The sequence below is a fragment of the Lithobates pipiens genome, unplaced genomic scaffold, assembly GCF_037356315.1.
Source record: "Lithobates pipiens isolate NorthernLeopardFrog02 unplaced genomic scaffold, aLitPip1_a1.2 Scaffold_23, whole genome shotgun sequence".
In the NCBI taxonomy this organism is placed as follows: domain Eukaryota; kingdom Metazoa; phylum Chordata; class Amphibia; order Anura; family Ranidae; genus Lithobates; species Lithobates pipiens.
Genome location: NW_027507785.1, coordinates 111341493 through 111629850, shown reverse-complemented (window position 1 = coordinate 111629850; position 288358 = coordinate 111341493). Strand labels below are relative to the sequence as shown.

At 50.0% G+C, this 288358-nt stretch overlaps 1 protein-coding gene and 1 pseudogene across 1 annotated transcript; one reads left to right on the top strand and one right to left on the bottom strand.

The window, feature by feature from the left end:
- Positions 1 to 54873: 54873 nt before the first annotated feature.
- On the bottom strand, positions 54874 to 56748 carry LOC143927122 (SCAN domain-containing protein 3 pseudogene; annotated as a pseudogene).
- A 6129-nt stretch (positions 56749 to 62877) lies between these two features.
- On the top strand, positions 62878 to 271157 carry LOC143927810 (inter-alpha-trypsin inhibitor heavy chain H3-like). The gene is made up of 23 exons (XM_077452192.1): positions 62878 to 63023; positions 83011 to 83028; positions 84848 to 85014; positions 90515 to 90619; positions 113310 to 113472; positions 133674 to 133784; positions 136519 to 136644; positions 138153 to 138269; positions 139592 to 139760; positions 161758 to 161883; positions 180444 to 180625; positions 180768 to 180953; positions 185952 to 186091; positions 188093 to 188253; positions 189363 to 189371; positions 200351 to 200381; positions 200560 to 200581; positions 222079 to 222094; positions 226459 to 226572; positions 233172 to 233376; positions 240398 to 240570; positions 261178 to 261289; positions 270924 to 271157. The coding sequence occupies exons 1-23, from the start codon at positions 62931 to 62933 to the stop codon at positions 271063 to 271065; spliced, it is 2688 nt and encodes an 895-aa protein (XP_077308318.1). The 5' UTR covers positions 62878 to 62930; the 3' UTR covers positions 271066 to 271157.
- Positions 271158 to 288358: the final 17201 nt, after the last annotated feature.

Genomic DNA, 288358 nt, shown 5'->3' with positions numbered 1-288358 from the left:
CGGACTCTGGGCGCCGAGCCTTTGCCTGGGCGGAGGCCGCCCGGACTCTGGGCACCGAGTCTTTGCCTGGGCGGAGGCCGCCCGGACGCCCTCCGGGCGCCGAGTGTCTGCCTGGGCGGAGACCGCCCGGAATCCCTCTGGGCGCCGAGACTTCGCCTGGGCGGAGGCCGCCCGGACTCTGGGCTCCGAGACTTCGCCTGGGCGGAGGTCGCCCGGACTCTGGGCGCCGAGACTTCGCCTGGGCGGAGGCCGCCCGGACTCTGGGCGCCGAGCTTTCGTCTGGGCGGAGGCCGCCCGGACTCCCTCTGGGCGCCGAGCCTATGCCTGGACGGAGGCCGCCCGGACTCCCTCTGGGCGCCGAGTCTTTGCCTGGGCAGAGGCCGCCCGGACTCTGGGCGCTGAGTTTTTGCCTGGGCGGAGGCCGCCCGGACTCCCTCTGGGCGCCAAATCTTTGCCTGGGCGGAGGCCGCCCGGAATCCCTCTGGGCGCCGAGTCTTTGCCTGGGCGGAGGCCGCCCCGACTCCCTCTGGGCGCCGAGTCTCTGCCTGGGCGGAGGCCGCCCGGACTCCTTCTGGGCGCCGAGTCTCTGCCTGGGCGGAGGCCGCCCGGACTCCCTCTGGGCGCCGAGCCTTTGCCTGGGCGGAGGCCGCCCGGACTCTGGGCGCCGAGTCTTTGCCTGGGCGGAGGCCGCCCGGATTCCCCTTTGGGCGCCGAGGCTTTGCCTGGGCGGAGGCCGCCCGGAATCCCTCTGGGCGCCGAGTCTTTGCCTGGGCGGAGGCCGCCCGGACTCCCTCTGGGCACCGAGTCTTTGCCTGGGCGGAGGCCGCCCAGTCTCCCTCTGTGCGCCGAGTCTTTGCCTGGGCAGAGGCCGCCCGGACTCCCTCTGGGCGCCGAACCTTTGCCTGGGCAGAGGCCGCCCGGACTCCCTCTGGGCGCCGAGTCTTTGCCTGGGCGGAGGCGCCCAGAGGGAGTCCGGGCGGCCTCCGCCCAGGCAAAGGCTCGGCGCCCAGAGTCCGGGCGGCCTCCGCCCAGGCAAGACTCGGCGCCCAGAGGGATTCCGGGCGGTCTCCGCCCAGGCAAAGACTCGGCGCCCAGAGGGAGTCCGGGCCGCCCGGACTCTTGGCGCCGAGCTTTCGCCTGGGCGGAGGCCGCCCGGACTCTGTGAGCCGAGTGTTTGCCTGGGCGGAGGCCGCCCGGACTCTGGGAGCCGAGCGTTTGCCTGGGCGGAGGCCGCCCGGACTCTGGGCGCCTAGTCTTTGCCTGGGCGGAGGCCGCCCGGACTCTGGGCGCCGAGTCTTTGCCTGGGCGGAGGCCGCCCAGAGGGAGTCCGGGCGACCTCCGCCCAGGCAGAGACTCGGCGCCCAGAAGGGGTCCGGGCGGCCTCCGCTCAGGTAAAGACTCGGCGCCCCTCTGGGCGCCGAGCCTTCGCCTGGGCGGAGGCCGCCCGGACTCTGGGCGCCGAGACTTCGCCTGGGCGGAGGCCGCCCGGACTCTGAGCTCCGAGACTTCGCCTGGGCGGAGGTCGCCCGGACTCTGGGCGCCGAGACTTCGCCTGGGCGGAGGCCGCCCGGACTCTGGGCGCCGAGCCTTCGCCTGGGCGGAGGCCGTCCGTACTCTGGGCGCCGAGGCTTTGCCTGGGCGGAGGCCGCCCGGACTCCCTCTGGGCGCCGAGCCTTTGCCTGGGCGGAGGCCGCCCGGACTCTGGGCGCCGAGCTTTCGCCTGGGCAGAGGCCGCCCGGACTCTGGGAGCCGAGCGTTTGCCTGGGCGGAGGCCGCCCGGACTCCCTCTGGGCGCCGAGCCCTTGCCTGGGCGGAGGCCGCCCGGACTCCCTCTGGGCGCCGAGCCCTTGCCTGGGCGGAGTCCGCCCGGACTCCCTCTGGGCACCGAGCCCTTGCCTGGGCGGAGTCCGCCCGGACTCCCTCTGGGCGCCGAGCCTTTGCCTGGACGGAGGCCGCCCGGACTCCCTCTGGGCGCCGAGCCTATGCCTGGGCGGAGGCCGCCCGAACTCCTCTGGGCGCCGAGCCTCTGCCTGGGCGGAGGCCGCCCGGACTCCCTCTTGGCGCCGAGAGTCTGCCTGGGCGGAGGCCGCCCGGACTCCCTCTGGGCGCCGAGCCTCTGCCTGGGCGGAGACCGCCCGAACTCCCTCTGGGCGCCGAGCCTCTGCCTGGGAGGAGGCCGCCCGGACTCCCTCTGGGCGCCGAGTCTTTGCCTGGGCGGAGACCGCCCGGAATCCCTCTGGGCGCCGAGTCTTGCCTGGGCGGAGGCCGCCCGGTCTCTGGGCGCCGAGTCTTTGCCTGAGCGGAGGCCGCCCGGACCCCTTCTGGGCGCCGAGCCTTTGCTTGGGCGGAGGCCGCCCGGACTCCCTCTGGGCGCCGAGCCTTTGCCTGGGCGGAGGGCGCCCGGACTCCCTCTGGGCGCCGAGACTTTGCCTGGGCGGAGGCCGCCCGGACTCCCTCTGGGCGGCGAATCTCTGCCTGGGCGGAGGCCGCCCGGACTCTGGGCACTGAGTCTGTCCTTTGCCTGGGCGGAGTCCGCCCGGACTCCCTCTGGCGCCGAGCCTTTGCCTGGGCGGAGGCCGCCCGGACTCCCTCTGTGCGCCGAGCCTTTGCCTGGGCGGAGGCCGCCCGGACTCCCTCTGGGCGGCCGAGCCTCTGCCTGGGCGGAGGCCGCCCGGACTCCCTCTTGGCGCCGAGCCTCTGCCTGGGCGGAGGCCGCCCGGACTCCCTCTGGGCGCCGAGTCCTCTGCCTGGGCGGAGGCCACCCGGACTCCCTCTGGGCGCCGAGTCTCTGCCTGGGCGGAGGCCACCCGGACTCTGGGCGCCGAGCTTTCGCCTGGGCGGAGGCCGCCCGGACTCTGGGCGCTGAGCTTTCGCCTGGGCGGAGGCCGCCCGGACTCTGGGCGCCGAGTCTTTGCTGGGCGGAGGCCGCCCGCACTCTGGGCGCCGAGTTTTTGCCTGGGCGGAGGCCGCCCGGACGCCCCCTGGGCACCGAGTCTCTGCCTGGGCGAAGGCCGCCCGGACTCCCCCTGGGCGCCAAATCTCTGCCTGGGCGGAGGCCGCCCGGACTCCCTCTGGGCTCCGAGTATCTGCCTGGGCGGAGGCCGCCCGGACTCTGTGCGCCGAGTCTTTGCCTGGGCGGAGGCCGCCCGGACCCCATCTGGGCGTCGAGCCTTTGCCTGGGCGGAGGCCGCCCGGACTCCCTCTGGGCGCCGAGATTTCGCCTGGGCGGAGGCCGCCCGGACTCTGGGCTCCGAGACTTCGCCTGGGCGGAGGTCGCCCGGACTCTGGGCGCCGAGATTTCGCCTGGGCGGAGGCCGCCCGGACTCTGGGCGCCGAGCTTTCGTCTGGGCGGAGGCCGCCCGGACTCCCTCTGGGCGCCGAGCCTATGCCTGGACGGAGGCCGCCCGGACTCCCTCTGGGCGCCGAGTTCTTTGCCTGGGCAGAGGCCGCCCGGACTCTGGGCGCTGAGTTTTTGGCCTGGGCGGAGGGCCGCCCGGACTCCCTGGGCGCCAAATCTTTGCCTGGGCGGAGGCCGCCCGGAATCCCTCTGGGCGCCGAGTCTTTGCCTGGGCGGAGGCCGCCCCGACTCCCTCTGGGCGCCGAGTCTCTGCCTGGGCGGAGGCCGCCCGGACTCCTTCTGGGCGCCGAGTCTCTGCCTGGGCGGAGGCCGCCCGGACTCCCTCTGGGCGCCGAGCCTTTGCCTGGGCGGAGGCCGCCCGGACTCTGGGCGCCGAGTCTTTGCCTAGGCGGAGGCCGCCCGGATTCCCCTTTGGGCGCCGAGGCTTTGCCTGGGCGGAGGCCGCCCGGAATCCCTCTGGGCGCCGAGTCTTTGCCTGGGCGGAGGCCGCCCGGACTCCCTCTGGGCACCGAGTCTTGCCTGGGCGGAGGCCGCCCAGTCTCCCTCTGTGCGCCGAGTCTTTGCCTGGGCGGAGGCCGCCCGGACCCCTTCTGGGCGCCGAGCCTTTGCCTGGGCGGAGGCCGCCCGGACTCCCTCTGGGCGCCGAGCCCTTGCCTGGGCGGAGTCCGCCCGGACTCCCTCTGGGCACCGAGCCCTTGCCTGGGCGGAGTCCGCCCGGACTCCCTCTGGGCGCCGAGCCTTTGCCTGGACGGAGGCCGCCCGGACTCCCTCTGGGCGCCGAGCCTATGCCTGGGCGGAGGCCGCCCGAACTCCCTCTGGGCGCCGAGCCTCTGCCTGGGCGGAGGCCGCCCGGACTCCCTCTGGGCGCCGAGCCTATGCCTGGGCGGAGGCCGCCCGAACTCCCTCTGGGCGCCGAGCCTCTGCCTGGGCGGAGGCCGCCCGGACTCCCTCTTGGCGCCGAGAGTCTGCCTGGGCGGAGGCCGCCCGGACTCCCTCTGGGCGCCGAGCCTCTGCCTGGGCGGAGGCCGCCCGGACTCCCTCTGGGCGCCGAGTCTTTGCCTGGGCGGAGACCGCCCGGAATCCCTCTGGGCGCCGAGTCTTGCCTGGGCGGAGGCCGCCCGGTCTCTGGGCGCCGAGTCTTTGCCTGAGCGGAGGCCGCCCGGACCCCTTCTGGGCGCCGAGCCTTTGCTTGGGCGGAGGCCGCCCGGACTCCCTCTGGGCGCCGAGCCTTTGCCTGGGCGGAGGGCGCCCGGACTCCCTCTGGGCGCCGAGACTTTGCCTGGGCGGAGGCCGCCCGGACTCTGGGCACTGAGTCTTTGCCTGGGCGGAGTCCGCCCGGACTCCCTCTGGGCGCCGAGCCTTTGCCTGGGCGGAGGCCGCCCGGACTCCCTCTGTGCGCCGAGCCTTTGCCTGGGCGGAGGCCGCCCGGACTCCCTCTGGGCGCCGAGCCTCTGCCTGGGCGGAGGCCGCCCGGACTCCCTCTTGGCGCCGAGCCTCTGCCTGGGCGGAGGCCGCCCGGACTCCCTCTGGGCGCCGAGTCTCTGCCTGGGCGGAGGCCACCCGGACTCCCTCTGGGCGCCGAGTCTCTGCCTGGGCGGAGGCCACCCGGACTCTGGGCGCCGAGCTTTCGCCTGGGCGGAGGCCGCCCGGACTCTGGGCGCTGAGCTTTCGCCTGGGCGGAGGCCGCCGGACTCTGGGCGCCGAGTCTTTGCCTGGGCGGAGGCCGCCCGCACTCTGGGCGCCGAGTTTTTGCCTGGGCGGAGGCCGCCCGGACGCCCCCTGGGCACCGAGTCTCTGCCTGGGCGAAGGCCGCCCGGACTCCCCCTGGGCGCCAAATCTCTGCCTGGGCGGAGGCCGCCCGGACTCCCTCTGGGCTCCGAGTATCTGCCTGGGCGGAGGCCGCCCGGACTCTGTGCGCCGAGTCTTTGCCTGGGCGGAGGCCGCCCGGACCCCATCTGGGCGTCGAGCCTTTGCCTGGGCGGAGGCCGCCCGGACTCCCTCTGGGCGCCGAGATTTCGCCTGGGCGGAGGCCGCCCGGACTCTGGGCTCCGAGACTTCGCCTGGGCGGAGGTCGCCCGGACTCTGGGCGCCGAGATTTCGCCTGGGCGGAGGCCGCCCGGACTCTGGGCGCCGAGCTTTCGTCTGGGCGGAGGCCGCCCGGACTCCCTCTGGGCGCCGAGCCTATGCCTGGACGGAGGCCGCCCGGACTCCCTCTGGGCGCCGAGTCTTTGCCTGGGCAGAGGCCGCCCGGACTCTGGCGCTGAGTTTTTGCCTGGGCGGAGGCCGCCCGGACTCCCTCTGGGCGCCAAATCTTTGCCTGGGCGGAGGCCGCCCGGAATCCCTCTGGGCGCCGAGTCTTTGCCTGGGCGGAGGCCGCCCCGACTCCCTCTGGGCGCCGAGTCTCTGCCTGGGCGGAGGCCGCCCGGACTCCTTCTGGGCGCCGAGTCTCTGCCTGGGCGGAGGCCGCCCGGACTCCCTCTGGGCGCCGAGCCTTTGCCTGGGCGGAGGCCGCCCGGACTCTGGGCGCCGAGTCTTTGCCTAGGCGGAGGCCGCCCGGATTCCCCTTTGGGCGCCGAGGCTTTGCCTGGGCGGAGGCCGCCCGGAATCCCTCTGGGCGCCGAGTCTTTGCCTGGGCGGAGGCCGCCCGGACTCCCTCTGGGCACCGAGTCTTTGCCTGGGCGGAGGCCGCCCAGTCTCCCTCTGTGCGCCGAGTCTTTGCCTGGGCGGAGGCCGCCCGGACCCCTTCTGGGCGCCGAGCCTTTGCCTGGGCGGAGGCCGCCCGGACTCCCTCTGGGCGCCGAGCCTTGCCTGGGCGGAGTCCGCCCGGACTCCCTCTGGGCACCGAGCCCTTGCCTGGGCGGAGTCCGCCCGGACTCCCTCTGGGCGCCGAGCCTTTGCCTGGACGGAGGCCGCCCGGACTCCCTCTGGGCGCCGAGCCTATGCCTGGGCGGAGGCCGCCCGAACTCCCTCTGGGCGCCGAGCCTCTGCCTGGGCGGAGGCCGCCCGGACTCCCTCTGGGCGCCGAGCCTCTGCCTGGGCGGAGGCCGCCCGGACTCCCTCTGGGCGCCGAGCCTTTGCCTGGGCGGAGGCCGCCCGGACTCCCTCTGGGCGCCGAGTCTTTGCCTGGGCGGAGGCCGCCCGGAATCCCTCTGGGCGCCGAGTCTTTGCCTGTGCGGAGGCCGCCCGGACTCCCTCTGGGCGCCGAGTCTTTGCCTGGGCGGAGGCCGCCCGGACTCCCTCTGGGCGCCGAGTCTTTGCCTGGGCGGAGGCCGCCCGGACTCCCTCTGGGCGCCGAGTCTTTGCCTGGGCGGAGGCCGCCCGGACTCCCTCTGTGCGCCGACACTTTGCCTGGGCGGAGGCCGCCCGGACCCCTTCTGGGCGCCGAGTGTTTGCCTCGGCGGAGGCTGCCCGGACTCCCTCTGGGCGCCGAGTCTTTGCCTGGGCGGAGGCCGCCCGGACTCCCTCTGGGCTCCGAGTCTCTGCCTGGGCGGAGGCCGCCCGGACTCTGGGCGCCGAGTCTTTGCCTGGGCGGAGGCCGCCCGGACTCCCTCTGGGCGCCGAGCCTTTGCCTGGGCGGAGGCCGCCCGGACTCACTCTGGGTGCCGAGTCTTTGCCTGGGCGGAGGCTGCCCGGTCTCCCTCTGGGCGCCGAGGCTTTACCTGGGCGGAGGCCGCCCGGACTCCCTCTGGGCGCCGAGTCTCTGCCTGGGCGGAGGCCGCCCGGACTCCCTCTGGGCGCCGAGTCTTTGCCTGGGCGGAGGCCGCCCGGACTCCCTCTGGGCGCCGAGTCTTTGCCTGGGCGGAGGCCGCCCGGACTCCCTCTGGGCGCCGAGTCTTTGCCTGGGCGGAGGCCGCCCGGACTCCCTCTGTGCGCCGACACTTTGCCTGGGCGGAGGCCGCCCGGACCCCTTCTGGGCGCCGAGTGTTTGCCTCGGCGGAGGCTGCCCGGACTCCCTCTGGGCGCCGAGTCTTTGCCTGGGCGGAGGCCGCCCGGACTCTTTGCCTGGGCGCCGAGCGTTTGCCTGGGCGGAGGCCGCCCGGACTCTGGGCGCCGAGTCTTTGCCTGGGCGGAGGCCGCCCGGACTCTGGGCGCCGAGTCTTTGCCTGGGCGGAGGCCGCCCAGAGGGAGTCCGGGCGACCTCCGCCCAGGCAGAGACTCGGCGCCCAGAGGGAGTCCGGGCGGCCTCCACCCAGGCAGAGACTCGGCTCCCAGAGGGAGTCCGGGCAGCCTCCGCCCAGGCAAAGACTCGGCGCCCAGAAGGGGTCCGGGCGGCCTCCGCTCAGGTAAAGACTCGGCGCCCCTCTGGGCGCCGAGCCTTCGCCTGGGCCGGAGGCCGCCCGGACTCTGGGCGCCGAGAGTTCGCCTGGGCGGAGGCCGCCCGGACTCTGGGCGCCGAGACTTCGCCTGGGCGGAGGTCGCCCGGACTCTGGGCGCCGAGACTTCGCCTGGGCGGAGGCCGCCCGGACTCTGGGCGCCGAGCCTTCGCCCTGGCGGAGGCCGTCCGTACTCTGGGAGCCGAGCTTTCGCTCTGGGCGCCGAGCCTTTGCCTGGACGGAGGCCGCCCGGACTCCCTCTGGGTGCCGAGCCTTTGCCTGGACGGAGGCCGCCCGGACTCCCTCTGGGCGCCGAGCCTCTGCCTGGGCGGAGGCCGACCGGACTCCCTCTGGGCGCCGAGCCTCTGCCTGGGCGGAGGCCGCCCGGACTCCCTCTGGGCGCCGAGCCTCTGCCTGGGCGGAGGCCGCCCGGACTCCCTCTGGGCGCCGAGCTTCTGCCTGGGCGGAGGCCGCCCGGACTCCCTCTGGGCGCCGAGCCTCTGCCTGGGCGGAGGCCGCCCGGACTCCCTCTGGGCGCCGAGCCTCTGCCTGGGCGGAGGCCGCCCGGACTCCCTCTGGGCGCCGAGCCTCTGCCTGGGCGGAGGCCGCCCGGACTCCCTCTGGGCGTCGAGCCTCTGCCTGGGCGGAGGCCGCCCGGACTCCCTCTGGGCGCCGAGCCTCTGCCTGGGCGGAGGCCGCCCGGACTCCCTCTGGGCGCCGAGCCTTTGCCTGGGCGGAGGCCGCCCGGAATCCCTCTGGGCGCCGAGTCTTTGCCTGTGCGGAGGCCGCCCGGACTCACTCTGGGTGCCGAGTCTTTGCCTGGGCGGAGGCTGCCCGGTCTCCCTCTGGGCGCCGAGGCTTTACCTGGGCGGAGGCCGCCCGGACTCCCTCTGGGCGCCGAGTCTCTGCCTGGGCGGAGGCCGCCCGGACTCCCTCTGGGCGCCGAGTCTTTGCCTGGGCGGAGGCCGCCCGGACTCCCTCTGGGCGCCGAGTCTTTGCCTGGGCAGAGGCCGCCCGGACTCCCTCTGGGCGCCGAGTCCTTGCCTGGGCGGAGGCCGCCCGGACTCCCTCTGTGCGCCGACACTTTGCCTGGGCGGAGGCCGCCCGGACTCTGGGCGCCGAGTCTTTGCCTGAGCGGAGGCCGCCCGGACCCCTTCTGGGCGCCGAGTGTTTGCCTCGGCGGAGGCTGCCCGGACTCCCTCTGGGCGCCGAGTCTTTGCCTGGGCGGAGGCCGCCTGGACTCCCTCTGGGCGCCGAGTCTTTGCCTGAGCGGAGGCCGCCCGGACCCCTTCTGGGCGCCGAGTGTTTGCCTCGGCGGAGGCTGCCCGGACTCCCTCTGGGCGCCGAGTCTTTGCCTGGGCGGAGGCCGCCTGGACTCCCTCTGGGCGCCGAGTCTATGCCTAGGCGTAGGCCGCCCGGACACCCTCTGGGCGCCGAGTCTTTGCCTGGGCGGAGGCCGCCCGGACTCCCTCTGTGCGCCGACTCTTTGCCTGGGCGGAGGCCGCCCGGGCTCTGGGCGCCGAGTCTTTGCCTGAGCGGAGGCTGCCCGGACTCCCTCTGGGCGCCGAGTCTTTGCCTGGGCGGAGGCCGCCCGGACACCCTCTGGGCGCCGAGTCTTTGCCTGGGCGGAGGCCGTCCGGACTCAACCTGGGCGCCGAGTCTTTGCCTGGGCGGAGGCCGCCCGTACTCTGGGCGCCGAGTGTTTGCCTGGGCGGAGGCCGTCCGGACTCCCTCTGAGCGCCGAGTCTTTGCCTGGGCGGAGGCCGCCCGGAATCCCTCTGGGCGCCGAGTCTTTGCGTGTGCGTAGGCCCCCGGACTCCCTCTGGGCGCTGAGTCTTTGCCTGGGCGGAGGCCGCCCGGACTCCCTCTAGGCGCCGAGCCTTTGCCTGGGCGGAGACCGCCCGAAATCCCTCTGGGCGACGAGCCTTTGCCTGGGCGGAGGCCGCCCGGACTCCCTCTGGGCGCCGAGACTTTGCCTGGGCGGAGGCCGCCCGGACTCCCTCTGGGCGCCGAGGCTTTGCCTGGGCGGAGGCCGCCCAGTCTCCCTCTGTACGCCGAGTCTTTGCCTGGGCGGAGGCCGCCCGGACCCCTTCTGGGCGCCGAGCCTTTGCCTGGGCGGAGGCCGCCCGGACTCCCTCTGGGCGCCGAGTCTTTGCCTGGGCGGAGGCCGCCCGGACTCCCTCTGGGCGCCGAGTCTTTGCCTGGGCGGAGGCCGCCCGGAATCCCTCTGGGCGCCGAGTCTTTGCCTGGGCGGAGGCCGCCCGGACTCCCTCTGTGCGCCGACACTTTGCCTGGGCGGAGGCCGCCCGGACTCTGGGCGCCGAGTCTTTGCCTGAGCGGAGGCCGCCCGGACCCCTTCTGGGCGCCGAGTGTTTGCCTCGGCGGAGGCTGCCCGGACTCCCTCTGGGCGCCGAGTCTTTGCCTGGGCGGAGGCCGCCCGGACTCCCTCTGGGCTCCGAGTCTCTGCCTGGGCGGAGGCCGCCCGGACTCTGGGCGCCGAGTCTTTGCCTGGGCGGAGGCCGCCCGGACTCCCTCTGGGCGCCGAGCCTTTGCCTGGGCGGAGGCCGCCCGGACTACCTCTGGGCGCCGAGCCTTTGCCTGGGCGGAGGCCGCCCGGACTCCCTCTGGGCGTGAGCCTTTGCCTGGGCGGAGGCCGCCCGGACTCCCTCTGGGCGCCGAGCCTTTGCCTGGGCGGAGGCCGCCCGGACTCCCTCTGGGCGCCGAGCTTTTGCCTGGGCGGAGGCCGCCCGGACTCCCTCTGGGCGCCGAGACCTCGCCTGGGCGGAGGCCGCCCGGACTCTGGGCGCCGAGCTTTCGCCTGGGCGGAGGCCGCCCGGACTCTGGGAGCCGAGCGTTTGCCTGGGCGGAGGCCGCCCGGACTCTGGGAGCCGAGCGTTTGCCTGGGCGGAGGCCGCCCGGACTCTGGGCGCCGAGTCTTTGCCTGGGCGGAGGCCGCCCGGACTCTGGGCGCCGAGTCTTTGCCTGGGCGGAGGCCGCCCAGAGGGAGTCCGGGCGACCTCCGCCCAGGCAGAGACTCGGCGCCCAGAGGGAGTCCGGGCGGCCTCCACCCAGGCAGAGACTCGGCTCCCAGAGGGGAGTCCGGGCAGCCTCCGCCCAGGCAAAGACTCGGCGCCAGAAGGGGTCCGGGCGGCCCTCCGCTCAGGTAAAGACTCGGCGCCCCTCTGGGCGCCGCCTGGGCGGAGGCCGCCCGGGACTCTGGGCGCCGAGAGTTCGCCTGGGCGGAGGCCGCCCGGACTCTGGGCGCCGAGACTTCGCCTGGGCGGAGGTCGCCCGGACTCTGGGCGCCGAGACTTCGCCTGGGCGGAGGCCGCCCGGACTCTGGGCGCCGAGACTTCGCCTGGGCGGAGGTCGCCCGGACTCTGGGCGCCGAGACTTCGCCTGGGCGGAGGCCGCCCGGACTCTGGGCGCCGAGCCTTCGCCCTGGCGGAGGCCGTCCGTACTCTGGGAGCCGAGCTTTCGCTCTGGGCGCCGAGCCTTTGCCTGGACGGAGGCCGCCCGGACTCCCTCTGGGTGCCGAGCCTTTGCCTGGACGGAGGCCGCCCGGACTCCCTCTGGGCGCCGAGCCTCTGCCTGGGCGGAGGCCGACCGGACTCCCTCTGGGCGCCGAGCCTCTGCCTGGGCGGAGGCCGCCCGGACTCCCTCTGGGCGCCGAGCCTCTGCCTGGGCGGAGGCCGCCCGGACCCCCTCTGGGCGCCGAGCTTCTGCCTGGGCGGAGGCCGCCCGGACTCCCTCTGGGCGCCGAGCCTCTGCCTGGGCGGAGGCCGCCCGGACTCCCTCTGGGCGCCGAGCCTCTGCCTGGCGAGAGGCCGCCCGGACTCCCTCTGGGCGCCGAGCCTCTGCCTGGCGGAGGCCGCCCGGACTCCCTCTGGGCGCCGAGCCTCTGCCTGGGCGGAGGCCGCCCGGACTCCCTCTGGGCGCCGAGCCTGCTCTGGGCGGAGGCCGCCCGGACTCCCTCTGGGCGCCGAGCCTCTGCCTGGGCGGAGGCCGCCCGGACTCCTCTGGGCGCCGAGCCTTGCCTGGGCGGAGGCCGCCCGGAATCCCTCTGGGCGCCGAGTCTTTGCCTGTGCGGAGGCCGCCCGGACTCACTCTGGGTGCCCGAGTCTTTGCCTGGGCGGAGGCTGCCCGGTCTCCCTCTGGGCGCCGAGGCTTTACCTGGGCGGAGGCCGCCCGGACTCCCTCTGGGCGCCGAGTCTCTGCCTGGGCGGAGGCCGCCCGGACTCCCTCTGGGCGCCGAGTCTCTGCCTGGGCGGAGGCCGCCCGGACTCCCTCTGGGCGCCGAGTCTTTGCCTGGGCGGAGGCCGCCCGGACTCCCTCTGGGCGCCGAGTCCTTGCCTGGGCGGAGGCCGCCCGGCCTCCCTCTGTGCGCCGACACTTTGCCTGGGCGGAGGCCGCCCGGACTCTTGGCGCCGAGTCTTTGCCTGAGCGGAGGCCGCCCGGACCCCTTCTGGGCGCCGAGTGTTTGCCTCGGTGGAGGCTGCCCGGACTCCCTCTGGGCGCCGAGTCTTTGCCTGGGCGGAGGCCGCCTGGACTCCCTCTGGGCGCCGAGTCTTTGCCTGAGCGGAGGCCGCCCGGACCCCTTCTGGGCGCCGAGTGTTTGCCTCGGCGGAGGCTGCCCGGACTCCCTCTGGGCGCCGAGTCTTTGCCTGGGCGGAGGCCGCCTGGACTCCCTCTGGGCGCCGAGTCTATGCCTAGGCGTAGGCCGCCCGGACACCCTCTGGGCGCCGAGTCTTTGCCTGGGCGGAGGCCGCCCGGACTCCCTCTGTGCGCCGACTCTTTGCCTGGGCGGAGGCCGCCCGGGCTCTGGGCGCCGAGTCTTTGCCTGAGCGGAGGCTGCCCGGACTCCCTCTGGGCGCCGAGTCTTTGCCTGGGCGGAGGCCGCCGGACACCCTCTGGGCGCCGAGTCTTTGCCTGGGCGGAGGCCGTCCGGACTCAAACCTGGGCGCCGAGTCTTTGCCTGGGCGGAGGCCGCCCGTACTCTGGCGCCGAGTGTTTGCCTGGGCGGAGGCCGTCCGGACTCCCTCTGAGCGCCGAGTCTTTGCCTGGGCGGAGGCCGCCCGGAATCCCTCTGGGCGCCGAGTCTTTGCGTGTGCGTAGGCCCCCGGACTCCCTCTGGGCGCTGAGTCTTTGCCTGGGCGGAGGCCGCCCGGACTCCCTCTAGGCGCCGAGCCTTTTGCCTGGGCGGAGACCGCCGAAATCCCTCTGGGCGACGAGCCTTTGCCTGGGCGGAGGCCGCCCGGACTCCCTCTGGGCGCCGAGCCTTTGCCTGGGCGGAGGCCGCCCGGACTCCCTCTGGGCGCCGAGGCTTTGCCTGGGCGGAGGCCGCCCAGTCTCCCTCTGTACGCCGAGTCTTTGCCTGGGCGGAGGCCGCCCGGACCCCTTCTGGGCGCCGAGCCTTTGCCTGGGCGGAGGCCGCCCGGACTCCCTCTGGGCGCCGAGTCTTTGCCTGGGCGGAGGCCGCCCGGACTCCCTCTGGGCGCCGAGCCTTTGCCTGGGCGGAGGCCGCCCGGAATCCTCTGGGCGCCGAGTCTTTGCCTGTGCGGAGGCCGCCCGGACTCACTCTGGGCGCCGAGCCTTCGCCTGGGCGGAGGCCGCCCGGACTCTGGGCGCCGAGCTTTCGCCTGGGCGGAGGCCGCCCGGACTCTGGGCGCCGAGTCTTTGCCCGGAGCGGAGGCCGCCCGTACTCTGGCGCCGAGTCTTTGCCTGGGCGGAGGCCGTCCGGACTCCCTCTGAGCGCCGAGTCTTTGCCTGGGCGGAGGCCGCCCGGAATCCCTCTGGGCGCCGAGTCTTTGCGTGTGCGTAGGCCCCCCGGACTCCCTCTGGGCGCCGAGCCTTTGCCTGGGCGGAGGCCGCCCGGACTCCCTCTGGGCGCCGAGCCTTTGCCTGGGGCGGAGGCCGCCCGGACTCCCTCTCGGCGCCGAGCCTTTGCCTGGGCGGAGGCCGCCCGGACTCCCTCTGGGCGCCGAGCCTTTGCCTGGGCGGAGGCCGCCCGGACTCCTCTCGGCGCCGAGCCTTTGCCTGGGCGGAGGCCGCCCGGACTCCCTCTGGGCGCCGAGCTCTTGCCTGGGTGGAGGCAGCCCGGACTCCCTCTGGGCGCCGAGCCTTTGCCTGGACGGAGGCCGCCCGGACTCTGGGCGCCGAGTCTTTGCCTGGGCGGAGGCCGCCCGGACTCCCTCTGGGCGCCAAATCTTTGCCTGGGCGGAGGCCGCCCGGAATCCCTCTGGGCGCCGAGTCTTTGCCTGGGCGGAGGCCGCCCCGACTCCCTCTGGGCGCCGAGTCTCTGCCTGGGCGGAGGCCGCCCGGACTCCTTCTGGGCGCCGAGTCTCTGCCTGGGCGGAGGCCGCCCGGACTCCCTCTGGGCGCCGAGCCTTTGCCTGGGCGGAGGCCGCCCGGACTCTGGGCGCCGAGTCTTTGCCTGGGCGGAGGCCGCCCGGATTCTCCTTTGGGCGCCGAGGCTTTGCCTGGGCGAGGCCGCCCGGAATCCCTCTGGGCGCCGAGTCTTTGCCTGGGCGGAGGCCGCCCGGACTCCCTCTGGGCACCGAGTCTTTGCCTGGGCAGAGGCCGCCCAGTCTCCCTCTGTGCGCCGAGTCTTTGGCCTGGGCGGAGGCCGTCCGGACCCCTTCTGGGCGCCGAGCCCTTTGCCTGGGCAGAGGCCGCCCGGACTCCTCTGGGCGCCGAGTCTTTGCCTGGGCGGAGGCCGCCCGGACTCTGGGCGCCGAGTCTTTGCCTGAGCGGAGGCCGCCCGGACTCCCTCTGGGCGCCGAGCATTTGCCTGGACGGAGGCCGCCCAGGACTCCCTCTGGGCGCCGAGTCTTTGCCTGGGCAGAGGCCGCCCGGACTCTGGGCGCCGAGTTTTTGCTGGGCGGAGGCCGCCCGGACTCCCTCTGGGCGCCAAATCTTTGCCTGGGCGGAGGCCGCCCGGACTCCCTCTGGGCGCCGAGTCTTTGCCTGGGCGGAGGCCGCCCCGACCCCTCTGGGCGCCGAGACTCTGCCTGGGCGGAGGCCGCCCGGACTCCTTCTGGGCGCCGAGTCTCTGCCTGGGCGGAGGCCGCCCGGACTCCCTCTGGGCGCCGAGCCTTTGCCTGGGCAGAGGCCGCCCGGACTCTGGGCGCCGAGTCTTTGCCTGGGCGGAGGCCGCCCGGATTCCCCTTTGGGCGCCGCGGCTTTGCCTGGGCGGAGGCCGCCCGGAATCCTCTGGGCGCCGAGCCTTTGCCTGGGCGGAGGCCGCCCGGACTCTGGGCGCCGAGTCTTTGCCTGGGCGGAGGCCGCCCGGATTCTCCTTTGGGCGGCGCCGAGGCTTTGCCTGGGCGGAGGCCGCCCGGAATCCCTCTGGGCGCCGAGTCTTTGCCTGGGCGGAGGCCGCCGGACTCCCTCTGGGCACCGAGTCTTTGCCTGGGCAGAGGCCGCCCAGTCTCCCTCTGTGCGCCGAGTCTTTGCCTGGGCGGAGGCCGTCCGGACCCCTTCTGGGCGCCGAGCCTTTGCCTGGGCAGAGCCGCCCGGACTCCCTCTGGGCGCCGAGTCTTTGCCTGGGCGGAGGCCGCCCGGACTCTGGGCGCCGAGTCTTTGCCTGAGCGGAGGCCGCCCGGACTCCCTCTGGGCGCCGAGCATTTGCCTGGACGGAGGCCGCCCGGACTCCCTCTGGGCGCCGAGTCTTTGCCTGGGCAGAGGCCGCCCGGACTCTGGGCGCCGAGTTTTTGCCTGGGCGGAGGCCGCCCGGACTCCCTCTGGGCGCCAAATCTTTGCCTGGGCGGAGGCCGCCCGGAATCCCTCTGGGCGCCGAGTCTTTGCCTGGGCGGAGGCCGCCCCGACTCCCTCTGGGCGCCGAGTCTCTGCCTGGGCGGAGGCCGCCCGGACTCCTTCTGGGCGCCGAGTCTCTGCCTGGGCGGAGGCCGCCCGGACTCCCTCTGGGCGCCGAGCTTTGCCTGGGCAGAGGCCGCCCGGACTCTGGGCGCCGAGTCTTTGCCCTGGGCGGAGGCCGCCCGGATTCCCCTTTGGGCGCCGAGGCTTTGCCTGGGCGGAGGCCGCCCGGAATCCCTCTGGGCGCCGAGTCTTTGCCTGGGCGGAGGCCGCCCGGACCCCTTCTGGGCGCCGAGCCTTTGCCTGGGCAGAGGCCGCCCGGACTCCCTCTGGGCGCCGAGTCTTTGCCTGGGCAGAGGCGCCCAGAGGGAGTCCGGGCGGCCTCCGCCCAGGCAAAGGCTCGGCGCCCAGAGGGAGTCCGGGCGGCCTCCGCCCAGGCAATGGCTCGGCGCCCAGAAGGGGTCCGGGCGGCCTCCGCTCAGGCAAAGACTCGGCGCCCAGAGTCCGGGCGGCCTCCGCCCAGGCAAGACTCGGCGCCCAGAGGGATTCCGGGCGGTCTCCGCCCAGGCAAAGACTCGGCGCCGAGCCGAGCGTTTGCCTGGGCGGAGGGCCGCCCGGACTCTGGGAGCCGAGCGTTTGCCTGGGCGGAGGCCGCCCGGACTCTGGGCGCCGAGCCTTTGCCTGGGCGGAGGCCGCCCGGACTCTGGGCGCCGAGTCTTTGCCTGGCGGAGTCCGCCCAGAGGGAGTCCGGGCGACCTCCGCCCAGGCAGAGACTCGGCGCCCAGAGGGAGTCCGGGCAGCCTCCGCCCAGGCAAAGACTCGGCGCCCAGAAGGGGTCCGGGCGGCTCCGCTCAGGTAAATAGGCCGCCCGGACTCTGGGCGCCGAGACTTCGCCTGGGCGGAGGCCGCCCGGACTCTGGGCTCCGAGACTTCGCCTGGGCGGAGGTCGCCCGGACTCTGGGCGCCGAGACTTCGCTCTGGGCGGAGGCCGCCCGGACTCTGGGCGCCGAGCCTTCGCCTGGGCGGAGGCCGTCCGTACTCTGGGCGCCGAGGCTTTGCCTAGGCGGAGGCCGCCCGGACTCCCTCTGGGCGCCGAGACCTTGCCTGGGCGGAGGCCGCCCGGACTCTGGGCGCCGAGCTTTCGGGACTCCTCTGGGCGCCCAGCCTCTGGGCCGCCGAGTCTTTGCCTGGGCGGAGACCGCCCGGAATCCCTCTGGGCGCCGAGTCTTGCCTGGGCGAGGGGCCGCCCGGACTCTGGGCGCCGAGCTTTCGGGACTCCCTCTGGGCGCCCAGCCCTCTGGGCGCCGAGTCTTTGCCTGAGGCCGGAGACCGCCCGGAATCCTCTGGGCGCCGAGTCTTGCCTGGGCGGAGGCCGCCCCGGACTCTGGGCGCCGAGTCTTTGCCTGAGCGGAGGCCGCCCGGACTCCCTCTGGGCGCCGAGCCTTTGCCTGGGCGGAGGCCGCCCGGACTCCCTCTGGGCGCCGAGCCTTTGCCTGGGCGGAGGCCGCCCGGACTCCCTCTGGGCGCCGAGCCTTTGCCTGGGCGGAGGCCGCCGGACTCCTCTGGGCGCCGAGCCTTTGCCTGGGCGGAGGCCGCCCCGGACTCCCTCTGGGCGCCGAGCCTTTGCCTGGGCGGAGGCCGCCCGGACCCCTTCTGGGCGCCGAGCCTTTGCCTGGGCGGAGGCCGCCCGGACTCCCTCTGGGCGCCGAGCCTTTGCCTGGGCGGAGGCCGCCCGGACTCCCTCTGGGCGCCGAGCCTTTGCCTGGGCGGAGGCCGCCCGGGCCTCCCTCTGGGCGCCGAGCCCTTTGCCTGGGCGGAGGCCGCCCGGACTCCCTCTGGGCGCCGAGCTTTTGCCTGGGCGGAGGCCGCCCGGACTCTGGACGCCGAGCTTTCGCCTGGGCGGAGGCCGCCCGGACTCTGGGAGCCGAGCGTTTGCCTGGGCGGAGGCCGCCCGGACTCTGGGAGCCGAGCGTTTGCCTGGGCGGAGGCCGCCCGGACTCTGGGCGCCGAGCTTATGCCTGGGCGGAGGCCGCCCGGACTCTGGGCGCCGAGTCTTTGCCTGGGCGGAGGCCGCCCAGAGGGAGTCCGGGCGACCTCCGCCCAGGCAGAGACTCGGCGCCCAGAGGGAGTCCGGGCGGCCTCCACCCAGGCAGAGACTCGGCTCCCAGAGGGAGTCCGGGCAGCCTCCGCCCAGGCAAAGACTCGGCGCCCAGAAGGGGTCCGGGCGGCCTCCGCTCAGGTAAAGACTCGGCGCCCCTCTGGGCGCAGAGCTTTCGCCTGGGCGGAGGCACGCCCAGACTCTGGGCGCCGAGACTTCGCCTGGGCGGAGGTCGCCCGGACTCCCTCTGGGCGCCAAGACTTCGCCTGGGTGGAGGCCGCCCGGACTCTGGGCGCCGAGCCTTCGCCTGGGCGGAGGCCGTCCGTACTCTGGGAGCCGAGCTTTTGCCTGGGCGGAGGCCGCCCGGACTCTGGGCGCCGAGTCTTTGCCTGGGCGGAGGCCGCCAGGACTCTGGGCGCCGAGTTTATGCCTGGGTGGAGGCCGCCCGTACGCCCTCTGGGCGCCGAGTCCCTGCCTGGGCGAAGGCCGCCCGGACTCCCCCTGGGCGCCAAATCTCTGCTGGGCGGAGGCCGCCCGGACTCCCTCTGGGCTCCGAGTCTCTGCCTGGGCGAAGGCCGCCCGGACTCTGGGCGCCGAGTCCTTTGCCTGGGCGGAGGCCGCCCCGGACTCTGGGCGCCGAGTCTTTGCCTGGGCGGAGGCCGCCCGGACTCCCTCTGGGCGCCGAGCCTTTGCCTGGGCGGAGGCCGCCCGGACTACCTCTGGCCGCCGAGCCTTTGCCTGGGCGGAGGCCGCCCGGACTCTGGGCGCCGAGACTTCGCCTGGCGGAGGCCGCCCGGACTCTGGGCTCCGAGACTTCGCCTGGGCGGAGGTCGCCCGGACTCTGGGCGCAGAGACTTCGCCTGGGCGGAGGCCGCCCGGACTCTGGGCGCCGAGCCTTCCGCTGGGCGGAGGCCGTCCGTACTCTGGGAGCCGAGCTTTCGCCTGGGCGGAGGCCGCCCGGACTCTGGGCGCCGAGTCTTTGCCTGGGCGGAGGCCGCCCGAACTCTGGGCGCCGAGTTTATGCCTGGGTGGAGGCCGCCCGGACGCCCTCTGGGCGCCGAGTCCCTGCCTGGGCGAAGGCCGCCCGGACTCCCCCTGGGTGCCAAATCTCTGCCTGGGCGGAGGCCGCCCGGACTCCCTCTGGGCTCCGAGTCTCTGCCTGGGCGGAGGCCGCCCGGACTCTGGGCGCCGAGTCTTTGCCTGGGCGGAGGCCGCCCGGACTCTGGGCGCCGAGTCTTTGCCTGGGCGGAGGCCGCCCGGACTCCCTCTGGGCGCCGAGCCTTTGCCTGGGCGGAGGCCGCCCAGACTACCTCTGGGCGCCGAGTCTTTGCCTGGGCGGAGGCCGCCCGGACTCTGGGCGCCGAGACTTCGCCTGGGCGGAGGCCGCCCGGACTCTGGGCTCCGAGACTTCGCCTGGGCGGAGGTCGCCCGGACTCTGGGCGCCGAGACTTCGCCTGGGCGGAGGCCGCCCGGACTCTGGGCGCCGAGCCTTCGCCTGGGCGGAGGCCGTCCGTACTCTGGGAGCCGAGCTTTAGCCTGGGCGGAGGCCGCCCGGACTCTGGGCGCCGAGTCTTTGCCTGGGCGGAGGCCGCCCGGACTCTGGGCGCCGAGTTTATGCCTGGGTGGAGGCCGCCCGGACGCTCTCTGGGCGCCGAGTCCCTGCCTGGGCGAAGGCCGCCCGGACTCCCCCTGGGCGCCAAATCTCTGCCTGGGCGGAGGCCGCCCGGACTCCCTCTGGGCTCCGAGTCTTTGCCTGGGCGGAGGCCGCCCGGACTCTGGGCGCCGAGTCTATGCCTGGGCGGAGGCCGCCTGGACTCTGGGCGCCGAGTCTTTGCCTGGGCGGAGGCCGCCCGGACTCCCTCTGGGCGCCGAGCCTTTGCCTGGGCGGAGGCCGCCCGGACTACCTCTGGGCGCCGAGCCTTTGCCTGGGCGGAGGCCGCCCGGACTACCTCTGGGCGCCGAGCCTTTGCCTGAGCGGAGGCCGCCCGGACTCCCTCTGGGCGCCGAGCCTTTGCCTGGGCGGAGGCCGTCCGGACTCCCACTGGGCGCCGAGCCTTTGCCTGGGTGGAGGCCGCCCGGACTCCCTCCGGGCGCCGAGACTCTGCCTGGGCGGAGGCCGCCCGGACTCCCTCCGGGCGCCTAGACTCTGCCTGGGCGGAGGCCGCCCGGACTCCCTCTGGGCGCCGAGCCTCTGCCTGGGCGGAGGCCGCCCGGACTCCCTCTGGGCGCCGAGTCTTTGCCTGGGCGGAGGCCGCCCAGACTCTGGGCGCCAAGTCTTTGCCTGGGCGGAGGCCGCCCGGACTCCCTCTGGGCGCCGAGTCTTTGCCTGGGCGGAGGCCGCCCGGAATCCCTCTGGGCGCCGAGTCTTTGCCTGTGCGGAGGCCGCCCGGACTCCCTCTGGGCGCCGAGTCTTTGCCTGGGCGGAGGCCGCCCGGAATCCCTCTGGGCGCCGAGTCTTTGCCTGGGCGGAGGCCGCCCGGTCTCCCTCTGGGCGCCGAGGCTTTACCTGGGCGGAGGTCGCCCGGACTCTGGGCGCTAAGTCTTTGCCTGGGCGGAGGCCGCCCGGAATCCCTCTGGGCGCCGAGTCTTTGCCTGTGCGGAGGCCGCCCGGACTCCCTCTGGGCGCCGAGCTTTTGCCTGGGCGGAGGCCGCCCGGACTCCCTCTGGGCGCCGAGCTCTTGCCTGGGCGGAGGCCGCCCGGACTCCCTCTGGGCGCCGAGCCTTTGCCTGGACGGAGGCCGCCCGGACTCCCTGTGGGCGCTGAGTCTTTGCCTGGGCAGAGGCCGCCCGGACTCTGGGCGCCGAGTCTTTGCATGGGCGGAGGCCGCCCGGACTCCCTCTTTGCGCCAAGTCTTTGCCTGGGCGGAGGCCGCCCAGAATCCCCTGGGCGCCGATTCTTTGCCTGGGCGGAGGCCGCCCGACTCCCTCGGGGCGCCGAGTCTCTGCCTGGGCGGAGGCCGCCCGGACTCCTTCTGGGCGCCGAGTCTCTGCCTGGGCGGAGGCCGCCCGGACCCCTTCTGGGCGCCGAGCCTTTGCCTGGGCGGAGGCCGCCCGGACTCCCTCTGGGCGCCGAGTCTTTGCCTGGGCGGAGACCGCCCGGAATCCCTCTGGGCGCCGAGTCTTTGCCTGGGCGGAGGCCGCCCCGACTCCCTCTGGGCGCCGAGTCTCTGCCTGGGCGGAGGCCGCCCGGACTCCTTCTGAGCGCCGAGTCTCTGCCTGGGCGGAGGCCGCCCGGACTCCCTCTGGGCGCCGAGCCTTTGCCTGGGCGGAGGCCGCCCGGACTCTGGGCGCCGAGTCTTTGCTTGGGCGGAGGCCGCCCGGACTCCCTCTGGGCGCCGAGGCCTTGCCTGGGCGGAGGCCGCCCGGAATCCCTCTGGGCGCCGAGTCTTTGCCTGGGCGGAGGCCGCCCGGACTCCCTCTGGGCTCCGAGTCTTTGCCTGGGCGGAGGCCGCCCAGTCTCCCTCTGTGCGCCGAGTCTTTGCCTGGGCGGAGGCCGCCCGGACCCCTTCTGGGCGCCGAGCCTTTGCCTGGGCGGAGGCCGCCCGGACTCCCTCTGGGCGCCGAGCCTTTGCCTGGGCGGAGGCCGCCCGGACTCCCTCTGGGCGCCGAGCCTTTGCCTGGGCGGAGGCCAGGAGCTTTTACTCTGGGAGCCGAGCTTTCGCCTGGGCGGAGGCCGCCCGGACTCTGGGCGCCGAGTCTTTGCCTGGGCGGAGGCCGCCCGGACTCTGGGCGCCGAGTTTATGCCTGGGCGGAGGCCGCCCGGACGCCCTCTGGGCGCCGAGTCCCTGCCTGGGCGAAGGCTGCCCGGAATCCCTCTGGGCGCCGAGTCTTTGCCTGGGCGGAGGCCGCCCGGACTCCCTCTGGGCACCGAGTCTTTGCCTGGGCGGAGGCCGCCCAGTCTCCCTCTGTGCGCCGAGTCTTTGCCTGGGCGGAGGCCGCCCGGACCCCTTCTGGGCGCCGAGCCTTTGCCTGGGCGGAGGCCGCCCGGACTCCCTCTGGGCGCCGAGCCTTTGCCTGGGCGGAGGCCGCCCGGACTCCCTCTGGGCGCCCAGCCTTTGCCTGGGCGGAGGCCAGGAGCTTTTACTCTGGGAGCCGAGCTTTCGCCTGGGCGGAGGCCGCCCGGACTACCTCTGGGCGCCGAGCCTTTGCCTGAGCGGAGGCCGCCCGGACTCCCTCTGGGCGCCGAGCCTTTGCCTGGGCGGAGGCCGTCCGGACTCCCACTGGGCGCCGAGCCTTTGCCTGGGTGGAGGCCCGCCCGGACTCCCTCCGGGCGCCTAGACTCTGCCTGGGCGGAGGCCGCCCGGACTCCCTCTGGGCGCCGAGTCTTTGCCTGGGCGGAGGCCGCCCGGAATCCCTCTGGGCGCCGAGTCTTTGCCTGTGCGGAGGCCGCCCGGACTCCCTCTGGGCGCCGAGTCTTTGCCTGGGCGGAGGCCGCCCGGAATCCCTCTGGGCGCCGAGTCTTTGCCTGGGCGGAGGCCGCCCGGTCTCCCTCTGGGCGCCGAGGCTTTACCTGGGCGGAGGTCACCCGGACTCTGGGCGCTAAGTCTTTGCCTGGGCGGAGGCCGCCCGGAATCCCTCTGGGCGCCGAGTCTTTGCCTGTGCGGAGGCCGCCCGGACTCCCTCTGGGCGCCGAGCTTTTGCCTGGGCGGAGGCCGCCCGGACTCCCTCTGGGCGCCGAGCTCTTGCCTGGGCGGAGGCCGCCCGGACTCCCTCTGGGCGCCGAGCCTTTGCCTGGACGGAGGCCGCCCGGACTCCCTGTGGGCGCTGAGTCTTTGCCTGGGCAGAGGCCGCCCGGACTCTGGGCGCCGAGTCTTTGCATGGGCGGAGGCCGCCCGGACTCCCTCTTTGCGCCAAGTCTTTGCCTGGGCGGAGGCCGCCCAGAATCCCCCTGGGCGCCGATTCTTTGCCTGGGCGGAGGCCGCCCGACTCCCTCGGGGCGCCGAGTCTCTGCCTGGGCGGAGGCCGCCCGGACTCCTTCTGGGCGCCGAGTCTCTGCCTGGGCGGAGGCCGCCCGGACCCCTTCTGGGCGCCGAGCCTTTGCCTGGGCGGAGGCCGCCCGGACTCCCTCTGGGCGTCGAGTCTTTGCCTGGGCGGAGACCGCCCGGAATCCCTCTGGGCGCCGAGTCTTTGCCTGGGCGGAGGCCGCCCCGACTCCCTCTGGGCGCCGAGTCTCTGCCTGGGCGGAGGCCGCCCGGACTCCTTCTGAGCGCCGAGTCTCTGCTGGGCGGGAGGCCGCCCGGACTCCCTCTGGGCGCCGAGCCTTTGCCTGGGCGGAGGCCGCCCGGACTCTGGGCGCCGAGTCTTTGCTTGGGCGGAGGCCGCCCGGACTCCCTCTGGGCGCCCGGAGGCCTTGCCTGGGCGGAGGCCGCCCGGAATCCCTCTGGGCGCCGAGTCTTTGCCTGGGCGGAGGCCGCCCGGACTCCCTCTGGGGCTCCGAGTCTTTGCCTGGGCGGAGGCCGCCCGGACCCCTTCTGGGCGCCGAGCCTTTGCCTGGGCGGAGGCCGCCCGGACTCCTCTGGGCGCCCGAGCCTTTGCCTGGGCGGAGGCCGCCCGGACTCCCTCTGGGCGCCGAGCCTTTGCCTGGGCGGAGGCCAGGAGCTTTTACTCTGGGAGCCGAGCTTTCGCCTGGGCAGAGGCCGCCCGGACTCTGGGCGCCGAGTCTTTGCCTGGGCGGAGGCCGCCCGGACTCTGGGCGCCGAGTTTATGCCTGGGCGGAGGCCGCCCGGACGCCCTTGGGCGCCGAGTCCCTGCCTGGGCGAAGGCTGCCCGGAATCCCTCTGGGCGCCGAGTCTTTGCCTGGGCGGAGGCCGCCCGGACTCCCTCTGGGCACCGAGTCTTTGCCTGGGCGGAGGCCGCCCAGTCTCCCTCTGTGCGCCGAGTCTTTGCCTGGGCGGAGGCCGCCCGGACCCCTTCTGGGCGCCGAGCCTTTGCCTGGGCGGAGGCCGCCCGGACTCCCTCTGGGCGCCGAGCCTTTGCCTGGGCGGAGGCCGCCCGGACTCCCTCTGGGCGCCCAGCCTTTGCCTGGGCGGAGGCCAGGAGCTTTTACTCTGGGAGCCGAGCTTTCGCCTGGGCGGGGGCCGCCCGGACTCTGGGCGCCGAGCCTTTGCCTGGGCGGAGGCCGCCCGGACTCTGGGCGCCGAGTTTATGCCTGGGCGGAGACCGCCCGGACGCCCTCTGGGCGCCGAGTCCCTGCCTGGGCGAAGGCTGCCCGGACTCCCCCTGGGCGCCAAATCTCTGCCTGGGCGGAGGCCGCCCGGACTCCCTCTGGGCTCCGAGTCTCTGCCTGGGCGGAGGCCGCCCGGAATCCCTCTGGGCGCCGAGTCTTTGCCTGGGCGGAGGCCGTCCGGTCTCCCTCTGGGCGCCGAGGCTTTACCTGGGCGGAGGTCGCCCGGACTCTGGGCGCTAAGTCTTTGCCTGGGCGGAGGCCGCCCGGAATCCCTCTGGGCGCCGAGTCTTTGCCTGTGCGGAGGCCGCCGGACTCCCTCTGGGCGCCGAGCTTTTGCTGGGCGGAGGCCGCCCGGACTCCCTCTGGGCGCCGAGCTCTTGCCTGGGCGGAGGCCGCCCGGACTCCCTCTGGGCGCCGAGCCTTTGCCTGACGGAGGCCGCCCGGACTCCCTGTGGGCGCTGAGTCTTTGCCTGGGCAGAGGCCGCCCGGACTCTGGGCGCCGAGTCTTTGCATGGGCGGAGGCCGCCCGGACTCCCTCTTTTGCGCCAAGTCTTTGCCTGGGCGGAGGCCGCCCAGAATCCCCTGGGCGCCGATTCTTTGCCTGGGGCGGAGGCCGCCCGACTCCCTCGGGGCGCCGAGTCTCTGCCTGGGCGGAGGCCGCCCGGACTCCTTCTGGGCGCCGAGTCTCTGCCTGGGCGGAGGCCGCCCGGACCCCTTCTGGGCGCCGAGCCTTTGCCTGGGCGGAGGCCGCCCGGACTCCCTCTGGGCGCCGAGTCTTTGCCCTGGGCGGAGACCGCCCGGAATTCCCTCTGGTCGCCGAGTCTTTGCCTGGGCGGAGGCCGCCCCGACTCCCTCTGGGGCGCCGAGTCTCTGGCCTGGGCGGAGGCCGCCCGGACTCCTTCTGAGCGCCGAGTCTCTGCCTGGGCGGAGGCCGCCCGGACTCCCTCTGGGCGCCGAGCCTTTGCCTGGGCGGAGGCCGCCCGGACTCTGGGCGCCGAGTCTTTGCCTGGGCGGAGGCCGCCCGGACTCCCTCTGGGCGCCGAGGCCTTGCCTGGGCGGAGGCCGCCCGGAATCCCTCTGGGCGCCGAGTCTTTGCCTGGGCGGAGGCCGCCCGGACTCCCTCTGGGCTCCGAGTCTTTGCCTGGGCGGAGGCCGCCCAGTCTCCCTCTGTGCGCCGAGTCTTTGCCTGGGCGGAGGCCGCCCGGACCCCTTCTGGGCGCCGAGCTTTGCCTGGGCGGAGGCCGCCCGGACTCCCTCTGGGCGCCGAGCCTTTGCCTGGGCGGAGGCCGCCCGGACTCCCTCTGGGCGCCGAGCCTTTGCCTGGGCGGAGGCCAGGGAGCTTTTACTCTGGGAGCCGAGCTTTCGCCTGGGCGGAGGCCGCCCGGACTCTGGGCGCCGAGTCTTTGCCTGGGCGGAGGCCGCCCGGACTCTGGGCGCCGAGTTTATGCCTGGGCGGAGGCCGCCCGGACGCCCTCTGGGCGCCGAGCTCTTGCCTGGGCGGAGGCCGCCCGGACTCCCTCTGGGCGCCGAGCCTTTGCCTGGACGGAGGCCGCCCGGACTCCCTGTGGGCGCTGAGTCTTTGCCTGGGCAGAGGCCGCCCGGACTCTGGGCGCCGAGTCTTTGCATGGGCGGAGGCCGCCCGGACTCCCCTCTTTGCGCCAAGTCTTTGCCTGGGCGGAGGCCGCCCAGAATCCCCCTGGGCGCCGATTCTTTGCTGGGCCGAGGCCGCCCGACTCCCTCGGGGCGCCGAGTCTCTGCCTGGGCGGAGGCCGCCCGGACTCCTTCTGGGCGCCGAGTCTCTGCCTGGGCGGAGGCCGCCCGGACCCCTTCTGGGCGCCGAGCCTTTGCCTGGGCGGAGGCCGCCCGGACTCCCTCTGGGCGCCGAGTCTTTTGCCTGGGCGGAGACCGCCCGGAATCCCTCTGGGCGCCGAGTCTTTGCCTGGGCGGAGGCCGCCCCGACTCCCTCTGGGCGCCGAGTCTCTGCCTGGGCGGAGGCCGCCCGGACTCCTTCTGAGCGCCGAGTCTCTGCCTGGGCGGAGGCCGCCCGGACTCCCTCTGGGCGCCGAGCCTTTGCCTGGGCGGAGGCCGCCCGGACTCTGGGCGCCGAGTCTTTGCTTGGGCGGAGGCCGCCCGGACTCCTCTGGGCGCCGAGGCCTTGCCTGGGCGGAGGCCGCCCGGAATCCCTCTGGGCGCCGAGTCTTTGCCTGGGCGGAGGCTGCCCGGACTCCCTCTGGCTCCGAGTCTTTGCCTGGGCGGAGGCCGCCCAGTCTCCCTCTGTGCGCCGAGTCCTTTGCCTGGGCGGAGGCCGCCCGGACCCCTTCTGGGCGCCGAGCCTTTGCCTGGCGGAGGCCGCCCGGACTCCCTCTGGGCGCCGAGCCTTTGCCTGGGCGGAGGCCAGGAGCTTTTACTCTGGGAGCCGAGCTTTCGCCTGGGCGGAGGCCGCCCGGACTCTGGGCGCCGAGTCTTTGCCTGGGCGGAGGCCGCCCGGACTCTGGGCGCCGAGTTTATGCCTGGGCGGAGGCCGCCCGGACGCCCTCTGGGCGCCGAGTCCCTGCCTGGGCGAAGGCTGCCCGGAATCCCTCTGGGCGCCGAGTCTTTGCCTGGGCGGAGGCCGCCCGGACTCCCTCTGGGCACCGAGTCTTTGCCTGGGCGGAGGCCGCCCAGTCTCCCTCTGTGCGCCGAGTCTTTGCCTGGGCGGAGGCCGCCCGGACCCCCTTCTGGGCGCCGAGCCTTTGCCTGGGCGGAGGCCGCCCGGACTCCCTCTGGGCGCCGAGCCTTTGCCTGGGCGGAGGCCGCCCGGACTCCCTCTGGGCGCCCAGCCTTTGCCTGGGCGGAGGCCAGGAGCTTTTACTCTGGGAGCCGAGCTTTCGCCTGGGCGGGGCCGCCCGGACTCTGGGCGCCGAGCCTTTGCCTGGGCGGAGGCCGCCCGGACTCTGGGCGCCGAGTTTATGCCTGGGCGGAGGCCGCCCGGACGCCCTCTGGGCGCCGAGTCCCTGCCTGGGCGAAGGCTGCCCGGACTCCCCCTGGGCGCCAAATCTCTGCCTGGGCGGAGGCCGCCCGGACTCCCTCTGGGCTCCGAGTCTCTGCCTGGCGGAGGCCGCCCGGAATCCCTCTGGGCGCCGAGTCTTTGCCTGGGCGGAGGCCGTCCGGTCTCCCTCTGGGCGCCGAGGCTTTACCTGGGCGGAGGTCGCCCGGACTCTGGGCGCTAAGTCTTTGCCTGGGCGGAGGCCGCCCGGAATCCCTCTGGGCGCCGAGTCTTTGCCTGTGCGGAGGCCGCCCGGACTCCCTCTGGGCGCCGAGCTTTTGCCTGGGCGGAGGCCGCCCGGACTCCCTCTGGGCGCCGAGCTCTTGCCTGGGCGGAGGCCGCCCGGACTCCCTCTGGGCGCCGAGCCTTTGCCTGGACGGAGGCCGCCCGGACTCCCTGTGGGCGCTGAGTCTTTGCCTGGGCAGAGGCCGCCCGGACTCTGGGCGCCGAGTCTTTGCATGGGCTCCCTCTTTGCGCCAAGTCTTTGCCTGGGCGGAGGCCGCCAGAATCCCCCTGGGCGCCGATTCTTTGCCTGGGCGGAGGCCGCCCGACTCCCTCGGGGCGCCGAGTCTCTGCCTGGGCGGAGGCCGCCCGGACTCCTTCTGGGCGCCGAGTCTCTGCCTGGGCGGAGGCCGCCCGGACCCCTTCTGGGCGCCGAGCCTTTGCCTGGGCGGAGGCCGCCCGGACTCCCTCTGGGCGCCGAGTCTTTGCCTGGGCGGAGACCGCCCGGAATCCCTCTGGGCGCCGAGTCTTTGCCTGGGCGGAGGCCGCCCCGACTCCCTCTGGGCGCCGAGTCTCTGCCTGGGCGGAGGCCGCCCGGACTCCTTCTGAGCGCCGAGTCTCTGCCTGGGCGGAGGCCGCCCGGACTCCCTCTGGGCGCCGAGCCTTTGCCTAGGCGGAGGCCGCCCGGACTCTGGGCGCCGAGTCTTTGCCTGGGCGGAGGCCGCCCGGACTCCCTCTGGGCGCCGAGGCCTTGCCTGGGCGGAGGCCGCCCGGAATCCCTCTGGGCGCCGAGTCTTTGCCTGGGCGGAGGCCGCCCGGACTCCCTCTGGGCTCCGAGTCTTTGCCTGGGCGGAGGCCGCCCAGTCTCCCTCTGTGCGCCGAGTCTTTGCCTGGGCGGAGGCCGCCCGGACCCCTTCTGGGCGCCGAGCCTTTGCCTGGGCGGAGGCCGCCCGGACTCCCTCTGGGCGCCGAGCCTTTGCCTGGGCGGAGGCCGCCCGGACTCCCTCTGGGCGCCGAGCCTTTGCCTGGGCGGAGGCCAGGAGCTTTTACTCTGGGAGCCGAGCTTTCGCCTGGGCGGAGGCCGCCCGGACTCTGGGCGCCGAGTCTTTGCCTGGGCGGAGGCCGCCCGGACTCTGGGCGCCGAGTTTATGCCTGGGCGGAGGCCGCCCGGACGCCCTCTGGGCGCCGAGTCCCTGCCTGGGCGAAGGCTGCCCGGAATCCCTCTGGGCGCCGAGTCTTTGCCTGGGCGGAGGCCGCCCGGACTCCCTCTGGGCACCGAGTCTTTGCCTGGGCGGAGGCCGCCCAGTCTCCCTCTGTGCGCCGAGTCTTTGCCTGGGCGGAGGCCGCCCGGACCCCTTCTGGGCGCCGAGCCTTTGCCTGGGCGGAGGCCGCCCGGACTCCCTCTGGGCGCCGAGCCTTTTGCCTGGGCGGAGGCCGCCCGGACTCCCTCTGGGCGCCCAGCCTTTGCCTGGGCGGAGGCCAGGAGCTTTTACTCTGGGAGCCGAGCTTTCGCCTGGGCGGGGCCGCCCGGACTCTGGGCGCCGAGCCTTTGCCTGGGCGGAGGCCGCCCGGACTCTGGGCGCCGAGTTTATGCCTGGGCGGAGGCCGCCCGGACGCCCTCTGGGCGCCGAGCCCTGCCTGGGCGAAGGCTGCCCGGACTCCCCCTGGGCGCCAAATCTCTGCCTGGGCGGAGGCCGCCCGGACTCCCTCTGGGCTCCGAGTCTCTGCCTGGGCGGAGGCCGCCCGGACTCTGGGCGCCGAGTCTTTGCCTGGGCGGAGGCCGTCCGGACTCTGGGCGCCGAGTCTTTGCCTGGGCGGAGGCCGCCCAGAGGGAGTCCGGGCGACCTCCGCCCAGGCAGAGACTCGGCGCCCAGAGGGAGTCCCTCTGGGCGCCGACTCTTTGCCTGGGCGGAGGCCGCCCCGACTCCCTCTGGGCGCCGAGTCTCTGCCTGGGCGGAGGCCGCCCGGACTCCTTCTGGGCGCCGAGTCTCTGCCTGGGCGGAGGCCCGCCCGGACTCCCTCTGGGCGCCGAGCCTTTGCCTGGGCGGAGGCCGCCCGTACTCTGGGCGCCGAGTCTTTGCCTGGGCAGAGGCCGCCCGGACTCCCTCTGGGCGCCGAGGCTTTGCCTGGGCGGAGGCCGCCCGGAATCCCTCTGGGCGCCGAGTCTTTGCCTGGGTGGAGGCCGCCTGGACTCTGGGCGCCGAGTCTTTGCCTGGGCGGAGGCCGCCCGGACTCCCTCTGGGCGCCGAGCCTTTGCCTGGGCGGAGGCCGCCCGGACTACCTCTGGGCAACCGAGCCTTTGCCTGGGCGGAGGCCGCCCGGACTACCTCTGGGCGCCGAGCCTTTGCCTGGGCGGAGGCCGCCGGACTCCCTCTGGGCGCCGAGCCTTTGCCTGGGCGGAGGCCGTCCGGACTCCCACTGGGCGCCGAGCCTTTGCCTGGGTGGAGGCCGCCCGGACTCCCACTGGGCGCCGAGACTCTGCCTGGGCGGAGGCCGCCCGGACTCCCTCTGGGCGCCGAGCCTCTGCCTGGGCGGAGGCCGCCCGGACTCCCTCTGGGCGCCGAGTCTTTGCCTGGGCGGAGGCCGCCCAGACTCTGGGCGCCGAGTCTTTGCCTGGGCGGAGGCCGCCCGGACTCCCTCTGGGCGCCGAGTCTTTGCCTGGGCGGAGGCCGCCCGGAATCCCTCTGGGCGCCGAGTCTTTGCCTGTGCGGAGGCCGCCCGGACTCCCTCTGGGCGCCGAGTCTTTGCCTGGGCGGAGGCCGCCCGGAATCCCTCTGGGCGCCGAGTCTTTGCCTGGGCGGAGGCCGCCCGGTCTCCCTCTGGGCGCCGAGGCTTTACCTGGGCGGAGGTCGCCCGGACTCTGGGCGCTAAGCCTTTGCCTGGGCGGAGGCCGCCCGGAATCCCTCTGGGCGCCGAGTCTTTGCCTGTGCGGAGGCCGCCCGGACTCCCTCTGGGCGCCGAGCTTTTGCCTGGGCGGAGGCCGCCCGGACTCCCTCTGGGCGCCGAGCTCTTGCCTGGGCGGAGGCCGCCCGGACTCCCTCTGGGCGCCGAGCCTTTGCCTGGACGGAGGCCGCCCGGACTCCCTGTGGGCGCTGAGTCTTTGCCTGGGCAGAGGCCGCCCGGACTCTGGGCGCCGAGTCTTTGCATGGGCGGAGGCCGCCCGGACTCCCTCTTTGCGCCAAGTCTTTGCCTGGGCGGAGGCCGCCCAGAATCCCTCTGGGCGCCGATTCTTTGCCTGGGCGGAGGCCGCCCCGACTCCCTCGGGGCGCCGAGTCTCTGCCTGGGCGGAGGCCGCCCGGACTCCTTCTGGGCGCTGAGTCTCTGCCTGGGCGGAGGCCGCCCGGACTCCCTCTTTGCGCCAAGTCTTTGCCTGGGCGGAGGCCGCCCAGAATCCCTCTGGGCGCCGATTCTTTGCCTGGGCGGAGGCCGCCCCGACTCCCTCGGAGCGCCGAGTCTCTGCCTGGGCGGAGGCCGCCCGGACTCCTTCTGGGCGCCGAGTCTCTGCCTGGGCGGAGGCCGCCCGGACCCCTTCTGGGCGCCGAGCCTTTGCCTGGGCGGAGGCCGCCCGGACTCCCTCTGGGCGCCGAGTCTTTGCCTGGGCGGAGACCGCCCGGAATCCCTCTGGGCGCCGAGTTTTTGCCTGGGCGGAGGCCGCCCCGACTCCCTCTGGGCGCCGAGTCTCTGCCTGGGCGGAGGCCGCCCGGACTCCTTCTGAGCGCCGAGTCTCTGCCTGGGCGGAGGCCGCCCGGACTCCTTCTGGGCGCCGAGCCTTTGCCTGGGCGGAGGCCGCCCGGACTCTGGGCGCCGAGTCTTTGCCTGGGCGGAGGCCAGGAGCTTTTACTCTGGGAGCCGAGCTTTCGCCTGGGCGGAGGCCGCCCGGACTCTGGGCGCCGAGTCTTTGCCTGGGCGGAGGCCGCCCGGACTCTGGGCGCCGAGTTTATGCCTGGGCGGAGGCCGCCCGGACGCCCTCTGGGCGCCGAGTCCCTGCCTGGGCGAAGGCTGCCCGGAATCCCTCTGGGCGCCGAGTCTTTGCCTGGGCGGAGGCCGCCCGGACTCCCTCTGGGCACCGAGTCTTTGCCTGGGCGGAGGCCGCCCAGTCTCCCTCTGTGCGCCGAGTCTTTGCCTGGGCGGAGGCCGCCCGGACCCCTTCTGGGCGCCGAGCCTTTGCCTGGGCGGAGGCCGCCCGGACTCCCTCTGGGCGCCGAGCCTTTGCCTGGGCGGAGGCCGCCCGGACTCCCTCTGGGCGCCCAGCCTTTGCCTGGGCGGAGGCCAGGAGCTTTTACTCTGGGAGCCGAGCTTTCGCCTGGGCGGGGCCGCCCGGACTCTGGGCGCCGAGCCTTTGCCTGGGCGGAGGCCGCCCGGACTCTGGGCGCCGAGTTTATGCCTGGGCGGAGGCCGCCCGGACGCCCTCTGGGCGCCGAGTCCCTGCCTGGGCGAAGGCTGCCCGGACTCCCCCTGGGCGCCAAATCTCTGCCTGGGCGGAGGCCGCCCGGACTCCCTCTGGGCTCCGAGTCTCTGCCTGGGCGGAGGCCGCCCGGACTCTGGGCGCCGAGTCTTTGCCTGGGCGGAGGCCGCCCGGACTCTGGGCGCCGAGTCTTTGCCTGGGCGGAGGCCGCCCAGAGGGAGTCCGGGCGACCTCCGCCCAGGCAGAGACTCGGCGCCCAGAGGGAGTCCGGGCGGCCTCCACCCAGGCAGAGACTCGGCTCCCTCTGGGCGCCGAGCCTTTGCCTGGGCAGAGGCCGCCCGGACTCTGGGCGCCGAGTCTTTGCCTGGGCGGAGGCCGCCCGGACTCCCTCTTTGCGCCAAGTCTTTGCCTGGGCGGAGGCCGCCCAGAATCCCTCTGGGCGCCGACTCTTTGCCTGGGCGGAGGCCGCCCCGACTCCCTCTGGGCGCCGAGTCTCTGCCTGGGCGGAGGCCGCCCGGACTCCTTCTGGGCGCCGAGTCTCTGCCTGGGCGGAGGCCGCCCGGACTCCCTCTGGGCGCCGAGCCTTTGCCTGGGCGGAGGCCGCCCGTACTCTGGGCGCCGAGTCTTTGCCTGGGCAGAGGCCGCCCGGACTCCCTCTGGGCGCCGAGGCTTTGCCTGGGCGGAGGCCGCCCGGAATCCCTCTGGGCGCCGAGTCTTTGCCTGGGCGGAGGCCGCCCGGACTCCCTCTGGGCACCGAGTCTTTGCCTGGGCGGGGGCCGCCCAGTCTCCCTCTGTGCGCCGAGTCTTTGCCTGGGCGGAGGCCGCCCGGACCCCTTCTGGGCGCCGAGTCTTTGCCTGGGCGGAGGCCAGGAGCTTTTACTCTGGGAGCCGAGCTTTTGCCTGGGCGGAGGCCGCCCGGACTCTGGGCGCCGAGTCTTTGCCTGGGCGGAGGCCGCCCGGACTCTGGGCGCCGAGTTTATGCCTGGGCGGAGGCCGCCCGGACGCCCTCTGGGCGCCGAGTCCCTGCCTGGGCGAAGGCTGCCCGGAATCCCTCTGGGCGCCGAGTCTTTGCCTGGGCGGAGGCCGCCCGGACTCCCTCTGGGCACCGAGTCTTTGCCTGGGCGGAGGCCGCCCAGTCTCCCTCTGTGCGCCGAGTCTTTGCCTGGGCGGAGGCCGCCCGGACCCCTTCTGGGCGCCGAGCCTTTGCCTGGGCGGAGGCCGCCCGGACTCCCTCTGGGCGCCGAGCCTTTGCCTGGGCGGAGGCCGCCCGGACTCCCTCTGGGCGCCCAGCCTTTGCCTGGGCGGAGGCCAGGAGCTTTTACTCTGGGAGCCGAGCTTTCGCCTGGGCGGGGCCGCCCGGACTCTGGGCGCCGAGCCTTTGCCTGGGCGGAGGCCGCCCGGACTCTGGGCGCCGAGTTTATGCCTGGGCGGAGGCCGCCCGGACGCCCTCTGGGCGCCGAGTCCCTGCCTGGGCGAAGGCTGCCCGGACTCCCCCTGGGCGCCAAATCTCTGCCTGGGCGGAGGCCGCCCGGACTCCCTCTGGGCTCCGAGTCTCTGCCTGGGCGGAGGCCGCCCGGACTCTGGGCGCCGAGTCTTTGCCTGGGCGGAGGCCGCCCGGACTCTGGGCGCCGAGTCTTTGCCTGGGCGGAGGCCGCCCAGAGGGAGTCCGGGCGACCTCCGCCCAGGCAGAGACTCGGCGCCCAGAGGGAGTCCGGGCGGCCTCCACCCAGGCAGAGACTCGGCTCCCTCTGGGCGCCGAGCCTTTGCCTGGGCAGAGGCCGCCCGGACTCTGGGCGCCGAGTCTTTGCCTGGGCGGAGGCCGCCCGGACTCCCTCTTTGCGCCAAGTCTTTGCCTGGGCGGAGGCCGCCCAGAATCCCTCTGGGCGCCGACTCTTTGCCTGGGCGGAGGCCGCCCCGACTCCCTCTGGGCGCCGAGTCTCTGCCTGGGCGGAGGCCGCCCGGACTCCTTCTGGGCGCCGAGTCTCTGCCTGGGCGGAGGCCGCCCGGACTCCCTCTGGGCGCCGAGCCTTTGCCTGGGCGGAGGCCGCCCGTACTCTGGGCGCCGAGTCTTTGCCTGGGCAGAGGCCGCCCGGACTCCCTCTGGGCGCCGAGGCTTTGCCTGGGTGGAGGCCGCCCGGAATCCCTCTGGGCGCCGAGTCTTTGCCTGGGCGGAGGCCGCCCGGACTCCCTCTGGGCACCGAGTCTTTGCCTGGGCGGGGGCCGCCCAGTCTCCCTCTGTGCGCCGAGTCTTTGCCTGGGCGGAGGCCGCCCGGACCCCTTCTGGGCGCCGAGCCTTTGCCTGGGCGGAGGCCGCCCGGACTCTGGGCGCCGAGCCTTCGCCTGGGCGGAGGCCGCCCGGACTCTGGGCGTTGAGCCTTCGCCTGGGCGGAGGCCGCCCGGACTCTGGGCGCCGAGTCTTTGCCTGGGCGGAGGCCTCCCGTTCTCTGGGAGCCGAGCCTTTGCCTGGGCGGAGGCCGCCCGGACTCTGGGCGCCGAGCCTTTGCCTGGGCGGAGGCCGCCCGGACTCTGGGCACCGAGTCTTTGCCTGGGCGGAGGCCGCCCGGACGCCCTCAGGGCGCCGAGTGTCTGCCTGGGCGGAGGCCGCCCGGACTCCCTCTGGGCGCCGAGTCCCTGCCTGGGCGGAGGCCACCCGGACTCCCTCTGGGCCCTGAGTCTTTGCTCGGCGCCCAGAGGGGGTCCGGGCAGCCTCCGCCCAGGCAAAGACTTGGCGCCCAGAGGGAGTCCGGGCGGCCTCCGCCTAGGCAGAGACTCGGCGCCCAGAGGGGGTTTGGGCGGCCTCCGCCCAGGCAGAGACTCTGCGCTCAGAGGGAGTCCGGGCGGCCTCCGCCCAGGCAGAGACTCGGCGCCCAGAGGGAGTCCAGCCGGCCTCCGCCCAGGCAAGGACTCGGCGCCCAGAGGGAGTCCGGGCAGCCTCCGCCCAGGCAAAGAATCGGCACCCAGAAGGGGTCCGGGCGGCCTCCGCTCAGGCAAAGACTCGGCGCCCAGAGTCCTGGCGGCCTCCGCCCAGGCAAAGACTCGGCGCACAGAGGGAGACCGGGCGGCCTCCGCCCAGGCAAAGACTCGGGAGCCCAGAGGGAGTCCGGGCGGCCTCCGCCCAGGCAAAGACTCGGCGCCCAGAGGGAGTCCGGGCGGCCTCCGCCCAGGCAAAGGCTCGGCGCCCAGAGTCCGGGCGGCCTCCGCCCAGGCAGAGACTCGGCGCCCAGAGGGAGTCTGGGCGGCCTCCGCCCAGGCAGAGACTCGGCGCCCAGAGGGAGTCCGGGCAGCCTCCGCCCAGGCAAAGACTCTGCGCCCAGAAGGGGTCCGGGCGGCCTCCGCTCAGGCAAATACTCTGCGCCCCTCTGGGCGCCGAGCCCTCGCCTGGGCGGAGGCCGCCCGGACTCCCTCTGGGCGCCGAGCCTCTGCCTGGGCGGAGGCCGCCCGAACTCCCTCTGGGCGCCGAGCCTCTGCCTGGGAGGAGGCCGCACGGACTCCCTCTGGGCGCCGAGTCTCTGCCTGGGCGGAGGCCGCCCGGACTCTGGGCGCCGAGTCTTTGCCTGGGCGGAGGCCGCCCGGACTCCCTCTGGGCGCCGAGTCTTTGCCTGGGCGGAGACCGCCCGGAATCCCTCTGGGCGCCGAGTCTTGCCTGGGCGGAGGCCGCCCGGACTCTGGGCGCCGAGTCTTTGCCTGAGCGGAGGCCGCCCGGACCCCTTCTGGGCGCCGAGCCTTTGCCTGGGCGGAGGCCGCCCGGACTCCCTCTGGGCGCCGAGCCTTTGCCTGGGCGGAGGCCGCCCGGACTCCCTCTGGGCGCCGAGCCTTTGCCTGGGCGGAGGCCGCCCGGACTCCCTCTGGGCGCCGAGCCTTTGCCTGGGCGGAGGCCGCCCGGACCCCTTCTGGGCGCCGAGCCTTTGCCTGGGCGGAGGCCGCCCGGACTCCCTCTGGGCGCCGAGCCTTTGCCTGGGCGGAGGCCACCCGGACTCCCTCTGGGCGCCGAGCCTTTGCCTGGGCGGAGGCCGCCCGGACTCCCTCTGGGCGCCGAGCCTTTGCCTGGGCGGAGGCCGCCCGGACTCCCTCTGGGCGCCGAGCTTTTGCCTGGGCGGAGGCCGCCCGGACTCCCTCTGGGCGCCGAGCCTTCACCTGGGCGGAGGCCGCCCGGACTCTGGGCGCCGAGCTTTCGCCTGGGCGGAGGCCGCCCGGACTCTGGGAGCCGAGCGTTTGCCTGGGCGGAGGCCGCCCGGACTCTGGGAGCCGAGCGTTTGCCTGGGTGGAGGCCGCCCGGACTCTGGGCGCCGAGCGTTTGCCTGGGCGGAGGCCGCCCGGACTCTGGGCGCCGAGTCTTTGCCTGGGCGGAGGCCGCCCAGAGGGAGTCCGGGCGACCTCCGCCCAGGTAGAGACTCAGCGCCCAGAGGGAGTCCGGGCGGCCTCCACCCAGGCAGAGACTCGGCTCCCAGAGGGAGTCCGGGCAGCCTCCGCCCAGGCAAAGACTCGGCGCCCAGAAGGGGTCCGGGCGGCCTCCGCTCAGGTAAAGACGCCAGAGGGGCGCCGAGCCTTCGCCTGGGCGGAGGCCGCCCAGACTCTGGGCGCTGAGACTTCGCCTGGGCGGAGGCCGCCCGGACTCTGGGCTCCGAGACTTCGCCTGGGCGGAGGTCGCCCGGACTCTGGGCGCCGAGACTTCGCCTGGGCGGAGGCCGCCCGGACTCTGGGAGCCGAGCTTTTGCCTGGGCGGAGGCCGCCCGGACTCTGGGCGCCGAGTCTTTGCCTGGGTGGAGGCCGCCCGGACTCTGGGCGCCGAGTTTATGCCTGGGTGGAGGCCGCCCGGATGCCCTCTGGGCGCCGACTCCCTGCCTGGGCGAAGGCCGCCCGGACTCCCCCTGGGCGCCAAATCTCTGCCTGGGCGGAGGCCGCCCGGACTCCCTCTGGGCTCCGAGTCTCTGCCTGGGCGGAGGCCGCCCGGACTCTGGGCGCCGAGTCTTTGGCTGGGCGGAGGCCGCCCGGACTCTGGGCGCCGAGTCTTTGCCTGGGCGGAGGCCGCCCGGACTCCCTCTGGGCGCCGAGCCTTTGCCTGGGCGGAGGCCGCCCGGACTACCTCTGGGCGCCGAGCCTTTGCCTGGGCGGAGGCCGCCCGGACTCTGGGCGCCGAGAGTTCGCCTGGGCGGAGGCCGCCCGGACTCTGGGCTCCGAGACTTCGCCTGGGCGGAGGTCGCCCGGACTCTGGGCGCCGAGACTTCGCCTGGGCGGAGGCCGCCCGGACTCTGGGCGTCGAGCCTTCGCCTGGGCGGAGGCCGTCCGTACTCTGGGAGCCGAGCTTTCGCCTGGGCGGAGGCCGCCCGGACTCTGGGCGCCGAGTCTTTGCCTGGGCGGAGGCCGCCCGGACTCTGGGCGCCGAGTTTATGCCTGGGTGGAGGCCGCCCGGACGCCCTCTGGGCGCCGAGTCCCTGCCTGGGCGAAGGCCGCCCGGACTCCCCCTGGGCGCCAAATCTCTGCCTGGGTGGAGGCCGCCCGGACTCCCTCTGGGCTCCGAGTCTCTGCCTGGGCGGAGGCCGCCCGGACTCTGGGCGCCGAGTCTTTGCCTGGGCGGAGGCCGCCCGGACTCTGGGCGCCGAGTCTTTGCCTGGGCGGAGGCCGCCCGGACTCCCTCTGGGCGCCGAGCCTTTGCCTGGGCGGAGGCCGCCCGGACTACCTCTGGGCGCCGAGCCTTTGCCTGGGCGGAGGCCGCCCGGACTCTGGGCGCCGAGACTTCGCCTGGGCGGAGGCCGCCCGGACTCTGGGCTCCGAGACTTCGCCTGGGCGGAGGTCGCCCGGACTCTGGGTGCCGAGACTTCGCCTGGGCGGAGGCCGCCCGGACTCTGGGCGCCGAGCCTTCGCCTGGGCGGAGGCCGTCCGTACTCTGGGAGCCGAGCTTTTGCCTGGGCGGAGGCCGCCCGGACTCTGGGCGCCGAGCCTTTGCCTGGGCGGAGGCCGCCCGGACTCTGGGCACCGAATCTTTGCCTGGGCGGAGGCCGCCCGGACGCCCTCTGGGCGCCGAGTCTCTGCCTGGGCGGAGGCCGCCCGGACTCCCTCTGGGCGCCGAGTCCCTGCCTGGGCGGAGGCCGCCCAGTCTCCCTCTGTGCGCTGAGTCTTTGCCTGAGCGGAGGCCGCCCGGACTCTGGGCACCGAGTCTTTGCCTGGGCGGAGGCCGCCCGGACGCCCTCTGGGCGCCGAGCCTCTGCCTGGGCGGAGGCCGCCCGGACTCCCTCTGGGCCCTGAGTCTTTGCTCGGCGTCCAGAGGGGGTCCGGGCGGCCTCCGCCCAGGCAAAGACTTGGCGCCCAGAGGGAGTCCGGGCGGCCTCCGCCTAGGCAGAGACTCGGCGCCCAGAGGGGGTTTGGGCGGCCTCCGCCCAGGCAGAGACTCTGCGCTCAGAGGGAGTCCGGGCGGCCTCCGCCCAGGCAGAGACTCGGCGCCCAGAGGGAGTCCAGCCGGCCTCCGCCCAGGCAAGGACTCGGCGCCCAGAGGGAGTCCGGGCAGCCTCCGCCCAGGCAAAGAATCGGCACCCAGAAGGGGTCCGGGCGGCCTCCGCTCAGGCAAAGACTCGGCGCCCAGAGTCCTGGCGGCCTCCGCCCAGGCAAAGACTCGGCGCACAGAGGGAGACCGGGCGGCCTCCGCCCAGGCAAAGACTCGGAGTCCAGAGGGAGTCCGGGCGGCCTCCGCCCAGGCAAAGACTCGGCGCCCAGAGGGAGTCCGGGCGGCCTCCGCCCAGGCAAAGGCTCGGCGCCCAGAGTCCGGGCGGCCTCCGCCCAGGCTGAGACTCGGCGCCCAGAGGGAGTCTGGGCGGCCTCCGCCCAGGCAGAGACTCGGCGCCCAGAGGGAGTCCGGGCAGCCTCCGCCCAGGCAAAGACTTTGCGCCCAGAAGGGGTCCGGGCGGCCTCCGCTCAGGCAAATACTCTGCGCCCCTCTGGGCACCGAGCGTTCGCCTGGGCGGAGGCCGCCCGGACTCTGGGCGCGGTGCCTTCGCCTGGGCGGAGGCCGCCCGGACTCTGGGCCCCGAGCCTTCGCCTGGGCGGAGGCCGCCCGGACTCTGGGCCCCGAGCCTTTGTCTGGGCGGAGGCCGCCCGGACTACCTCTGGGCGCCAAGCCTTTGCCTGGGCGGAGGCCGCCCGGAATCTGGGCGCCGAGTCTTTGCCTGGGCGGAGGCCGCCCGGACTAACTCTGGGCGCCGAGCCTTTGCCTGGGCGGAGGCCGCCCGTACTCTGGGAGCCGAGTCTCTGCCTGGGCGGAGGCCGCCCGGACTCCCTCTGGGCGGAGGCCGCCCGGACTCCCTCTGGGCGCCGAGTGTCTGCCTGGGCGGAGGCCGCCCGGACGCCCTCTGGGCGCCGAGTCTTTGCCTGGGCAGAGGTCGCCCGGACTCTGGGCGCCGAGTCTTTGCCTGGGCGGAGGCCACCCGGACTCCCTCTGGGCGCCGAGTCTTTGCCTGGGCGGAGGCCGCCCAGAATCCCTCTGGGCGCCGAGGCTTTGCCTGGGCGGAGGCCGCCCGGACTCCCTCTGGGCGCCGAGTCTCTGCCTGGGCGGAGGCCGCCCGGACTCCCTCTGGGCGCCGAGTCTCTGCCTGGGCAGAGGCCGCCCGGACCCCCTCTGGGCACCGAGTCTTTGCCTGGGCGGAGGCCGCCCGGACTCCCTCTGGGCGCCGAGTCTTTGCCTGGGCGGAGGCCGCCCGGACTCTGGGCGCCGAGTCTTTGCCTGGGCGGACGCCGCCCGGACTCCCTCTGGGTGCCGAGTCTTTGCATGGGCGGAGGCCGCCCGGAATCCCTCTGGGCGCCGAGTCTTTGCCTGGGCGGAGGCCGCCCGGAATCCCTCTGGGCGCCGAGACTTTGCCTGGGCGGAGGCCGCCCGGACTCCCTCTGGGCGCCGAGTCTTTGCCTGGGCGGAGGCCGCCCGGACTCGGCGCCCAGAGTCCGGGCGGCCTCTGCCCAGGCAAAGACTCGGCGCATGCAAAGACTCGGCGCCCAGAGTCCGGACGGCCTCCGCCCAGGCAAAGACTCGGCGCCCAGGTGGAGTCCGGACGGCCTCCGCCCAGGCAAACACTTGGCGCCCAGAGGGAGTCCGGGCGGCCTCCGCCCAGGCAGAGACTCGGCGCCCAGAGGGGGTCCGGGCGGCCTCCGCCCAGGCAGAGACTCGGCGCCCAGAGGGAGTCCGGGCGGCCTCCGCCCAGGCAGAGACTCGGCGCCCAGAGGGAGTCCGGGCGGCCTCCGCCCAGGCAAAGACTCGGCGCCCAGAGGGAGTCCGGACAGCCTCCGCCCAGGCAAAGACTCCGCACCCAGAAGGGGTCCGGGCGGCCTCCGCTCAGGCAAAGACTCGGCGCCCAGAGTCCGGGCGGCCTCCGCCCAGGCAAAGACTCGGCGCCCAGAGGGATTCCGGGCGGCCTCCGCCCAGGCAAAGACTCGGCGCCCAGACGGAGTCCGGGCAGCCTCCGCCCAGGCAAAGGCTCGGCGCCCAGAAGGGGTCCGGGCGGCCTCCGCTCAGGCAAAGACTCGGCGCCCAGAGTCCGGGCGGCCTCCGCCCAGGCAAAGACTCGGCGCCCAGAGGGATTCCGGGCGGCCTCCGCTCAGGCAAAGACTCGGCGCCCAGAGGGAGTCCGGGCGGCCTCCGCCCAGGCAAAGACTCGGCGCCCAGAGTCCGGGCGGCCTCCGCCCTGGCAAGGACTCGGCGCCCAGAGGGAGTCCGGGCGGCCTCCGCCCAGGCAGAGACTCGGCGCCCAGAGGGAGTCCGGGCGGCCTCCGCCCAGGCAGAGACTCGGCGCCCAGAGGGAGTCCGGGCAGCCTCCGCCCAGGCAAAGAATCGGCGCCCAGAAGGGGTCCGGGCGGCCTCCGCTCAGGCAACGACTCGGCGCCCTTCTGGGCGCCGAGCCTTCGCCTGGGCGGAGGCCGCCCAGACTCCGGGCGCCGAGCCTTCGCCTGGGCGGAGGCCGCCCGGACTCCGGGCGCCGAGCCTTCGCCTGGGCGCAAGCCGCCCGGACTCCGGGCGCCGAGTCTTCGCCTGGGCGGAGGCCGCCCGGACTACCTCTGGGCGCCGAGCTTTTGCCTGGGCGGAGGCCGCCCGTACTCTGGGAGCCAAGCCTTTGCCTGGGCGGAGGCCGCCCGGACTCTGGGCGCCGAGTCTTTGCCGGGGCGGAGGCCGCCCGGACTCTGGGCGCCGAGTCTTTGCCTGGGCGGAGGCCGCCCGGACGCCCTCTGGGCACCGAGTCTCTGCCTGGGCGGAGGCCGCCCGGACTCCCCCTGGGCGCCGAGAACGGTACCACCACATTCCCCCAGTGCTGTGCCAAGAGGTACTTTGCCAAAGAGTTACTTTGCAATATTTTGCAAAGTGGGGTGATTCAGGAAAGTCACAGTCCTTGGGGCATTACCTATTGTAAACTTAATGCTTGCACCCACTGGGATGCTTACCCCCTTCCTCGGGTTGAGGAATCCTTATTGGCCCTTGGACAAGCTAAGCTTTCCCCACCCTGGACCTGACCAGTGTCTACTGGCAAGTCCCAGTACAGGGCCAAGACTGAGAGAAAAACACCTTTATTATACCTCTGGCACTGTTTGAGTTTAATTGCATGCCCTTCGGGCTCAGTAACTCCCCCAGCACCTTTCAGTGCCTAATAGAGGAATGTCTACTTTATTTTAATTCCAAGACTGTGCTATTTTACATCGATGATATTATCATCTTCTCCAAGACACATGAAGAACACGTGAAAGATCTGGACCGGGTGTTGGTAAAGAACATCAAACACACCAGAAGAAGCAACCAGTGGGAGTGCACCCCATACCGGGTGGTGGGGTAGCCTTTCCCACCTATTCCGGTCTATGATCTGGTCTTGCAGGGGCCCAGTCCTGTGAAAAATACACTGCAAAGCAACATGCTGAGACCCTGTGTGCTGAGTGGTGACTGCCCCAGGAAGCCTACCAATGACCGATGAAAAAAGAAACTGCAACTCACTGGCTCCTGCAACCCCTCATACTTGAGTCTATGGCCTCCCAAAATCTAGAGCCTGATGACTTTGCTGATGGAAACCCGGAGGGTCCGTCCACCCCATTCTGTATCACAGACTGTACTGACTCATTTGAAGATTTGACTGTAGGCTCAGGTGAAGGGGAAGCAGAAGACACATCTGGTCCCTTTCTACCTGATGCCCCTGAGTCACTACATGCTGATAAACCTTTATCGAGTGACTCCACCGAGAATCAAGAGCGCGCATCCATTGAGATCTAACTGCAGGCAGCTCCCTGCAAGATATTCTGACTATGTTGTCTGAATTTGCTTACTTGTTCTATCTTAAAGTGGATCTCCACTGCATCTGAGCACCACAAACCAAATACACAATTTAAAATATTTGTAATATTCAAATCAAACTCCCCTATCCACCCATGTCTTCTTGCTTTATTTTGTTAAGAAATCACTTTGAAAATGACCCCCTTGCATTTCCGGTCATGGCCGTCTTGAGTAAGGATAAATGATTTATGTAGCATTTACTTCCTGGAATCCATCTGCCCTTAGCTCAAGCATGCATGCAGGAGAGCATGCTTAGCTGAGAAAACCCCTTCTACTCTCCTTCCCTCTGGAAGACTTCTGGGATGTATGTCGTCATTTGCCTAGGCAAGAAACCAGGAAGTAAATAAAGAAATGTTAATAAAAAAGTTTAAAACAAGCAAATTTAATATAGTTTCCTATCTATTTACTAATTGTAGCAGAATGGGGATTACAAATAATTACTTACCACTGTTGATGTTGTGTTGCCAGCATCTGTTAAAGAGGGGAAGAGAGTAGGCAGGCGCAGTCTACTTTTTTCACTGCAGATGCCACTCTTCTGCAGCAACCTTGTAGCTGGAGAGGAATTCAAGAGGAATACTGTTCCTCTATAATTTCCTGGGTCACTGGGGAAGCAATCTGGTTGGATGCTTCCACCCCATGTGACTATGGCAGTTATTTTGGGTCTGGCAGATCCTATATAAAGCCCTGGCTTCCGGGCTTAGCGCACTTTTGCGAATTGGTAGAGTAGGAACTCTACCCCCTGGGGCACGTTCTGTAATTGCTGAGTCATTAGGATTTGGCTGATTATGAATCGGGTAAAGGGCCAATCACAGCAGGTCCTTTACCATGTGATTAGCTGTCAGCCAATGATGGCTGATCACGGGAGTAAACAAAAGCCAGCTATCGGCTTTTTTCCCCCCTCACCCTGTAAGTGTGAGGAAAAGAAGAAAGCCATTAACCAGCTTCTGTTAGAGGTACATCGGTCCCCATAGTGCCCACCAGTGCTGCTAATCAGTGCCCTGCAGCGCTGATAATCAGTGCCCATCAGTACTGCTAAACAGTGGAACCAATCAGTGGCCATTATGCCGCATACACAAGATCACACATGACCGGAGTCCGCCGGACAATTCGAACGCGTGTGGGCTCCGGCAGACTTTGAAAGACTTGACTCAAAATTGTCCACCGGACTCGGCTTTCTGGGGGACAATCCGCTCGTCTGCGTGCTAGTCCGCTGGGCTTTCCAAATGAACGGACTTGCCCACACATGGAGTAAAGTCCATTCATTTTCAACGTTACTTCAGGTACGATGGGACTAGAGAAGGAAGTCGATTTCGCTGCCTCCATCGGCAAGATTGACACTTCAGCCCCGACGCCTGGTATGTCTTTTTTAAGGGGAAGCCCCTATGGCGAAAAGATGGCATGGGGTCCCCCCAGAGTCCGTACCAGACCCTTATCCGAGCACACAGCCTGGCCCCCCACCCCAAAGCGCCTTGTCCCCATGTTGATGTGGACAAGGGCCTCTTCCCGACAACCCTGGCCATTGGTTGTCGGGGTCTGCGGGTGGGGGGCTTATCGAAATCCGGGAGCCCCCTTTAATAAGGGGGCTCCCAGATCCCGGCCCCCCACCATATGTGAAAAATTACCTGTTTGCAAAATTTTATAACAAAATCTGAAAAAACATTTTGTTTTCAACATTTTCTGACTCTTTTTTTGTGTAGCAAAAAGTGAAAAACCCAGTGGTAATTACATACCACCAAAAGAAAGCTCTATTTGTGTGAAAAAAAAGATAAACATTTCATATGGGTAAAGTGTTACATGACCGCACAATTGTCATTCAAAGTGTGACAGCACTAAAAGCTGAAAATTGGCCTGGGCAGGAAGGGAGTATAAGTGCCCAGTAAGCAAGTGGTTAACAAACACTGTCAGTCCAGCTGATATCTGCTCTCATCACTACTGGAAACCATGCGTGTACCCAGTTGGGCAACCTTCCCACTGGGTTTGTTAGGAACTGTTGCTGTGCTATTTCAATACAAGTTTTCTGTTGCACCTATGTGAATTTGGAATACTCTGTGGTGTATCACTTCCTTCTTGTTACGTTTTCATATAGTCTATATTTGTGAAGAAAACTGCCTGAATTTGGAATGGAGATTCCTCAGTTTTGATTGATGGCTCCCAGGTTTCATAGATTTTAGCATTCATATATTTTTAAGTCGTTAAAAGTCTGCCTGCTTGTGCTGCTACTGTATATTGCCTGGTTCCCATGGCCGCCCCAATCCATTTACAGTATATGCTGCATCTGCTTCCAATGATTACCTTCAATGTCCATCTTCAGTTTAGTGGGCGCAGCTGCAATCTCCACTATGGCTACACCTTCACTATGCAGATCATTACTGACTCGCTCAGATGGGGTTGAAGCACATGTATTATCAGCAGAAACCGCATGCCCTGCAGTCTAAAGTGTTCAGGTAGAAGCCCTCTCTTAATAAACTCTGCTGCCTGTCCCAGTACTCTGCATGTTTGCTGTTAACCACTTCAGCCTCAGAAGATTTGGCTGCTCAATGACCAGGCCATTTTTTGCGACTTGGCGCTGCTTCACTTAAACTGACAATTGCGCAGTTGGGCAACGCTGTACCTAAACAAAATTAACATATTTTTTTTAATACAAGTAGAGCTTTCTTTTGGTGGTATTTGATTACCTCTACGGTTTTTATTTTTTGTGCTATAAACAAAAGTGACAATTTTGAAAAAAACACAATGGGGGTTATTTACGAAAGGCAAATCCACTTTGCACTGAAAGTGCACTTGGAAGTGCTTACAGTTAGGGAACATACAAAAGGTAGAAGTGTAACAAACTGTTAGGGTTTAGGACACACTATATAAGGTAGAGTTTACAATCTGCTAGGGAATTGAGATATATACTCTGGAAAGAGGAGTTTACAGTATATTATGCTGATCATATAATGAGATTTATTTTACAATTTGCACCATCTTTTAGTCCCAGGGTACAAACAAAACAGACCAAGGTAAGTTACTGGAATTGTATATACAGTTACGTCCATATACCTGTATACTTTTGGCACTGTATGCCACCAGAATAAAATTAAAAGGTAACAATCCAAATGAATTTGAAGTGTAGGATGTCAGCTTTAATTCAAGGGGTTGAACATAAATATCAAGTACAAATTTTAGGAACTGCAACCATTTTTATACACAGTTCCCCCCCCCCCCCATTTTCAGTGGCTCAAATGTAATTGGACAAATGAATATAATCCTAAATAAAATGCTATTTTTAATATTTTATCCTTTATTGGCAATGACTGCCTAAATTCTGGAACTCATGGACATTACCAAAGATTGGATTGGGTTTCCTCCTTTCTGATGCCAGACTTGAACTTCACCTGTGTTCAGTTGTTCTTTGTTTGTGGGTCGTTCTGCCTTTAGTTTTCAGCAAGTGAAATGCATGCTCAATTGGGTTGAAATCAGGTGATTGACTCAGCCATTGCAAAATATTCCACTTCTTTTCCTTCAAAAGCTCCTGGGTTGCTTTTGCAGTGTGTTTTGGATCATTGTCCATCTGTACTGCAAAGCGCCGCCCAATCAACTTTGCTGCATTTGGCTGAATCTGGGCTGACAGCATATCTCTAAACACTGCAGAATGTCTTCTGTCACATCATCAAGAAACACCAATGACCCAGTGCCACTGGAAGACACGCATCACACTGCCCCCACCATGTTTTACATATGACGTTGTGTGCTTTGGACCATGAGCTGTTCCAAGCCTTATACGGACTTTTTTCTTACCATCATTCTGGTACAGATTAAACTTAGTTTCATCTTGTTTCATTTTTGAAGCTTTACAATGGTTTCACTTGCGTGGACAGCTCCTTTGATCGCATGATGTAGGTTCCCAGTAATAGATTCCAAATGCAAATACAATAGGTAGCCCTCATTTTTATATTGAGAAGTGTACAGTAGATTTATCTAAAGCTTTAACATGTTTGTTAGCCCCAAAAAAATATATAATTATTTACTGTTCCCTTAAAGCAGATTGCACAGCGCTTATGCCGTGTAATGTGCCCCCTCTAAACTGTAAAAAAAAAACGCAAATCTGCCACTTCCTGTATGGCTTCTCTAAACGGACCATGTAAATTAGGGCTGCTCTGCCCTGATCACCATGATCAAAGTGCGTCCCTCCATCATACACTGTCCTCTCTGCTCCGCCCCCCCCCCCACCCCTCCTTCCTGCCTGTCATCTTGTGCCTATGTGGCTCTCTCTGACCAAAAAGGACATTTACAGTTTGAAAGATTTCCCTACAACCCTTTAGCAGTTAGCTATGGTTGTCATCAGAAATGAGCTTGGGCATTCTAGTATTTGAGCTGGGATGATGAAACAACTTTTCATCAGAAAAGCTGAGTTTAAGTACAGTTCATCTAAACAGATAAAGTTCATACAAACTTTTACACAGTTTCTATCCGTGGGCAGAGACTGCCTACATTTGAACAAGAGATAACCTTTTGCAAGATGTCATGTTTTCTGTGGAACCAAAACTAAAGGCTAATACCTTTTGTTCACCTACAGGTTTTTATAAGGCATGAAGATTTTTTTTTTTCAGATGAGCTAGTGCAGAGGTCTTCAAACATTCTTAACAAATGGCCAATTTACTGTCCCTCAGGCTTTAAGGGGGCATGACTGTGGCCAGTGGGAGTAGAAAATGCCCCAAAAACATCAATGAGAGTATACAATGCCCCATCATTGGTATCGGTGGGAAGAATAGTGTACTGTCATTGGTATGGTGGGGGAAATAGTGCCCCATTATTGGTATTAGGGAGAGGAATAGTGTGCCATCCTTGTTATCAGTGGGGGGGAATAATGTCCCGTCATTGTTATCAATGGGAGGGACAGTGCCTCGTCATTATCAGTGGGAGGAATAGTACCACATCATTGATATTGGTGGAAGGAATAGCGCCCAATTGTTAGTATCAGGGGAAGAAATAGCGCCCAATGATTGGTGTCAGTGGGAGAAATAGTGCCCCATTGTTTGTGTCAGATGGAGGAGGAATAGTGCCTCATTGTTGGCTTCAGTGGACAGAATAGGGTCCTACTGTTGGTGTCAGTGGGAGGAATAATACCCCAACAGCTGGATAAAGGCAAGCAAATGGGCGCATCTAGCCCCCAGGCTGCAATTTGAAAACCACTAAGTCACATACCAGTGGAAGGCTGAGGGGCATGAGACAGAAGTAAGGGGGGGGTCAGTAACAGGTGAATTCAGGGCAGGTGCATCACAGGCTCAAAATAGAGAGGAGCTTTATAGAAAATTGTTAGACAAACTGCTGATGCAGCAAAACGGCCTGGCCTGCTGGCAAAATACAATAGCCACAGTGGGAGATTCATCCATCCACTCTGTACAGCATGGGTAAAGGAATCTATTTGATTTTATTAGATCTATATGTGTGTAGCACTGACCCCTGAAGGAGCGGCTGAATTTGTCGAGCTTACCGTTATCATCTTCACCTCGTATGTGTCTAGGGGTTTCCTGAGGTAATTGGCCCAAGAACTGCAGAGACTGACGCCAAATCCACTTAAAATGATTTTTATTTGCGAAAAATGTCTTTCAGCATAGCCCGTGCCACTCCTCTGAAAAGCAAACAAGCAATTGGGCTTTCCTTGCAGCACCTCCCTGCATGTTGAGGCACACTCACGTCTCTCTGGGCTCTGGGATTGCCAAACCACACCTTCCCTGGAGACTGTCATTCAGGGCCGCTCTCCCACCTGTTGCTAGGGGGAAATGGCTCCTCCTTAATTGAGGCACGCTGCCTTTTCCAGTCATGGTGGATCTTCTCCATTGGCAGAATCTTGCACTAAAACATGTCATGGTCATTATGACCTTGGCCCATCACCCAGTAGGCTGCTGAAAACATTGCCAGAAGTGGCCGTAGCAGTTCTTCATACAGTGGTGTAGTGGTTAGCACTTTCATCTAGCAGCACACACGTCACTGGTTCCAATCCCAACCACAACACTACCTACCTGGAGTTTGCATGTTCTCCCTGTGCCTGCGTGGGTTTCCTCTGGGTACTGTGGCTTCCTCCCACAATCCAAAGCTGCTAGGTTAATTCTGTCTTTTTTCAATTATATCACGAAAATAAAAAAATGTAAAAAAAAACAGCGGTGATCACATACCATTAAAAGAGAGCTCTATTTGTGTGAAAAATATATAAATTTTGTTTGGGTACAGTGTTGCATATAACACAATGACAAGCTAAAGTAGTGCAGTGCTAAGTAGCAAAAAATGGGCTGGTCATGAAGGGGGTAAAATCTGGCGCTCAACTGTTTAAAAATTTCGTGTTTTTGATTTGTGGTGCTCAGATGTAGTGTAATTCTGCTTTAGTACAGGTCACGCACCTACATATGGGGATATGGGGTACCTTTACTTGAACAGACAACTGAACTCTACTACATTCTCTTGATGGTAATTACAGATGGACCAAACACACCCCCCCCCCCCCCCCCCCGTTCGGTTAGTGCCAGAACTCTCGAACATTGCAAAAGTTCAAACCCTATTAAAAAGTTTATGGGACCCGAACTTGAAAAATCAAAAGTGCCAATTTTGAAGGCTTTTATGCAAGTTATTGGCCATAAAAGGGGAATGAGAGCCCATGTACTGCTCTGGGGGACATGTCCCAATGCAAGTTTTTTTTTTTTTTTTTAAAGATCATTATTAAAGGATTTTATTGATTTTAATGATTCTTAAAGTAAAACAATAAACATGGAAAAATTCCTTTAAACATAGTGCCTGGGGGGGGGGGGGGGGGGGGTCCCCTTAGTCTGCCTATAAAGTGGCACAACTGTATATAGAACCTGCTGAAGCAAAACTGACATATATATAAAGAAAACAAATGCCATGTAAATAGATTTCACTGCTTTCTTTATTTTGTAAACAATGGCTTGGGGGGCCAGTCTGTATGATGAGACCACTATTCCACTATTTAGTACACAAGATTAGAGATTTTTTGGATATATTTTGGTGTCTCATTGGCAGACTTTGGGTGGAAATAACAAATTTTTGCACCACAGTGAGCAAGTCTCATGTGAAGAGGCCAAATTATAGTACATTCAGGTCCAAGTTTATGGAGGAACATGACTGCCAATTTGTTGTATATTAGTGTTCTCCCCTCTCTGCAGGCTCAGGTTACTCCCTTCCTCAACCTCAGAACCAACATCAGAATCAAGTAATGTCTGTGTATTCTCAAGAAGAAAGTGTCTGATGCCGTGTTCAAATAACTTAGCTGACTCCTCCATATATGATGCTGGGGCTATGGCAGGAGTAGCTGTGGACAAGGAGGGAAAATAAGTGGCTTTGGTAGCTGCGGTGGACTGCACACTAGTCTGTGTATTCTCAAGAAGCAAGTGGCTGACGCTGTGTTCAAATAATACAGCTGAATTCTCCATGTATGATGCTGGGGCTGTGGCAGGAGTAGCTGTGGACAAGGAGGAAGAATAAGCGGCTCTGGTAGCTGTGGTGGACTGCGCACTGGTGTCAGCTTGGGCAATAGAGGGTGAGGATGGTTTAATGAGCCAGCCCACCACCTTCTCTGCATGCTGGGGCTGGATAGCACGGGGCAACATCACTAAACAGAGACAAACGTGCCCTGCCTGAGGACGGACCACGTCAACCTTTGCCTGTGGACACAGACACTGCTGGCCCCTCATAGTGGCATGGGAACGTCTGCCTCTCCTTGTTGGCCTCCTAGACGTGATTGGGAGGGGGCGGGCTTATTACCCAAATTTCATAGAAACTGGGAAATGTTTGATTGGATAACTTTCCCTCAATTTTGATCAGTTTCCCAGTCCCGACTGCTGAAAAACATCCCCACAGCGGGGGATAGTGTGCTTTGGGTGATGTGGTGTGTTGGGTTTGCGCCAGACATAGCATTTTCTTTGATGGCCAAAAAGTTACATTTTAGTCTCATGAGACCAGTACACCTTCCTCCATACATTTTGGGAGTCTCCCACGTGCCTTTTCACAAACTCAAAACGTGCCATTTTGTTTTTTGCTGAAAGTAATGGCTTTCTTCTGGCCACTTTGCCATAAAGCCCAACTCTATGGAGCGTCGTTTGTCATCCTATGTACAGATACTCCAGTCTCTACTGTAGAATTCTGCAGCTCCTCCAGGGTTACCTTAGGTCTCTGTGCTGCCTCTCTGATTAATGCCCTCTTTGCCCGGTCCGTGAGTTTTTGTGTGAGGCAGTCTCTTGGCAGGTTTGCTGTTGTGCCATGCATGTTCCATTTGGTTATGATAGATTTGATGGTGCTCCTAGGGATCATCAAAGATTTGGATATTTTTTTTTATAACCCAAACCTGACTTGTACTTCTCAACAACATTGTCCCTTACTTGTTTGGAGAGTTCCTTGGTCTTCGTGGCAGTGTTTGGTTAGTGGTGCCTCTTGCTTAGGTGTTGCAGCTTCTGGGGCCTTTCAAAAAGGTGTGTGTATATAATGACAGATCAGGTGACGCTTAGATTGCACACAGGTGGACATCATTTCACTAATTATGTGACTTTTGAAGGTAATTGGTTGCACCAGATCTTTTTATGGGCTTCATAACAAAGGCAGTGAATACATATGTACATGCCAATTATCAGTTTTTGATTTCTGAAAAATAGTTTTTATGTATATTTTTTTTTGTCTAGTTTTACTTCACCAACTTAGACTATTGTTTTCTGATCCCTTACATATAAAAAAAATATTAAAAAAAATTGAACTAAAGGCTGTAAAGCAGTGGCGGCTGGTGACGTTTTAGGATGGGGGGGTGCAAGACCCCACCCCTGCAAATTTGGGTCCTCCAACTTTTCATAAGCCACACCTATGTGTAACCCCTTATAGAATCCACCCACTCCGTCCCCTGCATTCCACTTGCTTCCACTCAGTGTCAGGAATATACAGCCCCAGCATCACAGCACAGAGTATACAGCCCCAGCATCACAGCACAGAGTATACAGCCCCAGCATCACAGCACAGAGTATATAGCGCCGCCTTACAGATCGGTGCAAACAAACTGAAAAATGACACTGTTAGTTTAGTGTAAGTTTAAGAGATAGGTATGGCTGCCAAATCCAAGTGTCCATTTCATCAAATGCAGTCTCACTGTGCACATCATATGCAGACTCACTGTGCCCATAATGAGGGGTTCCCACCATCCCTGTGCTGGGTTCCTGGGTCTGTACACCCGCTGTGCCCATTATGAGGGGTTAATTTTGTTTATTGAAAATCTTACAAACAACAACTTATATACAATAAAACCATAAAAAATAAATAAAACATATTTACAAAATAATTGAATATGACTATACAAAACAAGAACATAATAAATGGTGCAAACCAAAATGCATACAACATAATCCCTACGGGAGAGCCAGACTAAGGAACATCACCTTCACCATGCATGGAGCCTTCTATAGAAACGGAGTGGGAACTGCCATTAGGGTATTTGAGGCAGACGCTTCTTAGCCTGACTACTCCCTCTGCCGGGAGAACCAGCGTGCTTCGTTGCACCCTGACACTCATCGTCCATAGAGGACGCAGAACTGAATGAGTCCCACTCATCATCATCATCTGACAGGACCCCAAACTTATTTTCTACGTGCAAAACCTCAGGACCTAAGGTAACTGTACCTCTTTTTTTTTCCCCTTCCTTTTGCCCCTCTTCCTTTTATCCTCCAACCACTCCATATCATCCTTGGACAAATCAGAGTCAACAGCCTCCCCACACCTATTCTCCTCCCCCACTCTCCCTTCCCTTATCTACCACCAGGCCAGCCTCTTCACCATCCACCCCATGACCCATAACAGAGACCCTGCAGCGTCGGGGGAGGGGGACTGGCACCGCACTTGATGCACATGCCTCAGCACCTCTTGCTGCCTCTGCAATTTTAGAAGACACAGAAGGATAAGACACAGAAGGATTGGACACATTCTTGGCAACTGAAACCTTACCTAAAGACTGGGGAGACAGAGACACATTGGGTATTGACACAGACTGGGAAGAAACAGACTGGGGAGACGCAGACACATTGGGTATGGGCACAGACTGGGGAGACGCAGACACATTGGGTATAGGCACAGACTGGGGAGACACAGACACATTGGGTATGGGCACAGACTGGGGAAACGCAGACACATTGGGTATTGGCACAGACTCAGATGGACTCACAGGCCCTCCAGCTGATGAGCTCTGAGCATCCTCCATGTCAAGACGAAAGAACTCTCTCATGAGCTCAGGCTTGTTGTGCATTGTCTCAGGACACTTGACTGTAAGGATGTCCCACTGCATTGCACAGATTACACCTGACGATATTACAGTCCTTTGCCAAATGTCCTATACCCTTACACAGAGAGCACTTCATCACTGGACAGGAGGATGCAAGATGCCCTTTATCTCCACACTTGTTGCAGAGCTTTGGCTTGCCCGGGTAGAAGATGGTCAGCCTGTCCCTCCCCAGGAAAGCAGAGGATGGCAGATGCTGGACAACATTGTCAATGACTTTTAATTTCAGCTGCACAGACCATCCCCCTGTCCATATTCCCCAATCGTCCAAAATCTTTCTTAGGGGGCTCAGGACGTCCCCATACCTCCTCAACCATACAGTTATATCCCCTTGTGGTATGGATTCATTGCGTACCAGAACTGTCACCATCTTAATGAGGGGCTGGCGTGATATAAGTTTGGGGATGAGTCCCTCCCAGTCCGGCAGGCCCCTACACCCATGTTCAAACTTCTCCCAATATATGTCCAAAGACATATAAAGGACAAATCATATTCATAGGAACCTGCCGGACTGATCAGGGCGAAGATATCTGCAGGCCTAAACCCCATCTGCAGGATTTTATCCACCACTGTCCTCCTATGCGGGGGGTTTCCATCACCTTCCCATTTCAACTGGACAACATTCCTCCTTTTAAACAGGGAAGATAAAACGTCCCCATGCTCCTTCCCTGCTTGTTCCCCCTTTCCAGATCCTGTGGCAGCAACACCAGCATAAGTTTTTCTTCCACCACCAGCCTTTGCAGTCTTGTCCTTAGATACATTCAAACCTGCTGGCAGAGAGTCTGAAACAGCTGGGATAGCAGTCTTCTGATTAGCAGGACCCACCCTCTCCCCCGAACACTCTGCTTCAATCCTGGGAGCCATCACAGTCCTGGCTGCTGTAGACTCCTGGAGAGCCGTAGTACCACTACTCCCAGCATCTCCTCCACCATTCACAGGAACAGCCGCTGTGCCTGGTCCAGGCAAAGTCTCTGTATTGTCCATGGACCTCTCTGCAGACTGAAGCTGACAGTTATTAGCAGATGTATTTGCTTGCAGTACATTGTCTATGGGTCTGGGCTGACTGTCTGTAGTACTACAATCCTCAGCAGGCCCATTGTCATTAAAGTTCCCCCCATCCTGCACACTCACTGTAACTGCACCTGCTCTCTTCACAGGTCTTTCCTCCACAGGACTTGGAAAGGTGTCCATCTTCTCTTCACCATCCTGGGGAGCTGCATTAGGACTGGACTCCAGTTTATTGATCAAATCCAGCATGTCAGAACCTTCATCCTCCTGCTCAGAAGTTCCACACTGCTGGGGAGGGAAGGGGACAGAGGCCTCCGCCATTGAAGGCTCAGCAGATGTCTGAGGTGTTGAAGAGCTGGACTCATCCTCCGGGCCCACTTTCTCACTCTCTGCTGACTCTGACTGTACTTGCATCTCCTCACCGGTTGGATCACCTTCCATGCAGGAAGCGGCTCCTCTCCTCATGCGATTAAATTGCTCCTCATTCTTATATTTTTCTTTAAATATGCCACTGTTCTCCTTCAGAGAGCTCACAGCTCCTTCTGCTTCTTAACAGCTGGCTCCAAGTCCTTCAACTCAGGCCTCAGAGCCGGCCTCTTCTTGCTGTACAATTTGGCACAAACTTGTTTTTTCTTCCGAAATTCAGTCATCAACATCAACAATCTCTCCTCTTCTTTCTCAATCTGCTTCAGCTTCCCAACAATCCTCTGTCTAAAGGCAGGCAGGGACTCATCACTCCTTGGGCCAGGCCCAGAATCTTCCATAGGCCTAGTCAGGGGGCCCCCCGCCAGGGTCCTCCCCAGGATCCAGCATCCCTCCTGGGGCAGAGAAGCAACTCTAGCCCCTGGTCTCTGGAAGCACAGGAGCAAAGGAACAGGCAACCTCACACCTCGCTGTCAAGGAGTGGAATGGTAGTTTCCATTATGAGGGGTTCACACCATCCCTGTGCTGAGTTTCCGGGTCTGTACACCCGCTGTGCCCATAAATTCATATTCATTTAAAATCTTTAAAAATTAATTTTTTTTTTTTTTATTATTTAAAGCTGTCCTTTTTCAGTTTTGGCCAAGTGCATCCTGAATCTTTTGGTTTTGGTACCAAAAGTTCCATTTGATGCACCTGGAGGAATGGAGGGTAAATCTTTCAATAGATAACCAGGGATTCCTTCACTTTGGAGAGAATTCCTCTCACTTCCTGTTATGGCTATGGAAGAAGAAGAAGGGACCCCCCCCCCCCACCCCAATGGGATGTACATTGCAAAAATATAACTGACCCTCCCTTACTCTATCCAGAAAAAGGACTTCTTATTTTATTGTAGAATTCTGTATATACTCTATTGAACTTGCCATCTATTGCTGAGATCAAATAAACACTACATCTCTCTGGAAAACAGCCGAAGTTGCCTGGAATTTGCTTGGAGAAAATAACATTCTAAATAAGTGCTTCCTGTTTGCGTGATAATTATTCATTATTTTTTATGTACCAGACAGTAATGCTGCTGATGTAGTGATTACAGGTACACAAGACAGCCATGCATTAGAGCAGTGGTCCCCAACCTTTTTGGCACCAAGGACCGGTTTTGTGGAAGAATATTTTTCCAAGGCCCGGTGGGGGGGGGAGGAATCGCGATGTGGTGCGTTATCGGTTCAATCATCCTGATACCATAATATCGGGACGATTGAAGTGCATTATTTATATTATTACAATATAATACAATGATTATATAGTTCAACTCACTGTAATGTAGAATCAGTGGGAGCCCCAAGCTTGTTTCCCTGCAACTAAACAGTGTTATGGTGTCAGGGTGACTGAAGCACGTTATTTCTATTACATTGGAATATAAAATGAAATAGTTCTACTCACCATAATGCAGAATCAGTGGGATCCCTGAGCTTGTTTTACTGCAACTAGGTGGTCCCATCTTGGGGTGATAGGAGACAGTGACACTCGAAGTGTGTTGCTTATGTCCAATCTGCTCCGTAATCTTGTTTTGGTTGCTGTCACTGCAGAAAATCCAGCTTCACAAAGATAGGATGTTGGAAATGGCAGCAAGCTTTTCAGTGCTTTTGTGGCAATTGCAGGATATTCTGCCTTGACTTTAATCCAGAACGTATGGAGGTTTGAAGTCGTCTCAAACATACTTTTAAGGCCACCATCATTTGCGATCTCAAGCAGTTGATCCTCTTCTAGCACGGACAGAGTGGATTCACCTGGCTTATTCACAAATGGGTCACGGATCCATTCCTTCCCAATTCGGGGGTCTTTTGAGGATGGGAAATAATGCTCAAATTCTTTTGAAAGCTGATAGAGGTGATCATGCACCAGCTGTGTGAAAGAAGGTTCTGGCTCGGTCTCTTTCAAAAGCTCTGATAAGGTTGGAAACATGTCAAAAATACCATTGTTGACTCGTCGCCCCCATAATTCCAGTTTGGCTTTGAATGCAGCCACTTTATCAGCAGACTTAAACACAGTTCTCATTCTCCCCTGAAGTGACAGATTGAGTTCGTTGAGCAGGTTAAATATGTCACACAAGTAAGCAAGTTTTGTGACCCATTCTGTGACACTGAAATGTGCTGCAAGTGGTGACTGTTTTTCAGAAAGAAATCTCTGGAGCGGCTCTCGTAACTCAAACACTCTGCTCAGTGATCTACCTTTAGAAAGCCATCTCACTTCTGTGTATAAGAGAAGACGTGTGTGCTCTGCATCCATCTCCTCACAGAGCTGTTCGAACAGACGTGAGTTAAGGGCATGTACTTTAATGTGGTTGATTATTTTAATCACAGCCTGCAAAACGTTGTTCAGTTCAGGTGACATTTTTCGGCTAGCCAGCATTTCTCTATGGAGGACACAGTGCGTAGACTCACATTCGGAAGCAACCTCCTTGACCCGAGTGGTAAAACCAGAAAGCCGCCCAGTCATGGCAGCAGCTCCATCCGTGCATACACCAACACAAAACGACCAATTCAGTTTTCCTGACATATACTCATTTAAAGAATTGAACAATTCTGCAGCTGTGGTGTTGGTCGGCAAGAAGAGTGCACATAGCATATCCTCATGGACATCCTCCTGGAAAACATATCGAACAAAAACAAGCATTGTTGCCTTGTTGTCAACATCAGTAGACTCATCGACTTGTATGGCATACCATGGTGACTCCTTAATTCTCTCTATCAGTTGCGTTTCAATATCCTCTGCAATTTCATTTATTCGTCTAGCTACAGTGCTAGCCGAAAGAGGAACATGCGCCACCTTTTCAACCGCAGCCTCTCCTAAAATTTCACGGCAAATGTCCTTTGCAGCAGGCAGGATCAACTGTTCTCCGATTGTAAATGGTTTCTTAGATTTAGCAATACGGTTAGCCACTAAGAATGAGGCTCTCAATGCAGACGCATTTATCGAAGAGGTGGTCTTCAATAATTGCTTCTGTCCTTCGTGTTCACGTTTTTTTCTTTTGAAAAACTCAACCGGCTTGTCTTTTAATGAAGGGTGTTTGGTCTCCATATGGCGAAGCAGTTTTGAAGGTTTCATGGCTTCATTGGATAGCCGCTCACCACATATTATACAAAGCGGGTTTGGAGAATGTGAATCACCTGATGCAATGAACCCATAATTTAAATAGGACTCTTGGTATTTTCTTTTAAATGCAGCTTTCTTTTTGTTTGCAGTCTTAGAACAGTCTTCTGTTGTCTCATCATTGGGTCTTTGCCCCTTTTCAAAAAAGCTCTGCAGTGACATTTGTTTTTTACTCATTTTGGCTAGTTGGCAAAGCCTGCCACCAGATGGGAATTGCACTGCTGCGGCCTGTCTTCAGATGGGAATTGCCACTGCTGCGGCCTGTCTTTAGATGGGAATTGCCACTGCTGCGGCCTGTCTTCAGATGGGAATTGCCACTGCTGCGGCCTGTCTTCAGATGGGAATTGCCACTGCTGCGGCCTGTCTTCAGATGGGAATTGTCACTGCTGCGGCCTGTCTTCAGATGGGAATTGCCACTGCTGCGGCCTGTCACTGCTGCAGCCTGTCTTCAGATGGGAATTGCACTGCTGCGGCCTGTCTTCAGATGGGAATTGCCACTGCTGCGGCCTGTCTTCAGATGGGAATTGCCACTGCTGCGGCCTGTCTTCAGATGGGAATTGCCACTGCTGCGGCCTGTCTTCAGATGGGAATTGCCACTGCTGCGGCCTGTCACTGCTGCAGCCTGTCTTCAGATGGGAATTGCCACTGCTGCGCCCTGTCACCAGATGTGGATTGCCACTGCTGTGACCTGTCACCAGATGTGGATTGCCACTGCTGTGACCTGTCACCAGATGTGGATTGCCACTGCTGTGACCTGTCACCAGATGTGGATTGCCACTGCTGTGACCTGTCACCAGATGTGGATTGCCACTGCTGTGACCTGTCACCAGATGTGGATTGCCACTGCTGCGACCTGTCACCAGATGTGGATTGCCACTGCTGCGACCTGTCACCAGATGTGGATTGTCAATGTCAGCTGCCAGCAGATGTGAATTGTCACTGTCACCTGCCACCAAAGCGTAACAGATTGTCACTAATTGGTTTTATTATAACAGTCCCACTATAAAAGTATTATAACGGTCCCAGTATAAAAAGTATTATTAAAAGTATAAAAGTCCCAGTATAAAAGTATTAAAAGGATTATTAAAAGTCCCAGTATAAAAATAGTATTAAACGTCCCAGTATAGAAATAATATTAAATGTCCCAGTATAGAAATAATATTAGATGTCCCATGATAGAAATAATATTAAATGTCCCAGTATAGAAATAATATTAGATGTCCCAATATAGAAATAATATTAGATGTCCCAGTATAGAAATAATATTAGATGTCCCATGATAGAAATAATATTAAATGTCCCATGATAGAAATAATATTAAATGTCCCAGTATAGAAATAATATTAGATGTCCCGTGATAGAAATAATATTAGATGTCCCATTGCAGAAATAATATTAGATGTCCCATTGCAGAAATAATTTTAGATGTCCCATTGCAGAAATAATATTTAATGTCCCATTGCAGAAATAATATTTAATGTCCCGTGATAGAAATAATATTAGATGTCCCATTGCAGAAATAATATTTAATGTCCCATTGCAGAAATAATATTAATTTCCCAATTAATTAAATTAAATTAATTAAATTAAATTAATATTAATTATAATAAAATATTAGGAGTGCAGAGTGCACTGTACTTACAGTTCCAGCATGGGAGTGAGGGGAGGAGCCGTTGGAGACTGCGGGAAAGTAAGTTCAGTGAGGGTGGGCGGGGAGAGATGAGGTCACTCTCTCTCTCTCTCTCATTAGCCGCCGCTTCTGTGTAGCCAGCTTATGGTAGGGCGGGACAGCGGCGCGCCTGTGCGTAGCGCAGAGGGATGAGGTCATCTCTCTGCTTGTTCGGCCGGCCGCACCGCTGACAGTTTTCTCCGTCAGCGGTGAAGCTGAAGCCTTAGCCGGCCGCGGCCCGGGGGTTGATAATCTCGGACCTGACAGTGTCCTTGGAGCTGCGGCCCACCTAGAGAGGCGGTACGGCCCGGCTTTGGGCCGCGGCCCGGGGGTTGATGACCCCTGCATTAGAGGACTTGAAATCACTAATTTTGCATATTACAAAGCAAACCCTATAAAAATACTTACATAATGTATACTAGTAATACATTTGTCTTTGGGATGTTGCAAAGCTATTTTACCGTGTAAACTACACGGAGTTCTCTTTTAAGAGATTAAAACAGACAAAGGTGTTTTAGCAGCCCCTTCCTATACTGCCTGCCTAGCTACATGACAGCCCTAAGAACTTAATGGCAATGGAAGTAATTATTAAGATTAATGTCACCAATTCCTCTCACTGTCATACACTAGATAATTGTTACAGGTATATATGTTCCGAGTTAAACTATTTTCCTCTGCACTTTCTGCGATTTGACTAAATCGACATCAAACATAACCATGCCGGCTGTACTAGAGTTGCATTCGGGACTACATTAGTAATCTGTGATATATCATTAGAAGGGAGTTTTCATGTTAGCAGAAAAAGGTCTAGGATAAATTCCAGGAATAGCTGACTATTTCCCATGAAAACTGTAATAGTGTGACTGCCACAAGCATATCAACCAGAAATAGAAATCTGCCACATGACATACTGGAACCCCGCTATAATTCACAGACCTATGGAGCAATGGAAAGGCAAATACCCTATGTATAATGATGGCAGCAACAACATGTACACTTCTATATTAAACGTTACGGACTACTGACCTTGAGGTGGTATGTAAACCCTACCCCATGTATTTAACTCTAATTAACTGCTCTTGCTTACCTCTTCTCAGGCGGGACATTCAACAGAGCAGCCGAGTGCCGACATCACTTCTTTTGAGTGACGTCGGAACTAGATGAAAGTGAAAGTGCACCCGCCTGGCCAGTCCATGGCGCCAGAAGCTGTGGCGTGATCGACTGCGCCACAGTGCGAGTTTTTTTTGCAGCAAATGAAGTGCCTCGTCTGCAATCTTGTGATTGCATAGATGTGCAGCTTACCATATTCCCTGCGCCCAGCGCCAGGGTACAGTGAGCATAAGGACCTCCTTTTTTTTTTTCTCTGCCTGGGGGGGCGACGCCCGGGCGCCCCCTATGGACAGGCCGCCACTGCTGTAAAGTAACAAAATAGGTAAAAAGCTAATGGGGTGAATAGCTTTGCAAGGCACTGTATAAACAGGTTAAATTTTGCAAGTCTGGTGTGAACTGTGATTACACTGGTTGTCAGTCTAGCATCCTCACATTTACAGTAAACACAACTATAGACAGTATAATTATCACCATTGGAGAGGATCCTGAACTTGCTCACTACTAGTGTAAAAGAGTAAATTTACACCTATCATCAGTGTAACAGGGTATTTAGATTACCCTCACTGATGCTCAGCACATCTTGCCTACTGACTAAGTGCCCTGGCATTTAAGGGGGCTCTATTCTTTGGGAGCTGTGTGACTGGGGGACCTTTTTGGAGTAGTTTTGCTTCGGATTAGTTGGGGTATAGATTCAACAGTCAAAACCAGCACTGACTGCTTCAACCCCCTCCTAGACTCAGAGACTCAAAGCAGATTATAATCGTCTCAAAACTACCTAAAGCTGGGGTCTCCTGCTGTTATATGTACTCTGTTTATTAACCGCTTGCCAACCAACCACCGTCATTATACTGCAGCAGTTTGGTACGATCCCGCAAATCGCCGCCCGTAGCTGTACTTCGGCTTGTGAACTCAATTTTGTGGACGCATGTGCTTTGCAGGTGGCCTGCACGCTCCCATTGGCCAGTGCAAGAGCCAATTAGCGGGTCCGGCAGACTCTGTCCTCCTGCCACCCGCAATCACTCTCCCGCAGTGACAGAACGGGGATCTGCCTGTGTAAACAAGGCAGATCTCTGTTCTGACAGGAGAGATTAAACAGATCCTGTCTTTATGCTAGGCAAGAAGATGGATCTGTGTGTTTCCCCAGTCACACAGTCCCCCATACAGTTAGAAAACACAAACAGGAAGCACATTTAACCCCTGGATCGCCCCTGATGTTAACCCCTTCCCTGTCAGTGTTATTAGTACAATAACAATGCATATTTTTAGCACTGATTACTGTAATAATGTCATTGGTTCCCAAAAAAGTGTCAGAAATGTCAGTTAGATCTCCGATCTGTCCACAATGAGGCAGTCCCCCCCAAAAAAAGTCACTGATCGCCACCATTACTAGTAAAAAAACAATAAAAAATAAAAATGCCATAAATCTACCTATTTTGTAGACGCAATACACTTTTGCACAAACCAACCAATGTACACGTATTGCAATTTTTTTTTACCAAAAATACACATCGTCCTGAATCGTAAAGAATAAACTTTTTTTTTTTTTTTTGGTAATGTTTTATAGCAGAAAGTAAAAATTTTTTTTTTTTTTCAAAATTGATAAAAGGTGATAAAACACCACCAAAAGAAAGCTATATTTCTGGGGAAAAAAAGACATACATTTTGTTTGGGTACAATACCGCACAACCATGTGATTGTCAGTTAAAGTGACGCAGTGCCGTATTGCAAGAAATGTCCTGGTCAGGAAGTGGGTAAATCCTTTCGGTGCTGAAGTAGTTAAAGGGTAATTCCACTTTCATGGGGGGAAAAATAGCAAATAAAGAAAAAATAATATAGCCTGTACAATTGTGATACAAATCATATTGTAATTAAATATTAAAAATTACCCTTCTTTTCCAATCTGCAGCCGCTGTAATTTTCTATAAATGCAATGCAATATGGCTACATGGGGTTGACCACTCTCCAGAAACATGATTTCCTGCTTGTGTGATTGGCTCACCAATTTTCCCAGGAATCAGACAAGTCAGATTTCAGGCATCCCCGCAACAAAAATGCAATTTTTGGTGAGATATTCCAATAGGAACATAGGGCTGCAGGCCCAGCAGCTTTCCTCATTAGTGCTCTGCAGCTGCACAGCTGACTGATACATATGAAACCACTCCCAAAAAAACAGCTATGCACAGACAATCACACGTGGATTTCTTCAGAATAACAAAAGGTAGGAATCTGCAACAAAGGTTGTTAGAATCCTTGTGGTGTACATAAATCACCCAGGGGGGAATGTTTTGTTGAGAAAAAAAAAAAAAAAGTGGAGTTACGCTTTAAGATTATGTGTTTACTGTTATATGTACCTGTGTTTGCCTATACTGTCTAGGCGTGAAATGTCTTTCTTCCATTGTGTTAATTCTCCATTGTGTGCATTCTAGGTGTGTATTCCTGTTGTTAATTGAGTAACCTATTGTTTGTCTGTTTGCTAGTCCTCCTGGATATTCCTACAAGATGTGATTAGTCTTGTGTCAAATTTACCTCAGTACCTAACCATTCTGGAATGTTTACCCCAAAGTATAATATTTGTTTTTATTGTTCATGTGGTGACTACCCTTATTTGTGAAGTGTATAAAAAACTGTATTTCTGTTCAATAAAGGTATTTGGTTTTAACGCAACATCTTGTCTGCATAGGATGCTTGGGGTAAAGGGCTAGCTAAAGGGCTGGTATTAGCCACTGGTCTGCTGGAAGGGTTTGGAGGGCAGGAGGCACCGTTTGGTCTAGGAACCCAGCCAGGATGCCAGGCAGTCATCAAATTTATGATAAACAGTGCTTTAGCAAGCAAACTATCATTCAGTTAGGGTTTATATGTACAGGCTTACACAGTGGAGGAAACTGAGCACATCAAAAGGGATACTTGATTTTTTTTTTTTTAAGCCTGAGAACCTCTAATGCTGCGTACACACGACCGGATTTTTCAAGGGACTAGGTCCGACGGACTTTTGGCGGAGTTCTGACAGACTTTCCAAATGAACGGACTTGGCCACACACAATCACACCAAAGTCCGACGGATTCGAACGTACGACTGGAGTAGAATAAGGAAGTTCATAGACAATAGCTGCCCTAGCGTCGTTTTTTGTCCATCGGACTAGCATACACACGAACGGATTTCTCGGTCTGGCGGAGTTCCGGTGGAAACATTTAAAACATGTTCTATTTCTAAAGTCTGCCGGATTTTTGGCAAGCAAAGGTCCGATGGAGCCCACACACGATCAAATTGTCCGACGGCCTCGTTCCGTCGGACCTTTGCTGTCAAAAAGTCCAGTCATGTGTACGCGGCATAAGAGTTTTGTAACAGCTGCAAAGTTTTGCCAGCAGCCAGAAGACATCACATCATCACGTCCTTCTTGCAAATAGCTTGGAGGGACTTCGTAGTTTAGACATTGTAGTTGATTACGTTACGTAGATACAGAAAACACCACTGGATAAAACTGTCACCAGCAATAACTGACCTTCTGTTATTTATTAACATGCCTTTATCGATACTCTTTAAAAATACCCATCTGTCGCACAGAAAGGACACACATCCAACATGGGTCATCTTCTGTTGGCCTGCACTTTGTTCTTCCATGTTTTCTCCTCGGTTAAGGGGGACTTTCTGATTGAAGGACTGAGAAACATCCAGGTCAGTGTCCTCTTCTATCTTTGATCTTGGTATTTGAATATATCTGTAAATATTACCCAATACCTGGATTAAATCACTGTTCTTATTTCTTATATAAGCACATGCAGGCAACAGGGCATCTTAACAAATCATAATTTACAGCGTCTCATTTACTTAGGATAAATATAGGATAAACAGTAGCTCGCATTATAGGTTGAAGGGGTTTACTTAGTAAGACAAAACTGCAGATAATGTTAAAAATTCTATACAATTCAATGTTAAAAGGTATAACAATTTACTTGGTCCATGCCCTTCTACTTATAATCCTAGCTAAGTATGGTCACTTTTCTGTGCAACAGGTATGCGCTGATTTAAAGGCAGGCACTGATTGTGTATAATGTGATAATCGTCATGATTTCTTTTTATAAAACTTGAGTTAATTGTTATAATATAAAATCGGTGCTGCACTGTCATATAATGATGTGATCAAATACTGTGATGAAATAAAATTCATATGAATAAGTGCAAATACAGCAGTGAAAATAACTTCCTAAGTAAATTGCCAAGTGCCGTACTTAACATACAAATAATGCATTCACCAACATCATAAAATTGCAGTTGTAGCACCGGCTCCTGTAGAGCACGCGCTATGTGTTTTTGGCATTTAATATTCCTGGAACCGCAGTTTGGTTTTGGGTTTAATTACTCTAAATTTTGGTCTCAGTACTAGGTGGCGCTGTCGTCTCTGGCAAGTGCCAGAACGCAGTCCAGTTAGGTGCATTGAGTGCCTGTTCTCTCTCGGAACCAGCCCAGTGGGAGTGCCACTCTTGCTGTGCATTCTGGGAGAGGGTACTTAAGGTGCTGACATCACATGCTTTTGGGGTTCCGGTCCAGAAGTGCTTTCTGGCTGTTTGGTCCTGGTCCTCCTGACCAGCCCCCAGGACTCTCATGGCCTGGGGTGCGTATCCACCTGACTCCAAGTCTCGGGGCTGGCTGGCCCGAGGCAAAGTAACTGAAAGATTCAAAGGTGGTCCAGTGCCGTCTCGGTTTGTGGAGAGGCCCAGAAACTGTAGAAGCATCCAGGGGAGGACTCTTCGGGAGAAGGCCACTCAAAGGTTGGCTTCTGGGCAGGAGCCTGGAGGCTAAGTTGAAAGACCCCAAGCGAATCTGATCTTGTATGGTATCGACGGACCGGCTGCAAGATACTGGTACTGTACGAGGGTTCTCTGAGTTGTCCTACATCTTTCAGTTATTCAAGTGTTCTACAACAAGTCTGTGGCAGAGACTTTGTTTTATTTAACCACTTCAGCCCCGGACCAATTAACAGCCTAAGGACCAGAGGTCTTTTTACAGTTTCGCACTGCACTGCTTTAACTGGTAATTGCGCAGTCATGCAATGTTGTACCCAAAAGAAATTTGCGTCCTTTTCTTCCCACAAATAGAGCTTTCTTTTGGTGGTATTTGATTGCCTCTGCGATTTTTATTTTTTGCGATATAAATGGAAAAAGACCAAAAATTTTGAGAAAAAAAGATATTTTCTACTTTTTGTTATAAGAAAAATTGAATAAACTAAATTTGAGTCATACATTTAGGGCAAAATGTATTCAGCCACATGTCTTTAGTAAAAAAAAATGTCAATAAGCGTATATTTTTTGGTTTGCGCAAAAGTTATAGCGTCTACAAACTAGAGTACATTTTCTGGAATTTACACAGCTTTTAATTTATTACTGCCTATCTCATTTCTTGAGGTGCTAAAATGATAGGGCAGTACAAACCCCCCCAAATGACCCCATTTTGGAAAGTAGACACCCCAAGGAAATTTCTGAGAGGCATGTTGAGCCCATTGAATATTTTTTTTTTGTCCCAAGTGATTGAATAATGACACAAAAAAAAAAAAAAGTTTACAAAAAGTTGTCACTAAATGATATATTGCTCACACATGCCATAGTTATATGTGGAATTGCACCCCAAAATATATTCTTCTGCTTCTCCTGAGTACGGGGATACCACATATGTGGGACTTTTTGGGAGTCTAGCCGCGTACGGCATCCTGAAAACCAATCACTGCCTTCAGGATTTCTAAGGATGCTAATTTTTGATTTCACTCCTCACTACCTATCACAGTTTCGAAGGCCATAAAATGCCAAAATAACACAAACCCCCCCCAAATTACCCCATTTTGGAAAGTAGACACCCCAAGCTATTTACTGAGAGGCATGTTGAGTCCATGAAATATTTTATATTTTGCCACAAGTTGCAGGAATATTACAATTTTATTTATTTTTTTCTTGCACAAAGTTGTCACTAAATGATATATTGCTCACACATGCTATGGGCATAAGTCAAATTCCACCCCAAAATGAATTCTGCTGCTTCTCCTGAGTACGGGGATACCACATGTGGGGGACTTTTTGGGAGCCTAGCCACGTACTGGACCCCGAAAACCAAGCACTGCCTTCCGGATTTAAATATAAAACGCTACCAAAAAAAACTGTTAGCGATCGCAGGGATCAGGCCTGAGTCTGCTATCGCTGTAGTTATGTGTTTAGTGTTTTGTAAGTGACAGTGATCGATCGATACTGCACTTGGGTGGGCTGGGCGAAGGGGCAAAACACAGGTGCTAGCAGGTATCTGGGCTGATCCTGCTAACAATGCGTTTTTTTGGAACCCTAAACTGCTGGGGACGCTAGTATCAATCAGATATTGATCTGTTCAGATTCTATACCACTACGGGAGGTTTATGCTTTGCACGTGGGCGTTAGCGGTACTGGCACTAACCTAGCGCTGCCTGGGGCGACGCAGACCCTGACCCTAAAACCTAATTGATATCACCCGCCGGGTGATCAGGGGGTTAAACCTTTATTGGGTAATAAATGGTGGGTGCCCTGATGCTATAAAAAGCAAACTAACTAACCAGAGTCACCCGTAACACTTATACGGTGATCACTGTGAAAGGGTTAACTAGGGGCAATCAGGGGGTTCAAATTTTTATTAGGTAGTATATGGGGGTTTGTGTGCCTATGTGTTATTTAGTGTCAGTGTAGTGTTTGGTGCAGACTTACTGTGTCTTCTCCTCGTAGCCCGGTCAATAAGACCGCCCCGAGGAGAATTACATCACTTCCTCCCTGCCTGTGTATACAATACACAGTGGGAGGAAGCTTCTCATTCGCCAGGAGCGATCGAGAGGGGATGGCCAGAAACCAACGGCCATCCCTTCATCCCGGATCACTCCTGAAGCGAACCGGACCGCCGCATCCAGCGGGAGGGGGGCCGATCGGACCCCCCACCCGCTGGAAGGCAAGCACGTACATGTACGTGCTTGTGCCTGTACATGCCATTGTAATGAAGTACAATGGCATGCGGCGGTCCTTAAGTGGTTAAGCACCCTGTTGGCTGCTAGGCCTGGTGAGAGAAGGCCTATCCGATAAGGGTAAGGATCCAGCTGTGAATGGCTATTCTCTGGATTTCCTAATGTGAGAGACTCTTTTTTTTCTATTTGACTTAGTTCCAGGAGTACCTGGACTTTCCTACCTAAACCCTCTAACCCTACTTTGAAATGCTGTGTTCATTTACCTTTTTTGCAAATAAAAATCCCTTAAGCGGTTCTGGCGTCAGTCTCTGCAGTTCTTGGGCCCCCTACCCCGGGAAACCCCTAGACATGCACGAGGTCAAGAAGGTAACGGTAAGCTCAATTAAATCAGCAGCTCCTTCGGGGGTCAGTGCTACATAGTGATATACATAACAAATGCAAACATCAGTGAATAAATGTCCAACAGACAGGCACTAAATGTCTGATCAATAGTGTGCAATAAATGACTGTTGCCTTTTCCGTCCCATTGTAGTGACACTTCTGTGATCACACACCTCTCACTTTACCTCTGTAAGGTAATAGCATAGGATGGATGGCTCTCTTAGGGATCCGTGTGTCTCCACTTGTTAAAAAAAAAAAGGGTTTCTACAGAAGTGTATCTGCTTTATAGATCTTTATAGTGAATGGTGTTCCCTGGGGATGCCTTCCAGATGGTATCCTCGGTTATGCAGCATAAGAAAAAATGCTCCAATAATGTGATAACGTACAAACAATTTCATGTTTTAAAAACGGCTAACAAATGAATCACTTTTCAGTGACAAGAATAAACGTACACTCCACAAGCGGCAAGCTCGTACTCCTGCGTCACTTCAGTCTGTCGCTTAGTTCCGACACATATCGTCACGCCCCACGTGACTTCATCAGGGGTTTATCATTACTTTATTCACCAAGTCACTTATTGCACACTATTGATCAGACCTTTAGTGTCTGTCTGTTGGACATTTATTCATTGATGTTTGCATATTGTTATGTATATCACATCTATGACTGCACTTTTATGATGTTGGTGAATGCACTTTTTGTATGTTAAGTATGGCACTTGGCAATTTAAGAAGTTGTCATTTCTGTATTTGCACTCATTCATATGAATTTCATCACAGTATTTTATCACATCATTATATGACTGCACAGCACCAATTGTATATTATATTTTCCCCATTAGCTACGCATAAGCTTACTGGCATCTGCAGCAGTCAGTACTGTTCCACTTTTAGTGATAGCGCAGGAGAATCAATATTTTAATCTTTGAGTTAATTGTTACTTCCTGTGAAGCCTAAGAAATGAGTAATGTTTTGCACATTACTGAGATAATCAGCCTAGTACAACAGATATGTCCTTATTCATGCAGAGACTACACATTTGTTTCATAACCATACAGTATGTCTAATTCCGCGTACACGCGATCAGACTATCCGGCGGAAGTTTTGACTCAAAAATTGTCCGCCAGACTCTCGGCCGCATGTGTGCTAGTCCGCAGGACTTTTGAAATTAACAGTTTCCCGCAATGGAGAAAGGTCTGTTCGTTTTGAACGCGGCTCCAGGTAGCCGGGACCAGTGAAGGAAGTCAATGTCGCCGCCTTCGTCGCTGGCCCCATCACCTGGTATGAACTTAAAGGGGAAGCCCTACGCCAAAAAAAAAACGGCGTGGGGGTCCCCCCAGGTCCATATAAGACCCTTATCCGAGCACGCAGCCAGGCCAGTCAGGAAAGGGGGTGGGGACGAGTGAGTGTCCCCCCCCGAGCCGTACCAGGCCGCATGACCTCAACATGGGGGAGGGGCTTTGGGGAAGGGGGGCCCTGCGGCCCCTCATCCCGAAGCACCTTGTGCCCATGTTGATGAGGACAAGGGCCTCTTCCCGACAACCCTGGCCGTTGGTTGTCGGGGTCTGCGGGGGGGCTTATTCCTACCCATTCACCTGGTGAAAAAAATGTAAATAAAACACAACACAAGGTTTTAAAATGTATTGCACAGCTCCGGGGGCCTTCTTCCCTCTTGGGGAATCTTCTCGCCGGATTCCTCCTCTATCTTCTGCTCTTTTGCTAACTCTTTTACTAGCAGAGGAGCCCGGCTTTCTTCTTCGTCGCCGCCCGGGGGTCTTCTTCTGACTTTGGGGGTCTTGTCCCCCTCTTCGGTTCTTCTTGCCGGGCCTCTGCTCCTTCTTCCAGCTCTTTTACTGGTGGTGGCCCATTCTTCTGTCGCCGCCTTCTCTTCCTTGAGATGTTGACTCAACGCTGTCTCTGGCCGTAATGACAGGGATGTATTGCGCGGCGACTTATATAGGGACAATGGCGGGGTCATCTGGCAATGTCCCCGCGCATTATGATGTCACAGTCCCAGCATCCTCTGGGACTGTGACATCATAATGGGTGGGAATATCACCCGGTGACCCCGCCCATTGCCCCTATATAAGTCACTGCGCAATACGTCCCTGTCATTACGGCCAGAGACCGCGTCAAGTCAACATCTCTAGGAAGAGGAGAAGAGAAGGCGGCGACAGAAGACCGGGCCACCACCAGTAAAAGAGCTGGAAGAAGGAGTGGAGGCCCAGAAAGAAGAACCGAAGAGGGGGACAAGACCCCCGAAGTCGGAAGAAGACCCCCGGGCGGTGACTAAGAAGAAAGCCGGGCTCCTTCGCTAGTAAAAGAGCTAGCAAAAGAGCAGAAGATAGCGGAGGAGTCCAGCGAGAAGACCCCCGGAGCTGTGCAATAAATTATTTTAAAACCTTGTGTTGTGTTTTTTATTTACATTTTTTTTTTTCATTAAATTCATTCATTCCATTTTTCCTATTAAAGGGGGCTCCCGGATTCCGATAAGCCCCCTGCCTGCAGACCCCAACAATCAACGGCCAGGGTTGTCGGGAAGAGGGGACAAGGTGCATTGGGGTGGGGGGCCGCAGGGCCCCCCCTTCCCCAAAGCACCCCCCATGTTGAGGGCATGCAACCTGGTATGGCTCAGGAGGGGGGGGGCGCTCGCTCGTCCTTACCCCCTTTCCTGACCGGCCTGGCTGCGTGCTCGAAAAGGGTCTTATATGGACCTTGGGTTTCCCCATGCCATTTTTCAGCGTAGGGCTTCCCCTTTAAGTCCATACCAGGTGATGGGGCCAACAAAGTGTCAATCATTGACTTCCTTCACTAGTCCCGGCTACCTGGAGCCGCATTCAAAATGAACGGACTTTCCTCTGTGTGGGGGCAAGTCTGTTAATTTTCAAAAGTACGGCGGACTCCCGCCATAGTCCGGTTGTGTATGGGCAGGTCTGCTCGTTCGGAAAGTCCGTTTGTCCGCCGGATAGTCTGATCGTGTGTACATGGCATTGGGCTGTTCTCTGTGCTAGCAATGTTTAGGATTGCAAAGCTGCTGTCTATTTTACTTTTTGTTCCATTTTTTTTTTACTATTTCTTTTTGATGTTTTTTTCTTTATTGTATGAGTTTTTTTTTTGTGAAACCTAAAAAACTTTCAATAAAAACTATTTGATAAAAAAAAAGTCTAAAACAGAAAAACTGAAAATGTACTATCAAATACTTACTGTAACTTTCCTTTCCTGATAGACTCCATGGCAGCATACATGTGTGTTAACCCCCTCTTCCACTCCTCCCCTATAGAATCCCTTTCTCATAAATCTTTGCTCCAAGCTAGCATCCATGTTCTGCAGCTAGCCTACTCCAGACACTTGGGAGGGAACTCCTGCTGCCATGGATTCTATCAGGAAAGGAAAATTACAGTAAGTATTTTTGATATTTGAAATTTTCAGTCTTTGTAACAGACTCCATGGCAGCATACGTGTGGCAGCATACGTTTGGACAATAATTCGCCGTACACACCCAGGTGGGCAAAATGTTGAGCAAAGAAAGTTTAACACCATCAAACGACAGTACTTGTAAACCAAAATTAAATGAAGATAGAGCAGCTGGTTCAACATGGTAATGGGACACAAACGTGTTCATAGAAGACCAGGAAGCAGCCCTGCAAATTACCGTACTTCAGGAGCTACATGATGCAAGCTGCCCAAGATGTAGACCCACTCCTGGTCAGGTGAGCAGACACTACCTCCTATGGAGCCAAGCCCTTGGCTCTGAGAGCCTGTTGGATGACATAGGCAATCTGTGTTTGATGTAATAACCAGCAGGAACAGGAAACACCACACAAGAAGTAAGTACAACAGAGATGCACCATAGAGTTGCATTTAAAGAAACATCCATTACAATCGGTGGCACGATCACCCTAGATGAGGCACGCTTCTCTGTCCCTTCTGGCAAAAGAATAAACAGGCGCTCTGAAGCCAGAAGGAAGCTGTAGCTTGTAGATATGACTTTACAATATCTGAGGGATTCCTAAAATTTAAGGAAGGCACTGCTGAAAGTCAAATAAGGATTCCCTGTTTACTAGACATGCGCTTTAACAAACCAAGCCTAAGCTTTCTCCCATGCAAGTTAGAACTCTAAGGTTGGCAGAATAATTTCTTAGCTCCCACGAAGGCTGATGCACCCTTGGGAATTGAGTCAAGCATAGGTAACAGCACCGCTTGGCTGCCACTGACACTCCCTTTGTTATATGGTGAAAGGCCTGAAATTTGCTTCCTGGCTCCCACTGCTGGAGAAGCCCCTTCCAGAAAAGCCGCCTTCTCCAGCATCAACTTGATCCTCCTATCCGTAGACACCATAGTGCCAAATTATAGACACTGGTGGGAGAAAAGGCAGGGCCAGGAGTATTCAGATCCAAAACATCGAGATCCAGAGCCAAGGCAAAGATCCAAGATTATATTGATCTAAGCCCCGAGGCCCACAAGACACTGAATGGGCTCCAGGTGTCTCCTTTCCGGATTCAGCAGCCAGCCAAATTTGAGAGGCATAGAAATGACCTGAGCACTGGGCTCTAGCAGCTGCCCTCTGTCTTGGGACAGTAGGACAAGGACATGCACATAACTAGGCAGACATAGGCTCCTTGTTTTGATAAAGACTATAACAACCAATAAGACCCTGAAAACACACAGGGTGATGTTGAAAGCCTGAATGGCTGGAGATGGTCTTGACCTACAGTGAACCGAAGGTACTTGTGGAAGTCTTCTACAAGAGACACATGAAGGTAAGCATCTTTAAAGAGGAAGTAAACCCTGATGAGTTTACTTCCTCTTTGATTCCCTGCAAAGGTAAAGCATAATGGACTACTATGCATCGCATAGTAGTCCATTATGTGTCACTTACCTGAGACAGGAGCCAGCGAAGTCACCGCTGTCCCCTGTAGTTCCGAGCGTCCATCTTCTTGGTGGGTCTCTCTGCTCCGGCGCTGTGATTCGCTGGAGCCACAATGATGTCACTCCCACGCATGTGCACGGGAGCCGACACTCGCGGCATTTCGCCGCGATCTGCGGCCTGCCCAGTTTGCCTGTGCGCCACTGTCTATATGCGCCGCAGACAGCGGTGGCTGTCTTTGGGTAAATAACTCCTAAACCGTATAGGTTTAGGAGATATTTCTTGGACCTACTGGTAAGCCTTAATCTAGGCTTACCTGTAGGTCAAAGTGGTTTGTAAGGGTTTACAACCACTTTAACTCTATTGGAAACAAGCCAGTCAACTGGCAGAACCCCCGATGAAGCCGGAACGATGTTTCCACCTTGAACTTCTACTTTGCTGAAATTGTCACAGATGTGCAACATCTAAAACCGGCCTCCGCAAGCTGTTCCTCTTCATGACCATAAGAGGGATGAGCACCTGCCCTGAAATCTCTTTGCATTCAGAGACTGGCACAGCAGCACTTTGCGACACCAGCGACTTATGTAAAGCATGATTATATGCTTTCTTTACCTCAGCGTGAGGCAAAATCCATGTAAATTAATCAGAGAAGATGGAGGACTTCTGATGGACCATGCATGTCCCAATAGTCTGAAGCCCAACCCAGTAGCTTCTTGGATTTTGAGTTCAAGATTTTAGCATACTTCTGAGGGAATATTAGGTTCCCGCACCAGCTCTTCCTAAAATCCCGACCTGGTCTGTAAAAGTGTGCGACACTTGCACACTCTGAACTTTGTTCTCTAGACTGTCCTCTTCTGGTCTAGCCAGTCCTGGTCCTGAGGCAGGACCTCGGCTTGCCGACTGTGGCCCGGTTTATGGTGCTATCCAGCTTGCCAAAAGATGAAGCTCCCTAAAAGGGATACACTATGCCTATTACAGGGGTGAACAGCAAGCCCAGGCCCTAGCCATAGCACTCACTTTCCCTAACTGATGAGAGCATAACCCGTGCCACCATGCGGCTGCTGTCATCTGGAGCCTTATCATGGAAACTGACACCAGCTCTGGCTCCTGAACTACAGAGTTTGCGAAAACACTCCTGAATACTGTGTCCACAGTGCTTGTGCTGTGTAATCTGCCACCCTTTAAACTAAAAAAAAACTCCCTGAATCTGCCACTTCCTGTATGCCCTCTCTGTGCTGACCACAAAAATCAGGGCTGCTCAGCCCTGACAACCGTGGTCAGAGTATGTCCCTCCATCATACGTATCCGTCCCCTTTGCTCTCCTCTTTCCCCCTCACCCCCTCCTTCCTGCCTGTCATCTCCCTCTCTGTGTCTCCACCCCACCCCACCCCCCGTCGCTATTCTTAAAACAATAAAATTAAAATTGTCATTGCCAACCCCTCTATTAGAGGCTGACATAGCACACTCTGTAAGTGGATTTAAAAGATGAGCATTCTAAATACCGAATTTGAACTGTCTTCAGGCAGGTCACGTGACTCACGGCTGCTTTACAGCTACAAGATGGGGATTCTGCGGAGGAGACAAGTGGCCACATGATCTCCCCTGATGTCAGAGGGAGATCACGGCTCCTCCCGCAGAAGACATCAATCGGAGCTGTAAAGCGGCCACAAGTAATGTGATTGGCCTGAAGACAGCTGAAAATCGGTATTTAGATTGCTTGTTTTTTGAAAACCGCTGACATAGTGTGCTATGCCAGCCTCTAATATAGGGGCTGGCATAGTCTTGTATATAAGGGTTAACAAACACTTTAAGAATGAGAATTTAGAACACTCTCTACGGTTATATCTCCAAGTCCTGCGATTCAGAGTGTTCCCCTGATCCGACTCCTAGTGCAGCCCAAACCAACTTTACAGTCTCTGGATCAAAGTTGCAGCAAAAGTTCCATCAAAGTAGTGCAGGAACCCCTCCCTCAAAGTAGCTGCAACTCTAATCTGCATAGACTGTTACGAGTGCCATTGAGCTCAATAGGCTGTGACTCGCCGTGTGACCCCATGTGTCCAAAGTCGCATGACAAATCTCACTAGTCGAAACGAAGCCCAAAGGTGCTTACAAAACTTCCTCTTGCTTTGCAGGAGACTCTACCTTGGTTGGGACTTGGGACAGTTCCAGCTCTTCCTGGTCATCCTAGTGGGAGAACACGCCGCAATGGCTGCTGGACTTCATATGTCGCTTGTATCCCACTCTTTAAGGGATTCTTGCACCTCAATAGGGATTCCATTTGCTGGAAACCGCCAGCGCCTGGGCTTAGCATGGCTCACACAGAGACTTGTCCTCTGGAACCGGAGTCCCGCATCCCCAGCGGGCTCCCTCTTTGGAGCAGCTGACATAGCGGTAGGTGCATAAAGGAAGATTCAGAGCTTCTGCTGTGAAGGCTGGACCTTGACGGTGACCTATGAGAAATATATCTGAAGAAAAATGTTATGATCTAATGTTGTCTTTATCTTCTCATGCCGTGTATTGTCAACCTGACCCAGAAAGACTCACACAAAAGCAAAAATAGAATAGAAAGGAAATGGTTAAAGAACCCAAAAAGAGTACCCAGGTCAGCAAGGAAAAAGGGTTAACCCCATCCGCTCATACCTGTTACGCCAGGGCTTGACACATGGGGGGGGGGGGGGCAGTGATACATCCACAGTGTGAAACTGCACAGAGAGACTGACAACCTGCACAGGTAATTGCACACAGCACTTTGGGAGACTCCTGCAGACTGCCTATAAAGAAATCTGTACATCAACAGTACTGACCGCTGATTGAATTTCTCCACTGAAATGATGCCCCCACCGCGCATGCTCTGGGCCCCTGGGCAGGAGAAAACCAGGGATGCCCGGCCAGAAGAGAAAGCTGTGGCTTGAAATGTAAATGCGCTCCAGCTGCCATAGGCAGGAAGATACTAGAGCCAGAGACGAAACAGAAAAACAGAAAGGCCGCGTACACACGCGGGGACTGTTCGCCCAACTTTGTCCGCTGAACAGTGTTTCGGCGGACAGTCCGCCCGTGTGTGGGCTTTCAGCGGACAGTTTCAGCGAACAGTCTGCTGAACAAAGTTTTTCGGAAATTGGTTTCAGCGAACAGTCCCCTCGTGTGTAGGCTTGTTCGTCAAACTAAGTTCCGCGCATGCTCAGAAAGGATTTACACGCCGAAAGTTGTAATGCAGTGTATGGGACGTCGTATTTTCCGTCCCGTCGTACGTGCCGTTCACGTCATTGCGCACGGTTTCAGCAAACTGTTCGTTCGTCGTGTGTGGGCAAGTCCGTCCATGCTAATTTTGAGCGGACTGTTCGCTGAAACTGTTTGACGGACAAAGTTGAGCGAACAGTCCCCGCGTGTGTACGCGGCCAAACGCACAAACTGTTGCCATGGAATATGTCATATAAAAGTGTATATCACCGCCCAGGGCAACTTCAATCCTGCGTCCACGATGAGACTGGGCCAGATAGGTTGATCACAATGGGCTTGGGGCAGATAGGGCCACCCGCTAACAGCTGGGTTATCTGGTCATTGTGCCTCTTGCCTGCCAATGGCTAGGCTTTAGCTCTTCCAGTGCCTCCTTCATTTGCCCACTCCATACCCTGCTAACAGCCAAGGCTTATCGGAGTATCTTCCGTTTAGCTCGCTCCATACCCTGCTAATAGCCAGGGCTTATCAGAGTATTGCGACCTGTCTTCCCAGTGCTCACCGCCACCCAATCTTAACCCACACATATGCTGCCGTGGAGTTTGTCAGGAAACATCATTTACACATACATGGATTGATTTTATCTAGTAATTCAAGCATCCCTAGTAGCAACTGTGAGAAATTCTAAAGTTTTTATGAGACATGTGATCAGCATTTTCACAACTGAGAATAGCAAGGCTGCAATAACTAGATATCAATAATTTTGATAAACGTATTTTTGCTATTTAAAGGATGATTGCTTGGGGACACTGGCTTCTGGCACCGGTGGTGTAAACAAAGGGGTTTTTGAACACGAATAAAGAAAAATATATAATTATGGTGTAGCACAGACCCCAGAGGTGGCTGGCAATTTTTCCAAAGGTTCTATTCCCTATAAGGTACACAGCAGCCAGGCAGACAACTCAAGAAACATAAAGTGCATGGCTTTTTTTTTTTTTGTCAAATGATGTTTGAACTTGGATGGGGTGTAGGGTAAGCCTTGGGATACTTCAAAATTCAGTACAATATATAATAAAGGAAACTCTCTGGCTATAACTGACTCTTCAGGGTGAAACCCCTCTTGAGACAAGTGAAAAGTGAACTATTGCTCAGTGGACTCCAATGCAAGAACAAACCTGAGACTACAAATCGGAAGCATTTATCTCTAAGGACATGTAGAGTTTCTAGGATACCTTGCAGGCCTGTATTCACATTGCCCAGTGTACTTGAATGCTTTCATGCAATACCAACCAGCTTCTGTGCCGTGAGCCTCCAGGCCAGACCCTCTGTAGACTTCCACCAAACTGCTTCCAGCAACTTTAGACATAGGCCCCTCACCATTCTATGACCTGGGTACCCCGGTGGCCTCCTGCAAACTTCATCTAAGTGACCTAGAGGGCCACAGCCCTCAGGACAAGGACCCTGCTGTCCTAGGCTCCAGCCTATTTATATACACCTCAGCCCTTACTGGTCACTCTTACTTCCAGGGATTGGCTGAGGCTGTATGAGTATGCAAGTTTAGATGCTGCCTCTTCCAACTTACTAAATTCTAAAACTCTCTAGAAACCAGGGGGAAGCAGTTGAGCCTGCAACCAGCATAACCCAGAACAACCAGAAGCAATCAAACTTTCTCTTATATTCATCGACCGACACAGCTCCTCTCTGTAACTAAATGGGTTTGTTAGCCTGCCACTAGGAGAACTAGGCAAAATTGTAACACAATACACAGAATTGTCAGTACCGCCCAGGGGCGGACCCTGTGCTAACAACCCTCCCTGCTGCCCCAGCAGCCTGTTTTATTTTGCCTAGTGAAGGAGAATGACCTAGGAACCCTGCGGGCCCTTCGCAGCTCCAGAGGTGGTCAGTGAGCTGCAATGCTCTGGAGTATACATATGACTGGGCTACTGATGTCTGGATCACAGTATACCGAGGCCAGCGGCCAACCTGTAACTGCACAGGAGTGGGTCTGTGATGGAATGTCTCCCAGCTCTTCAGGACTGGTAAGTACGGCTCTCCATGCTTCAGGTGGTTGAGTAGCTGGGCATTCCCTGGGAGGTCGATTCGGGGGCCACCTCACCTCCTTCTCTTCTCTCCCACGTCCCTAACCTCCCCCCCCCGGGGGGGGGGGGGGGGCGGCTGCATGTGTCTGTTGGCAGTATGTGTACATGGGATCACTGGGGGTCTCACCTGTTTGGGGGTCTGTGCGGTTAGCGATGGTCCTGGTTCCGGTGTGGAGGGTCCCAAAAAGGTGCCTGTGGAGGTATTTTGCTGGTTGGAGGCAGCACTGTTCTGTGGGTTTTCACTTGTCACCGCATGGCGCTGTCCGGCGGCCATTTTGGATGGGGGCAAAGCAGGTTCCCCTTGTGAGCTTCAGCAGCCATTTTCTGTGGGATTTTCCTATTCAGATCATTGGCGGCCATTTTCTTGAGGCCCGAGCGTTCTTTTTCACCGCAGTTCTCTAGTGACAGCATGCCATGTGCTATCACACGCTGTTTCCTGTGTATACAGGACGCTGGGCGGTCATTCCCTGAATGCTAGTGCAAGCTCTGAAGATCGTTTCACCGCTCTTTTCTACTGCTGCTGCCGACACAGCTTCTTCACTCTGCACTTGGGTAACCTCCTGGGGACTACAGGCACGGCTAGTAACCGTCACATAATGCCTCAGGGTGGTTAGTCTGGCGCTAGGAGCCCCCCCCAGCCAGCGGCAGCAGGAGGGTGGGACCTTCACTGTTCTAAGTCCCCTTCAGGTGGCAGACAGGGTAGGGTCAGCATGGCTTCAGAAACTGGTCTTTCTTCCCCTGAAATCCAGGCTATTGCAATCGGGTCACCTGCGGATAGCGCTGTGCCCATGGACACCCTGAAGGCGGTCCTTGGCTCATTTGTTGCTAAAATAGAGGTGGTGCATGGAAGGAAAGGTGTGCAAAAAAGCCCCTGCCCCCCCTGTCCTCTGGGGAGAGGTCTGATGCAGACTCGGGCTCTGCTGCAGCTGGTGACCCCTGCTCTGACCTAATCAGAAGAAGCTGACCAGGACCTTTCGGCGAGGATGATTCCCCCGTCCTGATCAGCGAGGATGATTCCCCCGTCCGGGTCCGGGCACGACAAGGCGCTGGTTGGAGCACTTATCACAGCTGTGTGTGATACCCTGAAGATCCAGGAGCCAGCGGATCCCTCTGCTGATATATCGGCCCCCTTTGGGTCCCGCAAGCCAGCATGTTCACCTAAGGTGTTCCCGTATTTGACTTATTTTGACAAGTTCATCTACAGGGAATGGGGTTGGCCACTAAGGACCTTTTCGGTCCAAAAAAACCTTTTCAGTACCCTTTTGAGGAAAGCCTTCTCAAGAAATGGTTGGCTACTCCGGTTGTAGACCCCCCCAGTATCCAGGTTAAATAAAGTAACCACGATCCCAGTAGAGGGGACTCCTGCATTCAAGGATCCCACAGACAGGAAGGCCGAGGCAGTGGCTCGCTCCTTGTTTACGGTTGTGGGGTCCACCATACGACCAGTACTGGCATCTGCACTTGTGTCACAGACACTGACTGAGTGGGCAAATCTTTTGCACCGCGTATTGGGAGAACAAAAGGCTTCGCCTGTCTGCATAGAATTGGCGGACCAACTAGTGCAAGGTCTCAAGTACATTTGTGACGCGTCCCTGGATACCCTCCCTTTGTTATCCAGGGCTTCAGTGTCAGCTGTGGTGCTGCGGCGCCTGATTTGGCTAAAATGCTGGTCTGCTGACCAGGCATCCAAAAAAGCCCTGACGGATCTTCCCTTCCTTGGCGACCGGCTCTTTGGAGCCTCATTAGATGACATTATTAAAAATGCCACCGGTGGTAACAGTACCCTACTCCCCCAAGCCAGGAAGCCTAAGGAGCCACGGCGCAGGCAAGGGCCCTCTTTTTCCGCTCACAAACGGCTTTTTTGTCCGACCGGGGCTTCGGCGAAGCGTCCCCAGCCCAACAGGATGGCCTCGGACGGACGCAAGCGTCCCTAGCATCGCAAGCCTGCTACAAAAAGTGCTACCGCATGAAGGTTTGCCTTCGGGAGCAATAAGGCTGTGAAAAATCATCTACTTATATAAAAAAACAAACCAAATAAAAATTGCTGATTGCTTCTTTTGGACATTGAGTTTTTTATGCAATCAGCAATTTTTATTTGGTTTGTTTTTTTATATAAGTAGATGATTTTTCACAGCCTCATTTCTGCTTATCTAGTGGACTGAGTTATGCACTACTTTCACTTTGTGATTGCACGTTGGGAGTTAGCACTCTAACATTTATTTTCCAGCACGTGGGTTCAATATTACCCGCATTTTTGGATTTATTTTATACTATTGGATGTTTTATGTGCATTATATACTCTTTTTGTAGTACAGAATGGATCTATTTGTTTATATTCAAGTTCCACTATTGCATATTATACTTTGTCTGCTATATTTACTTTGCATATAGCAGTTGACCCTGCATTTAGGATCTGTTTGAACACTACCATTAGGTACTAATGTTCCCTTGATCATTAAATACTTAGTACAGCGCACCACTATCTCTTTAATTGCTTATTTTCCTGTGGGTTCAGACATTTCCCCCAGTGTGTGCAGCGGTACAGTAGTTAGGAGTCTATTGATTGACGTTGGAATATCCCCCCGTTTTATTTTTATTTTTTTACCACTTAGCCCACAATTAGGATGCCAGTGCCAGTATTTGTAGCTGCTGATTTATAAAATGTTTTTTCTAGTATGAACCTCCTCTTTAACTGCTTGCTGACCAGCCACTGCAGTTGTACTGCGGCAACATGGCTCGGCTGCGCGAATCGCCGCCATGTTACGTCGGTAACATATTCGGCCACTAGGGGGCGCATGCTCCACACTTAGCTGTGTGTGGGGAACGGTGTCACACACTTTTGCAAAATCCAAAATGTCAGTTTTCTTCTTTTTCTGCTGTCTGCTTTTTTCTCATTTCTTGACAGTGTTCTTGCTGGGACATGAGATGTGTGGAAACGTCTCTAATGGAGATAAAGCTGAAAAAAAAAAAACTTTTTTGGTATATGAGGAAAGCTATAACCTGATTTAGCTTTTATGTTGTCACTTGAGAGACTCCCTTCAAACTTCCTGTCATTGTAAGAGGAAATCTCTCCATCAGGCACATGGATCGCCATAAAAACATGATAGATGTTATAAGCTTTCCGCCACAAAAAATTGGAATTAAAGGAAATCTATGGTCACAGCATATACTTTCATGTTACAGCAGCAGCATTGTAATAAACAAACAGTTATATTTGACATTCCAATATAAGATTGTAGCACTGACCCCCGAAGGAGCTGCTGGTTTTATTCAGGCCTACCGTTACCTCACCTGCTCGCCTCTTCATCTTAGGGGAGTCCCGTGGAAAGTAGCCCAAATGATGGTAGATCAGACACATGGTTCTTTTTGAAGATTTATTTAGGGGTAACACCAAAGAAAGACACAAGACACAATCCTTCAATAGAGGGTTAGGGGATAAGGGGGAGTTCAGGCAACTAGTAATTGCGGGTTAGAGGTATTAGTCAGATCCAGAAGACAAACCGCTCCACAGACTGGATCCAACAGTCACCGGATAGGCCCCTCTCACTTGACCTAGCAGCCGATGAGATGCCAAACAGACTCTGCCACAGACTTGTTAATCGAACTTAGTGGTTTTGAGAGTAGTTGCACAAGAAAGTCTCTGCCACAGACTTGTTAACTGAATTTAGAGATTTTTGAGAGTTTTTAGGAAGAACTACCATACAGTACCAGATTCTTTCAGCCGACCCGGTGATACTGTAAGGATATTGATCCGGGTTGCGTCCTCAGCTTCCAGGCTCCTCCAGCGACACCACCCTTGCGCTCGGTCCTCCACTGGAAAAGTCCTCCCCTGAATCCTCCAGCTTTTCTTGGCTTCCCCCCACAGGCGAGACAGCACTGGACCACCCCTGGATCAGTAGGCCCCAAGAAATTCCTGGGCCAACACTATCAGTTGCGAAGCCTCGGGCCAGCCGGCCCCGAGGCGCAAGACCATGCGACAGGAAGGCCCTGGGGTTGGGATCACGGACCCTGGAAAACTAACCCCAAAAAAAGGCATCGGTACCTTAACCCCTTGCCGCCCGCCCTATTACAAATAGACAGCGGCAAAGTGGTTTCATAATCCTGACCGGACGTCATATGACATGATCAGGATTATGAGCCGCTGCGCGCCCCCGGGGGCGCGCATCGCGGCGATCGTTGTTGCGGGGTGTCAGTCTGACACCCGGCAACTACGATCTCGGTAAAGAGTCTCCGACGGAGACTCTTTACCACGTGATCAGCCGTGTCCAATCACGGCTGATCACAGTGTAAATGGGAAGAGCCGGTGATCGGCTTTTCCTCACTCGCGTCTGTCAGACGCGAGTAGAGGAGAGCCGATCGGCTGCTCCTCTGACAGGGGGGGTCTGTGCTGATCGATTATCAGCACACCCCCCCCCCCCCCCCGAGGATGCCCACACTGGACCACCAGGGACGCCACCAGACCACCAGGGAAAAGGTAATCCTCCCTAGACCACCAGGGATGCCAATGGTCAGCACAATGGATGCCAATCAGTGCCCATAATGGATGCCAATCAGTGCCCACAATGGGCATCACTGATTGGCATGCATTATTGTTTGGCACTGATTGGCATCCATTAGTACAGTATAACACCAATGCCGCCTATGAGTGCCTACCTGTGCCGCCTATGAGTGCCCACCTGTTGAGTGCCCACCTGTGCCGTCTATGAGTGCCCACCTGTGCCGCCTATGAGTGCCCACCTGTGCCGCCTATCAGTGCCCACCCATGCCCATCTGTGCCGCCTATCCATGCCCATCTGTGCCGCCTATCCATGCCCATCTGTGCCACCTATCCATGCCCATCTCTGCCGCCCATCCATGCCAATCCGTTCCAGCTATCAGTGCCAATTTGTGCCACCTATCAGTGTCCATCCGTGTCGCCCATCCGTGCCGCCCATCCGTGCCGCCTATCAGTGCCGCCTATCAGTGTCCATCAATGCCACCTCATCAGTGCCACTTCATTGGTGCCCATCAGTGCCGCCTTATTAGTGCCCATCAGTGTAGCCCCATCAGTGCCCATCAGTGAAGGAGAAAACGTACTTATTTACAAAGTTTTGAAACTGAAACGAAAAAAAACATTTTTTTTTTTCAAAATTTTCGGTATTTTTTTATTTGTAGGGAAAAAAATAAAAACCGTAGAGGTGATCAAATACCACCAAAAGAAAGCTCTATTTGTGGGGAAAAAATGATAAAAATTTAATTTGGGTACAGTGTAGCATGACCGCGCAATAGTCATTCAAAGTGTGACAGCGCTGAAAGCTCAAAATTGGTCTGGGCAGGAAGGTGTTTAAGTGCCCTGTATTGAAGTGGTTAAATACCCTCTCCCAGAATGCACAACAGGGAAATCCACTGAACCATTTCCGAGCAAGAGGTGGCATTCAATGCATCCAGCCTGCTGCTGTTCTACACCCACTGACAGTGACAGCAACACCTACGGTCAGGTGGGAATCAGTGCAACCCAGCTGGACTGGTACAGAAACCAGAACTTTTAGAGAAATTAGTCTGAGCCAAACTACAGCTTCAGACAATTAAATTTGAAAAAAAAAAATAGCTCATCAGTCTGCTCATCAGGAACAGATTCATTGTAAAGTCTCCTTTCATGATGAGTTCTGCTTGTCTGCTGGCCATTACTTGCTATAACTTCCTGAATTCCCTGCATGCTGTTTACTTTCAGTTTCTAAGAACTACATATCCCATGGTGCATTGCTGCCTGCAACCAGTGATTTCTGTACTGACTCCGCCTCCTGAAACTTACAGGTCATAGTGAATGCATGTCACAGAATTCAAAGAGATAAAGGTGTGAGAACCTTCACAAAACAAGTTTACAAATCTCAAAATCATTCCAATTAATAGGAGTAAGCTAGAAATAATTGAAATATGATATGGAAATGATTATATGACTTTACATTTTAGCCATAGATACTCTTTATGTAACACTTTAGAGTGTTATGAAAAGTGAAGGAATATATATTTTGAGTAAACAATATTTTGTTAATGTTTTACATTTCAGATCCATTTTGTGAAGTTTCACTATATGCTACTTGTAGTAATTCATTTGACAGTAATTTATACTTGGTAAAATGATGTAGAATTTTTCCATACAAACTAATGAGGTGTTTTCTTTCTCTGTGTTTACTTACAGAAGAGAAACATTGCAGAGGTAAGACATATGTAAATTTAGTGTGGAACTTTTACTCTGTCAATCCACATTAACTGTTTTGAATCCTTATGATACAAGCCTTAGTAAATAGATAGGAAGGCATATTATGTGTACTTTCTTTAAACCTTTTTTTTAAACATTTCTTTAGCTTCTTCCTTGTTTCTCGCCTATGCCACAATGATGTTATACATCCGAGGATCATGTTTTTTGTCTAGAAGAGGGGAGGGGGGGCTAAAAATAGTGCCTGTAAAGCGTCTCCCATGCCTCCCCAGTGTGAAAGCCAGAGTGCTTTCACACTGGGGCGCTGCGCTGGCAGGTTGTTAAAAAAAAAAAGTCCTGCAAGCAGCGCCTTTGGGGTGGTGCATACAACGCTTCTCCACCGCCCCTGCCCATTGAAATGAATGGGCACCCCTTTGGCAGCGATGCTTTTCGGGCGGAATTTAATACTTTCTTCAGCCGCTAGTGGGGGTTAAACGCACCCTGCTAATAGCCAAAAAAGCTTTTAAAATGATGGGTAAAGCGCCGCTAAAGCTAGCACATTTTCACTGAGCGGTTGTGACGTGAATGTCAAGGTATGTTTTTTTTTTCATGATGTTATATTGTTTGTGATAGACCGGTACGCCAATACTAACAGAGTTTGCATGCATAGGTAAGAAAGTTTGATAACTATACCAAATACAGCTGTTGCATAGCCTACCTATAAAAGTTCATTATTTATGGTTAACTGCTTGCCCACCGCCACACACACATACATTGGCAGAATGGCACAGGCAGGCAAATGGGCATAGAGGTACATCCCTTTTAAATTTGCTGCCTTTTGCACGCCGCGGGAGCATGCCTGCAGGTCCCCGGAACTTAATGTTCACTGTCAGCCTGCGATTGCGGTGTTTTGAGGTAGAAGGTAGGAGATGCCTATATAAACAAGGCATTTCCCCATTCTGCCTTGTGTCGTGAAAGAGATCTACTGCTCCCTGTCATCGGGAACAGTGATCGCTGTCATGTCCTTGGTAGCCAATCCCCCCACAGTTGGAATCACTTCCTTGGACACACTCACTTAACCCCCATGATCGCCCCCTAGTGTTTTTAACCCATACCCTGCCAGTGTAATTTACACATTAATCAGTGCATTTTTATAGCACTGATCGTTGTATAAATGACAATGGTCCCAAAATAGTGTCAAAAGTGTCTGATTTGTCCACCATAATGTCGCAGTCATGATGAAAATTGCAGATCACCATTACTAATAAAAAAAATAATAATAAAAATGCCATAAAACTATCCCATATTTTGTAGACACTCTAACTTTTGTGCAAACCAATCAATATATGCTTATTGCAATTTTTTTTTTTTTTTACCAAAAATATGTAGAAGAATAAACTAAGGAAAAAAATTGTTTTTTATATATTATTGAGGGCTATTTATTATAGCAAAAAGTAAAAGATATTGCTTTTTTTTTTTTGTTTAATTGTCACTCTTATTTTGTTTATAGCACAAAAAATAAAAAAGCAGAGGTGATCAAATACCACCAAAAGAAAGCTCTATTTGTGGGGAAAAAAGGATGTCAATTTTGTTTAGGTACAATGTTGCACGACCGTGCAATTGTTAGTTACAACGACGCAGTGCCGACTCGCAAGAAGTGCTTTGGTCAGGAAGGGGGTAAAATCTTCGGGGGCTCAAGTGGTTAATGCCACTATTAAAAAGTATAACTTTACAGGATAAAATCAATAACTGTTTAAGTCTTATATATATTCCAATAGCTTAAATATTATTTTGACTCTTACATATAATATGGCATTTCTCATGTATTTGTATTTTCCAGCCAGTGAATGATATTGAAGTCTACAGTATTAACATTGACTGTAAGGTGACATCCCGATTCGCTCATAATGTCATCACAAGCAGAGCCGTTAATAGAGCCAATGTGTCTAAAGAGGCCATCTTCACAGTGGATTTGCCAAAAACGGCTTTTATAACAAATTTTAGCATGTGAGTATTTAGATATTTCACTCCAAGAACTATGGTATTCATTCTGTTTTGAGTGGCTGATAATGGCGGGGAAGTCTGAGTTGAAAATAATACTTACCTTTGCATACACAATGCCATAATCCAGAGTTTTCTATTCCAGGAGGGTTTTGTGAGCATTGGATATTTTTTTATCATCACTGCAAATATGAACATAAGTTTACAGAACAGCTGCCATTTTATAATCATCCACCCCACCCCCCAAAATAACATATTTTGGTGGAAACATTTAACCACTTGCTGCCGAATCACATACAGTACATGTACGTGATTGGCTTCAAGTTGTTATACAGGGGCTAAAGCTGCAGCTGTATGTCATAAACCCAGTATTTTTCTTCAGCCAATACTCTTTCATCTTAAAGCAATCCTAGTGGCTGATTAGTCCTGGATTGCTTTTACAAGAGGCAGGAGGGGATGTCCCCTCCCCCCCCCCACACACACACACACACACACACACACACCCTGCTGCACAACAGTGCCTCTCCAGACTTTCCCATGTGATCGGGGAGCCTGGTATCCAATCCGGCAGTGCCACTGAGTTATCGTAGAGCTGACCAAAGACTGGAAGGTCCCCAGCTAGCTCCAATTTCTAGGAGGCTAGAAGCTACATTACGTCACTTCCAGTTAGGGCAAATGTGAATACTGCCTTTTTTTTTTTTTTTTATTTAAAGCGTAAGATCAATTGTTTTTTTTTTTGTATCTCGTGCTTTTCAGGGACCCCAGATGTCTACCAAAAGGAGGACCTGTCAAGCCTTATTTCTATCACAAGGGATGTTTACAATTCTTGTGATGAGAATTAAAGTGATCAAAAATAAATAAAGGGACAGTATAAAAATAAAAATGTAATAGAATAAATAAAAAAAATGTTTTTGATAAGTGCCCCCGCCCCCCCACGCAGAAGTGAATACCTAGGTCACGCAAGCATATGTAAAGGGTGTTCACACCACACATGTGAGGTATTGCCGCAAATGTTATAGTGAGAGCAATAATTCTAGCACTAGACCTCCTCTGTACCTCTAAACTAGTAACCTGTAAAAAATCTAAAGCGGCACCTATGGAGATTTTAAAGTATCATAGTTTTCGCCATTCCACATGCTTGTGCAGTTTTAAGGCGTGACATGTTAGATATCTGTTTACTCAGCTTAACCTTATCTTTTCTTCAAGTCAAACCTGAACACTTTAGCGGCGCACTGCATTTTTTTTTTTATAGTATAAACTATACATATATTTTGTTATTAACCTCCCTGGCACTATGATTATGTCAGATTTTTTATGCAGAAAGCTGTACAATGTTTTGCATGGAAATTATGCGTTTTATATTGTAGGCCTGTAATTCATAGGAATAACTCACTTAAATCTGTCCAAAGAGTCTAGTAGACATCCCATGTATGATAAAGTTTAAAACACGAAATCATAAATTATAATAAATAACTATAAATAATTATAACTAATAATAATACAATTTATTCAATAATGTTATGAAATAAAAACACTGAAATTTGTAGCATAATTGTCGCTGTCATTACTTTCAGTGTTTGACGAATTTCCCCACAAATCACTATAGCTCAATTATGCAAGTGACTCTAATTTATTACCACTGTTTTCTACAGTACCTGACCGCGAGATTGTGTTTTGCGTTGGAACTCGGCACTGCGAGGCTGTGCTTCTCGTGCTCGCCTCCCCCACGAGATGCAGCATATCCATAAGAATGTATTGGGGGTGGCGAGCGACAGAGCTTGGCGATGGCTCTCGCGACAGGGGTCACGGAGGGTCAATGATGCCGAGCCGCAGTTGCACACAATCTCGCTGTCAGGTACTGTAGCTGGTCTAAAATCGCTTTTGATGTAAAAGGACACTTTTTGGTTGCTATGGACAAGCTCAAGTTTCTAGGCAGAAAGAACAGTATATATAATATAAAACGACATGCAGGGCACTGGACAAAGCACTGGGGACAAAAGGGATGTGAAATGATTTCATACAGTAATGTAGCCTGTAAGATTACAGTGTACTGTATGTATTGTGTGTTTTTTTTTTTATTCACTTTTTGAATTTGACGCTGGGCTCCATCCCCTTGGTGCATCGCGACACTCGCAGGGAACGGAGCCCAGCACAATGATAAAGCGGGTGGAGGACACAACCCGCGGACACAGCGGGAGGACATCGCAGGATCTTGAGGACAAGGTAAGTAACTTTGCCTGGATCCTGCGATGCAATCCCGAGTGTGGTTCAGGGTTACCGCTTTTGGTAATGAATATTCACTTCGAGCCACACTCGGGAATACCGCCAGGGAGGTTAAATAACATTTCTAATCCTATGAAGTTAATAACAAGAATCCCCATTTACATCTGGATCCACAGAGTTCCCCTTTTACATCTGAACTTGCAGAGTTTCCTTTCATTATAAGGAGGGACTCTGCAGACTCTGACATCAGGGAGAACTCTGGGGCCTCTAACATAAGGGATGCTCTGGGAACCCCTATTTAAGGGGGAACACTGAGAACTCTGTACGGAGTAGACTCTGATGTAAGGGGAATCACTGTGGCCTCTGATGTAAAGGGGAACTCTGATGTAAGGGGTGCTCTGAGAACCCTGAAATGCCTTAGTGTACTTACTCAGAGGCAGAGAGAGAGAAGGGTGAATTCAGTCACAGACAGGAATGGAACCGTGAGCTCACTCCCCCCTTGGCAGTCAGCACCTCTCATCTAGATGTATCTGAGGCTGCTGGACTTCAATCCCTGGCGCTATGCCTCAGAAAAAGAAAATTGGAGCTGGAAATTTGGAGTGTAGGCAGACACGGCGTAGGAGTGGGGGGGAAGAGGTGCAGATTGAGCCCTCTCTCCTCTCCTGTATGTGTGTGTGTGTTTTGGGCGGGGGGGGGAGGTTTGTTAACCACTTGCTTACTGGGCACTTAAACCCCCCTCATGCCCAGACCAATTTTCAGCTTTCAGCGCTGATGCTGAATGACAATTGTGCGGGCATACAACACTGTACCCAAATGAAATTTTTATCATTTTTTTCCCACAAATAGAGCTTTCTTTTGGTGGTATTTAATTACAGCTGGGAGTTTTATTTTTTGCTAAACAAACAAAAAAAGATGCAAGAAAAAAATAAATAAATCATGTTTAATAGTTTGTTATAAAATTTTGCAACCAGGTCATTTTTCTCCTTCATTGAAGTGCGCTGATGAGGTGGCACTGATAGGCTGCACTGGTGGGCACTGATAGGCTGCATTGGTGGGCACTGATAGGCTGCACTGGTGGGCACTGATAAGGCGGCACTGATGGGCAAAGATGGGCACAGATAAGATGGCACAGATGGGTGGCACTAAGGGGCACTGATAGGTACCACTGATAGATGGGACTGATAGGCATAGTTAAGGCGGCACTAATAGGCACAGATAAGGCGGCACCGATGGGCACAGATAAGGCGGCACTGATGGGCACAGATGGGCACAGATAAGATGGCACAGATGGGTGGCACGGATGGGTGGCACTAAGGGGCACTGATAGGTACCACTGATAGATGGGACTGATGGGCACTGATAGGTGGCACTGATAGGTGGCTCTGATAGGTGGCACTGCTGGGCACCGATGGGCGGCACTGCTGGGCACTGATGGGCACTGGTAGATGACACTGATGGGCACAGATATGTGGCACTGGAGTGCAGCACCTTTGTTGAGGCAGATTGTGGGCACTGCTGGGTGGCACTGTGGGCACTGCTGGGTGGCACTATGGGCACTGCTGGGTGGCACTGACAGGGGGGGACACATTTTTTATTGATGTGGCAAAGCAGGGGGCAGGTGGGCACTGGCAGGGGGCAGGTGGGCACTGGCAGGGCTGGCCGTGATCGGGACTGATGTCCCGATCACGGCCGCCGGTGATCGGCTCTTTTTTTTTCTCCTCGCGCTGTCAGTGCGAGGAGGAATAATAGCCGATTACCGGCTCCGTTGTTTCCCATGATCAGCTGTCATTGGCTGACAGCGGATCACGTGATAAGGGGTCGGGATCGACCCCTTGCTCAGATCAGTGATCAGGCGAGTCTCATAGAGTCGCCGATCACAGAGCGCCGATCGTCGTCCCGGCAAAGGAGATCCGCGCTGTAGCCGTCATTCGGCTATAGCGCGGGTCTCAAGTGGTTAATGCTGGCTTTAGGCGCTGTGAAAAGAGTAACAGACACTCTCAGCTCAGACAACTGCAGCCAGCAACCGTGCTGGGAAGCCATAGTCCAGTCTGAATAATGTGTCCGGGTTTCAGACAGTCTGAAACCCGGACGCATAATTCCAAACCCCAACTGTCCGGGTGAATCCTGGACAGGTGGCAACCCTAACCCTCTCTCTGTGTTAGGCTCCTTTCCTTTCACACTAGCAGCAGTGTTTACTGTCCCTCTATAAAGCGTTCCAGAGCTGAATTGTTATTTAGAGGACAGTGAAAGGAATTTTGCAGGCCTTCACTAGCTGATACTGCCACCTCCCAATGCCTGTTGTGTGACAGCATCCCAACTGCGAGCCAAGCATTTGACTTGTGGTTATGGTTCGGGCCCATTCACTTACTTGGTAATGTTTGAGAAACTTCATATCTTGTAGAGGAGGCCGATGTTAAGACAGATTCAGATACTTATGCTGATTTTCTGTAAACATGCATTAAAAGATATTAATATATGCAATGCTGGAATAAATGGTGTTTCTGTAATCTCCCCAAAGTTCAGCTTCAATCAACAAGCCAGACTAAAAAATTCTAAAAATTAAAGAGGAGTTCCCGTAAAAAAAAAATAAAAATTAAGTCAGCAACTACAAATACTGCAGCTGCTGACTTTTAATAATCGGACATTTACCTGTCCCAGGGTCCAGTGATGCTCGGCGCTTGGCGCCAGCATTGCAACTGTGGGCACCCGGCTGTGGCTTCACAGCCGGGCACCTACTGCGCATGCACGAGCGGCACCGTGAGTGGCCGCACAGTCACCTGGGACCTGTCAAGTGTCCCAGATGACTGACAGAAGGGAGGGGGCAGAGCTGAGTCCTTCCTGCGCCGAGGGGAAGTGATGTCACCAGCCCAGGCACTGAAGGAGGCAAACTACGAGGGACCCCCTAGCAACAGGCATTTAGAGGTGAGTTAAAAAAAATAAAAACATTTGGAATTTTGTTTTTTTTAGGAATTTTAAGCATTTTTTATTTTTTGTGTGGAACACCACTTTAATTCTGATTTGTTGCTTTGGCTGTTTGCTTTTGTTGATCCATTATAGAAATGGTTTTACCAATATATAATTTGGATCACAAAGGAAAAGTATTGTTGGTAACACTTGTTAAAAAGCATCTGAATTCCAAACTGCTTTGTGCATACAGGCATTCTCCGGGTTACAAAGGACTCCTACTTGTATCACTCTGCGTGCCATATAACGAAAATTTGTTTGTGTTAGTGATAAATAGTTCACCTGAAAACATTAACATTTTTATGCTAATTTAATGCAGGATAATTGATGGAATAACATATTCAGGGGTGATTAAAGAAAAAGAAACAGCAAAGAAACAGTATCAAACTGCCGTTTCAAAGGGTCAGACAGCCGGACTTGTCAGGTAAGTTCCTTACTAACTTATTTATAGTTGTGTGACTTATTTTATGATATGTTTTTATATTTGTTCACATATGGAAACTTGCAGTATTTAATAAGGAGTTCTTATTCTTAAAGTGTCTGTAAAGTCTGTCACCACTGTCATCAAGACAGAAAATTAGAAGAATACCAACATTTTAGAGATTCAATTAGAGGTGAGGGGGCATCTTTAGATGGGGACACCTGTTCTGGTAATAACGGATTAAGACAGGGGTGCTCAACGTTTTGAAGAGCATGGGCCACTTATGTGATTTGGTAACTGGTCGCGGGCCACAAAGAAATGAAATGGTTCAGAATTTTTTTATTTTTTTTTAATAGCTTAATGAAGATTTTAAATAACAATCGGGATCATCATTTTCCGTGGGAACAATACCAGTTTGCTCACTGTTGTTTAATCACAAAAATCACTTTTTTGTATTAACCAGTTCTCGCCCGGCCTATAGCAATTGGTCATAGTGATCACATGATGCAGACAGCCCATCTGTACCATGTGATTAGCTGTGGCCACTAACAGCTAATCACCACAAAAATAACCGACTCGATTTCATTCAGTAAAATGCTCGCTTAGACCCCTTTCACACTTCCGCGCCCATAGCATCGGCGATAAAACGCCACTATTTTTAGCGCTGTTTTACCGTCGGATTTGCAGCGCATTTCGGACGCTTTTACCCCCGCTAGCGGCCCGGAAAAGGTTAAAACCACCCGCAATACGCCGCAATATCGGCATTTTGCCGGCGGTAATGCAGCGCTGCCCCATTGATTTCAAAGGGGAGCAGCGGTGGAGGAGCGGTAAACACACCGCTCCTTCACTGCTCAAAAGAAGCTGCTGGCTGGACTTTTCCTGACGTCCTGCCAGCGCACCGCTCCAGCTTTCCCTCGGGCTTTCACACTGGAATGAATGGAGCAGCAGTTTGAGGGCGGATTGCAGGCGCTATTTCTAACGCTATAGTGCCTGCAAAACGCCCTGGTGTGAAAGGGGTCTTGTAGCAATGCAATTCAATTCTATAAGTCAGTGCTTCTCAACTCCAGTCCTCAAAGTACCCAAACAGATCATGTTTTCAGGCTGTCCATTATTTTGCACAAGTGATTTGATCAGTTTAGGAATTACTACAGCTGTTTCATCTGAGAGAAATCCTGAAAACATGACCTGTTGGGGCGCCTTGAGGACTGAAATTGAGAAACACTGCTATAAGTAATCATAATTAGGGATGAGCCGAACACCCTCCTGTTCGGTTTGCAGCAGAACATGTGAACAGGCAAAAATTTTTGCCAGAACACCGTTAAAGTCTATGGGACAGAAACATGAATAATGAAGTGTTCATTTTATATGCAAGTCATTGCCATAAAAATTGTTTGGGGACCCGGGCCCTACCCCACGGGACATGTATCAATGCAAACTGACGTTTTGTCAGGAGCAGTGATTTATTATTATTAATTTTTTTTAATGCTTAAAAGTGAAACAATAAAAATGAAATATTCCTTTAAATATTGTGCCTGGGGGGAGGGGTGTCTATAATATGCTTGTAAAGTGGTGTATTTTTCCAGTGTTTAGAACTGAACCACAGCAAAATGTCATTTCTGAAGGAAAAATTGTCATTTAAAACTGATCGCGGCTGTAATGAATTGTCGGGTCTCGGCAATATAGATAAAACTCATTGAAAAAAAAGAGCAGGGGATCCCCCCAGTCCATTACCAGGCCTTTTGGGTCAGGTATGAATATAAAGGGGAACCCCGAACCAAAATTAAAAAAATAGTGTGGGGGTACCCCTAAAATCCATACCAGGCCCTTCAGACGGGGTCACCCAGTTCGGAAAACCGGTGACCCCTCCCCCCTTGATGCCACGGGGAAGCCATAGGAAAGTCCCTGTGGTGTCAGAAGGGGCGGGGTCATCCGGGTACGTCACCTCAGCTATATAAGAACTGTCAAAGGCGAAGAAGCGTCACACGGCTGGAGCCTCCCATGGAGGAGGATCGGTTGCGCCTTTTTTTTTTTTTTTCAGTCCGTCAAAGGAGCTATATAAGAAGATAAATGGACATCATGGGACATTTTTATTTTTTAATAAAGGACTTGTCCCAAGCTGTGTCTTTTTTTTTTTAAACATTTTGACACTTTTTGTGAAATGGTAGCCTGGTAACCCCGGTACCATTTCACACCGGGGGTAGGCCAGGATCTGTTGGTTTTTTAAGAGCACGTTATCACAACACTATTATCCCGTAGTTTTTAAAATCAAAGATACAACTATGTTGGTGTCCCTTGTTAATTTTACATTGTATTTGTAAGTGACTAATCCAAAACTGTCATTTGAAGTAAAACACATAACCAAGTATTATTCTACACAAATTTTTTATTTTACATTTAAAAAAGACAACAAATACAATTAGACATGCTATCTGCCAATAGAACTAAAGCAAAAATTGCATTCTATGCATCCAAAAATATAGAAAACATACCAAATCAAATCATTATTCAACCAAAAAATAAAATAAAAGCCTCATGCATGTGTCCTGCTTCTTAATATAGGGGGTCAGCAATACCAAGAGTTGGTGAAAGCAGGGGTCCGTCATCTGGAGATAATTCTGAAAATCATATGGTTTATTCTCCTGGAGCTCCCACAGCAAAGGCATATGACATAATTGGACATGATTAATAAAGAAACTAATTTTTGGTCCAAGAAATCCTCCTCCTCCTGTTCCTGGACTGGACTTGGGTCAAAGCAATAACTCCAAGGCCAATAATAAATAAAACGTTTTCTCCTCCAATTCAGCAATTTGGCTGGTTGAACGGCCATTCAAAAATGAACTGAAAAGCGCAAAATGAAAAGCGCAAAACAACACTCACCAAACTTCTACTAACATGAAATTAGCAGAAGGAACCCAAAGGGTGGCGCCTGACAATTGAATTCCTCTTTATCGGCTTGCAGTACGTCTAATACGTCAGCACGTTCATGTTTGATGGGCGAGAATTGTGTACCGTTTGTATGCAAGACAAAATCCAGGTACACGCCCTTTGGACAAAAGTCGGACGCTTTGTCTGCGGAAAATCCAATCGTGAGTACAAGGCTTAAATGGATTAAAAAGGGATTCCATGGGGGCGTAACCGGATGTGAGCGGCGGCGGACGTTCTCTGTGAGAGCTCCGGGCATCCTACACAGAATCCACCACCATCCTTCCCAGCCAGACCAGATAGGAGCTTCAAATTACCGTGGCCTGATCCCTGGGGTGCCCTGAGGCGATAGGTGCCAGAATCTTTCCTGCTCACTCCTCCTGTCAGCTGTGGGACGATCGCTGCCGGGAGGCTTGCGGCCGCCATCTTGCCGCTCCGGAGGCCCAAGGATACTGGATGAAATAGGCCACATCGGGAGGTAGGGGGTCCCCATCCACCATCCACCTCTGTTGAGCTTCCCCCCTGAGTGCTCCGGTGGTGTGTTTGGGCCTCGGGGGCGAACGGGGGGGCCGCGGACCGCTCCGGCCTAGTGCGGCCTAGTGAGGCCTGTGAATCCCTGGTCTTTCCTGCGGCGGCCGGCCGCGGAGGACCGTCGCGGCCGCGCCGATCCTCGCCTGGGGGTCCGAGCCCACCCTGACCTGCCTCCCCATCGCATGCTGACCTGGCCAGGGCTGCCAAAGCAGGGGCAGAGTCCCATTGAGGTGCCTCAGGCCTAGGGGACTTTCTGCCTGCCCTCACCTCTCCTCTATATCCAGCCCTGCTGTTGTTGTTGCTGCCTGGACTCAGCTGCCACATAGTGTGACCCCGGCCTCCCCTGCTCCCTTCAGCCTTTCTCTCCCATCCTACTGCTGCAACTGCTGGTCTGAGATTGCTGCTGCTAAGTGCTGCTGCTGCTGCTCTGCTGTTTATCTGGTCACCCGACTGCCTCTGTCCATTTGGAACTTTGTCACCTGGGAGAGACTTGGTCTTACACTCCGGTACGTCAGCGACTGCTTTATTACCCATCTCTCCTTCCTCCATGCCGGCGAAGCACAAAACCGCTACCCCGCATTCCAGCAAAAAGCAGCAGCTGGCGCAAGCCGAGCGCCCTACTACCGCCTCAACTGACCGCCTCCACAGTTTGTTAGCTGATTTAAACATGGAGTCGGGGCAGGGGGGCCCTTCTTCCCCAGAGGTCCCAACCTCACACGGCGGTGATCCTACTTGCCATTGAAAACAGTAGATCCTTGCTACTGACCCGTATTGACAAGCTTGCAGAGGAATGTAACTGCATACGGGCGGACCTCCATAAGTTTAGAGGCCGCCTCACGGAATCTGAATCACGCATATCAGCCGCAGAAGACCTGACCGCTAATCATGACCGTCGCATCGAGGCGCTGGAGGGCACTGTTAAAATGCTGGTGGCTAAATCCGATGATGCCGAGAACCGCCTGAGGAGGAACAATGTGCGGGTACTTGGATTGCCAGAAGGTTCCGAGGGAGATCGCCCTGCGGACTTTGCTGAAGCCTACTTTAAAGGCATCCTGGACTTGACTCCTGTCTCACCGACCTACGTGGTGGAACGGGCACATAGGGTTCCGACTGGCCGTCGACCACCTGGGGCGCCATCTAGACCGTTCCTAGTACGGTTCCTTAACTATCGGGATCGGGACCGCATCCTAAGTGAAGCCAGAAAACATCCTAACCTCAAGTATGAAAACGCCGAAATACATCTGTAACCCAACTTCTCAGCGGATCTACAGAAGAAGAGGAAAACCTTCCAGGACATCCGTCGGCGCCTCAGGGAGAAGGGCCTTCCTTACAGTATGCTATATCCGAGCCGGCTACGTGTGGTGCATGCGGGCGCTACAAAGTTCTTTGATTCCCCAGAGGAGGCGGACTCCTGGTTCTCTGCCCTGCGGTAGGGAGTCCCTGTCTGCGATGGTTCCGGGTGCCGAGCTGATGCATGTTTCTGTCCTACGACGGCCTTACTCCTCTACGGTATTACCTCCTATGCTCCTGTTTCGTCCTTTTGGTGTTTTTTTTGCATCCTGCAATAAACGGAGCATTAACGTTTGGAAGACGGTTACACTAGGGGACGCTGTCCCCTCCTCCTCTCCTTTTTTGTTTTTTGATTTTCGATTGTCTTTTTTGTTCTCTTTTTCTTTTGTTCGAGTCTGTCTCCAACTCAAGTACTGTTATCGCATCACCTAGGAGTGGAGGACATAGACCTTCTTGGTTCTACTTGCCCAGCGATTAGTTTTTGGTAACAGACTGTTCCAGTTTTTGTTCGGGGATGAAGCTGACCTACCTCATTGGTTCTGGCGGGTTGGCAGGGGTTGTTTGCTTGCTGCTAAATTTTCATGTGTTAATGCTATATATATACTTGAGTACATGCACTATTTACTATGTGTGGGTGTTGGTTAGCGCATACTGCTATGGGTGTGGCGGGTCGGAGGGTGGGGGGACAGAGCGATTTGCTCTCCCCCTTCATCCGATGGACTGCTCTATTATCTATATATGTATGTACGGGATGGAGCTTAAATTGTTGTCCTGGAATGTGCGTGGCCTAAATAGCCGTTTCAAGAGAGCACTTATGTTTAAGTATTTACAAACGCACAAGCCACACATTCTTTTTCTACAAGAAACCCATCTGACGGGCAGTAGACATTTGGCCCTACGCAGGAGGTGGATGAGGCAGTCCTTTCATGCCACATATTCTAATTATGCCAGAGGTGTGTCCATTCTCCTAAATAGATCACTAAATTGCCAGGTTGAACATGTTATCTCGGACCCGGGGGGTCGGTTTGTCATATTGCTGCTGTCTATTGAAGCCCAGTTGATTGCGATTGTGAACATCTATGTTCCACCCCCTTTTTCGACATCTGTGCTTCACACGATGTATGACAGGCTGGCTCCTCATATGGTAACGAGACTTCTAATAGCGGGTGATTTTAATGGTATTCTGGATAGGACTCTGGATACTTACGGATTCCGGATACGGATTTGGAGCAATGGGCTACGGCCCTGCAGCTCACGGAGGTTTGGAGATGGAAGAATCCACAGGATAAGCGCTTCTCCCACCTGTCTGCGGTCCACCGCTCGGGCTCCAGAATAGACCTGGCCTTTTGCTCTCCGGCTATGCTTCCATTTATAGCCTCGGCAGCATACTTGCCGGTGGGAATCTCAGATCATTCCCCTCTGGAGGTCATTCTGCAGCTTGGGGGGGAGAGGGGCAGGGGTGGCTGGAGACTAGCGACTTGCTGGCTGCGAGATGAGCGGGTGGAGGAGAATATGCGAGGGAAGATTGCTCAATATTGGGACTGTAATGATAATGTGTCCACCCCACAGATCACCTGGGATGCCTTCAAGGCAACTATACGAGGGGATTACATATCGGCCATAAAGGCTGCCAGGGTGGACTGTGCCTCAGAGACTAAGGACCTGGAGTCCACTGTGTGTATGGCAGAGGGGGAGTTTGCGTCGGATCCTTCTCCTGGGGCATATTCCTCCCTGGCACGGGCCCGGAGAGAGCTGTCTCTACACCTATCTAATAAGACGACCTCCTCGGAGTGGTCACTTAGAGCCAGGATATTTGAGTCCGGGGACAAGAATGGGAGGCTTTTGGCCGGTCTGGTGGCTGACCCCAAATTTCAAACGGTTGTACCCATGATACATACTGCGACAGGGGGTGTGACTTCTAGTGACATCCTTAATGAATTTCAAATGTATTTTTCCTCATTGTATGGATCCACCACTGAGCAGTTGTCCCCTGAGCACCTCTCATTTCTTCAGGGTATCTCACTGATGGGTTTGACGGGGGAGGACGTGGCCTTACTAGAAGCAGACATTTCAATCACTGAAATAGAAGCAGCAATCCGCGCCCTACCTCCTAATAAGACGCCGGGCCCTGATGGACTTCCGGGTGACTGGTGCAAAATGTACATGGCTGATTTAGTCCCACGACTCCATAAATTATATGCCCTTTGTTTGGAGACCGGATCTCTACCTGACTCGATGACACAGGCCCACAAAGTTCTGGTACTTAAGTCGGGGAAGGATGCCTCCTATTGTTCGGCATACCGTCCTATATCCCGTCTCAATTATGATTTGAAGATACTAACAAAAGTGTTAGCCACCAGGTTGATGGGAATCCTCCCGTTTTTGGTAAACATAGACCAGACTGGTTTCATGCCAGGGAAGTCAACGGATATCAATATCCGTAGAGTTTTCACTCATTTGCAAATCCCTTCTACGGACCAGGACACCAGGGTTCTTGTGGCCTTAGATCTTGAAAAGGCATTTGACTTAGTGTCCTGGGCCTACATGGAGGAGGTACTCAGATTATATGGCTTTGGCCCCATCTATAGGAAGTGGATTCGACTGTTATACCAGAAACCAAATGCACAAATTAAACTGGGAGGTGTGCTGTCCTCTCCGTTTCCGGTGGAGAGGGGCACCCGACAGGGGTGTCCTCTATCCCCGGCCCTTTTTTCCTTGATGATAGAACCCTTAGCGGTTGCGCTGCGATCCTCGGACGACGTTCGGGGGGTGCGGGTGGGATCCTTGGAGGAAAAGATTGCACTGTACGCTGATGATATTATTCTCTTCCTCCGGGATCCCGGCCCGTCCCTCCGGGCGGCGTTGGAGCTTTTGTCCCGCTTTGCGGATGTGTCCGGCCTGAGGGTTAACTGGGACAAGTCCCAGATCCTGCCAATGGACCCGGGTGCTAGGAGGCTGGCTGACCCCTCACTTCCGCTACAGTGGGCGGGACAAATTAAGTATCTTGGTGTCATCATTTCTCCCAGGGTACAGGATTTTTGTAAACTTAATATTCTTCCCATCCTACAAACCACACAGAATAGGCTCAAAGTGTGGGCCAATCTCCCCCTTACGTTAATAGGTCGAATTAATTTAATTAAAATGAAATTGCTTCCCCCTCTCCTATACGCAATGCGCCATTCTCCAACGTGGATACCCAAAATTCTTTTTCGGCAACTAGACTCACACATCTCCAGTTTCTTGTGGGGCGCCACGCCTCCCCGATTCCGCTTGTCCATACTACAGAGACCTTGGACGCAGGGGGGCCTGGCGTGCCCTAATTTTTTTCTCTACTTCATGGCAGCGATGCTCACGCATGCCCATGGCTGGCTTACCTCGGATGCCACCAACGCAGCTGTTGCCTTGGAGGCCTCCATTGTGGGCTCATTCGAAGCACTGCGGAACGTTTTATTTAGGGGCCCTCGAGCTCCGCATCCTCTCACAGTCTCGATGAGGACGGTGCTGAGGGCGTGGTCTGGGGTGTGTGGCCACCGGCCGACTGGGCCCCGAGTGCTCTCTCCTAATACTCCATTGTGGCTCAATCCCTCTCTACCTGAATTCTACTCTATTCCGGATCCGATTGTGTGGGTGTCGAGGGGCGTTCGGTGTCTACACCACGTTTGTGAGAATGGTGCATTGCTGACATTTGACCAGCTTAAATCTAGGTTTAATTTGCCCAATGTGTACTTCTTCCGATTCCTGCAGCTTCGTCATGCCTTTGGGACTCAGTTTGGTGGTTCGCCCCTGACCTTATACCAGTCTAGTATGGAGTCGCTTCTACGTCAGGAGTCGCTGCTTAAACCATTGTCCATGATCTACAAGGCTTTGCAGCCCTCAGTTCATAGTGGATTGGAAAAACGTAGGGAATTTTGGGTGGCGGAGCTGCCGGGATTGGATGGGGAGGACTGGGAGGATATTTGGGACTCCCCCTTTAGACATTTGATTTCCTCAACAGATCGGCTAATTCAATTTAAAATACTACATAAATTTTATTACACCCCAGGTAGACTTCATAGGATTTACCCTGACTCTTCGTCACAGTGCTGGCGCTGTGGAGCGGATTTGGCGGGGTACATTCATATGATTTGGGCTTGCCCCGTGGTACAACGTTATTGGTCAAGAATACTCTCTTTTATTACTGAGTTGACAACGATCCCTATAGCTCAAACGGCGGAGATGTGTCTGCTTGGGTTGGTGGATGCTTTGGTTCCCTCGCGGGCAGTCCGCACACTGCTGGGGCTGCTACTCTTTTATGCGAGGAAACTTGTTGTGCTTCGGTGGAGGGCCCCTACAGCGACCCTCACCCTGAGTGCATGGAAATCATTATTTAACCTTGCAATACCACTGTACAAAGAAGCATATCTCATCCGGGGTTGCCCTCAGAAGTTTCAGAAGGTTTGGAATATCTGGTTGGAGTCTGAGACAACGATTGAGGAGCGGGACAGCCCTGTTGGGTTATCAACCTAATCTATCCAGTAGACAACTCCTCTGGTAAGCTCTCTCTAGGGTAGCGTTTGGGATGCCTGAGTATCCGGTTGACGCCCACTTGTAGATCTCTGTTGGTAGACTGCCTATAGTGCATCACTATGCTTAATGTTACTTACTGGGACTTACATTACTCCTGTCAATTTTAGCAGCAAGCTATGGGGTTTGGTTGTTGTATGTTCTTTGGGTTAGGCTGATAGTGTTTTAGGTGTTCTGCCTTACCTGTTGTGTTGTATTGTTTGAGCCGGGGAATGCCCCAAGGCTATGTTCTGTACTTTTTTTCTTTTAAAACAAATAAAAAGAATTTATAAAAAAAAAAAAGAGGGATTCCACCCAAAAAAAAATATTAAAAGCCAGCAGCTATAAATACTACAGCTGCTGACTTTTAATAAATGGACACTCACCTGTCCCGGGTTCCAGCGATGCCGGCAGCCGAGGCCGATCGATCGCTCGGCTCTCGGCTGCTGTCGCCACCATTCTAGGTGAGGGAATCAGGAAGTGAAGCGAATCGGCTTCACTTCCCGGTTCCCTACTGCGCATGCGCGAGCCGCACCGTGCAATAGGAAATCTCTGCGCTGTCACTGGGACCCGTGTGTGTCCCAGCAGACAGGGCGGCATTGCAGGAAATGGCGTAGACTCCCACGGGAGTCTATGCCCGGAAGTGGGTGAAAATACCTGTCTTTGACAGGTATCTCCACCCCCCTCCCCCCTGAAAGGTGTCAATTGTGACACCGGATGGGGGGAGGGATCCGATCAGCGGAGGTTCCACTTTAGGGTGGAATCCCGCTTTAAGCAGTGGGTGGATCGTGAGCTCTCAGGCAAACTGGTTGCTTACCCCCCTTGTGTCCTGTCTGGCACAGAGGTGCCCCCAACCTCATTGCGGGACCTAAAGATTGGTCTTTAGCCTGTTGTATACACTAATTTTGTTGTACAACCACTTTGTTCTGGCTGAAGAAAGCTATTTGTTTATCTGTTTTCTAATAAGAGAACTGCTTGCTTTTACCAAACTGGCTGGCTGTCTCTCAAGCTATCTCAGATCACAATATATATAGTATACTTATTAGGTTGAAAGCCCTTTCGTCATCTTCCCTATCTCACCTGCCATTCAGCTATTTGCAAAAGATCAAGCAAACAGTATAGAATTGTCCCTGAACTGTAACATGGTGACACCAACATATGCAGCAGAACTTTAAAAATCAAACTATTCAAAAGCTAGCCATCTTTATCTACTGTAGCACAAATATTACTTTGGCTGGTTTACCTCTGTGATAAAACAACAATCCCTAATAAAAAGATATCTCCTGACTAAAACTGTCAAATGTGGGAACAGTAAACATCACACTTATTTTCTGACAAATAAAACAAATATGAATCCATTGACTGGATGTTTCTACTCTGCTCAGCAGTAGAAAATTGAAGTCAAGGTCCTAGATTTAAGGGAAATTTGCTAAATATAGGCAGTCTTTAAACACTTCAGCCCCGGAAAGGTTTTTGCACCCTTCCTGACCAGCACTCTTTACAATTTTGCACTGCGTCACTTTAACTGACATTTGCGCGGTAAAGCAATGCTGTAGCCAAACTAAATTTGCGTCCTTTTTTTCCCACAAATAGTTTTCTTTTGGTGGTATGTGATCACCTCTGCAGTTTTTATTTTTTGCACTATAAACAAAAAAAGAGCAACACTTTTGAAATGTGCATTCCCTCAGTGTGTTCTAAGTGTATGGAGATAGGACTGACTGGCGAGGAGACCTATCATTGTTACTACTTAGTAGGAACAAACGATAGGTCTCCTCTCCCCTGACAGATCAGGGATTTGTGTGTTTACACACAAAAATCCCCATTCTGGCCCTCGTGCACGCGATCGCTTGTGGGGGCGGCAGCGATCGCACCAGCCGGCCATGCTCATCAGGTCCCCCGCTGTTCAGCAGGCACACTTCTGGTGGCTCTTAAAGGGCACGACGTATCTGTACGGGGCTTTGCGCAGCCATGCCATTCTGCCACAGTATATCTGCGTGAGGCGGTTGGCAAGAGGTTAAAGGAGTTTTAAAGGCAGAAGATTTTTTCTTACTACATTCTATTCTATTCGGTAAGAATATGGTTCTGGTACCTGCTTCAGTTACTCACTGTGGTCCCTGGTAAAGGTGACTGGTCTCTTGGTGGCAAAAGCTTCCCTTCTACCTCCGACTACTGATGAGTTCTTTGGTTGGCAGAACCGTCACTTCTGGTTGGACTGCAATCCTAACCCTGCGCTGCTCTCTCAATTCTGGATAGGCCCTAACACAGCCAAGCAGCCAGATACCCCTCAGGATAGGCCCAATCTCTAGCCTAGCAGCCCAGGGCATACGACACACATCCACCCAGACAGCCATCTAGGTGGCACAGAACATAGATCACCCGACTTCACCTAAATATATAGGCTCTCCCAGTAGGCCAAGGGATTCAAGAAAACCGTGACCATTGGCTGAGATACCCCATATACCCATAACCTGACCTTGGGTTCCCCTTCTCACATCTAGTACACCAAGTCCCCGGCCACCTAGTGGTAGAAAAGTGCAACAAGGCCAAACTTAGGGAGAAATCAATAGATCTCTATCAATCGATCAAGATAACTACTCTTGGCAAGTAAATTTGTGAGGAGCTCCCTGACTAAACCCCAGGGTGCTACATCAGCAAAGATAAGATGACACATAATGCACTCACATGCTCTATGGATGATTGAGAGGATTGTGTATAAGCCTTTCAAAGAATGGCAAGAACTTAGGTCTGTCATGAAAAAGCATGCTATTGGTGTGTTTGTCAACTCCATGTCTACTATAGTTTTGAGGTATCCTCAACTGTAACTAACACGATAAACAGCTTTGTGTACTTGAAACTGTAGCTATTATGTGCTGTTAAAGTGGGTGATCATCCTGTTGTGTTGCCACAACAGCATTGATACACTGCTTAAACTCAAATGTGTCCTGGACAGCAGATACATCTCCCTGATATTTGAATTGTGGTCCCTTTATAGGAGGAAAGTTTTGGAGACTGGTCCTGAAGGGGTTAGCCTTGAAAGGCAATAGGAAGGATCCAGTACCTGTGTCAGGGAAGTAGAGTGAAGAAAGAGGTTTACAAGCAGTGAGTGAATTGCTCTCAGGCAAAATGAGACACTGGTTGTTGGCCCACCTTGTGTCCTGTCTGGTAGTGATGGCCAAACGGTTCGCCCGGCGGTCGTTTCGCGGCGAATTTCGGCTGTTCGCGGTCCGCCCGTTCGGCGGACTATTGGCGCCGTTCGCCCGGCGGACTTCCGCGTTTACTGTGTAAAAGAACTTTGACCTATGATGACACATCCATCATGGGGTACAGGACAGCCAATTGAGACATTACAGCACATGGACACTTGGACATTCCCCCTAACTTATAAATACACCCGATCCGGCAGCCATTTTACATTCTTTCTTCTGTCACTATAGGGAGAGGTTGCTGTGTGGAGCAGGGAGAGATTACAGTGACCCAAATCGCTAGCTATTTGGTACACAAAAGTTATTTTCAGGACTGGTATAGGTGTTAGGTGTATATAGGTTTGCTGTGCTACTGATTGTTGCAGCAGCCTGAGTGTCTTTTGTCAGTTTAGAGAAAGGGACAGGACGGTGTGCTGTAGGGACAGTCAGTTTAGTCATCATCATTAGCTGTTACTATCAGGTCCACAAAAGTGCTATTCCAGTTATTGTTCCAGTAGCCTCTGTTTTGTCAATTTATATAGGGACAGGCAGGAAGCAGTGTTACTATTAGTTCCACAAAGGTTCTTTTCAGGACTGGTATCAGTGGTATGGTAATAGGCTTGTACACGTATAATATTCTTTCTTCCAAATATAGAAAGAATATTATACTTGACTGCTGCCCTTCTGCTGCAGTCTGCTAATCATTCACAACTCACTTGTTCCACAAAGCTCCTTATAAGGACTGGTAACTTGGTCTGTCTAGGGTGCTACAGTACATAGGGTTGAGTGAGGTACAGTCTGCTATTCTATAAGGACTGGTATCGGTCCACAATACATAGGGTTGAGGTGCACTACTGCTGACCGCTGCTCTATACTGCAGCAGTCCTTCATCAGTATAGGGACTGACGTACAGTCTGCTAATCACTCACACACAACCTACTTGGTCCACAAAAGTCCTTATAAGGACTGGTAACTTGGTCTGTCTAGGGTGCTACAGTACATAGGGTTGAGTGAGGTACAGTCTGCTATTCTATAAGGACTGGTATCGGTCCACAATACATAGGGTTGAGGTGCACTACTGCTGACCGCTGCCCTATACTGCAGCAGTCCTTCATCGGTATAAGGACTGAGAGTTTTGTCATAGGGTCATTTAAAAAATGACAGGCAGAGGAAGAGGCAGGCCCTTCTGCAGGGGTGGTAGGGCTAGGGCAGGAGCAACAGGCTTGAGCCAAAGTGGGAAGTTGCAGAAGGTGCGTTCAATTACTTTAAAGGACGCACCAGACTTGGTTGAATGGCTCGCTCAGCCTTACTCTTCTGCACCCTCCTCATCCTCTCGATCTGCACCCTCTTCTTCACTCTCTGCTATGTGCACCCCCAAAGACACTACCACCAACAACACCACCACCACATACCTTCCGCTTGAGTCACAGGAATTATTTTCCGATCCATATCAAGAGGACATTTCTGATGCGCAGCCACTCTTGGTATTGGATCAGGAAGAGGAGGTAGCAACAACCGCTACTCAGCAGTCTGACGACAGTACCCAGATCAGCCCAAGGAGGAGGTTGGTCCCTGGTGTTGCTGCCTACTCCGAGATCTCTACTTATAGCGGTGGGGAAGGTGACGTTGATGATGACGTGTCTAGTGATGTCACGTGGGTGCCCACAAGAGAGGAAGAGGAGGGGAGTTCAGAGGGAGATATGGACCAGCAGATAGGGAGGAGAAGCAGGAATAACTTACATTGCACAGGAGGGACAAAGCAGACTGCAGATGTATCAGGAGCGAGTCATCGAGCATGTACGGTCACATCTGGTGCTCCCAGGACACCGGCACATGGCTCCGCAGTGTGGGCTTTTTTTAACGTGTCCGCTGCTGACAATAGCGTTGCCATCTGCAATCTTTGCAGTCAACGCATTAGTCGCGGTAAGCCCAACACTCACCTAGGGACGACCGCCTTAAGAAGGCACATGGGCAGCCATCACCGAGCCAAGTGGGAGCAACGGAACACACAAAGCCACACTGCAGGCTCTCACCGTCCAGCCTCGTCTTCTACTTCTTCTCCTCTCTCCTCACAATTGTCCTCCACTCCACCTTCCATCACGCCAAGCTCACGTTTTTCTGCAAAAAGGCAGGCTTCCGTGGGCCTAATGTTCGAGCATAAAAAAATGATGACGCCGGATAACCCTCTTGCCCAACGGTTGACAGCTGGCTTTCAGAACTCATAGCCCGCCAACTACTGCCATCTAAACTGGTGTACTCGGAGGCCTTTCGCAAATTTGTGGCCATTGGAACACCACAATGGAAGGTCCCAGGAAGGAAGTATTTCTCAGAGAAGGGCATCCCAGAGCTATATGGCCATGTTCAGCGGCAAGTGAATGTATCTCTGGCACACAGTGTCGGTGCCAAGATACATCTGACCACAGACACGTGGTCTAGCAAACACGGGCAGGGAAGGTATATCACTTTTACTGCCCACTAGGTGAACCTTCTGACGGCCGTCAAGCATGTAACCCGTGGCACCCGTGTAGATTTTGTTTTACCGCCACGGATTGCATGCAGGCCTGACTCTTCTTCTCCTCCTCCTACTCCATCCTCCTCCCTCTCCTCCTGTCACGATCACTCTGACGTTTCAGCCATACACAGGAGACTTACCCGTAGAAACCTGTCGTGGAGAGCCCGTCGTTTCCCTTTGACGCGCGCTAAAGCTAACGAACGCACTCGCGTCAACACGAACGAGCGCGCACACGCACGTGGGTCACGAACGGGAGCACGTCTACTCGCGGGGGCGCGCTGACCCGTCGTACGTCCGTTTGGCGCCCTAAGGTCTTCTTAAGTCACTGGCTCCCTTCCATCCGTGCTGTCCAGTCTACAGCGTGTCCGTGACCTTGCTTTCTGTACCAGTACCTGTTACCTTGATCCTTGATACCCGGCTTGTTCTTTGACCTTGATCCGTTGCTGCCTGCCTACGACCTCTGCTTGTCTGACCACGTCTCCGCCTCATCCTCTTGTACCTTGCTGATCGATTCCTGCTGACCCGGCCTGTACCCGACTCCGCTGTTCCTGTTTACCTGTTGGGGTTCCTGACGCCCACCTACCAGCCAGTCTCCGCACTTGTGCCTGCCTGCTACAGTCAAGTACCATCAGCTCTACCAACTTGCTGTCGGTGCCCAGCTGCTTATCCGGACCAGTCCTACCTGCCAGGCACTTGTGCCCCCTGAACTTTTGAATACCTGTCTCCATCTCCAGGGGTTCATTAGCCAGGGGATACGAGGGGCCGCTCCCTGCATTCCAGGCTCAACTACTAGGTACGTGACACCTCCTCAGCTGACTCCTCCTTTTCCGCTGCTAGCGTCTCTTCCGCTGCGCCGCCCAAGCTCCCCAGAACCTATTCGACATGCCAGGTGAGACGTTGCCATGCCGTGCTGCGTCTGTTGTGCCTGGAAGCCAAGAGCCACACTGGCCTGGCACTCCTTTCAGCTTTGCGTTCACAGGCAGATCAGTGGCTAACACCGCTCAATTTGACAGTTGGTAAAGTGGTGTGCGACAACGGTGCCAATCTGCTTAGCGCATTGAAACAGGGCAAAATCACGCACGTGCCATGCATGGCACACGTCTTAAACTTGGTCGTGCAGTGATTCGTTGTCAAATACCCTGGGGTCCAGGACATCTTGCAGCAGGCAAGGAAAATCTCGGCCCATTTCAGAAGATCTTACACGGCCATGGCTCGCCTTGCTGACATTCAGTGGCGACACAATCTGCCGGTCAGACATCTTATTTGCGATTGCCCGACGCGATAGAACTCAACCTTCTATATGCTTGATAGGCTGCTCCAGCAGAAACATGCAGTTAACGTCTACCTGTATGAACTCTGCGGCAGAACCGGTTCTGGGGAGCTGGGTTTTTTTTCACCGTGCCAGTGGCTGCTCATGCGTGATGCATGCAGACTTCTGTGCCCATTTGAGGAGATCACCAAACTGGTCAGTCGCAGCCATGGCGCCATCAGTGACATGGTAGCTTATGCCTTCTTTATGGAGTGTGCATTGCGTCGTGTCATTGATCAAACTGTGGAGGAGCAGGAGCGGGAAGATGAGGAAGTCGCAATGCTGGATGAATTCCCAGGGGGGGCTACTCTATCTGAGACAAGTCAACAACAGGAGTCTGAAGAGGAGTCAGAGGAGGATGGTGCCAGGGCGGATGAGGAGGAGCAAGAAGAGCATGCTTTAAACCTTTCTGGGATCCCTGTTGTGCGTGGATGGGGAGAGGAGAATGAAGAGGACGACATTATCCTGGATGATGAGCAGGAGCCAGGCCACCACACCGCTTCCACTTTAGTGCAAATAGGGGCCTTCATGCTCCAGTGTTTTAATAGGGACCCCCGTATAAAAAGCATAAGGGTCAAGGACCAGTACTGGGTGGCAACGTACTTAGACCCCCGGTACAAACACAAAATGGCGGAAATGTTACCGCCATCACAGAGGGCTGTCAGAATGCAGCACTTCCAGGCCTTTCTTTGAGAAATGCTGCATTCTGCTTTTGCCTGCGCTGGCAGAGGAGCAATTCCCACTCCCAGAGAAGGAGTTGCGGGTACCAATCCAACAGCGCCTGCAAGAAGATGTGTTGGTGACTTCGGATATGAGGTCATTCTTTCAGCCGATACATCGACAGGTGTCATCCGGATCCAGCATCAAGGAACGCCTAGACCGTCAAGTGTCCGACTACATCGGGTTAACGGCCGATGTGGACGCTCTGAGGAGTGATGAACCCCTGGACTACTGGGTGGGCAGGCTTGACCTCTGGCCAGAGCTTGCCCAATTTGCAATGGAACTGTTGGCTTGCCCCTCATCCAGTGTCCTGTCCGAAAGGACGTTCAGCGCAGCAGGGGGGATCGTGACCGATAAGCGTACTCGCCTAGCTCACGACAGTGTTAACTACCTCACATTTCTAAAAATGAATGAGGCATGGATCTCGGAGGAATTCAACACATGTGACCAGTAGACCATGTATATGTCTATAAACAATTTTTTTAATCGAGCACAGAGACCTTCTTTCTTCATTTGTCTCACTTCCTTGTCCAAAAAAAGCACACCGTTCTATATGCCCGTACCCTCCTCTTTGAAGAGGTTGAGCGGTGTCATATTTCTACTGGGGCTGCTTATTATGAGGGGCTCCCACCATCCCTGTGCTGTACTGACATCCTCCTGGGGCTGTACCTCTGCTGTGCATATTATGAGGGGATCCCACCATCCCTGTGCTGTGCTGACTTCCTCCTGGGGTTGTACCTCTGCTGTGCATATTTTGAGGTGTTCCCACCATCCCTGTGCTATGCTCATTATGAGGGGCTCCCACCATCCCTGTGCTGTGCTGACTTACTCCTGGGGCTGCTTATTATGAGGGGCTCCCACCATCCCTGTGCTATGCTGACATCCTCCTGGGGCTGCTTATTATGAGGGGCTCCCACCATCCCAGTGCTATGCTGACTTTCTCCTGGGGCTGATAACGGTGCAGGTGTCAGTGCTGTATATCACAGTGCTGATGTCAGTGCTCTCTGTCACGGTGCTGCTGTCAGTGCTGTATATCACGGTGCTGGTGTGAGTGCTTTATGTCACGCTGCTGATGTCAGTGCTCTCTATCACGGTGCTGCTGTCAGTGCTGTATATCACGGTGCTGGTGTGAGTGTTTTATGTCAGGCTGCTGATGTCAGTGCTCTCTATCACGGTGCTGCTGTGAGTGCTGTATATCACGGTGCTGGTGTGAGTGCTTTATGTCACGCTGCTGATGTCAGTGCTCTCTGTCACGGTGCTGCTGTCAGTGCTGTATATCACGGTGCTGGTGTGAGTGCTTTATGTCACGCTGCTGATGTCAGTGCTCTCTATCACGGTACTGTTGTCAGATTACTCTATCACGGTGCAGGTGTCATTGCTGTATGTCACGCTGCTGATGTCAGTGCTCCCTATCACGGTGCTGCTGTCAGATGACTCTATTACGGTGCAGGTGTCATTGCTGTATGTCACGCTGCTGGTGATCATCTCCTGCACCCTCTTCTTTGCCTACCCTGGTCCCTGACCTTCCCTCTCCTCCATTGCCTTCATGTGCTCCACAGTCCTGAATTGTCACAACAAGTTCCCATATAAAAACAGAATGCTTGTAGTTTTCGATCCCAGATTCACCTCATACATGTGTTATGTCATTTGCCATGTGGTGGGACTATGTTTGCACAGCTATTAATTATTTTGTGGCTGCAAATTAGACCTGTAGGTTTGCGAAGTTTGCCTCCCATTGAAGTCAATGGGGCCCGCCGCGAACGTTCCGGTTCGCGAACTATCGTTCGCGAAACGTCCCGTCGGAAGTTCGTCCATCACTACTGTCTGGCACAGAGGTGCCCCCAACCTCAGTGCGGGACCTAAAGATTGGCCTTTAGCCTGCTGTATACATTCATGTTTTTGTACAACCACTTTGTCCTGGCTGAAGAAAGCTATTTTTGTTTATCTGTTTTTCTAATATAAGAACTGCTTGCTTTTACCAAACTAACTGGCTGGCTGTCTTTCCCAAGCTATCTCAGATCACAATATATATAGTATACTTAGGTTGAAAGCCCTTTCGTCCTCTGCCCTATCTCACCTGCCGCTCAGCTATTTACAAAAGATCAAGCAAACAGTATAGAATTGTCCCTGAACTGTAACATGGTGACATCAACATATGCAACAGAACTTTAAGAATCCAACTTTTCAAAAGCTAGCCATCTTTATCTACTGTAGTACAAATCTTACTTTGGCTGGTTTAACTCTGTAATAAATAAAAATCCCTAATAAAAAGAGAACTCCTGATTAAAACTGAAATGTGGGAACAAAAAATGTCACACTGATTTTCTGACAAATAAAACAAATATGCATCCATTGACTTGATGTTTCTACTCTTCTCAGCAGTAGAGAATTGAAGTCAAGGTTCTAGATTTAAGTGACATTTTCTAAATATAGACAGTCTTTAAAGGAGTTTTAAAGGCAGATTTTTTTTTATCTTAATGCATTCTATGCAGCAGCCTCTCCAGCACCCCCTAATTACTTACCTGGGCCTCATCTCAATGTCCACAAGTGTCTTAGTACTCCGGTATTCTTCTCCTGATTGGCTGAGAAACAGCAGCGGCACCATTGGCTCCCACGGCTGTCAATAAAAGTCAGTTAGCCAATCAAGGGAGAGAGGGGGCAGGTCAGGGCTCCGTGTCTGAATAGACACACAGAACTGTGACTTGGCTCAGGTGCCCCCATAGTAAGCTGCTGGCTGAGGGGGCACTCAACAGGTGGGAGGGGCCAGAAGCAGCAAAGAGGGACCCAAGAAGAGTAGGATCTAGGCTGCTTTGTGCAAAACCAACTGCACAAAGGAGGCAAGTATAACATGTTTGTTATTTTTTTTTAAAACCAGACTTTACATTTATTTTAACCACTTCAGCCCCGGAAGATTTGGCTGCAGAATGACCGAGCCATTTTTTGCGATTTGGCACTGCGGAATTTTAACTGACAATTGTGTGGTCATGCGACGTTGCACCCAAATAAAATTGAAGTCCTTTTTTTCCCACAAATAGAGCTTTCTTTTGGTGGTATTTGATTGCCTCTGCGGTTTTTATATTTTGCGCAATAAACAAAAAATGAGCAACAATTTTGAAAAAAACCCCAATATTTTGTACTTTGTGTTGAATTAATTAGCCCCCCTCTGATGCACGGGGACTTCCCTATGGCTTTCCCTGTGTTGTCAGAGGGATGCGGGGTCACCTATTTACGTAAATGGGTGACCCCGCCCCCTCTGACACCATGGGGAAAGCTATAGAGAAGTCCCCGTGCATCAGAGGGGGCGGGGCAACCCGGTGGCCCCGCCCTCCATTATATAAGAGCTGTCACCTGAACAGAAGCGTCACACAGCGGGAGACTACCATTAGGGCGGATTGTCGACGATTCAGAGAAGAAGCCAGAGGAAGATGGAGGAAGATTGAGGAAGAAGTGGGGAAAGATGGAGGAAGAAGAACACCGAAGAAGAAGCGGGGAAAAAAGAAGACATTAATAAAGGAATTGTCAAAAAACGTCTATTGTCTTTTTTTTAAACATTTTTGACCTTTTTTTGTGAAATGGTAGGGGTACATTTGTACCCCATTACCAATTCACACGGGGGGGGTGGGATCAGCGGGTCCCCTTGTTAAAGGGGGTTTCCAGATTCCGATAAGCCCCCCGCCCTGCAGATCCCTACAACCACCGAGCAAGGGTTGTGGGAATGAGGCCCTTCTCCCCATCAACATGGGGACAAGGTGCTTTGGGGGGCTACCCCAAAGCACCCTCCCAATATTGAGGGCATGTGGCCTGGTATGGTTTGGGGGGGGCTCTCTCTTGTCCCCTCCTCTTTTCCTATGGCCTGGCAGGTTGCGTGCTCGGATAAGGGCCTGATATGGAATTTGGGGGGACCCCCACACGTTTTTTTTTTACATTTAGGTTCGGGTTTCCCCTGTGGGGGAATTCCATGCCATTTTTATCAATGAACTTTTACGTGTATTGCCGGGACCGATAATTCATTATAGCCGCGAGTAGTTTTAAGTTACTTTTTTTCCTTTAAAAATGTAATTTTGCTGTCAGACATGCGCCACTTTACAGGCATACTGTAGACACCCCCGCCTGGTACAAAATCTCAAGGAATATTACACTTTTATTGTTTCACTGTAAGCATTATTAAAATCACTGCTCCCAAAAAAACGGCAGTTTTTAAAACTTTTTTTGCATTGATACCTTTCCCCTAGGGCAGAACCCAGGCCCCCAAACACTTTTTACGACAATACCATGCATGTAAGCCTTTAAAATTAGCACTTTTTTTTCCTGTTTGTGTCCCATAGACTTTAACGGTGTTTAACGCGTGTTCGAACAATTTTTTTGCCCGTTCGCATGTTCTGGGGGGGGGGGGGGGTGTTCGGCCCATCCTTACTCCCTGCTGAAACCACTTCCTGTGGAAGAGAATTCCACATCCTAACCGCTCTTACAGTAAAGAACCCTCTATGCTTTTCTTCTAATTTTAGTGAATGGCCACATGTCTTATTAAATTCCCTTTTCCGGAAAAGTTTTATCCCTATTGTGAGGTCACCAGTACGGTATTTGTACATTGAAATCATATCCCCTCTCAATCGTCTCCTCTCCAGAGAGAACAACTTCAGTGTTCGTGACCTTTCCTCATAACTAAGGTCCTCCAGTCCCTTTATTAGTTTTGTTGCCCTTCTTTGGACACTCTCCAGTTCCACCACATCCTTCCTGAGGACTGGTGCCCAGAACTAGACAGCATACTCTAGGTGCAGCCAGAGTCTTTTAGAGGGATAATTATTGTTTTACCTCTGGAGTTAATCCCCTTTTAATGTATGCCAATATTCTATTTGCTTTGCTTGCAGCAGCTTGGCATTGCATGCCATTGCTGAGCCTGTCACTAGGGCCCCCAGGTCCTTTTCCATCCTAGATTCCCCCAGAGGTTCTCCCCCTAGTGAGTAGATTGTATTCATATTAATGCCACCCAAATGCATTATTTTACATTTTTCTACATTAAACCTCATTTGCCATGTAGTTGCCCACCCCATTAATTTGTTCAAATCTTCTTTGCAAGGTTTCCACATCCTGCGGAGAAGTTATTGCCTTGCTTAGCTTAGTATCGTCCGCAAATACAGAGATTGAGCTGTTTATCCCATCCTCCAGGTTGTTTATGAATAAATTAAATAGGAATAGGCCCAGGACAGAACCCTGGGGGACCCCACTTTCCCCCCGGACCCTTCCGAGTACTCCCCATTTATCACTACCCTCTGAACTCACCCCTGTAGCCACTTTTCAATTCATGTACTCACCCTATGGTCCATGCCAACAGACCTTACCAAAGCAGACCTTACTGCACAGTAAAAGTTTATGGGAAACTGTATCAAATGATTTTGCAAAATCCAGATACTCCACATCTACAGGCCTTCCTTTATCTAGATGGCAGCTCAACTCCTCATAGAAGGTTGATAGATTAGTTTGGCAAGACCACTGCAGTCACTGCATCCCTATACACTTACTGTACATGGGCTGCCTGCACGCAGAGCCTGGCGGTTCAAGCACCATAAATACACAGCCCATTTACAGACCACAGGCATCAGCTCCCATGTGAATGAGACCTTAGTGATTAATGATCTTTCTTATTTAAAGAATAACAAATATTTTTGAATTTTATTTCATTTCTAGGGCTTCTGGCAGAAAGACAGAGAAATTTACTGTGTCAGTAAATATAGCCGCACAAAGTAAAGTGACATTTGAGTTGGTTTATGAAGAAATGCTGAAGCGTAATCATGGGAAATATGAAATGCTCATCAAAATTCAACCAAAGACTGTTGTCAGAAACTTTCAGGTATTTCACAAACAATGTGAAAAAAAGTGGCTGATACACAGCAACTAATAAACTCCGCGCCACAAAAAATAATAAAAAAGATATCAAATTGACCTATAGTCAGTGAATCAAACAACTAATAGCTGCTCCCTAGAAGAACAAGAAGAAAACTTGTCATGCTGAAGATATAATGATGATAGGGGCACTAGAGTAAATATAAATATCAAAAAAATGTGAGAATTTGATAATCAAATGGTATCTAAAATAATACACACCATATTACAAAACTGCAATAAACAAAAAAATTACAACCAAAATATAGTGAAAAACAATAAATAAAGTCCCAATTGGGTGATGACACCAAAAGGAAAACAAAAAAAAAACTTAAATAAATATAACTCCAAAGTCCAAAAAACAGTGATTTTTTCAGTGAAAAGCTCCTTCTGAATCCATAAATCAAAAGACTGCTGGAATCTTCTATAACGTAATGAAGCATCCCTTCACCAAAAACTTATGGACATAGAAACAACACCCCACTTGTGAAGATAAAGATGTCTTCTTACCAGATGCTGTTGACTACTTTAATTAAAAAGATAGTCAAATAGGCTTATGCAGGTTGATTCCCTGCTCACATGGAATAAGGTGGACCTCGTATGGACAGAAGCTTCTCCTCATAGACTCAGATAGGTCATAAAAAAAGCCAAACAAAAATCCATAGCGTAACACCGTTTAATAATAAAAATAAATTAAAAAAACATAGGGCCAAATGGCTGCTTACATATGTCGGTGCCCAACCTGGCACTGGGGCTGCTTGCTTAAAACAAACGTTTCGTAATGGATACGTAGTTCCTCGTGGTGTAGGCGTGCGTTCCACCAAAGGACAGCCGATAACCAAGGACGACTGGAACTAGACGTAAACGAACGTGACTGGATACCGCCTCGACGTACGTTTCGTTTGACACGTCATCAGGAAGCGTACCCAGTCACAAAGTCAGCGTTCTTTATAGTGTCTCGATTAATCCATAGACCAATCGAGAAATACTTAATTTAATACGCAGCCTCAGTCCCACTTAAGGCTAACAACAATAATGGTACATTAAAACATAACTAGCAAATAAGCGTTTAAAACGTATTAACCCAAAAACGAAGGGATGAATTGTATATGCTAGAAATTAGAGAGTAAAAAAATAAAATTAGAAAAATACGCATATAATAATCCAATGGAAATGTCCATTGGAAAAAAGAGGGATAAGTTGCTTGTAATTTCCAAATTGACCACTAGATGTCAATCTATAGTCTTGAAATTTTCTACCACTTATAAGACAAAAAAGAGGGATTTTTCCTGATTGGTAATTAAATATTTCTAATAAAGAAATATATAAAATTCTTAAATATATTATTATCATTACCAAAATATATCCAGCATTATCTCTGGCTACCAGACGTGAGGAAAAACCAACAAAAGCCCACATCATAGGCCAGAACTTAGAGAGTAAAAAAAATAAAATTAGAAAAATACGCATATATTAATCCAATGGAAATATCCATTGGAAAAAAACAGGGATAAGTTGCTTGTAATTTCCAAATTGACCACTAGATGTCAATCTGTAGTCTGGAAATTTTTTTCTACCACTTATAAGACAAAAAAGAGGGATTTTTTCCTGATTGGTAATTAAATATTTCTAATAAAGAAATATATAAAGTTCTTAAATATATTATTACCATTACCAAAAATATATCCAGCATTATCTCTGGCTACCAGACGTGAGGAAAAACCAACAAAAGCCCACATCATAGGCCAGAAAAAAAACGCTAAATGAATTAAAAAAATGAAGAAATGACGGAAAATACCTAAACACGAGAAATACGAGGGACTTTTCAATCATTGGACAAAAAACAATTTAAATCGAGCTCTATGTTCATTCCTAGAGGCTGCATAGTTTTTAAATTGTATATCCACTTCGTTTCGTTTTTTGATATTTCCCTTTTCATGTGTGTTCCTCTCCAATGTTTTGAGATCTTATCGATCCCGTAAAATTTACAGAGTGAAGGATCGCTATCGTGATGCGTTTTAAAATGCCTTGACACGCTATGGTTGGGAAATCCTTTCTTAATATTTGTAAGATGTTCATTAATTCTAATTCTTAGCTGTCTAGTAGTTCGACCTACATACTGCATGGAGCAGGGACATTCCAGCACATATGTTACATGATCTGAGTTGCACGTAATTAGTGGTTTGATTTTATACTCCAGCTTCGTGACTTGTGATTGAAACTGAGTAATCTTCCTTGATGAACGTACGTACGTCGAGGCGGTATCCAGTCACGTTCGTTTACGTCTAGTTCCGGTCGTCCTTGGTTATCGGCTGTCCTTTGGTGGAACGCACGCCTACACCACGAGGAACTACGTATCCATTACGAAACGTTTGTTTTAAGCAAGCAGCCCCAGTGCCAGGTTGGGCACCGACATATGTAAGCAGCCATTTGGAAGACATCTTTATCTTCACAAGTGGGGTGTTGTTTCTATGTCCATACGTTTTTGGTGAAGGGACGGAGCTTTTCACTGAAAAAAATCACTGTTTTTTGGACTTTGGAGTTATATTTATTTAAGTTTTTTTTTTGTTTTCCTTTTGGTGTCATCACCCAATTGGGACTTTATTTATTAATGTTTTTCACTATATTTTGGTTGTAATTTTTTTGTTTATTGCAGTTTTGTAATATGGTGTGTATTATTTTAGATACCATTTGATTATCAAATTCTCACATTTTTTTGATATTTATATTTACTCTAGCGCCCCTATCATCATTATAATTTCACAAACAATACTATCTAATTCTTTTAGTAGCAATAGGAGTGTCCATAGCTCCCAACTGTCCCTGATTTTGAAGGACTGTACCTGATTTGGAGCAATGTCCCTCTGTCCCTCTTTCCCCCTCATTTGTCCCTCATATTGGTCTGATCTATATAATTTTATATAAAATGCACTTTTTATCTTTCAAACAGTGTTTCCCAGTGCTGAACCTTTCATCCAAATTCTAAATTGCTGCATTTGTAAATTTTAAAAGCCAATATAAAGGAATATTAGTGGTAAAAAAAAAGCCCTTGTGGATTTAATGAACCTTTTTGTTTGGTTAATTTTCCTTTAAGGGGGTGTGACAGGGGGCGTGTCCTATGCCTACATAGGTTTGCTAGTAGGTGTCCCTCATTCCCACCTCAAAATGTTGGGAGGTATGTGAGTGTCATCCACTTTAATATTATAATCCTTACTTAATCTCTTGCCAATGACATAAAATACACGTGTGGCAGCAAGAAGGGTGAGAATTGATGCCCATATGCTGCACGTATGTGTAGTGTGCACGCTCTCAGCACAGTCAACAACAGTTCCCAGTTTCTAGTTATGATTAGGAGCAGTGGGGCTTCTGATCATGTGACCACTGTGACAGCCAACTACAGTGGTCACGTGGTCAGGAAGTCTGTCCTACCCTCCCCTTAAAGGGATTGTAAACCCTGAAGGTTTTTCAACTTAATGTACTTTATGCATTAAGGTGAAAAACCTCCTGTTATGCAGCTGCCCCCCAGAGCCCCCTTTTACTTACCTGAACCAGGTCTTTCCAGCTCCAGTCAGTATCTTGGCTCCCGCTGCTGTCAATCAAATCCAATGACGCGGGGGGTGGGGGGGCGTGAGTCCTGCTATCTATGTCAATAGACGCAGCAGCCGGACAATGGAGCATGCCCACATGAGTGGCCCAAGGAAGAGTGGCTCTCCAACGGGGCACTCGAGAAGAGGAGGAGCAAGGAGCACTGCTGAGGGACCCCAGAGGATCGGGCCACTCTATGCAAAACCAACTGTACAGAGGAGGTAACTATAACACGTTTGTTTTTGTTTTTTAAACCAAACCTTTTGATATCCTTAAAGACTCAGTTGAAGGGCTACATCAGATGGCCAGGGAGATGTTAAAGTGGTTGTAAAGGCAGAAGGTTTTATATCTTAATGCATTCTATGCATTAAGATAAAAAAAAAACTGTGTGCAGCAGCACCCCTAATACTTATTTAACCCACATCTCTATCCAGCAAAGGGCACGAGTGCCTCGGCCATCTGAGACTTTCTCCCCTGATTGGCTGAAACACAACAGCGGTGCATTGGCTCCTGCTGCTGTCAAAGTCAGCCAATCAGGAGATGGGATGGTGCTGAACCACGGCTCTGTATCTGAATGGACACAAAAACATGTTTATTATTTTTAAAGGAAAAAAAATAGACTTTATCACTTTAACATGTAAGTTTTTGCATATTCATTATTTATAGATTAGCATATTTACAAAAATGTAAGGAAAAAAGCAAATGAGTGCTTCCAATGTCAAAACCTTTTGTTTGCGGTTTTGGATATAATTGAAGTGTTAGAACCCCAATCAGGTTTTTGCTGAACATCTGTTCTGGTTTCCACTTGCAGCACCTACCCCAATTTTCTGGGAGCAGAGATGGCAGACATACATTCTCAGAGTGCAGGTTTGTGGGCATGGTGGGTGATAAACAAGAAAAAAACATTGGGTACCAGTCACTTTTATGCTTAAACAAGAGTGAAGTGTATTTCTTGAACATTAAAAATGTGGGAGAGAGGGGATCAGGCACAAGACACCCTTAATAACGATCAGCAATAGGCAGATTGGCAGACTCCTTAGACAAAAAAATATAGAGATAGGGTAGACCGTAGTACATGAATCAGAGCTTTTAGGCTGAACCAGCACATCTGTACTTCGAAGGACAGGCTGTCTCCTCTAGTAACTGAACTTTACTCGCACAGCAACAATTGTGGTTTTTGCATAGTGAGTCCACCGCTCCTCTTCTAGAGAACTTGCCAGACAGAGAACAGGCACAGGAGATGTGGAAGTGGAGGATTCAGGCCTATTACTGGAGGTACAAGTAGGTGAGGGAACATCCTCCTCTATAGGCACAAATTGGTGCTCAGTATCACTATCAACCCATCTTTCTCCAAGGGACACAGTGTCAGAGAACAACTCAGATATTCTATCAGACAAAATATCAGACTCTGACTCTGTGGAGAACTCTTCAGCCAGGAGTAGGTTAGGCCTCAAACATACAGTGGCAGAGTTTCCTGACTCTGCTCCCTTTGTGGCTACGGGTTTCACATAAAGAATGTTTTGTGATAGAATTACGAATAAAAGTACCATTAGTTGGTTTTAAAGCGGGGTTCCACCCTAAAGTGGAACTTCCGCTCATCTGAACCCTGCCCCCCTCCGGTGTCACAGTTGGCACCTTTCAAGGGGGGAGGGGTGCAGATATCTGTCTAAGACTTTCACCCACCCCACGGGAGTCTATGCTGTTTCCTGTCCTGGTGCACTGTCTGCTGGGACACACACGGGTCCCAGAGACAGCGCGGACCATTCCCATTGCGCTGCGAGACTCGCGCATGCGCAGTAGGGAACCGGGAAGTGAAGCCGCAGCACTTCACTTCCTGACTCCCTCACCGAGAATGGCGGCGGCAGCAACCGAGAGCCGAGCGATCGATTGGCCTTGGCTGCCGACATCGCTGGACCCTGGGACAGGTGAGTGTCATTTTATTAAAGTCAGCAGCTGTAGTATTTATAGCTGCTGGCTTTTAATATTTTTGTTTCCAGTGGAATCCCTCTTTAACCATAACATGTTAGATAATGAAATAGGGTCCCATAAAGGAGTTTCTTTGATTGCATGGTATTTTGGTAACCGTGCAAGCAGTGACGGTACAAGGGGTGGGCAGAGAGGGCACTTGCCCTGAGCGCAGTGTTAATTTGTGTGAAAAGGGGGCACAGGGAGCATCAGATGATTCTCTGCCTGGCAGACGAAAGTGGCTGTCATTCTCCTCCCGCTCTGTTCTAGCCACTTAAACTACGGGTTAACTGCATCGTCTTGCTCTCCTTCCCGGTGTTTCGTTTCATATGGCGACCCATCACATTTGGCTACCCGCTGGACTGTGCATGCGCAACGCTGCCATATGCGTTCCAACACTGTGGCGATCTGCTCTTGCACAGAATGTTGTGGCCACGCCCCTGAATTCAGGTTCAAGCCCCATCATCCAAGTGGACCTAGAGTTAGATTATAATTATGCTGAGCGAAACGAGGCCGTGCCTGAATCGTGGCGAGCGGCCCTATGGCAACGTTGCCCATCACACTTCAACGGGTATCAAAATGTGATGGGTAACCGAATGTGACGTGACACTGGTGTTTATTTAAGATAAGTTACTTTCACTATGCTCCTCTGATCATTTCACCTGCTTCATCCCCCTCCCTCTGTCTGCTCATTTCTCCCAGTACAATCCTGCAATTAGACTCTCCTTAGCCCCTGTACACACGGTCGGACATTCTGCCAACCAAATGCGTTGGATTTTGTCCGTCGGATTTTGCCCGTCGGATCTTGTCCGAAACTGTTGCATACACACGGTCGGACTAAGTTGTCGAAAAATCCGATCATTCAGAACGTGATGACGTAATTTCGTTACGATGGGACTAGTAGCCAATAGCTTTGATGTAGGAATTTGATCTGAGCATGCGTGGCACTTGGTCCGATCAAAATTCTCTACACATGATCGTATGTTGGTCGGAAAATATTTCCAACATGTTGGAAAATTGGGTCCGACGGAGATTCGGACGGAATCAGTCTGATGCATACCACACACAGTCGGATTATCCGACGACACGGTCCGATAAGACGCATTCCGACGGATTCTCCGACCGTGTGTACAAGGCTTTACACCAATCTTCCTGCCCATCTCCTCATTCACCTTATCTCTTCTCTTTTTCTTATGATCTCTGCTCTCCCCACAGCAAACCTCACTGCAGCCTCCCAATCTCAGTGCTGGACATGCCTTTCCATTACAGCTTACTTTTTTAGCTTTTCCTATTCTAGATCTTGTGACTATCGTTAAAGCGGGAGTTCCGCCGTTTTTTTTTTTTAAAAAGCCAGCAGCTACAAATACTGCAGCTGCTGACTTTTAAAATAAGGACACTTACCCACCCAGCGCGCCCACGATGTCAGCACCCGAAGCCGATCTCTCGATCGTCTCTCGGGTGCTGCCCCCGCCATCTTGGGTATGGGAATCAGGAAGTGGAGCCTTGCGGCTTCATTTCCCGGTTCCCTACTGCGCATGCGCGAGTCGCGCTGCGCAATAAGGATGGTCCCCGCTGTCTCTGGGATCCGTGTGTTTCCCAGCAGACAGCGGGCGACCTGCGGAAAGGGGTGTAGATTCTGTGGATATCTATGCCTTAAGTGGGTGCAGATACCTGTACTGTACAGGTACCTGCACCCCCCTCCCCCCTGAAAGGTGCCAATTGTGGCGCCGGAGGGGGGGGTTGCAATGAGTGGAAGCTCCACTTTAGGGTGGAGCTCCGCTTTAACCTTGCACATTCTCTGCAGCTATTTACTCTGCTCTTTATTAACGCTGCAGGGGCTCATTCACTCTACTGCAGTAACTGGCTTATTTTCACACTGGAAAAGCCAGTCACTGCAATTGTATATATAGAATACAATTTATTTGTGCCCCATTTCCAGTGCAATTCAGTCCAGAGGCGATAAAATGCAGACATGCTGAGCAGACCATTCATGTTTTCACTCTTTCCTTATCCCTGATTCCACTTTTTTTCTATTTATAATTCAAATGTTATCACCCAGGGGCAAGTTCACACTAGTAGTGGTGCAAATTTGCTGCAAATCCGCACCACATCTAATTCGCAAACCTGTTCATGCAAACTAATAATGCCAACTCATGGGGGCCCCCGGGCAATAGGGGATCATGGGGCCCCCTTTGTCCCCACCCAAACACAAGCCACACCCTCACAAAGCACCACGTATATATTGCACTGGTGTATCATATGCATTGGTGACAGAATTTCTCTACTGAATGTTCAAAATAAAGGTTTAAAGAGTTAGGAAAATAAAGAAAAATAAACTCACATTAACCACGTACATTTACTGCGGGGCTGCGTCTCCTGTGAGCAGAATCACATACAGGTACTTGATTCTGCACTTGCGGGTCTGCGCGCTGTTTGATTGGACACACCGAGAGCTTATCAGCGGGTCCGGCGGGCCCCGACGATTGTTTCCAACAAAGGCAGAACGGGGGTCTTCCGATGTAAACAAGTCCCCAGAGAGCCTCCCTCACTTACATCAGGGTCCCCAGAGAGCCCCCCCCCTTTACATCAGGATCCCCAGAGAGCCCCCCATGCATCAGGGTCCCCAGAGCCCCCCATACATCAGGGTCCCCGGAGATCGCCCCCTCCATACATCAGGGTCCCCGGAGATCGCCCCCTCCATACATCAGGGTCCCCGGAGATCGCCCCCTTACATCAGGGTCCCCAGAGCGATCCCCCCTTACATCAGGGTCCCCAGAGAGATCCTCCCTTACATCAGGGTCCACAGAGAGATCCCCCCTTACATCAGGGTCCACAGAGAGATCCCCCTTACATCAGGGTCCACAAAGAGCCCCCCTTACATGAGGGTCCACAGAGAGCCCCCCATAATGGGTCCCTAGAGAGCCCCCCATACATCAGGGTCGCAGACAGCCCCCCCATAGATATGGGTTCCCAGAGAGCCCCCCCATACAACAGTGTCCCGAGAGAGCCCCCCCCCCATACATCAGGGTCCCCAGAGAGCCCCCCCATACATCAGGGTCCCCAGAGAGCCCCCCCCATACATCAGGGTCCCCAGAGAGCCCCCCCCCATACATCAGGGTCCCCAGAGAGCCCCCCCCATACATCAGGGTCCCCAGAGAGCCCCCCCATACATCAGGGTCCCCAGAGAGCCCCCCATACATCAGGGTCCCCAGAGAGCTCCCCCATACATCAGGGTCCCCAGAGAGCCCCCCCATACTTCAGGGTCCCCAGAGAGCCCCCCCATACTTCAGGGTCCCCAGAGAGCCCCCCCATACTTCAGGGTCCCCAGAGAGCCCCCTCCATACTTCAGGGTCCCCAGAGAGCCCCTCCATACAGCAGGGTCCCCAGAGAGCCCCCTCCATACAGCAGGGTCCCCAGAGAGCCCCCTCCATACAGCAGGGTCCCCAGAGAGCCCCCTCCATACAGCAGGGTCCCCAGAGAGCCCCCTCCATACTTCAGGGTCCCCAGAGAGCGCCCCTCCATACTGTAGGGTCCCCAGAGAGCCCCCTCCATACAGCAGGGTCCCCAGAGAGCCCCCTCCATACAGCAGGGTCCCCAGAGAGCCCCCTCCATACAGCAGGGTCCCCAGAGAGCCCCCTCCATACAGCAGGGTCCCCAGAGAGCCCCCTCCATACTTCAGGGTCCCCAGAGAGCCCCCCTCCATACTTCAGGGTCCCCAGAGAGCCCCCCTCCATACTTCAGGGTCCCCAGAGAGCCCCCCTCCATACTTCAGGGTCCCCAGAGAGCCCCCCCTTACATCAGGGTCCCCAGAGAGCCCCCCCTTACATCAGGGTTCCCAGAGAGCCCCCCATACATCAGGGTCCCCAGAGAGCCCCCTCCATACAGCAGGGTCCCCAGAGAGCCCCCTCCATTCAGCAGGGTCCCCAGAGAGCCCCCTCCATACAGCAGGGTCCCCCAGAGAGCCCCCTCCATACTTCAGGGTCCCCAGAGAGCCCCTCCATACTTCAGGGTCCCCAGAGAGCCCCCTCCATACTTCAGGGTCCCCAGAGAGCCCCCTCCATACTTCAGGGTCCCCAGAGAGCCCCCTCCATACTTCAGGGTCCCCAGAGAGCCCCCTCCATACAGCAGGGTCCCCAGAGAGCCCCCTCCATACAGCAGGGTCCCCAGAGAGCCCCCTCCATACAGCAGGGTCCCCAGAGAGCCCCCTCCATACTTCAGGGTCCCCAGAGAGCCCCCTCCATACTTCAGGGTCCCCAGAGAGCCCCTTCCATACAGCAGGGTCCCCAGAGAGCCCCCTCCATACTTCAGGGTCCCCAGAGAGCCCCCCTCCATACTTCAGGGTCCCCAGACTTAAACCCCCCCAGGTTCCCCTGTACCTGGCTGTGCACATCCAACCCCCAGCAAGGGGAGGTGGGAAGCGGCGATCTGCAGCTCTATGGTGCCTGTGGACCGCGGGATCTCCCTGGGTCTTGTATTTCTCCTTCCCAGTGTATAGAGTGGAGAGGGGAGGAGCCTCTGACCCGGGCAGCAGTCGGCAACAATGTACAAGCCGAGCAACTCACAGAAGAGTCAAACTTATAGCTGCCCGGGTCAGAGGCCCCTCCCCTCTCCACTCTATACACTGTAATGGAGAAACACAAGCCTGAGGGAGATGCCGCTGTAACGACATATTCCATCGCCGCCTCCCATGGGCCCCTACTGAACTGAAAGCTAGAGGTGCAGGGGAGATGCTGTGTCTTGGTCGGGAAGAGGCCCTTGTCCTCATCAACATGGGGACAAGGTGCCACACGGCCCCCCCTTCCCCAAGACACCCCCCATGTTGAGGGCACGCGGCCTGGTACGGCTCAGGAAGGGGGGGGGGGCGCTCGCTCGCCCCTCCTTTCCTGGCCGGCCGGGTAGCGTGCTCGGACAAGGGTCTGTTGTGGACTTGGGGGGGACCCCCACGCCGATTTTTTTTGGTGTTGGGGTTCCCCTTTAAGTCCATACCAGGTGGCGGGGCCAGCGGCGTCTCCTTCGCGGGCCCCGCCTACCTGGAGACCTGCTCGAAATTAGCGGACTTTTCTCCGGGCAGGAAAAGTCCGTTCATTTCAAAAGTACGGCAGACAGGCGCACACACGGACGGATTGTCCGCCGAAATGCGAGTCCGGCGGGAAGATTGGAGTGCAAAACTACTTTCTAAGTCCGCCGTACTTTCGGGTCAAAAAAGTATGCCGGAGGCTACACACGGGGGGATTGTCTGGCGGACTTCAGTTTGCCGGACTTTTCCACTCGCTTGTTTGATCGTGTGTACGCGGCATTCCAATAAGGAAAGGTCCTAATTTAAAACCGGCATATTTGATAAATGCATTTGGCTTGTAGTATGAGGATGAAATACACTTCAAAAATGCCATCCAAACCCCCATTGTTGAAGAATATATTGTAAGTATGGCCAATGGACAGTGTCAAATGCTTTTATCAGAGGCGTAACTAGAACCTTCAGGGCCCCGGTGCAAGAAATCATGGAGGGCCCCTCTGACCTCCAGCCAGGGTCCTTTCCACTGATCCCGGGGGCAGCAGGACCTCGATAGGAGGGGGAACAAATCCCCTCCATTTTTCCACCTGCAGCCACTGAATGCCTATCAGAGGGAGAGAAGGAGAAGCAGACTTTTAGTGGCTGCAGGAGAAAAATGAAGGGGGATTTGTTCCTCTAAATGCCCCCCTATCCAGGGATTCAGGGGCAACATGGGCGCTATTGCAATTGTGCCCCTGGGATGAGTGGCAGCGGTGGGGGATGGGATCAGTGGCAGCAGTGGTGGTCGGGGGGGGATAGGATCAGTGGCATTGGTGGTGGTGGTGTGGGATGGTATGAGTGGCAGCAGTGAGGAAGAGATTGGATCAGTGGCAGTGGTGGGGGGGTGGGATCAGTGGCAGCAGTGGTGGTTGGGTGGGGATGGGATCAGTGGCAGCGGTGGTGGTGGGGGGTGGGATGATTGCCAGCTGTGAGGGGTGATTGGATCAGTGGCAAGGGTTGTGGCTGGGGGATGGGATCAGTGGTAGGGGGGATTGAATGGGATGAGTGGCAGAGGTGGTGGGGGGAATGAGATTAGTGGCAAGGGTGATGGTTGGAGGGGGATGGGATAAGTGGCAACGGTGGGGGGCATTGGATGAAATGAGTGGCAGCAGTGGTTGGAGGATGGGATCCATGGCGGGGCAGGTAGTTGGGGGGGTGGGATGGGATGAGTGGTGGGGGGGTTTCAGTGGTGGTGATGTGGGGGTATCAGTGGCGGTAGTGGTGGTGGTGTGGGGGGTATCAGTGGCGGTAGTGGTGGTGAGTGAGGGGGTATCAGTGGCAGTAGTGGTGGTGAGTGAGGTGGTATCAGTTGCAGTAGTGGTGGTGAGTGAGGGGGTATCAGTGGCAGTAGTGGTGGTGAGTGAGGGGGTATCAGTGGCAGTAGTGGTGGTGGTGTGGGGGGTATCAGTGGCAGTAGTGGTGGTGATGTGGGGGTATCAGCGGCAGTAGTGGTGGTGAGGGGGGTATCAGTGGCAGTAGTGGTGGTGGTGGTGTGGGGGAGTATCAGTGGCAGTAGTGGTGGTGTGGGGGTATCAGTGGCAGTAGTGGTGGTGGTGGTGTGGGGGGTATCAGTGGCAATAGTGGTGGTGGTGAGTGAGGGGGGTATCAGTGGCAGTAGTGGTGGTGGTGGTGGTATAAGTGCAGTAGTGTTGGTGGTGAGTGAGGGGGGTATCAGTGGCAGTAGTGGTGATGGTGGTGTGGGGGGTATAAGTGCAGTAGTGGTGGTGGTGAGTGAAGGGGGGTATCAGTGGCAGTAGTGGTGGTGGTGGTGTGGGGGGTATTAGTGGCAGTAGTGGTGGTGGTGAGTGAGGTGGGTATCAGTGGCAGTAGTGGTGGTGGTGGTATGGGGGGTATCAGTGGCAGTAGTGGTGGTGGTGGTATGGGGGGTATCAGTGGCAGTAGTGGTGGTGGTGGTATGGGGGGTATCAGTGGCAGTAGTGGTGGTGGTGGTGGTGTGGGGGTATCAGTGGCAATGGTGGTGGTGGTGTGGGGGGTATCAGTGGCAATAGTGGTGGTGGGGAGTGAGGGGGTATCAGTGACAGTAGTGGCTGTGGTGAGTGAGGGGGGTATCAGTGACAGTAGTGGTGGTGAGTGAGGGGGGTATCAGTGGCAGTAGTGGTGGTGGTGTGGGGGGTATCAGTGGCAGTAGTGGTGGTGGTGGTGTGGGGGGTATCAGTGGCAATAGTGGTGGTGGTGAGTGAGGGGGTATCAGTGACAGTAGTGGTGGTGGTGGTGGTGAGTGAGGGGGGTATCAGTGGCAGTAGTGGTGGTGGTGGTGAGTGAGGAGGGTATCAGTGGCAGTAGTGGTGGTGGTGTGGGGGGTATCAGTAGCAATAGTGGTGGTGGTGAGTGAGGTGGGTATCAGTGACAGTAGTGGTGGTGGTGAGTGAGGGGGGTATCAGTGGCAGTAGTGGTGGTGGTGGTGGTGGTGAGTGAGGGAGGTATCAGTGGCAGTAGTGGTGGTGTGGGGGGTATAAGTGCAGTAGTGGTGGTGGTGGTGAGTGAGGGGGGTATCAATTGCAGCAGTGGTGGTGGTGGTGGTGGTGTGGGGGGTATCAGTGGCAGTAGTGGTGGTGGTGGTGTGGGGGGTATCAGTGGCAATAGTGGTGGTGGTGAGTGAGGGGGGTATCAGTGGCAGTAATGGTGGTGGTGGTGAGTGAGGGGGGGTATCAGTGGCAGTAGTGGTGGTGAGTGAGGGGGGTATCAGTGGCAGTAGTGGTGGTGTGGGGGGTATAAGTGCAGTAGTGGTGGTGGTGGTGAGTGAGGGGGGTATCAGTGGCAGTAGTGGTGATGGTGAGTGAGGGGGGTATCAGTGGCAGTAGTGGTGGTGGTGTGGGGGGTATAAGTGCAGTAGTGGTGGTGGTGTGGGAGGTATAAGTGCAGTAGTGGTGGTGGTGTGGGGGGTATAAGTGCAGTAGTGGTGGTGGTGTGTGTGGGGAATCAGTGGCAGTGTTTATATTGAGAGATGGTGCTACTCACTTCCAGATCACTGGGTTCCCCCTCCTTGCTGTGAGTACGCTCAAGTGCAGGCGGAGCCGGAGAAGATGGGCGGGGACTGTGCCCGTGAGTGCACTGCAGGCGGAGCCGGAGAAGATGGGCGGGGACTGTGCCCGTGAGTGCACTGCAGGCGAAGCCGGAGAAGATGGGCAGGGACTGTGCCCGTGAGTGCACTGCAGGCGGAGACAGAGAAGATGGCCGGAGACTGGGTCCGTGAATGCGGGAGGAGAGGGTGGGTGGAGCAGCTGGAGAGAATGGGCGGAGCAGACAGAGGATGGGCGGAGCAGACACAGACTCCCCGTAAATGACCAGTACTATATGTGGGGCAGCGGCGGGCCCCCCTACAGTGGCGGAACTTAAGGGCCCAGTCGCAAATGCGACCCTGATAATTCCGCCACTGTTTCTTATATTGACTGATAAAAAACATACATGTAGTCGTCTGAATTTAGCATCATGGGTCTGTAAAGAAGCTATACGAGTATTATCACTTGCTTGGCGTGAGGGGATAAACCCAACTTGATCTCAATGAATTAGTTCACCTAATACTTGATTCACGCAAATCAAGTAATATTCAAGTCAATATTAAGAAGCGAAATAGGACGGTAATTTGTCCAAGAGATTGTATCAGATTTAGATTTGGGAAGCATGGAAATTATTTCCTTCAGTATCAGCTGATTTTTGCAGGGAATGGGTAACAATTCGATTTCATGTGTTGCTTTGGTTGAGAGGGCATTCTAGAAGCTGGATGTTTTGTAAAGAAGTTTGGCATTCTTCAGCAGAACGGCAGACATATTTAGATCCTTGGTAAGTGAAGCGAATTGAAAATGAAAAGCTGCATTGATAAGTGATTTGCTATCGTTGTAAAACTTGAAGAAGTAGCTTCAAAGCCCAATACTTAGAGATGGTGAGTTGAGATAGATCAGTAAAAATTTAATAGGTATGTCCCTGGAAAATCAGTGAATCTTTTGCTGTAACTGCAGCTAGAAGTTGTTCCTTGGTACGCAAATAGTGAAATTTGGCGATAATATTGCGCGGTGATCCATCAACTTTGAGAGGCGTGAGGGCTCTGTGAACCCTGTCCCATCTCCATTTGTTCGATTGGTATGGAAGGCTGTAGTTCTTGAAATAGGGATAGCATAGTGGCTTGCAAATCAGTGACAGATTCAGGTATTGTACGTATACGGATACAGGCCCTATTTTCGTAATCTTCTAAACGAGATTGAAGGACTAGGTTTTCCTCTTTGAAGTTTTCATATTCAACTGCATGAGCCTAGGTGTTATTTTCAAGTTCATCAACCCGCAGCTCAAGATTTGCAGTGCGTTGGCCCAGTTCTCCCTAGTCAGACTGTTTGTTATATTATCTGAGGTCTGTTTAGGGGTTTGTGAAGCATTTTTTTAAATTGCCTCAGCTCAGAAGAATGAGCAGGGTCTGTAAAAAATGTAATTTGTGAGGTTTGTATAGATGAATCTGAGTCATATTCCCCCTGTGTTGCACTCCGTGATACTTTACAAATTGAACAAGGTGCACTGGATCACAAGTCTGAAAAAGGCCTACCAAAGCCCCATCCTAATAGGCAAAACAATATGAAAAGACATGCTCCTCTGGGGGAAGGACTTTAACATGGGCAGGTAGCCATACAAAGTATACAAAATCGGATCAAAATAACAATACGTAGTTTAATAGTAATAATTAAATATAAACAGTATAAAGATACCATACAAATCACATATATTTACAAACATGAATTGATAATGTGTACAGAGTACATATCCTGTTATATCGTATATTTCCTTGGTCCAACCATATGGCGACACCCTACAGTGGACGAAGGGCAAAAAACCCAACGCGTTTCGAGATCATAGGTGTACTCTCTTCATCAGGGGTATGAATACATTGCATTACACAAAAAACAGGAAATCTAAAAACAAAATAACACAAAATTTAGATATCTGAAAAATATACACATAAATAATAATAAGTAAGAACTAGGGAATTACCAATCTGGAGAGAAAAAAAAAGGGGGAGGGAGAGAGGGGAAGAGACATAACTCACCACTTATAATAACCAGAGTCAATGCACCGGGTAAAATAGGGGATATAAGAAGGTAAATGTCGGAGCCCTCTATCCAGAAGCTCGGAACTAGATAATGCACATATGGAGTCAATGACCATCGCTCTAGTGACCCATAAGACAGCGTACTCACAAAGGACATCAGTCAATATAACCCTATAGGATAAGTGATACATTTTAGTACGTGATGGTATATTTGGTACGTTGCAAAAAAAAAAAAAAAGGATTGCAATATATCCAATGTGTATGACGGTGTATAAATATAAAAAAGAATAACATCTCCTGTAAAGGGATGAGAATGATCATACGCATAAAAAAAAAAAAAAAATAACAACTCATCCAGGGAACGATTAGCAAATGCTAAATCCACCCAACATTGGTAGCATGTATGTAACAGATTCATAGATTAAAAGATAGAAACCATGTCAAATATATAAATTAGTTCAAACTAAGACATGGAAACAAAATGCCTTCAATATATAGCAAAATGTGCAAGATAGGCATATTAAAGTAGAAGATATAAAAGTAAATGTATACCTAGTCTTTAAAAGTTAGCCAAATAGGTGAATGAGAGGAGCCCGAATTTCCTTCCTTTGCATCCTACAAAATACCGCCCGACATAGACAGCTGACATCAGCCGGCAGGTTTGATGTGCAGTACAGGCAAGCCCTGAATGACAGAGAGCATATATAGGTACTCACATCTCAAGCATTACATACTGGTCCTAAGGTGCATACATGAGTTAATAACCTCAATGGCTATACATGAACTGCTATAAAAATGATCCATACAGGATTCAAATGTACCTCACAGCACAGGAAGCATATGCACACGCCGGGCTCACGTCCTAGAGCTTCAAGGACTAAGCACTGACTAAATACGGCCAGTGATTGAGAAGCAGGCAGGTCAGGGGGTGGTGCCATGTCATAGGGACGGCCAATGAGAGAAGCTGAGGGGCAGTTACAGACAACCTGGCGCGAAACAATAAGAGCCACGCCCACCGTAGTTATGACAACGTATAAAGCATCTGAATCTGAAACATAAGGTCTAATGATACCATCACACTGCGCACAGCGTGGCACGCAAGCCCGCCGTCGCCGTGGATACGAGTGCGTCATAAATTAATTGGACACATCACCGGGTGGGTCGTCCCTCGGGGCGGAGGTGTCCAACGACACGCCCACTATAACAGAAGTAGGTGGCCGTCTCCTGAAGCCCAGACAACGCCAAGTGTGGCGGTGGGAGGGCGACAGCAACATATGTTGGACAAACACCGCCCCGCGGCGCAACTACATCTACAACTACATCGGGATGTAGTTGTGCTACTACATCTACTTTAATATGCCTATCTTGCACATTTTGCTATATATTGAAGGCATTTTGTTTCCATGTCTTAGTTTGAACTAATTTATATATTTGACATGGTTTCTATTTTTTAATTTATGAATCTGTTACATACATCCTACCAATGTTGGGTGGATTTAGCATTTGCTAATCGTTCCCTGGATGAGTTTTTTTTTTTTTTTTTTTTTTAAATGCGTATGATCATTCTCATCCCTTTACAGGAGATGTTATTCTTTTTTATATTTATACACCGTCATACACATTGGATATATTGCAATCCTTTTTTTTTTTTTTTGCAACGTACCAAATATACCATCACGTACTAAAATGTATCACTTATCCTATAGGGTTATATTGACTGATGTCCTTTGTGAGTACGCTGTCTTATGGGTCACTAGAGCGATGGTCATTGACTCCATATGTGCATTATCTAGTTCTGAGCTTCTGGATAGAGGGCTCTGACATTTACCTTCTTATATCCCCTATTTTACCCGGTGCATTGACTCTGGTTATTATAAGTGGTAAGTTATGTCTCTTCCCCTCTCTCCCTCCCCCTTTTTTTTTTTTCTCCAGATTGGTAATTCCCTAGTTCTTACTTATTATTATTTATGTGTATATTTTTCAGATATCTAAATTGTGTGTTATTTTGTTTTTAGATTTCCTGTTTTTTGTGTAATGCAATGTATTCATACCCCTCATGAAGAGAGTACACCTATGATCTCGAAACGCGTTGGATTTTTTGCCCTTCGTCCACTGTAGGGTGTCGCCATATGGTTGAACCAAGGAAATATACGATATAACAGGATATGTACTCTGTACACATTGTCACTTCATGTTTGTAAATATATGTGATTTGTATGGTATCTTTATACTGTTTATTTTTAATTATTACTATTAAACTACGTATTGTTATTTTGATCCGATTTTGTATACTTTGTATGGCTACCTGCCCATGGTAAAACACAATCCGTGATACTTTAGAGCGCTGAGAGGATTAGACTAAGTGTGAGTTACCAGGGGGAGAGGCTGCAGCTAGTGCCATTCTGACCACTTCTTTGTTGTTGGTTGGCTTCATTTTCAGGTGAGAACTCCCAAGAACCATTACTTTAAGTGGCGGAGGGGTTATTAGCAGACCGAGTAAAAATATTTACCCGGAGAAGCTGATCCGGGACACGGTATAATACAGCAGCAACATCCCTTCAGGAGCAGAGCTCTAGGCTGGCATGTCTGCTCAGTCAGGCTCCGCCCATGCGCCTCCGTTTTTTTAGCCATTCTTTTCTCTATCTAAAATAAAAAAGGTACACCTTTAATCAGAAGCACAAAAATCAATAAACCGTTCAATGACTCCAGTTAGGCCTCTTTCACACGGGGAGGATCAGTGATGATCCGCCCCGTGGATATTCGATTGCTCAGCGGGGATCGCTCCGTCAATCCCTGCTTAGCAGAAAGATGACAGGTCTGTCTCTGAACACTGTGCAGCGATGGACCTGTCAGAGCCCGCTCTCCCCTATGGGATCACCCGATCCGATGACGGATGGAAAAGTAGGTTTTTCCTCCGTCACACTTTTTCAGATCGGAGCGGGTCGGATGTTTGTGGACATGTCACAGCTGACATCCGACGCTCCATAGAACTCTATGGAGCATCCGTTCAGGTGCGCCTGAAAAACTGACAGGCAGACCTGAACAGATCAGCCGTGTGAAAGAGGCTTAAATCATTTCATATCCACTGGAACTCAAACTAATAGCAATAAAAACAGGCTTATTTGATAAGGAAAATAAACAGCAGCAAATGAAAAGCCATCTTTTTCCTACACTGAAAGCCCAACCCTGGGCAACCAATAAATGATCCCTTGTAGAAACATCTAAAGGCTAAGAAATATAAAAAAAACTATGCAGTGTGAATGGAACACATAACAAACATACTATATAGAAGGGTTTTCTCAAATTTGACTGCAAACATTGAATTAAGCTTTAATTTGACCCCCCCCCCCCCCCCCCCTTCCTAACCAGACCAATTTTCAGCTTTAGGTTCTCTCACACTTTGAATAACAATTACTCAGTCATGCAACACTGTACCCATATGAAATGTGTGTCCTTTTTTCACACAAATAAGGATTTCTTTTGGTGGTATTTAATCACTGCTGGGTTTTTTATTTTTTGCGCTATGAATCAAAGACTGAAAATTCGGTAAAAAAAAAACTGCACTGTGGGCACTCTCCCCTCGCACTGTACAGATCGGTACAGAGAGGGGAGGGAGGAACCGGCGTCATGACATGGTTTGTTTACAAGTGATTGCTCCGTTATTTGACGGAGCGATCATGTGGTAAACAGCCGCTACCAGCGGCCATTTACCATGATCTGTGATGCGCTGGGTCTTCCGGACCGGGCAGGCACAGATTTTTGCGGGAGCGCGCCCCGGGGGGGGGGGGGGGGGGGGGGTGCGGGAGCAAGATTCTGGGAGGATGTCCATGGACGTCCTCCCAGAATAAGCCGACCATGCTGTAGCCCTCTTTCGGCTATGGCCCAGTCGGCAAGTGGTTAACCCTTTAATTACTGGTAACTACCCCTTTAAGAGAATATACAGTCAAGTATCATTTTGTGGTGCTAAATCTGTATGAAATTTGTAAATGATAACAAGAAGAGCAGTAAAATAACCACACACACACACACACACACACACACACCTCCAACCAGCAGTAATAGACCCCCCCCCCCTTATAACAATAGATTTCCTTAGCAGCAATGGACCCCCACAACAAAATACTACCCCAACAACAACAGACACTTGGCAGCAACAACAAATCTCCCAGCAGCCAGCAACAATAGACTCCTCCCTCAACAGTAGATCCCTTCCAGCAACAATTGACCCCCCCATAGCAACATAAGCACCCCAGTAACAATAGACGGCCACTCAAAAATAGATCCCCTCCAGCAACAATAGATCCCCAAGCAGTTATCATCAATGGACCCTCCAACATACCCCAGCACCCCTTGCTATTGCATACATTCAGCACTGGAGGTAGCTGAACTGTCTTCCCCTGTGTTCCCACAAAAAAAAAACAATAGCTAGACTTTTCCAAACTTGCTTTCTTATTAAACAAGCTCCTAAATATGTGTTCATGTAACATTTTTTTTTTGCCAATATTTACATTTTCAGATTGAAGTACAAATTCATGAACCTCAAGGCATCAGCTTTCTAGACGCCAATGCGACTTTCATAACAAATGATTTACTACCGGCTGTCCATAAAACTTTCTCTGCTGAAAAGGTATTTTTTTAACTTATTGATAAGTTGAATTCAGTGCAATTTTTTTTCTCTTTTCAGCACTCAGAATAAAATGGCGGGCATTGCAATATTTTATGTAATACTGTATTTGCGTAGCAATCTTTCAAATGCTTTTTTTGGGGGGAAAAAATACACCTTTATGAATTAAAAAAAACAAAATCGTAAAGTTAGCCCAAGTTTTTTGTATAATGTGAAAGATGATGTTACACTTAGTAAATAGATACCTAATATGCCATGTTTTAAAATTGCACACACTCGTGGAATGGTGACAAACTACGGTACGTAAAAATCTCCATAGGTGACGCTTTAAAACATTTTAACTGTTTAGAGTTACAGAGGAGGTCTTGTTTTAGAATTATTACTCTCACTCTAATGCCCCTTACACACGGTCGGACATTCCGACCACAAAATCCGTTGGCTTTTTTCTGACGGATTTTGGCCCAAACTTGTGTTGCATACATACGGTCGGACAAAGTTGTCGGAAAATCCGATTGTTTCGGAACGAAGTGACATTCATTGCGTACGATCGGACTACATAGAGGCTAGTAGCCAATAGCTTTGGTCTCGTAATTTAATCTGAGCATGCGTGGCACTTTGTCTGTCGGAATTCTCTACAAACGATCAGAAAAAGTCCGATCAGATTTTGTTGTCGGAAAATTTTAGATCCAGCAGATCCATCTCTCAAACTTTTTCCATCAGGATTTCCGACGGAAAAAGTCCGATAGAGCCCACACATGATCGGATTTTCCGAAACATAATCCGATCCGACCTTTTCCGACCGTGTGTACAGGGCATTACATTCGCAGTGATAGCTCACATGTATGGTTTGAACACTGTTTACATTTTCGGGTGCGACTAATTTACTTATGTGTTCGATTCTGCACGCGAGCACGGAGGGATGGGTTGTTTTAAAAAAAAAAAAAAAAAAAATCGTATTTATTTAATCATTTATTATTATTTTTACACTGTTCCTTTGAAAAAAAATTTTTAGCACTTTTATTGCTGTCACAAGGAATGTAAACATCCCTTGTGCCAGTAATAGGCACCGATAGGTACTCTTAACAGAGGAATCTGGGGTCCCTCCTTTGCCATTTAAAAGCATGTTTTGAATACTGATTTTTTTTTTTAAATCTGGCTGATTTAAGGCTTCAGTTAACTGTAAGTAACGTTGCTTCCTGGTTACTTGATTCAAAACAAGATCGAAGCTGATTCTGGCTTTTTTCGGGTCTCCGGCCAGCCAGTGGATGTGCCGGTTTACTGTCAGCTTACCGCTACTGATCAGAAAATGCAAAGGAAGTGACGCTCCGACGAAGAAATACTTACTGCGCATGTGCTATGCATTCCAACATGCGTTCCATGGCGCTATGCACTCCAAACCCTCATGATCTGATGGGTAGCAGTAATCTAATAGAACACCCATGCGGGCATCTTACTACACCCAGCTACGTCATGAATTTCAGAGTAATTTTAGTAATAAAGTGAGTGTATATAAATATATATAGTATATTGAAATCTGTGATGCTGTTTTGATGTTTCATTTTGAAAGCCTAAGGCTTGGTTTAAACCATCTTCGCATGTGGCTCACAGCAGGGGTCCGGTGTGCCCCCCTTCACCGTTTCAGGTCCAATTTCAGCCTGAATTTTTGCCTGAATTCTGACCTGAAACGGACCAAAAGATGCACAGGGCTCCTGTGCAAATTCACACCGGAGCCACAGAAGAGATATGTGAACCGGCTCCATAGAGAGCGGGTCAAAATCTCCTGCTATTGCGAATTGGATGCGGAGAACCACATCCAATTCGCAATAGTGTGAACATAGCCTAAAGGTTTAGCGCTGAGCAATGTGGAGTGTACCAACATGACCTCCGCAACCTTCCTACTGCTGGTGTCCAGCTTCTTTCATGAAACATCAAAACAGCAGCACAGATGTCAATATATTATATTTATTTATATGCACTCATTTTAATGCTCAGACATTCAAGACGTAGCTGGGTGTAGTAATATATCCGTATGGGTGTTCTCTCAGGTTACTGCCACCCATCAGATCATGGGGTTTGGAATGCATAGCGCCATGGAATGCATGCTGGAACGCATAGCGCATGCACAGTAAGTATTTTTTGAGGGAACGTCACTTCCGTTTCTACATTTTCTGATGGGTAGCGGTAATGTGATAAAAGACCGGCTGGTCGCTCGGGCCTCCCGGTGGGAAGGGAGAGCCCAGGCGAGCCCCGGAAGGCAGCGGGGGGGGGGGCGTCCCCTCTCTCTGCTTGTAATAACAGATGGACAGCCGCATCGGCTGTTATTACAAAAAAGCCGACCGTTGTCTCTAAAACACGGTACTGGGTGGTGCCTGCAGATGCAGGCATCACCCCGGTACAACCCCTTGAAGCCGAAGGCCGCATATTTGCATTATGTCAGTGTCAAGGGGTTAAATATTTATTTTTAATATAAGACTTCTATATAATTAATAAAAATAATATAAAACAGTAAAAAAAAACAAGCACATTTTACATAAACCATTATATTCTCCTTTAAGAGAAATGTAATATCAAAAAGTTGTCTATGTATATCTGCATCTGTCTTTACAGCAGTGAGATATGCTATTTCTATTAGGCGGGGTGAAAAGTTTCACAAAAAAATGAAAACCCTGAATATGTTTTACACAATTGTATATGACAGTTATGACTGTATTGACCAAATAATGGACTTCATTTTTAGGGCTATGTCTCTTTCAAACCCACACTGGATCAACAACGTTCCTGTGCAACTTGTACAACGTCCTTACTGGATGGAGATTTTACTGTGACATACGATGTTAATCGAGAATCGTCAGGAAACATACAGGCAAGATTATATAATCCCATCTAATTTTCAGAATTCTGATGACAAAAACAATACGATTCCAAAATAGAAATATGTACATAAGTGTATAATTACCGTAATGTAATCATATGTATGGCACCTGATTATTTACATATATGTGCTCAATATACATACACGGGTAACAGGGTGCCATATTTGTAATACATGGGCTGCAGCCATGAAAGCTGAACCCCAAGCACATATAAACAACACAAATCAATGCATTTTTGTATTGATTAATACATAATTAAATATATATGTATGTATGTATGTATGTATGTGTATATATATATATATATATATATATATATATATATATATATATATATATATAGTTTTTAAATATAATAATATAATTTCTTTAAATGCAAGCAGTGTAAGTTTATGAATTTGAGTTGTCAGCCTCTTGCAATCCCAGTACAACAGAGCTCAGACTGGGAGAGAGAAAAGAACCAGGAGCAAATCATTTGGCTCCCTGTGCTAATAAGAGGAAAGAGCTCAATAGTGTGCTGCTTTTTCTTCCCTGTCCAGTCACAGGGAGGATTGATGACCTTTACTGAACTACAGTAGAGGCTGTGTGGTGTGGCAGAACTGGATGAAAAGCCTCATAAAGCAAGCTAAAAAGTTTTTCTAACTTCCCTGATCGAGCCAAATCCTCCATTTGTGCCTCACATGCTCTCCCTCTCAGGCACTGCAGCTCACAGTGGGGGGTTTCAGCAAAAGTGGGCAGGAATAGGTGTGCCCAGCTGCTGGTTGACAAGCAAGAGGGAGCTAGTTCAAATGTAACATGCTTTCCTTCCCCAAGCAGAATTTCTGGAACTTTTTAAAAGAGTTTTTATCTATTTTTTTATTTTTGCTCTGCCCCTTGCCGCTATTCCCGCCTAGGCCAGAATGATATTTAGCTGGTACATCCGCCTCTTGAATATCTTCCCAGAGGCTTCAGGATTGGCACAAGGAGTGGTTAGTGAGCAGGCTGGGGAGGGGGCAGGTCCAGTTTAACATCGGAGATGGCTGCCTGCAACAGGAAGGGGCAGCCAGCTGAAGAGGACCGAGATAGTGGTGCGGGACACGCTGTATAGCACCCAAACAGCAGATCATTGATCTTAGTTTTACTTTAAGGCTCCTTCCACATTTGCCTCTGGGATGGTTAAAACAGAGGGCTGATCTGCATTTCTACAGCTCCCCCCAACCACCTACCTACATGTGAGAGGACACGATGCTGCTCGAATAGGTACATGTTGCCACGAAAGTATCAATGCTGCATGCCACGTTTTTTCCCTCTATCCAGACCAACTGCATCTCCCACCCTCTACCCTGTAGGAAAGATGATGTAGGGGGTAGAGAACTAGGAGAGAACACCCAGGCTGCTGAGAGGACACCCAGGATAGATTGTCAGTCAGTCCAGACTGTGGTCTGCCATTTAGTGATGTCTGCATTATACCTTGGCTAATTTGCAGGAACTAATACAGTTTTTAACTTTTTTTTTTTAGGTTGTCAATGGATATTTTGTTCACTTTTTCGCACCCCATAAATTAGCTGGTGTGCCAAAAAATGTGATTTATGTAATAGACAGAAGTGGATCAATGTGGGGTATAAAGATGAAACAGGTAAGATATAGATAAAATGTCTTATTGCTATTCATTAACATTCTCCAACTGTATTTGTTTGGTCTCTTAAAGTATATCCAAGGCCAAAACCTTTTTTTCTGGACAAAATAGAGAAGAGTTAAAAACCCTGTCAGGTTTCTTCTGTTGGTGTCTGTGCCCCAGTTCTGTCCTAAAATCACAAAGGCAAGTGAAAGAAAATCTTTCCAAACTAAGGGGAAATACCCTCTACATCATCAGACAGTTGTCTCCAGAACTAGTGTCCCCAACAAATGATTTACCATATTTTGAGGTTTGGGTGACAACTGTAAAATATTGGATTTCCCATCACTCTCTGTCCTAGTGATAATGGTTACCAAAACAATTAGAGAGGGTCAAGTAGAGAAGTTTTTGTACCACTGACTTTTCTTTTATATATTGCAAAATTCATTTTTTTCCCCCTTATTTGCAGTTTACAGAGTTGGAGTAATAAACACATGGTTGTAATAGTTACAGTATTTGATTGTATTTGTATTTTTCACAAATTATAAGATATACAGTATAATTTTCCTTTAAAATTTACTCTGAGTTTAAAAGAATAGTGCAACACCAAAATTCAAACAATAATAACCTGACAGGGATTTGAAACCTATCTCAAATTAAAAAGAAGTTCTCATTTCTGGCTCAAATATATTGGCCCTACTCTTTATAGCTTACATTCTGAGTAAGGCTGGGTTCACACTGCAGCATGGAGCAGCTGACAGCAGGGGGTCTGATTTTTTTTTTTTTGGCTGAATTCAGACGTGAAATGGATCAGAAGACGCACAGGACTCCCGTGCAATTCGCAACGGAGCCACTCCGGAGATGTGTGAATCGACTCTATAGAGAGCCAGTCACAGTCTCCTGACATGCGAATTGCATGCGGTGAAAACCGCATCCAGTTCACAATAGTGTGAACACAGCCTTAAGGGGAATTGTACAAAGGGCATATAAAATCTAAAGTGGATCAGCAATCATTTTTAATACATTCCAGTATCTGTTACTGTTATACTGTACATGCAATCGGCTAATAATAAATATGCCATTCAACTGAAATATCAGTTATATATTCAACTGATTTTACAAGTCCTTACAAACTGAATAAAAAAAAGGAAGCCAGCACACTTAGCACATCGCACTATTCACCATAATATACTGAATATTTCTCACCAAGCACCTCCATTCAACAATTGTCCATGCACAGGGACCCTTTGCTTCTCTGTCACTATCACTTGTCCCTCTATTTATCTAACCTGTGTGAAATTTTTATTTAATAATGTATGCTTTACTATGATATTTATGTTTAGACAAGGGAAGCCTTACTTGAAATTTTGGAAGACACCTCAGAACATGATCATTTTAATTTTATACTATTTGACGATGAAATTGATGTGTGGAAACCTTCTTTGGTGAAAGCAACACCAGAAAACCTGATCGAAGCCAAGGACTTTGTCAGAGAAATTCAAGAATCTGGTGGTAAGTAAACACAACAAATATCTATGATTTCCTACGTATATTGTCTGTAATGAAACTCCATAATTTCACATTTTAAAAAATCTTCTACACCACTCCAATTCACCCAACTGATAAATGTGGTACTGGTATGGGGCAAACATGTGGTGCCTGACCAGCCAATTGCTAGGTCCAAGTGCCATCATACAGATCAGAGAGCAAGTTTCCACTTTCAAGTCAGGACTTACAAAGAGATTTCAGGGGGTTCTGTCAGAAGATCTGGTGCTCCAGCAAAGATAACATTTGGGATCTTATGACAGTTATTTTGAAGCTTCAGCATTCCTTTATTTTTTTTTTACAACTATGTTTCAATTGACATTTCTATCTATCTTCATCCACTTATTGATTTATTTTTCTCTTCCCAGCGGCAGTCAATGGAATTTCATCCAGGTCATAACATAAAAAGGGACTTCCCATTCTTTTACCTAGATCTCTTTAACCTAACCTAACGTTTTATTCGCACAAGAGTTGTCAGGGTGTCACCTGGACAGGATGGCTTCAAATTGTGCATGGTGTATTGCTACTAAGGGTACACTTTGTTGTAAGGGTAAAAGCTATAATGCTGACGAGTCTTTTTCACACACTAATTACCTAACCTGAGGTATGTACTGTGACTCTTGAATTAAACACCACTCTTTAATTCCTGAAACCTAACTCCGGCATCTGACTGACACTTGAGGCCGCGTACACACGCGCGGACTGTTGGCCCAACTTTGTCCGTCCAACAGTTTGAGCGAACAGTCCGCTCAAACTTAGCATGGACGGACATGGCCACACACGACGGACGAACAGTTTGCTGAAACCGTGCGCGATGACGTGAACGGCACGTACGACGGGACGAAAAATACGACGTCCTATACACTGCAATGCAACCTTCCGACGTGGAAATCCTTTCTGAGCATGCGCGAGACTTAGTTGGCCGAACAAGCCTACACACGAGCGAACAGTCCGCTGAAACCTTGTTTCAGCGGACAGTTTTTCGGAATTTCCGTAAGACCTTGTTCGGCCAACTGTCCGCTGAAACTGTCCGCTGAAGCCCCACACACGAGCGGACTGTCCGCCCAAACACTGTTCAGCGGACAAGGTTGGGCGAACAGTCCGCGCGTGTGTACGCGGCCTCACTCTTAATTTTCGCTCTGAGGTGTCTGTTTGCTTCATTCTCCGGCATTCACATAGGAGATCTTTCTCCTCGGTGTGCCTGTTTATGAAGCGGAGTAGATCGCTTCACCTTTGGAGGAGTGAGGTGATCTACAAACACTTCAAACAGTGGAAAACGCCCCCTGATACTGGAATCCCGTGAGACTTTACGAGATTACAGCACCAGAAATTCAAGGAAACCCCGAAATGTCAGTTTATTAAGCAGTGATAAATTATCACAGCTCAGTACACAGACGGTGTGGTTAATGGTAAAAAAATAAAGAGTCCCCCTACATCATATACACACACACACACACACACACACACACACACACATTATATATACACATGTATATGCACACACATTATATACATCATATATATATATATATATATATATATATATATATACACACACACACATAAATATGACAGGGGGACATGGTTACAGTGTTAGGGGGTCTGAACAAGGTATAAGGAAGTTAAAAATCTTCCTCTTTCCCCCTCAGATCCCCCGTGATTCTCTCTTCACTCCCCGATTCTTCACCTCTGGTGAATTCTGATTCAGATCGCCAGTGAAGCGATGAGGTCGCAGCTTCATTAACTGGCCATTATTGTGTCAGTCAATGAGTATTCTCTGTGTGCGGAGATTATCATTGGGAGAACATGTTCAAAGACTTCTCCCCCCCTGATCATCTGTTTCATAAAGCGTTTATGGACTGTGATCAGCGGCGATCCTTGGGATCGCCGCTGATCGCTGCTTCATCAACGGACACCTGTCTCATAACTCTGACACCTGGCTCTTACACATTGCATTCTGGGTCTGCCACCTGACTCTACCTCTTGACTTTGACACTTGAATCTTACTCGTGGCTCTGACACCTGACCCTTACACCTGACTCTGACATGACACATGACTGCCACCTGACATTTGATTTTGACACCTGACTCTGACTGATGCCTGGCTCTGAAACCGGACTCCGACTCAAGTCTCTGACACCTAACTCTGACTGACTCCTGGAGCTAACACTTGGCTATGGCACCGCACACTCATTCCTGGCTGGCTCTGGCTGGCTCTGACTGGCTCTGACACCTGATACAAGTCAGGTTTAACTGTGACATAGAGGATTATCGATCGGATGTACAATATTTTACAAGATTGCAGACTAAAGTTTGAAGGATGGTCATCCTGGAAACAGATTTGTCCTAAAATAAAAATTGTATCTATGGACAATTTGCTTTATCGGTTATGGCCCTCCTGCACACTGCTGCTTAGACAGAAACATCCAAACAACAGAAGGTTTTCAAATACCTGCAGAGACATTGCATCCTTTGCAAAATAAAACAAAAAAGGCAACCCTTTCTTACTTTGTAACAGTTATATAAAGGAAAGGGAATGCATCTCTTTATATACACCCTTGGGCGTCCGCAGGTAGGGGCAAGGGAGGTCAAGTGCCCCCCCCTGGAATTAGGGATCAGATCTTAAATTCAGCACAGTTGCATCGCTATCAGGGTGCAGGCAGCCCTCACCCAGGTGCCATCCGCCAGTGGGGTAACACCATCAAGGTGCTGTCAAGCCCCCCCATCGGTGTAGTGTGACTTCGGGCTCTTTTCCCTGCTCAGTCCAGCAGAGAACTCGGCTTCGCTGTGACAGGAGAAAGGCAAGCTGCCGGCTATCAAATGTTTCCCCTGCTCACCCCCCACTTTCTCCTGTCAGGGACAAAAGATGGCGGCTCTCACCAGGTTCTCCACCCAGCTTCCTGCCTGCTCCATCCCTTCCCTATTGGCCATAACTGAGGGCCAATCAAAGGAGACTAGGAGAGCATCATGGGACATGTAGTCCTAAAGATTTGCAGCCCCATTTTTCACAGGGAGGAGGCTACAGCTCGATCAAAAGAGAGACTGAGAGACTGCAGCCTGGAAAAAAAGCTGAGGGAGAGAGTGCTACAGGACAAAGAATAAGGAGTGTGATGGGCGGAAGCCAGAGAGAGAGAGCTACGGTGCCCAGCACCACCAGAGAGAGAAAAACTGAGCCACTACCAGGGTACAGACATGCTACACTACTGACCAGAGTCACCCCAGGAGAACCCAGAGTGAGCGATCGTCCAGCCGGAGGGATCACTGCTGTAGTTTCGCTGGGTCTGGTAAGAGAGCCTGTTGGCCATTATCCATTACTTATCCTAGGGACTGTACTACGTCTGCAGTCTCTGACCATGATAATGTCGAAAAGGGGTGGTGCATGGGTGACCCTAAAATGATGCCCCCCCCCAAAAAAAAGTTCTGCGGACGCCCATGGCAATGTAGATTCTTTTGCTAATTTTGAATGACCTGTTGGGCTTGAGAAGTGCCTAAAAGTATAGGAAGAGTACTTCCTGAAGTGTTTTAAATGGAAAGTGAAACATACAAGACAATAAATTAATATTATGGAGATGATTGTGTCCACGGACATGTCTGTTTAGTTACAGTGCCTTGCGAAAGAATTCGGCCCCCTTGAACTTTTCAATCTTTTGCCACATTTCAGGCTTCAAACATAAAGATATAAAATTTTATTTTTTGTGAAGAATCACCAACAAGTGGGACACAATTGTGAAGTGGAACGAAATCTATTGGATATTTTAAACTTTTTTAGCAAATAAAAAACTGAAAAGTGGTGCGTGAAAAATTATTGGGCCCCTTTACTTTCAGTGCAGCAAACTCACTCCAGAATTTCAGCGAGGATCTTTGAATGATCCAATGTTGTCCTAAATGACTGATGGTGATAAATAGAATCCACCTGTGTGTAATCAAGTCTCTGTATAAATGCACCTGCTCTGTGATAGTCTCAGGGTTCTGTTGAAAGCGCAGAGAGCATCATGAAGACCAAGGAACACACCAGGCAGGTCCGTAATACTGTTGTGGAGAAGTTTAAAGCCGGAATACAAAAAGATTTCCCAAGCTTTAAACATCCCAAGGAGCACTGTGCAAGCGATCATTTTGAAATGGAAGGAGTATCAGACCACTGCAAATCTACCAAGACCTGGCCGTCCCTCTAAACTTTCAGCTCAGACAAGGAGAAGACTGATCAGAGATGCAGCCAAGAAGCCCATGATCACTCTGGATGAACTGCAGAGAACTACAGCTGAGGTGGGAGAGTCTGTCCATAGGACAACAATCAGTCATACACTGCACAAATCTGGCCTTTATGGAAGAGTGGCAAGAAGAAAGCCATTTCTCAAAGATATCCATAAAAAGTCTCATCTAAAGTTTGCCACAAGCCACCTGGGAGACACACCAAACATGTGGAAGAAGGTGCTCTGGTCAGATGAAACCAAAATCGAACTTTTTGCCCACAATGCAAAACGATATGTTTGGCGTAAAAGCAACACAGCTCATCACCCTCAACACACCATCCCCACTGTCAAACATGGTGGTGGCAGCATCATGGTTTGGGCCTGCTTTTCTTCAGCAGGGACAGGGAAGATGGTTAAAATTGAGGGGAAGATGGATGCAGCCAAATACAGGACCATTCTGGATGGAAACCTGTTGGAGTCTGCAAAAGACCTGAAACTGGGACGGAGATTTATCTTCCAACAAGACAATGATCCCAAACATACAGCAAAATCTACAAAGGAATGGTTCACAAATAAACGTATCCAGGTGTTAGAATGGCCAAGTCAAAGTCCAGACCTGAATCCAATCGAGAATCTGTGGAAAGAGCTGAAAACTGCTGTTCACAAACGCTCTCCATCCAACCTCACTGAGCTCGAGCTGTTTTGCAAGGAAGAATGGGCAAGAGTTTCAGTCTCTCGATGTGCAAAACTGATAGAGACATACCCCAAGCGACTTGCAGCTGTAATCGCAGCAAAAGGTGGCTCTACAAAGTATTAACGCAAAGGGGCCGAATAATTTAGCACGCCCCACTTTTCATTTTTTTATTTGTTAAAAAAGTTTCAAAAATCCAATAGATTTCGTTCCACTTCACAATTGTGCCGCACTTGTTGGTGATTCTTCACAAAAAATAAAAATTTTATATCTTTATGTTTGAAGCCTGAAATGTGGCAAAAGGTTGAAAAGATCAAGGGGGCCAAATACTTTCGCAAGGCACTGTAATTGTTGACTAATGAAGTGCTAATAAAAGGAAGGCCCATCAGAAAGAAGCGGGAAAAAAAGAGTGTCTCCTAAGTAAGGTCTTAAAATACCCAGAGAAAACGGCACAGACAGGGCACTGGAACCACATAAATACCCTATTATTAAAATAAGTACACAGTTCTCTGCTGTGTATGGCTCTGCCAGCGCTTACACTGCTGCATGTTCTGCTCATCTACTACTGCCTATTTACCATCTGTCTCCAGCTGACTCCCCTTGGGTTCTGTATGCTGTATATCAAGATTTTAACATGTAAATATGTCTATTTTTAATAACCATGTGTTGACGTGGTTTTACTAACCTCCGTGCCCTGTCTCTGGTCTTTTCTCATGTTTTGTGGAGACAGGGCCGTTTTTAAGGCAGGGCAAAAGGGGCAGCTGCCCTGGGCCCTGTCATTGTTGTGGGGCCCAAAGCACCTGCCTCATACTTGACAACTATCCAGTTTAAATTCCCTTGTCCCTTGAAGTTTTAGTCCAGTGCTGTGTCCCAATATCTCAGTGTGAAGTACTGCTACTAATGCTGCCCAGCTCTGCCCTAATGTGGACAGATGACTCACCTGCAGACCCTGTGTTTACATGTAAATAACCAGCAATCATATGTAAATAGCGGCAGCATCACTGAGTAAATAGCTGTGGCCAACAGCATTGATATGTAAATAAAGGCGGCATTCATATGTATATCATGCTCCCCTGCAGTGAAGAGATGTGCTGTAGCCTCTAGCAACCAAACAGTGAGCAGTAATGTGTACTGTAACCTCTAGCAACCAGTCAGTAAGCAGTAAGGATATGCTGTAAGCGCTGGCAACCGATCACAATTTCTGCCTGATCTGATACAGTAAACTGATTTTAAGTCTAGCTGCTATTTATTGTATGTCTCAGAGCAGGTGGAGAGTGAAATTGCATGGAGGGGGGCCCCCAAGAAATTTTTTGCCCAGGGTCCAATCAATAATAAAGACGGCCCTGTGTGGAGATCTTAGATCTGTCTGAGGAGCAACAGGAGTTTTCTGGGCTCTTTCATTCCAATTTCTTCTTTGGATTTTGGCACACTAAATTATGGACACTCTTACTTCTGAGGAGAGCTGAGTGAGGTCTGATTCACACTCACACGCAACGGTTGCAGTTTGCATATTGCAGGTGCATTTTGCATTTTTATATACATGCTTTTCATTCATTGAAGTTCATTCATGGTAAAAAAAAAACAGAAAAGTCCCTGCCCCTTTCCATAAAATACATAGATTCACAGAAAACCACGTTAAATGGACTGTTGTGTGTTTTTGCAAGACTGAAAACACGTAAACTCTAAAATACATAGGTGTGAACCAGGCCTAAGTGCACCCATTTTGTGCATTGGTTTCCTAAAATACCAACATGGTATTTTACATGGTCAGCATGTTCCCCTTTTAAACAGCGACCACTTGAATCCCAGTTACCTTTTCAAAACAGCACCAGGAAGGTGTCTATTTGTCCCAATGCCATAATAAAATGGTTGTAGGAAAGTTGATGTTGCGCTATTCTTACTCTATTGTAGGTAGGGGGCTGTTACACCTTCTACTCTATTTAGTAATGTGTAAATGTCTCTCAAAACGTATATATTCGGATATATGATATCCTCTAAGTGGTTCTGTATGATTAAAATTCTTTATGGTGTAGGTATTTTATAGAAAAAAAACTATAAAATAAGGTGCCAAAAAAGGACTAGATTATTGAAATTGCAGTCTAAAAAACTGTAAACACACTTACAAAGGTGCTACCACCCAGTAATGTTGGGTGTATATAAAACTACCGGGAGTGTGTTAGTGTTGGATGTTACCCCATAAAAAAATATATATATAAATGAATAATATAAAATAAATAAACGCACTACAGAGGCAACTATTATATGCATATAACTTTTCACCTGGTGAGCTATATGTCTTTAAATGACATCAATATTATGTAAAAAAATGCCACACGCTTAAAAGATAAGTGCAACTACATCAATATACTAAACAGAACTAAAAACGATCTCATTGCATCATGTATTGCCTAGTGATGGCTGGTATTGTAAACAGTTGTAATAACAGTGTTAAATATGGTAAAATATAAAAAAAAGATAAAAAATAAAAATTTTGTCAAAATAAATATAAAGTGCAAAGTCACAAAATGTAAACACTCTACAGGGGTGTTAACACACAAAAGTAAAAATGGTCCAAAACAAAAAAATTATATATATATATATATATATATATATATATATATATATATATATATATAAATATAAATGTGGAATAATGGGTATCACACTCAGGCTTAAAGTCCTAAAAACAAAAAATATAAAGTGCAAAGTGACACAATATAAACACCCTACAGAGGTGTTAAACCACAAAAGTGTACATGATCTAAAAGAAATGGATTCATGTGGAGTAATAGGTATCACACTTAGACTTAAAGTCCTATAAAGTGCAAGGGTGCGTAAAATTAATATAGCCAAAAAAAATTGAGTAAACGTGAATGGTTTTGAAAGGCAAATTTGCGTATGGAACTTCAGTGGTGAGTGTAAACTGGTCCCATGCACTAATTCCAAAGACTACAAAGTATCTAATAATAAAAGATATCTCTAAGGAGTCCAAACAATAGTAATTTGTAGTGAACAAAGAAAAAATAAACAAAAAATTATATAAGTAAACACCCTACAGAGCTAATAGAAAGCAGGGTGTATAAAGAATATATAAACAAGAGAAAAGAAACCTTTAAGTCTGAGTGTGTTACCTATTACTCCACATGAATCCATTTCTTTTGGATCATGTACACTTTTGTGGGTTAACACCTCTGTAGGGTGTTTATATTGTGTCACTTTGCACTTTATATTTATTGTTTTTAGGACTTTAAGTCTGAGTGTGATACCCATTATTCCACATTAATATATATATATATATATATATATATATATATATATATATATATATATATATATATATATATATATAATTTTTTTGTTTTGGACCATTTTTACTTTTGTGTGTTAACACCCCTGTAGAGTGTTTACATTTTGTCACTTTGTACTTTATATTTATTTTGACAATTTTTTTTTTTTTCATATATCCTTTTTTATATTTTACCATATTTAACACTGTTATTACGACTGTTTACAATACCAGCCATCACTAGGCAATACATGATGCAATGAGATCGTTTTTAGTATATTGATGTAGTTGCACTTATGTTTTAACCGTGTGGCATTTTTTTACGTAATATTGATGTCATTTAACCACTTGCAGACCGGACCATTTTGCTGGTCAAAGACCAGACCACTTTTTGCGATTCGGCACTGCGTTGCTTTAACTGACAATTGCGCGGTCGTGCGACGTGGCTCCCAAACAAAATTGGCGTCCTTTTTTTCCCACAAATAGAGCTTTCTTTTGGTGGTATTTGATCACCCCTGCGGTTTTTATTTTTTGCGCTATAAACAAAAATAGAACGACAATTTTGAAAAAAACGCATTATTTTTTACTTTTTGTTATAATAAATATCCCCCAAAAATATATAAAAAAACTTTTTTTTCCCTCAGTTTAGGCTGATACGTATTCTTCTACATATTTTTGGTAAAAAAAATCGCAATAAGCGATTATTGATTGGTTTGCGCAAAAGTTATAGCGTTTACAAAATAGGGATAGTTTTATAGCATTTTTATTAATAATTTTTTATTATTTTTTTTTTTACTAGTAATCAGCAGACTCGATAGCACCAAAACGCAGGGCTCTCATCAGGAAGAAAAATGCTGGATGGTTTAATAGCTCCATCTCCGTACTAAAGCAAGAACGCAGAAGAGCGGAAAGAACATGGAGAAGAAATCCCACCGAGGAAAACCTATTTAACTACAAAGGTCTGACAGAGAATTATCGGAAAGCAATCTTCAAAGCCAAAAAGGATCACTTCTCATATACAATCTCAACGGCCGCAAACCAACCACGGGAACTGTTTAAACTGGTTAATCAATCAATGAATCCGGTGTGCCTAGAACCCCCAGAAAGCGAATCCCAGGATTACTGTGACAAACTGTCAGATTTTTTCATCGATAAAGTCAAAACCATCAGGGAAACAATTTGTCAGAAGAAAACATCCGACCTCAGCCAGCAAATACATAAAGAGGATGTCCGCACCAACATATCGCAACCGCCAAAATTTTCACTATCCCCAATTACCGTAGACACCGCAAAAAACATCATTAATAAACTGCGTGACAGTACCTCACCTATTGACATCATCCCCACAAAACTACTGAAAGAATGCTCCGACATCGTGGCTCCAACCATAACCCACCTCATAAACCGATCATTCCACGAAGGGATTGTTCCCAGCATCCTCAAACAAGGCATCGTCAAACCTCTACTCAAGAAACCAAACCTGGACCCTCAGGATCCAAACAACCGTAGGCCAATTACAAGCCTCAACACCATTTCTAAGATCATGGAGAAAGCTGTAGTACATCAGCTACAACTTCACCTGGATACTCACAAACTCCTGGACCCGCTGCAATCAGGCTTCCGCCCGGGTCATGGAACAGAAACAGCTCTCCTCAAGATTTGGGATGACGCCCTCGAAGCGGCAGATGACGGAGAGCCGTGTCTCCTCGTACTGCTAGACCTAAGTGCAGCGTTTGATACAGTAGATCACAATACTCTACTCGTCCGCCTCACAGAAGTAGCCGGAGTCCAAGACATAGATCTCCATTGGTTCGCGTCCTTCCTAGGAAATCGGTCACAGACAGTGAAACTAGGAAAATTCCTCTCCGAAACTCGGGCAGTCACCTGCGGAGTCCCTCAAGGCTCTCCGTTGTCACCCGTTCTCTTCAACATTTACATTCGCCCACTCCTTCAAATCATCAGATGCTCAGATCTCTGCTTCCACTCTTACGCTGACGACACGCAACTTTATTTCCGGATCAATGGAAAAAAAGATCACCAACAACAACTTGAAAACTGCCTCAAATCAATAGAGGACTGGATGACCACCAACTCCCTCCAGCTGAACCAATCAAAGACAGAGCTTCTTATCTTACACCCAAATCATAAGCCCGCAACCAAAACCTCCTGGTCTCCACCAACCGTCTTTGGGCAGACTATCTCCCCAAAGACCAAAGCCAAGAGTCTCGGGGTTATTTTAGACGCACAAATGTCAATGGATGCGCAAATAGGAGCAGTAGTCAGTCGATCTCACCATCTGCTGCGCATGCTTCGCAGACTCATCCCTTTTATCCCAAAGAATGACAAAGCAGTGGTAGTTGGAACAATCATTAATTCACGACTGGACTACGCAAACTCGCTTTACATAGGATTACCACAATATCAACTTGCGCGATTACAACTGATCCAAAACACGGCGGCAAGGCTGATAACAGGAAAAAAACCCTGGGAATCCATTTCTCCTTCACTGAGGAGCTTACATTGGCTAACCGTAAAAAATCGGATCACGTTCAAGACCCTTTGCCTCACCCACAAATGCGTGCATAGAGAAGCTCCGCAATACCTAATGGAGAAAATAAATCATTACACACCAAACCGCAGTCTTCGATCAGCCAACAAAAACCTCCTCCTCGTGCCCAAAGCCCGGTATAAATCCAAGGGGGATCGGAGATTCGCTGTCCAAGGGCCTCGGCTATGGAATGCTCTACCAATAAACATCCGCCTGGAAGAAAATCACCTGGCTTTTAGGAAAAAACTCAAGACCTTCCTCTTTTAGCAGATGATCAAAGTTTGCCACAGCGCCTAGAGGCGATTCAGTTCGCATTGTGCGCTATATAAGTATTTCATTCATTCATTCATTCAATGGCGGCGATCAGCGATTTTTATTGTGACTGCGACATTGTGGGGGACCGATCGGACATTTTTGGGACCATTGTCATTTATACAGTAATCACTGCTATATAAATGCAGTGATTCCTGTGTAAATGACACTGGCAGTGAAGGGGTTAACCAGTGGGTGGCAGTGTAGGGGTTAAGTGTTCCTAGGGGTGTGTTACTAACTGTGGGGGGGTTGGGCTTTCATTTAGTGAACACTGATCTCTGCTCCAATCACATGGAGCAGAGATCAGCGTCACTAGTTGCTAGGCAGAATGGAGAAATGCTGTTTACTCGGCATTTCCTCCATTCGGCCGCTCCGTGAGACGATCACGGGGATGCCCGCGGCGATCGAGTCCACGGGTCCCGCGACCGGACTCACGGGGGTCCCGACCAGCACGGGAGCGCGCCGCCGGCGGCGCGCTCCCGATGGCAGGGCAGCATTGAATATTGGACGTACCTGTACGCCAATATGCCTGCCCGTGCCATTCTGTTGACGTACATCGTCGTGCGCTGGTCGGGAAGTGGTTAAAGACAAATAGCTCACCAGGTGAAAAGTTATATGCATATAATAGTTGCCTCTGTAGTGCATTTATTTATTTTATATTATTCATATAATTATTTTTTTTTTTTATGGGGTAACATCCAACACTAACACACTCCCGGTAGTTTTATATACACCCAACATTACTGGGTGGTAGCACCTTTGTAGGTGTGTTTACAGTTTTTTTAGAGTGCAATTTCAATAATCTAGTCCTTTTTTGGAACCTTATTTTATAGTTTTTTCTATAAAATACCTACACTATAAAGAATTTTAATCATACAAAACCATTTAGAGCAGGGATCCTCAAACTACGGCCCTCCAGCTGTTGCGAAACTACACATCCCACGAGGCATTGTAAAACTCTGACATTCACAGACATGACTAGGCATGATGGGAATTGTAGTTCCTGAACAACTGGAGGGCCATAGTTTGAAGACCCATGACTTAGAGGATATCATATATCCAAATATATAAGTTTTGAGAGTCATTTACACATTACTAAATAGAATAGAAAGTGTAACAGCCCCCTACCTGCAATAGAGTAAGAATAGCGCGACATCAACTTTCCTACATATTTTCCCTAGTGGACATGGCTTGGTCCATATCGGTGTATGCAGCTATTCATATAAATAACCCTTATTAGGAGCAGCACAGGAATAACTATTTACGATAATAAAATGGTGGTACGCAGACTCCACTGATTAGATCCAACCCCCCCCCCCCCCCCCCATGAAGAAAAAGAACAAGTTTACAGGCTAAGTTCACCCATATTTAAGGTGTAACATGCACCTATGCAGCCATCTCCTGCTGCCAGGGCTACTTGCTTTGTGACAGTGTCCAGTGTCATTGATTCTTCCTGCTATTCAGTAACAGCCTGCCAGTATGGGCGGTACAGGCAGACACTCAAAGACAAATCAACCAGCGCTAAACATATAGACTAAAATAGAAATATCCATAAAACTCGTACTAAGATACTGCGGCTAGAATACTATAGGTCAAAATACCAAATCCCACAATAGAAATTAAAATACAACAGTACAGCGCAGATACTAAAACACGATCCACAAAATTATAATGTTAAAAAATAAAAGAAATGCAGGATAGATAAGGTAAGCTTCAAGAGTCCGCAAGTGCAGGGTGTCTTCTTTCAGCAAAGATAAAAGTGATGATGTGATCCCTTCTACCAATGGATAAGATGGACTCTCACCTTAAGCAATGGACCCCTGACAAGTCAGACAGGTCAAAAAGGCATATCCCCACCAGGGGTTAATCACAGACATCAGCATTCAAATACAGGTGCTCCGAGGGTTAATCCTTCTCATATCCCATATATCAGCATAATTCCGTAATCGTTTTGTGGAGGAGTGGAAGGTCGTCCGATGTGTGTCTTTGCGATCTCCAGTCTGTGTAGAGACCATGTGGTACATCGTGTGCAGTAGAGCTTGGGCTCACCAGCAGGATCAAGTCATAGGTAACAGGGGTCCTTCCAGCTTCAAGCTCCTCTCAGCTTTAATAGCTCAACAGCCATCTCTCTCCAAACACATTTCTCCTCCAGGCAGACAGCTTATTGAGAGTCCTAGCATTGCACCCAAAATCTGCTGATCATGGGTGCAATGCTTTAAAGGCTGCAATGTAAAAAAAAAATAACAAATGCACATTTTTACCTGCAAAAAAATGTGCGTTTAGCATTTTTTTTTTACAAAAAGTGAACTTATCCTTCCATAAGTATAAAAAATTGAATAAGAAATAAGTATACTGTGTGTGTAAATGGCATCTGTGTTTTCCACGCAAGTTCAAATGCTAAGTGAATGCAGTGGCATTTGAATTATTAGCGGTTACAACCCTGTTCTAAAGTCACTGTTGTGCTAATTTGTGCTCTTGTCTAACAAATTTAACTCTATCCTAATTTTATCACAACAGTTTATGCAAACCATTTAATTTTGCTTCATGAATCGCAGTGCAGCATTAAAAATTTAATAAAGCTCTCCTAAAGCAATACATATAAAGTTCACTTTGCAATGATGTGATATAATTTTGAAGTGGTTGTAAACTCTAAAAAAAAAAAAAAAAAAAAAAAAAAACGAAAACAAAAAACCTGCAAGACAAAGTCATAATGAGCTAGTATGCAATCTGATCTTCCCCTCAGATTTACAGCGACTGCACTTCCAAGTGCACTTGCAGTGCAATTGTAGTGCAAAGTGGATTTGCCTTTCATAAATAACCCCCATTGTGCAGAACGAGGATGTGAGAATACGTTTTGCGCAAAAATGCGCGGGTCCGCGCAAAAATGCCTGTAAATACGTGCAAATACATCCAAAAAAAAAGTCTGAAAATTTGATGCCCAAACTGGAGTATCATGTGCAAGAGGCCTTAGAGAAAATACGGGGACAATTTGTGTGCAGCCTGAATGAATGTTTGTGACAAAATGTTTTATAAATCAACCCCCATGTGTCCATCCACAGACACCTTCCTCACCCTGTGTGTGAGTGTATGCATGTGTGAGGGAAGAAATGTCATCAGCACACCAAGGATTCGTTAAAGGGTCCAAAGCTTTATTCACATATGGTCAGGGCCGGTGCTTAACTATTTTGCGCTCTAGACAAGACTAAAGCCCCGTACACACGACCGGACTTTTCAACATCTAAAGTCTGACGGAATGATTCCGGCAGACTATTCGATCGTGTGTGGGCTGCAACGGACTTTTGATTCGCAAAAGTCTGACAGACTTTAGAAATGGAACATGCTTCAAATTTTTCCGCCAGAACTCTGCCGGACCCAGTTCCTACCGAGAAATCCACTCGTGTGTATGCTAGTCCGACGGACTAAAACCGACGCTAGGGCAGCTATTGGCTACTGGCTATGAACTTCCTTATTCGAGTCCAGTCGTACGTCATCACGTTCGAATCCGTCGGACTTTGGTGTGATTGTGTGTGGCCAAGTCCGCTCATTCGGAAAGTCCATCAGAACTCTGCCAGAACTCCATCAGAACTCCTTCGAAAGTCTGTCGGACATAAGTCTGGTCGTGTGTACGCGGCATAACACCCCCCGGGGGGGGCGTGTTAGTCTTGCCTAGGGCCTTGTGGGTGACCGGATCAGAGAGCGGACTCACCGAAGTCAGCAGCTACATTCAGAGACATGGTGCCTGCCTCCTCTGCTGACCTTGTGCCCGCCTCCTCTGCTGACCTTGTGCCCGCCTCCTCTGCTGGCCTTGTGCCCGCCTCCTCTGCTGACCTTGTGCCCGCCTCCTCTGCTGACCTTGTACCCGCCTCCTCTGCTGACCTTGTACCCGCCTCCTCTGCTGACCTTGTACCCGCCTCCTCTGCTGTTGTCCCTCCACACAGGCTGAGCTGCTGCTGACCTCCTCTGTAGTTCTTTCTCTTTTTTTCCCCTTTTTTGGCTTCTTTGTCTCTATATTAATGTTCTCTATATCTTTATCATTTTATCTTTTTTAGAGTCTAGATGGCTCCAACCTCCCCTGGCAGGTCCCGATATCAATTAATCTGGTGGCTGCTGCAGCGTCCAACGTTGTGGGGCAACGGTGCTCGGTCCGCCCAAGTGTTTTGCTGCTACAGCGCATGCATCTCAGGTGGCGCAGTATTAGAGTGTGAGTTACACGCCTCCTTGTAGCTAGGCAACATGAACACACCATGTCCAGGGACTGCACAGCATGTGGCTGGGCTTAGCCAGCAGGGTCATTTATTACACAAATTGAATTTTAGTTCTAGAAAGTGACCAGCACCTTTCTACATAGGATCAATGCCCATTGCAGATTTGGATGGCTATTATTCTATTGATTTGTATCTTTGCTTTGGCAGTTATATCATAACATTTAAACCGAGTGCAATGGCCAGGGCCAGATTAAGAGCATCATGGGCCTGGGGCTGAGGATTTCGGTGGGCCTTTTTATGGAAATAAATAAAATGAAGATACAAACAATTTTTTGTTAAAACAAATTAGTGCAGTCCGTCCACTGTGGAGGGATCCCAAGATGGCAAAGTTCGGTTCACACTGCTGAGACCCAAAGTCGTGTGACTTTCTTGCATCTTTTATGATTTAACATTGCAGTCTACTGCACCCAAATCGCACCAAAATCCCATAAAATTACTGGAATTACCGTCCCTGCGCCTTGAGTCACATTGATTAAGACTGCACCCACTAAAATTAATGTGTTTTGATTTTTGTCATTTTTTTACACAAATAGACTTTTTTTTTGGTGGTATTTATTTTTTGCTAAACATGAAAAAAAGTCATGTTTAAAAAAAAATATATGTTTTTCTTAGTTTGTGATAATATTTTGCCATAAGTCATTTTTCTTCTTCACTGATGAGGCATTGATAAGGGGACGCTGATGAGGCTGTACTGATATGGCGCACTGATAATCTGCACTGATATGCAGATCATCAGCGATGGACTATGATGAGCTGCACTGATGGGCAATGAAAACTTGCACTGATGAGCTGCACTGATAGGCAGCACTGATGGGCACTGATGAGCAGCAGTGATGGGCTCTGATAGGGGTCACTGACAGACAGCACTTATGGGCACTGATAAGGTGGCACTGGTGAGGCAGCACTATTATGTGGCAATGATGGGCACTTATGGGTGGCACTGACACTGATAGGTGGTACTAATGATTGATAGGTGGCACTGATAATCTGCACTGATGGGCAGCACTGATGGGCTCTGATGAGCTGCACTAATGGGCTCTGATAGGGGGCACTGACACTGATAGGTGGCACTGATAATCTGCACTGATAGGCAGCACTGATCGTCAATGATAGGTGGCACTGATGAGCTGCAGTGATAGTCAATGATTGGTGGCACTGATGAACTGCACTAATGGGCACTGATGGGCAGCACTGATAGGGCTCTGATAGGTGGCACTGACAGGCAGCACTGATGGTCAATGATAGGTGGTACTTATGAGCTGGACTAATGGGCTCTGATAGGCGGCACTGACAGACAGCACTTATGGGCACTGATAAGGTGGCACTGGTGAGACAGCACTATTATGCGGCACTGATGGGCACTTATAGGCAGCACTGATGTCTGACACTGATGGGTGGCACTGATGGTCTGCAGTGATAGGTAGCACTGATGGTCAATGATGGGTGGCACTGATTGGCTGCACTGATAAGTAGCACTGATGGTCAATGATAGGTGGCACTGATGAACTGCAGTAATGGGCACTGATTAAATGCACCTATAGGCACTGATAGGGATCTGACAGGCGGCACTGACAGGCAGCACTGATGGTCAATGATAGGTGGCACTGATGAGCTGCACTAATGGGCACTGATGGGCAGCACTGATGGGCTCTGATAGGCGGCACTGACAGGCAGGACTTATGGGCACTGACAAAGTGGCATTGATAGGCGGCGCTGATCAGCTGCACTGTTAGGCAGCACTGATAGGTGGCACTGGCACTGCTGAGCTGCAATAATGGGCACTGATAGATGGCACTGATGAGCTACATTGATAGGTGGCACTAGCATTGATTGGATGGCACTGATGAGCTGTACTGATAGGTGGCACTGATAGAGGGCACTGGCACTGATAGGAGGCACTGATAGAGGGCACTGGCACTGATAGAGGACACTGGCACTGATAGGTGGCACTGATAGGAGGCATTAATAGGTGGCACTGATGAGCTGCACTGATGGGGGGGACTGGCATTGATTGGATGGCACTGATGAGCTGTACTGATAGGTGGCACTGATAGAGGGCACTGGCACAGTGGCACTGATGAGATGCACTAAATGGGCACTGATGGGTTGCCTGCACAGTCACTATCGAGTTGCACACATATATTACCGCCCCGCCCCCCCCTCCAATGTAAGTTAACTACTAGACAATTTTAAACATTTCTTCCTGAGTCTGCTATTGACTTTTCCCTAGCTGCTAGCGCCTGTGGCTTACTTGAACTTAATTGTGCTGTGTCCACTCCAGGCAGATATTTCTCTTGGCTCGCCGCTCGCACTCAGTACATCCAGTCCTTTCCCGGTCAAGCCTCGGGATGCTGGGGAAGGCCTCCGGATGACGTCACGCCAGCCCGGACGTCAAGCTCCGCCTACAGGAAGGATGCGAGCAGCCGAGCACGCTCAGCCTCGGCGGCGCGCTGATACATACCGCCCGCATTGCAGGGCATTGTCTGCAACATTATCAGCACCGCAATATGTGGGCCCAGAGGCGTAACTAGAACCTTCAGGGCCCCGGTGCAAGAAATCATGGAGGGCCCCTCTGACCTCCAGCCAGGGTCCTTTCCACTGATCCTGGGGGCAGCAGGACCTGGATAGGAGGGGGAACAAATCCCCTCCATTTTTCCACCTGCAGCCACTGAATGCCTATCAGAGGGAGAGAAGGAGAAGCAGACTTTTAGTGGCTGCAGGAGAAAAATGAAGGGGATTTGTTCCTCTAAATGCCCCCCCTATCCAGGGGTTCAGGGGCAACATATGCGCTATTGCAATTTAGCCCCTGGGATGAGTGGCAGCGGTGGGGGATGGGATCAGTGGCATCAGTGGTGGTCGGGGAGGGATAGGATCAGTGGCATTGGTGGTGGTGGTGTGGGATGGTATGAGTGGCAGCAGTGAGGAAGTGATTGGATCAGTGGCAGTGGTGGGGGGGTGGGATCAGTGGCAGCAGTGGTGGTTGGGTGGGGATGGGATCAGTGGCAGCGGTGGTGGTGGGGGGTGGGATGATTGCCAGCTGTGAGGGGTGATTGGATCAGTGGCAAGGGTTGTGGTTGGGGGATGGGATCAGTGGTAGGGGGATTGAATAGGATGAGTGGCAGAGGTGGTGGAGGGAATGAGATTAGTGGCAAGGGTGATGGTTGGAGGGGGATGGGATAAGTGGCAGTGGTGGGGTGCATTGGATGAAATGAGTGGCAGCAGTGGTTGGAGGATAGGATCCATGGCGAGGCTGGTAGTTGGGGGATAGGATGGGATGAGTGGTGGGGGGTTTCAGTGGTGGTGATGTGGGGGTATCAGTGGCAGTGGTGGTGGTGGTGGTGGTGTGGGGGGTATCAGTGGCAGTAGCGATGTGGTGGTGAGGGGGGTATCAGTGGCAGTAGTGGTGATGTGCGGGGGTATCAGTGGCAGTAGTGGTGGTGTGGGGGAGTATCAGTGGCAGTAGTGGTGGTGTGGGGGGTATCAGTGGCAGTAGCGATGTGGTGGTGAGGGGGGTATCAGTGGCAGTAGTGGTGATGTGCGGGGGTATCAGTGGCAGTAGTGGTGGTGTGGGGGAGTATCAGTGGCAGTAGTGGTGGTGTGGGGGGTATCAGTGGCAGTAGTGGTGGTGTGGGGGGTATCAGTGGCAGTAGTGGTGGTGTGGGGGGTATCAGTGGCAGTAGTGGTGGTGTGGGGGGTATCAGTGGCAGTAGTGGTGGTGTGGGGGGTATCAGTGGCAGTAGTGGCAGTGTGGAAGACTATCAGTAGCAATAGTGGTGGTGTGGAGTATCAGTGGCAGTGGTGGTGATGTGGGGGTATCAGCGGCAGTAGTGGTGGTGAGGGGGGTATCAGTGGCAGTAGTGGGGGTATCAGTGGCAGTAGTGGTGGTGGTGGTGCTGTGCAGGGTATCAGTGGCAGTAGTGGTGGTGGTGGTGGTGTGGGGGGTATCAGTGGCAGTAGTGGTGGTGAGTGAGGGGTGTATCAGTGGCAGTAGTGGTGGTGTGGGGGGTATCAGTGGCAGTAGTGGTGGTGGTGGTATGGGGGGGTATCAGTGGCAGTAGTGGTGGTGAGTGAGGGGTGTATCAGTGGCAGTAGTGGTGGTGTGGGGGGTATCAGTGGCAGTAGTGGTGGTGGTGGTATGGGGGGGTATCAGTGGCAGTAGTGGTGGTGGTGGTGTGGGGGGTATCAGTGGCAATAGTGGTGGTGGTGAGTGAGGGGGGTATCAGTGACAGTAGTGGTGGTGGTGAGTGAGGGGGGTATCAGTGACAGTAGTGGTGGTGTGGGGGTATCAGTGGCAGTAGTGGTGATGGCGATGTGGGGGGTATCAGTGGCAATAGTGGTGGTGGTGGTGTGGGGGGTATCAGTGGCCGTAGTGGTGGTGGTTGGGAGTGAGGGGAATATCAGTGGCAGTAGTGGGGGTGGTGGTGTGGGGGGTATAAGTGCAGTAGTGGTGGTGGTGAGTGAGGGGGGTATCAGTGACAGTAGTGGTGGTGTGGGGGTATCAGTGGCAGTAGTGGTGATGGCGATGTGGGGGGTATCAGTGGCAATAGTGGTGGTGGTGGTGTGGGGGGGTATCAGTGGCCGTAGTGGTGGTGGTTGGGAGTGAGGGGAATATCAGTGGCAGTAGTGGGGGTGGTGGTGTGGGGGGTATAAGTGCAGTAGTGGTGGTGGTGAGTGAGGGGGGTATCAGTGGCAGTAGTGGTGGTGGTGTGGGGGGTATCAGTGGCAGTAGTGGTGGTGGTGGTGTGGGGGGTATAAGTGCAGTAGTGGTGGTGGTGAGTGAGGGGGGTATCAGTGGCAGTAGTGGTGGTGGTGTTGGTGTGAGTGAGAGGGGTATCAGTGGCAGTAGTGGTGGTGGTGGTGGGTGAGGGGGGTATCAGTGGCAGTAGTGGTGGTGGTGGGTGAGGGGGGTATTAGTGGCAGTAGTGGTGGTGGTGGTGAGTGAGGGGGGTACCAGTGGCAGTAGTGGTGGTGGTGGTGAGTGAGGGGGGTATCAGTGGCAATAGTGGTGGTGGTGAGTGAGGGGTGTATCAGTGGCAGTAGTGGTGGTGGTGGTGTGGGGGGTATCAGTAGTGGTGGTGGTGAGTGAGGGGGGTATCAGTGACAGTAGTGGTGGTGTGGGGGGTATCAGTGGCAGTGGTGGTGGTGGTATGGGGGGTATCAGTGGCAGTAGTGGTGGTGGTGTGGGGGGTATCGGTGGCAGTAGTGGTGGTGGTGAGTGAGGGGGTATCAGTGGCAGTAGTGGTGGTGGTGGTGGTGTGGGGGGTATAAGTGCAGTAGTGGTGGTGGTGAGTGAGGGGGGGTATCAGTGGCAGTGGTGGTGGTGGTGAGTGAGGGGGGTATCAGTGGCAGTAGTGGTGGTGGTGGTGAGTGAGGGGGGTACCAGTGGCAGTAGTGGTGGTGGTGGTGAGTGAGGGGGTATCAGTGGCAGTAGTGGTGGTTTGTGTGGGGGGTATAAGTGCAGTAGTGGTGGTGGTGTGTGTGGGGAATCAGTGGCAGTGTTGATATTGAGAGATGGTGCTACTCACTTCCAGATCACTGGGTTCCCCCTCCTTGCTGTGAGTACGCTCTAGTGCAGGCGGAGCCGGAGAAGATGGGCGGGAACTGTGCCCGTGAGTGCACTGCAGGCGGAGCCGGAGAAGATGGGCGGGGACTGTGCCCGTGAGTGCACTGCAGGCGGAGCCGGAGAAGATGGGCAGGGACTGTGCCCGTGAGTGCACTGCAGGCGGAGCCGGAGAAGATGGGCGGGGGCTGTGCCCGTGAGTGCACTGCAGGCGGAGCCAGAGAAGATGAGCGGGGAGTGTGCCCATGAGTGCACTGCAGGCGGAGACAGAGAAGATGGGCGGGGACTGTGCCCGTGAGTGCACTGCAGGTGGAGACAGAGAAGATGGGCGGGGACTGGGTCCGTGAATGCGGGAGGAGAGGGTGGGTGGAGCAGCTGGAGAGAATGGGCGGAGCAGACGGAGAGGATGGGCGGAGCAGACGCAGACTCCCCATAATTGACCAGTACTATATGTGGGGCAGCGGCGGGCCCCCCTACAGTGGCGGAACTCAAGAGCCCAGTCGCAAATGCGACTGGTGCGACCCTGATAATTATAGGCCCATTGTGTGGGCCTATAATGCAGCTGCCTGGCAATAACAAAGGCATATAGCGGCCGGCGGCCGGGCCGTGGTGATTGACTTATATTGCATGTAAATTAAAGTGTTTGGGCCTATAATATGATGGGGGCCTGGAGCTTCAACTCCAAACGCCCCTATGTTAATCTGGCCCTGGCAATGGCAGGCTTATGTCGTCATTTGACGTCAGGGGGCGGGGTTAGGCCGCAAAGGTTTGCACTGATTGGTGCATTGTTTGTTATATACTTGATTATTTGTACTGCACTTTGTCACTTGCCTGACGAAGGGGCCCTGCGTGACTCTGAAACGTTGCCGTATGTGTACCGTGTGACCATGTGAATAAAGCTTTGGACCCTTTGAGGAATCCTTGGTGTGCTGATGACATTTCTTCACTCTGATTGCCTACGGTTGCCAGCCGGTGGTGATTATTGCACCCAACATTACTACAGCCATTTTCATGAATGTGTGCCTGGGGAATATTGTGTTTGGACTTATGCATGTGTGAGTCACAGTGAAGTATGTATATGATATATCACTATTTACACATATTTTTTGCAGCCACAAATATCAATGATGCTGTGCTAAGGGCTGTGGAATTATTGGATAAAGCTCATGAACTAAACCAAGTCCCAGAAAGAAGTGTCTCTTTAATAGTCTTGCTAACTGATGGTGAAGCAAATGAGGGTAAGTAATCTTGTAGTAGATGTTTCTTGAGGGTTCCCCAGACCTTTTCAATTAACCACTTCAATGCCGGGCACATTCACCTCCTTTCTGCCCAGGCCAATTTTCACCTTTGAATGACAATTACTCTGTCATGCAACACTACCCAAATTACATTTTAATAATTTTTTCCACACAAATAGAGATTTCTCCTGGTGGTATTTAATCACCACTGGGTTTTTCATATTTTGCTAAATACATGAAAAAAGGTCGAACATTTTGGAAAAAACTTTTTTTTTCTTCATTTCGGTGATAAAATTTAGCAAATAAGTAGCAAGGAGCACATGGCCTTTAAGGAGAGGTGGGCTCCATCCAGGCTTACCTACACTTTATCTATCCATTATCATGCATGTGCTTCTACTATGGAGGCTCTCAAAAAATTAGAGTTAGGACTGCAGATAATATTGGGGTGCCATGAAGTGGCTCTGTAGCTTATGCATGTATTTGCAAATGTGTGCAAACTAAACCCCTGTTTTTAACGAAAACTGTTAGGCAGGATAATTTGGTTAGTTACAGGCTGGTTGGTAAGTTGAGCTGGAAATTTTCTTCTGTTTTGTTTAACATGTGTCACCCTTCCATGTGCTCCTTGCTGTGAAGACCACCAGTCCCAGTTTCACCATGAGGCCTCATTCCATGTGTAGTGCTCTCTGAAGAGCGATCCGTGTGCATATCTCTCTTCAGGGAACATTTGACAGGTGGGGAGGAGGAATTATATTGCCTCCTCATCTCCTGCTTTAATATCCTTAACCTCACACAAGCACCCCCATTTACTTGAATTTGCTACAGCCACCAAAAGTCACAGGAGGTATGATTCCTGCCTTGGATGCATAGAAAGCATTGCAGCTGTGACATATGTACACCCCCAGCTGTTGCCTCTGAAGTTAAAGGCTCAACTGTGAGGTTTTATCATCCCCAAACTTCACATGTGAACAAGCCCTAATAGTACAGCCAGTCAGTGTCCAAACATGTGATATTCAAGAAATTAAATGCATAATGTATGCCCCCAGAAATCCTGAAGGTGCTCTTTGGATGTTAGGCCTCTCTATGTGGCTAGGCTGTCAAAGGGTCTCACATGTGGTATCCCCATACATGGGAGGAGTAGCAGAATGTGTTTTGGGTGTAAATACTAAGTATGTTTATGCCTATGCTGTGTGCAGAAATATCTTATTAATTGACAAATGCATGTCAAAAAAATTATTTCATTCCACATTTTCCAAAATATTGTGGGAAAAAAATGAGGTCTTCAGAAGACTCACCATGCCTCTTAGAAAATACTTTGGGGTGCTTTCCAAAATGTGGACAATTTGTGTGTGTTTACACTGTCTTGTTGTTCTGGGGTCTCCAAAATGTGATAGGTAGTCAGGAAATTAGATGTGAAATTTATGCCCTTAGAATGCTTGGAGGGGCTCCTTGGATTTTCAGCCCTCTATGTGATTAGGCTCTGGAAAAGTCTCACACATGTGGTATCGCCATACTCAGAAGGAGTAGCAAAATATGTTTTGAGGTGTAATTCTAAGGCTGGATTCACACCTATGCATTTTTAGTGCTTTTTGCATTTTGTAGATTTGCACTACAGTCCATTTAACATGGTTCCCATGGAACACATACAGTGCCTTGCGAAAGTATTCGGCCCCCTTGAACTTTTCAACCTTTTGCCACATTTCAGGCTTCAAACATAAAGATATAAAATTTACATTTTTTGTGAAGAATCAGCAACAAGTGGGACACAATTGTGAAGTGGAACAAAATCTATTGGATAATTTAAACTTTTTTAGCAAATAAAAAACTGAAAAGTGGTGCGTGCAAAATTATTCGGCCCCTTTACTTTCAGTGCAGCAAACTCACTCCAGAATTTCAGCGAGGATCTCTGAATGATCCAATGTTGTCCTAAATGACTGATGGTGATAAATAGAATCCACCTGTGTGTGATCAAGTCTCTGTATAAATGCACCTGCTCTGTGATAGTCTCAGGGCTCTGTTGAAAGCGCAGAGAGCATCATGAAGACCAAGGAACACACCAGGCAGGTCCGTAATACTGTTGTGGAGAAGTTTAAAGCTGGATTTGGATACAAAAAAGATTTCCCAAGCTTTAAACATCCCAAGGAGCACTGTGCAAGCGATCATTTTGAAATGGAAGGAGTATCCGACCAATAATAGATAGAGGACAAGAAGCATTCCCCAAGATTGAGAGGGCGCACCGGGTTGGGAAGAAAAGGCCAGACGAGATAGGAAGGTCGCGGGACATTATTGTTAGATTTGAACACTATGAAGACAAGGCAGAGATCTGGAGAAAATTAAGGGGGAAAACCCCACCAAAATACACTGAAAAACGGGATTAAGGGGGATGAGGGGGGTAAGGGGACATGTCAGTAGTAAAATCCTCCAGGAAAAAGAAAGTAATCCAGTCAAAAAGATAAGATATGGATAACAAAAAAAAGGATTTCAATTTTATGTCTTACAACGTTAAGGGGCTCAACACTGCAAAAAAGAGGCACAAAATTTTGGCGGAACTGACACACTATCAGGCGGATGTGATCTTTTTGCAAGAGACACACATTCCACATACGTCTAAGATCAGGCTCCATTCTAAAGACTATCCAAGCTGGTATTATGGGGATACGATTACTAACAGAGCGAGGGGAGTTGCAATAGGGTTCGGGAAAAATACCAGTTTTTTAGTTGAGGGAAGAGAAACAGACCCAGAAGGAAGATATCTATTTTTGAAAGGAAAACTGGGCAATACAACCTATACATTGGCCAATATTTACTCCCCAAATAAAAACCCCTTAACATATTTGAGAAGAACTTTAGCTAAATTACAGGAATTCAAATGTGGATATGTGGTGTTGATGGGAGACCTGAATTTCTGTTTGAACCCTGAAATGGACAGTACGTCCCATGCACGGGGAGGGAGCAAGGTCCAATTGAAAAAGATTATTCAAGATTTGAATAAGAATCAACTAGTTGATGTTTGGAGAGCACAACATCCTAAAAAATTGGATTATACGTTCTTTTCTCCTGTGCATGGGACGTACTCCAGGATTGATTATATCCTGGTGGAACATCGAGTCCTTGAAACAGTTTTGGAAACAAGCATAGAAATAATAACACAATCAGACCACGCTCCAATAAAAATGAAGATACAGATCCCTGGGTATAGTAAACCAGCCACCAGGTGGCGGTTAAATGACGAATTAATCCGAGATAAAGAAGGTGGTGAAGTAGTAGGAAGAGAATTAGTAAAGTATTTTTCCATAAACGATACCGAGGGCATCTCGGGGCAAGCCCTCTGGGATGCCCACAAGGCTTATATCCGTGGGATCCTGATCGCTAGAGGCACACAGAAAAAAAAAGAACGGGCTGAAAGAACCAATAAACTAAGTGAGGAAATTCGCAAGATAGAACAACAACACAAACTCGGGATCGCGGATAAGAAGGTATACCAAAAATTACTAACTAAAAGGGAAGAACTACAAGGGCTAAGAGAACAAGAAACAAAAAAATACTTTAATCAACTAAGGAAAATAAGTTACCAAGACGGGAACAAACCCACAAAATACCTGGCTAATAGACTCCAAAAGAAAAAAGCTATTAACTATATAGAGAAAATTCAAACAGAGCATGGGGGTCAAAGGAGGTCGGAGAAACATTCAAAAAATACTATGCGAGATTATACGCTATAAAAAACAAGAAGCCCGAAAAAGGGGGGGATATAAACAAAATAGACAGATACCTTAATAACGCGAGACTCCCCCAGATAGGGGAAATAGATCAAGAGAAGTTAGAAAGCCCCATAACGGTTGCTGAAATAAATAACGCACTGGCAGAGTCAGCATTAGGGAAGAGCCCAGGACCTGACGGATTAACAATCTACTATTATAAAAGGTTCAAGGAAATTCTGGTACCGGAACTTTGTCGGTATATGAATGGAATTGGAGAAAAATATGATATAAGTAGAGAGGCATTGTCTGCTTCTATTACTGTCATATTAAAGGAAGGGAAAGACAAGACCAAGTGTGCCAGTTATAGACCAATCTCACTCTTAAATGTAGATACTAAACTATTTGCAAAGGTACTAGCAAATAGAATGAAGACAGTAATGAACTTCCTGGTACACCCTGACCAGGTGGGGTTTGTGCCCGGCCGCGAGGGAAAAGATAATGGGGTTAGAACCTTATTATTGCTATCTCAAAGGGAGAAGACGGAACCCCCGGCTTTACTATTGTCAACAGATGCCCAAAAAGCTTTCGATAGGGTGGACTGGGGATTTATGTTTCAGACAATAGGAAAAATGGGTATTGGCCCAAGGATGGTCAAGTGGATTAAAACCTTGTATCAACATCCCACTGCGACTGTAAACATCAATGGGTTGCCCTCCCCTCCCTTTGAGATGGAAAATGGAACTAGACAGGGCTGTCCGCTCTCGCCCCTTCTTTTCGTGCTCTCATTGGAACCTCTACTCTCGACGATCAGAAATAACCCAGAAATAACGGGAATTATGGCGGGACAGGAGGAGCACAAACTTGCTGCATATGCAGATGATGTGCTATTTTACATCAGCAACCCCCAAAGTTCATTAATAAAAGTTATAGAGGCCCTTGACGAATATGGCAAAATATCAAATTTTAAGATAAATCAAACAAAATCGGAAATCCTTAATATAAACGTTAGCAAACAGGAAGAACAAATAATTCAGGGAAAATGTAGATTTAAGTGGGCAAAAGAACTGAAATACTTAGGAATAAAACTAGCACGAACGCTGGATAAGATGTTCCACTTGAATTACATCCCATTATTAAATGAAATTAAAGCGGAACTTAGGAAGGTAGCTAATGGATCCATTTCCTGGCTTGGTCGAATAAATGTATTTAAAATGTTCATCCTCCCCAAAATATTATATAAATTTCAGATGTTGCCAATCAATATACCCTCCAGTTATTTTTTAAGATTAAATTCGCTAATGAGCAAATATATATGGAATAATAAAAAACCTAGGATCTCCCACAGGGTATTAAAACAGGAGAAAAGGAAAGGGGGGCTGGCAGTTCCGGATTTGTACCACTATTACCAAGCAATCTTATTGTCTAGAATAGTCGAATGGGTAAGGGGGAAAAGGTATGAAAAAAGGTGGGTGAATCTTGAATGTATATATAGCAAGGCACGACTCGGGGAGATAGTGTGGAGTCCCCCAAAATATAGGGGACTGGATATAGCTACAAATGAGTTGACACGGATGGCACTTAAGACGTGGGATGGGGCATATAAAAGATTAAATGGACACTATAACTCACCGATGATAGTTTTAAGGGAGAATGAGTATTTTCCCCCAGGTAAAAGAGAGATAGCGGGGAACTGGATAAAAAAAGAAGGGGCACTATTAAATGATATAATCAGAAACGGGAAATTAATTTCACTTGAAGAATTAGTACGCACCGGATTTATGGTGAATGATAGATGGCGATATCTCCAACTGGCTCACTTTATACAAAGATTGCCCCAGCCACCTAGAGTGGAAAATGAATTTACGGGGTTAGAGAAACTCTGTAAGGCAGTTCAGAGTAAAGGTATAATATCAAGGCTATACAAACTGTTGATATTGGCCAGCCAGAGGGAGATACCGCCTTACATAAAAAAATGGGAGCACGAATTAGGGTCACAAATAAATCAAGAGATGATAAATAAAATATTGAAAATAACACATAGCTCGGCAATAGACAACAAGACCGCCGAGATGAATTACAAACTCATCTCGCGGTGGTACAACACACCAGATAAAATGGTGAAATACCAACAAGGAAGAACGGCGGAGTGCTGGCGGGGGTGTAAAGCCATAGGAACAATGACACACATATGGTGGGGTTGCGCAAAAATTAAGACATATTGGGAGGAGATCCTTCAAAGGATAAAGGAAATAACCCAAACAACTATAAAACTGGACCCCTGGATAGTGCTTTTTCACGGGACTGAGGGGGGAGTTAAACAATATCAGGATACAATTATTCCACATCTTCTAAATGCCGCAAAAAAACTGATTCCCAGGAAATGGTATGAGGTCGAATGCCCAACGATATGGGAATGGGTAGACGCGGTGGAGGGAATATTTAATTGTGAAAGTATAGGCATGAATGATGTAGATGAAAGAATAGCATTTGCAAAAAAATGGAAAGGATGGAAAAAGTTTAAACAGAACTGGAGCTACGCAGTACAGCTAAGACCAAAAAGATAGGATTTAGAGGAGGATGCTTAGAAGAGGAATACTACTGACATCACGGGGCGGGAGGGGGAGGGGCGAGTTGGGTAGAGGGTAGATTATTAGAAAATAGGAGGGGTGACGTAATATATGTTATATTTTAAACGATAAAGAAATAAAGTTATAAAAGAGATTTATCCCAACTTACAAAAAAAAAAAAAAAAAAAAAAAAGTGGGAGTAAAGAAACCTGCTACAATGATGTGAAAATAAATAAGAGACAGCGATGAACGTAAAGTTGATTCTAGTCTCCTTGAGGATTCGCTGATGTGGCAAAAAAAAAAAAAAAAAAAAAAAAAAAACACCCATGGAACACATACAGTGCCTTGCGAAAGTATTCGGCCCCCTTGAACTTTTCAACCTTTTGCCACATTTCAGGCTTCAAACATAAAGATATAAAATTTACATTTTTTGTGAAGAATCAGCAACAAGTGGGACACAATTGTGAAGTGGAACAAAATCTATTGGATAATTTAAACTTTTTTAGCAAATAAAAAACTGAAAAGTGGTGCGTGCAAAATTATTCGGCCCCTTTACTTTCAGTGCAGCAAACTCACTCCAGAATTTCAGCGAGGATCTCTGAATGATCCAATGTTGTCCTAAATGACTGATGGTGATAAATAGAATCCACCTGTGTGTGATCAAGTCTCTGTATAAATGCACCTGCTCTGTGATAGTCTCAGGGCTCTGTTGAAAGCGCAGAGAGCATCATGAAGACCAAGGAACACACCAGGCAGGTCCGTAATACTGTTGTGGAGAAGTTTAAAGCTGGATTTGGATACAAAAAAGATTTCCCAAGCTTTAAACATCCCAAGGAGCACTGTGCAAGCGATCATTTTGAAATGGAAGGAGTATCAGACCACTGCAAATCTACCAAGACCTGGCCATCCCTCTAAACCCCTCTAAACTTTCAGCTCAGACAAGGAGAAGACTGATCAGAGATGCAGCCAAGAGGCCCATGATCACTCTGGATGAACTGCAGAGAACTACAGCTGAGGTGGGAGAGTCTGTCCATAGGACAACAATCAGTCGTACACTGCACAAATCTGGCCTTTATGGAAGAGTGGCAAGAAGAAAGATATCCATAAAAAATCTCGTCTAAAGTTTGCCACAAGCCACCTGGGAGACACACCAAACATGTGGAAGAAGGTGCTCTGGTCAGATGAAACCAAAATCAAACTTTTTGCCCACAATGCAAAACGATATGTTTGGCGTAAAAGCAACACAGCTCATCACCCTCAACACACCATCCCCACTGTCAAACATGGTGGTAGCAGCATCATGGTTTGGGCCTGCTTTTCTTCAGCAGGGACAGGGAAGATGGTTAAAATTGAAGGGAAGATGGATGCAGCCAAATACAGGACCATTCTGGATGAAAACCTGTTGGAGTCTGCAAAAGACCTGAAACTGGGACAGAGATTTATCTTCCAACAAGACAATGATCCCAAACATACAGGTTCACAAATAAACGTATCCAGGTGTTAGAATGGCCAAGTCAAAGTCCAGACCTGAATCCAATCGAGAATCTGTGGAAAGAGCTGAAAACTGCTGTTCACAAACGCTCTCCATCCAACCTCACTGAGCTCGAGCTGTTTTGCAAGGAAGACTGGGCAAGAATTTCAGTTTCTCGAAGTTTAAAACTGATAGAGACATACCCCAAGCGACTTGCAGCTGTAATCGCAGCAAAAGGTGGCTCTACAAAGTATTAACGCAAGGGGGCCGAATAATTTTGCACGCCCCACTTTTCATTTTTTTATTAGGTAAAAAAGTTTCAAAAATCCAATAGATTTCGTTCCACTTCACAATTGTGCCCCACTTGTTGGTGATTCTTCACAAAAAATAAAAATTTTATATCTTTATGTTTGAAGCCTGAAATGTGGCAAAAGGTTGAAAAGTTCAAGGGGGCCGAATACTTTGGCAAGGCACTGTACTGTAGTGCAAATCTGCAAAAAGCACAAAACATGCATAGGTTTGAATCCAGCCTTAAGCGTCATACACACGGTATGATTGTTGGCCAACCGAGCGTCTGATTTTTGACAAAAGGACGTTTGCCAGGACCTTGTCTTGCATACTAACGTTACACAAATTGTCGTTTGACAACACAAACCTATTGACATACTAGACATACTACGAGACTATAAAGAGGAAGGTAATTTCTCAAGCACCACCCTTTGGGCTCCTTCTACTAATTTCGTGTTAGTGGAAGTTTGAGTGTTGATTTGCGCTTTTCAGTTCGTTTAAGCGGCCATTCGTCAACCAGCCATGTTTCATAATTGGAGGAAAGAACATGTGATTATTGGGCTAGGAGTTATTGCTTTGACCCAAGTGCAGTCGAGGAACAGGAGGAGGAGGAGTTCTTGGACCAAAAATTGGTTGCTTAATTGTGACCAATTATATCATATGCCATTGCTGCGGGAGCTCCAGGATGGTTTTTGAAATTATCTCTGGATGATGGACCCTTGCTTTCACCATCTCTTGGCATTGCTGACCCCCTATATTATTAAGCAGGACACATGTATGAAGCTTTCCATCACTCCAGAGCAAACGCTCATAGCACCTTGCGGTACTTGGCTATGGGGAGAAGTCTCCAGGACCTCAAGTTTACTACTGGGATCTCCCCCCAGGCTCTGGGAGTCATTATTCCAGATACTTTCTCAGCCATCATTTAAGTCCTGCAGAAGGACTAAATTAGGGTAAGTTTTTACCTTTAAGATCACATTCTATGTATTTGTTTGCTGGTGTATTTTATTAATTTGTTGATTACATAATTATCAATATTGTAATATGCTGTGAATGTCCTCTTTGTCCTCATGCATGCTTTAAGCTTTTCCTGCTCCTTTTTTGGCCCCCAAAAAAATTGTCTAATGGGCCACCAGAGGAATCAGATAAGTTGACTTTCTATGTTGGCTAAGCATGTTTGTGTTAAATCTGATTGCAATGTTATGTGCATAAGTAGTATTTGTTTTTTTATTTTTTTAATCCACAGTTTCCTTCCAACCCAGAGCAATGGCAGGACCTTGCAGCCCAGTTCCATCAGCAGTGGGATTTTCCCAACTGTGGTGGTGCTGTTGATGGCAAGCGTGTCCGGATTGTACCACTAGCCAACTCTGGCTCCTATTATTTTAACTATAAGGGCTTTTGCAGCATAGTCTTGTTAGCTGTAGTGTCTGCCAACTACGAGTTCTTATATTTGGATGTTGGGAAGAACGGCCACAACTCTGATGGAGGAGCGATTATGCAGACAGTTCTACAAGCGGCTCCAGAATGGCACCTTAAACTTGCCACCTGCTGAGGAGAATGTTGAGGGCCTCAGCTTTGTTTTCATGGCAGATGAGGCCTTTGCTCTGGGGGAACATCTGATGAAGCAGTTTCCTATGAAGAACCTCTCCCCGGAGCAGAGAATCTTCAATTACAGGGTCTCTTGTGCCAGAACGGTGGTTGAAAATGCCTTTGGCATCCTATCGAGTAATTTCAGGCTGTTTTTAACTCCAATCAGCCTGGCACTCTACAAGATAAACCATGTAGTCCTGTGCTGCTGTATTCTACATAATTATTTAAGGAGGAATGCTACCAGCTACCTAACCTCACTGCCAAATGACGTGGACCCTGCAGTGGCAGGCCCAGCTGAAGAGGCTGCAGCTCATCCGTCTGTGGGCATGCTGATGGCTATTGAAAATGCCTGTGCTGGATTTCTCTCACAAATTGCCCAATATTTACATCAGAAATACCTTGAATATTTTGTGTGCAGAGGGTCAGTGGCTTGGCAGCAAATTGTAGCTGATCATTTCTAATATTTTTTGGAGATCATAAACTCCTATTTCATTTGAACTACTATTGTCTGTGTTTCTTATATGTCTAATATGTTCTCAAATGGGCTTTCTTTTGGACACTTACTCCAATAGTGCAAATGCACCTTAATTGCTACATGAGGTGACAATGGGGGTTATTTATGAAAGGCAAAATCATTTTGCTCTAAAAGTGCAAACTACAAGTGCAAAGTGCAATTGAAATTGCACTGAAAGTGCACTTGTAAGTAAAGTTGCTGTAGATCCAAGGGGGACATGCAAGCAAAATAAAAAATAGCATTTTAGCTTGCACATGATTGGATGATAAAATCAGCAGAGCTTCCCCTCATTTTCAGATCTAACCCTTAGATTTACAGCGACTGCACTTCCAAGTGCACTTGCAGTGCAATTTCAAGTACACTTTGCACTTGTAGTTTGCATTTGTAGTGCAAAGTGGATTTGCCTTTCGTAAATAACCCCCAATATCTTCTTCGGCTAACTATTATGGTGTGCTGTGGGTCTACTACACACACACACAATGTTTTTATTCTTAATGGATATAATGCATGAAGTTCAAAAACATTATGCCTTTAATTTTTTGGAGGCCTAAAAATTGCAGGAGTTGTCCACATTTAAGAGCACATTGTCACTGTAACTACAACAACTTACGAAATACACTGATATTGAGCAATGAAATAAGCCACACGTTTAGTAAAAAACATTTTACTCAAAGCACATTCACATGTGCGTTTGTTTAATGTTTTAAAACAAACCAACATCTTGGTGTATAACATGTATGTTTTGCATTATTTCTCCTTTTTTGTGGTTAACAGGCATGTTCTAAACCATTAGATACACATCCAAAACTCCGTAACTTACAAAGTTCGAGTTTGGTAAGGTGAAGGGCAAATGAGACATTAGTATCCCAAGACTGTGTAGATGTTACCTTCCTCAGATGAGGTGATCTCACCTCTCTAAAAGCCAAAATTTCAAGCCACATACACATAGAGGCCTAACAATTAAATGCCCCTTATGATCCCATGCCTAATATGTGTGCAGTTACAAACATCTATTTTTCTAAATTCACAAAACAGTGTGTCAACATGTGCCATCTCCCATCATTGGGTATCAATGGAGGCGTTTTGGGGGTGCAGAGCTACTTTAGTTATGAGGAAGGGGTTGCACCCCCAAAATGCATCCATTGATACTCTGTGATGGAGATAGTGCATGCTGACACACTGTGTGTTTTGGGGTTTAGAAAAATAGATGTATGGAACTACACACATTTTAGGCATGTGATCATGGGCGAAATAAGAATGTTAAGGCCCAATTTGTGGGCACCTTAAAATTTTGGGTTTTAGATTCTAAAAAACACATAAACTTTACAATTCACATTAATTAGTTAGGCAGTGTTTCCCAACTCTCCCCCTCAAGCTACAAACCCAGGTCATGTTTTTGAGATTTCTTGAATTTGGCACAGGTGATGTTGTCATTTTCATTGTTAGTAATTCACAAAGTCATTTATAGACTGAAGAAAATCTAGAAAAAGTACCTGGTGGTGCATCTAGAGGAGTGGAGTGGAATGTAGAAACACTGAGATCTGTCCCTAAACTTTCACATTTTAAAGTCATAAAAACATGGTAATTAGTAATGGCAAACAGGAGCCAACAAGTGGAACAATAAACTTCAGACCAGGCAAGAGGAAATTAGAATTTGGCAAGTATGTCCACAAAATATCTGATTCTTTGCTGTAAAGCAGTGGCAGCCTCCTTGATTTGCTTCAGTTCCTTCAAACAATGCAACATATCTGCATTCATTTTGCCAACAGTACATCATGGAAGATCATGACCTAGTAAGAAGAGTAAAAAGTATTAAGGGAACGATGGTCAAGTGGCTGAGGCCATGGTCAAGTTACTAGTCAAATTAAGGAAATACTTACCCACTCGGTCTATTGTTGCTTGCAACCTGCTTGCCCTTCAGGCACCTACACTACTATTAATGTACTACACACTGCAACTACTCTGTAATCTTGGCCCTGTTGCTTGGGTCTCCCAAATCTGGGTACCTAGCAACACTGTCAGCTCCTTCCACCTCTTCCTTCTCCATGCTAATGTTAAGGCACTACATACTTTGCTAATATGTGGAGTGGGTGGTTGGTTTGGATATCTAAACATTCAACATGAATACACATTTAAAGCAAGATTCCAAGAATACTTACCTGCGCAAATAAGAGGCTCCCGAATACTTTCTTCCTCTTCTGGTTCGTTTTGGCCCTCACTGTGACTTGCGTCAGGGGATTTGACATCCACAATGGCAATGTCTGTGCTGGGTCCAGGAGATCCCATGGCTCCAAAGAAACATCCTGGGTGAGCTGACCACACTCACTTTCCTATAAAAAGAAACAATACACCATTCATTTGTTTCTAGCATCCATTTTGCTACATTAGTTGACCGACGTTGCACTTGGTCTGATGTCAATGTTTGCTCCTAACTAGTGGACTCCACCATGCTGCACTCTGGGGGGTTTTTTCTGTGAAAAATGCATAAAAAGGGAAGGTGGTGGCATTTTCTGGAGGGCAAACACCTGAAAAGTGCCAACATTGAAAAAATCCTGCAGTTGACCCCCACACCCCTCTTGTCTCCTATGGGATACGGCACATATGAGGACCATCCTAGCAGGCGTGGCTCTGTGTGACTGGGAGCCCGGGGCCTCTCCTCTACTCATGTCTACACTGGTAAGGCTGCATTAATGGGCACTGATGAGCCAGGTAGCAACAACAAAGTGTTCTTTACCCCTTAAGTTCTGCCCTAAGCCCATGGCCTTAGGCCCACCTAGAAACACCGCTGTCTGTTGCTAAATGAGTGTATTTGAAGTTGGCACTTACGTTTCTGGGGGGGAAGATGGCCTTGTTGCCTCCCCTGTTGGGGCCTGAGCGAGGATAGCCTCCTTTTGTCCCTTGTGGTGGCTTGGCTGGAGCCTTTTTTTGTGCCTCCCTGTTGAAAAAAGAAAAAACAATAAGTACAAAAAAAGGAATGTCCAAAAAACATGACCAAATAAGAATGTTCATATATGCGTTATTTACCTTCATCTTTGGAATCCCAAGTCAAACAAAGATTTTATAAAAGCTTATATAGAATTCTCTAGAGCTACTTGGAGAAATAACATATACAGACAGCTAATTTATACATATACATATATTGTTTAGATCCAAATATTGCTTACTTTTTAATGATCTGATGTATGTATTCCATCTGGTCTTGTTCACGGTGTTTGAGATCAGACCATCGTTTTGGGATTTGATCCTTTGATCGTTCCACCGAAAATTCGCTCTGCAAAATGGCAATGACCTTCTCCAAAATGATGTCCTTTCGGCTGTTGGGCCTGTCGTAATTGTGCAGTTTGCAGTTGTAATCGTGCTTCTTTAGGATGTGCACCATCTCCACCATCTCACCCTTGCTCATGGAGGTTGCTTTGTGCCTCCTATGAGCTCCATCACTGCAGGGCTGGCTGCAATTTGCCAAATCCTCCATGTTGTCCCTCCCGAATGTTCCGCTGTGTGTCGCATGCAGAAGAGAGATGGTCACGCCCCAGCGTCATGACGCACTGAGAGTTTGACGATTGCGCAGTGTGTATAAAGCTAGAACGTACAGTCGATGGAACGGCCATAGGAACGATCTTGTAGTGGAAAACGATCGATCAACCCACAAAAGGAGCAGAAAACAAAGGAACAATTGGAAATTGGGGCATAGGTGGTTATTTGCCTATACTGCTATATGGCCTATATTGGGATCAGCTTATGTGTTAAGCCAGACATTATAGTTTGTCTTGTGTTCTGTCTTGCAGGCATCATATCATCATGACTGATAAATTCACTTCGCCCTAATTTCTCCCACAATTCATTGAACATGTACTGGGAGCTGCCCTGTGTCTGGAAGGTGAAGAGTAGAGACTACTCAAATTAAAATACAGAGGAAGACCGCTTTGGAGAAACTGGTGTGCAAACCTGTCTTCCCCAGGGCAGACACCAACTACGTCAAGCAAAAGATAGCCAACCTTTGGAGTACATTTAAAAGGCTGCTGAACAAGGTCCTGGACTCTGAGAGATCTGGAGCAGCAGCGGAGGACCTATATGTCCCCAGGCTGTGGTATTACAACAGCCCGCAGTTTTTGACAGACCATACAGAACCCAGGACATCGCTGTCTATGCTCCCTTTGACGTCTGCTGAGGCCACAGCTCCTGATGTCCACACTGGTCCTGATGCACAGGATGAAGATGTGGAGGAGCTCAGCTTGACCCAGGTATATCATTTTTGAACATATTTGTATCCAAAAATCCAATGATGATAACTAGACGTTATTTGGAAAATATTTCTGCCTTAACAAAGTGGTTTCCATATCAATAGACAGTAGTGACCAAAAATTATTTGAACAAGAATGAAAAAGTCTGGGGTCAGAATGACAGTCTTTTCTATTTCCCTGCATTCTATTTGCAACAGTGAGGAGATCAAAATTGTGTGTGATTGATGACCAAACCCAAAAAAAGATTCTAATTATGTCCCATTTTCATACACTGGAAAGTGTCAGTCTGGAGGAGCCAGCGGCCAGTAGCCAGACAGAGTCACAGATCCCTCCCCCTCCTGCTAAAAGGGCCATGAAGAGCAGGAATCTGGAGGAGGCCAAACCTGTCTTCCACAGCAAGCCACTACTGCCATTCCAACAGACCCAGATGAGGCTGAAGCATTTGGGTGTGTGGCGGTCAATGAATTAAGGCAGATGGCCAGTGAGCAAAGGAGCAGGTGTGAGGAACAGCTCCTCAACAAGGGGCTTAGGGGCGAAATTTCAGAAAGCACCCACATTTCTGATTTTGTGGCCCTATCTCCACAGCCACCCCACCCACCACAGCAGCATGGCGGGCGGTGGCAATACGAGCCACAAGAACCCCAACAACCCTGCTGGATTGGGGATTTTAACCCCTTCACCCCTTACTCATTTCTATTATTTAGTTTTTTTTTGAATAATGTTTTTATTTGTTATATTTTTCTGTATTTTTGTATGCATGGAATGCATTTTTTGTTAAATTCTTTGTATTTGAATGGCAGATAGCATGTCTAATTACATTTTTTTTATTCTGCACAATAAAAAAATGTGTAGAATAATACTTGGCTGTGTGTTTTACTTCAAATGACAGTTTGGGAGTAGGCAGTTACATTAAAAAAAATGTAAAATTATCAAGGGACACCAACATAGTTGTATCTTTGATTTTAAAAACTATGGGATAATGGTGTTGTGGTAACTTGCCCAAAAAAAACAAACAACAAGAATAATATTCTTGATATCACTAGAAAACAAATGCCTTTAAAAGTAAGTTTGCCATTAACTCAGTCAGTATCACCAGCAAAGCAGTGTTATTATTATCCCATTAAAGAAGAATATGCACTGTATTCAACATTTCATAATTTGCCACATTGTGAATGTTAATTCTCTATTACGAACAATAGTTTACAAGACCGTCCGCTTCTGGCTGGTCCTTGCTTCCGATCATGCGTGTTTGTACTTTCGACTTTTGTGTGACGGATTTGTGTACTGACCATACGAAAATCAGACATGGAGCCGTTCATCAAAAATTTACTAGCCTGTCATCCAACATTTGTTGGTCGAAAATTGGAAAAAAAAGTGTCTAAAGGAGCAAACTAACGGTAAGAATTTAGGACGACAATCGTACCGTGTGTACGAGGCTTTAGTATGCCCATGATGTGTGTTAGAAATGTCTTATTAACCACTTAAGGACCGCCTCACGCCGATATACGTCGGCAGAATGGCACGGCTGGGCACAGTCACATACCGATACGTGATTCTTTAAGTGCCCAGCCGTGGGTCGGGAGCGTGCCGCCGGCCCTGTGCTCCATGACCGTGGCCGCAGGACCAGCAGACCCGATCGCCGCTGGTGTCCCGCGATCAGGTCACAGAGCTGAAGAACGAGGAGAGGTCTGTGTAAACAAACCTCTCCCCGTGCTTCCCTGTGTGGCTGTCACCAATCATCTCTTCCCTTTTATAGGGAAGGACGATCAGTGACGTCACAAGCCAGGCCATGCCCCCTACAATAAAAAACCCATTGCGTCATACATAACCACTACACTGCCCCCTACTGGTTAACTCCTTCACTACCAATGTCATTTACACGGGAATCGGTGCATTTAAATAGCACTGATTGCTGTATAAATGACAATGGTCCCAAAAATGTGTCAAAAATGTCCAATGTGTCCGCCATAATGTCGCAGTCACAATAAAAATCGCTGATCGCCGCCATTACTAGTAAAAAAAAATATTAATAAAAACGCTATAAAACTATCCCCTATTTTGTAAACACTATAACTTTTGCAAAAACCAATCAATAATTGCTAATTGAATTTTTTTTTAACCAAAAATATGTAGAAGAATACGTATCGGCCTAAACTGAGGAGGAAATATTTTTTTTATATATATTTTTTGGGGATATTTATTATAGCAAAAAGTAAAAAATATATTGAATTTTTTTCAAAATTGTCGCTCTATTTTTGTTTATAGCGCAAAAAATAAAAACCGCAGAGGTGATCAAATACCACCAAAAGAAATCTATTTGTGGGAAAAAAGGAAGCCAATTTTGTTTGGGAGCCATGTTGCACCACCGCACAATTGTCAGTTAAAGCGACGCAGTGCCGAATTGCAAAAAGGGGCCTGGTCCTTTGGCTGCAAATTGTTCCGGGGCTTAAGTGGTTAATTGGTAACATTGTGGGGGGAAAAAAATACATTTTCATTTTTGACAAAAAATTACATTTTCAAAAGACTTAAATATATAAATATACAGTACAGCGCAGCAATATTTGTAAACAGTCTTAAAAGTCCACTCTGCGAATATATAAAAGAACATAAAACTTCAACATCCCGTGTCTACTCTCTTCACATTCTGTGTATATCCATCGCCAGGTGAAAGGGCTGCTCACCTCATTGCAAATAAAAGAAAGCATATCACACAAATCGGGCAATTCGCTCCTTTCTTCCTCTCCAGAGCGATGGAATATAGACTTCTCACAACTCTCCACACTCCCCACACTGTATTTTATATATTTATGTATTTCAGGTGTTGTGGAATCACTTTCACAGTGGTTGGCTGAGTGCCATTTGTTCACAGTGAACAATATTTATCTATGTATAAAGGGTAAAAAAAACCTGCGCTAATCAAATACACTAAATGGATGAACCAGTCCCAAAGTGGCCATTAATATGAGATAAACACAAATAAAAATGAAAAAGAGAAAATTGTGCTAATTACAGTCCAAAATATTATTATGATGTATATTAATCCAAATGCTTGAACAACTGGAGATAAGTACAACGTCCACCCAGTGACTACACTACAAAAGAGTGCACCATCACCTTGTGAAAAACATGCTTATCAGATTGTAAGCCGATTAAGCAAGTGGCTTTAACCCAGCCCGGGCTTTTAGTTTTGCAAGAAGACACAATAATACGATACTGCAATGTATAGTTGCAAGCTTCTTAGCATAGGTTGGCGTTGATTCCACAAATCATAATTTCATATCAACCAAAAAAAAAAAAAAAAGTACACCATAGCGTAATATTGTCAAAAATAATGAATAAACAAACAATATATGCAGTTGCAGTTACAATGTGAAAAACAAAAAATGCATGGACAGAAAACCACCCAGTGGATGAATCACAATTGAGTGTACCGCCACCACACAGAGGGCCTCCTTACCAGATGTCAAACCAAAAAAAGCAGATGTCCCTTTAAGAAAATAGATCCTCGGCTGGAAACAGACATGCAGCTTGATTGATAGATGGAAAGAAAACTCCCAGCAGAGAACCAAGTAATCTGTATGACCTGTGGGTATCGATTGGTATTAACCCAAAGAGAGGATACAATACACCATAGCGTAATAACGTCAAAACTTAGTTTAATATAATAAAAAAGGATGCACCAATCAATTTATGCTTATTACAGGTTTTTTTTTTACCAAAAATATGTAGAATACATATTGGCCTAAACTGATGAAGAAATTTGTTTATTATTAGTTACTCTTCCAGCGCTTTCAGTTGTGTAAATTTGACCTTCAACTATTGAGCTCTGTAAACAGGCTATGCAATATTAACCTGGCTTAAAAAGTACATATACATATTTTAAACTATTAGTTATGACTATAATAAATACACTCCCTTGCTAGAAATTTGGATCAAGGTAACAGGATTACAAGGTGACGTTATATACAGTATGATGCTTTATCCCATCACCGGCTTCCCAGACTGAAATTAAAATATTTTGTTGTGACCATTTATTACCTCAAAAATCCAGATAGTACATGGCGGTTGTCATATTATTCTGCTTATAAGTGAATCACTGAAACAATTTGATTTTATTTTTGATCATATTTCACTGTATAATATGTGTCTTTAAACATAGCACTGATATGATTTTTGTTTTTCTTCTACAAGGTGAAACTGTACCAGAAAGAATTCAGGAAAATGTAAGGAAAGCTAACAAAAATGGATATACCCTGTACTGTCTTGGCTTTGGTTATGGGGTTGATTATGGATTTCTTGAGAAGATGGCATTGGAAAATTCAGGCATTACCCGTCGAATTTATGAGGACTCAGATGCAGCCTTGCAGATGCAGGTTAGATTTTAAATGTATATCGGTTCAGCTAACTACACAGTATGATTCTAAAAATGCCTTTTATACTGAAAATCTTTTAGGCTCGTTATGTTTCCAGAAAGTATACGTAAATTAAATGAATATTTTTTTACTTGTATAATAGGGATTTTATACAGGAATTGCTAACCCAACATTGGTGGATATTAAAATGCAATATCCTGAGAATGCCATTGCAAACGTCACCCAGAACAGCTTCAAACATTACTTTGATGGCAGTGAAATTGTGGTTGCAGGACGAATAATCGATAATGATCTGAACTTTTTCTCTGTGGATATACAGGCAGAAGGGGTATGTATAATGACTGTCCTGGTAAGAGCAAAAATTTTGAAAAAAACATTATTGTTAACTAAATCAATCCATGCTATCAATAAGATTTGCATTCCAACACACATCTTACTCCCTACTATTGAGATCACCATAAAATCTGCACTGTACCACATGACTCAGTCTCCAGTATCCTTCCAACCAATGAGGTCTGCACTACACCACATGTATACTCACTTGTTAGTATCCATACCACCGTAAGATTTGCACTCCTGCGCACACACACCCTACTCCCAGGTTTCCATATCACCATTAAAGTGGCTGTAGACCCTATTCATGAAATTTTACCTAAGCACAAAAGTGAGTACACCCCACACATTTTTGTAAATATTTTATTATATCTTTTCATGTGACAATACTGAAGAAATTACACTTTGCTACAATGTAATAAGTAGTTAGTGTATAGCTTGTATTAGGCCGCGTACACACGGGCGGATTGTCTGCCCAACTAAGTTCGGCAGACAATCCGACAGACAGTCCGTTCAAAATTAGCATGAACGGACTTGACCACACACGATGAGCAGACAGTCCGCTGAAAGCGTGCGTGATTACGTGTACAGCACGTACGACGGGACTAGAAAAACGACGTCCTATACACTGCAATGCAACCTTCGGCCGTGTAAACCCTTTCTGAGCATGCGCCATACTTAGTCCGTCCAACTTGCCTACACACGAGCGGACTGTCCGCTGAAACCAAGTTTGGACGGACAAAACCAAGTTTGAACGGACTGTCTTACGGAAATTCCGTAAGACTTTGTTCGTCAGACTGTCCGCTGAAAAAGTCCGCTGAAGCCCACACACGAGCGGATTGTCCGCTGAAACACTGTTCAGCGGACTAAGTTGGGCAGACAGTCCGCCCGTGTGTACGCGGCCTTACAGTGGAAATTTGCTTTCCTCTCAAAATAATTCAACACACAGCCATTAATGTGTAAACGGTTGGCAACAAAAGTGAGTAAACCCCAAGTGAAAAAGTCCAAACTGGGCCCAAAGTGTCAATATTTTGTCTGGCTACCATTATTTTCCAGAACGGTCTTCACCCTCTTGGGCACGGAGCTCACCAGAGCTTCACATGTTTCCACTGGAGTCCTCTAACATCCAGCTCTGTGATGTCGTCATGGAGGAGTGGAAGAGACCTTGCGCTCCTCCACCTTCTGTTTGAGGATGCCCCACAGATGCTCAATAAGGTTTAGTTCTGGAGACATGCTTGGCCAGTTCATCATCTTTACCCTCAGCTTCTTTAGCAAGGCAGTGGTCATCTTGGAGGTGTGTTTTGGGTTGTTATGTTGAACTACTGCCCTGCAGCCCAGTCTCCGAAGGGAGGGGATCGTGCTCTGCTTCAGTATGTCACAGTATATGTTGGCATTCATGGTTCCCTCAATGAACTGTAGCTCCCCAGTGGTGGCAGCACTCATGCAGCCACAGACCATGACACTCCCACCACCATGCTTGACTGTAGACAAGACGCACTTGTCTTTGTACTCCTCACCTGGTTGCCACCACACACAATTGACACCATCTGAACCAAATAAGTTTATCTTGGTCTCATCAGACAACAGGATATGGTTCTAGTAATCCATGTCCTTAGTCTACTTGTCTTCAGCAAACTGTGGGCTTACTTGTGCATCATCTTTAGAAGAGGCTTCCTTTTGGAATGACAGCCAGGCAGACCAGTTTGATGCAGTGTGCGAAGTATGGTCTGAGCACTGGCAGGCTGAATCCCCACCCCCTCAACCTCTGCAACAATGCTGGTGGCACTCATACGTCTATTTCTCAAAGACAACCTCTGAATATGACAGTGAGCACTTGCACTCAACTTCTTTGGTCGACCATGTTGAGGCCTGTTCTGAGTGTAACCTGTCCTGTTAAACCACTGTATGGTCTAGTTGTCCTCGCTTGTGCAGAGGTAATTTGGAGTATCCTACTAATTCCCTTCTCCTATACAAGTTCTCCAAATAAAACACAAAAATACATCCCCTAGACTGGTCATTGAAGACGAGTGGAACAGTGTGCGCACCTGTCTGTGTTAAAATACCATGTGACTGGCTGTGGATTAATCAGTGGAAGACCGGGGTACAAATATCCAAGCAGCTCCTACGGAGGTCCCACTACACAACAAAAACACTTTGTTCATGTCTAGCCATACCATCAGATCTTCACCCCAGCCCACAGACATTGGCAAGGCTCAACAATATTAAATATTTTAAATGCCCATTTATTAGCCCTAAATCCTTTCTGTACCTGCATCGATAACAGTGAAGCTATATCATAATGTGCCTGCTATTACTTTGCAGCACTTGCCTGCAGCCATCCCTGCTGGGAGAACACAGAGATTATTGCTAGCGACTGGCAATAATTGCATGTATAAATCCAACATGCAGGCTGTGCCCAAGTTGTACATTTCAGGGCAAAATCAGCCTGCCCATATATAGTTCAAATATCAGCCAGTTCCTGCTGAACCTGTCAGTTCCTACAGTCAGTAAGATTAAACAAATTACCAACCCACAGTAGACAGTCAGAGGAGGTATAGTACCATGCTGTTGGTATCAGTAGTAGTACATGTGCCACAACATCTGAAAAAATGCTCCACAATGTTGCTCAGTGGGAGGACGAATAGTGCCCCACCAATGGTTAGCGAGTTGAGGAGGACCCCAAAGTTGGTGTCAGTGGAAGCAATAATGCCCCATTGTCATTAGGAGAAATGGTGCACCATCTTTGGAGTTAGTGGATATAATAGTTCTCCACCCTTGTAGTCAGTAGGAAGAATAGTGCCCCATCCTTGAAGTGAGTCGGAGTGAACCATCGTCAATGGGTTCAGAAAAGCAGCACTGTTGTTCAGTGGTCCCTTATCTTTGAAAATGCTCAATATCCTGTGCTGCCCTCTAGTAGCCAGAAGATTTTATAGCCTGGATTATACAAAAGCACCAGTCGGAAGATCACTCTGCTCAACAGTGCCAGCTAAAGTACGTTGGTGGGTGATAGAACACTCTGCCTTCCAACAGCTTGTAAGCAGGTGCTTGTGGGGTGTCATTTAATTTATTTCTGCTGTTGTATTCATTGCACAGGGTATTTATACAGTTACAGGCTGTATAGGATAAGGGGACGACTGTATTTAGACTCTTTCCCAAGCCTTCTGAGTCCTGCCCCCTGCTGTAAGACACATAAATACAGGGGAAGGCTCAGAGCTCTGCTCTCTTCCACATGGGGGGGAGCTGCTGCATTTACAGAGGAGGAACTGCTGCAATATTCAAGCCTTAGTTCAGCACATTGTCCCCTTCTGGGATGCTTCATGGACCAGGAACCTACTGTGACAGACCCTGTACTCAAGAGGAGTATGTCTGCCGTATAAGCTTCCCTTGCCCAGTACCAGCATGATCCAAGATCTGCACCCAGACAGCCTTTAGGAAGGGCTGCAAATAAAATGCCCCCTCCCTCCCCTCTAGCAACACATAGCTGACAGTGGTTTAACATGAGCTAATTAACTAGGTACTTAAACCAGCCTAGATGAACAGACTATTTGGAAACAAGGCTACAACAAAGTACATTACACATTATCCTAAGTGTAACCACAGAACACCTTTATAAACAGACAATATCAGGAGACCCCAGTAACACTGTCTGGTTCATACCTACAAAAGTCTATGAGGCAAAGCTCATACAATGTCCCAGCAGATCTTCAGATAATTCTCCGGATATTGTTGATAAATATTACTGTCCCAAGTGAAGAAGCCTCTCCAACTTTCAACACAAACCACACATATAAGATCCAGACAACGTGTAAAACGAAATGCTTAGTCCATTGTGGTTGTATTGATAGTCTGGTTAGGGCAGACCAGACTGGGCTTCTCAGGTCACCCTGTGCCCCTAATCGACACAGGGCCACTGACACATAAGAGGTGCCTAGGGAGCTGGAAAATAGGTTTCCAGAGCTCTTTAAGGTAATCTGGGTTCCACAGGCCCAACATCAAAAGTGACTGCCGTAACACCTACCATTACTGGACTTTTGCTGAATTGACTTTGCTTCTCTTGAAGGTATGAACCTGGCAGCCTGCATTAGTTAGATAGGGCTGGACTCTGTTTTATGTACAGTGTGTTGTTTAACTGTGTTGCTGAATCTTCAGTAAAGCTGTTTTAAGCCTGGATTGAAGTTACTCTAAAAGGGTGTATGATGGTTTCAGGGCCTGTAAAACACATATGGGGTACAGAAGCAAGGTCACTATAAAGGGTTAACTCTGCAGAAAGTGTGGAAGAAGTAATAAGTTGCCACTGGTAGCCAAGGATTGGTGGGTGGAAGGTGTACAGCAGCGTAGTACCTGGCATGGTGGACGGTCCACCGGCAGCAAGTGGGTCGGTGATCTGGCTTCCTCCCCAGTAGTCAGTTCCCTGAAAGTATCAGGGCCTAAACCGCATTATAGAGACCCACGGTGGACAGGTGAAGAGGGTATGGGCTCAGCAGCTCCCTCCTAAATGCAATATACAGTACAATGAGGAAGGTGTGTAGTATTATGGGAAAGCTTGTTTATAGAGGAACTCTGTACATTTAACTACTGCATGCAGTGTACAGCTCATCTCTAAGTTGAGGTACCAGCATAATGTTGATGTCACATGAGAGCAGCCCTGGTTGGTCCCAGGCATTGATGAAAGTACACACATGCAAAAGGTACCCCCATGCTCAGGTTCGCCCACAGCCTGGCACCCATTGCCATTCTGCATACAGAGCCTTTAGGATAAGGGCCAGAATAAGAAAACAGTGGAGTATATCTTGCTCAGGTGCTGTAGTTTGAGGATGGCTTCTTTTAAATCAGAGAAGTCTAGTAGAGCTTCTTATTGAAGTATTATGCATTGATGTTTCTATAGTAAATACTAGGATAGTATTGTTAAAGAATCTTATGAAAATGTTGATTTACTTGCTCCTAAGTATGCTAGATTGATATACATAATGAGTTATGTCTTTTACTCGAACAGGCAGATAATTCACTGAAATACAGTGAAAATGTTCAACTCCAAGAGAAGGATGGGGTAAGCAAACAGCAGGAGTACATATTCGGTGACTTTACTGAGAGACTTTGGGCCTACCTCACCATACAGCAACTGCTGGAGAAACGGTATGTCTGTATGTAATATTGCTTGTACCCTAAAAAGAACATGTTCTGACTTAAATTATTTAAATATTTTCTCTATCAAGGAGTTCCAAAAAAATTTGCAAACCTATGTCAGAAGACTTAGGAAAACAGTTAAATGGTATATTTTATGGTATGCCCTACGTTCCACAAATTTGTTACTGAATGCCTACTTTGATTGTCAAAGAAGGCTAAGCACTAAAACTGGCCAAACACTTATAGAAATTTGGCCAATTCAGCAGGGACTGGTCAAATTTCCCACAGTGTGTGTCAGTTCTCACTTGACAGAATCTGATCGTTTGATCAACTTCTGTCGAAGGGACATGGACACTTTTTTCGATCAGTGGCTGTAGCCACTGAACAGTGTATTCTGATAACTGTAGGTGGGTACAACTGTAAGTACAATGTCTTGACAGGGGATCTCTCCATCCAAAAAGTGTACAAGTACACGGTGTGCTGCTTATTTTAATAAAGTGATTTTATTTGATACTTACCTCAGCGCCCTGCTGTTCATTTTCTTCTGCATTGAAGCGATTTCTCCATCCACCTCATTTGGCTAACAATGTATGGCCAATGGTATAAATGGCTAGTGGATCTCATTATGACAGACAGAAATAAACTTACCACAACAAGCACACGTATGCCTCTTGAGCTCTCAAAGTGTAAACCCCATACACACTCAGATTTTCTGCTGATTTTTGTCTTCAGATTAACTAAAACCATGTAGTGTAAGGGCCTGCCTGATTGCATACAAATTAAAACTCCTAAGGTTTGACCTCATATTACAGTATATGCTTTTTGTAAATCTGAAGGAAAAAAAATCAGCAGAAAATCTGATACTGTGTGGGGCTGTTTTTTAAAAAGATCTTTAACATTTTGCAAATTTTATTTTAAGCTTTGCCAATCTCTAGAAGAAAAAAAAAGTTCCTGTGAAGACTGTACAGGAGACCTGATTGCATTTCCTTATAAAACTTAATGGATAAGTTCACCTTTGCTGCAGAGGCTGTCTAATCCCCCTCCCCCATACAAGCCGTCTCGTTTTGCAGGGCTCCACCCACACGGCCGCGTCATTCATTCACACAGCTCTGTGTGTGAATGAACTACAGGCCCCAACATCCTTTGCGGCTTGTATTTCTCAATGAACTACCATGACGATGTGGAGCACCACAATATTTAATTGATTCTTCCTGTCAGATTGTATCTGCCTGTAGGGATGGTATGTACGGGCACACAAGATACACTGACAGATCTGAAGGAGACCTGCATGGCACCCATGATCATTGGTGCAATGCGTTACAGGCTCAAAAAAAAAGATGCACATTTTTGTACCTGCAAAAAAATCTGCATTTATTTTTTTCTAAAAAGTGAACTTATCCTTTAAAATGTTAAGTTTACCTTTGTAAAAAAAGAAAATATTAAATACACATCTTTTTGCAGGCAAAATAATGTGCATTTAATTTTTTTTTTTTACTAGGAGCCCTGCAAATCATTGCACCCATGATCAGCAGATCGTGGGTGCCATGCAGGGCTCTTGTAGACTTGTCAGTGTAAACTGTCTGCTTGTACCTCATATGGGCAGGCAGTTACACACTGAAGCATCAATGAACTACCTAGAGCGCTCAACAGCACCGTGGTAGTTCATTGAGAACTACAAACCTACAGCCGCAAAGTTCTTCCATTCACAGAACTCTGTGAATAAATGACATGGACAGATGAGTGGAGCACCGCAAGTCAGCATTTTTTTTTTTTATTGTGAAAGTTAGTGCAGGGAGAAGATCCCCCACTTGCTGTAACCGCAGGGGATGAGGGGGGAGGGGGATACGGAGGCTGCAGCAACAGTAACATGTTATATGTTACACTCTGAATACAGGTGTAACATGCAACATTAGAAAATGTGAACTTATCCTTTAAACATCAAAAGTATTTTATAAAATAATAAAAAGGTTGGTTTAGTTGAGATTCTAAAATCACGGTTTTTGCATAAAGAGTTTCTGCAGACCCATCGGAGAAAGAAAAACTTAAACAGCAGGCTTTGGATCTCTCTCTGAAGTTCAAGTTTGTGACTCCTTTAACATCTATGGTGGTTACAAAACCTGAAGAGAAGGAAAAGGAAGAAGAAACATTAGTTGCTGATAAATTTGTTGAAGGTAGGAACGTTCTACAAGTCCGTACTTTGCTATTGTCAATCAATTGTCGGCCCTCCTCTCTTTGGTCTAGTATGGACTTTTGAGATGGGCTCACCATGCATTTGTTGTGGAAGACAAAGGGCACAGTGCATTATTGTACTTAGAAGTGTAAGCACCAGTTAAATGTGACATTGCTATTAGGTGGGACAGGAAATCTCTTCAGCGGGATCATGAAGAACTGGCTCGCCTGACCAACAAGTAAAGAGTGGGGCTCACAGTAAAATCAAAAGAGAGAAAAAACAGCAGGCAACTTGTTCTGTAGCGTTTGACTAATAGGATGTAGAAGAGCTGAGTGTCAGGAAACGAATAAGAATAAATGGATTACCACACATCGGTTTACATTGCAAACGACCACTAGAAAGCAGTGTAAGCAATCTTGCTTCTGTGGAGGTGGAGAATATTTCTGTCTCCATGCAGCCCTTTGGGAAACAAAGGACACACTCACATGCCTTGGGTTGGTCTAAATTTTGTGACTATAAACTAGTAGATAATATGTGGTGAAGATAAGAAAAAATAAAATCAAATGGCAGAGATGCCCCAGAAAATGGTGATACTAGTTGACATTAAAAATATACATTTACTAAACGCCAAATAATGCATTTGGTGGCTGGCGGCCGCTTCTTTCAGACCTGCAGTGTGTACAAGTTCTGCAATAAAAACATAAATATTGCGGGTATGAAGATTAAGAATCTAAAAAGAAAAGATATATATACTGTAAATCAAAAACATCAAAAGGTTAAATAAATAGTGGTTAATAATAGTAAGGGTAATATTAAAAAGAAATCATATTAGAAAAACAACTGTATAAAATCTATAAATATATACAATTATAGGCATATTGAGATGAATGGTAAAGAGTAAAGATGATTGTCTACATACAGTATATACACTGATCAGCCATAAGAATATAAATACTGACAGGTAAAGTTAATATCATTGATTATCTTGTTACAATGGCATCCAAAAATGGGTGAGCCATATTAAGCAGCAAGTGAACATGTTATTCCTGATGATGATGTGTTGCAAGCATAAAAAATGGGAAAGCATAAGGATTTTAATGACTTTGAGAGGGCCAAATTGTAAAGTCTAGACAACTGGGTCAGAGCAGCTCTAAAACTGTAGCTCTTGTGGGATGTTTCCAGTTTGCAGTGGTCAGAACCAACTAAAAGTGTTTCATGGAAGAAAAACTGGCAGACTGGCCACATACTCATGGATGGACTAGGCTCACTGATGTACGTGGGGTGCAAAAGCTGGGCCGTGTAGTCCAATCCAGTAGAAGAGCTACTGTAGCTCAAATTGCTGAAAAAACGAAAGCTGTTTCCAATAGAAAGGTGTCAGAATACAAAGTGTATCGCAGTTTGTTGCATATGAGGCTGCATAGCCATCACGGTGCCCACGCTGATCTGTGTCCTTAGCCAAAAGCGCCTACAATGGGCATGGTTTAAGGAACATAACAATGAATTTGTGGTGTTGACTTGGCCTCCAGATTCTCCAGATCCTAATCCAATTGAGTATCTGGGGGATGCGCTGGAAAAACAAGTCTGATCCGTAGAGCCCCAACTCGCACCTTACAGGATTTAGAGGGTGGTTTGGTGCCAAATACCATAGCATGCCTTCAGAGGTCTAGTGGAATCCATGACTCGATTGATCCTGATTGGTCTCAAATGTAATCTGGCAGGGTTGTGAAACGTGCGTTCTAGTGTGCTTGTGTGCAAAGACGTGCTTTCATGAGCTTCAAAATGCGTGTGCACAATGAAATGCGAGTTCTTTGTAAAGGATATTTGTTATGAGTGTTAAAGTAGATTATAATGGCCAATGATTGAACAAACACACACTGTGGGGCGAAAAGTATTTAGTCAACAACCAATTGTGCAGGATCTCCCACTTAAAAAGATGAGAGAGGCCTGTATTTCTCATCATAGGTATACCTCAACTATGAGAGACAAAATGTGGAAACAAATCCGGACAATCACATTGTCTGATTTTTTTTTTTTTTTTTTTTTTATAATTTATTTGCAAATTATGGTGGAAAACAAGTATTTGGTCACCTACAAACAAGCAAGATGTCTGGGTCTCATAGACCTGTATCTTCTTTATGAGACTCCTCTGTCCTCCACTCATTACCTGTATTAATGGCACCTGTTTGAACATGTTGTCAGTATAAAAGACACCTGTCCACAACCTCAAACAGTCACACTTCAAACTCCACTATGGTGAAGACCAAAGAGCTGTTGAAGGACACCAGAAACAAAATTGTAGACCTGCACCAGGCTGGGAAGACTGAATCTGCAATAGGCAAGCAGCTTGGTGTGAAGAAATCAACTGTGGGAGCAATAATTAGAAAATGACATACAAGACCACTGATAATCTCCCTCGATCTGGGGCTCCACGCAAGATCTCACCTCGTGGGGTCAAAATGATCACAAGAACGGGACCAACATAACAAAGGCTACCATCAGTAACACACTACGCCGCCAGGGGCTCAGATCCTGCAGTGCCAAACGTGTCCCCCTGCTTAAGCCAGTACATGTCCAAGCCCATCTGAGGTTTGCTAGAGAGCATTTGGATAATCCAGAAGAGGATTGGGAGAATGTCATATGGTCAGATGAAACCAAAGTAGAACTGTTTGGTAGAAACACAACTCGTCATGTTTGGAGGAGAGAGAATGCTGAGTTGCAACCAAAGAACACCATACCTACTGTGAAGCATGGGGGTGGCAACATCATGCTTTGGGGCTGTTTCTCTGCCAAGGGAACAGGACGACTGATCCGTGTACATGCAAGAATGAATGGGGCCATGTATCATGAGATTTTGAGTGCAAACCTCCTCCCATCAGTAAGGGCATTGAAGATGAAACGTGGCTAGGTCTTTCAGCATGACAATGATCCCAAACACACCGCCCGGGCAACGAAGGAGTGGCTTCGTAAGAAGCATTTCAAGATCCTGGAGTGGGCTATCCAGTCTCCAGATCTCAACCCCATAGAAAACCTTTGGAGGAAGTTGAAAGTCAGCGTTGCCCAGCGACAGCCCCAAAACATCACTGCTCTAGAGGACATCTGCATGGAGGAATGGGCCAACATACCAGCAACAGCGTGTGACAACCTTGTGAAGACTTACAGAAAGCTTTTGACCTCTGACATTTCCAACAAAGAATATATAACAAAGTATTGAGATGAATTTTTGATATTGACCAAATACTTACTTATTTTCCACCATAATTTGCAAATACATTCTTTCAAAAATCAGACAATGTGATTGTCTAGATTTGTTTTCACATTTTGTCTCTCATAGTTGAGGTATACCTATGATGACAAATACAGGCCTCTCTCATCTTTTTAAGTGGGAGAACTTGCACAATTGGTGGCTGACTAAATACTTTTTTGCCCTACTGTGTGTGTATATATGTATATGTATATAGTGTATATGTATGTATATATATATATATATATATATATATATATATATATATATATATCCCCCCTCTTTTCCTGCGGCCTGCCAGGTTGTGTGCTCCGATAAAGGTCTGGTATGGATTTTTGGGGGGACCCCCACGCCATTTTCTTTTTACATTTTGGCACGGGGTTCCACTTAAAATCCATACCAGACCTAAAGGATCTGGTATGGATTTTGAGGGGGACTCCCACGCCATTTTTTGTATTTTGTTGCGGGGTTCCCCTTAATATCCATACCAGACATGAAGGGCCTGGCATGAAATTTGGTGGGACAATTGATTATAGCCACGAGTACTTTTAAATGACTTCTTTTCCTTTAGAAATGTAATTTTGCTCTTGGACTGTTCTAAATACGTGAAAAATGTGCCACTTTACAGGCATACTATAGACACCCCCAGCTACAAAATTTAAAGGAATATTTAACTTTTATTATTTCACTTTAAGCATTATTAAAATCACTGCTCCCGAAAAAACGTCCGTTTTTAAAACTTTTTTTTTTTTTTGCATTGATACATATCCCATGGGGCAGGACCCAGATCCCCAAACACTTTTTAAGACAATAACTTGCATATAAGCCTTTAAAATTAGCACTTTCGATTTTTCATGTTTGTCTCCCATAGACTTTAACGGTGTTCGAACACATTTTTTGCCTGTTCGCATGTTCTGCTGCGAACGAACCGAACCGTTCGGCTTATCCCTACTCAAGGCACAGCCATTAATGTCTAAACTGCTGGCAAGAAAAGTGAGTACACTCCTAAGTGAAAATGTCCAAATTGGGCCCAATTAGCCATTTTCCCTCCCCGGTGTCATGTGACTCGTTAGTATTACATGGACTCAGGTTTGCATGGGGAGCAGGTGTGTTAAATTTGGTGTTATTGCTCCCACTCTCTCATACTGTTCACTAGAAGTTCAACATGGCACCTCATGGCAAAGAACTCTCTGAGGATCTGAAAAAAATTATTGTTGCTCTACATAAAGATGGTCTAGGCCAGTGATGGCGAACCTTGGCACCCCAGATGTTTTGGAACTACATTTTCCATGATGCTGAATTGCACTGCAGAGTGCATGAGCATCATGGGAAATGTAGTTCCAAAACATCTGGGGTGCCAAGGTTCGCCATCACTGGTCTAGGCTATAAGAAGATTGCCAAGATCCTAAAACTGAGCTGCAGCATGACCATGCAGCGGTTTAACAGGACAGGTCCCACTCAGAACAGGCCTCGACGTGGTTGACCAAAGAAGTTGAGTGCACGTGCTGAGTGTCATATCCAGAGGTTGTCTTTGAGAAATAGACGTATGAGTGCTGCCAGCATTGTTGCAGAGGTTGAAGGGGTGGGGAGGGGTCAGCCTGTTAGTGCTCAGACCATACGCCGCATGCTGCATCAAATTAGTCTGTGTGGCTGTCTTCCCAAAAGGAAGCCTCTTCTAAAGATGATGCACAAAAAAGCCCAGAAATGTTTGCTGAAGACAAGCAGACTAAGGACATGGATTACTGGGACCACGTCCTGTGGTCTGATGAGACCAAGATTATTTTATTTGGTTCAGATGGAGTCAAGCGTGTGTGACAGCAACCAGGTGAGGAGTACAAAAACAAATGTGTCTTGCCTACAGTCAAGCACGGTGGTGGGCATGTCATGATCTGGGCTGCATGAGTACTGCCGGCACGGGGGAGCTACAGTTGATTGAGGGAACCATGAATGATATACTGAAGCAGAGCATGATCCCTCCTTTCGGAGACTTGACCACAGGGCTGTAATTCCAACATAACAAGCCCAAAGACACCTCCAAGTTGGCCACTGCCTTGCTGAAGAAGCTGAGGTTAAAGGTGATGGACTGGCCAAGCATGTCTCCAAACCTAAACCCTATTGAGCTTCTGTGGAGAAGGTGGAGGAGCACAAGGTCTCTAACATCCAGCAGCTCCATGATGTCATCATGGAGGAGTGGAAGAGGATTGCAGTGGCAACCTGTGAAGCTCTGGTGAACTCCATGCCCAAGAAAGTTAAGGCAGTGCTGGAAAATAATGGTGGCCACACAAAATATTAACACTTTGGACCCAATTTGGACTTTCTACTTAGGGGCGCACTCACTTTTGTTGCCAGCGGTTTAGATATTAATGGCTGTTGAGTTATTTTGAGGAGGCAGCAATTTTCCACTGTTATACAAGCTGTACACTCACTACTTTACATTGTAGCAAAATGTCATTTCTTTGGTGTTGTCACATGAAAAGATATAATAGAATCTTTACAAAAATGTGAGGGGTGTACTTTTGTGAGATACTGTAATATTTTTGCCTTCTTCATTTTGAGTTGACACTGTTACAGATTAAAAAATGATTTGTAGAAAAACCCTTTAATTTGTTTTTCTTTCTTTTTTTTGTTTGTGACATTTTCTCTATCTTTCCATCTGTGTTCATTCACAAGGAGAATGTAAGTATTTCATGTCTTTTAAATTTTACTTCACAATAGTCAGTATTAATCTAGTTATTATCGTTAAAGAATGAAAAATTGAGAAAAAGAAAAGCATTCACAAATGAAAGCCCTGCCAGACCAAAGGAGAAGAGTCCAAATTTAATTTATTTTAACTAAAAAAAGAGCCAACATGTTTCTAGGGTAATAAAAAAATCCCTTCTTCAGGGCTTCAGTTAAAATAAGGCTTCATGCACACGAGACTCTGTTAAACACGTGTTCAGAGGCAGTTGGACTCTTTTTTTCAACTGCCCCTGAACTCATTCAATGTTATCCTATGTGCCCATGTACACAGTCTCGTTTTTTGCCGTTTTTAGGCAGTTGCGTTTAACCTCATTTTTCCAGAAGCAAAAAAATGGGTTCAGACGCAAAAGTTTCCACGTTTCAGATGCAAAATTCCGCTACCACGTTTTGCCACATTTTCGTTTATAAGCGTTTTTAAAGATGACCTATTTTTTTTTACATTAAAAATCTCAAAAATGATTGCAAATGATGAAAAAAACATTAAAAAAATATTTTAAGCAATTGCAAGTGGACAATCCACAACTTGTGGCAAGTGACGTGGCAAGTGGACAATCCACAACTTGTGGCAAGTGACATGGCAGGTGGCAAGTGACGTGGCAAGTGGACAATCCACAACTTGTGACGAGTGACGTGGCAGGTGGCAAGTGACGTGGCAAGTGGACAATCCACAACTTGTGGCAAGTGACATGGCAGGTGAAGTGGCAAGAGGACAATCTGCAACTTGTGGTAGGTGACGTGGCAAGTGACCTGGCAGGTGACGTGGCAAGTGCACAATCCACAACTCGTGGCATGGCAAGTGACGTGGCAAGTGGACAATCCACAAATTGTGGCAGGTGATGTGGCAAGTGGACAATCCACAACTTGTGGCAGGTGATGTGGCAAGTGGACAATCCACAAGTAGTGGCAAGTGGACAATCCACAACTTGTGGCAGGTGACGTGGCAAGTGGACAATCCACAACTTGTGGCAGGTGACGTGGCAAGTGAACAAGCCACAACTTGTGGCAAGTGGACAAGCCACAACTTGTGGCAGGTGACCTGGCAAGTGGACAAGCCACAACTTGTGGCAGGTAACGTGGCAAGTGGACAATCCACAACTTGTGGCAGGTAACGTGGCAAGTGGACAAGCCACAACTTGTGGCAGGTGACGTGGCAAGTGGACAAGCCACAACTTGTGGCAGGTGACATGCAAGTGGACAATCCACAACTTGTGGCAGGTGACGTGGCAGGTGAAGTGGCAAGTGACATAGCAAGTGGACAATCCACAACTTGTGGCAGGTGACGTGGCAAGTGGACAATCCACAACTCGTGGCAGGTGACGTGGCAAGTGGACAATCCACAACTTGTGGCAGGTGACATGGCAGATGACATGGCAAGTGAGGTGGCAAGGGGACAATCCACAACTCGTGGCATGGCAAGTGACGTGGCAAGTGGACAATCCACAACTTGTGGCAGGTGATGTGGCAAGTGGACAATCCACAACTTGTGGCAGGTGATGTGGCATGTGACGTGGCAAGTGGACAATCCACAACTTGTGGCAGGTGATGTGGCAAGTGATGTGACAAGTGGACAATCCACAACTTGTGGCACGTGGACAAGCCACAACTTGTGGCAGGTGACGTGGCAAGTGGACAAGCCACAACTTGTGGCAAGTGGACAAGCCACAACTTGTGGCAGGTGACGTGGCAAGTGGGCAATCCACAACTTGCCATGTCACTTGCCACAAGTTGTGGATTGCCACTTGCCACGTCACTTGCCACATCACCTGCCACAAGTTGTGGATTGTCCACTTGCCACGTCACCTGCCACAAGTTGTGGATTGTCCACTTGCCATGCCACCTGCCACGAGTTGTGGATTGTCCCCTTGCCACCTCACTTGCCATGTCACTTGCCATGTCACCTACCATGTCACCTGCCACGTGTTGTGGATTGTCCACTTGCCACTTCACCTGCCACGTGACTTGCCACAAGTTGTGGCTTGTCCACTTGCCACGTCACCTGCCACAAGTTGTGGATTGTCCACTTGCCACGTCACCTGCCACAAGTTGTAATTGTCCACTTGCCATGTCACTTGCCACTTCACCTGCCATGTCACTTGCCACAAGTTGTGAAGTGGCAAGTGACGTGGCAAGTGGACAATCCACAACTTGTGGCAGGTGACTTGGCAAGTGGACAATCCACAACTCATGGCAGGTGACGTGGCAAGTGGACAATCCACAACTTGTGGCAGGTGACATGGCAGGTGACATGGCAAGTGGACAATCCACAACTTGTGGCAAGTGGACAATCCACAACTTGTGGCAGGTGATGTGGCAGGTGACGTGGCAAGTGGACAATCCACAACTTGTGCCAGGGGACGTAGCAAGTGGACAATCCACAACTTGTGGCAGGTGACGTGGCAATTGATGTGGCAAGTGGACAATCCAAAACTTTTGGCAGGTGACGTGGCAAGTGATGTGGCAAGTGGACAATCCACAACTTGTGGCAAGTGGCATGGCAGGTGACGTGGCAAGTGGACAATCCACAACTTGTGGCAGGTGACGTGGCAAGTGGACAATCCACAACTTGTGGTAGGTGACGTGGCAATTGATGTGGCAAGTGGACAATCCACAACTTGTGGCAGGTGACGTGGCAAGTGATGTGGCAAGTGGACAATCCACAACTTGTGGCAAGTGGCGTGGCAGGTGACGTGGCAAGTGGACAATCCACAACTTGTGGCAGGTGACGCGGCAAGTGGACAATCCACAACTTGTGGTAGGTGACGTGGCAAGTGGACAATCCACAACTTGTGGCAAGTGACCTGGCAGGTGACGTGGCAAGTGGACAATCTACAACTTGTGGCAGGTGACATGGCAAGTGAACAATCCATAACTTGTGGCAGGTGACGTGCCAAGTGGACAATCCACAACTTGTGGCAAGTGGACAATCCACAACTTGTGGCAGGTGATGTGGCAGGTGACGTGGCAAGTGGAAATCCATCCACAACTTGTGGCAGGGGACGTAGCAAGTGGACAATCCACAACTTGTGGCAGGTGACGTGGCAATTGATGTGGCAAGTGGACAATCCACAACTTGTGGCAGGTGACGTGGCAAGTGGACAATCCACAACTTGTGGCAAGTGGCGTGGCAGGTGACGTGGCAAGTGGACAATCCACAACTTGCGGCAGGTGACGCGGCAAGTGGACAATCCACAACTTGTGGTAGGTGACGTGGCAAGTGGACAATCCACAACTTGTGGCAAGTGACCTGGCAGGTGACGTGGCAAGTGGACAGCCTACAACTTGTGGCAGGTGACATGGCAAGTGACGTGGCAAGTGAACAATCCATAATTTGTGGCAGGTGACGTGCCAAGTGGACAATCCACAACTTGTGGCAGGTGACGTGGCAAGTGACTTGGCAGGTGACGTGGCAAGTGGACAATCCACAACTTCTGGCAAGTGACATGGCAAGTGGACAATCCACAACTTGTGGCAGGTGACGTGGCAAGTCACGTGGCAAGTGGACAATCCACAACTTGTAGCAAGTCATGTGGCAAGTGGACAATCCACAACTTGTGGCAGGTGACTTGGCAGGTGATGTGGCAAGTCACGTGGCAAGTGGACAATCCACAACTTGTGGCAGCTGCCGTGGCAAGTGACACGCTAAATACAAGTACACTGCTGCATCTGCGTCTCGTGTGCATGAAGCCTAAGAACTTTGAATGGACTCAAAATAGAACCCTTTTATCTTGGTTGCGCATACAGGTACCGCTGAACACTAACTCTCCTGATCCGGCAATTAGATTCCCTGCACAGATTCACACAGGAAAGCTCTATTTTGAGTCCATTCAATGTGCTTTTTTTAACTGAAGCCCTGATGATGACAGAGGTTTTTCTGACCACTAAAACATGTTTCCTGTTTTTACATACAAACTAATGCCCCGTACACACGAGAGGACTTATGTCCGACAGACTTCCAAAGGAGTTCCGCCGGAGTTCCGACGGAGTTCCGACGGAGTTCTGACAGACTTTTCGGCCGAACGGACTTGGCCACACACGATCACACTAAACTCCGACGGATTCGAACGTGATGACGTACGACCCGACTCGAATAAGGAAGTTCATAGCCAGTAGCCAATAGCTGCCCTAGCGTCGGTTTTAGTCCGTCGGAGTAGCATACACACGAGCGGAGTTTTCGAAGGGGACCGGGTCCGGCGGAGTTCCTTCGGGAAAATTTGAAGCATGCTTCATTTCTAAAGTCCGTCAGACTTTGGCGAATCAAAAGTCCGTTGCAGCCCACACACGATCGGATAGTCTGACGGACTCGGTCCTTCGGACTTTGGATGTTGAAAAGTCCGCTCGTGTGTACGGGGCATAATAGATATGGACTTTTCATCCTTTAGTCTGCAGGTGTACCCATTTGAGGGTAGGCTTGTCTGTTGCGAGCAGCCTAACCTGAGTCAGTGAGCTCTTTGAATGGTTTTTGTCCTCACTACTTTGCATGAACTCAAATCAAAGTCCTAGCCTCATGGATGCTTTTTTCTTCACTGAAATAAATATTCATTCATCATTAACAAATGAAGTAAAATGAAAATTTACCAAAATGTCACCTAAAATGGGTATAAATCTAAATTATGTGGGTTGTCCTGACAAAACTTTATGCAACAGTAGAGGCTTTCTTCACAGCAATACAGGGTGCACTATAAACAAGGCTGGGGTTTATATTAACAAGAGGGGGGGGGGGGGGGGCGTGCAGATAGCAAAGAGGCAGAAAGCTGATTGAAAGACTGGCTGGGTATTTTTCTTGGACATCAAAATTTTGACAAAATTTGCCCGTAAGTGGCCAAATCGGGATACTGGCATCTCTTCATTATCCACTTGACCTCCAGAAGATTTTACCCCCTTCGTGACCAGAGCATCTTTTGCTATTCAGCTCTGCACTACCTTAACTGGCAATTGCATGGTCATTTTCTTCACACAAATAGATGTTTCTTTTGGCAGTATTTGATCACCACTGGATTTTTTATTTTTGTGATTATGTATAAAAAAAAAGATATAATAAAAAAAATTATATATATATTTTTATTTAATTTTTTTGCTATAAAACATGTCCAATACAATTTTTTGTTAAAAAAAATAAATAAATCCCAATAAGTGTATATTTAGTTTGCGTGAAAGTTATAGCGTCTGGTATAGATACTGGAATTTTTTTTGTTACGCTAGTAATGGCAGAAATCAATGACTTAAAGTGGGAGTGTGATAATATGGCAAGCAATCTGACACTAGCTGACGCTGGCTGCCACTGACATCAATAGTGACACTAATACAGTGATCAGTGCTAATACTATACACTGTCACTGTACTAATGACACTGGCTGGGAAGGGATTAACATCGAGGGGCGATCAAGGGGTTAAATATGTGACTAAATGTGTAATATGTGTGTTATATGGTGCTTTTACTAGACGATCTTGCTGTTTTTTGCTCTGCTCTTTTCAGGGAATAAAAAAACGCAAGATCGACTGTCACTATAAGGAGCTCTGTGTTTACAACACAGAGCTCCCTTTCCCTGAATGACAGAGCCAATAAGTGGGAGCTGGCTGTCATTGGCTGGCACCTGCTGATTGGCTTGTGCTGTGACTAATAACAGCACAGCCGTATCTGTGTGTGCACCTGTGCGCACCCCCTACCTGGAAGTGCTGGATCACGTGTCAGACACGTGATCCAGTGCAGAGAGGCCGCACCACCACCACACAGGCAGTCGGCAACCGGTTATGATAACTCAAAGTAATAGGGTTAAGGTATTAACAAAGATGTGTGGGGTAGAGTCATTAGCATTGATAGTAATGTGGTTCTCGAAATGTAACCACTTGCCACCTGCCATATAGTAAAATGGCGGTGGCAAAGTGGTTTAGTTATCCTGATCAGATGTAATATGGCATGATCAGGATAAAAGAGACTGCGCGCGCCCTGCGGGGGGCATGCAGCACAGCGACCGAAGGGGCTGTGTGTCAGTCTGACACACCGCAACTCTGATCGTGGTATGAAGCCTCTGACAGAGCGGCTCTCCCTGTCGGGGGGGGGGTCTGTGCTGATAATAGCACATTGATTATCAGCACAGCCCCATCAAACGGTGCCCATCAGCTGCCAAACAATGCCCATCACCTGCCAGCCTGTCCCCCGCTATAAAGCCTGTCAGTGCCCATGAAAGTACAGATCAGTGTCCACAACAGTGCCCAAAAAAGTGCAAATCAGTACACCATCAGTGAGGCTTGTCAGTGCCCCATCAAAGTGCCAATTAGTGCCACTCAGTAAAGCTTATCACTAGCTCCTCATCAGTGCTGCCTATCCAGTGCCGCCTATCAGTGCCCATCAGTTTTTTTTTTTCAAAATTGACACACTTTTTTTGCATTAAAAACCGCAGAGGTGATCAAATACCACCAAAAGAGAGCTCTATTTGTGGGAAGAAAATTATAAAAATTTTGTATGGGTACAATGTTGCATGACCGCGCAATTGTCATTAAAATTGCAACAGCGCTGAAAGCTAAAAATTGTCCTGGACAGGAAGGGGGGAAAGTGCCTGGTATTGAAGTGGTTAAAGGGCCAGTGTCAATGGACTTATGTTCACTTGAGAGCTGCTTCTTACTAATACAAAAGCAGCGTGAAGCAGGTCACAAGGAGGACAACTGCAGGTCAAATGCACCGGACAATGAATTCTGAATGGTCTCAGAAGCATCTCAATCTGACTTCAAAAGCAAGCAAATCAATATAGCTTATAAATCTACAGTGGTATTTTGGTGCCACAGAATTGATCACACCCAGAAAAACAATCTGAAAAACAGCCCTAAACCAATCCATTAACCTTAATCTCTTAAACAGAACTCCAAGCCAACAGCTAAATGCACATACGAAATACAAATAAGAGAGGCGTTTTATTTCCATCCATTCAGTCTGCTGCAGTTAATAATGCTTACAGGTCTTGTCCCTCCCCAAGTCTGAGTCGCTGAGAATATACCCGGGTCTGCCAGTATAGCACAGAGACTGCCAGTCACACAAGCACAGTCCCTATCACACTGGTTCAGGTTCAGGTGGATGACTTTTTAGTATTTATTGCTGAAGAACTTTAACATGAGAGAGGTCTAGGGTTACAAGATACTCCGTAGTGATAAAGGAGGACATATCCCTCTCCAGTCTTCCAACAGCAGCTTTCTGGATGTAACAGGAAATGGCCAGCATTTCAAGGACCCTAAGACCCCTTTCACACTGGGGTGCTTTGCAGGCGCTACATCGCTAAAAATAGTGCCTGCAAAGAGTCGCTTCTCACATTCCAGTGTGAAAGCCTGAGGGATTTCATACTGGAGCGGTGCACTGGCAGGGCGGTAAAAAAAAGACCTGCTAGCCGCATCTTTAGATCGGTGAAGGAGCGGTGTGTTCCCATTGCATCGCTTTGTGGTGGTTTTAACCCTTTCTTGGCTACTACCGGGGGGGAAAACCGCCCCACTACTGGCGGAATGCCACCGCTAAAACGGCGCAAAAAATTGCAACATTTTACCGCCAGCGCCCACACCGACCCAGTTTGAAAGGGACCTAACTCAGCAGTCCATATAGGACTTCCATCAGCAGACTTCTCAAGTCTCCCGTGACTTGCTGGAGTCTTCCACCTACCTGACACATACACTAACCTACCTACCTGACACATACATTGACCCAACTACCTGACACCTACACTGACCTACCTGACCATTACACATACACTGACCCACCTAACTGACAAAAACACACTGACCCACCTACCTGACACGCTACTCGCCCCCCCCCCCCCCCCCCCACACACACACACACAGCTCAATGTAGATAGGGAGGATCCATCCATCCTCCTCCTCACCTCTGCTTCATCGACAATCACATCCGGGCTTTCCTCAGTGCTGGGCGGGCAGTATTGCTATGGTGTCCATGTCCCCACTGGCTGGGAGGTCAGCTAACAGATGCTACACCTCTTGATGCTCCAATCTCCACCGAGCCCTGCCCCTCCGCTGCACACACACACAAACAGCGCCTCGCCAGAGGGACAGGCTGGAACAAAGGAGTCCCAGAGCGATTTTACTTTGTGATGAGAGGGAACAGCGGGGCGCTCAGCGGGACACATTGGGGGATTGGAGGCATGCAGATGTGTTCCCGGGATAGGGGAGAACTCAATCTTGCCTTGAGATTCACAGGGACAGAGGCTGCGGCTGCGCCCTATGGGGGGGGTAGTGCACCCTAGGCGGCTGTCTACTCTGCCTAGTGGTAGCACCGGCCCTGACTGCAGGCTCCCGGACACCTGCGAGCGCCAGACAATCTCCCGGATGAGCCTGTCACTCAGGGGGCAGCTGCTAGGAGCTTTGGAACTTTTTTTTTTGTTTCCTCGGCAGGGGCTGTGCTGTGAACAGGAGGCAGGGTTTGCTGAGGAAATATCTAGCAGTGGAGGGCTGAAGGAGCAAGTGGCTACAGGTATATCATACAGAAGATGGAGTGTAACCCTCCCCCTCTCCAACCCACCACATTTGACTGATCAACACAGTACCTGAAGCCTGAGGACATAGAAGAAGGCAGGGGCGTTGCTAGGGGTGGCTATTGGGGCTAGCCCCGAATCAGGGGCCCATAGACCTGAAATCGCTTTCCGCAGGGTCCCTGCCTAACCAGCGAGTTGCAGGCAGGCTGGCTGCATGAGAGGCAGAGGAGAGAAGCGAACAGGCAGATGAGCAGAGATGACCTCTCTCTCTGCCCGCTCCACAAATGCACTCTTTACAGCCGGGCCTCTTCAATTTGGGAGCAAGGTGCAGCTGGGAGCCGAGAGAAGACATCATCTCTCACTGCCTGCCACACATCAGCACTCTTCTGCCCTCACAGCACGCTGGAGTAGAGGTCACATGCTTTCTGTTATCATGGAGCTCCATTTTGCAGCTAGACTCCCTTGCTTCAATGTCTGAGGTAGGGGGGAGGGAGCAAGATGACTGACATCTCTTACTGCCCACCCTGCATCACTGCTCTTTTGCTCTCACTAAATGGAGCAGTGCTGTCAGCCTGCCACCAATGCAGAGTCAATGCACATTTGGTGGCATTGTCTAGCATGGCAAGTGACAATCCACATCTGGTGGCCGGTGATGTGGCAAGTGACAATCTGCAAATGGGGCCAGGAGACGTGGCAAGTGACAATCTGAAAATGGTGGCAAGAGATGTGGCAAGTGACAATCTGTAAATGGTGCCAGAAGATGTGGCAAGTGACAATCTGCAAATGGTGGCAAGAGATGTGGTAAGTGACAATCTGTAAATGGTGGCAAAAGATGTGGCAAGTGACAATCTGCAAATGGTGGCAGGTGACGTGGCAAGTGACAATCTGAAAATGGTGGCAAGAGATGTGGCAGGGGACAATCTGCAAATGGTGCCAAGCGACATGTCAAGTGACAATCCACATATAGTGGCAGGTGACGGTGGCAAGTAACACGCTGCATCTGGTGACAGGTGACGGTGGCAAGTGACACGCTGCATCTGGTGGCTGGAGATGTGGCAAGTGACAGGCCCAGGGCTCCCACTGATTCTGCAGTATGGTGAGTTGAACCACTTCATAATATATTACAATGTAACAATAGAAATAATGCACTTCAATCACAGTGACACCATATCAACTATGGTGCCATGATGATTGAAGCACCAACACCAGCCATCGCCTGTGAAAAATTGCTTACCACCAGTGATTAACTGTTTACTGTCCTCCACTAATCCTGACCAGATCACTGTTTGTAAGTTTTTTTGGGGTTTTTTTTTTTTCAAAATGAAATGTGCTTCTGCCTTGTCACTTGGTTGTACTTTTCAAAGAAGGATTACTGACTTGATCTTGCTGAGCTGGTTTAAATAGAGTGGCACAGCCCTGCTATACTATATACTCTGACCAGCAAGGTCTTTTACTCACAATGTCCCAGGAGCTGTCTGCCAGCCTGCATCCACAGGTAGGTCCTCTGTGAGAGAAAAGGGATCCTTTCTCCAGACCAGAACGTCAGGATCGTGCCCTCTAGCAAAAAACAGACACAATATCCTCCCAGACTGTAACTTTGGCTCACTGCAGCTGTCTCTAGGGGCAGCAGCCCCTAGAGACTTGGAACCCTCCTGTGGAGGAAGGACAACCTTTCCAATGGTTCAAACTACTTTTCACCTTCCCAGCCACCTTCTGGACATATCTCTCCAGGGATTGACTAAGGTATGATACATTTTATGCTAGTCTTTTGAATTCTCCATTCCTATGTTCTGGAAGCTTCTTCCGGAGGCAGGGGAAGCAATCAAACTCCCAGCCTGTAAACCTTGAACAGACCAGAACAAGCAATTACTTCTCCACTCACCACAGTGAAGCCAAAAAACTAATTTACCTAGCAGTCTACCTGGGACAGCACAACACAAGAAAGGGATTTTCCAATAAAATGTGGCAATATTGTCTGCAGAGTTAATGCATCAATCGAGTACTCATTTGGACCTCAATTGACATTTGATTACAAAGTCAGTAAGGTATAAGCTCAGATTTATTTATTTCATTATTTTTCATTTCTAAAATTATTTAAAATCTATTGGATGAGATGTTTTGTTTTAACAATATTTGTGGTTTATATTTTACAGCCCCAGGCCACAGTTCACCCTTTCAGTGTAAGGATTTTAATATTAATTTTTAATCATTTGCAGAAAGTAGAAAAATGGCTAATGTATTGCTAAAAGCACTATAGGCTTAAAGTGGAAGAAAACCCTAATGCCCCGTACACACGAGCGGACTTTTCAACATCCAAACTCCGACGGACTGAGTCCGTCAGACTATTCGATCGTGTGTGGGCTGCAACGGACTTTTGATTCTCCAAAGTCTGACGGACTTTAGAAATGAAGCATGCTTCAAATTTTCCCAACGGAACTCCGCCGGACCCGGTCCCCTTCGAAAAATCCGCTCGTGTGTATGCTACTCCGACGGACTAAAACCGACGCTAGGGCAGCTATTGGCTACTGGCTATGAACTTCCTTATTCGAATCCAGTCGTACGTCATCACGTTCGACTCCGTTGGTGTGATGGTGTGTGTCCAAGTCCGTTCGGTCGAAAAGTCCGCCAGAACTCCGCCAGAACTCCGTCGGAACTCCTTTGGAGGTCTGTCGGACATAAGTCCTCTCGTGTGTACGGGGCATAACTAGATCTATTCTTAAAAATGTTTCCTCCCCCTCCTTCTACCTATCCTGCCTAAGCTGTATAACAAAAATATATTTACCTATTTTAAATCTGCTCCAGTCCAGTCATATGATCCTGCAGCACTGGCTCCCCTGTGTCAGTGAGTGGCCGATGCAGGGGAGAGGAGGGAATGCATACAATGGCTGGGCTATATGGGAGCCTATGTTTGACATATATGGGTTAGACAGGATAGGTAGGAGGGGGGGGAAGGGAACATTTTTAAGAATAGTTGTAGTTTTCTTCCACTTTAATGCAGCATGGAGATGAAGGGGTGAATGTTCAGATGTGCAGAATAAAGGGGGTGAATACATGTTTATATATAATGGAGAAAGCATGCAACTAGTTTGTGTAGGAAAGAGGGGGGGCATAAAATGATTGAAAAAAAAAATCCCTGTGTCGCTAAAACAGAATGAATGAATGTGCAACTGTTGATCCAATCATTCTCCCCCCATTTACAATCGATCGATCTCTCTCCTTCCGCTGTTGTAAGGGGGAGGGGAGGGATCAGCATTGTAACCAGTATCCATGTGATCTGAGGGGCTTGGGTACAATGTGATCACTGGGATTGGTCATCACAGTGATCACAAGGCACCCGGCCGCTCGGATACAGTGTCTCTATGTATGTTTAATGACAATCTCAATATGTGTTTCTTTTTTCTATTTTCTTCCTGATTCTGCAAATTGTACTATTGTTTAAATGTACTTTAAAAACCTTGTGGAAAAGAAATACCAGGCACACCTTGTGAGGTACCGTGACATATTTGTGGAGGAACAGAGGCGTAACTAGAAACCTCAGGGCCCCGATGCAAGAAATCAGGAAGGGCCCCCCCCCCCCCCCCCGAAAAGCATGATTTTGATACTATATTTTTTTCCACTGTAGAACAAAGTAAAACATTTCTGTGCAGCCTGTGTCCCGAGTGAAACCTGTGTCACCAGTGCAGTGGTGGTACTGGAGGGGGGTGGCAGTGGTACTGGAGGGGGATGGTGGTCCTGGAGGTGGGTGGCGGTGGTGGTCCTGGAGAGGGGTGGCAGTGGTACTGGAGGTGGTGGCAGTGGTACTGGAGGTGGGTGGTGGTACTGGAGGGGGGCTGATGGTGGTACTGGAGGTGGGTGGCGGTGGTGGTACTGAAGGTGGTAGCGGTCCTGGAGAGGGGTGGCGGTGGTACCGGAGGTGGGTGGCGGTGGTACTGGAGGCTGGGTGGTGGTACTGGAGGAGGGTGGTGATGGTACTGGAGAGGCATGATGGTCCTGGAGAGGGGTGGCGGTGGTACTGGAGGTGGGTGGCATGGTGGTGGTACTGGAGAGGGGGTGGCGGTGGTACTGGAGGTGGGTGGCGGTGGTGGTACTGAAGGGGGGTGGCGGTCCTGGAGAGGGGTGGCGGTGGTACCGGAGGGTGGGTGGTGGTACTGGAGGAGGGTGGCGATGGTACTGGAGAGGCATGGTTGTCCTGGAGGTGGGTGGCGGTGGTACTGGAGGTGGGTGGCATGGTGGTGGTACTGTAGAGGGGGTGGCGGTGGTACTGGAGTGGGTGGTGGTGGCACAGTCTGGAGGGGTGGTGGCAGTCTGGAGGGAGGGTGGTGGGCTGGTGGTACTGGAGGGGGGGTGGTGGCACTGGAGAGGGGATGGTGTAATTGGAGGGAGGGGTGGCACTGGAGGGCGGTGGTGGAACAGTCTGGAGGGGGGTGGTGGAACAGTCTGGGGGGGTGGTGGTGGTGGCACAGTCTGGAGGAGTGGTGGTGGTGGCACAGTCTGGAGGAGTGGTGGTGGTGGCACAGTCTGGAGGAGTGGTGGTGGTGGCACAGTCTGGAGGGGGGGATGGTGGCATTGGAGGGAGGGGTGGCGGCAGTCTGGAGGGGTGGTGGTGGTGGCACAGTCTGGAGGGATGGTGGTGGTGGCACAGTCTGGAAGGGTGGTGGTGGTGGCACAGTCTGGAAGGGTGGTGGCACAGTCTGGAGGGGTCTGGAGGGGTGGTGGTGGCACTAGAGGGGTGGTGGTGGCACTAGAGGGGGCTAGTGGCAGTCTGGAGGGGTGGTGGAGGCACTAGAGGGGGGGTGGTGGTGGCACAGTCTGGAGGGGTGGTGTTGGCAGTCTGGAGGGGGGGTGGTGGGCTGGTGGTACTGGAGGGGGGTGGTGGCACTGGAGGGGGGATGGTGGCATTGGAGGGAGGGGTGGCACTGGAGGGCGGTGGTGGCAGTCTGGAGGGGGGGTGGTGGAACAGTCTGGAGGGGTGGTGGTGGTGTCACAGTCTGGAGGGGGGGTGGTGGTGTCACAGTCTGGAGGGGGGGTGGTGGTGGCACAGTCTGGAGGGGGGGTGGTGGTGGCACAGTCTGGAGGGGGGGTGGAGGGCTGGTGGCACTGGAGGGTGGGTGGTGGCACTGGAGGGGTGGTGGCACAGTCTGGAGGGGTGGTGGCACTGGAAGGGGGTGGTGGGCTAGTGGCACTCGAGGGGTGGTGGTGGCACAGTCTGGAGGGGGGGTGGTGGCACTGGAGGGAGGTGGGGGTAGCGGCACTGGAGGGGGGTGGTGGTGGCACTGGAGGGGGGTGGCACAGTCTGGAGGGGTGGTGGTGGCACAGGAGGGGGGGGGGTGGTGGGCTGGTGGCACTATGGTAGCACTGGAGGGGTGGTGGTGGCATTGGAGGGAGGGGTGGCACAGTCTGGAGGGGCGGTGGTGGCAGTCTGGAGGGGGGTGGTGAAACAGTCTGGAGGGGTGGTGATGGCACTGGAGGGCGGGGGGCACAGTCTGGAGGGGTGGTGGTGGCACTGGAGGAGGTTGTGGGCTGTTGGCACTGGAGGGGGGTGGTGGCATTGGAGAGGGGGTGGTGGGCTGGTGGCACTGGAGGGGGGGGTGGTGGCACAGTCTGGAGGGGGGGTGGTGGTGGCACAGTCTGGAGGGGGGGTGGAGGGCTGGTGGCACTGGAGGGCGGGTGGTGGCACTGGAGGGGTGGTGGCACAGTCTGGAGGGGTGGTGGCACTGGAAGGGGGTGGTGGTGGCACTGGAAGGGGGTGGTGGGCTAGTGGCACTCGAGGGGTGGTGGTGGCACAGTCTGGAGGGGGGGTGGTGGCACTGGAGGGAGGTGGGGGTAGCGGCACTGGAGGGGGGTGGTGGTGGCACTGGAGGGGGGTGGTGGCAGAGGAGGGGGGGTGGTGGGCTGGTGGCACTATGGTGGCACTGGAGGGGTGGTGGTGGCATTGGAGGGAGGGGTGGCACTGCAGGGAGGTGGTGGCACAGTCTGGAGGGGCGGTGGTGGCAGTCTGGAGGGGGGTGGTGAAACAGTCTGGAGGGGTGGTGATGGCACTGGAGGGCGGGTGGCACAGTCTGGAGGGGTGGTGGTGGCACTGGAGGGGGTTGTGGGCTGGTGGCACTGGAGGGGGTGGTGGCACTGGAGGGGGTTGTGGGCTGGTGGCACTGGAGGGGGTGGTGGCACTGGAGAGGGGGTGGTGGGCTGGTGGCACTGGAGGGGGGGTGGTGGCACTGGAGGGAGGGGGTGGCACAGTCTGGAGGGGCGGTGGTGGCGAACAGTCTGGAGGGGGATGGGGTGGAACAGTCTGGAGGAGGGGATAGGGTGGAACAGTCTGGAGGGGGGGATGGGGTGGGACAGTCGGGGGGGGGGGTGGAACAGTCTGGAGGAGGGGATGGGGTGGAACAGTCTGGAGGGGGGGATGGGGTGGAACAGTCTGGGGGGGGGGGATGGGGTGGAACAGTCTGGGGGGTGTGGTAGAACAGTCTGGAGGGGGGGGCTGGTGACACTGGAGGGGGGGGTAGTGGGCTGGTGGCACTGGAGGGCAGGGGGTGGCACAGTCTGGAGGGGTGGTACTGGAGGGGCGATGGTGGGCTGGTGGCAATGGAGGGCAGGTGGTGGCACTGGAGGGGGGTGGCGGGCTGGCACAATCTGGAGGGGGGGTGGTGACTTACCGCCAATCAGTCGATGATGATGATCGATTCCCCCTCCTCAGAATCCTGCAGAGTGAATCCTGCAGAGTGACGTAAAGTTCCTCCACGAAGCGTGCCTCCGCTGCTCCTTGCTTCAGAGAGTGCCTTCACTGCATTGGCTGAAGGTTTTTTTGTGTTGCAGAGTCGCAAGTGCGACTGGGCCCTGTAATTTTCGCCCACTTCAGGGGGCCCACCGGCAGCCCGCCCGCCGCCCGAGGGGCCCACCTGACTGTCCGGCCGGGGGTGTGCGTGTGCGGTGTTATTAATGTCAGGTTCATGCCGTCCTTCACCAGCGTGAGAGAAGTGCTCGGTTGGCTCCGCCCCCGCCTCCCTTACAGTCGCTCTGGATAGGCGGAGGCGGAGCCAACCGAGCACTTCTCTCACGCTGGTGAAGGACGGCATGAACCTGACATTAATAACACCGCACACGCACACCCCCGGCCGGACAGTCAGGTGGGCCCCTCGGGCGGCGGGCGGGCTGCCGGTGGGCCCCCTGAAGTGGCCGAGAATTACAGGGCCCAGTCGCACTTGCGACTGTTGCGACCCTGATAATTCCGCCACTGTGGAGGAAGAATAATTTAGCAAACTTTTGCAGAAGCTGGATTTCATTCGCGAACACTGATAAAATCATTCTATGGTTATAGGTGTTTTAACCACTTCCCGACCAGCGCACGCAGATGTACGTCGACAGCATGGCACGGGCAGGCATATTGGCGTACAGGTGCGTCCAATGTTAAATGCTGCCCTGCCACCATGAGCACGCCGCCAGCGGCGCGCTCGTGTGCTGGTTGGGACCCCCGTGAGTCCGGTTGTGGGTCCCGCGGACTCGATCGCCGCGGGCATACCCGCGATCATCTCACGGGGCGGCTGAACTGGGAGATGCCATTGTAAACAGCATCTCCCCGTTCTGCCTAGCAACAAGTGACGCTGATCTCTGCTCCATGTGATTGGAGCAGAGATCAGCATTCACTAAAAGAAAGCCCAGCCCCCCACAGTTAGTAAAACATACCTAGGAACACTTAAACACCCTACACTGCCACCCACTGCTTAACCCCTTCACTGCCAGTGTCATTTACACAGGAATCACTGCATTTGTATAGCAGTGATTGCTGTATAAAGGACAATGGTCCCAAAAATGTGTCAAAAATGTCCGATGTGTCTGCCATAATGTCGCAGTCACAATAAAAATTGCTGATCGCCGCCATTACTAGTAAAAAAAAAATTAATAAAAATGCCATAAAACTATCCCCTATTTTGTAAACGCTATAAATTTTGTGCAAACCAATCAATAATCGTTTATTGCGTTTTTTTTTTTACCAAAAATATGTAGAAGAATACGTATCGGCCTAAACTGAGGGAAAAAATTTTTGGGGTATATTTATTATAACAAAAAGTAAAAAGTAATGCGTTTTTTTTCAAAATCGTCGCTCTATTTTTGTTTATAGCGCAAAAAAAAACGCAGGGGTGATCAAATGCCACCAAAAGAAAGCTCTATATGTGGGGAAAAAAGGACGTCAATTTTGTTTGGGAGCCACGTCGCATGACCGTGCAATTGTCAGTTAAATCGACGCAGTGCCGAATCGCAAAAAGTGGTCTGGTCTTTGGCCAGCAAAATGGTCCGGGGCTGAAGTGGTTAAAGACTGTATTATTGATGCCTGTTCTTCAGATGTAACTGTGGATAAAATCAGTTACCCTAAAATAATATATCAGTTATAAATGGAGTCTGATCCAGTGACCCTTTGGCTTATGTCTCTGGCTCGTTTTCTGCCAATCTGAAGTTTTAGGTTTTCCCACCCCCTCAGCATGTAACCTCTCTTCTCTTGCATTCCCCATGGGTCATATGCATAGATAAATCTAGGAGCTCACATACAAGCAGAGCAAGAATTTTTGTCTACATAGGCGAAGGTGCATCTTTTACATCAGTATCCCTGTGTGACAGGAGGGGGGCAGAGTGACAGAAGGGGGGCAGTTTGACAGGAGGGGGCAGTCAGTAAATAAAGTGTAATGCCGCGTACACATGATCAAACTTTCTGGCAGACTTGGTGCGGCGGACCAGAGTCCGTTAGGACAATTCGATCATGTGTGGGCTCCAGCGGACTTTTTCTTCCCCAAAGTCCGGCGGACCTAGAAATAAAACATGTTTTAAATCTTCCCGCCGAAAGTCCACCGGACCAAGTTCCTGTCGGGAAGTCCACTCGTCTGTATGCTGGTCCGTCGGACCAACTAAGACGCAACGGCAACTACAGCACCTGCCCGTGAGAAGGTTTCCAGCTCGATCCTATCGTGCTGGTTCTCAGCTGCAGGGTACTGCAGCCCCCCCCACCCCAAAAGCACCTTGTCCCCATGTTGATGAGGACAAGGGCCTCTTCCCGACAACCCTGGCTGTTGGTTGTCGGGGTCTGTGGGCAGGGGGGTTATTGGAATCCGGGAGCCCCCTTTAATAAGGGGGCCCCCAGATCCCGGCCCCCCACTATCATACCCCTACCCATTCACCTGGGGGAAAGTGTCAATAAAAAAAACGCACAACACAGGTTTTTAATGTAGTTTATTAGGCAGCTGCCAATCTGAAGTTTTAGGTTTTCCCACCCCCTCAGCATGTAACCTCTTCTGACTTCTCATCGCTTTCCGGTTCATCTCACCGGGCTCCTCCGCTATCTTCTGCTCTTTTGCCCATCTTTTGCTAGTGGTGGCCCGGCTTTTTCCTTCGTCGTCACCGTCTTCTTCTTTCTTCTGCTCTTCCGATGTTGACACAACGCTCTCTCCCACTGTAATGGCGTGTACACAGTGCGTGGCGACTTATATAGGCATAAGCGACGGGGTCACCGGGTACGATGTACCCCATACTCATTCATATATGGTGGGGGCCCCCTTATTAAAGGGGGCTCCCGGATTCCAATAGGCTCCCCGCCCGCAGATCCCAACAACCAACAGCCAGGGTTGTCGGGAAGAGGCCCTTGTCCTCATCAACATGGGGACACGGTGCTTTTGGGGTGGGGGGGCCGCAGTACCCTGCAGCTGAGAACCAGCGCGAGAAACATTCACCGCTAGCAAAAGAGTGGCAAAAGATAGCAGAGGAGCCCGGCGAGAAGAACCGGAATGTGCACAGAGTCGGAAGAAGACCCCCGGAGCTGCCTAATAAACGACTTTAAAAACCTGTGTTTTGTGTTTTTTTTTGTCACACTTTTTCCCCCAGGTAAATGGGTAGGGGTACGATGTACCCCATACTCATTCACATAGGGTGGGGGGTCGGGATCTGGGGGCCCCCTTATTAAAGGGGGCTCCCGGATTCCGATAAGCCCCCCGCTCGCAGACCCCGACAACCAACGACCAGGGTTGCTGGGAAGAGGCCCTTGTCCTCATCAACATGGGGACTAAGTGCTTTGGGGTGGAGGGGCCGCAGGACGCCCCCTCCCCCAAAGCACCCACCCCCCCATGTTGAAGGCATGCAGCCTGGTATGGCTCAGAAGGGGGGGTGCTCGCTCATCCCCACCCTTTCCTGACCAGCCGCGCTGTGTGCTCAGATAAGGGTCTGGTATGGACTTTGGGGAGACCCCCACGTCATCCTAGTCCACCGGAAAGTCCGTTTGTGTGTGTGCAAGTCCGCTCTTTCAGAAAGTCCGGTAGACCTCCACTGCAAAGTCCGGCGGATTGTCCGCTGGACCAAGTCTGTCGGAAAGTCCGATCGTGTGTACGCGGCATAATACAATCAGCACAATCACCAACACAAACATTGTGTTCCATAACTCTTCACCTAAAAATATACTTGTGCCTAATAACCAAGGCATAAATTGCCGATAACACTCTACAAGTGATTCCACAAATTCACCATGTATAACATATAATATATAAAGTGCAGCGCAATTAATTATATGTAAACACTCCTAAATGACCCTCCTGAAAGAATATCAAAACATTACAAAAAACGAAAAGCGTGTCTTTAAAAGTCCTTCAAATATCTCCAAATCAAAAATCCACACCACTGTCATAAACAGGTGACAGTTGTGAATCACCACCTCAAGGTGAAATGCCCATTCACCTCCAGAATTAGACCCCACTACACTGTGGCAGGAGGGGGGGGGGGGCAATGTGACAGGAGGGGCTGAGTGACAGGAGGGGATGCAAATGGAGGACACTGTAACAAAAGGGGGAGGTACTGAGACAGGAGGGGATAATATAACAGGAGGCTGTAGTGTGACAGGGGGGGGTAAAGCAACAGGAGGGTGGTAGTGTGAAAGGAGGGGGCAGTGTGGCAGGAGGGAGGTAGAGTGACAGAAGGGGGGCAGTGTGGCAGAAGGAGGTCAGAGCGAAAGGAAGGGGGAGTGTGGCAGGAGGGGGGTATAGTGACAGGTGAGGGGGCATTGTGGCAGGAGGGGGCAATGTGACAGGAAGGGGCAGGGTGGCAGGAAGGGGGGGGGGCGGAGTGACAGGAGGGAGGCAGAGTGGCAGGTGGACACCTGAGCACACACTATACTAAACACTGGGCACTGTGTAGAAGTCGAGAACTGCTGTTGCAGTGAATATATTTCTGGCTACCGGGCAGGAGTGGAGGGGGACTCTCTTACGTTACCAGTGCAGCAGGAGCAGCATGGCTAGAGGCAAGAAGCGGGAGCCGGAATAGGGGGGCGAAGCTGCTCTCAGAAGAAGTTTCCTGTGCAAAGGGCATCATCTGTCTCATCCTGGATCTGTGACACACGGCTATCCACGCTGATCCTTGCTGACATACATGAGGATTGGCTTCTGGGGCTCGAGGATTCATGGGCACCACCATCTCCCCCACCATATGTAAAATAAAACAGGTATTTTAAAAATCCAAATCCCCAGCAAGTGGCTGGGTACTCAAAACTGGCCCAAACTTGTCTTGTATATCGCACAAAGTTGTCGTAAAATCTGATTGTTCAGAACTCAGTGACGTAGAACGCGTACGATGGGACTATAAAGTAGCCAATAGCTTTCGTCTTATAATTTATTCTGAGTATGCGTGGCACTTTGTCCGTTGGAATTGTCTACACATGATCGGAATTTAACCAATTGCTTACTGGGCACTTAAACCCCCCTCCTATCCAGACCAATTTTCAGCTTTTCATTGAATGACAATTGTGCGGTCATACAACACTGTACCAAAATTAAATTTTTATCATTTTTTTCCCCCAAATAGAGCTTTCTTTTGGTGGTATTTGATCACATATGCGATTTTTATTTTATTTTGTTTTAAAATTTTATAACGGGTAATTTTTGTCTGTCATTGATGTACGCTGATGAGGCGGCAGTGATGGGCACTGATCGGTTACACTGATAGGCAGCACTTCTAGGTGGCACTGATTGACACCACTGGTGGGCATTGATAGGTGGCACTTGGGCACTGTTAGTTTTTCGGGATCGATGTCCCTTTAAAATAAGCCAGTGATCCGATTTTTTACGGTTAGCCAATGTAAGCTCCTCAGTGAAGGAGAAATGGATTCCCAGGGTTTTTTTCCTGTTATCAGCCTTGCCGCCGTGTTTTGGATCAGTTGTAATCGCGCAAGTTGATATTGTGGTAATCCTATGTAAAGCGAGTTTGCGTAGTCCAGTCCTGAATTAATGATTGTTCCAACTACCACTGCTTTGTCATTCTTTGGGATAAAAGGGATGAGTCTGCGAAGCATGCGCAGTAGATGGTGAGATCGACTGACTACAGATCCTATTTGCGCATCCATTGACATTTGTGCGTCTAAAATAACCCCGAGACTCTTCGCTTTGGTCTTTGGGGAGATAGTCTGCCCAAAGACGGTTGGTGGAGACCAGGAGGTTTTGGTTGCGGGCTTATGATTTGGGTGTAAGATAAGAAGCTCTGTCTTTGATTGGTTCAGCTGGAGGGAGTTGGTGGTCATCCAGTCCTCTATTGATTTGAGGCAGTTTTCAAGTTGTTGTTGGTGATCTTTTTTTCCATTGATCCGGAAATAAAGTTGTGTGTCGTCAGCGTAAGAGTGGAAGCAGAGATCTGAGCATCTGATGATTTGAAGGAGTGGGCGAATGTAAATGTTGAAGAGAACGGGTGACAATGGAGAGCCTTGAGGGACTCCGCAGGTGACTGCCCGAGTTTCGGAGAGGAATTTTCCTAGTTTCACTGTCTGTAACCGATTTCCTAGGAAGGACGCGAACCAATGGAGATCTATGTCTTGGACTCCGGCTACTTCTGTGAGGCGGACGAGTAGAGTATTGTGATCTACTGTATCAAACGCTGCACTTAGGTCTAGCAGTACGAGGAGACACGGCTCTCCGTCATCTGCTGCTTCGAGGGCGTCATCCCAAATCTTGAGGAGAGCTGTTTCTGTTCCATGACCCGGGCGGAAGCCTGATTGCAGCGGGTCCAGGAGTTTGTGAGTATCCAGGTGAAGTTGTAGCTGATGTACTACAGCTTTCTCCATGATCTTAGAAATGGTGTTGAGGCTTGTAATCGGCCTACGGTTGTTTGGATCCTGAGGGTCCAGGTTTGGTTTCTTGAGTAGAGGTTTGACAATGCCTTGTTTGAGGATGCTGGGAACAATCCCTTCGTGGAATGATCGGTTTATGAGGTGGGTTATGGTTGGAGCCACGATGTCGGAGCATTCTTTCAGTAGTTTTGTGGGGATGATGTCAATAGGTGAGGTACTGTCACGCAGTTTATTAATGATGTTTTTTGCGGTGTCTACGGTAATTGGGGATAGTGAAAATTTTGGCGGTTGCGGTATGTTGGTGCGGACATCCTCTTTATGTTTTTGCTGGCTGAGGTTGGATGTTTTCTTCTGACAAATTGTTTCCCTGATGGTTTTGACTTTATCGATGAAAAAATCCAACAGTTTGTCACAGTAATCCTGGGATTCGCTTTCTGGGGGTTCTAGACAAACCGGATTCATTGATTGATTAACCAGTTTAAACAGTTCCCGTGGTTGGTTTGCGGCCGTTGAGATTGTATATGAGAAGTGGTCCTTTTTGGCTTTGAAGATTGCTTTCCGATAATTCTCTGTCAGACCTTTGTAGTTAAATAGGTTTTCCTCGGTGGGATTTCTTCTCCATGTTCTTTCCGCTCTTCTGCGTTCTTGCTTTAGTACGGAGAGGGAGCTATTAAACCATCCAGCATTTTTCTTCCTGATGAGAGCCCTGCGTTTTGGTGCTACCGAGTCTGCTGATTGCAGTAATGTCTTGTTCAGGGAGTTGAGTGTTTCCTCCGTAGAGTGGTTTAAGGTTATTGTAGATATTTTTTTGGACAGAGTGGTTTTGAAGGCTTCGGAGTACAGTTTTTTATGCGATCTGGTCCAGTGCGTTGTTACAGGTTTCCGTTTTGCGTTGGTGATGTTGGTAGCGATTTTGAATTTGATGGCGTGGTGATCCGTCCATGGCAGAGTTATGTTGTCGAGTATGTTGACGTCGATGTTCTGTTTGAAAATGAGGTCCAGGGTGTGTCCTGACCCATGCGTGGGAGTCTTTATCAGTTGCTGTAGACCCAGTTCTTCTAGTTGATTGATGCAGGCAGTCGCGATGGGGTCTTTAGGCTCGTTTGCCCAAAGGTTGAAATCTCCGAGTGCCAGGAAATTTTTGAATTTTAGGGTGTGCATTGCAAAGGATTCCGTGAGGGGTGAAAGAAGATTGGACTTTGGTCCCGGTGGTCTGTAGCACAGTAGAATATGAGTGGTGTCATGGGGTGTTGGTTGAAAATGTAGCGTCAGGGTTTCCATAAAAGACACTGGGTTCTGAGCTGATGGTTTAGTGAGATCAAGGTGACCTTTAAAGATCACTGCTAGGCCTCCTCCTTTTTTCCCTATCCGCTGTTCGGTTATGATCCTGTAGTTTTCCGGCACCAATTCGGTGAGGATGGTGTTGCAGTCAGAGGTTAACCAGCTTTCGGTGATGAAGAGGCAGTCTACATTGTTCTCGATGATGAAGTCGTGTACTTCCAGTCTATGTTTGACTGCAGACCTGGCGTTAATCAAGGCGCAATCTAATTGTAGTGGTCGAGTAGATGTTTTCCTGTGGTTGGGAGCTGGTTGTCGTCCGGTTTTTAATAGTTGTTCTCTTTGAAGTATTTTTTGTATGGAAGATGGCAATGTGGTGTTGATGTTCCTTAGTCTGTGCAGAACTTCAGCTGAGTATTTGAAGTAGCACATGGTTTGTGGATGCTGTTGATGGTACTATGGGCCTAAGATGATGATCCTGATCAGGGTATTGATCCTGAGGTGGGGCTAGGTATCAGGCTTGCCGCCATGCTTGAGGCTATTAGCGCGCAAGTTGATCAGGGGATGCCTATATGGATGCGGAAGGAGTTGTTGTATTCGGTTGCTGGCTGTATTCGGTTGCTGGCTGTTCCAGCTGCCTTTACTTAAGGTTGAAGTCTCCGCTTAGAAAAGAAGTCTGGCTGTGATCTGGAATAGTCGTCCTAGGATAGCGTAAAAAATGGAAAGGAGGCCGGAGGTAGGGGTATGCTAACCTATGGTTGTTCCAGAGGAAGGCGAAAAACCCCCTGACAGTAGCAGCCAAATGCACCAGTGGGGCAAAAATTCCTTCCTGACCCCCGTAGGCGGTCGGACGGAGTCCCTGGAACAATCACTGGGGGGGGGGGGGGGAGTGGAGGTGCGAGCTTACCTGGCTGCGGTTGTCCCCTTTAAACACTCTGGTTCCGGTGAATCTGGCTTGCTGTCAGCCTGATGTTTCTGGAAAGCTGTCTGGTTGCCCCTTGCAGTGGGATCTTTAAAATGGAGGGGAGGATGGAGGTTAGAGACTCCTGTCTTAACTCCTGTTTTCAACTCCTGGTTATTAACTCTCCACTTAGTTCAAAAAATCCACTTGTGTTCAGAAAATCCACATGCAAGCCACAATCAGGGAGCAAGCTCGGATAAAAATCGGATAACGTTCAAGACCCTTTGCCTCACCCACAAATGCATGCATAGAGAAGCTCCGCAATACCTAATGGAGAAAATAAATCATTACACACCAAACCGCAGTCTTCGACCAGCCAACAAAAACCTCCTCCTCGTGCCCAAAGCCCGGTATAAATCCAAGGGTGATCGGAGATTCGCTGTCCAAGGGCCTCTGCTATGGAATGCTCTACCAATCAACATCCGCCTGGAAGAAAATCACCTGGCTTTTAGGAAAAAACTCAAGACCTTCCTCTTTTAGCAGCTGATCAAAGCTCGCCACAGCGCCTAGAGGCGATTCAGTTCGCATTGTGCGCTATATAAGTATTTCATTCATTCATTCATTCATCTGCTTTTTTTTTCTCCTCCTCTGTCAGCGTGAGAAGAAGAAAAGAAAAACGATCACTGAGCTTTTGTTTTGATCATGTGATCAGCTGTCATTGGCTGATGGCTGATCACATGGTAAGGGGCCAGGACCGGCCCCTTACTCGGATCAGTGATCACCCGAGTCTCATTGACTCGGTGATCACAGCACGCGCCCTATGTAGGGAGTGTGCACAGGGTAGGCCGTCATCTGACGGCCTCCCGGGAATTCACAGCCGCGCTGTGGCCATCATTCAGCCATAGTGCGGATGTCAGGTGGTTAATCGATCGGATTTTGATGTCGGTAAACTTTAGATCCTGCTCTCAAACTTTGTGTGTCGGAAATTCCGACGCAAAAAGTCCGATGGGGCCCACACATGACCGGATTTTCTGACAAGAAGATCCAATCGCACATTTTCCGTCGGAAAGTCGGACTGTGTGTACAGGGCATTAAACCAGGAACATCTCCTAGATGTTAGTGCGGAGACCCTTTAATTCCTGGATATAGGTCATCAATTAGGCAACTGGATTACACCAGTGTACATGCCAAACAAGAATGGAAAAACATACAGTACATGTTTTAATTTTAGCATGAATAAAATTAATTTATAACAGTCAGAGTATGATATGGTGCTCATTTATGTTTTAGACAATACTTAATTGGTCTGCAGTTGCAGCATGACTGCTATGGTGCTTACTATAAGTAGACCCATTTTTTGTGTATGCTTCTAATCTTTTCCTATGCAAAGCCAATATGAGAAGCAAGGACAAGGACAAACTCAACTCTGAGCATTCGGTTTTTGTCCTAATGACCAGACTCTGCATATTTCAGTGGTGCTAAAAATCCAGTTGCAAAAGATTATTACCATTTAAAGACGAGAAAGATTTAACGATGAGAAGATATTGTTGATAGTGGCGTTTAACTACACTGCAACACTATGGAAGACTGCTGTGGGATCGGAAGTGACAATCGACTGTCCGTAGATTCAATGGACATCAGCTGAAGCTCAGTGGGAATCACAGTAACATCACCTCCACCATTAATAAGTGCATACCAGATGAACAAACTGATTTCTCAAGGCGATTCACACTGCTGCGATGCGGGAAGTCTGTGAATCCACTGCGGGTTCCCGCATTGCATGTTTCATGGCGGCAGTTCACACTACCCTATGCGAACTGCTGGGAATGTCAGTTAAAAGTTAATGACACCCCAAAACCAGTATCACAGTGCAATCTGCAAACTCAGACAGGAATCGGATTGCATGGGTATGAACACCCATGGGATCTGATTCTGCTACGGACCAAAAACAGGTCCTATCTGTATGGCTGAAATCGCATCGCACAGAGTTCGCTTGTGATTTGCGATCTCGGCCAATGCCGCCACTCAAGGTTATAGTCTTCCAAAAAATACTAAACTGAATTCAATTCTCCATGACTTGTCCAGAACTTAAGCCTGGGTTCACACTGGAGAATGTAGCAGCTCACAGCAGGAGTTCGATGCATCTCCATTCACCGTTTCAGGTCCGATGTCAGCCTGAATTTTTGGCTGAATTCGGACCTGAAACAGACCAAAAGACGCACAGGGCTCCTGTGTAATTTGCACCCAAGGCACTGCGGAGATGTGTGAACCGGCTCCATAGAGAGGCGCATCCAGTTCGCAATATTGTGAACCCAGCCTAAAGTGGACCTTCACTCAAATTGCTAATTTAAAAAAAAAAAAAAAAAAAAAGAGGGGTTTATTTGTTTATTTTGATCCAGCACGGGGATATACTGTACATTTACCACATCCCAGAACACATTGGCTTTTATACTCTGGCTGGAGTAGGGTGGACCTAAATGGTGTCACCAGGGGGCAGAGTCAACTGGCTCCCAGTGACATTGGAGAATAGGTTGGCAGCATAGGACATGGTATGTGGCAGCTAAGTGGTGAATCAAACCAAGACAACGCTGAATTCCCTGGGTGGGCGAGTATGTGAATTTCGGATAAAAGGTAAAGATAAGATTAAAAGCAAATGGACATGGGGGGGGGCGGCGATGTTCCTCTTTAGTACTGAAAAAACTTCCAGCCCCCAGGTTTTTTAAGTGTTTTATATCATTAACATTTTTTTTTTCATTTTGTCTTCAGCTCTATGACTGATCTATTCAACACACCACCATGCTACCTATGCACCTCCACATTTCAATGGTAAAAAAAGTTAATCTTTTTTTTTATTCTGTCTGAAACACCTGCTAAAGACTTGTGCCAGGGGTAGAGGATAGATGCAGCAGTGGAGTTCCACTTTAATGTGCTAAATGTTTAGAGAGATCAATTAATAAGCTTTTGAGAGCATCATCAAATTGTCTGGGGTCTACATGATTCTTATAAGCCACTGGTCGTTGACCATATAGTTTTGATGGGTGCTTTCCTTTCTGAATGACTATGACTATAGGAATACTGGAGTTCTCTCAATCCTAGTATATAGCATACCATCACATATATGTAGCATGTCACATTACTTGTGTAATGGTAAGAACGACTGCATTTCTTTACATATAATTATTTTAAAGTGTCTTCTGGTATTAAAAGTAAAGCTGCAATCTCAAGAAAATTTCCAGGGAGGTTTACACTGCTGCAATGTGGGAACCCTACAAATCCATTGCTGGTTCCCTCATTGCGTGTCTCCCGGCGGCAGTTCATACTGCCCTATGCGAACTGCTGGGAGTGTCAGTTAAAATTTTATGACACCCCCAAACCAGTTTGCATATCGCAGTACAATCTGCAAATTCAGACAGGGGGTGATGTTCCTCTTTAGTACTAAAAAAACTTCTGTCTCACAGTTTTTTTTAAGTGCTTTATATTTTTTCATTTTGTCTTCAGCGGGGCAGATCTATTCAACATACCACCATGCTACCTACGCACCTCAATATCCCTATGGTAAAAAAAAGATAATTTTTTGTGTTCTATTTGTCCGAAATACCTGATAAAGACTTGTGCCAGGGGTAGAGGCTTGGTGCAGCAGTGAAGTTCCACTTTAATGTTGTAAATGCTTAGAGAGACCTACTAATAAGCTTTTGAGAGCATCATCAAATTGTCTGGGGTCTGCATGATTCTAAAGCCTCATAAACATCATCAGATTTTCTGCTGATTTTTTTTTTTTCTTCAGATTTACCAAAACCATGTATTGTAAGGGCCTGCCTGATTGAATACAAATTGAAACCCCTAAGGTTTGACCTCATATTATATAGTTTTGTAAATGTGAAGGAAAAAATCTGCAGAAAATCTTCTAGTGTGTATGAGGCTTTATAATTCCTTTCTGAATGACTGACTATAGGAGTACTGGAGCTCTCTCAATCCTAGTATATAGCATACCATCACATATATGTAGCATGTCACATTACTTGTGTAATGGTAAGAACAACTGCATTTCTTTAAAATCATTATATGTAAAGTGTCTTCTGTTATTAAAACTTGTTCTTATTTATTTTTTAACAGATCAGACACCTTATAACTGGGGTAAGGACATCATGAAGATTTAACCTTTACAATCTTTCTATTTAAATATATATTATAATGCATATATAGATGATCAACTGCAATCTCAACAAGATGTAGTGGCCTAAAATTTGGATTGCAGTACTTTATGAATTGTATGTTTCCTGCATATATCTTAAAGTGTATGTAAATGCTAATGTAGCACTAACCCCCAAAGGAGCTGCTGGTTTTATTTGGGCTGAATGTTACCTCACCTGCTCGCCTCTCTATCACAGGGGTCCCGTTAGAAAGTAGCCCAAATGATGTTGAATCCAACACTTTTATTACTCCTTTTTTTAACATTTATTCAGGATAAGCACAAAAGTCCTTTAATAGAGGATAAAGGGGAGTTCAGGCACCTAGTAATTGCTGGTTAGAGGTATCGGTCAGATGCAGAGGACAAACAGCTCCACAGAATGGATCCAGCAACCATCAGATAGGCCCCTCTACTTGACCTAGCAGCGGATGAAATGCTCAACAAAGTCTCTGCCACAGACTTGTCAGTTAAACTTAAGAAATCTTGAGAGTTTAGAAGCACTACCATACAGTACCAGATTCTTTCAGCCGACCCGGCGATACTGTATGGGTGTTGATCCGGGTTGCGTCCTCTGAGTTTTCAGGCTCCTCCAGAGACACCAACCTTGCACTCGGTCCTCTACCAGAAAATTCCTCCCCTGGATCCTCCAGTTTTCTTGGCTCCCCCCCCCCCAGGCGAGACAGCACAGGACCACCCCTGGATCAGTAGGCCCCAAGACTGTTGTGGGCCTACCCTCTCAGTTGCACAGCCTCAGGCCAGCCACCCCTGGGGCGCATAATCACACGGCACAGACTCCACACCAGGAGGGCCATGAGGTCGGGATAGCGGACCCCGCAAAAGAACCACCAAAAAATGGTGTCGGTACCTTAAATACCCTCTCCCAGAATGCACAGCAGGGAATACACTCCCACTGAGCCATTTCTGAGCAAGAGGTAGTATTCAATGCATCCAGCCTGCTGCATTTCCCCACTTACTGGCAGTGACAACGACACCTACGGTCAAGTGGGAACCAGTGCAACCCAGCTGGACAGGGCGCTACATACTCTGCCTCCGCATTAGACTATGTCCCCATCGTCTGGAAAAAATAAAGACTTTCAGTCCTGAAAGTCTGGTACTTGAACTCAAAAACTTGGAGATGGAAAGGAGAAGGGAAGGTAAAATAAACACATAAAATATTGAAACAATTTCACATGCAGACAGGTTACATAACACATAACTCCCATCTTCTAATTAAACCTTCTAATCTAAACCACCCACTCTCCAGCAGTTTGATAGAATATCTCATTGCATTCCTGAAACAAAACACAAGCATATAACATGCACAACTACAGGAAGCAAAGCCCCATTTCAGAAGGAAATTACACTTTCTTTCCAATATATAACTGTGTGTCTAAGGGCAAGAGTCCAACCTGTTGTGCAAACCTTCACCATCTAGTGGCGAAAGTGTTGAAAGAATAGTCCTGTGTACAAGTGCCGTGGCCGGTAGGTAGTCTTGACCCGAAGCTTCTTTGCAGGAAACCTAATGCTACCTAGCTAATCCCCACAGTCCTTGTATTTTGACAGAAAGAGTTCTTCTTTTAGAACTGGCACTAAAGAAAAGTCAATGTGATATATCCCCAATAGAACCGGATCTGGCAAAGTTACGGCTTTCCCCTTGGCATTCACAGTTGTAATGAAATAAAGGATGTTGTCCTTTCCCGGGCGACAAATAATTATTTTGTCCGCATAAATGTGTCTCCCGTAACTCCAGTGTTGAAGACACCTGGTAAAATGCTCATCCATAGTGGGAGAACACCCTGGCTATCTGAAAGGTTTTGGCACTTTCAAATAATCCCAAACATTATCGGCATACCAACGTTCTCTGTTCTGTTCAATCTCTTGCATTATTTCTTTAGGTACATAGAGGAATTCCAGCCCATACTCGGTAGCTACCCGTTTATTCAGCAGCCGCTGTAATCGGGCGAGTCTAGGCAGGGATCGGGCACTTCCCAATCCGGGAGGCACACATGAGCTAGGCGACTTCTGTACCATGATATAGGCAGGTCATTTCATTGACCCGATTTAACTATTATCTTTGGGCAAAGTCTCACTAATGGTCACTGGGGTTCCCACCCGAGGCGATGCACTCCCCGAGTTCAAGGTTGGCCAACCAGACACATTACATGTTGCAGCAATATCATCAGCATTTGCCCACAACATCTCCTAGGACATGGTTTCAAACAAGTCATCGTCCCCAGATATGTCCGACAGAGTTTATCTCAGAGTCCCGTAACTCTTCTGCCGGTAGATATCTGTAAACAGTCCCACTAGGTAAATTTTCCCCAGAGTTCTCACCCATTCCTGTAGTGGATTCCTCGGGAGCGATCACTTTCTCCGAATCCGGTCCAGGCAGTCTCTGAGATAGGCCTCGACCACGGCCGCTGGGAGGCTTCCACATATCCCACCTTCTTTTGGTTAGGCGCACGGAAATTTGTAGTGGTGGAAGGAGCAGCTTCCATGATGTCCACAGTTGTTCCTCTGATGGCAGCAACAGCACAATCTCCCTCAGGAACATTGGCTGTAGCAGTTGGTCTTGAAGATATAGGCCCTCCCACAGAAGTAAAAGTAGCAGTCTCCTCGGTGGCAATGCCCGTAGCCCAGTCCATCCTGTAGGCACGAGGTGGCATGGTAGGCTGCTCCACTGCGAACAGGTACTCCACGCAATGCAGACATCGCACAAATAGACGGGGGTTGGTGACCAGTCCCTCGCACCTGTTGCACGGCATGCATCAATATCTCCTGTAGTATACAGTATGAAACGCCCCTGCGGTCTCAGACAAATCCCTGTATCCGTCAAAGTCCTAGGCAGTCTGACACTTGAAGTGGTAGCCCCAAAAAACATCCTGAGTCCCATAACAGACGGTGGTCCTGGCACTCAAAACATTTCCTATAGCAAAAGATCAACTCTTCCTTCAGCGTCTCGACACAGACACGTGGTGCCTCATTCAGCAAATAGATAGAGAAGACTCCTCCTACTGGCTCCTCTGGTTATGTAACTTGCAGGCTTTTCTTGACTCCACCCACAGCTCATGCTCCAGGTAGTGACCCGCAATTGGTGTTGCAGGCACACGTGCTTGCAACATATAATTTGTGACTGGTGTTGGTAAATTTATGATGCCATCTTCCAATTTTATAACAGCTATTGTTTTAACTTATGGATGTGCATTTCGATAGTGTTCTTTACAGAAATGATTTCCTCTGCCACTCAACTAAAGTACTTGGAGGTATATGGGTGGATTTACCAAAGAGGCACATGACTGGATGGTGGAAAGCAGCACAGCTTTCCCGCATTCACTAAGCCAAGGGAAAATGTCCTTGCAAAGTGCACATAACCTTGCAAAGAAAACTGCCTATTTGCCTTTATTAAATCAACCACAGTATGGCATTTCTCTAAAGAAAATATTTTTTGGGGACCAACACTTGACATCTTAAAGTAATATGGATTATGCAATATCTATAGCAGCTTGTTTTGGGCAGCTAGATCAAGACAAACATTTCTCAATGACAGAGGTAAAAGCTCATGATCATTTAATCCATGACAACTGCTATGGTTTCCAATTAAGACCAAGGAAAATAAGACACTGCTGTAGATCACTGAGGTGGCTGGCCTGAATTTTAAAGCCACTGGTACCTATTTAAAACGCCTTTGAATTAAGCAACATTAAAAAATGGCCTTGGAACCCCCTTATGCCCCGTACACACAAGCAAAATTCCACTCAAGCTTGGCTTGCATACACACGATCACACAAGTTCTCTAAACTTTCGACCGTCAAGAACACGGTGACAACACTACGAGGAGCCGAGAAAATTAAGTTCAATGCTTCCGAGCATGCGTCGAATTGATTCCGAGCATGCTTAGGAATTTTGTGCGTCAGAATTGCTACAGACGATCGGAATTTCCAATCGGAACTTTATCCGACTTGAAAAATAGAGAACCTGCTCTCAATATTTTGCTGGCAGGAATTCCGTCAGCAAAAGTCCGATGGAGCATACACACGGTTGCATTTTCCAACCAAAAGCTCTCATCTGACTTTTGCTGGCGGAGTTTCCGATCGTGTGTCCACGGCATTAGTTGCTTTATCCTTATGGTTCAGAATAGCTGAAGATGTCATCATGTCACCAGTCTTATACAGAGCTACAGAATGTGAATTATTTGCTGCTTCTCTCTTACTATCCCTTCATAAAAATCATAGACCACTCTCTATCATATTGTCATATGATTGTAACTCAAGAAGAAAGTTATATTTTTTAAATAAATTTATCTTAACAGTTGATTCTGATCCCCATTTTGTGATAAGTGTTCCAAGCAAGAATGATGCTTTGTGCTTTAACATACAAGAGGAGCCTGGAGTGATTTTGAATCTTGTTGAGGACCAAGAAATTGGTATGTTCTACATTGTGTGTGATCTTTTGTCTCTGTTATACTAATGTACACATAAAAATTCTGATGATAGTTATACCGATTGCTGCAGAGAATATTATGGAGAACTTTATAATCCCAACACAGATAACCTACCTAGGTCTAATGAAAATCTTACTGTTTTATACAGCCTCATTGTCCCGTTTGAAGATCCAAAGCAGCACAACAATTTCTTACTGTTCGTGACTGCTGAGAAGTGTAGCGCTTCTCACAACTTCAAATATCAAATATCCTTAATCTTACTTATAGGTGTAAAGTTACAGTGAAAAAATCCCACTATAAAGTAGTGCTCATAACACATGGATTCTTACATAAATTGCATATATAAGTGACTCAAAAAAAGAAGGTTTTACCAAAAAAATTTCCAAGCAAAATATAAAGGAAAAAAGGGGAAAAAACACAATTGCAGCACTCTGCTGCAATTGTGTTTTATCCTGTTAAGCGCTCAAACCACTGTACACATGTGAGTTTTGTACTTTTATTTTCTATTTGTTTCTATAAAAACGGAATTACGCTATTTTTGGTCCCTGTTATTTTCTTCCTATGTTCTTAACATGCCTATGGGTATATCTGGCTGGAGTTAAAATACCTCTCAACGTATGAAGTGATTGCCTACATTTGAGGTCCCCCTGGATAACTGGTTGCTGGGTGAATCTGCACATAGTTGCAAAAGCTTGTATGATCCCCCAAATGTAAATTTGTGAGGATCCAATAACTCCGGTAAGCCTTCAATTCGCCTGGTGACGGGAATCTCACGAGACTAATGCATGAACCTTTTTGAAAGGAGGTGTAATATATTTCCTACACACTTGTGGACTATATAAAGACACTATACACAAAGGACTCTGTATTTTACTATTGGGACTTTGTTTTTTCCCCTTTTTTCCTTTATATTTTGCTTCTTGGACATTTTTTTGGTAAAACCTTCTTTTTTTGAGTCACTTATATATGCAATTTATGTAAGAATCTATGTGTTATGAGCACTACTTTATAGTGGGATTTTTTCACTGTAACTTTACACCTATAAGTAAGATTAAGGATATTTGAAATTTGAAGTTGTGAGAAGCGCTACACTTTTTTATAACATTGTTTACCTTACACTTGATACCCCGGTGATGTGTTAGCAGCTCTCTTGTGTGATTTATATTTATTTTTTTTGTAAGAATAGCGCAGTGTTTTGTTACAAAAATTTACGTGACTGCTGAGAAGCATAGGCTCATTTATGACCAAATAATAAACCAATACCTTGTCTCCCCAAAAAGACACAAAGCTGATTAACTTGGAAATAGGGCAAGGCCACAGCTTTATTGAACTTTTCAAAAGTACAACTTTCCAAATATATCAAACAATGCCATTCACGGTATACCATGAGCACCCATAAATATGAACTCACATAGTCTAAGAGGCCTGCCCTTACCATCAGTGCCAGACAGGCATTAGACTGACCCCAGAATTTAACTTGAGGGCATAGCCCATAAAGCAGCATCAATTGCTGGCAAGGTCAAAACCACCACACGCAAGTCAGTGGTACACTGACGAGCACCTCACCGCAGCCAGCACCTGCTCGATACCAAATTGTAGGCAGAGGTGAACATCTTTAGGCCAATCATTTAAATTAACCCCATCAGGTCTCAATAAATACTGTTCTCTCCCACAAGACCCCAGCGGCAGATAACAATGCCACCAATCCTGTGGACAAATTAGAAAATATTGGCAATCACCTTGCGGCGAAACAGCTCAAAACAAGAACTAGAAACCATAACAAAGTATGTGACAGGCCAAAACCAGAAAAGGGGGAACAATGTTGGACCAAACAATAGATAGGTAAAACTGGCACAACATGGAACAATACTATGCCCAATAGAAGAGGTGGAATCTACAGGCCGGTAATGCCCTACATTGTTACCCCATACACGAATGATAAGAATGAAGGGGCCTAAAACAAAATGTCTCAGGTAATACCAGCCACCAGTGTAGGCCATGAAAAGTGCAACAACGAATTCTGCCAGCTGCAAAGGAAAATTCTCCACACAGTATCAAAATTCGGCATGGCAAGAGGCCCAATAAACAAAGGAGTCAACGATGATCCAAAGTAATTCAGGGGAAAGACGTGAAATCGGAACAAAAGGTGAGGATGAACATATAGCAAAAATTTGAATGATTCCCATCTTCCTAAAAGCCATCTCTATCATTTGAAAAACCCAGCCCATGGGCAGCAATGGCTGTGCCAATGGGAAAAGAATAAGTGGGAAAAATCATGAGGAGGTAAGACCAGCTGGGAAAAGGAAAAGGCGCAAGACCCGAAAAAATTCTAATTAGTTGAGGTTGGAAGAATAAACAAGAGATAAAAACAAAGGCTTCTGTGATCAGGACTGAAGGGATATTTTAGCTTAATGTTTGTTTTAGCTTATTGCCTGCCATCTTAGATATTGTAACCTATAATATGAGTATCCATTTTAAGGTAAATATATTTACATAGTCTGTTAGGAGTTAAGAGTTATGTTAGGTTCCTCTTATTGAGAACAAATGTTCTCAAGAACAATCTATTTTCTCTACTAGCCTTTCCCGTGGCTAGTTTCTATATGAATTTGGGGGTGTATATTGTTTCTGCACGTACTCAGTAATTTTCCACTGCTTGTTTTAATTAATGCTTGTATTTTATCATATATTAATGTAAGGAGGGTTGGGCTTTCTTTGTGAGGTCATTTTTCCCTTTTGAGCTGGAGTCCAAAAATAAATTTCAAAACAATCCAAAAACACTGCGCTATTCAAATGTGTAACCAATATACAAACAGCAGCTAACACAACATCTAGGTGTACAAATGTGACGTAATAAATTTTGTGAAAAACAGTGTAGCGCTTATTTGTTTTTACCACATTACAATGTGACCAATGAAATCAATACATATATTGGACTGTGCAAAGAAATAAAAAACATTTAAACATTCATTGCTGTATATGCAAAGCTAGAATGTCCAGATAAATATATGAAAAGATGTGTCCAGAAAAAATGGAAATGGAAAAACAGCATGAAAACCAGTGAAGAGTTCTCCGAATTTTCCAAAATATCTGTATGTGATACGATGAAGTGAAAACAGTCCTACACCTCCTCCAAGGAATAGTCACACAATCACCGCGTGAACCCTCCACCACATAAAATGGGGGCTTACCAGATTTAATAGATCCTGCTCAAAATTATATTTGGAGGATCATATATGCTTGTAGGTATACAAAGGCTGTTTTTGGGGTGTTGTCCTTTTCTGGAAAACTTTCAAGTGTGGCTATTTCCTCTGCGGTATGTCTCCATCCACATAAATCATCATAGGTAATGGGATAGATATAAAGGAAGAAAGCAGGGACCACAATAGTGTAACTCCGTTTTTCGTTTCAAGTAATTTAATAAAAAATTATCAAACTCACGTGTACAAAGAACATAAGCGCTTTTTCAATAAAATCTCAGGCTGCAAAATAAATTGTTATCTCACTCTGAGCACTGCATGGTGTGTGTGTCAATACTTCCTTATCAGAGTGGTCACCAGGTCTGCTGGGTTTGAAGGATACTCTAGGCAGATAACTAAATTAAAAATGGTAAGATTGTATGTTAATAAATGTGCCTCAGTAGAAGTCCGTTCGGGTGATGGCAATAAGAGGAACTCTGAGAAAGTTCCATTGTTCTAAGAAACCCAAAGTAAAGGATTCTGATAAACCCAAGTAAATTAGTACAGTACTGTGAGAAGTTAAATAATGAAATCTGGTAGAGTGTGCCGGAAAAAAAAATGTGCTTTGACTGCTTAGCAGAAACACAGGCTCAGTACATTCCCCTCGCAGAGCGACGGTCTGCCTATTTAAACAAGGACCGCTGTTCTGCCTATCTCCCTGCGGGCCCTCTGATTGTGTCCAAACACAGCGAGAGAGAGTTGACGATGGTACGTGTGTGCCCCAGACCCAGTAGTATCAGATCACGTAGGTAAGTGATCTGGCATGGAGCTGCTGCAGTATATGGGCGTGGGGTGGTCCGCAAGTGGTTAATTAAATTTTCTCTTACCGATTCAATCTTACTTAATGCAATGATCTAACAGCTCAACCAGGGGACATTTAGGGTCCTTTCACACGGGGCGGATCAGTTCTGATCCGCCCTGTGGATGTCCGTTTGCTCAGCGGGGATCACTCCGCCGATCCCCGCTGAGCAGGGAGATGACAGCTCCGTCTCTGCACACTGTGCAGGGACGGACCTGTCACAGCGCCGCTCTCCCCTATGGGAGATCGGATGACGACGGACCGCAGTGCCCGTCGTCACCCGATCCGATCCGCAGACAGATGGAAAAATAGCTTTTTCCTCCGTTACACTTTTTCGGATCGGAGCGGGTCGGATGTCAGCGGACATGTCACCGCTGACATCCGACGCTCCATAGAGCTCTATGGAGCACCCGTTCAGGTCCGCCTGAAAAACTGACAGGCGGGCCTGAACGGGACGTCAGTGTGAAAGAGGCCTAAATCTAAAACAGGATTAGAAAATGTCAGGTGCATGTGCAGGGAAAGGTAATATTTACCTTTTTATTATACAGGATAAATGTTACAGTAAAGACCTTATATTATTGAAGAAAAGATGTTGCAAATGTCAGGGAACATAAATTTCACTGGGTGAATCTTGAGGGAATATCCACTAATTTTGGCTGATAGGTGAATGTACAACAGTGGCGGCTGGTGGTATATTTTGGTCGGGTCCCCTGCACCATCCCCCTGGGCAGTGCTTGCTCCAGCCGATGCTGCGGCTTCCGCAGTGAGTCTCCTTCCTCCTCTTCCCTACTTTTCCTAGGCAACCAATAGGATCACTTCTCCTTTCAGCCAATCGGTTGATGGGTCTTATGACCCACATCCTGATTGGCCGAAAGGAGAATCGGGAAGACAATATTCATTTGCTAATATCACACAACTGAGTGGGTGCAGTGCTCTGCATCCTGAGCCCATCCATTTTTGAAAACTATTAGGGCCGGTTCACACTATTGCGATGGCAGACATTGCATGTAATTCTCAGCACACTGCTGTTCACATTACATGTGATGTCTGTGCGGGTGCGATGTCAGCCATACAGATAGTATCGCAATGCAAACACGCACAGGACCCTTTTTTCAGTTCGGACCAGAATAGGATCGCATGTGTGTTCCCACATATGCGATCCGATTCATGTCCGAACTGTCAGTTCGCAGTGGGATATGCGAGCTGAAATGGGGGTGTCATTAACATATGACACCCCCCAGCAGTTTGCATATGGCAGTGTGAACTGCCGTGCATGCCAGGTGCGATGCGGGAACCCGCAGTTGATTCACAGAGTTCTCGCATCGAAATAGTGTGAACCGGCCCTTAGAGCCTCTGGCTCTTATGAGGTGCTTAAAAAAAAAAATATTGGAATCTATCCCTGTAGATTAGGGGGCCGGACACATAGATAGGGGGCCGGCGCACCTGCACTCTGCATTACGGACCGCTCCTGATGTACAACAACGCATTATGGCTAAAAGTGAAAAGAACTATTAATATAAATATCTTTTCTTCGTGGGATTCTTCCAGTGAGTTACCATACTTAAGACAGAATTTTTTTGTGCACTTGAAATTAGGGATGAGCTCGGTGTTCGACTCGAACCCATGTTCGACTTGAACATCGTCTGTTCGGCGAATTTAGAACTTTGTGGACCATTCGCACCAAATTTGTGTGGTACGAATGGCCTACAATGCACTACGCCATTGCAGTGCATTGCTGGCTCATGATTGGCCAAGCATGCACTGTGACCCCGCTTGCTTGGCCAATCAGTGCCGGCAGCGAGGAAAGCCATAATTGGCCATAGGCAGGATGCCTGTGGCCAATTATAGCTCAGGGGGTTTAATACACTCCCCAAACTATATAAGGCCGCCAGCGTGGCGGTCTTGTGTAGTGTGTTCCAGTGTGCAGGGAAAGAGCAAGATAGGCAGGGACAGTGTTCCTTTCTCTGGCATCTGCAGGAGTTAAAGTGGGTGTTGTGTGGCTCCAGCACAGTATACACCTGTATCTACCCTTTTTTGCTGGTGTTCTCTAATACAGGCATCTGCAGGAGTTAAAGTGGGTGTTGTGTGCCTCCAGCACAGTATACACCTGAAGATACCCCTTATTGCTGGTGTTGTCTGTTGCATATCTTGCATATTAGCCTTTAAAATTAGCACTTTTGATTTCGAACGTTCTAAAGTTCGTACGAATTTTTGGTCCGTTCAAAGGTTCTGGTGCGAACCGAACCGGGGGATGTTCGGCTCATCCCTACTTGAAATTAATAACTAATGTATTTTGCCTATTTTTAACATTTTAGAATAAGCATACACATGTCTTTCCTGTCCTCATTTGCTGGTTCAATGCCCCGCAGTATCATCCTTTTATTACACATGAACTGAATCATATTTAAACCCCCCCCCCCACCTTGATATTTATATACAATTTAACCTAACCCTATTAGATTATTCACTTCAATGCATCACCAGTTTAACATTCATATGCTACTGGAATAGAATATTCTGATTCTTTATTATATTCTCTTCTGTAGGCATTGCGGTCAATGGTGAAATTATTGGAAAGAAGCAAACAGGCAATAATGTGATATCAAAGGAAACCTACTTTGGAAAACTAGGAATTGTAAACAGAAAGCTGAAACTGAGAATTGAAGTGACAACTGAGACAATCACTATCATGATGGGTAAAAACAAGAGGGAATACACATGGGAGAAGAAAACCTCTGTCAAGAAGGAAGGGTATGGAAATTTAATTTAGACTTTTATTTTTTTTTTTTTTTTTTTAAGAATCTGGCAGCACCAGCTTTAAAAATCCTAGCCTTAATTTTAACCTCACAAATGAAAGTAAACCTCTTAACCCCCAACCCTTAACCCCACATATTAACTCTAAAAAGTAAAAAAGAACAGAAGGCGCACCAGCCCTTGCGTATTACCTTGGCAACACTTTAATGTATAAAGGATAAAAATGCATACTTTCAAATGGTGTCAGGAACGGTGTTGTTGCTGGGATCGCCTGCTGGTGTCACTGTTTATTTTGCCATCAAAGGTTGCAGTTCTGGTGGTCACCAGCGGGTGTCTCCCAGCAAACAGACATTCTAATAATCCAGCTGCACCTGAAGTGGTATGGCTTGGAAGTATATAAGCCCGCCCTTCACTGAGGCTCATTGCTTCAGAATCCTTCCTGCTAGCCTTGTCCCTGCCTGACCTGTTGCCTGAGACCTGTTCCTGATTTGCTTCCTGTCCTGTCCTGGACTCTGTTCCCTATACCTGTGACTTGTCCCCTGATCCCTGCCTTGGCTCCGCTTCCTCCACCTGGCCTCCTGTTCCCCTTGTCTCTCATCCCTGCCTTGTTATATATGTGTTCCCTTTCCATGTATATAGTTAGTTAGTTAGTTTAGGGTTTTGGGGTTTGCTGTGTATTATTTGTGTTCTTGCTTGTTTATGGTTTGCTGTGTATTATTTGTGTTCTTGCTTGTTTATGGTTTGCTGTGTTTGTTTGGTTTGCAGGTGTGCCTTTTTCCTTAATAAATATTTATATTTTCACTTACCTTTCGAGCCTCATTCCTCAGTGCAGCCCATTGATCTGTTTATTCTGTGCTGGATGCCTGTGTTAGGCATCCCTTCCGTGACAGAATTCTGAAGCCATACTAACAGATCGGCTGCACTTGGGAATAGGATCTGGACACTTGCTATTGCCAAGAAAAATGCATCTGGATGATATCCTGTATCTTTCGCTTCTGGCAACAGATGACAGAGATTTTTGTCATCAGACATTAGGTGAATACACTAGAGAGCAACTGCTGGAATGTATCCGTATAGCCCATGTTTTTGTTGATCAGGGCAGTTTTCTGTTTGAGGATGTGCAACCATTGATTTGGATCTGTACAGAGTTGGCTCTGTCTGATGCTTCTAGTGGAGGTGATGACTATACACCACCTTTTAGTGCAGCTCAGGTAGAGTCTTTGGTGTGGCTGTTGGAAGATGACTCAGCCTTTTTCTTTGAGCAATACTCAGCTTGTCCTAAACAGGTGCTTGCGGCATGTATTGATTCAGTGCAGTCTCTGGTCAGGCAAACCATGTGCAAACCAGATTTTGTGCAACCATTATTACAGGCCTGGTCAAGCTTGTTGTACTCAGCTTCTGTCAGCTCCCAACCACCCATTTCTGTGTCCAGATACCAGCCTGCTGGGTTATCTTCCTCTCTATTACCCCCAACAACCACAATTTCTGACCCATACACCCTGCTACCAATGAAGTACCAGTACCCTGTTTCCTCCTGCTGTACCTACCCAGCCTTTAACCCCTCTGCTACTTCTCAGCTGCCTTCATCAGTTCCATTGAATCTCCCCTCAAGTTCTGCTCCCTCTGTTTTACCATCCTTCCACTCTTCGCTCTTACCAGCTGCATCCACTACCTACAGCCCTGTACCCACATACAAATCTTCAGTTGCTAAAACCAAAAAGAAACGGAAGTTTTTCCCAACCCATACCATTCTGTCATCCCCCACTTCTGCCTCCGCACCTGATGTTCCAATGCCTGCTGTTCAGCCTGTTGTGCCAGTGTCTCTGCCTGTTGTCCAGCCTGCTGTCCCGGCCTTCCAGCCTGACGCCTTCCAGCCTGCTGCCCCGGCCTTCCAGCCTGACGCCTTCCAGCCTGACACCTTCCAGCCTGCTGCCCCGGCCTTCCAGCCTGACGCCTTCCAGCCTGCTGCCCCGGCCTACCAGCCTGACGCCTTCCAGCCTGCTGCCCCGGCCTTCCAGCCTGCTGCCCCGGCCTTCCAGCCTGACGCCTTCCAGCCTGCTGCCCCGGCCTTCCAGCCTGACGCCTTCCAGCCTGCTGCCCCGGCCTTCCAGCCTGACGCCTTCCAGCCTGCTGCCCCGGCCTTCCAGCCTGACGCCTTCCAGCCTGCTGCCCCGGCCTTCCAGCCTGACGCCTTCCAGCCTGCTGCCCCGGCCTTCCAGCCTGACGCCTTCCAGCCTGCTGCCCCGGCCTTCCAGCCTGACGCCTTCCAGCCTGATGTCCCGGCCTTGCAGTCTGACGCCTTGCAGTCTGACGCCTTGCAGTCTGACGCCTTGCAGTCTGACGCCTTGCAGTCTGACGCCTTGCAGTCTGATGTCCCGGCCTTGCAGTCTGATGCCTTGCAGTCTGATGTCCCGGCCTTGCAGTCTGATGCCTTGCAGTCTGATGTCCCGGCCTTCCAGTCTGATGCCTTGCAGTCTGATGTCCCGGCCTTGCAGTCTGATGCCTTGCAGTCTGATGCCTTGCAGTCTGATGTCCCGGCCTTCCAGTCTGATGCCTTGCAGTCTGATGTCCCGGCCTTCCAGTCTGATGCCTTGCAGTCTGATGTCCCGGCCTTCCAGTCTGATGCCTTGCAGTCTGATGTCCCGGCCTTCCAGTCTGATGCCTTGCAGTCTGATGTCCCGGCCTTCCAATCTGATGCCTTCCAGTCTGATGTCCCGGCCTTCCAGTCTGATGCCTTGCAGTCTGATGTCCTGGCCTTCCAGTCTGATGCCTTGCAGTCTGATGTCCTGGCCTTCCAGTCTGATGCCTTGCAGTCTGATGTCCCGGCCTTCCAGTCTGATGCCTTGCAGTCTGATGTCCCGGCCTTGCAGTCTGATGCCTTGCAGTCTGATGCCTTGCAGTCTGATGCCTTGCAGTCTGATGCCTTGCAGTCTGATGTCCCGGCCTTCCAGTCTGATGCCTTGCAGTCTGATGTCCCGGCCTTCCAGTCTGATGCCTTGCAGTCTGATGTCCCGGCCTTCCAGTCTGATGCCTTGCAGTCTGATGTCCCGGCCTTCCAGTCTGATGCCTTGCAGTCTGATGTCCCGGCCTTCCAGTCTGATGCCTTCCAGTCTGATGTCCCGGCCTTCCAGTCTGATGCCTTCCAGTCTGATGTCCTGGCCTTCCAGTCTGATGCCTTGCAGTCTGATGTCCTGGCCTTCCAGTCTGATGCCTTGCAGTCTGATGTCCCGGCCTTCCAGTCTGATGCCTTGCAGTCTGATGTCCCGGCCTTCCAGTCCGATGCCTTGCAGTCTGATGTCCCGGCCTTCCAGTCTGATGCCTTGCAGTCTGATGTCCCGGCCCTCCAGTCCGATGCCTTGCAGTCTGATGTCCCGGCCTTCCAGTCTGATGCCTTGCAGTCTGATGTCCCGGCCTTCCAGTCTGATGCCTTGCAGTCTGATGTCCCGGCCTTCCAGTCTGATGCCTTGCAGTCTGATGTCCCGGCCTTCCAGTCCGATGCCTTGCAGTCTGATGTCCCGGCCTTCCAGTCCGATGCCTTGCAGTCTGATGTCCCGGCCTTCCAGTCCGATGCCTTGCAGTCTGATGTCCCGGCCTTCCAGTCCGATGCCTTGCAGTCTGATGTCCCGGCCTTCCAGTCCGATGCCTTGCAGTCTGATGTCCCGGCCTTCCAGTCCGATGCCTTGCAGTCTGATGTCCCGGCCTTCCAGTCCGATGCCTTGCAGTCTGATGTTCCGGCCTTCCAGTCTGATGCCTTCCAGTCTGATGTCCCGGCCTTCCAGTCTGATGCCTTGCAGTCTGATGTCCCGGCCTTCCAGTCCGATGCCTTGCAGTCTGATGTCCCGGCCTTCCAGTCTGATGCCTTGCAGTCTGATGTCCCGGCCCTCCAGTCCGATGCCTTGCAGTCTGATGTCCCGGCCTTCCAGTCTGATGCCTTGCAGTCTGATGTCCCGGCCTTCCAGTCTGATGCCTTGCAGTCTGATGTCCCGGCCTTCCAGTCTGATGCCTTGCAGTCTGATGTCCCGGCCTTCCAGTCCGATGCCTTGCAGTCTGATGTCCCGGCCTTCCAGTCCGATGCCTTGCAGTCTGATGTCCCGGCCTTCCAGTCCGATGCCTTGCAGTCTGATGTCCCGGCCTTCCAGTCCGATGCCTTGCAGTCTGATGTCCCGGCCTTCCAGTCCGATGCCTTGCAGTCTGATGTTCCGGCCTTCCAGTCTGATGACCCGGAGCTCGCTGCCCAGCCTGATGACCCGGAGCTCGCTGCCCAGCCTGATGACCCGGAGCTCGCTGCCAAGCCTACTGCCCAGGCTGATGACCCAGTGTTTGCTGCCCAGCCTGATGACCCGTTGCTTTCTGCCAAGCCTACTGCCCAGCCTGATGACCCGGTGCTTGCTGCCAAGTCTACTGCCCAGCCTGATGATCCGATGCTTGCTGCCCAGCCTGATGATCCGATGCTTGCTGCCCAGCCTGATGATCCGATGCTTGCTGCCCAGCCTGATTATCCGATGCTTGCTGCCCAGCCTGATTATCCGATGCTTGCTGCCCAGCCTGATTATCCGATGCTTGCTGCCCAGCCTGATGATCCGATGCTTGCTGCCCAGCCTGATGATCCGATGCTTGCTGCCCAGCCTGATGATCCGATGCTTGCTGCCCAGCCTGATGATCCGATGCTTGCTGCCCAGCCTGATGATCCGATGCTTGCTGCCCAGCCTGATTATCCGATGCTTGCTGCCCAGCCTGATGATCCGATGCTTGCTGCCCAGCCTGATGATCCGATGCTTGCTGCCCAGCCTGATGATCCGATGCTTGCTGCCCAGCCTGATGATCCGATGCTTGCTGCCCAGCCTGATGATCCGATGCTTGCTGCCCAGCCTGATGATCCGATGCTTGCTGCCCAGCCTGATGATCCGATGCTTGCTGCCCAGCCTGATGATCCGATGCTTGCTGCCCAGCCTGATGATCCGATGCTTGCTGCCCAGCCTGATGATCCGATGCTTGCTGCCCAGCCTGATGACCCGATGCTTGCTGCCCAGCCTGATGACCCGATGCTTGCTGCCCAGCCTGATGACCCGATGCTTGCTGCCCAGCCTGATGACCCGATGCTTGCTGCCCAGCCTGATGACCCGATGCTTGCTGCCCAGCCTGATGACCCGATGCTTGCTGCCCAGCCTGATGACCCGATGCTTGCTGCCCAGCCCGATGACCCGAAGCACGTTGCCCAGCCTGTTTTTATTTCCAGATCTAAACTTCCAGACCCTGGTGGTGGGATACATGTTCCATTGTCGGACTTGGGTGGCATGCCTCCCAGTTGGTTAAGAGACTCTGGCCGGAGAGCGCAAGGAAGTCGGCAGTCACAGGGGAGACTTTTCTGGACTTTTCCCCATTTACATGTACTGTCAGGTCAAGGGCAGAATGGAGTGTCCGGAGGCCACCCCTTAGGGGGGGGAACTGTCAGGAACGGTGTTGTTGCTGGGATCGCCTGCTGGTGTCACTGTTTATTTTGCCATCAAAGGTTGCAGTTCTGGTGGTCACCAGCGGGTGTCTCCCAGCAAACAGACATTCTAATAATCCAGCTGCACCTGAAGTGGTATGGCTTGGAAGTATATAAGCCCGCCCTTCACTGAGGCTCATTGCTTCAGAATCCTTCCTGCTAGCCTTGTCCCTGCCTGACCTGTTGCCTGAGACCTGTTCCTGATTTGCTTCCTGTCCTGTCCTGGACTCTGTTCCCTATACCTGTGACTTGTCCCCTGATCCCTGCCTTGGCTCCGCTTCCTCCACCTGGCCTCCTGTTCCCCTTGTCTCTCATCCCTGCCTTGTTATATATGTGTTCCCTTTCCATGTATATAGTTAGTTAGTTAGTTTAGGGTTTTGGGGTTTGCTGTGTATTATTTGTGTTCTTGCTTGTTTATGGTTTGCTGTGTTTGTTTGGTTTGCAGGTGTGCCTTTTTCCTTAATAAATATTTATATTTTCACTTACCTTTCGAGCCTCATTCCTCAGTGCAGCCCATTGATCTGTTTATTCTGTGCTGGATGCCTGTGTTAGGCATCCCTTCCGTGACAAATGGGTAATATGTCAAGCATATAGTGTAAAGTTCTTTGCATCATCCAGCAAGATGCGCTGGCCAGTAACAATGGTGGGATGTATAATCCAAAAGCAGTTGACGCATTTCAAGGGTGTCCCCTCTTCTTCAGAGCCGCTCTGCTCTGTTCTTTTTTCCTTTTCATGGCGCGTACACACGACCGGACTTTTTGACAGTAAAGGTCTGACGGAACAAATCCGTCGGACAATTCGATCATGTGTGGGCTCCATCGGACCTTTGCTGTCCAAAAATCTGATGGACTTTAGAGATGGAACATGTTTTAAATTTTTCCACTGGAACTCCGCCGGACCCAGTTCCTATGGAGAAATCCGTTCGTGTGTATGCTAGTCCGACGGATGAAAACCGACGCTAGGGCAGCAATTGGCTATGAACTTCCTTATTCTAGTCCGGTTGTACGTCATCACCTTCAAATCCGTCGGACTTTGGTGTGATTGTGTGTGGCCAAGTCCGTTCATTCGGAAAGTCCGTCGGAACTGCACCAAAAGTCCATCGGGAAGACCATCGGACCTAGTCTGCCAGAAAGTCTGGTCGGGTGTACGAGGCATTAGTTTCTTCTGGGTTTCCCCTGACCTGTTATGAGTGGCAGCACAGCTGACATGGTGGTTTGATTAGTGAAGACTTTTTCATTCCATCCTTTTCAAATCAACCACATGGCTATCTCTCAAGCGCAGTCGTTTTTTGTTTTGTTTTTTCTTTCTATTGACCCCCATAAATTAACTCCATTCCTACATAGGAGCAAACATGCTAAATTGCATCCAAAACTACCTATGCTCTGGGACCTTTAATTGAACAGATTAAGATATCATGTTTGGGTGGCTTTGTGCTGCAGTCCTACCAACCTAGATCATGTCGGCTATTCTAAAATTCAGGCACTGTATTTTACTTTGGTTATATATTTTTTTTTTCTTTTATTATGGCAGGCTTAACCTGGTTGTCAGTAAGAAAAACAATGTAACACTATCATTTGGAGAAGGGGCACAATTTGTCATTCTTTTACATCATTTTCCGAAAGACGATCCTCTACACACTGATTTCTTAGGATTCTATACTTTGGACGATCATAAATTTTCTGCAAGCGTTCATGGATTGTTAGGTAAGATGACTGTATTCATATAATAAAGTTCATTTTTAATCAACCATTGTATGCAGACAACCACAGATGTATCTCTTAGCAAGGACGTAACTAAACTGCATATTTGGATGATGGGATGTGAAGTAACTGATCAATTCAGTCTAGTACTACTATTATCAGTTATGTATTCCTTTGCTAGTCCCTATAGTTTAGCTAATCTATCAATCTATTACGCCAAGCACATGTTATTGTTAATACCACAATGCTACCACCCTTGGCTATGAAATCAATACACAGTCTAAGGTCAATTAAATCTCATTTATTTCCCAAGGAAATAAGAAAACGTGCATCAAGTATCAGTAGAAGTTACAATAATACATAGCATACAATCACAGTGCAATATAAGCCTTATACTTATCGATCCTCATGACTGGGTCTCCTGATGGAATAAAGAGGGCCACCTCATGGTTGCAATCCTTTTTGTTAAACATACCTCAGCCATACCACACCCTACTGCCAGTCCCATTTGGTTTGGACCAATCAGTGTTCACATGACAGCCCTCCTAATATTACTGACTGCCCTGCCATACTTGGCTTTTGTGGCCAGTATGCATCTGATGTGCCCTGGGCCATCTTCGTCATCAATCTCTTTGAAGCTTTGTGTACACCAGGTGGGCTGAAGATAACTCCTTTGCTATGCAGATTCTGCCACATTCCTCTACACATTCTAAACATGTGTCATGCAAACATCAATATGGCTGAGTTCGGCTGTACCAACAAATGTGTAGAACTTTAGATATATAACGTTACTTCTTATTCACTTCCAACATATTCCACTTTGCGCCTAAAAGGCGCATACCACCCTTCTTCAGACACGGCTCCTTTTGAACAATCCATAACTGTCTTAACGTATGTGGTTCCCCAACATGTGCTTCCGAACCAGTACCTGTAGCACAGTCCTTAGCTTGTGTAACGCATGGTTGTTTTCAACGAGCGCTCCAGAGACATCTCTCATGGAACAGTACACAATTGTCTTACCACGCTGTGTTTTCAACGTGTGCAGAAGCAGGTCCTATGGCGCAGTCCATAATTGTTTTACCATGTGATGTCTCCCAACACGTGCCGCTTTGCCACTGAGTGACACACCTCCACCATTCTTCAGCGACAGCTTCCATGTCACCATTCTGTATCTTGGGTATCTTCAGGACGGCAGTACAGGCAAGGGGTGTCCATTCATTCACCATTCACCAGCACCCATTCAGAGCAACATATCACCCAGCTTTCAGACCCAGAGTCTTGAGGAGGGCCTTTCGTGCCCATATTACTAGCCTACAATACCCATAGGTCACACTATACCACGAACATAAATCAACTTATTACCGTAATATATACATATATATGTATTACGCATCCCGCTCCCAACCTCCTATAACCTTTTACTGTAACTACGGGTCGGGATTAGGCAGGCTTGCTCGCAGCGGCGTTGCAGGGCTCTGACTTGGCAGCAACGTCTCCAATTTGTACACAGAGAGCTCACCGTCAAATCATCCCTCAACTTGCATAGACAAATGGGAGACCCTTCTAGATAAATATCGCTTAACTACACATATAAGTTTACAACAATTACCAAACCCACACAATTCCACCCCAGTGCCTGGATTTCAGAGATCATGCCCATTGTATACCATGCACCTCTACCTACGGTTAGGTTCAAGGAACCCTCTAGTCCCTTGACTAACACTACACCGGTATTCTTTAGGACAAAGAAACAAAAACTCGCCTATGTCCTAAATAATACCTGGGTGCCTTCTTCCCAGCAATGTCCTCTCCATCCAGAATACAGAGAGAAATAACTTCCCAACATTATTCGTTCCTCCCCATGTATTGACCTGGCCTACAAAGGACGTCATGGTCATGCTTCCGACAAAGGGAAATATCAACCTGCCTCCAGCGTTCATCTTCTCTGATCACATGTGTGATATAGCCTCAAATGCAACAAGATAGAGTCCCCAGTCAGTAAGCCCATTGATGCCACCAAATATACAGACCAAGTCTGCACTTCTGTATATGAGAACATACAGCATAACACCTTTCACAATCCAACTTAGCACCACCCATACAGGCATTCGACCACTACTTTGGATTAGTGTAAGCAACGTGTTTTGGCAAAATCTTACTAAGCGGTGATGCTAACTCATCAGGCCACTGCCCCTTCATACAGAGACAGTACAATCAGCTTGATGTTGGCTGATATTTCCACCTGCCACAGAGTGCGCGCCAGAGCCAATGACAGGTTTCTGTCCTCCCTACCAACCTCTCAACATGGTTGACAAAATCCGGAGCCACTCTAACCTGAGTGTTTCTGTGACTTCATTGAATGTTATCAAGGATACCACCAATCTCCCGGGGTAACAAAGTCACTCTCCTTCTCTGAAGCTATGGCTGTGAGTTTGTTCCTCAGGAGGCTGATGTCCACTCCATTAACAACACCCATCCCAGCTATTGTTCCCCCCCAATATAGTGCTGAATACAACCCTCCTCTTTCGGGTTACTCCTCAGCAATAAGCATCCTGCATGGACCTCATTCTCATCTTTGGGAGTAAGTCACTGGTACAATAACCGCACCTGATTCAGTGTATACTCAGCACATATAGGGTGATAGGTTTTTGTCAACCACCATGAGATGTTGCAGCACCATGTGGTGAAGTCCTACGGTACCCTGGTAGCCAGCGTTTGTTCCCTTTATTTTAACAGAGCATGCTCCTGTGTGTATTCACTGGCATTATCTGTGCAGGGTTTCAACCTCTCAGGTGAGACACCAACCGGGCGTATCTTCCTCGTGTCTAGTTCTGGTGTCCCGCATGTCCTGTAACCGAAAGCTTCTCTCTAGGACCGCTAGGATTGAGACACCACCCCTACGAGGAAGTTTTCACCCCATTGATGTATCACCTGGCACCTTTTAGTCTGACCAACAGCCACCTTATTATGCATAAGCGCCAGTAAACCTCCTGGGTACCTGCACCATATTGTCTCCGTTACATCAATACATGTAATACATTAAAACCTTTCTTCTTTCAATTCCTCCTTCCAACAAAAAAAACACATATTTTACATTTTCATGTTTTGACGGATTGGATGTGTCATAATTCTTCCCCAACCTCCAACCCATTGCACATGTATAAATAACACGTTTGCATTCATCAGGAGAGACTTCAGCAAAAATATTTCACAAGTTCTCTTGCTAGGCACAGTCTTTCAGATTCAGCATTAGCACCAAATTGTCCATACGAAAAAAACAGGTATTAATCTGAATCTTTCAGTTTTCCTTCTCTCCTGATGTTTATCGGAACTAATTTGTGGTATGGTGTGGCACAGACAAACTGCCAACCAGATGATCATCTGTCATCCATGTTCCAGAAGCCTCTCCAATTCTCGCTCCACTTGGATTCTGGAAGTGAAAGACAAGAGCAGTATCAAATTCTTATCCACAATATCTGATCGCTTACCATGTTTACTTATAGTTCCCTCCTTGGAGCCCAGGACCTCAGTATTCCTGGCTTCTGCAACTCTGACCAAACTATCCAAACAACCATGACCTCTTTAGGTTACACTCACTGTAAAATGGATCCCCATGGTATGATCAAAAAACATTTAAAACTGAACGTCAGTGTTGCTTCTCAAAAACTTCAAATTTTACAAACTAAAAAAAAACAATGCATCTATCTGTATCTTTACGATGTATGCACTACCCCCTTTCAGGTGACTGGTTCTAACTGAGGGCATTGTCAATTCCCCCCCCCTTTCAGGTGGATTAGAGCTACTACTTTTCCACCTGAATAAAAATATAACTAACATAGAGGACTAAACCAATATCCAAAAAAAAAAATTTTAGAAGAAAAAAAAATAAATAAAAAATAAAAAAAAAAATGTAAAAAAACTTAAAAATCATACCATGATCACACAAACAACATGACAAGACAACCATCATACGACAAGACAACCATCATACAACAATGACAAACACTCAACTTTTAGTTGACAACATCCATGGACTTTTCTCCTGCAAAGAGTGCTTATTCCAATCTGAAATACAATTAGTTAATGGGGAAAACTAAAAACAAAACAAAGCATATGTATCATCACAACATTTTAGCTTCATTTGTAACTCTTTTTAGTACTATTTATTTTTCATTGTTTGCAAACAATTACTAACTAATGAGCTCATGGTACCATGTGATAATCGATTATGCATTTACAATAACCTAACCCCTGTTCTGTTATATTTTTCCCACTGTTCTCACTTTGAGAGACCTGCAAACAAATGCAAATGTCCGTATACGAACCAGTTTAACTTCTTCCTGGTCTCTGGAAAAAGAAAACACAAAGACAGTGATTACACACAATTATCATGACAATTGACTTTTTAAGTCCCCAAAGCCTTTCCCATTAATGCAATATAGTTGCCATACCTTTCTATACTACGCAGTGGTATTGGAAATCTTTGCCATATTACCCAAGAAAAATGTCAATGCCATTTGTGTCCAATTACATACAAGCCAAAATGGTAGATTAGCCCAGGGCGCAAATATTGGAATGTTCATGCAGTCTTGTTGCTGGCTGTGCTTAGGGTGTGAACTGTCATTCTTTATCTCTCCTTCAGAACTGTGTAATCTGTCCTGGCTGCTATCTTTCATACCTGACCTACCAAAGGTACTCTATCATATTCTGAACCTGAAACTTACATCAAACCTTTTTCATAGCCGGGAAACATTGACCAGAATATTCTTACCATGCTTGCAGCTCACTAAGTTCTGCTAACATTGTTTCCCCCAGTGCTATATTTGAGTAACCATGCGTCTATCTCCATTTTGACTCTAAGCAACTGTCTTACATATTGCTTTTTAGTTTCTAGACCCCGCATTTGCGTTTTACACGGGAAATGGGTTTGATTACTATGGGTTCCATGCTTTGGATGGCTACCCCACCTTGCTGAATAACACACCTGAAGCCTTGGGGTCGTTTTCGGGTATAATTTCCTTTCGATATCATTATTCGCCGCCCGACAATATTTTGAAATGTGACCCCCCCTTTTACACAAAAAACATTTTAGTTCTGGTTTCCCTGCATAGGCCATTTTTTTAGCATATGGCGCTGGAAACCCACATTGCTGGATAATATTACTGCAATTGGAATGCACAGACTTTACACTTTCGTTGTCTGAGGAGTCATCCGAAGTGTCAACTCCTGAGTCAATTTCAAGTGCAGTTATCCCACCTTTATTTGCTTCTTCCACATCGATTCCCATCACATTACTATCATTTGCAGTGATAATAGCATACGGGTTTTCTTCATATTTCACTTCTAGCTTTTCTATACACTGAGCATGTGTGGAGGGTACCTCCACTATTGCACACTTGGAGGATAATTCCATTATGGCTGCTTGTGCCTTAAGCCTTGTGATAAACTGCAAATTCTCAGCCTCCCTTTGATTCAAAGAGGCAATGCAACTTTCTCTTAATTTACACGTTTGTTCTAATTCATCTAATCTCTGTTGCAATACACATTTCTCAGCCACTAATTGTTTAATCCGACTACAAGCATCCGCATCAGCCTTTTCAATCCTCATTGATATATCACTTACCTGTTCCATCACTTTTTCTCTATCAGCAAACCATTCTAATTCTTTTTGTTCCGCAATTTCTTTCATTCTCATTAACATGCATAAGGCATTGGCCATTCTCTGTTTCCTGCCTTTTTTTGATTTATTAAATATGCGACTGTTATGTGTATTACATTGTTTTAAAAGTTCATTAAACTGATATGTTAATTTACTTTCGTGAGTAAATTGAAATCTAATCCCACCATGCTTGCTAATGAAACCTTCAATGGCTTCCATTGATATGCTAATTAGCCTATCCACACCAGGTTGCTCCACCAGTTGCTTATACAATAGACAAACAACTATATAACCCCCACAAAGACAGATTCCTACCAACAAACGAACAAAAAAAAAAAAAATAGATACGAACCGTTTAAATTTCCAGTGACTTGTGGTTCTACAGCATACAAGACACAAGGCACACTCTTAATCAATGCCTTGGTTTTATTGGACCAGAGCTATTTCACTCTCACGTGTGTAGAAATAAAAACCTATACTTCCTCCACTTTTCCTTTTTCCTCAAAGATGTATGGTAATTCCTGCCGCTCTCTAACCAACACTGTGCATTAGCAATACACTAAACAAACAGATACCAAACACCCAAATACACAGATGAAGCTGTTTAGAAGCTAGCTTTGACCTGTAGTCCCACTCCAAATACAGACAACAAAAAACAAAAAAACAAATACAAATCCGTTTACCCACGAATTTCTTTAGGAGAACACACTCTTATTCAATGCCCTCCTATACGATAGCAGGTCATAGGGAATTTCTTTTTGGGACAGAAAGCTTTTTCACAATCACGTGGATATTTCCACTTTTCCCTCAAAATTGTATGATTTATCCTGTCAATCAGCGGTTATATCACATAACCAGGGATGATCAGTCCCTTATCTCGCCAGTGCGCCAATTTGCCCTCTGGTTACAAGTTTGCAAACACAACAATACGTACATATATATATATATATATATCAGTCACAGTTCTCACCAGGTTTTACGCGTGCGTTTATACCAGTGAAATATCTCACAGAATTTTCCTGCTCATCCAAGCGTGGTTTCAGAATTCGCGAGCCAGCGCCAATCTTGTCCACACTAGAGATGACTTTCAGTTCTGGGTGTCTGAGCATCTGTGCTTACAGGGACTCAAACAAAAATACCTTAGATTTTTGTGGGTTCTGTGTAAAAATACGTTTTATACGCCTTCTGGGGTGCCAAATGAAGTAACTGATCAATTCAGTCTAGTACTACTATTATCAGTTATGTATTCCTTTGCTAGTCCCTATAGTTTAGCTAATCTATCAATCTATTACGCCAAGCACATGTTATTGTTAATACCACAATGCTACCACCCTTGGCTATGAAATCAATACACGGTCTAAGGTCAATTAAATCTCATTTATTTCCCAAGGAAATAAGAAAACGTGCATCAAGTATCAGTAGAAGTTACAATAATACATAGCATACAATCACAGTGCAATATAAGCCTTATACTTATCGATCCTCATGACTGGGTCTCCTGATGGAATAAAGAGGGCCACCTCATGATGGAATAAAGAGGGCCACCTCATGGTTGCAATCCTTTTTGTTAAACATACCTCAGCCATACCACACCCTACTGCCAGTCCCATTTGGTTTGGACCAATCAGTGTTCACATGACAGCCCTCCTAATATTACTGACTGCCCTGCCATACTTGGCTTTTGTGGCCAGTATGCATCTGATGTGCCCTGGGCCGTCTTCGTCATCAATCTCTTTGAAGCTTTGTGTACACCAGGTGGGCTGAAGATAACTCCTTTGCTATGCAGATTCTGCCACATTCCTCTACACATTCTAAACATGTGTCATGCAAACATCAATATGGCTGAGTTCGGCTGTACCAACAAATGTGTAGAACTTTAGATATATAACGTTACTTCTTATTCACTTCCAACAGGATGATTGGATTATTGGCTGCAATACTGAGAACTCACTATTAGCAGAAGTCTTCAGTTATGGACTTGATACCAATGCTGGCAATATACAGCTTGACTTTGAGCCATGAATAGCCCTGTCGGCCCCACCCGGCTAAATGATTTTAATCTGAGGGACCCTGGTGAAAAAAATCTTTGCCAAAAAGTCAGATGCATTCACTGTTCAGGTATTATGACAGCCACAGGTGCTGGCTGTCAGAACGCAAAAACCAGCAGGGGAGATTCCTCCATGCACACTTCTTAGCATAGATGAGGTAATCTATTGATTTATCTTGTTCAGCACTGTGTGTGCCTTAGAACTACATATGATCAGATTATAGGCTTCCCTTACATGCGTATACTACAGCGTACAATTGTGCGAGGGCTGTATTTGCCCACATAAAGAAGCACAGGTGTTCCATGCATCCCTTGGCAGGCAGTCCTATTCAGGTCAATTGAAATACAGCAGATGCGCGGTCACAACTGCAGCTCCCAATCTGAAAGATATGCGGGTGCACAGTCCCAAATGCAGACAGTGTTCTTCGGGGCCACACACTTGCGCAGCTGTCAAATTGAGAGCAGCAGCTGTGTCCGTGTAGCTGCTGCGTGCCAATTGTCATGAAAAGGACTGTCTATAATGGAATGCACCTTTGAATTCCTATGCAGGCAAACACATCACTTGTATGAGTGTATGCTTTAGTATACTGTGTGGACAAAAGATGATCCCAGGTGGATAGTAACTGGCTTCCATTTCATACAAAAACAGATACAGAGATGACTAACAAATAGTGAACATTTGCTGTTAGAAAAGATGAGACTACGATAAGATAGTCCCCTCATTTAGCCGTTTTGGATAGAATACACCCAACAATTTTTTAAGCATACTTTTTTTGCAAAATCTGGTGCAGCTCTGCATAGAAACCAATCAGCTTCCAGGATTTATTGCCAAAGTCTAATTGAACAAGCTGAAGTCAGAAGCTGGTTCACTATCATGCAGAGCTGTACTAGATTCTAATGCCGTGTACACACGACCGGACTTTCTGGCAGACTAGGTCCGATGGTCTTCCCGACGGACTTTCGGCGGACTTCCGACGGACTTTCCAAATGAACGGACTTGGCCACACACAATCACACCAAAGTCCAACGGATTCAAATGTGATGACGTATAACCGGACTAGAATAAGGAAGTTCATAGCCAATAGCCACCCTAGCGTTGGTTTTCATCTGTTGAACTAGCATACAGACAGATTTTTTAACCGGACTCAAGTTCATCGGAAAGATTTGAAATGTGTTCTAAATCTAAAGTCCATCTGATTTTACGACAGCAAAGGTCCGATGAAGCCCACACATGGTCAAATTGTCCGACTGATTCATTCCGTCTGACCTTTGCTGTTGAAAAGTTTGGCTGTGTGTACACGGCATAAGTGCTCCAGTTTTAGTAAATCTCCCTCAGTGTGTCAGCTGGATCTAACTGCTATGGATGCGTATTCCACATTTTCAAAGCTATAAAGATCCCTTTCCACATGCAATAGCTCAGCCTCTTTTCTTCCTGTTGCAAAGTGTGTCCACATGTCTTCTGCAGTGACCTTAAAGTGAACAACTTTCCAATGAGTTTGCTATATGTATCATTTATTGTGCATAATTCCAATTTAATGAATCAATCCCCATAATGATATGGCACCTCTATCTGCAGCATTCTTCTGTGAGCTCAGGGCGACTGAATGATGTACCCACAGTCCAGGGCTCACAGTACAGTGGAACCTTGGATTACAAACTGTTAGAATATTATACCAAATTCATAATTCGGCACTTATAGGTATTATAATATATTTATGGCAAGCTTGCAAAACATATTTGGTTTTATGATTAATCATAATAAATAGTATGTGTGAATGACCTTGATCAAGTGTTCAGTGAAACATATCCTCATCTAAAGCTGAATTAGTAATACGTTTCTGATGTAGTCAATTTGAGTATGACATATATGGTATCTTGGTACAGAATGTCATGAGAAGACAAAAATAGACATGTGTCTAAGTAGCTAAAGCAATGCTACATTGTGGATTATATCTTGTTAAAATAAGTTTAGAGTAGTCTTGGTCATGTTAATACATATAAGTATATAGTTACTTAATGTAAAGTTGCTAATATGTGTTCATATTATGTAAATGTAGGTTATATGACAGTGATGGCGAACATTGGCACCCCAGATGTTTTGGAATTACATTTCCCATGATACTCATGTACTCTGCAGTGTAGTTGAGCATCATGGGAAATGTAGTTCCAAAACATCTGGGGTGCCGAGGTTCGCCATCACTGTTATATGACATATAGATGGAGTGTTACATGTGAGCTCGTCAATCAAGCTCCATATGACTTTCTGAGTTGGTATCTACTTTTGGATCGCACATTGCGGAAGTTAGCAGAAATGAATGTGTGCCATACAAGGTTCTAAGTTTGTGAGGTTATGACGTTCACATGTAACATATAAGCCAATGTTTCCAGATTGAAGGAGGGCACTCACACTATTTTTTGCCCCACTCACACTCACACTCATACTCACACACACACACACACACACACACACACACACACACACACTGGAGAGATGATACTGACATATCCACACAGAGACTGATGACTTGGGACAGCTGAATTCTGCCAGAAGTCTAAGCCCTTGTACACACGGTCGAAGATTCCAACAACCAAATCCGTCGTATTTTGTCCGACGGATCTTGTCCGAAACTGTTGCATACACACGGTCGGACAAAGTTGTCAGAAAATCTGATCTTTCAGAACGTGATGATGTAATTTCGTTACGATGGGACTACGTTCAGGCTAGTAGCCAATAGCTTTGATGTAGGAATTTGATCTGAGCATGCGTGGCACTTTGTCCGATCGGAATTCTCTACACATGATCGGAGTATGTCCGATCGGAGCATTTTGACGGAAAATATTTCCGACAAGTTGGAAAAGTTGGTCCGACGGATATTCCGACGGAAACAGTCCGATGCAGACCACACACAGTCGGATATCAGCCAAAACGCTCCGATCGGACACATTCCGTCGGAATCTCCGATCGTGTGTACAAGGGCTAAGAACGTAATTTCCTTTTTCTTCTTGTAGGACACACAAGACAGCATGGACATAAGATAGCAGCCATAAAACACATATGCTTTCAAAAGCTTATTACAGCTTTATAACTATTCTATTTCATATATTTTTACCTACACTGAACTGAAATCTTATACTTTTTACATTGTATTTATGATGCCAACTGTGTGACAAATAAACTCACACTGTCTTATAAGTCGGTTTGACTATCAATGCTATTTATCTGGAAACGCCTCTTAGATTTAAGAATATAGACATAAATAATATTCTTTCACAAGCATAATACGTTCCAGGAGAATGCTTGTAATCAGACCCGGACTGGGGCAAAAAATAGGCCCGGGCATTTTAGACTGAGCAGCCAACTTTTCCGGGGGGGGGGGGGGGCACGTTTGGTAGACATTCGCGGGGGTGGCTGGTGTCGGTCCTCCACACTGTAATGTGCAGGGACACGGTGATATAAAGGAAACTGCACTGTAAAGGGGCACTGCAATGATTACAGTGCAGTCCCCTTTATATTACAGTGTCACAGTCCTATTGTGGCCATACAACGCTAGTACTGTCTCCTATTGTGCCCACACTTCCCAGGGACACTGACCTGCTCTCTTTTTGGTGGTGCGGTACAGCGTGGCTCTCTTTGGTGGTGCTTTGCAGTGTGGCTCTCTCTGGTGGTGCGGGAACAGCATAGCTCTCTCTTTGGTGGTGCGGTACAGTGTGGCTCTCTCTTTGGTGGTGTGGTACAGCGTGGCTCTCTCTTTGGTGGTGCGTTGCAGCGTGGCTCTCTCTTTGGTGGTGCGGTGCAGCGTGGCTCTCTCTCTGGTGGTGTGGTGCAGCATGGCTCTCTCTCTGGTGGTGTGGTGCAGCATGGCTCTCTCTCTGGTGGTGTGGTGCAGTGTGGCTCTCTCTCTGGTGGTGCGGTGCAGCGTGGCTCTCTCTCTGGCGGTGCGGTGCAGCGTGGTTCTCTCTCTGGCGGTGCGGTGCAGCGTGGCTCTCTCTGGCGGTGCGGTGCAGCGTGGCTCTCTCTGGCGGTGCGGTGCAACGTGGCTCTCTGGCAGTGCGGTGCAGCGCGGCTCTCTCTGGCGGTGCGGTGCAGCGTGGCTCTCTCTCTGGCGGTGCGGTGCAGCGTGGCTCTCTCTCTGGCGGTGCGGTGCAGCGTGGCTCTCTGGTGGTGCGGTGCAGTGTGGCTCTCTGGTGGTGCGGTGCAGCGTGGCTCTCTCTCTGGTGGTGCGGTGCAGCGTGGCTCTCTCTCTCTCTCTCTGGTGGTGCGGTGCAGCGCGGCTCTCTCTCTCTGGTGGTGCGGTACAGTGTGGCTCTCTCTTGCGGTGCAGCGTGGAGCTCTCTGGTGGTGCAGCGTGGCGCTCTCTGGTGGTGTGGTGCAGCGTGGCTCTCTCTGGCGGTGCAGCGTGGCTCTCTGGCGGTGCAGCGTGGCTCTCTCTCTCTGGCGGTGCAGCGTGGCTCTCTCTCTCTGGCGGTGCAGCGTGGCTCTCTCTCTCTGACGGTGCAGCGTGGCTCTCTCTCTGGCGGTGCAGCGTGGCTCTCTCTCTGGCGGTGCAGCGTGGCTCTCTCTCTCTCTGGCGGTGCAGCGTGGCTCACTCTCTGGCGGTGCAGCGTGGCTCACTCTCTCTCTGGCGGTGCAGCGTGGCTCTCTCTCTCTCTCTGGCGGTGCAGCGTTGCTCTCTCTCTCTCTGGCGGTGCAGCGTGGCTCTCTCTCTCTCTGGCGGTGCAGCGTGGCTCTCTCTCTCTCTGGCGGTGCAGCGTGGCTCTCTCTCTGGCGGTGCGGTGCAGCGCGGCTCTCTCTCTGGCGGTGCGGTGCAGCGCGCCTCTCTCTCTCTGGCGGTGCAGCGCGCCTCTCTCTCTCTCTGGCGGTGCGGTGCAGCGCGCCTCTCTCTCTCTGGCGGTGCGGTGCAGCGCGCCTCTCTCTCTCTTGCGGTGCGGTACAGTGCGGCTCTCTGGTGGTGCGGTGCAGCGTGGCGCTCTCTCTGGTGGTGCGGTGCAGCGTGGCTCTCTCTAGTGGTGCAGTGTGGCTCTCTCTCTGGTGGTGCAGTACAGTGCGTCTCTCTCTGGTGGTGCGGTGCAACGTGGCTCTCCTTCTGATGGTGCAGTGCAGCGTGGCTCTCTGGTGGTGCGGTACAGTGCGTCTCTCTCTGGTGGTGCGATGCAGCGTGGCGCTCTCTCTGATGGTGCGGTGCAGCGTGGCTCTCTCTCTGATGGTGCGGTGCAGCGTGGCTCTCTCTGATGGTGCGGTGCAGCGTGGCTCTCTCTCTGGTGGTGCAGTACAGTGCGTCTCTCTCTGGTGGTGCGGTGCAACGTGGCTCTCCTTCTGATGGTGCAGTGCAGCGTGGCTCTCTGGTGGTGCGGTACAGTGCGTCTCTCTCTGGTGGTGCGATGCAGCGTGGCGCTCTCTCTGATGGTGCGGTGCGGCGTGGCTCTCTGGTGGTGCGGTACAGGGTGGCGCGCTCTCTGGCAGTGCGGTGCAGTGTGGCTCTCTCTCTGGTGGTGCTGGGGCTATTAGTTCCCCCAGCAGAGTCTGCTACAGGCACTTCTCAGCTTGTTTCCAGGTTTTCTCTCTGCCCCCCCCCCCCCCCCCAGCAATGTGCATTCTGGGGAGTGTAGTCAGCTCCCTGCTGAAAACAATTGGGCCACCTATCTCTGGGACTACATTTCCCATGATGCCCCTCTAGTTCTCTAATTGGCCCTCTGTTGTGGCCAATGGTGAGGGAAGCTTTCTCCTCACATGTGCCGCCGACAAGAGAAGGGGGGGCACGAGCGGGGGAAACGTCTTGGCAGCAGCCCTCCCCCTTGCCCCACCATGCGGACACCTTGGCTGGAGGAGGAGCCCCTGTCAGCGCGGCACTGAGGCTGAGCTGTGTGTGAGAGAGACACACAGCTCAGCCCATGCAGCCGAAAGTTCCGCCGGAGAAGATACAGGAACGGCCGCATAGCAGTAGCGTCGAGCGGCAGCCGCGGCCTGTGTTAACCATGTTCAGGCTGCGGTCACCGCTTACCTCCCGCTGTGCGGCCTGAACACCAACATGTTATGGAGCGGGTGGCCCCAGCCACAGCTCAGCTGAACTTGGAAAGGCTCGGAAACACTCGGGGAATGAGTATTTCCGAATGGCTCGGAACTGTTCCGAGTGTCCCCGGCGCCCCCCCACCTCTGGCCAAATGCGTTACTGCACTGCCCATTAGCTTGAATTCTGCTCGTTTTGCGAGACAACACTCGCACTGAAACTGAAGAGTTTTTCAGAATTAAAAAAAAAAGGTTGCTTGTCTTTCAAAACGCTTGTTAACCGCGCCCTACTCCTAAACCAAGGTTTCACTGTAAGTGGGTTGAATGATGCTGTTTTTCCACCCACAACAGCAGCACCACCTAGTGGTGAGAAGGCTTGCTGCAGAGGGCAACACCTGGAGATTAGGTGAGTTTTTCAGTAAAGCCGTATACACACGGGCGGACTGTCTGGCCAACTTAGTCCGTCAGACAATCCGACGGACAGTCCGTCATACTTTCGAATGAACGGACTTGACCACACACACCACTTTTTGAGCGGACTAATACGGCGTACTAAGTCCGCCATACTATCCGCCCTACTTTTGAAATGAACGGACTTGCCCACACAGGCGGAGGAAAGTCCGCTCATTTCGAGCGCGTCTCCAGGTAGGCGGAGCCCGCAAAGGAGACGTCGCTGACCCCGCCGCCTGGTATGGACTTAAAGGGGAACCCCAACGCCGAAAAAAAATCGGCGTGGGGGTCCCCCCAAGTCCACAACAGACCCTTGTCCGAGCACGCTACCCGGCCGGCCAGGAAAGGGGGGCGAGCGAGCGCCCCCCCCCCTCCTAAACCGTACCAGGCCACGTGCCCTCAACATGGGGGGGTGCCGCGGTGTCACATGGTTTTATGTCAGATGGGTTGGTGTCACATGGTGACCCCGCCCCCTTATGATGTCATAGTCCCCATGTGACATCAACCCATGTGACCAACCCATGTGACATAAAGCCATGTGACACCGCCCCATTGTCCCTATATAAGTGGCCGCGCAGTGCGTCCCTGGCATTCCGGCCGGAGAGATCGTCGAGGCAACATCTCCTGGAGAAGAAGAAGAAGAAGAAGAACGGAAGGCGGCGGCGGCGGCGACAGAAGACCGAAGAGGGGGACAAGACCCCCGAAGTCGGGAGAAGAGGCCGGCGGTGAGGAAGAAAGCCGGACTCCTCCGCTAGCAAAAGAGCTACAAGAAGATAGCGGAGGAGTCCGGCGAGAAGACCCCCGAAGACGGAAGACCCCCGGAGCTGTGCAATAAAGTATTTTATCTCGTGTGTTGTGTTTTTTTTGTACTTTTATTTTACAGGTGAATGGGTAGGGGTACATTGTACCCCATACTCATTCACATAGGGTGGGGGGCCGGTATCCGGGGGCCCCCTTATTAAAGGGGGCTCCCGGATTCCGATAAGCCCCCCGCCCGCAGACCCCGACAACCAACGGCCAGGGTTGTCGGGAAGAGGCCCTTGTCCTCATCAACATGGGGACAAGGTGCTTTGGGGTGGGGGGGCCGCGCGGCCCCCCCTTCCCCAAGGCACCCCCCATGTTGAGGGCACGCGGCCTGGTACGGCTCAGAAGGGGGGGGCGCTCGCTCGCCCCCCTTTCCTGGCTGGCCGGGTAGCGTGCTCGGACAAGGGTCTGTTGTGGACTTGGGGGGGACCCCCACGCCGATTTTTTTCGGCGTTGGGGTTCCCCTTTAAGTCCATACCAGGCGGCGGGGCCAGCGACGTCTCCCTCGCGGGCCCCGCCTACCTGGATACCCGCTCGAAATGAGCAGACTTTTCTCCGGGCGGGAAAAGTCCGCTCATTTCAAAAGTACGGCGGACTGGCATACACACGGCGGATTGTCCGCCGAAATGCGAGTCCGACGGACAGTATTACGGAAATTCCGAAATACTTAGTCCGCCAGACTGCACGCTGAAAAAGTCTGCTGAAGCCCACACACGAGCGGACTGTCCGCTGAAATGTGTTTCGGCGGACTAAGTTGGCCAGACAGTCCGCCCGTGTGTACGCGGCTTTAGAGTTGTATTTTTTTCAAAAAGTCCAGGCCAATTAAAAAAAAACCTTACCTGGAGTTGGGCTTTAAACACTGCTGCAGGTGCTATTTATTTAGGTAGATTTGTTTTTCAATGCTAATAGTTAACGAATATTGTGGCTGCAACTCAATACATAGGAGTCTATTTATTTTATAAAAATTGCTGTATTAAAGCCTCATGCATTCACACAGCCATCACAAATAATCACCATGTAAAATATTTACTTTCTATGATCATCTGCTTCATCTAGTGACCATAATGCTGTATTTTCCTGAAATACCACAATCGGAAAAATATAATTTTGGCCACTAGATGAAGCTGATGATCATAGAAAGTAAACATATATTACGCACATATTTGGGGGATTATTCATGAGCTGGCTGTGCAAATGATTGGGACATTGGCATAGCAATTTTTTATATATACATCCAATAACCTATGCAAACCTGGTCATGTTAACCACTTGCTTACTGGGCACTTAAACACCCTTCCTGACCAGACCAATTTTCAGCTTTTGGTGCTCTCACACATTGAATGACAATTACTCAGTCATGCAACACTGTACCCAAATTAATTTTGTGTCCTTTTTTTCCCACAAATAGAGCTTTCTGGGGTTTTTATTTTTTGCGCTATAAATGAAAAAAGACCGAAAATTTGGAAAAAAAACGCATATTTCTTTGTTTCTGTGATAAAATTTTGCAAATTATGATTTTTTTTTCATACATTTTGGCCACAATTTATACTGCTACATATCTTTGGTAAAAATAACCCAAATTAGTGGATATTATTTGGTCTTTGTGAAAGTTAGAGAGTCTACAAGCTGTGGTGCGAATCATAAAAAATTGATCACACCTGATGTACTGGTTGCCTATCTCATTTCTTGCGATCCGAACAAGTCAGGAAAGTACAAATACCCCCCAAATGACCCCTTTTTGGAAAGTAGACATTCCAAGGTATTTACTAAGATGCATGGTGAGGTTTTTGATGTTGTCATCTTTTTCCCACAATTCTTTGCAAAATGAAGATTTTTTTTTTTTTTTTCCTCACCAAATTTTCAATGTAATAGGTTATTTCTCTCACATGGCATGTGTATACCACAAATGACACCCCAAAATACGTTCTGCTACTCCTTCTGAGTATTACGATACCAAATGTGTGAGACTTTTACACAGCCGGGCCACATACAGAGGCCCAATATTGAAATAGCACCATCAGGCGTTCTAGGAGCATAAATTACACATTTCATTTCTCAACCACCTATTACAGTTTTGAAGGCCCTGGAGCACCAGAACAATGGAAATGCCCACAAAGTGACCCCATTTTGGAAAGCTAACACCCCAACGTATAATCTATGAGGCATATTGAGTCGTTTGAATGGTTCATTTTTTTTCCAGAAGTTTGGGGAAAATGTGGAAAACAAAATGAAAACGCATTTTTTTTACGCAAAGTTGTCCATTTATAAGATATTTCCAACACATAGCATGTACATAGCAAAAATGACACCCCAAAATACGTTCTACTACTCCTCCTGAGTATAACGATACCAAATGTGTGAGACTTTTACACAGCCTGGCCACATACAGAGGCCCAATATTGAAATAGCATCATCAGGCGTTCTAGGAGCATAAATTACACATCTTATTTCTCAACCACCTATTACAGTTTTGAAGGCTCTGGAGCACCAGGACAATGGAAATGCCCACAAAGTGACCCCACGTGGCACTGACGACACGTGGCACTGACAAATGGTACTGGAGGCAGATGGCACTGGAGGCAGATGGGGCTGACAGATGGTCAGAGACAGAAGACGTGGTACAGGAGGCATCCCCCATTGCAGCCAGTGTGCCCCATTGCAGCCAGTGTGCCCCATTGCAGCCAATTGCAACCAGTGTGCCCCATTGCAGCCAATTGCAGCCAGTGTGCCCCATTGCAGCCAGTTTGCCCAATTGCAGCCAGTGTGCCCAATTGCAGCCAATTGCAGCTAGTGTGCCCCATTGCAGCTAGTGTGCCCCATTGCAGCCAATTGCAGCCAGTGTGCCCCATTGCAGCCAATTGCAGCCAGTGTGCCCCATTGCAGCCAATTGCAGCCAGTGTGCCCCATTGCAGCCAGTGTGCCCAATTGCAGCCAGTGTGCCCCATTGCAGCCAATTGCAGCCAGTGTGCCCAATTGCAGCCAGTGTGCCCAATTGCAGCTAGTGTGCCCCATTGCAGCCAATTGCAGCCAGTGTGCCCCATTGCAGCCAGTGTGCCCCATTGCAGCCAATGTGCCCCATTGCAGCCTGTGTGCCATTTTGCAGCCAGCCTGTGCACTGTGTGCAGGGAAGAGAGCCGCCTCCGCCGCCTGTTTGATCACAGCTTTCATTTCAATAGCTGTGTGTTCCCGGCCGCGCGCCTTCACACACAGCCCCTCCCCCTTGTCCGGACACTTTGATAGACAGATCATCCGTCCAATCCTGCGGATGATCTGTCTATCTAAGTGCCCGGACAAGGGGGAGGGGCTGTGTGTGACGGCGCGCGGCCGGGAACACACAGCTATTAAAATGAAAGCTCTGATGTTCCCCGCGCTGTGATCAAACAGGCGGCGGAGGTGGCTCTCCTGCGCTATACACCCCCCATGATGGGCGTCACCAGGGGCGGGGGGCGGAGCCCCGTCCCCCACCCAGGCCACGCCCCATTTTCGGCTCCATTATCGGCTGTTTTTCTCTTTCAGCAAATTGCCAAAAAGGGCATTTTCGGCCGATATGTTTTGGCGGCCGAAATTTCGGTGCATCGCTAAATAAGTGTCCTGCACCATTTTGATGTGAATGCGATTTCAGCCATACAGTTTTGTATTGTGGAATTCGCATTGCACAGACAATGCGGTGCGAATCACATACGATGTCTGTCATCACACAAGTGTGACCTCACCCCTTTTCACGTGGGCTTTCCGATCATGTCCCCCTGAAAAACTGTTTTTCAGGCGGACCTGATTGGATGCTCCAGTCAGCCTTATGGAGCAGCGGATATCAGCTGCGACACGTCCGCTAACACCCGCTGCTATTCGATCTGATCCTGTCTGCAAAATCCAGATAGATGGAGACCCTATTTTCGGATTAGATGGGATCGGATGAAAATGGACAGGCAGTCCGTTTTCATCCGATCTCCCCATAGAGGGACTCCGACAAGTCCGTCTCTGTACAGTGAGTGAAGACGGACCTGTCATCTGCCTGCTCAGCAGGGATCAGCAGATCGATCCCCTGCTGAGCAAAGTGGAGTCTGCTGGGCGGATCGCCCATGTGAAAGGACCCTTAAGGTGAAATGATTGTTGGTGTTAGACATATTGTAGTTGTATTTCAGCATTCTTCTTGAGATTTTCATGCACTACCATCTTCAGAGTTTACGGAGAATGGTACAAAGAACCAAAAACATCCAATGGCTAGAAGTTGTATTTGTAAAAACACCTTTTGAATGAGAGATTTCAGAGGGGACTGGCCAAACTTGTTCAAGCTGAAAGGAAGTCCACAACTGCCCAAATAACCACTTCTTACATTAATGGTGTGTAAAGGGAAATCTCTGAATATATAACTCAAACCATTAACAATGGTTTTTGATATCATTAATATTGAATCACTAAAGGCCAAGAAAGTGTTCCTAGTGTGATGTGTCTCAATTTCTGCTGCTGCATTTACCCCTGGTTCATAATTTTGTATGGAGGCCGTTCACATATATGCAGTCCGGACGCAATGCGATTTTAGGCCTGGTTCATACTGATGCGATGTTAGATGTGTTCCAGAACGCATGGAATTGCAGGACAAGTGAAATAATATGATCATCTATGGAGGCTGTTCACACATATGCAATCTGAACACAATGCAATTTTAAAAGGGGTCCTGTATGCCTTTGGAGTGATGCTGTACAATTTTGAGCTCCATATAGTCGAACGGAAACTGCATGGAAAATGCATAGCTGTTCAAAACAATGCACTGGAATCGCATTTTCTTTGAAGACTGGGCTGAGTTTTTGAGGGGGGGGGGGGGGGGGAGAGAGAGAGAGAGAGAGAGGAGAGAGAGGAGAGAGAGGAGAGAGAGGAGAGAGAGGAGAGAGAGGAGAGAGAGGAGAGAGAGGAGAGAGAGGAGAGAGAGGAGAGAGAGGAGAGAGAGGAGAGAGAGAGAGAGAGAGAGAGAGAGAGAGAGAGAGAGAGAGAGAGAGAGAGAGAGAGACCCCAGGCCATGGATAAAAATCGCAGCTGCATCCAAATTGCATGCAAAACTTATTGGAATCGAAGTCATTCACAACTGTGTGTCCTCAACTACACCCCAAGGTATTACACAAAATTGTCCTGTTCACTCCTCCAAAGACCTCCTGCTCTTTATTTCCCTCTTCACATTTTCCCATCCTTGCCTCCAGGACTTTTTGCCGAGTCTTTTCCAACTTCTGAAACTCCCTACCCCATTCTGTTGTCTACCTCCTACTCTCCATCTCTTCCGGGAGGCATGTGCCACCTCTACTTAACAACTAAATGTTACTTTCTCCAGAAACATATCCTCACACAGTTATTCCCTCTTGTGGCACTTGCCCATCCTTTTGCAAGCTCTCACAAGCAAGGTTCCTCCTAAGCCTTTTGTATTGAATTGCATTGTAACTGTAGTGCCTATCTTTATATTGTAAAGCACTGTGCAAACCGTTGGCACTACATAAATTCTGTATACAAATGATTTGCAATTTCAAGCAAACCTGAGTATTATCAGTATGAAACTATATAGGTGTACCTAAAATGGCCACTGACATACAAAGGGCATTTATACTATTCTTCTATAAATTATCTACCTTTTATCATGGAGCACATTTTCTTATTTTTTAGGCCAGTTTTTCCATGGAATTGATTATGAAATTTCCAACATCCATGAAACCAAAAATCCTGATAAACCAGATGCTACAATGAAAGTGAAGAATAAACTGCTGACAGTAACAAGGTAAGAGATGTTTGTATAGATGGGATGCAGTTGAGTATAAACTCTGCAGTAGGAAGAGTTGGAAAATGTGGAAATTATGGGTGGTGTAAGAACTGGTTCATTGACCTATCATGAATTCAAAAGGATATATTCACTTTTAAAAAATAAGTACACATTTATTTTTTTGCAGTTAAAAAAATGCACATTTACTTTTTTTTTTTTTTTTTTTGAAGGACCCTTGAAAGCATTGCACTCACAAACAGCAGATCACGGGTGCCATGCAGGACTCCTATAGACTGTCAGTGTAAGCTAGGCAGTTTTACAGAACAGTTTACAGGAAGAATCAGGGAACTACCAAACCACTCAATAGCGCCCTGGTAGTTCATTGAGAACTACAAGCCGACATCCACAATGGATGTCAGTACTTGTAGTTTTCACATTCACAGAACCCTGTGAATGAATGACTTTTTTTTTTAATTTCTTTTTTTAATTGTGACAACGAGCGGGGGGAGAAGAACCCCCTGCTCGCTGTCACAAAGGGGGTGCGGGTGGGGGATTGGTGCTACAGTAACATGTTAGGAAAGGTGAACTTTTCCTTTAAAAGAGAGTATAAAGGGCCGTACACACGGGCAATATCAGACAGCTGATCGGAAAAAGGTCTGCCCATCAGCGCCCCCAGTCAATGGCTGAGAGCACTGACCAGTGTGTTCTGGCGAGGAAGGGGGTGTCCCCTTGTCAGAACACAATAACTCAGTGGGGGAGAACACTGTACTAACATTGTATAGTTAGTACAGTGGTTCCTCCCAAGCTCTTTTGTTTTTTTTTCCGTTCAGCAAGCTGGGTTGACAGGAAAATAACTAATAGTGTGTACCATGCTTTAAGGAAGAACGTGTCGGAAAAAAGACAATGGCTCAGAGTGAAAAATAGCTACTATGAACATCTATCCACTGGGACAGTCCTTGCTTCTGATGTTTGTCATCAGCAATAATGACTTTAAATTCCCTACAATCTCCATTATGTCATTTATCATTTTGGGATGTAGGTATTGGTCCTGTGCCTTACCCACTTATCATTCCTTTGCTTCCTAGCTGCTCTATTTCCCTGGGTGTAATGTTATGGTGCTTGAGCTGCTGACTTGAAATCTCATCACTGTAGTGCTAGGTGCTTAGACTCTTATGCCCTGTACACATGATCAGACTTTCCAACAGAAAATGTGAAATCGAATTGTGTTGTCGGAAGTTCCGTTCGCGTGTGGGCTCCATCGAACTTTTTCCGTTGGAATTTCCGACACACAAAGTTTGAGTTCTGGATCTAAAATTTTCCGACAAAAAAATCCGATTGTTTAAATTATGATCGTGTGTAGACAATTCCGACGCACAAAGTGCCACGCATGCTCAGAATAAATTACGAGATGAAAGCTATTGGCTAATGGCCTCTTTATAGTCCCATCGTATGTGTTTTACATCACCTCGTTCTGAACGATCGGATTTTTCTGACAACTTTGTGCGACAGTGCATATGCAAGACAAGTTTTGGCCAAAATCCATCAGAAAAAATCCGACAGATTTTGTCGTCAGAATGTCTGACCGTGTGTACAGGTCATTAGATGTTAAATTGCCTGGCACGGTCCATCTAAAAATTAATGTTGTAAAGGAAGAAGGAGTGTGCAGCAGCCCCCCTAATATTTAGATCCAGCGATGTTGTAGGAGTGGCTCGGCTGCCAGAACTCCCCTCCTGGCTCTCAAAAGGAAGGAGGGACCAGGAGCACCAAAAAGGGACCTGAGAAGAGGAGGATCTGGGCTGCTCTGTGTAAAACCACTGCACAGAGCAGGTAAGTATAAGGTGTCTGTTATTTACAAAAAAAAAAAAAAAGGAGACTTTAGTATAACTTTAATTTGCAATGACCCCAAGTAAACTGATTATATATGTGATTTAGGTCTCTTGACATTACCAGTGAAAAAACGTACACAATAAAAAGAATACAAATTAATATTTAACTCATAACAGATGCAGGTTACAGAAATAGCAATCTCAGACTCTGTCCAAGAAGGGATTCATTTTCAGACATCTTCCCTGCAAGTCCTTCAGTTTTGATGGTTATGATGCCTTTTCTCCCATCGTAAAGCCCTTAACAGCACGCTTTTTAGTCTTGGTGTTAAAATATTAAAAACAAAGGGGATTATTTACCAACGCTGGAGATTGCAAAAATCTGGTGCAGTTCTACATAGAGACCAAACAGCCAGTGGCGTACCTGGTGGGGGTGTAAGGTCGGGCCCCCTCCTCCTCCCCCGTGAGTGGTGACAGCGTGGCGGACTCAGGCAGTGCAGCGGAGATGGATGTGAGTCCAGGCCAGGGGGAGGTGAGCTGTGACAGGATGGGGTGCCCGTGCCAGATGCGGACTTTACCGCTATCCAAGTGACACGCCGCTGGATTGACGCAGGAGGTATAGAAAACACTGTCTCTCTCTCCTGTACAGCAGGGGAGGGAGAGAGAGCCAGTGCTGAATAGAAGATGGGAAATGCTAAGTTAACTAGCCAGGTGATTGGTTGCTAGGTGGTCCTAGCAACCAATCATTAGCATTTTTAATATGAAAAAGTTACTCCGGCAGTTCCTGCCCTCTGTTCAGCACTGCTGTGTCTTCCCCTCTGCGTGAGTAAAGTAGGAAGGGACAGCTGTGAAACATGCAGGGATCCAGAGCTGGGAGGGGGGATGGTTGTGTAATGTGCAGGGGTCCAGAGCTGCGGGGTGGGGGGTGGCTTGTGTAATGTAAAGGGGTCCAGAGGTGTAGGGGGCTGTGTAATGTAAAGGGGTCAAGGGGTGCAGGGTGCTTTGTGATGTAAAGGGGTCAGGAGGTGCAAGGTGCTTTGTGATGTAAAGGGGTCAGGAGGTGCAGGGTGCTGTGTGATGTAAAGGGGTCCAGAGGTGCAGGGTGCTGTGTGATTTACAGGGGTCCAGAGGTTCAGGGTGCTGTGTAGTGTAAAGGGGTCCAGAGGTGCAGGGGGTTCTGTGATGTAAAGGGGTCCAGATGTGCAGAGGGTTGTGTAATGTAAAGGGGTCCAGAAGTGCAGGGTTTGTGTAATGTAAAGGGGTCCAGAGGTGCAGGGGGTTGTGTAATGTAAAGAGGCCCAGGGTGCTGTGTAATGTGAAGGGGTCCAGAGCTGCAGGGGGACTGTGTAATGTAAAGGGGTCCAGTTATGGAGAGGGGGTACAAATTAGTGATAAAGAGATACAGAGGTATGCGGGGTGCACAGTGGGGTGTTTTTACATTTTAAAGTGGGGGGGGCGCCAGATATTGGATCTGCCCTGGGTGCCAAATGCTCTAAGTACGCCCCTGCAATCAGCTTGCAGGTTTTATTGTCAAATCTTAATTAAACAAGGTAAAGTTAAGAGCTCGTTGGCTACCATTAACAGCTGCACCAGATTCTGACTGCACCGGTCTTAGTAAATCCCCTCAAAGTCACAGCAGTAGTAATGTCACTTCCAAATGTGGGACTCCAAGCAACAGCTCCATTCCAGACACTACTGAGTTAATACTTTTATTTCTCTGTAGTAAGCAAGACTGTTGGTCTGTAAATTCTATTCTTGGCTTTGTCGCAATCAAATAGTTTAACTCAATATGGATATTATATATTTATCTAGCAACACACCAGGGGAACAAATTGCCCTTCTTTTTCATTTTAGATGTCAATGCTGGTTCTTCGTATTTAGCTGTTGCGTGATGGGGGTGGGGCAAGAGACCTTAGCCCCATGTAAGTTCCAAATTATGACTTAGGTCTCATTCATATGGGCATACGGATCCATACACCTATGAAAATGGCCATCTTCACCTACGCAAGTGTTCACGGATGCATGGATCAGATCGAAGACAAACGGTGATCTGATCCCTGCATTGGCTCGGTGTGATAATATAGTCAGGGATGGCTTGAAAATCCAGGGAGGTCCATGCAACTCCCCACATGTCATTCATTTGAACAGGCTGCCTGCACACATCTGCATGGAGCACCTCTGCATTCCACACAGGTGAAGACAGCCCTTAGTGTGGGTGTATGGATCAGTGAATGAGGCCTTAGAGCTTACACAGAGCTTCTCCTCAGCGCTACCTTGGAGGGAACAGAGTTGAGGGGGAACAACGGGAGGATATCTATAAAAAGCTGCAGGATCCAGGGACCAATTAGTTTTGTTAATTAATTTTCTAATTAATTACAATTTTTCAGAACGATTAGAATTCATATCTACCGATTTGAATCTTGTGTGAAGAATAGCTGGTTGTTAAGCAGCGGGCCGAGAAGCTTCCTGAAACAAATTTTTTACGAAAATGAAATGAAATTTAACGCATTCTGAAACCAAACTAAACAAATTCCATAACAAAACTAAATTAGTAACATAACAAATCTATCCGAAACAAAACAAATTTTTCCGTTCTGCACATGTCTTTTAGAAAAACTTGTAAATAACACAAAAAGACCAATGGATTTATGAATAGTAGCTAAAATCCAATGTACAAATGGCCTGTACATGTAGCTAAAAGTCACACTAAACACTGGTTTAAAACAAATTTGATTCAAGAATGTATTAACTCAGAAAAAGTACAGTATCTTCAGTTACTTAGTCTTCTCCAAATTCCATTTTTTTTTAGCTACTGTGATCTGACTTCCTGTTAGAAAGTGGCTTTGTGGCCAATCCATTAAGGGTGCACGGGCGCACAGGCGCTGCCCCACCCCATCAATACGTCCGGCCCATTGCAGGACGCCAGATGCATGGATTCCAATGGAGGGGGGGGGGGGGGGGTTTTGAAGCACCTGATTAGAGCCAGAGTCTCTAATAGGCTTCAAAATAGGGTGGGCTCAGGGCGCAGAGAATGCGAACCAAGCCCGCCCATGTGGTTTACAATAGCAAATAAATATTCACTATTGTAACACTGATCCTCCTCCCAGCCAATCAGGAAGCGGGTCTTGAGACCCGCCATCTGATTGGCTGAAAGGACAGGCGATCCTATTGGACGCCTAGGAGGAGGGGGGGAGCTGCTTGGCGGAAGCCTCTTGGCAGAAGTCGCCGTGATAGAGGAGAAGACACCGGAGCCGCTGCCTGTCGCCCGCCGCCTAGATGGGGTAGTTGTCGACCTGACCGGCAGACAGCGAGAGCCTTCCCCCCCAAAAAAAAAAAACACTATCCGCCACTGGCAGCCACCCCCTTCTATTTTCTCCTGAGGGGGACTAGGAACTATGGACTATGGGATTTGTAGGGTGAATATAGCAGTGCACATGATTGCAACTAAAAAAACGAGAGGTTCAGGAGTTCATAGAGGACATTACGTAGCGGTAGAAAAACTCAGTAAGAACAATTTAGTGAAAAATAGATAATACCATTAAGTAATTGATGTGTATGGATTATTTTTGGAGAATAAGGATTTTGTTTAGTGTCACTATAACTGCAGAAATTGAATTTTATTTTTCTCTTTCAAAAATCAGCTTTTCATAAAACTATCAATGATATCACCAAGCCAGAGGAATGAATGATTCAGCTGCATTGTCTTTTTGCATTCAACTATTTTATTTCAAATCAACACACTCGGAGGTGCTGGGAACTTTTAGACATGCATGTGTAGTCAGAAGAAAAAAGACTTCAAATAGCTCTGGCAAGGTGGCTCCCACACATCAAGGCTTCCCTCCATGGGCAGCCGACAGTAAGTAAACCTCCCTAGCGGTGATCCCGAGTCTGGCTCGGTTTGGGAGACAGGACACAGGGAGAGCTACTTACCTTGTCCCCTGGATCCAGCGATGTCCCCCGCGCTGTGTGATCGAGCTGTCCTCCGCTTGATTCACACAGTGCCCGAATGCCGCCGATCTCCGTTCCCTGCGACGTTACGGCACACGGGAGCGGAGATCGGCGCCAAATTCAAAAAAGTAAAAAGACACAAAACACACACAGTACTGTAATCTGTAAGATTACAGTACTGTATAAAAAAAATTACACACCCCCTTTGTCTTAGTGACCTGCATGCACTTTTAAATTATAAATACTGTTTTTTTTTTTCTGCCTGGAATTTGTAGATTGTCCATAGCAACCAGAAAGTTTCCCTTTTTCAGTGTTTTACGATTTGATTACATTATTGAATAATTTTTATTATTCTTTATTATATTAAAAACTTTATTATACCCGGGATGTCTGCTAGACTCTGGTTTGAACAGATTTAAGATAATTATTCCTAAGAATTACAGGACTACAATATAAAACGCCAAATTTCCATGCAAAATAATGGTACCGCTTTCAGCACCTAAAACCAGAGCTAATCATACCGCCAGGGCATGGGCGTCCGCAGAACTTTTTCCAAGGGGGGGCATCATTTTAAGGCCACTCATGCTCCGCCCCTTTTCGACAATCTCATGAAAATCTTTCCACTGGTAATACATATGTGTTATATAACAGATAATTCATCTTCACTTTGTATTGGAAGTTACTCTGGCGGCTGTGTTCCATGCCCATATAGCCTAGAGAATGTACATCTTTTTACATTGCAATACATCTGTTGTGGCCATATTTTGATCTCATACTGTCACTGTATAGACTGTTTTCATAAAGATAAAAATATGGCAACAACAGATGTATTGCAATGTAAAAAGATGTACATTCTCTAGGCTATATGGGCATGGTACGCAGTACGCAGTAACCTTGCGGACGCCCATGCTTTCAAAAAACAGCCGTGGAAAAAATTTCATACCAGCCTCACAGCATTATTATACCAGCCCAACAGCATAATGTCATTATTTTCTTGTTCATGAAAGGGAAAACCATACATTTTACCAGTTAATAGTGGTAAGTGATCAATCATCAAGAGGGACCCCAGGAACTCAGAACGTGGGGGGGGGGGGGGGGGCACCTTCTGCAGAAAGAATACTCAAAGGTAAGGGGGGTGGGTTACTAATATAAGGAGGAAACCCTTTATATCAGTGCCCCTTACATTATCGTATTCACCCCCCCCCCCCTTACATCATACAGAGTACTGGCGGGGTTGGAGAACACATGGGTGGGGGCAAAGAGCGAGGGGGAGTGGAGATCACAGGGGTGGGGAGCAGAGAGTGCTGGGGGGAACTTGAGAGCACTGGGGGGCAATAAGAACAGGGGTAGAGAGCACGGTAGGCTGAGAGCACTGGGGGGGGGGCTAAGAGTGTGGGGTGGTGAAGAGCACGGAGGGGGGGGGAACAGGTGTGGAGAGAACGGGGGCTGGAGAGTACTGGGGGGGTACAAAGAGCAGGGGGGAGTGGAGAGCAATGGGGGAGCTTGAGAGCACCAGTGGGGGCCAGAAAGAACAGGGGTGGAAAGCACGGGGGACTGGAGAGCACTATGGGGGGTGGAGAGCATCGGTAGGGTTGGAGAGCACATGGGTGGGGGCAAAATGCAGGGGGAGTGGTGAGTACAGGGGTGGGGAGTGGAGAGTGCTGGGGGGAGCCAAAAAGAACAGGGGTGGAAAGCACGGAGGGTAGAGAGCACTGGGGGGGCTGGAGAACACCAGGGGGGGCAGAAAGAACAGGGGTGGGGAGAATGGAGGGCTGAAGAGCACTGGGGGGGGGATCACTGGGGGGAGTGGAGAGCACGGGGTGGAGAGCACTGGGGGGGAAAGAACAGGGGGAGAGCACTGGGGGGGGAAGAGCACTGGGGAGAGCACGGAGGTGAGAGGACTGGGTGGAGTGGAGAGCACTGTGGGGGGGGGTGGAACGGGGGGAGCACTGGGCGGAGTGGAGAGCACTGGGGGGAACAGGGGGGGAGAGCACTGGGGGGGGAGGACAGGGTTGGAGAGCACTGGGATGGTGGCTAGAGAAGGATGGGGAGAGCTGGAGAGCAGGGGGGGGGCAGCAAGAACAGGGGAGGAGAAAACTGGGGGGGGCAGGAGAGTGTGGTGGAGGAGAGTACTGGGGGGGACAAGGGGGAGAGCACAGGGGGGAGTGGAGAGCACTGTGGGAGGGGGCACTGGGGGGGTGAACGGGGGGAGTGGAGAGCACTGGGATGGTGGCTAGAGAAGGAGGGGGAGAGCAGGGGGGGCAGCAAGAACAGGGGAGGAGAGAACTGGGGGGGCAGGAGAGTGTGGTGGTGGAGGAGAGCACTGGGGGGCAGGAGAGTGTGGTGGTGGAGGAGAGCACTGGGGGGGGCAGGAGAGTGTGGTGGTAGAGGAGAGCACTGGGGGGGGCAGGAGAGTGTGGTGGTGGAAGAGAGCACTGGGAGAGGGGGCAGGAGAGTGTGGTGGTGGAAGAGAGCACTGGGAGAGGGGGCAGGAGAGTGTGGTGGTGGAGGAGAGCACTGGGGGGGGGGGCAGGAGAGTGTGGTGGTGGAAGAGAGCACTGGGGTGGGCAGGAGAGTGTGGTGGTGGAGGAGAGCACTGGGGGGGCAGGAGAGTGTGGTGGTGGAGGAGAGCACTGGGGGGGCAGGAGAGTGTGGTGGAGGAGAGCACTGGGGGGGCAGGAGAGTGTGGTGGTGGAGGAGAGCACTGGGGGGGCAGGAGAGTGTGGTGGAGGAGAGCACTGGGGGGGGGGGGGCAGGAGAGTGTGGTGGAGGAGAGCACTGGGTGGGGGGCAGGAGAGTGTGGTGGAGGAGAGCACTGGGGGGGGCAGGAGAGTGTGGTGGAGGAGAGCACTGGGGGGGCAGGAGAGTGTGGTGGAGGAGAGCACTGGGGGGGGCAGGAGAGTGTGGTGGAGGAGAGCACTGGGAGGGGCAGGAGAGTGTGGTTAGGGAGAGCACTGGGGGGGGCAGGGAGCACAAGGTGAACTGGGGACAGTAAAATAAGTTGGATAGGAGACCCCCTGCAGCCCCCCCCCCCCCATCCTCCTAGCCAGGCACTGTGGCACACAGGGCGGGCTGTACCTGCAGCATCTCCTCCTATGGATAAAAGTGCTGGCTGGCTGTGTACTGCGGCGGTCGCTCTGTAACATGCCCCCCCCCCCCCCCCCAGATCGGCACGTGTGATAGGCGGAATGTTGATTCTCTCTACTATCACACAAGCAGGTCTGGGGCCATGTTACAGAGCGGCCGCCGAACACAGAGGCAGCCCGCTCTGTGATCCAGAGGAGAGAGCAGAGGATGCAGCCGCCGGCGGACTCAGTAAAAAAAAATGCAGCATGGCGGCAACACCTTGGGGATTCCAGGGGGGGCACTTGACCCCCCTTGCCCCCTGCTGCGGACGCCTATGCGCCAGGGAGGTTAAACCATAGAAATGCAGAAAGGAGCACCAGACCAAAACCAAATAAAAGAGGCCAAGATCTTTTTAATTGTTGAAAAAAAAAGTCATATAAAAGCAGCCAACACATTTCAGGAGCAACATCCCTCCCCCTTCATCAGGGATCAACACGGAATAAAACTTGGAAAGACTCAAATAACTAAAAAAAAAACTGTGACTTTACAGATCTATGTTACAACCAGTACTGAATTCTCCACATGGAGTAACCTTGACAGCATCTGCTGAGCAGCAATGGAGAATTTTGCTGTCATATCACATAAATACTTTATTATATAGTTGCCCACACTATAGGAACTTGGCTGTCTCCCAGCAGTTGTTAATGCTTGTTAAAATAAACCAGCACAATGAATTACATATCTTATCATGCATAAATGCTGTTCTATATGATTGTAGCAGATGTATAAGCTTATGCATTACTTTAATATTTTAGGGGTTTACAAAAAGATTATGAGAGTGATTACAGGAATGGCAAAAAGGTCCCTTGCTGGTTTGTACACTCCAACGCACAAGGGCTGATCGATGGCACTCATGAAGACTATATTGTACGCGATATCTTCTACATCGGAAATTAGGAAATTTATATTCTCCCTCTTCTTCATTGTTTTTAAGGAATAATTGTGTAATCATTTTTTTCATATTGAATAAATAATTACTGATTAATGTACTCTTTGTGATATACAATTCATAATGGCACAAAACAAGCATAAAGCTACATTTGCAAAGGCATTTTGCCTCAGTGTGAATTGCAGGTGCTTGAATCTACTGATTTCTGCTGCTGTTATTGACAGGTTGTAGCCGCCGAGCCTATACACTTCAATGACAAGTTGTTGGTGACCACAGTTACCCATGGCCATTCACACAGCCAGCAATTAACTAAGCACTGAGAATGTATTTAGCTCATTTAAAATTACAGTTTAGTTGGGCTTGAGTTATGCCAGACAGTCACCCCCCGCCTGTGCAGGAAAGAGCTAAGCAGTAAAGTAATTAGTATACAGTATATAATAAATACAGTAGATATGCTAAAAGAACAATATAATTAAAGTAAATGTATCTCTACCTGCCCTTTTGGTTTATCATCACTTTCTGTATATTAGACAAAGGCCATCAGGACCAATATTGAGGGTCAACATTCCCAGCTGGAACAAAGAAACCAATAAAAACCTGACATGGGTTCTTCTAACCCTTCCACCTTCTATCCAAAATCTTTTTAAAAATGGCTTTATTTTCATTTTAAACATTACTTACAGAACCAGTTAAGTTAGGCCACATTTTATCTTGAGAGACTAAAGCTGGTCATACACTATACTGAACTGCTACAGTGCTAAAAAATAGCACCTGTAAAGAGCCTCTCCTGTCTCCCCAATGTGAAAGCCCGAGGGCTTTTACACTGGATCGGTACGCTGGCAGGACACTACAAAAAGTTCTGCAAGCCACATCTTTGGAGCGGTGTATACACCGCTCCTGCCCATTGAACTGAATGGGCACTGCTACCGAACCGCTGGCAAAGCGCCGTTGCAGTGCGCTTTGGCGGGTCGTTTTAACCCTTTTTCGGCCACTAGCGGGGGGATAAAACTGCCCCGCTATCGGCCGAAAAACCCCCGCAAAAACAACGGTAAAGTGTGAAAGGGGCCTTTAGAGTTACCAAATTTATGTAATATGAGGACAAACCTAAGCAACCTGTTCATAGTTTGTTAGATCTAAAGATGATTTTACAATTGGATTGTACAGTGTATGGTCAGCTTAATTGAGAAAATGCATATTTGCATCTTCTTTGCTTGGCAGATTAAAACTCAGTGGTGGCTGGTGGTATATTTCTGGTGAGGGGGTGGCAAACATTGCACTAGACATGTGCATTCGTTTTCGTCCGAATGCATTTTCGTCCGAATTTCAGCTATTTTCGTTTTCGTTTTGACAAACGATAACGAAAGCACAAAATCCGAAAAACGAAAGATCCGACATAAATAAATGCTTTATTTTCGTTTTCATTGTTACAACAGTTCGATATAGAATAGGAGATTCGACATGACTCTGACAACAATCTGTCTATAGAACCTGTGGTCGAATGTGCCTAACCTTACCTCTATTAGTCCAAGATTATATAGAGAAAATATTCGACAGAGAAAAAAAGATTTGACAGAGAGAAAAGATTCTGCAAGTTACTGTCCTAAAAAGTGTTTGGGGACCCGGGTCCTGCCCCAGGGGACATGCATCAATGCAAAAAAAAGTTTTAAAAACGGCCGTTTTTTCGGGAGCAGTGATTTTAATAATGATTAAAGTGAAACAATAAAAGTGTAATATTCCTTTAAATTTCGTAGGGGGGGGTTGTCTATAGTATGCCTGTGAAGGGGCGCATGTTTCCCGTGCTTAGAATTGTCCCTGCACAAAGTGTCATTTATGCAGGAAAAAAAGTCCTTTAAAATCACTCGCAGCTATTATGAATTGTCGGCTCCCGTAATACAGAGAACACTCATTGAAAGTCATTGATAAAAAAATAAATAAATAAATAAATAAATAAATAAATAAATAAAAAAGCGTGGGGGTCCCCCAAATTCAATTACCAGGCCCTTCAGGTCTGGTATGGATATTAAGGGGAACCCTGCCTCAAATTTAAGAAAAAATTTGACGTGGGGTTCCCCCTAAATATCCATAACCAGACCCTTCAGGTCTGGTATGGATATTAAGGGGAACCCCGCATCAAATTTAAAAAAAATTTGACATGGGGTTCCCCCTAAAAATCCATACCAGACCCTTTATCCGAGCACGCAACCTGGCAGGCCGCAGGAAAAGAGGGGGGGACGAGAGAGCGGCCCCCCCTCCCTCCTGAACCGTACCAGGCCACATGCCCTCAACATTGGGAGGATGCTTTGGGGGTCCGTGACCCCTCAAAGCACCTTGTCCCCATGTTGATGAGGACAAGGGCCTCATCCCCACAACCCTGGCCGGTGGTTGTGGAGGTCTGCGGGCGGGGGGCTTATCAGAATCTGGAAGCCCCCTTTAACAAGGGGACCCCCAGATCCCGGCCCCCCCCCTGTTTGAAATGGTAAGGGGGTACAAAAGTACCCCTACCATTTCACAAAGAAAGTGTAAAAAATGGTTAAATAAAACAAACACACTTTTGAAAAATTCCTTTATTAAAAATAAAAAAAAGATTCCAGCGGCGGTAATCCACTCTTGCTATCCAGCGACGGACGGTCAGCTCTCCATCGATGTCTAATGTCATCCAGCGCAGCGCAGCATCCTTCTTCTGTCTCCGTGGAGGAGACACTACAGACATTCCGGCGGCTTGACGTTTCTTATATACGGTGGGCGGGGCCACCCGTCACCTGACCCCGCCCCCCTCTGACGCAAGAGGAAACCCGGGGTTCCCTGTGACGTAGGGGTGACCCGCACCCCTCTGATGTAACACAGGCAGGTTTCCGTTACATCAGAGGGGGGCGGGGTCACCCATACGTCACGGGGAACCCCGGGTTTCCCCTTGCGTCAGAGGGGGGCGGGGTCAGGTGACGGGTGGCCCCGCCCTCCGTATATAAGAAACGTCAGCGCCGGAATGCCTGCAATGTCTCCTACACGGAGACAGAAGAAGGATGCTGCGCTGCGCTGGATGACATGAGACATCGATGGAGAGCTGACCGTCCGTCGCTGGATAGCAAGAGTGGATTACCGCCGCTGGAATCTTTTTTTTATTTTTAATAAAGGAATTTTTAAAAAGTGTGTTTGTTTTATTTAAACATTTTTTACACTTTCTTTGTGAAATGGTAGGGGTACTTTTGTACCCCCTTACCATTTCAAACAGGGGGGGGCCAGGATCTGGGGGTCCCCTTGTTAAAGGGGGCTTCCAGATTCTGATAAGCCCCCCGCCCGCAGACCTCCACAACCACCGGCCAGGGTTGTGGGGATGAGGCCCTTGTCCTCATCAACATGGGGACAAGGTGCTTTGAGGGGTCACGGACCCCCAAAGCATCCTCCCAATGTTGAGGGCATGTGGCCTGGTACGGTTCAGGAGGGAGGGGGGGCCGCTCTCTCGTCCCCCCCTCTTTTCCTGCGGCCTGCCAGGTTGCGTGCTCGGATAAAGGGTCTGGTATGGATTTTTAGGGGGAACCCCACGTCAATTTTTTTTTTAATTTGACACAGGGTTCCCCTTAATATCCATACCAGACCTGAAGGGTCTGGTTATGGATATTTAGGGGGAACCCCACGTCAAATTTTTTCTTAAATTTGAGGCAGGGTTCTCCTTAATATCCATACCAGACCTGAAGGGCCTGGTAATTGAATTTGGGGGACCCCCACGCTTTTTTTTTTATTTATTTATTTTTTTATCAATGACTTTCAATGAGTGTTCTCTGTATTACGGGAGCCGACAATTCATTATAGCTGCGAGTGATTTTAAAGGACTTTTTTTCCTGCATAAATGACACTTTGTGCAGGGACAATTCTAAGCACGGGAAACATGCGCCCCTTCACAGGCATACTATAGACAACCCCCCCCTACGAAATTTAAAGGAATATTACACTTTTATTGTTTCACTTTAATCATTATTAAAATCACTGCTCCCGAAAAAACGGCCGTTTTTAAAACTTTTTTTTGCATTGATACATGTCCCCTGGGGCAGGACCCGGGTCCCCAAACACTTTTTAGGACAGTAACTTGCAAATTAGCCTTTAAAATTAGCACTTTAGATTTTGAACGTTGGAGTCCCATAGACTTTAAAAGGGTTCTAAAGTATGCTATATAGTTAGCTCCGTCTAATCTTCTTTATACATTCGACAGACACCATAAGCCTTCCAAGACAGATTCGACCGTAATTCATGTGGATTTTCGGACGAATGCAATTTTTGAACGAAAAACGAAATAAATAAAAACGAATTTCGGGAGTAACTAAATAAATTAAGTTTTCAGACGAAAACGAAATTCCGAAACGAAATATTTTACTCTGCACATGTCTACATTGCACGCTATTGTCACACAAATAGTGAGCCCGTCCTTTTTTGAAGCCTATTAGAGCCTCTGGAATCCATGCATCCAGCGCCCTGCATGTAGATTAGGGGGCTGAACGCATGGATGTGGGGGCCCCTAATGGATGGACCGTGACTGTTAAAACTAAGAATCAGCAAAATAAAAAATTGTATTTTACCTAGAAAAAAAAATCTCTAAACAAGAATAAAGACATGAAAATTTTTAATAAAAAAAAATATATATATAACTAACTCATTATCATAAAAAAAGGTAAATATCTTAAATTCAGTGGATCAGTGCTATTACATTTTTGTGATAGTGAGCCTAAAATAAAATTAGTCAGTTGAAGAGAGACGCACACTAATGGAACAAAAGAGCCACTTTTTGTTTTTTCTAATTTACATATTGCAGTTACAATGCTATAACACATGGTGGCAGTGCTGACTTTTTATAACACAGACCCATGATGACGATGTAAGGGTGTACGTTGTAAGATTTATATAGTTATTCTTTATGTATCTAAAGCCAATGTGTTTCTAAACTTTCCAGATTAGTACCTTATCCGATATATTTTTTTTATTTTAATCTTCTTACAAACAAAATGTTTAAAAATACTTAGATCTGATTAATTCATGTTTTATTGTTTGCCAAAACTTTGAACTCTTATTCAAATAAACTTTTACTTTTGGGAACACATAGCATTTTCTGTCCCTGTGACTAAATGGGAGTAATGGAATTTCTCCCTTATAGTGACACCGGGATAAGACATAGATATATGTTCTAACCCTTCCCCCACCTTTTTGAATACTAAAACAGAATCTTTGACTGGATTTGGGTTTTAAAAATTTAGCTGTTTCGTACTTTCCTAAGAAAAAACATTCACTGACAAAAACTACTGTGCTTAAGTTCCCTGATATACATACCTGCTGCAGTAATTTTTATGGTGTTCCACCTTCCCTTAGATTTTTGATGTTTTATCTGTTATGGACAAAGCACAGGGGATGTGGCTAATACTCACTGCATATTATGGTCAATTATTATTATTCATGATTTATAAGGCACCAACACTTTACGCAGCGCTTTACAATGTAGAGAGGGGACAGCACAATTACAGTACAATACAGAAGGGACAGGAGGGCCCTGCTCGTAGAGCTTACAATCTAAAGGCAGGGGGTGGTGGTACAAAAGGTAATAGATGCAGGGAATGATTTGATGGGGTTGTTAGGTGGGTGTGGGATAGGCTTCCCTGAATAAGTGAGTTTTCAGGGATCTCCTAAAGGTGGACAGGTTAAGGGGCTGATCGGTTATACGGGGGCAGGGAATTCCAGAGGATGGGAGAGGCTCTGAAGAAGTCTTGAAGACAAGCATGAGAGGAGGTAACAAGGGAGCTAGAGAGCAGAAGGTCCTGGGAGGAGCGGAGGGGACGATTTGGGTGATATCTGCAGATGAGGTTGGTGATGTATCTGGGGGCGATGTTGTAGATGGCCTTATATGTTGTGGTTAGCATTCTGAGTTTTATACAGTGGGGTAGGGGAAGCCAGTGAAGAGATTGGCAGAGAGGGGCAGCAGTCACAGATCGATTAGTGAGGTGTATTAGTCCAGCAGCAGCATTCATAATAGACTGAAGGGGGGGATAGCCTGCATACGGGTAGGCAATTAAGGAGATAATGAAATCCCCAAGACACTGGGCATGGTACTGACCCTATAACAAACGATATACTTATTCTTCATGCAATGGATATATGAAGAAGTATGACTTGACGAATTCTTTCTTGATATTAATCATAATGATAGGGGTATAAGGTTTTCAGTAGAAGCCAGTTTGGACAGCATCAACTTTTTGGATTTGACAATTAGTAAATCAGAAGGGGGATTTAAGACTATGTCTTACTTCAAGAAAACAGACAGGAATTCCTTCATACCCATAGGCAGTTGCCATCATGACTCATGGCTAAAGATGGCAGATTTAGACTCCATTGTCGCAATGACACAGTGCTTGTACTGACTTCTATGATGTCAGCAGAGTGGACTTAAGCCCGCTTTTTGCTGAAAATGGGTCACAGGAGTGCAAAACTAATTGCACTCCAGTGATCGATAGGAAAAGTACAGCCAAACGAGCTTTGGCTTGACTTTTCCTTTAAGTTATGCGTAATAAAATAGAATGACACAGGGAAAAAGTATTGAACACACTAACTGAAATGTATTTAATACTTGGTACTAAATCTTTTGTTGGTAATGACAGCTTCAAGACGCCTCCTGTATGGAGAAACTAGTCGCATGCATTGCTCAGGTATGATTTTGGCCCATTCTTCCACATAAACAGTCTTCAAATCTTGAAGGTCCTGTGTGCCTCTTCTATGAATTCTGATCTTAAGTTCTTTCCATAGATTTTCGATTGGAATCAAATCAGGTGATTGGCTGGGCCATTCTAGCAGCTTTATTTTCTTTCTTTAAAAATAATTGAGTTTCCTTGGCTTTGTGTTTGGGATCATTGTCTTGCTGAAATGTCCACCCTCATTTCATCTTCATCATCCTGGTAGACGGCAGCAGATGTTTATCAAGAATGTCTTGGTACATTTTTCGATTCATACTTCCTTCAATGATAAATGATGCTGACAAACAGCATGATGTTCCGACCTCTAAACTTCATTGTTGGTATGATGTTTTTGGGTGATGCGCAGTGCCATTTTACCTCCAAACATGATGTGTATTATGTTATGGCATCCAAAGAGTTAAATGTTGGTCTCATCTGACCAGACTATATTCTCCCAGTATTTCCCAAGCTTATCTAAATGTTGTGCAGCAAATTTTAAAGAAGCTTCAACATGCTTTTTCTTCAACAATGGAGTTTTGCATGGTGAGCGTGCATACATGGCAGTTGAGTGCATTACTTAATGTTTTCTTTGAAACAATTGTACCTGCTAATTCTAGGCCTTTCTGAAGCTTGCGTGGTACTCCTGGTCTTGGCTAGTTTATGGTGAAATTATGTTCTTTCCACTTCCAGATTATGACCACAACAGTGCTCACTGGAACAATCAGAAGTTTAGAAATCCTTCTGTAACCAATGCTATCAGTATGTTTTGCAACAATAAGGTTGCAAAGTTCTAGAGGGAGGCTCTTTGTTTTTACCCATTATGAGATGTTTCTTTTTGACACCTTGGTAATGGGGCACCTTTTTATAGGCCATCAGTTGAGACTGAACCAGCTGATATTAATTTGCACTGACAAAGGGCAGTATTGCTTTCTAATTACTGATAGATTTCAGCTGGTGTCTTGGCTTTCCATGCCTTTTTGCACCTTCCTTTCTTCATGTGTTCAATCATTTTTCCCTGTGTCATTTCATGTCACTAGCACCTTTAGAAATATATTTACCTTGAAAAATGTGCTTATCAACACACTCAGCCTCACCCTAAGCATACATTTTCCAGCTTGTGGAGCAACAAAGTGCCAGCAGACTGGGGCAGGCTAACTAAGCAGTTTACCCCCTTTACACACAGACACACACATAGTAGCTGTCAACATGTGTTTTAGCAGAAACATACGATTTACAGCATTTTTCGTCATAATTTTGACCTTTGAGGCTCCATTCACAGCATGGTGTTCAGCGGAACGTGTTTGGGCGTCAGGCGTCCCGCGATCCTGTTTGCGCAATTTTACCTTTATTTGTTGGGCGACAATCGTGACAAAATCCTGCCATGATTTGGTGCCATTCAAAGTAACAGGGATTGCAAGGTTGTCCCTCGATTTGCGGTGTTTCCGAATTCCGTGATTCTGCCCACAAAACAGAACGCCATGGTGTGAATGGAGCCTGAAAAGTTCCTTTATCAGTCTCTACCACACCCAGACAGGAATGTAACAGTCTACACCAGTGCTTCTCAACCCTGTCCTCATGTAGCCCCAACAGGCCATGTTTTGGGAATTTCTCTAAGCCCCTGTACACACGGTCGGACATTCTGCCAACCAAATCCGTCGGATTTTGCCCGTCGGATCTTGTCCGAAACTGTTGCATACACACGGTCGGACTAAGTTGTCGAAAAATCCGATTATTCAGAATGTGATGACCTAATTTCGTTACGATGGGACTAGTAGCCAATAGCTTTGATGTAGGAATTTGATCTGAGCATGCATGGCACTTGGTCCGATCAAAATTCTCTACACATGATTGGAGTATGTTCGATCAAACCAGTTGGTCGGAAAATATTTTCAACATGTTGGAAAATTGGGTCCGACGGAGATTCGGACGGAATCAGTCCGATGCATACCACACACAGTCGGATTATCCGACGACACGGTCCGATAAGACGCATTCCGACGGATTCTCCGACCGTGTGTACAAGGCTTAAGACTCCTTTCACACTGAGGCAGTTTCAAGCATTTTAGTGCTAAAAATAGCACCTGTAAAGCACTTGGAAACTGCCTCTCATGCCTCCCCAGTGTGAAAGGCTGAGTGCTTTCACATTGGGGCGGTGTGCTTGCGGCACAGGGAAAAATGTCCTGCAAGCAGCACCGCTTTGGGGCGGTTTGGGAGCACTGTATACAACGCTCCTAAACTGCCTCTGCCCATTGGAATAAATGGCCAATGCTTTGGAATCGCCGCAATTCAGGGCACTTTTAACTCCTTCTTTGGCCGCTATTGGGGGTTAAAAGCACCTGAAAAGCACAGTTAAAAACAACGGTAAAGCGCAGCTGAAATGAGCTTTACCACTAATGCAGTGTTAAAGTAGCCTTAAAATAGCTGTCCAAAATACCAAGTCATTCACTTTGATTTTAAGCACCAAGAGAAAGGAAAACCCGAAAACATGGCCTATTGGGGGTACTTGAGGACAGGGTTGAGAACCACTGGTCTACACAATTGTAACGTCACAGAAGAGCATTCAGACATTCAGCTTAACAATGTTTAAATGGAATTTTCATACTTGCCAACAGTCCCGGTTTTCCTGGGACAATCCCGATTTTTTTTGACCCTCTTCCCGATCCGAGTCCATTCCAATGAAAATCACTGGATTTTGCTTTTGTCCCAGGAAATTGTGACAATCTTTGGCAAAGACTGCAGCTTCTGTCTCCGAAAATATGGCTGCCGTGAGTTCTCTTTCCGGCTAGCAGGTCTTTCCCCTTGTGTTCAATGGAGAGGGAAGGGGCCTCCGATCCGTGCAGCCATTTGGCTTCTCTCTTCATTGTACAAGTAGACAATTCTCAAACCGGTTCGCTGAAGGGACTGGAGGCCCCTCCCCTCTCCACTGAACACAAGGGAGAGAGACCTAAATGGAGCTTCCACCACCCCTCCACCCTGTGGCCTGCTGCCGACAAGAGGCAAAGCCAATATCTGGCTACAAAGGAAGAAGGTCTGGCTATGAAGGAAGAATGCCTTGCTATGGAGGGAATATGTCTGGCAATGGGAGAGATTGCCTGGTTATGCAGTAGAAATGTCTATGAAGGGAGAATCTCTGGCTATGGGGGGACTCCACTGCCTGAGGACACCTGATGTAAGAGGCACTCCACTGGGGACACCTGGTGAAAGGAGGGACTCCACTGCTTGGGGACACCTGATGTAAGGAGGGACTCCACTGCCTGGGGACACCTGATGTAAGAGGGACTTCACTAGGGACACTGATGTAAGGAGGGACTCTACTGCCAGGGGACACCTGATGTAAGAGGAACTGCACTGGGGACACTGATGTAAGGAGGGACTCCATTGTCTGAGGAGACACCTGATGTAAGGACGGATTCCATTGCCTGGGGACACCTGATGTAAGGAGGGACTCCACTGCCTGGGGACACCTAATTTAAGAGGAACTGCACTGGGGACACTGTTATAAGGAGGGACTCCACTGGGGACACTGATGTAAGGACGGATTCCACTGCCTGGGGACACCTGATGTAAGGAGGGACTCCACTGCCTGGGGACACCTGATGTAAGAAGGACTCTGCTGGGAATTCCTCGTGTAAGAAGGACTCTGCTGGGAATTCCTGGTGTAAGGAGGGACTCTGCTGGGGTCACCTGATAGCAGGCGACATGGCAAGTGACGCGCTCAGGGCTCCCACTGATTCTGCATTATGACGAATTGAACTATTTAATTTTATATTACAATGTAATAATATAAATAATGCGCTTCAATCATCAACTATACCAACCTTGGTGCGGGGATGATTGAAGCGCTAACACCAGGTGTTTGGAGTATCTTTAGCTGCGGATTGTTACATTTTCTGGAATACGCATATTGCTATTGTGGTGTAGGATCTGGGACTGCTGTCCCTCCAACCATCTTTTTTTCCTTCCTTCTCTCTCCTTCTCTCCCTATTCCTTTCTTTCTCCCTCCACCCCTTGGTCATCTCAGACTCAAACCACACCCCCTTTAAGCCATGCCCATTTTTTTGCCGCTGCACATTTTCCTTTACCCGATACACCATGCCTAAAAATGAATGCCCCGTCCCCTAATTATAATAAGACTGCCTACAGACAAAAAATCGTCCCTATGTTTTTTTTTTTTATATATAATGTTGGCAACTATACACTTTCATGAAAAGAAAAGTGGTGCAAGACTTGCAGAAACAATATTTTTTTTTTTTTTTTTAACATAAAATTTTTATTTATTTATGGCAAACAGTACATACAATCCAAAAACAGTCAAAATAGACAGATGTTACAGACAAAGATCACATATCCGGAGACATATTTAGAACATCTAAAAACGAATGGTCATGTCCTCGGGTCCACAGCCCACCCACAAGGTTATAAACACATAGGTACTACCAGGGTCCCGACCACTCCACCAGAGGGGGGGGGAGGGGAAGGGGCGCCAGGTCCACTCCTCTTCATCCCAGGTTCCCAGCCACCCACCACCCCAGCCACTACATTACGTCAGTGTTAATACCAGACTTGGTCAATCTATATAGGAACACCTACCCAATAGTCACTTGTTTTGCCTCTACCCAAGCAGCCCACACTCTATCAAACTTTCCAGGGCAATTCCTTCCCATATACGTTAATTTGTACAAGGGCAGCGCCCTATTGAGAAGCGTTAACCACAGCTGTCTGGTAGGAGGCTGAGCCTGGTTCCATTGAAGCATAATTGCCTTCCTGGCATACATAGCAGCATAGAACACAAACAGTTTTTTCCGCTGAGGGGCCTCTACAGCAGACCAAATGCCCAGGAGAAGTGGAAGGGGGCTATTAGGGACATGTAGTTTACCAACAGAATTAATATCCTCCAGGACCTCCGACCAAAAATCCCTAATCAGCGAACAGGACCAGACCACATGGAAGAAGTCCGCCTCCCCCACACCGCACCTGGGGCACGCCGCTGGCCTATCCGGATACATCCTGGCCAGGCGCTTCGGAGAGAGATAGGCGCGGTGTAAAAACTTCAGCTGAGCAAACCTGTCCCTGGAAGACACAACCAGGGTCAGGTATTGCCGAATCCCCTCCTCCCAATCCTCCCCCCCTAGATCTGGAATGTCCCTGCGCCAGGTCTCGTACAGCTGGGAAACTCTAGAAGTGTCCAAAAGTGACAGTGCATTATAGATAATTGACATTGTTTTAGACCGCTCAGGAGATCGAAGCTCTTTTTCCAAATCCGACATCTGGAGAGTAATTAGTTCGGGAAGTTGGGACCTATAAGCATGTCGGATCTGGATATACCTGAAAAACATACGGTTTGATAGGCCCCTAAGACCCTTCAAATCATCAAACGTGCGAAGCCGTCCCTGAGACACTATATCCCCTAGCGTAATGATCCCATATCTAGTCCAGACAACCGGGTCCGGGATGGAGTAGAAATGGGGGAGACGCGGGTTACCCCACAACGGCGTCTCGGGGGACCAGGTGTGCGGTTGTCCCAGCTTTTTGGACACCGTGTCCCAGACTTGAATTGTTGCCCTCATAGGCGTCGTAACTCCCGAGTTAGATCTGGGCCCTTTGTAGATGAGATCTCGCAAATCAGAATGGGTCCCCAACAGGGCCCCCTCCACCACCGCCGCCGGATTCGCCGGCTGCCTACCCAACCACCATTTAAGTGTCACGAGAACCGCCGCCCAATAGTACTTTAAAAAGCAAGGAAGGGCAAGGCCCCCCATTGCTACTGGGAGTTGTAGGGTAGATTTAGCTATCCTGGGGACCCCCCCATTCCAAACAAAGGTGACAACTATACTATCCAATTTCTTAAAGAATGAGGCGGGGATGGGGACGGGGGTCTGCCTAAACAAATAGATAAGTTTGGGTAATATAGACATTTTAATTAAATTGACCCTACCCACCGGGATCAGGGGAAGAGACCTCCATGCCACACATTTCTGCGTGATCTGGGTCACCACAGGGGCAAGATTAAGATCAATGTATTTCCCAAGATCCTTACTGATCTCCACCCCCAGGTACCGAAATTGAGATACTCGTTGTAGCTGCCCATCAGAGTCCATCGGGCCTGCCCCCAAATGGAGCGGAAATAGCACGGACTTTCCCCAGTTTATCCGGACTCCCGAGTAGTGCCCATACCGGTCTATAACCGCAAGTGCCCGCTGTAGGGAAGCGCCGTCGTCTCTGAGGTACAGCAACGTGTCGTCCGCATAGAGGGACACCTTTTCCGTCAGAGGGCCTATGTCTATGCCTCTTACCTGGGTCGTGGACCTAAGAAGGATGGCCATGGGCTCCACCGCCAAGGCAAAAAGCCCCGGCGATAGAGGGCATCCCTGTCTCCTCCCCCTTTGAAGGGGGAAAGGCGAGGAGAGGAGAGGACAGCCCCCGTGCGCACCCTCGCGTTCGGAGATCTGTACACGGCCGCAACCCAGGAGACGAAGATGGGACCAAAACCGAACCTGCGGAGGACCTCCCATAGATAGGCCCATTCCACGGAATCGAAAGCTTTTTCCGCATCCAGGGAGGCCACCACCGCCTTGTCAACATCTCCGACCCCCGAGGACAAGACCGCATACAGTCTCCGAAGGTTAATATCTGTCCCTTTCACGGGCATGAAGCCCGATTGGTCAGCATGCACCAGGGTGAGAATCACCTCATTGAGGCGTTTAGCTAGAATTTTAGTCAATGCTTTGGCGTCAGCGTTGAGAAGGGAGATAGGTCTGTACGAGGAGCAGAACCGGGGGTCCTTGCCAGGTTTGGGTATTACTACAATTATAGCTTGAGCCATCGAGTGGGGAAGGGCGTCGCCGGACAGCGTTTTCGTAAACATATCATGCAGCCTGGGTACCAGTACGTCCGCATACTGTTTAAAAAATTCAGGGGGGAGCCCATCCGTACCCGGGGTCTTTCCTGACTGAAGGGATCCCAGCGCAGCCCGCACCTCCGCCAATGTTATCGGGCTATCCAAGGCCTCCCTAGCTTCAGGGGACAGAGTCGGAAACTGCACGTCATCTAAAAATTTGTGTAACTGGTCCATGGAATAATCCATTTTAGAAGAATACAAATTGGCATAAAAGTCTTTAAAGCAAGCATTAACGTCTGCCGGATCAGTGTGAATGGTCCCATCCGCAGATTGTATCCTAGCGATGGCGGCTAACGGGGACTGTTCCTTAGCTAACCAGGCCAGCATCCTCCCCGTCTTCTCCCCCTGTTCAAATATCCTCTGTGTCTGGACCAATTGCCTCTTGTGAACCTTAGCTACCCGCAGGAGCATCACCTCCCTGTACGCTACCTTCATGTCCTGTCCAGTAATTGGGTTAGCCGTACTGGCGAACCGTGCCTCCAGGGCCTGGGCCCTAGCCTCAGCCTCCTCAAGGACGATCTGGTCATTCCTGCGCTCTCTAGCAATAGAGGAAAGATAGCATCCCCGCACATAAGCTTTAAAAGCATCCCATTCAATGCCTGGGGACGCGGACCCGGCGTTCAGTCTCCAGTATTGCTGTATCAGCCCCCCCACCTCAAACTCTATAGTGGGGTGACTAATCCAGAACCTGGAGAGACGCCAAATTCTATCGGAAGGGGCAGTAGCCGTTTGCACACTACAAAGCAGAGGGGAATGGTCCGATATACCTCTAGGAAGAATACTGATATCTCTAAGTTTAGGAAGCAAGGCAGAACTCACATAAGCAAGGTCAATACGTGACAATGTATTATGGGGAAGAGAATGACAGGTGTAAGAGTGTACCCCGGGATTTTTCCACCTCCACGCATCCTGCAGACCAAATATTCCCGCCCATTTAGACAGGCTAGACTCAGTGTGAGCATCAGAGGCCAATCTATCCAGGGATGGGTTCGGGGCAATATTAAAGTCGCCCATCAGAAGAATATTGTCCGTGGGATATTGTGCCAATATTGGGACCATATTATATAACAAGGACATGTCAGCCGGGGGAGGCAGGTATAGACCCACCACCACCAACTCCAGTCCGCTCACGCAAGTGTGTAAAATAACATAACGTCCCCCAGGATCCAGCTTGACATCCAGTAAGTCAAAGGTAAGGGATTTACGGACCAAAATGCTAACCCCTCGAGAATACCCCGTGTGGGTAGCATGAAAATGTCTGCCAACCCATGGTCTTTTGAGGCTAAGAATTTTGCTGCCCACCAGGTGCGTCTCTTGTAGGATGCAGATGTGGGGGTCATATTTCTTGAGGAACTCAAAGACCAGTGAGCGTTTAATTTTATTATTAAGACCCCGAACATTCCACGAGAGAACCTTCAACTGGGCCATAACACGGGTCGAATTTGATAGCATACGGGGAACTGTGGACAAGCCGGACCCCGGGAGGACAGCCTCACCCCCCACCAATACCACATGTACACAGGAAAGTAGATCTGTCTATGAGAAAATGATGCCATAACATTTTGGAATGTAAGAACAAAAAAGCAAAACTTAAACTGAAACTTCAACCCCCAACCCCCCCCACCCCACACCCCGCCAACCATAGCCTAAGGTGTCTGCATACCCAAACTAAACATACCAAACTGATATAGGAAGGTCTCCTATTGGGGCAGCGTGGCACAGCAGCCCACCGTGGAGATCAAAGACAGATAACAGCACTAGAAAAAAAGAGAGCAAAAGTAGAAAGCAAGAAAGAAGAAGAGAGAAAAAGGAGGGGAAGGGAAGAAAAGGAGAGAGAGAGAAACTCCGGGAGCTCCACACCGCAACACCCTTCAAAAGCAGCATTTACCGTGATTAATGAACAGAACATATTACTAAAACGATCTCTTAGTGTACACTAAGGGCACCAACTTATGCTCCCACCGCCCCCCTCAGGTCCAACCAGTCCATCCAGGCCCCACCAAACTCCGTAGAAACCCACGGGGGGGTATCCCCACCCGCGGAGAGGCAACCCCAACAGTCCCCCCCACTCACCCCACCCCTCGCCCACCAGGTTACTAGCCACGATCCAGTCCCGGGGGAACCAGTGGGGGGGTGAAAAAACGGGAAGGCATCCGACTAATAGAAACAAAAAAAACAAAAAAAAAGGGGGGGGAGGGGGGGGGGGACGGGGAGGCCCACTCACACTCCCCGCGGACCGGGATCTCACCAACCCCCCACAGAAGTCAGAGGGGGGGGGGCGAACAGGGGCAAGCGGGGCTCCAAGGGGACACTCACAAATGGTGAAGCCCAGATAGACAGAATCCACATCAGGATAGAGTCACAGACGGTGGGAAGGATAGGCCACAGGCGCGACAGGAGTGTCACCAACCTCCACAAAAAAGCAGCAGAGTTAACGGTCCCGAGGCAGCGACTCAATCCAGCGAGAAGCCTCATCCGGTGACCCAAAGAATCTAACCGATTCGCCATCGACCACCCGTAGTTTAGCAGGGAACATCATGTTGTATTTCAAGCCTCTGGCGCGGAGCTGTGCCTTGACCTGATCAAACGTGCGGCGTAGTCGCTGTGTTTCAGTCGAATAATCCGGGAAAATCATAATTCTGGCATTCTCATACCGCAACTCCTCCATCTTCCTCGCCTCCCTCAGCACAACGTCCCGGTCACGAAAGTTCAGGAGCCGAAATATAAAGGTCCTCGGCGGCGTCCCCGGCGGTCCTCTCACCGATGGCATCCGATGCGCTCGTTCTACCACAAATTGAGGGGAAAAGACAGCCTGGGGTAAAAGGGTGCGCAACAGGTGTTCCGCAAAAGTCGCCGGTTCCCGGCCCTCCGATCCCTCTGGGAGGCCCATCAGGCGGAGGTTGTTCCTCCAATTTCTATTTTCCTGGTCTTCGGCACGAGACTCCAGCACCTTCATCTTCACCTGCAGGGTCCGGAGAGCTTCACCATGCGAGTGAATCGTATCCTCCGTATACCCCACTCTCCGCTCAGCTTCAGTGAGCCGGTCCCTGTACTTGTCCATGTCCCTCCGGATTAAACCCATCTCCATTTGCATCTGCTCTATTTTGGCCGTCAGCGTGGTCTGGCATCCTGAAATCGCCTGCATCAGAGCGGTGAATTGTTCGTTTCCCAGCGCTGCCGCCTCCGGGTTATCCGTCTGGGACGCCATGTTAAGGGAGAGCACACGTGCGTCCCGGGGATCCGGCGAGGTTTTCTGGGCCTGCTGCCGCTTCTTTTGGGAGCCGGGGTGCCCTCTTCTCATGCCCAAAGACAAGTGACACACTCACAGGGTTAGACAGGCTCAATAAGTCTTTTGCAGACGGATAAATAAGCAATGCAATGCGGAGCTCCCCTCACACACGTCCACTCAGGTCGCCATCTTGCCACGCCCCCTGCAGAAACAATATTACAAAACAGACAACAATAAAATACAGGTCATTTAAAAGTGAAAACTATTTGAGTGTTGCCCTCCATGGTCTTTGGTTCAGTGCAGCATTTGAATCACTTTCAGTATAAATCTGATCAACAGAGTCACTGGCCCTCACAAAATTACTTTTATGCCTTGTACACACGACCGGTTTTCCTGTCGGAATAAACTCTGAAGGTTGTTACGACGGAATTCCGCTGAAACTGTCTTGCGTACACACGATCACACCAAAG

What these genes read in the sequence shown, in the direction of transcription:
- LOC143927810 (XM_077452192.1), top strand. Translation starts at nt 62,931, where the DNA reads ATGGGTCATCTTCTGTTGGCCTGCACTTTGTTCTTCCATGTTTTCTCC. An exon ending in AGAAATTCAAGAATCTGGTG is followed by an intron (nt 139,761 to 161,757) that starts GTAAGTAAACAC and finishes TATTTTTTGCAG; the next exon opens with CCACAAATATCAATGATGCT. An exon ending in TGATGGTGAAGCAAATGAGG is followed by an intron (nt 161,884 to 180,443) that starts GTAAGTAATCTT and finishes TTCTTCTACAAG; the next exon opens with GTGAAACTGTACCAGAAAGA.